Source organism: Capra hircus, chromosome 14 (genome assembly GCF_001704415.2).
Source record: "Capra hircus breed San Clemente chromosome 14, ASM170441v1, whole genome shotgun sequence".
Taxonomy (NCBI): Eukaryota; Metazoa; Chordata; class Mammalia; order Artiodactyla; family Bovidae; genus Capra; species Capra hircus.
Window position 1 is genome coordinate 80,133,320 of NC_030821.1, and position 247,757 is coordinate 80,381,076.

Consider the following 247,757-nt stretch of genomic DNA (forward strand, 5'->3'; position numbering starts at 1 on the left):
GTCGCACAGAGTTGGACACGACTGAAGTGACTTAGCAGCAGCAGCAGCAGCAGCAGGCTTCCCTGTTCATCACCAACTCCTGGAGCTTGCTCAAACTCATGTCCATTGAGTTGGTATACCATCCAACCATCTCGTCCTCTGTCGTCCCCTTCTCCTCCTGCCTTCAATCTTTCCTGGCATCAGGGTCTTTACAAATGAGTCAGTTCTTTACATCAGGTGGCTCAAATATTGGAGTTTCAGCTTCAGCATCAGTCCTTCTAATGAATATTCAGGACTGACTTCCTTTAGGATGGACTGGTTGGATCTCCTTGCAGTCCAAGGGACTCTCAAGAGTCTTCTCCAACACCACAGTTCAAAAGCATCAATTCTGCGGCACTCAGCTTTCTTTATAGTCCAACTCTCACATCCATACATGACTACTGGAAAAACCGTAGCTTTGACTAGATGGACTTTTGGTGGCAAAGAATTGTCTCTGCGTTTTAATAAGCTGTCTAGGTTGGCCATAGCTTTCTTCCAAGGAGTAAGCATCTTTTAATTTCATGGCTGCAGTTACCTTCTGCAGTGATTTTGGAGGCCCCCCCTGCCCCAAATTTTTTAGAGTTTAACAAAATGCTCTTGCTTCTCTCTGACTGGCCAGGGAGAGGCTCGTGATCAGGAACCAGGCCTGCTTTCTCCTGTTGCCTCATGCAGGTGGTGTGATGCATGCTCAGTACGCACCCACTGAAGAAGACAATGGATGCATGGCTAGGGAGCTGTCATTGCAAGGGTGCCAACTATATTTCTGGTTCCTATTTGCATTACAGCGTAGACTGTCTCCTTTGAACCTGAGAAATCTTTGGTCCCAGGCGGCAGATTGCAGCATTGCTATGCAGAGGAACAGCCATGGTTCCCTCATTTCAACCAGGCTTTATTGAGTGCTTGCCACAGTCATTCCCACCACTTGGTGTGTTCGTGTGGCATGGACCACAGTGGCACAATCACTTACTCACTCAACAGTCACCCAGTGGCTCCTAATGCCGAGTGCCAGCAGGTCTGTGGTCTGCCACCACACAAGTACTGGGGCAGGTCTGTGTATGGCTTTGGGTCTGAGTTCAAATATCTGGGAACAAGCGCCAAAAAATGTTCCCAGGGAGAAGCAAGAAGGGGAGAGGAGAGAGGGCAGGACTCACCCCAGGACACGGGTTTGAGCAAACGGAGGACACAGGCCATGGAGACTGGGAGGTGGGAGGACCACAGAGAGCTGTCCAAGGAGCCAGGGTGGGGTGCTGCCTACCCCCTGGAAGCACCTGTGGCTCATGGAGCCCTGCTTCTTCCTCGGGTCTCGGAGGCAGATTTGATACCACCACAGGCTATAACACGAAGAGTTGGCATCTGTGGGGACACTCTGTCTGTGCTCCCCCCGAAGTGCCTGGTGGCAGCCAGGCTGACCAGCTACCCTCTGGCCACCAGGCGCTGTACCAGAAGTCCATGCAAGCACTTGACCTGCTCCTCCAGGCCTTCATCTCTGAGAACGAGAGTATGGATGAGATTTGCTTCCTCCTGCAGGTGAGGGCTCCCAGTACCCACCCCACCCCGGGCCCCACCCAGGGAGCATCCCGCAGGTGGAGGGCCAGGAGGGCAGGTCAGCCAGTGTGCCCCGCACACGTACCCAAGTGCTGGGGGTGTTCTCCTCTTCCCTCAGAACAGTGCGGACCTTGCAAGGAGCAGGGAGGCCCATGCCCTTACCTCCAGGAGCCCCGGGGCAGGAAGGATCAGCCCCTGTGGGTTCTCCTGCAGCCTGGAGAGGCCGTCCCTCAAACACCAGCCCCTCTCTGCTACCCCTGCACAGGCCAGGGCCCAGGGGGACACCACTCGCCCCCAGAGCCCCGGGAGCACCGAGGGGCAGTCATGTGGCCTCAGTGCTTCACCCTAGGGTGCCAGGCTACTGGACAGGTAGGAAAGGGCAATATGCCCCGTGGGCTGTGAGCCACCCCTACCACCCCCACCATCCCAGCTGTGCTCCAGGCGGGTGGGAGCTGGGCAGGAGGGCAGGCCTGCGGGCTGAGGTCTCTGGCTTTGGCCTCCGCCCCAGCACGCAGAGCCCTGGCTGAAGTCGAGCAAAAGCTACGAGCGCAAGCGGGTGGTGCAGTCCATCTTCCTGCTTCTCAAGTACGTGGTGGACTACGTGAAGCTCACTGTGAGTGCCCCGCCGGGCCCCCACCCCGCCTCCTCTCAACTCCCGCAGTCCTTGTCTGCTGAGCACAGGGATGCTTGGCGAGCGCTGGGGCCCAGACACCCTCCCACCAGGAGCCCAGACCTGGGGTGGAGGTCGTGGTTCAAATAGAACAGGGACGACCTGGATGGAAAGGCTCCCCGTGAGCAAGACTGGAAGGAAAGAGGGGGAAGCTGGGGGCGACCCAGAGCCCTCAGACAAGGACCGACGGAGAGGGCAGTGTTTGAGGACCGGGCAGCCGATACAAGGACCAGCTGGAGGAGCGCTTAGCTGAGAACTCTCAGCTCCAGGACCAGGAGCCAGGGGGAGCCAAGACACAAAGACCTGGAGGGAAGGGGACGGGCCCTGGTATGATCACTCCACCCTCAGCCAAGGCCCCAAGCTGCTGAAATACAACAGTAAACAGAGAAATATCCCAAAGCAGCCAGAAGGAAAGAGTGCACACACAGAGGCGTGCACACATGCACACAGGGAAGGAAGGACAGGAAGTCCACTAACTTCCGGTCAGAAGCAACGAGGAAACATGGGTGCCAAAGGTGAACAAGGGCCCCCCTGCAGACGTGGCGCCAGCACCCAACCCACGAGACGATGACCACAGGAACCAGCTGAGAGCTGCAGGGCTGGGAGGGACTGTGGAGGCGAGAAGCTGGGTGGCTGCTCACTGCGCACCTCCCCCAGGAGGAGGCCATGCCCTCAGGGCTGGGCCGCCAGCTGGGCCTGCTGCTGCTGCTGTGGTGGGACAGGGACCAGCTCACCCAGAGCCACTCCCACCAGTGCGTCTACCTCTTCCTGCAGCTTCTGATCCAGCAGAAGGGTGAGCCATGGGGCCAGGGGAGGCCTCCCTGGTGGTGTGGGGGGAGGGTGTCGTCTCCCAGGCTGCAGGCCTCCTGACCCAGCATCCCACCGCAGGGAGCGCGTCGGAGTTCATGCATCTGAATAAAATGAAGAACTTTGAAGCAAAGGCTAACAAAGATTCAGAGCTGAAGTTCTACAGTTTGGTGAAGGTGAGGGCTGGGAAGGCTGGAGGGTGCTCCTGCAGAGCCCCGGACTGCCCAAGAGCACTGAGTCGGCCTGCCCATTTCACAGATGGGGCCAGAGGAGGGCCTCTGCAATCTGGGCAGGGGTCAGGTTAGTAAGTGCCCAGTCCCCAGAGCTCTTTCAAGGAAATACCTCCTTTTTCTTCCCCTTAGAACTCCACCCCCACCCCACTCACCCAACCATGATGCGGTCCCTTAGGAGACACAGAGTCTGTGGTCTCACAGACATTTACAGAACCTCCCTTCCCAGCATCCTCTCCTTCTGGATCCCCTGTGGCCCCCCATTAGGGTGACAGCTGGCCTTAGCACCCCCATCCCTGGTTAGGGCAAGCAGGATGGCTGGTCTCCCTTCTCTCGCCCCCTCTGCCCCCCCACCCCAACCCAGATCACGTCCTCGGGCTCAGCTCTCCTTTTGAGTTGGACTGGGATTCTAGGGCTTGGGTTTGAGTCCAAAGTATGCGCCTCACTGATTGAGTGCCCTGGTAGGTCGTTGAACTTTCTGTGCCCGTTTCCCCACATTCTGAGGGAGGCTCACCGAGCCTGGTATCCAGCCGCTCTTAGCACAGGCTAGAACGGGAGCACGGGTGTCCCTGAGGACCCTCCCCAGGGGCTCACAGCCAAAAAGCCCATGCCTCTAGTGGGTTCCCTAGAGGCGGGGCCGGGGAAGAGTCCCAGCGCCCTCGACTGAGGAGGGTGAGGGCTGAGCAGGGCGTGGTCTCAGCCCCGCCCAGGGGAGGCACCAGAATCAGCCCCCCTCTATCCCAGGCTAGGGGTGGAGCACGGCTGCTCGCTCTCTGCCTCCGCAGAGCAGTTTTCCAGAGAAGGGGCAGCTGTGAGCCTGCAGCGGCCACACTTCTGGCTATCGAGTGGCAGTCCACGGCCTGCGGAGGCCAGCCGGGCCGGCACCAACAGCCGTTGGGGTTAGGGGTTCAAGTGGAGCCCTCCTGGGGTCTCTGCACTCTGTGCAGCTGGTGCTCACTCTGTCCCTGGGTAAGAGCACAGCCCAGCTTCGTCTTCAAGCACACATGGGGACGGCCTGGACGGCGGCTGCCCGGGGAAGGAACCCTCGGCCCTTCAGCCCGGCCCCTCTGCTGCAGACCTTGGACGAGCACCTCACGGTGGCTCAGCACACACAGCTCGTGCTCACGCTCCTGCAAGGGCTGTGTAGCCACGACTCCCTCAACAGCCACCTGGCCTCGGAGCTGCTCATGACCATCATGGAGGACCGTAGCATCAAGCCAGAGCAGGTGGGCCGCCAGGCAGGGGCCGTGCACATACCAGGCCTCTTCACCGAGGCCCCCTGAGCCCTGGAAGCAGGAAGTCCTGAAGCTGCTCTTGGCCATTTGCTCTGGTCGGCAAGGCTGAGCTTCAGCCAGGCCCAGGGGTCCCCATCTGGCTGGACTCCTCAAGGTCCCAGGCCCCTGCCGCAGGCAATCAGAGGAGCACCCTGCCTCTGTCGCAGTCTTGTCCAGCAAGAAAGAGAGAAAGAGGCCTCACCCCCGCCAAGAGTTTGACTGCCCTGGTCTGGCTCGGCCAACCTAGTCCACAGCCCACTCGAAAAGTCACCTTCCACAGAGACGGCCAGGCCCACTGGGCCCTTGAGCTGATGTCCATTTTCACATGAGCCTGCAGCAATGGTGGGCTCAGCCCAGCTGGGGGCAGCCCCCTTGGGGCCTGCACACATCCAGACACCCCACTGGCTGCAGGCGGGGACGTCCTCCTGGAGGAGGCCGGGCATAGGGGCTGCTCCGAGGCTCTTGTGGCCCACCCTCCCCGCACAGGTGGCCGAGATCCTGCAGGAGCTGTTTCAGGAGCTGCCCTGCATCGTCTTCACGAGCATCCTGCAGACCACGATGAAGGCCGTGACGGCGCTGGGCACGCAGCACACGCAGCAGACTGTCGAAGTGATGCTGTCCCTGTGTCCTCCCTCAGAGAGGTAGGTCACTTGCGCCCATGGCCCAGAGGTGAACATCCGCCCATCTCCGTGGTCCACCCTCCAGTCCACAGACACTTCCCAAGGCAGAACTGCCCACGCACTTCAGCCTGACCCCACCCACTGCCTAGACTCCAGACCAGGGCAGCCAGGGGTCTCTGAAGCTACGCCATGCTGAGGGGCTGAGGCAGAGTGTCCCAAGAAGGGCCCCATGGCAGGGATGCATCCCTTCAGGCTCAGAGAGCTCCCAGGAACCAACCTGCAGAGGGCGGGGAGGTCAGCTGGGAAACATGACAGCACTAAAGAGCCCCCAGCAGCTCCCGCTGCTGCCTGGCCCTGAGCACACCATGTCCCAGCTGCCCCCTGGGCTAATGTGGGGTTTCCAGGAGCCACACCGTGAGGGCCATAGTATCATGTTAGAAACAGCCTCAGGCCAGCCCCAGGGTAGCTGAGTCAGCAGTGGGAGTCTAACGTGACTTGAATGGTGTGTGAACTCTGAGATCTGGGGATGCCAGAGGTTACAGTGCCTCCTGAAGTATCTCGAGGAGCAGAAGCTGCGGGGTCAGCTGTCCCCTCCAACACTCACCCCAGGGCTCACCTGTCCCCCAGGCTGCTGAGAGGTGCACCTTGCTGGGTATGAGCCCCACTTTACGAGTGAGGGGACAGGCAAGAGAAAGACAAGGTTTGCTCACGTCCCGGGCGATGGGATACAAGGCAGGGTTGAGTGTGAATATTGGGGAGAGCTAGCCCAGATAGAACTTCAAGCAGGGAACCCCCCACCATAGGTCACCAGAAGATAGCTGCTGGACCCCCCAGACTAGGGGCTTCCCTGATCCTGCAGAGCCTGGCTACCTCCACTGCCCTGCTGCCCTGGGGTCATGTCCCAGAGTGGCCAGCCAGCTGCCTCCCCAGGCAGGTCATGCCCCTGTGGAAGGCCCTGGCCACCAACAGCCGGCTGGCCCGCAAGGTCGTCACACTGCTCTACACGAAGCTGAAGCTGCGGCCGCCCCGGGAGCTCATCAAGGTCCCGGTGCAGGCCGAGCTTGTTTCCTTGCTGGTGAGCCCTTCCCCTGCACCCTACCCCCTGCAAAAGAGTCTGACATTCGGGGGCCCTGGGGAGGCCAGGGTGGTCTGGCAGAGGGTCTCCCCGGATGCTGAGTCCCAGGGTGGGGCCAGCTTGAGGCTGGCACCAGACCCTCCTCAGGGACTAAGGGCAGTGCCTGTCCTCCTGCAGGCCCTGGGCACCATTTATGAACTCCTCTACATACGTGAGTACAAGACCACGGTGCGCTGGGCCTTCGCAGGGATCCTCCTGGGCCTTCTCACCCAGCTCCACTACTTGTTTGAGCTGGATGTGGTGGAGGGCATGTCAGACTACCAGGAGGAGGCCTTGGAGGCCAAGGCCCTCAGCCCCTGCAGGTGAGATGTGAGACTCAGCCTCTGGGCCCAGCCCCCTCTCAGGACCCCAACCCACACCTTCTTTCTGGTTCCTTCCACTCACCCCTAGAAGCCCTGGTGGGCGAAAGGACCGGGGCTAAGGGCTGGGGACCCACCCAAAAAGGATGAGCTCTGGTCCCACCTGGGGGTCCAGGGTGGGGAGCAGTGGACTGAACAGCAGACAGTGACCCTCCTGCAGGAGGGGCGCGTGGAAGGAGGCTGCTTGCCCCACCCAATTGGGAGAGCGCAGGTTATGCTGGAGAAGTGGTTATGCTCTTTCACCCCATCTCAAGACCCTTCTTGCCCCTAGGACATGCCTGGAAGCCCTAAAGGGTCTTTTCTGGACCACCAATTACTGGGAGGTGTTCGCCCACGTCAAGCTGCTAAGGGGCTGGGAGCTCTTTGAGCATTTGGAAACCTACACCGAAGGGGTGACCCTCCTGGCCAGGTAAGCTCCAAGCCTGGGAGGGGCCTGCCCCAGACTGCACCCCTGATAGACACTGTGCCCCTCGCCCTCTGAAACTCCTTATTGGGACCCTGCACTCCAGGCTGAGTCACCTGGGTCATCTCCCTGAGTAAGGAAGGTCTGTTGGGATAGAGGGGTCCCCTTGGCCAAGGAGGGAGACTTCATGTCCCCCTGTCGGCCTCCTCCATCTAACAGGGCCATGGCCCACTACGACTGTGAGGTCAAAGCGGTCTTGGGGCAGGCGGTCATCTTCCTGAAGAGCCCTGAAGAACGGGACAACATCGTAGCCATCCTCATCATCACAGAGGTCAGCCCCTTCCGGCCATGCCTCACCTCTACCCCTCACCAGTGCCCTCTGGCCCTCAGGACAGAGGATGGACTTCCATCCCTACCCCTGAAATACAGGCCCCATAGCTTATGCCTTCCGAGTCAGATCTCCTCGCTGCCTGCAAGCGCTGCCGTGCCTCTAGCCCCGCTGTCTCATGCCCGGCTGCGGGCCCATCTCCCCTGGCAGCCGTAAGAAACTGGTGAGCTGACTGTGCCGCCCCTGCCTAGTTTCTCAGTGGCCAAGAGCTCACCCAGTACCTGTCTCGGAGAACCATAGACAGCTTCCTGAACCTGGGCCTCAACAACCCCAACCCGCTGGTGAGGGCCATGAGCCTAAAGGGCCTCTGCAGCAGCCTCATGCAACCTCAGAAGGTGAGGAGGGAGCAGGGAGGAGGCTTCAGGGAGGAGGAGGGCGCGATGGAAAAGAGCCTCCGCCACAGGTCACCTCGGAAGGGGTGGATGAGGAAGGCACAGCAAGCTGGGGTGCGGCAGACGGGGAGGGCTGGGGACACCTTGCTGCACTGCACAGCGCCGCGGGTCCTAGACTTTCTGGACCGAAAGGGGCTCAGCGACTTTGAGGTCTGCGACCCCGGCCTCCTTTCCAGGTAGACATCCCTAACCAGAGGCGTCCGTCCCTGCCAGGTCGTCCGTCCATACTCCACCCAGACACCGAGAGCTCACACTTGCCTCTATGGGGACGCCCTTCCCCCTCCTGCCTTGTGGGCCTCCGGGCACACGTCCTCCTCCAAGACCCCGGTTGGGGGCCGGGGCCGGGTCTCCACTGGGCGCGAAGGGGGTCCAGGAGTGCGGAGGAGAGGCGGCCTCAGCCGCGGACTCGGCCTGGGTGTATGGCGCTGGTGGAGAGGTGGGTAAGGGCACCGCGGAGGCCACTGAGTGGGCCAGCGGGCGGCCCCGTCTCCTGGCAGGTGGTCCTGCTCCGGAACCAGCTGACCGGGCTGCTGGACAGCTTCCTGAAACCCCAGCCCCAGGACCTGCTGGGCCTGATGGAGATCCTGGGTGACGTCCTGCACCAGCTGGGCGCCCAGGGCATTGGCGCTGTCAGCGTCAAGATGGCTCAGCACCTGCTGCCGCTATTTGAAGCCGTGAGGAACCCAGTGCCCAAGCCTGCCAATCAGAACTGCCAGAGCCACCACACCCCACGCCCACCCCCACCCCTGCCAATCAGAGCAGCCAGAGCAGCGAACACCCTCCAATCAGAGAAGCCGGGGCGGTTAACTCCTGCCAAGCCAGAGCCGCCACACACCCTCACCCACCCAACCCCTGCCAATCAGAGCAGCCAGGGCGGTAAACTCCTGCCAATCAGAGCAGCCAGAGAGGTTAACCCCCTCCAATCAGAGCAGCCGAAGCTGCTGCTCTTGGCGTCGTGGATAACGTCCACAGGTGGAGCCCAGCGGGAACCTGGCCCAGGGAAGGACGGTTCTGTGAGGACTTGAAGCTGCCTCAGAGATAGTCATCTGCATTCCTCACCCAGAAGTGGTGGTGGGGTGGGAGCAGAGGGCAGGGCCCGCCTAGGTTCACAGGTAGAGAATGAGTGGGGGCAGGGTAAATGATTTCAGGGGTTCTGAATAAATGAGAAGCTTAAGAGTGGTGAGGCTTGAACTGAGGCAGGGCCGCTGGGCCACCAGAAGGACCTCAGGGATTGCGGGCACAGTCCTTGGGGACTGTGGAGGGGTGGGGGTAGGCAGACTGTGCCACCGTTCACGCTGTGTCTAGGAGACCTCTGGGGCTGCTGTCCCACGGAGGTCTGATGAAGCTGGAGGAACTGGGGGGCAGAGTAGGATAGTGAGGTTCAGCACTCAGTGTGGCCCAAGGACAAAGGTGCTATTGTCAGCCCCTTGCCATAAAAGGGGAAACTGAGTCATGCACTGAAGAAGCCGTGCTCAGGGTCACAGAGCTAGCGGGTGACAGAGCCAGCTCTGGGGTCTGTGCTCTAACCCTCGTCCTAGTCTCCCTGGGAGTTGGAGGTGTGGTTGCTGGCAGCCTGAGGCCTCCAGAGAAATAGCACAGGAGAAACACCGGGGTAAGAGGCCAACCCAGCAGAAGGTGGCCGCTGTGGGAGGGGGCGGCAGGAGCAGGCAGCCAGCCCTTGTGACCCACGCCGGGGCAGCCTGGGCAGCAGGGCCAGGGGGGTGGAGGGAGGGGTTCGGCTCGCCCTGTGCTGAAGAGAGCGAGCGTGATGGCACCCACCTGCCACTGCCGTCGCTGGGCTGGAACGGAAGGTGAGAGGTGGGTGGCAGCAGGCAGGGCGAGTGGCCTGGTGGGGCTGGGGCTGCAGTGGGGCCTCAGGCGCCAGCAGATTGCCTGGCTGAGGGGAAGACCTGCCCGTCTCTGGCAGGAGCAGGAGGGTGTGCGTGGCGGAGCCATCTTGCTATATGGAGATGTCATCTACAGTGGTGGCAAGAAGTTCCGGCAGGCGCTCAAGAGCCATGCCTTCCAGGCCCTGGTGCCCCTGCTCTTCCACCTGGCCGACTCCTGCCCTGAGGTGGTCACGGTGAGTGGTCTGGCGTGCCTGTCTTCATCAGCTTGGGTTGAGGTTGTAAGCCGCCACTGGCGTTGTCACTGAGATCCAGAGCCTGGAAGGGCCAGCCCTTACGCCGCTCTCCATGGTATGTGGATGGCCGTCCTCTCCCTGTGGCCTCATGCGGTGGTCCCTCCTTGGTGCCTGTGTCCTGATCGCCCCTCCTTATCAGGACACCAGTCATACTGGATCAAGGCGGCTCTCAGACCTCACCTTCCGTCAGTCACCTCCCTAAGGACCTTTTCTCCAAATACATTCATACCCTAAAGCTCTGGGGTTTAGAACTGCAACACATGGATCTTGGTGACACAATTCTGCCCATCACGGGGACACAGGGACTCTCTAAAGGAGTCGTGAGACCAGGGTCCATGGCTGGTGGGGGCGGGTGAGCAAAAGGCCAACACTCTTTCCCTGGGTGCCTAGCCCCTGAACTGGGAGATGCACTCAGGGTTGGGAAGGAGGCCTGGGTGGCCAAGGCACCACTGGAACCCTCCTGTGAATGACAACAGGACACCCGCGGTCTCGGGGAGTGAAGACTGCCGTGGGGGCCCCACTTCCTGCCACGGTGCAGCTCCCCTGAGGTACAGCTGGGAGGGGGTGCTTGCTGGGCCAGGGAGGGTGCAATGCAGGGGTGATGACCTGTCTCTGGGCACCCACAGAAGACAAAGTTAACCTTCCTGCGCTGCGCCATCCTGCTGAAGTGGGAGTTCCGGAAGGAGCTCTTCAGCAAGTTGGCCTGGGGTCATGGCCCAGGCGCTGAGAACGACATCTTTATCTACATGGTGAGATGCTGGCCCCGCCCCGGGGCAGGGTCAAGGAGGTAAGGGAGGTGGAGACGGGCTGGGTGCAGACAAGGTCCCCTGAGGGGTTCCCAGAGTGGGCGGGGCAGCCAGCTCTCCTTCAAGTGCCCCCGCCTTGGTCCTATGGGTGTTTATTAAATGCCGGCTCTGTGTTGGGTTGGAGACTTCAGCCTCTGGGAGGACGTTGTTGCCTCTCTGCCGTGGCACTCAGGGCCTCCAGGGTGGGCCACACAGGAAACCGCACCCCTACCATGGGTCTGGACGAGGGGGCCCTGCCGGCAGCAGCCCCACACCACTGTGGAGGGGCCCCGGGGGACATGGCGGCCCCTGACGTCCCAGTGTGCACGTCGGGCAGGCCCTGTAGGTCCCAGCACTGGCAGTGGACCAGACCCCCACCCCGCGCAGAGATGTGTGTGGAGATGGACGTGGACTGGCTGGGGAGAGCAAGAGATGCCGCAGCTCCACAGCTCTGTATTCCGGGCCTGACGTGATCCCTGCCCCGGCCGTGGCAGTTGCAGGCTCCCGGCACAGACAGGACCCTGCTCCCCGGCCCAGAGGAACAGCAGGACACCGGATCGCCACACATACACCTCTGAACAGAGGAGACCCGCAGGCCGCCCGCACCCTGTGGACTCTGATGGCCCAGAGTGCTCCCAGGAGGGGCAGAGGCCACTTCCTGGGAGACATCTGGACCGCATGAGGCGGGGGCGACCGGGAGGCAAGGTCCCACCGGAGATGTGCGTGAGAAGGGCAGTCCGGCAGAGCTGCAGCCCTGCCAGGGGTCCAGATTCCCTGCCCTGGACCAGCCCTGGAGCCAGCCCGGTGTCACGGCCCTCCCCCTTCCAGGCTTGGAAGGCAGGGCCAGGGAGCGCGAGGGCCACCGCCCATTGCCCACCCGTCTCCTTCCTCACCACCCCAGGTAGAGAGCAACTTCAGCAGCTACCACCAGTTTCTGATGCAGGCGCTGGTGTACCTGGACAGCCCCAACAGGTGCCTGAAGCTCACGGCCATGAAGTTTATCGGTAGGTGTGGCCATTGCCTGATCCACGTGAAGCCACACTCCTGGGCCCTGGGGTCCACTCAGTCTGCCAGCCAGGCACCTGCCTCTTGTCCTTGCCTGCCCCCCTCAGCGGCCCTCCCCCTCCCCCTTGCAGGGGGAATCCTGCAGGACTACTTCACGGATCTCTGCTTCTACCTGAAGAAGGGCGACGTGAAGACCCTCAAGAAGTGTAAGCGCGGGGCCACCCTGAGCCGCATGGGAACTCCCCTGATGCTGGAACAGCCTCAGCCCCTCCCCAGGGTGGGCTGTCATCTTCCCCTTGAGAACTGATTCCAGGACAGGCCATGACCTACCCCTCCCCACACCCCATGTGGGCCCTGGGGACTGGCTGTGACCCCTCATACCACTGTGATGGAGTCCCCGGAAGGGCAGTGTCTTCAAAGACCGGATTCCCAGGGCAGGTCCTGTCCCCTCCCTCTGCACCTGCCCTCTGCACCTGCCCTCCGCACCACGGCCTGCTGCGCCGCGGCTGGAGGACCCTTGGGTCTCTGCTGCAGACTTCGAGATGCTCAAGCAGGACCCTGACTCCGTGAGCCGTAAATTCTACAAGCACTTCTCCGAAGACGTCACTGAACTGTCCCAGTATGTGATGATCTTCTGAGTCAATCTGGGGCTGCCATTGTTTGCAGTTGGTTTCGTTGTGTTGTGTTTTTTGGTTCTGTATTAAATATGAGGAGTTTCTTCTGGCCTCCCTGGGGTCTTCCTACCCTGAGTGCTCCTGATGCCCCCTCCTCAGCCAGGGCCCGGCAGCCTCCCCTCCAGACCCAAATGCTGACTGGCCCTGGACCCAAAGGGCCGGCAACACAGGGTCCTCAGCATCTTGGCTGGGCGTCTCCTTTGGCTGCGTGAGCCGGGCACTCCCCCGAGGGCACTGGGCCTGGAGCCTCAGGGGTCACCTTGGCACCCCCTCCCTCACCCTTCCCCGGCCTTTTCAGATCCCACGATGCTTCCTCCCAACTGCTAGAATCTTCCACGTGCCTCACTCTGGTCCAGGCCCTGAGCTCCCCGCCTTCCTGTGCTGACCTCCTGCTAAATGAGCATCCCACCCCTGCCCATCCTGCCCTCAGGATCCTGTTTTAATTCTGAAGTGTGGCCCCGGGACCCTCGGCAATATGGTCCCCACCTTCCACCGCCTTTTGGCCGAGGTCTTTCCCCTGCCTCTGCAGAGTCTAGGGGCCCTGCCCAGCCCTGTCCAGGGTGGCCATCCTTCCCAGCCCAGACTTTACCCCTTCCCCTTCGAAGTCTTCCCTCCTGCCAGCGGCCTCTGGCTGAGCCCAGCGAAGACCCTGAGCATCAGCAGCTGGGGGGAGGTGGTGTGGAGCCACAGGAGCCAAGGGCAGAGCGTGTCTTCTGAAAGAAGAGGGTGGGCAGTGTGGAGTGCTCCCAAGGTTGGGGGTAAGGAAGGCAGAAGGATGCAGGTCTTCCCAAGGTCACTTTAGGGGCGGCAGATGGGACAGAAGATAAAGGGAGAGAGTCTAGTCTCCATGGTATGCAGACTAGATGCTCTGAAGATACCTCCCGCCAAAATACAACTGGATCTTGGGTAAGTTACAATAACTGTACTTCTTAATGTATGGCTGCCTCTCAAAAGCACTGGTGTCAACAAGTGGAGAGCAGTCTGACTCTTGGACGACTAGAATACACATATCTGATAACCCAGCAATTCCACTCCCGCATTTGCAAAACAAAGCGATCCTTGTCCAAGTCCAAAAGTGCAGAGCAGTGCTTGTGATGGTGGGACATTTGAGACGTGGGCACACGGGCCACATCCATCTCCCTTGGATGTGACAGTGAGTTTTTAGATAGAACACAAAAGTAGAATCCATGGAGGGAAAAAATGATGCTCAATTTTTTTAATTTAAAAATTTAATTAAGAAAAAATTTTTTTTTATTAAAAAATCCTGCTCTGTAAAAGATACTGTTGAAAGATTGAAGAGACCAGTCAGAGACTGGAAGAAAATACTGGCAAAACGCATATCTGATAAAGGATGTCTAAAACATACGGGGAGCTGAAACTCAGCAATGAGAAAATCAACACTTCTGTGTCCCTCTTGTGTGACGGTTGTGAGGGTCTCAGTCCAGACCTCACCCCAGTCTTACTTGGCTGTGAGAGTCGTATGTTGTTGAAACTCATCAAATGCTTAAAATGGGTGATGCTTATTATATATACATTGTATCTCAATAAAGTTAAATAAAAATATAAAACTCAAGAACGCACATCACAGTTTTTACGCACAGAGAGTGTTGTTATGTATAGCTTCATATAATCTGTGATACACATTCAGCAGCATTTTTTATTAAAAGAAACCAAGTCAAGAAAAAAAAAAAAGAGAAATAGCAGATCAGATGCACACATAGCAACCCAGATGGATCTTTGAGAAAAAAAATGCTTAGTGGAAAAAAGTGGAAAACAAAATTGAGATATATAGCAATATAATTTAAATAAATTTAAAATATGTACCCTTTTATTACCGTGGTTATAGAAGATGTTCACATTACAGGAAGCTTGCAAAGGGTATAAGGAACCTCTATACTATCTCGGCAACTCTTCTGTAAGCTTATTTCAGAACAAAAAGCTTATAGAAAACACTTTTTTTTTTTCTCCCTAAGAGCACTTACAAACAAAAAAGGCACATTAACTAAACTAGAGTAGCTGCTTATGGGTTGGTGGGAGGATTATGGGGGTAAAGAAGAATAAATAAACACGTTAATAAGCCAGAGTGGGACTTGCGTGGGCAGTGGTGATAACGTGCCAGACCTTAATCCTCTGTGGAAAGAAGAGTTTACCATCAACAGATTGAGGGGCTTAGGAAAACATACTCCAGGAGGAAGGAATGGAACCTAAAATACCCTGGTGCGATAGGGTGATTTATAATAAGAAACACACACTTGGTCTTCTTCTCTCTTTTGGCACAGAGTGCCCCGAACCCTTGCAAGGTCATAAGTGATGAGGTTGAAAGAGTCTTTCTGCATGTCAAAGAGGTGGTTTCTGGACCCACCAGAGGAGAGGGCTGGCTGCCAGGAGAGTCGACCTTGGGACCAGGGGGAACTGTGAACCTACCCCCAGCTCTGGGGAGGGGAGAGGGCTGGAGTTGGCATCTATGGCCAGAGGCCAGGGCTTTGATCAATCCTGTCTCTGTGATGGAGCCTCCATACAAGCCCAAAGGCAGGGATTCGGAGAACGTCCACGCTGGTGAACACGTGATGATGGAGAAGAGAGAGGGCGGAAGCTCCAGCCCTTTCCCCATGCTTTCCCTGTGCATTCTCCATCGGGCTATTCCCGAGCCTTGTCCTGTTACCTTAACCAGTGATGCAGCCAGTAAAATGGAGCTCTGAGTTCTGTGAGCAGCTCGGGCATACCCACCAAACCCAGGCGGGGGCCTGGGAGCCCTGGATTGCAGCTGTTGCTCAGAGGCACAGGTGACTACCTGGACTTGAGGCTGGCGTCTGAAGTGTGTGTGGAGGGAGTAGCCATGTGGGCCTGAGGTCTTAACCTGTGGCACATGATGCTGCCGCAGAGAGAGGGTCAGAGCTGAGCTGAACTGGAGGACAGCCAGCTGATGCGTAGAGCATGGCCTGTTGGTGGTGTGGGAGAAACCCCCCGTGCACACCCATGAGTCGGAATTGGTGCAGAATCCAGTTAGGTGGTGAGCCAAGAGACTGTTATACACATAAGTAAATATAACCAAATGCTGTCTGTTTTTAAAAAGATAATTCCGTGCCTGCATGCTTAGTCGTGTCTGACTCTTGGCGACCCTTTGGACTGTAGCCCGCCAGGCTCCTCTGTCCATGGGGCTTTCCAGGCAAGAATACTGGAGCGGGTTGCCATTTCCTTCTCCAGGGGATCTCCCCGACCCAGGGATCAAACCCACATCTCCTGTGTCTCCTGCTTTGCAGGCGGATTCTTTACCTGCTGGGCCATCAGGGAAGCCACAAAAAGATAATAATATCTAATTAAAGGCAGTAGAAAAATACAGAATGAAAATAATAGAAAATATTACCATGTAAGCCCCAAGAAAGTAAGTGTTCCAAGGTCCTTGTGTTGTATGAAAGGGGGGGTTAATATACTGATAAATTTTGGTCCTTAAGTCAAATAACTGGTTATATTTCAACATCTGAAAGGTAAGCTGAAAGGAAATAGAATCTGTATAGTTTACCAACCAATAAAAGATAAAAGTGGACTAAAAATAAATGTGCTAAATGTAACCACTCTAAAAATCAAGAAAGAGGGTATTTTTTTTTTTTAAGTAGAGTGAAAACAGGACAAATATAGGATACTAAAGAAGATGGGGAAACAAGTCCAAAGATGTTGGTAATTACAAAAAATATGATTAAAACACAAAGCCCAGAGTCTGTTCTTTATAACTGAAAAACAAAAGAAAAGCGAGAAGGCACAGTTCAAACAACTGGGCACTACCAAGGGGACCCAGCTAGACTCTTCAGAAGTCCGAAAAGGAGAGAACAAGATGAGCAATTCAGTTCTAATACATTTGAAAACGTAGTTGGAATAGGTGGGTTTCTAAAAATATATAGCGTGCTAAAAGTGACTAAGGAAGAACTAGAAAGCCTGACTAGTTCTATAATTAAATGCTGATGAGCAGGACTAGTTAAGGGGAGACGGGGAAGAGTCGCGTGAGCCAGGGAGGCAGATTCCTGGAGACGGAGGTGGAGGGGGAGTCAGGGTGGGGGTGGGTCCCGGCTGGAGGAGGAGCGAGGAGAAGCGAGGTTGCCCTCCTGCCTGAGACCCCTGTCAGGGCCAGGCCGGGGCCCAGGCGAGATGGACCTGCCTTGGTGCCCGGGGCCAGTGCTGTGCTGAGAGCACGGCAGCTGCAGCTGAGACCCAGGCTCGGGGCACCACTGACTCGTTCCTGCGACTCCGGGCAAGCTGCCCAGCCTCCCTGCAGGCCAGTCTCCTCTCCCGCAAAGGGGGATGTGAGTAACAGCACCGGATGCCTGCCGTCCCGCCTGCCCTCTGTCCTGACAGGGAGTCTTGTGAAGGCTCAGGTCCTCACTGATGGCTACCTTCTCCGGGAGCCCTGCACCCACCGCAACAGTCCCTGAAGGCCTGGGGTGCACGGCGGGGGCAGCGTCGATGGGCCAATTTGCCTGGACTGAGCCTGCCTCAGCCTCGACTGTCCGGAGCGGCCCCTGCCCTGGGCGTGGGCTTCCAGTCCGCAGCCTGGACCCCGCCTCGGCCTGTTCTGCCCACTCGGCTCACTGTGCTGTCCCTCTTCCCAGCGCGCACCCAGAGGCAGGTAGAGGTGGCCTGTGCAGCCTCCCTGTGTGCTCTGGTGGGCCTGCTCCCCCAGGTTCTGTCACTACCCCAGCTGTTGGGCGAGCAGGCCTGCTCTAAGGGGGACCGGACCCCCAGGCCAAAGCCTGATCACTCTGGGGACACTCAGGACCAGGGAGGGGCAAGGATGGGGAACTCCAGCCAGACTGGGGCTAGAAAAGCCTCTCTCTCCTCCCAAGGGCTGATACCCCATCAGCAGCCTCTGAGCTTATGTTCAGAAGGCCTACCTGGGTGCCCAGCTGCCCACCCCGCCCACCTGCAGGCTCAGCCTGTCCCCTCCCCAGGTTGCCTGCGCTGGCTCTCAGGGTCCCACCCTCTCCTCCTAAGAATCAGCACCCAGCCCCGCCTCATCCCTCCCCTTCCCTGCCCTGCACCACTGCCCACCCTCCTCCAGCCCGAGGCTGGCCTTTAGCGGGGACCAGGGTGGAGGCTGTCAATCGCTTCCCCACTAGGGGCTGGGGGCCTCTGAGCCTGGAAAGGATCTCAGGGGGTCTGGAAGGACATAGGAGCGAGGCAGGGCACGGGGCCACAGACACAGAGAGCTAGTGAGTGGACAGGCCCCCGAGGCCATGGGCAGCGCAGCTGTCCTGGCACCCCGACCTCCAGGCCCCTCCACCTACCATCTGCCCCCCAAGGAACTCCGAGTGACAGGGGGAGGGAGCCCAAGGGGGCTCCGCCTTCTGCCTCTTCCCAACTCCCCTTCCAGGGTGGGGTCCATATGGTGTTCCCAGGGAGCCATCTGAGCCCAGCAACACCTCCTCCGCCTTCCTGGGGCGACTACCATCCCCCACCCCACCCCACCCCCTCCCCGGGCGCTGGCTCTCCCCATCCCGTCAGGGTGCCCGCTGGCTGGGAGGCCAGGCTTGGGCGTGGGGTGCGGGCCGTGGGGAGGCAGAGGCCCTGCCCTCCCGTCCCCCGGGCCTGGGGAGGGGCCTGGGCTGGACTGTGCTGACTCCCCACGCGTGAGCCCGGGTTTACAGACAGAGGAGTCTCAGGTTCCGTATTTCCAAACTCTGGGACCAGAGCACTTTCACCAGGCAGCCGCGCCCAGCCTGGCAGGCTCCAGGCGTCTAGCCTGAGTGGACTGCCAGGCCCCCGGCCTGCGCCCGGCCCCAGGCCCGACCACCCTCTGGGGCAGCCCTGGGGCTGGCAGTCCTGGGGGCGAGGCTGGCGAGCGGCGCAGCTGGGCGATGACGTGAGCAGAGCCGGCGGGCGCTGCTTCCGCCTCTGCCAAGGCCTTATTTGGAGACGCTTCCGCTCCAAGTAGGGCCGTGACTGGCACACTCAGAGCTATTCAGAGGCGCCCCTCCTCGCCTGGCTATTTTTAGGGCCTGAGAAAATAAGCCGGGGAGCCCACTGCTCCCTGGGCCTGGAGAAGTGCAGAACGCTGGCCCCGGAAGGGGGTCTCGGCTGAGCCGCAGGGGAGACCGAGGACCAGCGGGGAGGGGCCTGCCCGAGGTCGAGGCTGCCTGCTCTGGCAGACCCACGGCCAGGAGCAGGGGCCACCATCGGCTCGCCCTGCCTGGGGGAGTCTCACTGCCTTGGGCCCCTCTGCAGGCCTCTCTGAGCAGACCCGGGCAGGGGCATGGATGCTGCAGTGGGTAGGGGGGTAGCAGGAGGGGGGACATGCCAGAGGAGGTCCTGCTGGGGCCAGAGTCAGCCCACTGTCTCCCTGGGGGCTGCAGAGACAGGATTGTGGAATCCCAGGGGCTCCGAGCCCTCCCGGGCTACAGGCAGCGGGTGGCAGACATGGAGCATGGCTGGGGCCTTGTACCACACCCCAAGAGCACTGTACGCTGAGTTTCGAGGTGGCTCCAGGCAGAGCCGTGGTCCCCTCCGCAGGGCCTAGGGGTGGGGTTTTCTCAGAATAAGGCCTTCAGTCAAGATACCTGCTGGGGCCTGGGGAATTCAGCGGGAGGCCCGGTCCCCCAGATTTTACCTCTGTCAGAAAGCGTGGATGGCCTGGTCACCTCCCAGGGAGGCAGGATGGCTGAGGCAGGGGTGGGTGGCACATTCTGGGCTTCTTAAGTGGCACTCCAGCTGCCCTGTCACCTCGGGGATCCACGTGGAGAAGGTTCAGGGAGGCAGCGGTTCTCCGGGCCCTCTCTTCCCCAAGACAGGCCCTGGTTTCAAGAGGTCACCATGAGCAGGTGGAGCAGGACTGGGAAGGACAGTGGAAGCCAGTGGAAGGTTCTGGAACTAGCCCTGGAGTAGGAAGCACACTGGATTTGTGTGGGAAGCCTCGGGGTGGAGGGGTCGATCATTCCTCTTGAATGAGACACAGAGGGGACAGCGGAGGCTAGGGGTGCCCCCCTGGTGGTCATGAGCAGCCCAGACGGCGATGGGGGAGACGAGAGCTAAGCGGGTCAGCCGCTGGGGGCAGGAAGCGTTCCCACTGCAGCATGAGGTTAGACCGCAGGGAGGACTTCCTGACAGCAAGTGTGTCTGTGCTGGACGGGGGCCAGGAAGTGCGGAGGGGGAGAGGCAGGTGGGGAGACTTAGCCAGAAAAAGCCTCTACCTGCCTGGAAGCGGGCCCACCCCAGGGAAGGGAAGGGGCCTTGTTGGATGTCCCTCCGAGCCTACACTGTTGGTGCTGGTGACGGAAAGGGAGTGAGCAGACGGGAGCCAGGTGAGGAGGAGCCGCCTCCCGGCTCAGGAGTGTGGGTGCTGGTGAAATGTCGGCTCCTGACGCCTCCACCCCCAGGTGACTCAGAGGCTCTAGTCACTGTCCTTATGCATCCCTCCTTCTACCTGTCAACCCATTTGCCCTCCAGATGCTCCCAGTCTGTAGGCGTGGGGGACAAGGTGACCTGGTGAGATTCTGCTTTTCAATCCCAGAAGCCCCACCATCAGCAACATAGATCATGGTGACGGCCATCTTAGGCATCACCAGCACCAAGATCACTCCCACCACCATCACTACCTCCATCTCCAACTCACCACCACCACCATCACTACCTCCATCTCCATCTCCAACTTCACCACCATCACCATCTGCATCCTCCCCACCATCACTACCCCCATCTCTAACTCCTCCATCACCGTCACTACCTCCATCTCCAGCTCCACCACCACCACCATCACCATCTGCATCCTCCCCACCATCACTACCCCCATCTCTAACTCCTCCATCACCATCACTACCTCCATCTCCAGCTCCACCATCACCACCATCACCATCTGCATCCTCCTCACCATCACTACCCCCATCTCTAACTCCTCCATCACCGTCACTACCTCCATCTCCAGCTCCACCATCACCACCATCACCATCTGCATCCTCCTCACCATCACTACCCCCATCTCTAACTCCTCCATCACCGTCACTACCTCCATCTCCAGCTCCACCACCACCACCATCACCATCTGCATCCTCCCCACCATCACTACCATCTATAACTCCTCCATCACCATCACTACCTCCCTCTCCAGCTCCACCATCATCACCATCACTACCTCCATTTCCAACTCCACCACCATCACCATCACTACCTCCATCTCCATCTCCAACTTCACCACCATCACCATCTGCATCCTCCCCACCATCACTACCCCCATCTCTAACTCCACCATCACCGTCACTACCTCCATCTCCAGCTCCACCACCATCACCGTCACTACCTCCATCTCCAACTCCACCATCATCACCGTCACTACCTCCATCTCCAACTCCACCATCACCATCAGTACCTCCATCTCTCACTACCTCCATCTCTAATTCCACCACTATCACCATCACCATTCGCATCCTCCCACCATCACTACCTCCGTCTCCAACTCCACCACCATCACCATGATTACCTCCATCAATACTCCACCATCACAGTCACGGCCTCCATATCAAGCTCCACTGCCATCACCATCACTACCTCCATCTCCAACTCCACCACCATCACCATCAGTATCCCCACCACGATAACTACCTCCGTCTCCAACTCCACCATCATCACCATCACTAGCTCCATCTCCACCTACACCATCACTGTCACTACCTCCATCTCCAGCTCCACCATCATCACCGTCACTACCTCCATCTCCAGCTCCACCATCATCACCGTCACTACCTCCATCTCCAGCTCCACCATCATCACCGTCACTACCTCCATCTCCAGCTCCACCATCATCACCGTCACTACCTCCATCTCCAGCTCCACCACCATCACCATAACTACCTCCATCTCCAGCTCCACCATCATCACCGTCACTACCTCCATCTCCAGCTCCACCATCATCACCGTCACTACCTCCATCTCCAGCTCCACCACCATCACCATAACTACCTCCATCTCCAGCTCCACCATCATCACCGTCACTACCTCCATCTCCAACTCCACCATCATCACCGTCACTACCTCCATCTCCAGCTCCACCATCATCACCGTCACTACCTCCATCTCCAACTCCACCACCATCACCATAACTACCTCCATCTCCAGCTCCACCATCATCACCGTCACTACCTCCATCTCCAGCTCCACCATCATCACCGTCACTACCTCCATCTCCAACTCCACCATCATCACCATAACTACCTCCATCTCCAACTCCACCACCATCACCATCACTACCTCCATCTCCAACTCCACCATCATCACCGTCACTACCTCCATCTCCAGCTCCACCATCATCACCATAACTACCTCCATCTCCAACTCCACCACCATCACCGTCACTACCTCCATCTCCAACTCCACCATCATCACCGTCACTACCTCCATCTCCAGCTCCACCATCACCACCATAACTACCTCCATCTCTAGCTCCACCATCATCACCGTCACTACCTCCATCTCCAGCTCCACCATCACCACCATAACTACCTCCATCTCCAGCTCCACCATCATCACTGTCACTACCTCCATCTCCAACTCCACCACCATCACCATAACTACCTCCATCTCCAACTCCACCGTCACCATCAATAACTCCATCTCTCACTACCTCCATCTCCAACTCCACCATCAACATCACTACCTCCATTTCCATCTCCAACTTCACCACCATCACCATCTGCATCCTCCCCACCATCACTACCTCCATCTCCAACTCCCCCACCATCTCCATCACCACCTCCATCTCCAACTCCATCATCCAACTCCACCATCAACATCACCATCACTATCGCCATTTTTAACTCCACCATCACCATCACTGCCTCCATCTCCACCACCACCACCATCACCATCAGCATCTGCACCACCATCATTACCTCCATATCCACCATCACCACCATCAGTATACCCACCACCATCAGTACCTCCATCTCCAAGTCCACCATCATCACCATCACTACCTCCATCTCCGACTCCACCATCAACATCACTACCTCCATTTCCATCTCCAACTTCACCACCATCACCATCTGCATCCTCCGCACTGTCACTACCCCCATCTCTAACTCCACCATCACTGTCACTACCTCCATCTCCAACTCCACCACCATCACCATCAGTTTCCCCACCACCATAACTACCTCCGTCTCTGACCCCACCACCACCGTCACTACCTCCATCTCCAGCTCCATCCACGAAACTGTCACCACCACCCTGGGCTGCACACGTTCCCGCCCATTGTAGTAACCACCACCGTGCCCGGCCCCACCCCTCTCCCTTGGGCACGGTGGTGCTGCTTAAGGCAGGCGAAGGGCAGCAGAGCTGATGTTCTTGGCTTCACGAGTGACAGGTTACATGGCTGCCCATGGGTAACCCACCTGTAAGGGCAAGTATTCGGGAATTAGAGCCCGGAGAGTGGGGCTTGGATGCACCCTCACACTCACCACCCAGAGGGACTGGCAAGATCTCTTTCCCCCGAGTCTCGGCGTCCTCTTGTGCAGAAGTTCCCGAGTCTCGGCGTCCTCTTGTGCAGAAGTTCCCATCAGGGGCTCAGCATTCCGAACAGCTGGAGGAATAGAGGGGCAAGCTGAAGGCTGCAGTGGTCCCTGCCCCAGCTCTGAGCACCTCATGCCCTTGGACCTGAAATGCTGCCCAGCACGGGGCTCACCCCAAGGTGATGGATGGCAGACTCAGGCCGGGCCCTCGGGTTTTGGTGAGTCTTGTGGAACCCTTCCTGGCGGGCTTCTTGCAGTGAAAGCCAGGGAGCAGAGAGCAATTTCTGTGCTGGTCACCATTCCAGGCTGTCAAGAGCACGGAAGAGCTGTGAGCATGGGGCCCAGGCAGGATAATGTGTGGCCTCTCTTGGAAGACATGGCCTTCTTACAAAGAGGGGCGAGGATTGAGGGGAAACTGGGGGAGTCTGGTCACAGGTTGATCCAGATTCTGGTTGCTTTGAGCCCTGGCCCTGGTCATATGCTAACACTGACTTTCATTACACGCTGAGCCCTGACCTTGCTCATACGCTGAGCCCTGAGCCTGACCTCACACTGAATCTTGACCCTGGTCGCGCTCCAAGCCCTGACACCAGTGGCTCACGGCATCTGAGTCTCTCCTTCTGTGTGCATGGAGTGGGTGGCGTGGGTTCCATTCTGTCTTTAGTGCTTTTCCCTCAGTTTTCCCTTTGCGTATGGTTCTGGGCACAAACAGGGCAGGGAAGATCAGGGAACTGGCCGAAACTTGTGCTGGTCACTCCACGGTGATGTTGGTGAGCCCTCTGCAGAACCCGACTTGCACACCCTGGCCCCATGCTCTGCGCCTCCTTCCCCGGGGGTGTTGCTGGGGCCCACTTCCTCCACCTGGACACCCTGCTCCTAGGGTGTCCTTGGGTGTCCGGCTTCCTTCCATAACAGCTGAAGATGAGGGAGGGAGCACAGGCCATGGTCCTCATCTGAATCCTCCTGGCCAGATGGGCTTAGAATTCAGGACTCTGGATTCAGAGCCAGTACAGTGCATGGGTGAGGTTCCACCCAACACCCCAGGGGGAACATGCTAACATGTCCAAGCGTGCATTTAGAGGTTCAAATGAGCTGTAATGAGCTTCATTTTGGGTCACATCTTGCTGGCCAATCTCACCCCACATTTTGGCTTTCTGGAGTGTTCATAATTGGACTTGGGCTGTGTGCCCTGGGGAAGCAGTGGTTCCCAAGTGCCTGCTGTGTGAGGCTGGAGGGCTTGGCACTTCTGGGCTGCCGCACGCCTCCCCCCCTCCCTCCCTGTTGTCCACTCACACAGGGTCACAGTGGTCACTCAGTCTCTCCCAGCCAGGCAAGGTCCCTAGTCTCTCTCCATCCTTGGTCACTGCAGTCACTCACAGTGGGCAGCCCTCACCAAGCTCCTCCCCATCCCTCTGCTGGTGAAGACTATGGGTGAGGGGGCAGGGTCACAGGTGACCCATGAGATGCCTACAAGCTGGGGAGAAGACAGGCAAGGCTGCTACAGGAACCTTGCGCCAGGCAGCACCCATGCTTTTTAACTGGTTCTGACATCGCTTTCCTGTTGGATGACATCGTTAGTGGCCCATAATCTCAGGGTGCTGGGGGCCCCAAATACACGTCTCCTCTGTGGGCAGGCCTCTGCCTGCTGCCTCTCAGGGCCCAGGGGGTCCGCCTGGCTGGTAGAGGCCCTGAGGCTCGCTGGGGTGGGGTGCACAGCCCAGGGTGAGTAGATCGGCCACTCCACAACCGCAGCCCCTCATGTGTCCTGCCAGCTCCCTGTGGAGGCTCAGGCTGCCCCCTGCTGGAAGCACAGGAGAAAGGTAGGACCCGCAGTGTCCACTCGCTCAGCCAGCCTTTCAGAGCTCAGGCTGAGAAGCAGGTGGGTGCGAGCCCCCAGGACTCCCCAGCCTTCCCCGCCCAGGTGGAGGGCCACCGAGGTCGGCGAAGACCACTGCCAGCCCACCAGGGTCCCGGTGTGTGTGCTGCACAGAGGAGAGACACGCAGAGAGAACTTGGGTTTTTAATTCTTTTTATTGAAGAAAAGAAAAGGAGAGAAAAAATAGATTCCCCACCCCTGTTTCTTCCCGGAGTGGGCTTCTGCTCCTGGCCCTGGGTGGCGTAGGGGAGAGGGCTGTGCTCTCCGCCTGGGCCTGGGGAGGGGCACCCAGGCCCTGGAAGGGGTTGTGGGAGGGGGGCTGGCTGCTTCCGAGGGGTGGGGGTGTCTAAAAAACGGTGCCAGGCCGGCCGGGCCAAGCAGGCTGGTCCTCTGCTGCAGCAGCTCAGGCGGGCATCCCTGGGGACGCTGGCCACGCCCGGCCTGGCCGTTGTCCGCGGCTGTCTGCCCGCCCACCAGGGCTGGGCCCGAGGAGGGCAGAGTCTGAGGCACCTTCGGCCTCTGGAGCCCTGTGCCCACGGGGGCCGCTGTCTCCTGTCCCGTCTGGCTCTGGTCCCAGCACTGCGGGCCTCTGCCTGGCCGCCGTCCGAGCGCCCTGAGGCCGGGGCGCGGGCCTCGCCCGCTGCCCACGAGCGTGTCTGTGCCCGTCCTGCGGCAGGAGCGGGCAGAGCAGCGTCCCTCGTCCGTGGCCCGGTGCGTGGCCGCCGCCCGCCCGCTCAGACCTCGGTCTGGAGGTCGATGATGTCCTGGCCCACCAGCGGGATGGTGGCGCCCGACTTCTCCCACTCCACGCTCCGCAGCTCCAGCGGGGACGGCGGGAGCGGCTCCAGCTCCTTCTTCACCCAGGCGGGCGGCCCGTGCGCTTTCCGGAGGCTCTCCCAGGGCCGCTTGTTGGGCGTCTGCTGCTTTTCTGGCTGCTGGCCGGTGGGCAGTGGACGGGTGGGGGCCCAGTCGGAGGGACGCAGAGCAGACAGGGAGTGGAGAAGAGGAGGCAAGCCATGAGGAAGGGGCCAGGCAGGAGAGTGCGGGAGGCAGGGAGACCCAAGCACGGAGCGGGGAGCCCCGGAGCAGAGCCTTTCCCAACCACACAAGGGCGGCAACCCCCACCACTGAGTAAAGGGTGTGGGAGTGGCTTGCCAGGAAGGACAGTCGGAGGCCCCTGCCCACTCACGACCCCTCCCTTGGCTGCTGCCTGGCACTGGGGGGCAGCCTTGTTCAGGCTCGCCCAGGATAGGGTCAGCCCGGCATGCTGTCTACCCTTCCAGCCGGCCCCCGAAAAGACCCATCCACCCGCCCTCTCCCTCCAGGGTCTAGCAAGAGCTGGGCCATGCCAATCCTGGGGAAAGGCTGAATGAATGAATGAATGAAGTAGGACCAGACGAAGGAGATAAGCGCTTACCTAAGGGCTCATAGCCCCATCCACGCCCGGCCCACGCCCCTGCCCCACTCTCGGCTCCGTCCCCCAAAGCCCCCCCCAGCCCCCGTCCTCCAGACCTTGCTGTCTGGGCCCAGCACATCCTTGTCCTTCTCTGCGTGCTGTAACTTCCGGTTCAGGTCCTGGAACATGTCCTGGTGCCGCTTCCGTGTGTGCATGATTTTCTGCAGGGGGCGGGGAGGCAGCGAGCCCTGAGCCAGGAAAGGGGCTGCCCTGGCCCCGCCTGAGCAGGCTCCTGGGGACTGGGCGCCCGATGTGGGGGAGGGGAGTCCTTCTCCCCAGCCCCTCCCCACCTGCTGTAAGGCCTGGGCCGGGTGAGTGGGACAGCGTACACCAGGACCCACCTCAAAGTCCAGTTCCGCATACCGTGATTTCCGCCGCTGTGGGGAGAAGGGGTTGGTGTACACTGGCGAGCATACCCTCAGATCCCCTAAACACGAGTTCCTGCCAGAGGGTGAGGGAGGCCAGGGACACCCTGCCCCGGCCCACCCTTGTTCCCAGCCGAGCCCCGGCGGACACACCTCCGACTGCACTGAAGCTATGGCTCTCAGTATCCCGGGCCCTTAGAGGCTACTCTGCCTGGAGACACCTGGCAACCAGGGCTGGGCAAGGATGTCCAGTTCAGGCAGCCCAGGACACGCTCCCAGGGACAAGGAGACTGCGACACAGGGTCGTAGCACTTCTGGCCGGCCACACAACTGGAACCCCGGGGGCTGAATCATCCAAGGCACGCACCAGGAGGTGGGAGCCCGGACTGCAGAGGGCGGGGCTCCCCGAGGGTGCTGGGCCTGGCTGGCTCCCCCGCAACCCTGAGCCTTTGTCCTACAGGCTGAGCAGGGCTTGGGGGTCACCTCCAGGTCTCAGGCTGGCCTAAGGGAGGGCGTGCTGCTCAACCACGAAGGGGCTGGACTGTGTCCAGGGTGAGGGCTCCTGAGCCCTATGCAATCAGCAAGACCACCATCGAGGGCAACCACCTGACTAGTTGTGTCTTTGGCACAGACAGGACCATGTGGGCCCGGCAGGTCCCTGGAGCAGGGCTGGAGGGAGGCAGATGCTGCCCTCCCCAGGCAGGGCCCTGACACACGCCAGGCGGGCCAGGGGGAGGCAAGCTTGCCCCAGCCCAGGCCTCAGGTTCCCATCCTGCCAATGGGGCCCATTCCCAACAGAGGAGACGCTGGCCTCCTGGCTTTCCAGGCCTGGGCTCCCTGAGGCTGGCTGCCACCCCACCTGGACGCCCCACATCCCCAGCTGAGCCGTCGCCTAAACCCACAGGGCCGACACACCTGTGCCTTTCCCGCTACGATCCCCTTGTCCTGGGAGCAGATCCCAGGACCCCCTTACCTCCAGGGAGCTCACGGACAGCGTGGAGACATTCTCCGTCTTCGTCCCGGGCCCCGTGCTGGGCCCCTGGTGGGCAGCGGGCTCCCCGGGCTCCCCCACGCTGGGGGGTGCCGGCTCCAGGGGGGGCGGCGGGGGCAGGGGCTGCTGGGGCGGTGGGGCGGCGGGGGCGGGGGTGGTGGGGGCTGGGTTGGGGGTGGATCTGGGGGCCCACTGCTGGGGGGCTGGCGGGAGGGCGGGCTGCGGGCCGGAAGCCCCGCGTCAGGCGCCATGCTGAGGTGGATGAGGCGGGTCTGGGGCATCTGGTCAATGTGGATGCTGTACTTGGGCTCCTCCGGGGGCTTGGGCCGCAGCGTGGCCGTGGCCGTGGGCAGGATCACGTAGCTTGTGTCCAGGGCTTTCTCTTGGGCCCGGCTCAGCTCCGAGTCCAGCTTCTTGAAGATGTCCCCGTCGCCGACGAATGACGACTTGGGCACCCTGTCCTTCTTGAGGGTCAGTGAGTGGTTGGGGAAGTCGGGCAGGGGCCCGCCGGGGCAGCGGGGCGAGCCGTGCAGGTGCAGCTTGGACACATTGGCCGGCAGGCTGTTGAAGTTGGAGGGCGCCTTGGCGTGGGCCAGCTTCAGCTTCTCCTCCTCTGGCAGCGACGGCCGTTTGAGCGTGCCCGTGATGGTGGCCGTGCGGCAAGCTGCGATGTCCTTGTTTAGCACTGTGGGGACAGACAAGGGGGTCAGGGTGGCCGAGGAGCGTGGCACCAGGCCCCCCGGGTCTCAGCTGCTGACTGATCTGGGCACTTGCCGGCCTTGTGTTTGGCGCTGCAGCAGCTCGCGCGCCCGTGTGCCTTCGGTGGAGGCTGGGACGCAGGGACACCTCCCCGCAGAGCACAGAAGACCACCACCCACAGCAGCTGGCGGGCGCGTGGGGGCAGCCTGTGCTGCCTGGCGGTGTGGCACACAGCCCCCCTGCGGGTGGGACCGCACACCGGCCTCTCTGCTGTGCAGCTGCAGGACCAGGCTGCCTTGACCTCCACCCGATCTGGGCCGCAGCGTCCCCACCGCCTGCCTCGTCCCTGCCGGTCAGCTCGGCCTCCACCAGCCCACGGAAAATGCAAAGCGACGGCAGCGCTGCCCACAGCCCACTGAGGCCCAGTCCTAGGGAAACCTGCTCTGGAGGTAGCGCCCCACCCCCTGCCCCCCCGACACCGGCACTGGTGGTGGACAGACGCCTATGTCACACCCTGGCTTGTTAGCTGCTTCCTGCTTCCTCCTCCTCTAAGCCGCCCAGACCAGTGGGCACTGGCCCACCTTGGTCCTCCTCTTTGTCCTCCCCAGCAGCCAGGGTCCCAGGCCCCTTCTGTTCTCCACCCCCTAAGCGCCAACACCAACACCCAGTCTGCAGTTCTGCTCTGCCCCTGGTCCTCGCGGCCCAACCAACCTACCAACTTCCCTGCCAAACCTGCTCCCTGCCACTTGTCTCAGGTTCATGGTCGGGAAAGGCCCCCTGCTTCTCCCGTGCGTGTCCCTACCCTCTGACTGTCCCCCTGGAGCCTGGGTCTAGCCCCGTGGGCCTCCCCCGCGCAGATTCCCTGCAGGCCTCCTGGGCACTCGCTGGGGCCCCCATCTGCCCTGTGCCGGCCTGGGCGGGCCCCTGTCCCCTGGCCACTGGCTCTTCTCGAGGAAACAGGCCAGGCTGGGCCAGATTACCAATGACAAACAAACTGGACGCTCACAGACCCAAGACCCCAAATGCTCTCAACTCTTGGGGTCACCTTTCAGGGAGGTTGGCACATGAGACGAAAATGGAGCAGGAACCAAGCCAGAGGTCACCTCCTCCAGGAAGCCGTCCTGGTGTCCTTCTGGCAGCACCTGGCCCCGCCCACCCAGGCCTGGCCCCGCCCCTCCCCAAGGCCATTTCTAGAAAAGATGCTCCCAGACGTCTGATGGGTCAGAGAGGACAGAACCAGCTGGTCCTGTGAGGCCCTGACACCTGGCTCACAATACCACAACACCTGGACAGCTTCCTTTCACTGGGCAAACGATTCTGTTTTTGCGCTTGCTTCCTGGAAGCTCATCACCTGCCTAAGGCTCACTGCTCCCAGTGACGTCCCACTAACCTGGAAGCTCAGCCAGCCTCGCCTCTGTGGATAGGCTAACAGTGAAGGAATGAAAGCAACACAGAAGGGAGGCCTGCGAGGGGGCAGGAGGGTGCGCCACTCTGGGCCTCACAGAGCTGGTCGGCCACATTGCCCCACAGGAGGGACAGAGGGCTGAGGATGGGGGCACGCTGAGGGCGAGGAGCGGGCCAGGCTGGGGTCGGGGGAGCCCCAGAAGGTGCTCTCCAGTGCTGAGGGCTCCCTGAGCGCGGATGCCCCTCCCCTGCCGGGCCTGAGCCTCAGGACGGCTCTCTGAGCCTGCCGCTTCTGACCCCGGGACCCTGCGGGCAGCCTCGGGGGAGTGGCCAGGGGATGGGGGCCTGGAGATGGTTGGTGGTTGTGAGATGAGGACAGACAGCAGACACACGCACGGAGAAAAGAAGAAACAGTGGGCCCAGGCCAGGCCCACCTGTCGCTCTCACCTGTCAGGCGCTCACCTGATCTACAGGCCAGATCCACGTCCTTCTCAAAGTCGGTCTACAAGACAGAGATGGGCAGAGTGAGGGCCTGAGGGTGGGCACGGCAGGGCAGGGCAGGGCTGGGCTGGGCTGCTGCCCCGGTACCACGCTGCCCGCAGGCCGGGAAGGAGGGCCGCCCCGGAGCTGCAGCCACACCTCAGAGTGGCGTGTGTGATGCTGTGCGTGTGCACGTGTGTGCAAGCTCCAGAGGGCCAAGGGTGTCCACAGGCTCCAGGGTGCCCGTGGCTGACGCGCTGACACAGAGCGAGCCTGTGTGCCCCTGCGGGCCCACGTGTGTGCAGCTGTGTGCCCGCGCGCCTGTGTGCGAACCCCCCGCACATATGATCACTCTCCCTTTGTGGGCATCTGTGATTAGGAACAGCTCGATCACGCCCTGGGCCTCCGGTCTGTCCAGAGGGATGGGACACACGGAGGGTCCCACAGCAGAACCCCTGCTGCCCACCCACTCGTGTGTCAGGAAGGGGCCTACCCCCATCACCCCTATGGCCTCCACCACAGCCGTCAGGATGAGGAAGTGGAGGCCAGCCGGCCCGGAACAGGCACGGTGGGGTCAGGGCACAGGCGTTCACGCCAGGGTGGGACTTGCTGCTCCTGCAGCAGCACTTGCCCCGCACGCCGCACCCCCCCACCCCAGGCTAGGAGGTGGGAGAGGCAGAGGTGGGTGGTCCCCGCCCCGCCTCCAGGGAGCTCCCCACTTGGGGAACCCGGCTCGGGCCACCCAGGCAGGGCAGTGGCATTCTCCCAGGCCTTGGGGCCCCGGGGGATAGCAGGGCCCTTAGTTAAGACTGGAAGCTCCTTCCTGGCAAATGCGGAGGCCAAGCTGTCAGAAAGATCACAGGGTCTTTGCCCAGAGGTCAGAGGCCAGGAGAAGTGTCAGGGGATCCGGGACCTGGCTTCAGCCCACCTTGGGCTCCTGCCTCACCCTTGAAAACGCCTCCCTGAGCCCGGCCGCTAGCTTCTGCCAAGGCCCTGCCTGTGAGGTGGCCGGCACCCCGAAGACTGAACGAGCACTTCCCACCTGCTGGGGGCACCCAGCGGGCAGCAGGCACCAAATGACAACGTGGAGAATCCACCCAGGACGTTACCAGGGTCTGAACAGGCGGCTTGGTGGGGCTCAGGGAAGGCTCCCTGGAAGAGGTGACGGCTGCAAAGTGGGCAGCAGGGGTAGGCAGGGGTGTGCGGTGCCCGAGACCGCACGGTGCGTGTGACACGAGAGAGCAAGGAGTCAGGCCCTCAGGGGACGTGTGAGCACAAGCTCACGGCGGGGCAGGCGGCAGGGGCGCGGAAGGCGTGCGGACAGAGGGCGTGGCTGGCGCCAGAGGATGAGCCCGGGGCAGACACCAGCCCCGCCCAGCTCCCTCATCCCTTGACCCTGGCCATGCCCCTGGACTGCGGGTTTCACCTCGGCGAGACCCCAGCCTCAAACTGGGCTCGGAGGTCCTCCTATCGGGCTGCTGGGGCCGAGCAGGGGCTGTCTGTGTTCCCGCCCCGAACCCTACCATGAGCTGGGCGTGGCCGTTCTGGAAGGAGCCCCCCGAGTCCCCGTTGCCCTCCTCCTGGCGGTCCACCACGCGGCACTTCACAGCGTCCTGGACCTGCGGATGGAGAGCAGAGGCAGTCAACGGCCAGCTACGCCCCCAGCGCCGGGAAGGCGGGTTCGAGTCCAGCAGGCAGGATCTTGGTGAGGGGTGGGCCTACCGCGGGCCACATGGACCCACATGCCACAGCGGGAGTTGGTGGGGGGCGCTCACACGGGCACCCGCTTATCTGTGTGCCAGAGTGGGGCACGGAGTGCGGAGCAGCTTCAACAGCAGCCGGCCAGGGCCTGGCCTCTGCTCTGACCTCTGAGATCTCCTCTATGCCCGTCTTGGGGTGAAAACTCAAAAAACACGGCGCTCTGGGCCCCTGAGAACATGCCGCAAGCTCTCCTGGCTGGAATCTGTGGGTAAGAGCCCACCACCGCCGGCCTGAGTCGGCTGGTGTCCAGATGTGTCCTGAGTCACTGTGGCCAGCACATCACTGAATGTCTGGGGCTAGCTGGGGTCAGGCCCTCGTTCCCTCATCACCAAGAACAGAGCGCTCCGTGGAATGGGTGAGCCATTACGGCCTCGGGCTCTTCAAAGAGGAGAGACAGGGTGGCTACGAGCGAGGGGCCGGGGAGCAGGTGGCAGGGAGCTGGGGAGCAGGAAGCAGCCAGAGGAGGAGGAGACCCAGTTAGCCATGGACGCTGCTGGTCTGTGCGAGTGGGAGCCACGGCTGCCACCTCCGCCCGCTGCAGACAGCACCAGGCGCGGGGACAGCAGTGAGCAGAGCGCCCGTCCTCAGGGCGCTGACACTTCAGAGGCCACAAGGGGGGGAGCACAGGGAATAAATGAAGGTGCAGAAAGCTAAAGCACGGAGAGTGGGGTGGGCTACGGACGGAAGGCTGCCTGGAGGAGGTGTCCTAAGTTATGGTGGGGAGAGCTGGGAGGAGGACTTCCAGACACCGACCCAGCACACACCCAAGAACCTGTGCCCAGTGACCCCGGCCACCAAGCCTGTGCTGCTGTGAGGACTGGGAGAACCCAATGCACGTGGCCACCTGGCCGGTCAGGGGCTTGCTGGCCCCAGGGCCGTAGACACTCGGAGCACACTCCCATTCTCACGCTCGCTGACCGGCCAACAAACACCCGCTCGGCCCTGCTGCATGCCCAGCAGGGCAGGCCTGGCCCCGGAGGCGGCGGACTCGAGGGTGCGAAGGACACGCTGTCCCCTGGCACGGACGGCCGGGGGCTCCCCATGTCTCGTGTCCTCGCGCCGCGACCGACTCCACGGGCGCTGGCAGGGACCCTGCTTGTGCCCGTCAGGACATCCTGTGCCCACGGGGCCGGCGTCTGAGTGCCCCTCCTTGCCCGTCCTCCCCAGCACAGCTGAGCAGGCTCAGGTGGCCGGGCCCCTCCCATGGGTCCCTGGAGCTCACTGAGGGCGGGGGAGGCCGGCCCACGGGTCCTCCGGCCCAGCCCTGCAGGCGCACGTAGGGGTTTCCGAGCCCACGGTCTAATGTCCCTAGGGGCGGCCCAGAGCTCCAGACAGCCGAGTCCATGCCAGCCCCCATGAGCCCGCCCTCGGCGCAGCCTGCCCTCCACAAGACGCCCGTCACCTGAATCCACCTCTGACTTCCGCCCCCACCCCTCGGGACACAGCCTCGGCTCCTCCATCTTCCGAGCGCTCCCATCTCTACTCAACATCTCTGCCACCCACAGGCTCTCTTCCTGACTTAGGACGCCACTCTGTCGTTGCTGCCCATCTTGTTTTGTAGACAGCGAGGCAGCTGAGGGCCACGAGCCCGGGCCACTGCAGCTTCAGTCCGTCCAAGGTGAGTGGGCACGAGCTACTCTGGGGGCCATCCCGAGGCTCCTTAACGCGCATGTGCAGGGGGAGCGAGGTTCTCTCTGCAGGGCGTCACTGTAGGTCCGCAGGGTCACCTCTGCCTGGGCCGTCTCTGGCTCCAGCATGGGCGGGCCCCGCCTGTCTCGGGGGAGGCTCTCCCTGGGCCCTCAGGACTAGAGAGCGGACACATGGGACCGACTGGACGTCTGCAGGTGGTGGGGGCACCACTTCCTTGGCAGAAATGTCAGGGCTTCACCCTGCTGTCTTTCCTGGAGCAGGAGCCCCTGGAGAGGGGCATTCCCGTCTTCCCCAGGTGTGAGCAGGGCAGGGGGTGGGCTTGGCTGTCCCCACCAGGGCGGCCCCATCTTCAGCTGTGCAGAGCCCTGGCATCCACGCCCAGAGGGGAAGCTCCTAGGCAGGGAGGCTGGGTGGGCCGCGCCAGCTTGGCAGGCAGAAGACAGATCACCCCTCAGGGTCTCAGGACATCCCAGCACCGAGGGACACTCCGGCCTGGCCTCCTGGGCTGCCCAGTGCGCTCACTGCCCTCCGCGAGACCCTGGGGTGGGCTCTAGTGCAGCCACGTCTGATGCTGGTGTGTCACACTCCCGCCCCTCAGGATAGGGACACATCCCCTCCGTCGTTGCTACCAGCCAGGAGACGGCTGGGCCAGGGTTCGGTCAAAGCCTTCTCCTATACCTTCCGGAGAAGCCCAGAAAATGCCACGCCGGGAGTCCCAGCTGCCCCGGGAGCCATTCCCGCCTCTGGGCCCCCACCAGCCCCGGAGTACGAGCCCCGCCTAGGCCGGAGCCTGCACAGGGCACCGGAGCGCCCTCTACGAGAAGCTGTGTGTCGACTGAGCCCTGGCTGCATGCTGGGCCCAAGTCCAGCCTCTCAGAAGGGTCAGGGCCCAGGAAGCTGCCCCTCCCCCACTTCCTGCCTCCTTCCAGAACCTTCCGGCCGCGGGGAGGTGGTTTCCCAGTGCCCAGTGCCAGGCTGACTGCTCATCCCCAGGCTGGAGGGCAGTGCGGGCCCCTGGCCCGCTGCGAGGCCCGGGGAGGAAGGGCACCCCCTGCCCGCCCGCCTGCCGGCCCACCTCCCTCCGCAGGATACAGTGCACCATCACGATGACGAAGCCCTCCAGCGAGTCGAAGACAGCGAAGAGGATCTGGAAGAGGGCGGACCTGCGGTCGGTGACGGCGAGCACAGCGGACATCCAGGTCAGCGCCAGCAGCGGCAGCACCACGCAGGAGCTCCACAGCGAGGCCCTGCGGACGCGGTGGGCGTCATGGCCGCCCTGGAGCCCCGGGGGCAGGCCGGGCCACCTCCCTTCCAGGGCTCAGGCCCACCTCCCTTCCCAGGCAGGTCCCGCCGTGCCCTCTCCCCGAACTGGAGAAACCTGCCCCCACCCAGCCCAGCTGCCTCCTCTCCCGGGGAGCCGACTTTGCCAGCAACACCCCCAGCTGGGGGCTCGCGGGGCAGCTGGGGACTCAGGACGGGGGTCCCAGGCGGCTGGGCGGCAGTGAGGGCTGGAGGGACGGGTCTCTGGAAGATGCAGGTGCTTGAGCGTCCCGGAGGCCCCAGGCGGGAGACACGCACGCTGCAGGGAGGGGTGAGCTGGGGGAGGAGGGGTCTGGTCCAGCCCCAGCCAGAGGCCCAGGGCCAGGACTCCCGGAGGGCTGCAGGGGAGGGCGTCTGGCCAGGCCTCTGAGCACTGAACAGAGAGACAGGGTTGGGGTCAGCGGGGTCGGGGGTAGGGGACCAGAGGACCCCTCAGGGAGGGGAAGGAGCGGACCTGCGAGGAAAGGAGACAGACAACAGACAGACAAGGCCGTATGGGGAAGGGACGGGACAGACAGAGGGACAGAAACGACAGGCGCGCCCCCTCTTGGTGGGCCCTGCTCTGCCCTCCCCAGGGGAGCAGCTGCCCTGCTCCGAAGCCTTCGCCCGTTCCTCCAGGAAGCCCTCCAGGAGCACCTCAGAGGCAGGCATCACCCTCTGCACCACCATGAGCTACACGGGAGGTTACTCTGGGCTGTCTCCTTGTCCCCACAGTGGGGACACTGTGAGTCAACAGGCTGTGTGGGGACAGAAAGCGCGCCAGCACGGTCCCGGGGGGCAGTGTGAGGAAACCTGCCTGAGGCCCTGTCCCCACTGCTACGGCCACTCTCAGGCCGTCCGGGCCCGAGGACTGCAGCCAGGGTGGGCTCTGCCCCTGGGCCCGTGGCTGCCCGCAGGGGCTCTGGCGGGACTCTTTCCCCAGGAGCAGGTGGGGCAGGACCGCGGGCAGCCACCGGGGGGAGCTGGTGGGAGAAAGGCTGGGGTCCCCTTAGGTCCCCGAGCCCCAAGCCGGCGGGGCCTCCAGTCGGCATGGTGAGATCCGCCCCCAAGGCCGCGCCACCCCTGCAACGGACCACCGTGAGGGGCCCAGCCCCACGGGAAAACTGCCCTCATTGACCTGGACAGGGCAAGCCAGCCACACCTGCCTCCCCGGGCCTCCGCGTCCTCCCCCCACCCTGCCTGGCCGTCTCCAGGGCCTGGGTCCCCACTTCAGGGTCAGTCCTGTGTCTCCTCCCAGGGGAGCCCCTAAGGCCACCCCAGGGACGGCCCCCACACTGGGGCGCATTCCCTGGGCACGGCGGGCCTCCAGAGCTAGACCTGGCCTCTCTCGTCGCCTCACAGGCCTCTCAGACCACTGGCGCTGAGAACAAGGGGGCCAGGCGGAATCCCCCGGGCCGGGGACCTGCACCGCAGGCTGTGTACACTCTACGCACCTGCCTGCGTGCCCACACCTGGCCTGGCGCCTCAGAGCCCACGACGGGGCCCTGTCCCGGCCTGGGCCTGTCTCTCCCCAGGGTCGGCAGAGCCCCGCAGTCTGCCTCCTCTCTTCCACAGCAGGCCCTCTTGAGCTGGACCCCGGGCCCAGCCACCCCCTCATGGTCTGAGCAAGAGGGCTTGGGCCTACCCCACCGAAACGCTTCGTCCTGCTGTGAGTCACTGTCCCCCGGGCCCGAGGCCTGGCGCTGACAGCCAGGTGCTGCAGCCGGCTGGCAGATGGCCGGGGCCTGGGGACCCGTAAATCACTCAGATGCCTGCGGTTCATCCTCTACAGCTTCTGAAGCGTTTCTGCCCTGCAGCTGGGGGTGGGGGCGGGGGCGTGCAGGTCCAGGCGTGACCGCTGGGCAGGAGGAGGGGCATAGCCACCCCCGTGGCAAAGTCAGATGCCCCGGGGTGGGTCTGGGCATGAATGGGGCTGGGCAGGCCCACTGCCACTGACCTCCCATGCGACCTGCCCAGTACGTCCCCCAGGGGTCTGGGGACAGCCTCTCAGCACACCCCGAGTCACAGCTGAGGCTGTCCCCCACCCCATGGGCCTGCCTGCCTGTGGAACAACGGAGGGGCTTAGCTGAGCCCCAGGTGTCCGGGCTGTGGACCCCAGCATGGAGGAGCAGCCCGTCCCCTCCAGAGGACATGGAGTCTCCACCCCAAGTGTCCGGAGGCCAAGCGGGCTCTCCCCCAGGAGGGTCCCGGGGACCTCTGTCTCTGGGGACCAGACGACCAGATGCTCCTGGGTCATCTGATCCACCAGGCTACACTTTCCTTGCTCTGCTCGCAGCCCCTGGAGGCAGCCGGGGTCAGCGAACAGGCCAGCTGCCCCAACACACCCAGTTTCCACAGGTGTGGTGGCCTCTCAAACTTATACTGCGACTCTCGACCAACACAGCCACATTCCGCCACACTCACACGGAGCACAGTGACCCCTCGCAGCCAGAGCCCAGCCCGACTCCCTGCCCTTGGGCCCGGCTGGTTCCCTGAGGCCACGGAGGATGGAAGGGAGAAGACGGGCTGGGCAGGGACCGCGGGACCACAGCGTGAGGAGACCGGGGGGAATGCCGAGGCCCAGAGGGGACAGCAGAGACGACATGAAGGACAGAGAAAGCGTTAACAAGAACGAGATGTGACCGCGGGGCGCAGAGCCCGCAGGCGGGCGAGGGGCGGCACTAACATGGTGTGACTGGCAGCTTCGTAGGCGGCGTTGGCCTCAGAGAGGGCTGCACACTTGGCACATTTTGGGGGGTGCCCGAGGGGGGCTCGGGGCAGCTGACTGCAGGTGAAATTAACAGACTGAAACGAGAGCAAAACTGTTCTCGCGGAAACAGGCAGGGGGAACGGGAGGGGTGTAGCCCCAAAACTAACCAGAGGGCGTCCAGCCCGAGCCTCCCCAGGTAGGAGGACGGGGTCCGGGGGGGGGGGCGAGGCTCCAGGGCAGGGGTGAGGATGGGGGCCAGGGGTCCCCGGGTCTCTTTCCACCTGGGGTCCTGGACCTGCTAGGCGGCAGGGAGAGCTGAGCGCGGGCTCTGAGGCTGGGTGCGGCTGACCGCAGGGCAGGGCCGCCTGGGCCCGTGTACACCCACGTTCAGCACAGCGTGATGCGAGCCGCTCACATTCACAGCAAGAAATGGGTCACCTGGACAAGGCCACAGTCTCCCCCACATCTGGCAGGACCAGGCGCTGCCCCAGCCAGAGAGGGAGGGATTCATTCGCTCGATGGTCCCGGGGGGCACCTATGAGCTACCTGGGCAGCACCCCCCCCCAGGCCAGCACTAAGCATGCGGTGTGCTGGGGTCAGGCCCACAGGCGAGTCCAGCTGGGCTTTCGAGCCCTGGCACTGCTGCACCTGAGGAAGGCCGAACGAGGCAGGCGGCCTGACCTGACTCCAGCCCTGCTCCCCCCGCCCCCTGCCCCCTGCCCCCACCCCAACCTCAGCTTCAGTCTGCACTGCTGTGAGATGGGAGCAGGACTGCAGACCGTGCCTCACGAGTCACTGCAGGAGACCAAGAGGACAGCGCCACGGGGCAGACAGGCCCAGCCTCGCTGCCGCCCTGAGCCTGTGCTATGCCCCGAGCAGTGCGACCCGCCGTTCCTGGAGCACGTGTGGCTGACGCTGTGCTCTGGGACAAGCCTGCCAGCCCCCGCTTCGCAGACTCAGAGCAGAGGCCGAGGCAGTGCAGGGCCCAGGCCCACAGCCAGGCCGGCCAGCTCCCAGACCCCATGGGCCATCCAGGGTCACACGCCTTCCCCAGGGCAGGCTTCTAACAGGAACAGAGCCCCCCAGGGGCCCATGGGAGGGGCTCCTGAAGCTCTGTTCACGGGGAACCCAAGAGCAGGACGAGGCGAGGGAGAGAGACAGAGAGATGGAGACCAGGCAGGACTGGCACAGAGGGGGGTGGGAAGGGGCGTGGACCCCCGCACAGACACCAGCCAGGGCAGAGGTGAGGCGAAGAGGGCTTGGCGTTGGGGTGGGACAGACCCCGTCCGTGATCCCAGGGGGCTCCCAGCCCCCACAGCTGGAGGAGCATCGCCCCACCCTCATGTGCCTCTGTTCAGATTGGGCACTGCAGCCCCTGGGCACCGTCCACCCAAGCGCCGTGGACCTGTCCAGGTGCCGCCCTCTTGGGGCTGGCTCCCCAGGCAGAAAGAGCACCCTGCCTGGCCCCGCACCCTCCCCGTGCTGAAGGCACTGCAAACATGGGGCGCTGCGCCAGTTCAGGGCCAGCTGACCACAGAGGGGCGAGGATAGGCTGGGCGCACGGCCCTCCACCCTGTGGGCCTGGGGTCTTGATAAGCAGTCGGTTTCACGGCCTCTGAAAACCTGTGAAGCCCCTGCTCTGTCAGGGACTCCGTGCCTCCATTTCCCGACCTGCTTGGTGGGGGTGGGGGCTCTGGGTCATCCCGACTCAAGAGGGTCGCGGTGTGGCTGCCCGGTCCTACCCTGCCCGCTCCTTCAGCTTCTTGTCCGTGATGCCGTCCTTGGACACAAGCTTGTTGAACACCAGGATCCCAATGACCATGTTCACCTGCAGGGCGGGAGGAAGTGGATTTGGGGGTGTGCCCGCAGGGGCACTGGGGCCGGCCCCCCAAGCCTGGGCAGCACGGGGCTTCGCACAGCCTCCCGCGGGTGAGGAGAGGAGCTCTAGGGAGGAAGCAGAGCCTCCAGGGAGGATGCAAAGGGGAGGGGGGCGCTGCCAGCTCCACCCAAACTCTGGTCCCTTTGCCCTGTCATCCTGAGGGGAGGGCATTTCAGGGAGAGCAGAGACCAGGGCCCGGTGGCCGATGGGGATGCTGGGGACAGCCTGGAGCCCCAGTCCCTAGCGGGGGTTCTCCACACCACGTGGTCCCGCCAGACCCCCAAACCTGTGATGGGTCCCCAGGCCCACTGCCACCCGTCCTGGGATCAACAACAGTTTGTGAAGCCAGGATTCCATCTGGGATGGAGTCCAGAGGTCAGGCTGGGGTTGGAGCAAATCGGCCCCTGCCCGGAGTGGTCAAGCACGTGAGCAGGCTGGCTGTAAGGCCCCGCGGGGCACCTGTCCTGCGCAGACCGCAGAAGGGCCTGCAGGTGACCACCAGCCCAGCTGCTGCCACGCCCAGGCTCACCCTCTGCCCCCATCCTTAGCGTCCTGGCAACTCGTGTGTGTCCCACGAACGAGCTCACCCAGCTTGAGCCCAACCTGATGCCGTCTCTGGATACCCCATCCTGGCTCTGCCTGGGGCCACATTGCTCTCCACACCGGGCAGTCCTTCAGAGACCTTAACTCAGGACCACCACCCCACAGGTCTTCCCTGAACCTGCTACCACGGGCCCCTGCTCCGGGAAATGCTTCTGGAGCCGAGGCGAGTCTCGGGCTACTGCTCACACTGCCGCCCGCAACAGAGACAGGCTGTCCCCAGCGTCCCCATCGGCCACCGGGCCCTGGTCTCCACTCTCCCTGAAATGCCCTCCCCTCAGACTTCCACTCTGCAGAGGCTGCGTGACCCCTCGCCAGGCTCCTGTGTCTCAGAGACCCTGGGACTCTGGGGGTCCCTGGACCCATGACCCTAGGCCCAGAGGTCTGGGAAGGCTGACTCCCTGGGACCCCCCCAGCTCCAAGCGCTCATGGCCGCACACACAGCGGCAGGCCTGTCCCTGCCTCCCATCCTCTGGCTGAGAGCGGCTTTCCTGGGTGACCTCGTTTTCTGCTGTGGCTTGGGGCGGGGTAGGGGGCAGGACACCAGTGGCCGCCACCCTGCCTGCAGCGGCTCTGTGTCCTCCTTTATCTGCCTGTGCCCGTGTTACATGTGAAAAAGACCCTCAGGCTGGGAAAGACTGAAGGCAGGAGAAAAAGGGGACAACCAAAGATGAAATGGTTGGGTGGCATCACCAATCAATGGACATAAGTTTGAGCACACTCCGGGAGATGGTGAAGGACAGGGAAGGCTGGCATGCTGCAGTCCATACGGGGTCGCAAAGAGCCGGACACGTGTGAGCAACCAAACCACCAGCCCGTGTTACAGGAGGGGCCCCAGGCAGCAGTCCACAGCAGGGCACACCAGGACCACGCCTGCCCTCCTTGCACTATGGGAAGGGACACGGGGGACTCCTGCCTCTGACACCCCCTCTCCCCGGGCCCTCAGGAGGCCCAGCCCACTGACTAGTGGCATTGAAATGCAGAGCACGCAGCCTCCCTCCCTACCGGTCTTCCAGACTAAAGGAGCAGGCTGGCTGGGGCTGGGGGCAGGGGCGTGGGGGCCGCCCACGGATCCTGCCTACCAACTCCGTCTGCCCGCTGGCTCCCCCATCTCCCGTCCCTTGCAGGCTCAGCCTCCCCTGGGTGCCCTGGGCCTCACTTTCCTCTCCAAGTCCAGTCTGCGCCCCCAGCCTGGCTCAGGTCTGATAACGAGGCAGTGAGGCCCAGCCCGGCGAGCAGGACCCTGCAGAGCGATGCCCTTTCCTGGGGGCAGGCGGGAGAGGAGGGCGAGACGGACTCAGATCTCCAGCCTCTCCCTGCTGACCGGTGGCCTAGGAACAGTACCCCTGTGTGCCTGGGGCACTGCCATCCTCACCAAATGGAAGGGGAACTGCAGAAAGTGCTGGGGGGCGCGGGGGCAAGGGAAGGGGCTTCCTTGCTCTAGAGAATGACCGGTCAAGGAAAAAAAACCCTGGTGTGGTCGCATCTCTGCTGGCCTGGCCATCTGTCTGCTCACCGTCCCCTCATGGTCACTCACTCAAACCCGCACAGGCCTCCCGACAGGTACACGGCCACTGCACAGCCACAGGCAAGCTGCGCCCAGAGACACAGGAGGCCGCTGGCCCAGCCTCTGCACCCCTGCTGCTCTGTGGGTCCCGCCGGCCCCTGCTGACTGGGGCGACCCTGACGGGAAGCAGACGCAACCGGAGGCCGGCCCGAGGGGGGGCGAGGGGCTCAGCCCGGGCCAGAGGGGCGCGGGTCCCTACCAGCACGACGGCCGCGGCCGGTCCCACGAAGGCGTAGAGCAGTCCCCCCTCCAGGGAGAGCCAGCAGCTGGGGAGGGAGGCAGGCTGGTTAGTGGCCAGACATGACCCCACCCAGGCACAGGCTGGGCACCACCAGCTTCCAGGTGGGCAGGTGCAAAGCCCAGAAGAGGCAGGAGCAAGCGATGATGCTGCGCGTGATTAACTCTTTGGCTTCGCAACTCGAGGGAGCCCCCAGGCGGCGGACAGGTGAAGTTCACGGGTGGAATCGGTCCAGAGCAGAGGGTGCCGCCCCCCGCCCCCCCGACTCTCCCCCAGGCCTGGGCTCCCCACCTCGCCCTGCAGACCCTCCCCAACCTCACGTGCCAGCTCTTTCTCTTGGCATCATGCTAAAATGTTAGGCTGGGCCCCTGGCCTGGAGTTCCGCTTGCCCACTCAACCCAGGCAGGCCCTGAGGCCTCAGCATCAGGCCTCCTGCTCACGGGAGGACCTGAGCCCTCCTCGCCACCATACCTACTTCCCCAAGTCTCCTGGACACCAGCCAGGGGGGCCCCCAGGAGCCCTGAGCCCAGGGAGGGCTGCTCTTCCTTCCCCGTGTTCTGTTTCATCTGCCCTGAGCTTCCATGCTACCTGCCAAACACTCATCTTCATCCTTCAGAACCCCACTGCAACATCCCACCTGTGATCTGTCCCCAAGCCGGGCAGACTGGTGTTCCTTCCTCTCAGCTCTGGGGTCAGTGTCCATGCGTCCTTCCCGGTACTCACAGCCCCCACCCTGGCTCAGTCAAGTGCAGGGGATGCCTGTCCCAGGGCCTGGTCACGTCCCCAGCCCCCTGGGCTCCCTAGGGAGCCGGGCCCGTGCAGCCCCTCCTCCTGCCTCTCGCTGCCCTCTTCTTCCCCACATCCATAGCCACGGCCTCCCAGGCCTCAGTTCTTCGCCCCACACCCTAGGCAGCCACACGGCATCCTGGTTTGGCATTCAAGGCCTCTGGACCTGGGCCGGCTGAGCCTTCAAGGCCTCAGTGACTTCATCCATGAGACAGCCCCGCCACGTTCCACCCTGCGCCTCCCCCCCGACCCCCGCCCCCAGGGGCCGTGTGCTGTGCTGAGTCGCTCAGTCGTGTCCGACTCATTGCGAACCATGGACTGTAGCCAACCAGGCTCCCCTGTCCATGGGATTCTCCAAGAATACTGGAATGGGTTGCCATGCCCTTCTCCAGGAGATCTTCCCAACCCAGGGATTGAACCCAGGTCTCCTGCATTGCAGGCAGATTCTTTATCATCTGAGCGACCAGGGAAGCCGCAGGGGTCATACAGACTCCTGAAGACCTGGGCCCTTTGTCATGCAGACGGGAACAGAAGCTCTGAGAGGCTAAGCAGCTGAGGACACAGGGGCTCCTATCGCCCGGGGCCTGTTTCTCTCGAGCCTCCTGCCCACCGCCAGGAGGAGCCAGCGGACAGGGGGCAGAGGGCTACCCCCGGGCCTCCAGCTCCCCGGGCCCCTGCTCTCGCCAGGCCTCAGCATTCTCAGCTCTGAGACGGGTGCCCAGCCAGCCCTCACCTTCCAGGGTGGTGGGAGGGTCTGGGGAGCCATGCGGCCTCCACCATGTCCCACCCCGCCCCAACTCACTAGTTCATGGTGCTGTACCCTCTGGCCTTGGTAAATCCCACGGAAATAGCCACGACCAGCGCAGGGAGCCCTAGGGGAAGAGCAGAAAGGAAAGGTGTCGGGCCGACCCCTACCGTCTAAGGCCCAGCTCTGCAGGTGGGGGAGGGGAGGGGACAAGGCGCCTCTGAAGCCCGTGAACAGAGTGACACTGAGCACGAGAGAGGGGACACGAGGTGGACAAGGACGAGAACGCACAGAAACGGGCGAGGGCTGCCAGGCCAGCAAGTAAAACAGGGTGCCCAGCCACCTCTGGACTTCACGTAAGGAAGGAAACACTTCCCGTCCTAAGTTTATCCTGGATGTCGGCTGGGATATACTCATACCACCAGGTTATTCCTCACCTGGCATTCAGACAGAGCCAGGTGACCCCCTGGAGGTGGAGGCTGGAGGGGCCACTGGAGGAGGATGAGGGTGCAGAGAGGGGGGACGAGGAGGGGGCCGGGTGGGGGCACCCTGCCGCCCTGCAGCGCTCACCCCAGCCCAGGCACAGGAAGCGCTTGCGGACGAGGCGGTTCCGCAGGCGGCCCGTCACGGCCATGTAGGACTGCCAGGCCTCGGTCAACACCCAGCAGAAAGAGGACAGGAAGAAGAAGTGCAGGAAGGCGGCCACCAGCGTGCACACGGCCTGCGAGGGCGGGCGGGCGGGCAGGCGCTGGCTCACCGGCCCCGCGCCCACACAGCAACCTGGTCGAGGCCCCAAGCAGGACGCCACCCAGGGTCCACCCGCTCCACCGCCAGAGACGGGCTGTGCGCACTGAGGCCCTGGGTTGTGCTTGCCTGACCCCACTCCCAAGCTGCCAGGGACTGACACCCCTCTCCCTGACTTCCCCACTCACTTGCAGACGCCTCAGAGGTCGCGGGAGCCCACCCAAGAGCCCCAGCCTGAGCCCACTCGCTCATCAGCTGGCCACTCTGAGACCACACCACAAGGCACAGACAGGCTTGGGGGGCCTGGGACCGACGCTGCGCCAGCATGCTGGAGCTTGAGCTGGTCATCTCAGAGCATCAGTCCCACTGGAGACTCTAGACACCCAGTCCCCACTCCTGGCCAGGTGACAGCCCCTCCAGGCTGAGCCGTAGGGCTGCCGAAGCCAGAATAGTGAGGGGTCTGCAGGGCTCTGCCCCTGCCTCAAGCGCCCCAGCACCCGAGGCCCTGCCGCAGAGCCTCCCCATCACCGCTGAGAGCCACCTCCCCGCCCGGGGCGCAGAGGAGGCCACTCACCTTGTTGCGGGTCTGGGTCTGCCCGATGAGGATGAGCGCATTGGAGGAGATGATGGACAGGCAGAAGTTGATGAGGATGACGGAGCGCTCTGAGCGGATGTACCTGTGGGCAAGGGCGGGTGGCGTGCTCCATGCCCAGCAGGGCCTCAGCTCCTCAGGAGCTGGGCGCCGCGGCCACGAAGCCGGGCCGCTTCCTCCCTGCAGGGCCCTGGCCTCCATCGCACCCGCACTGCTCCTCACGTCACAGACTCGGCAGGGGCCGGGGGGTCCTGACCACCCCACACACGGAAAGAGATGCTTTGCAAACCACAGTGGTCGCAGGGGAGGGTCTGGGCCAGGGGGCCAAGCAGGCCCACAGGGGGTCAGGGCAGACGTCCGAGGAGGGGCTGCTGGGAGGGGCGCCGGGTATTTCAGGGTCACTGGTGTCTCCGCCCTCGGGCAGGATGGGGTGGGGGCAGAGCAGGAAGGCACTCCCCTCCCCCTCCACCCTGTGACTGCATCGACCCCTCATTGCGGGCCTCCGCTGCGGTCATGCTGCCCTTGAAGCCGACACACTGGGGATCGGGCTGGACCCAGCGGGTGAGGCAACCTTGGCTTGAGCCTCAGTGACCCACAATCCCAACCCCTGGCTCTCGGGGCCCACTGGGAAGGGAGTCTGTGCACACACGCCCCCATCCCAGGGCTGCTGATGGCTGGACGGGGTCGCCCCCACATTGTCCCCCCCCCTGGGGACCAAGGGACCAACACCAGTCAGACAGCACCCGGGCACGGGGGTCCATGGTGGAGAGGGCTTGAGGCCTGGGGCAGGAGACCGGCAGAGGCTCCCACCGGACACGTGAACCCAGGCTCGGGAAGTGGCCTGGCACATCCAGGTGATGACAACCACATTCACAGAAGTCAGGGTCTTGGGGCCCAGCAGTCACAGGACAGGGTGCTCAGCTGGGTGGGTCCCACTCAGAGGGTGAGAGGGAGCAGGGAGCCTTCTGTGAGAGGCCTGTGGGCACGGGCCTGGGCAGGAGCAGGGAGGCCCGGCCCCCTGGGCTGCCCCTACACCCCCCTGCTGCCCACCAGCATCAGGGGACTGCAGTCGGGACGGCTGGGGGGTGACGATAGAGGTGATGGATGGTCCCAACTTGGAAGGTGAGAGGGAAGGACGGCTCTGGGCTCCCAGCCCACGGCTGCCCCAATGGGAGAAGGGGTAAGGCAGCCCCAGCCACCCCTTCCTGGGGACCGCCCCTGCACGAGGCGCAGTCCCCCTTCCTGGGGACAGTCTGCACCGCTCCACCCCTACCTGCAGGGGGTGCCACCTCCCCGATGGGAGGACGAGTAAGGCAACTGCAGTCACCCCTCCCTGGGGACCGCCTACCCCCCATCCCCCCATGGGGTGCAGTCACCCCTCCCGGGGACCACCCCCCATGGGGTGCAGTTATCCCTCCCGGGGACCCCCCCAGTCGCCCCTCCCGGGGACCCCCCCATGGAGTGCAGTCGCCCCTCCGGGGGCCGCCCCCGCAATCGCCCCTCCCGGGGACCCCCCATGGAGTGCAGTCGCCCCTCCCAGGGACCCCCCATGGAGTGCAGTCGCCCCTCCCGGGGACCCCCCATGGGGTGCAGTCGCCCCTCTCAGGGCCGCCCCCGCAGTCACCCCTCCCTGGGACCCCCCATGGTGTGCAGCTGCCCCTCCCGGGGACCCCCTCAGTCGCCCCTCCTGGGGACCCCCCATGGTGTGCAGTTGCCCCTCCCGGGGACCCCCTATGGTGTGCAGTTGCCCCTCCCGGGGACCCCCTCAGTCGCCCCTCCTGGGGACCCCCCACAGTCACCCCTCCCGGGGACCCCCCATGGTGTGCAGTTGCCCCACCCGGGGACCCCCTCAGTCGCCCCTCCCGGGGACCCCCCACAGTCACCCCTCCCGGGGACCCCCCATGGAGTGCAGTTGCCCCTCCCGGGGACCCCCCGCAGTCACCTCCACACGGAGACGTAGATGATGATCAGCATGAGCAGGGTCAGGGATGACACGCCGCAGCCCACGATGAGCGTCACTGACGGCGCTGCGGCCTTCTCCATGCTCTGTGGGTCAGGGAGGGGGACAGAGAACAGAGTGAGGGGCGGGCAGACCTGCGGGGGACGCCGGGGGAGCCTGCCCCCCGCGCCCCCGGGAGCCCCCGCGTCCAGCAGCCCTCGGCCACTCTCCTGCAGCGCCTGATGCGGTCCCCGGGGCGGGGTCTCATCTCCAGCCAAGGACGGGTCTCTGTGCCCGCCACTGGTATCATCGCGTGGCAAGCCCGGCCACAGCGCCCGCCCCATTTCAGGAAGGGTCCCCCCGCGTCACAGGTGAGCTCACCAAGGCAGCAGGCCCAGCACCCACCATGGGCACCTGTCCCTGACCCTGTGGCTCTGCAGCGCCAGCCAAGGGCAGGGACCTGGCTCTGGCGGGGAGCTGCGGCCCCTCAACACCCGCCACAGACCCCAGCCCTCCACCCTGGCCCACCCTGGGGCTCTGCAAACAGCAGCTGCCCCCAAAGGCCCCTGCCACCTCCATGTGAAACCACTTCCACGCCGGGCACCCAGAGTCCGCCCCTAGACTCCAAGCCTGGCCCAGCCGCTCCGTCCGCCCAGATACACCTCAGGCCCCTCTGGTCTCCATTTGTCCCCTCCTAAGGGGGCCCGGGGCAGCCCTGACCTCCGGCCGGGCCATTCCCACGCCTCCATGTGCAGCCCTTGTGAGCGTGACCCCCAAGCGGGAGGCTCACGGATGGCTTGCTGAGGAAAGATCTCGGTCCCTCTACATCTGGAATCCAGAGACAAACCGGGGGGTCCTGCAGCCCCTCCCACCCACCCCCTCTAGAGGAAGGAGGGGGTGAGTCCTGGAGCTGGGGGTAGGGGCCGGGGGGAGGGGCCAGGGGACAAGGGGAGTCTGGTGGCACCCCCCACAAAGCTGACCCCTCCGTGGCCTGGCCCAAGTCTAACCTGGCTGGCACTCTGCTGACCCCGCACGTGCAGACTGAGCCTCCAGGTCGCCTCCTGAAGCCACAGCGGCCCTTCCTGCCCCCAGATGGGACCGTTCACCCTCCTCGGGAGTCTGTGGTCTGGGGACTGCTGCACAGGCACCCCAGGGCCCACCCACTGGGTGCAGCTGGGCCCACCCACTGGGCCCCCCTCCTCCATCCATGGCCAGACAGCCCTTCCCCCCACCAGGGCTGCCATCCCCGCCCTGAGCCACTGCTGGGGGCACCTGTCTGTCCCCCAAGCCTGCTGTCCTCACGTCCGGGAGCCCCCCTCCACCAGGCCCAGCACAGACAGGCGGTCAATGTGACTGGCTGCACGAATGGAGCCTGGGCAGGCAGGCTCCTGGAAAATTGAGAAAGTCGTTCAAGGTCAACCAGGCCATCCGCTGTCCCCAGGGGCTGGCCCGGGCCAGCTCCTGCGTTTCCACACGGGGCGCTGGAGGGCCCTGGGGAAGGGGGACTCTGGGCTCCAGCCAGCACCCCTGAACTTGCTGGGCTACCTTGGGGCCCCGGTCAGCCACAGAAGTCACAGGTGGCCAAGCAAGCGGCTCAGGCCTACTCCTAGGCCGCTTAGGCCCCGACCTCAGCGGCCGTCTGCCTCCATCTGTCCCCCTCAGGCCTGGCAGCCACACGCCCGCCGGCTGCCCACCTGCCCGCACGCGCCCTCCTCTCTGCCTGGCTCGCCCGTTGCTTCTGACAGCCCTGACCCTGCAGGCTCTCAACAGTGTGGGGAAGGGACAGGTGACAGAGCGGTGGGCAGGGGTGTCAGGGACCTCAAGGTCCTGCTGGGAGGGCTGGACCAGAGACCTCAAATGTGAGACGGGCCCCAGTCCACACGGAGAGCAGGCAGAAGCAGGCCAGCCTCCTGCCGGGACGGCTCCCTAGCCAAGCTGCGTGCCGCCCCAGGGCCTTTGCACATGCTGGTCCTACCCTAGAGCTCTTTCCTTGCCCTCCACACGGTCAGCTCTTCTCTCAGCTTAGCTATCATCTCCCACGTGGCTCAGATGGCAAAGAATCTGCCTGCAGTGCAGGAGACCTGAGTTTCATCCCTGGGTCGGGAAGATCCCCTGGAGAAGGGAATGGCAACCCACTCCAGCAATCCTGCCTGGGGAATCCCATGGACAGAGGAACCTGGCAGGCTACAGTCCATGGGGTTGCAAAGATTAGGACACGACTGAACAACTAACACTTTTCGCGTTCCTCACAGTGAGGACTGGACAATCACCCTGAACTGGTCCCTCATCTGTCCGCCCATCCTCTTGCCTTGAGTCTCTTCAGGGTGCCAGCCCCTCCCACCCCACCCACCCAGGGCTTTACTCCTTTCTGGTTCACATGGTTACTGTCAGTTTCTACCACGGGAACTCCCTGCTTCCAGTCTTCTCCGAAACCATCACACACCTTACGCGCCCTGAACCTCTTTCCTAAGGCACTGTCCTTACCCCAGCTCTACTCCAGCACTGCACGTGGCTCACAGCAACCCACACAGACGAGCCCTGAGTCCAACACTGACTGATTCCTGGTCCTGGTCACATGCTGAGCCGTGACCCTGGTCAGGCTGGCCGCACAGTTCCGGGCACATCCCAGAAGCGATGCCACCAGCCACTGTGCCCTGCAGACTGTTTAGCACACACCAGGCTGTGTGGACCCCGGCAGTACCTCGCCAGGTTTGGTCCCCACCCAGCCTCGTCCCCTCAGATGTGACTCAGAGCAGGTCCTCAACCTTCCCGCGGTCACAGCCTGGCACAGGCCATGGAGCCGGGACCTGACACTCCGGCTGCAGGCAGGGCTGGGGTTGGCGGGATATCAGGGTCTCGCCTCCCTTCGCTTCCTTCCCTCCAGGATCTAAGCCCTCCCTGGCTCCTGGGGTGTGACCACAGCACCCCTTCTCTTCCGTCCTCTCTGGGCCCCTTGCTCTGGACTCCAGCCCCAAGACCGCTCTGCACCCTAGGAGCGTAGCCTCCGCAGGCTCAGACGGACCCCACGCCCAGCGCACAGCTCCCACTCCAAGGGTGCAGGCAGGCAGCACCCACCCCCATGGCCCAGCTGCCCGCTGCCACCACCCCCTGCCGGCTGGGTCGCTCCACCTTCACACCGGTGGGACCTCTCTAGGACCCCAACCCTCTCACCTCCCTTTCTCACCGCCCAGCTCCACTGACCTCAGCGTGACGCTCCTTGCTAGAGCTCCCACCTCCATCGGGCAGGCCCTCCAGATCCAGCCCCCTCCCCGGCCTCCTGCTCATCTCTGCCTTTCTTGGCCTCCCAGGGGCCGCCGTCGCTCTCCCTACAAGCTGCTGTGAACTCCCGCTCACCCCTCAGGGCCCTGCTCTGCGCCTCCTCTCGTGCCCGTGTCCTGACCCAGGGAAGGAAGGAGGCTGGTGCAGAGCCCCCCAGAGTGGCCCTCTCTCCGCCTGGGCTGTCTCTCCAGTAGACGTCATGCCCCTTGAAGGCCCAGCCCTGGGCACGCAGAGGGGTGGGCTGCCTGGAACAGCCTCCCTCTCGCTCTCAGCCCTTCCCCATCGGCACCTCTGGGGCCGCCCTCACTGGGGCCGGAGCCGGCTGGGAAAAGACAGGAGAGTGGTGAAGGCTCTGATGGCAGCTGAGCACAAGGGGACGGCCCTCTGAGCCATGCCCAGGCCTAGTGGGCATGCCCCAGCCCACTACTCTGCCATCTAACAGAGGAGGGCCCTGAGGCTCACGGAGGCCCGGCAGCCTGTCCTTGGTCCATGGCCGAAGGGTGGCTCTGTGGCTGCCGAGAGCTCCCATACAGCGGGATTCAGCTGCCTCTTCTGGGACATGGGGACGGGGTGTCCCTGCCTATATGCAGACCAGGCCAGCGCAAGCCCCTCTGACTGCGGCTGCTTCCCCCCTACCCCCTGCCCGCCCCCGGACCCAGGCACAGCCGAGACCCCTTCACAGACCAGAGCTATGCGCTCGCCTGTGCACGCTGGCGCAGGGCCCTGTCCATTCACCCTCGGGAGTGCCAGAGCCAAGCCAGATCTTCCTAGAAAGGCCCCCTGGGCCTCATGCTCACCCCTGAGCTCCACCAGCGTCAGCCACCCACCTGCCCCTCACCTAACACACTCTCCCTGCTGGCGGCCCCGGGCTCGGCAGGAGACCACCCTTCCAGGATGCGGGGGCCTGCCCTGTTGCAGGCCTGGCCCAGGAAGGTCCCTGTCAACAGGCACAGCCCTCGTAGTCACCCTGAGCAGCAGAGGCCACTTCCGTTTTCCACGAGAGGAAACCAAGGCTCAGAGGGACCAAGGGCCAGTCTGTGGTTGCCACATGTGAGGGACAGCCCCGTGTTTCAAGACTAGAGCAGCACTGATCTCCTGCGGGCCCGACCTCAGACTTGGAGAGGGCGTCTGGGCACTGCGCCCTGCTCCAGAGCCCCCCAGCACCTCCCGCCCCCCAAGGAAGAGCAGCTCCCAAGGCAGCCCTGCTCCACCTGCTCAACCTGCAAAGGGGACCCAGGGAACCCCAGCAGAGTGGGCTGCTTCCCTGTGCAGAAAGTCACCTCTTCCAGGAAGCCCCCAGCAAGGCCCTGGCTGCTGTCCTCAGGGCCAAGCCCCCAGAACCAGCAACACCTACAGTTCTGTCACGGGGACAGCTTGAGGGGGACAGCATTCCGGGATCTGGGCTGAGAGCACAGACCCGGGTCCAGCAGCGTCGCCTCAAAATCCTGAGCAAGCCCTGCCCCCACCATGACTTCCCTATTGGTGGATGGAGGAGTTAGAGGCAATGACCTCCAAGGTCCCACCCAGCTCCTACCCTCTAGGTGCTCCTGGCTGACATCCCCTGCCCTCCCCACGTCCCCGAGGAAAAAGAAGGGGGGCAAACTGCTCTCAGAGAGGCCTGAAGCCATCCTCCACATGGAAACTAGGGTTCTGTGACAGGGAGCAGTGCCATCCCCATCTGATGAGGGCCAGCTACCCCAAACACCCCAAAATCGTGTCCTCCACATCTGCTGCCCTCCCACGCCAGGCCTGGGGGCTCAACAAGCAAAGACCCTGTCCCCTATCCAGGGGCTTAGTGGGCCCTACCCCCTATCTGCGTACGCTGCTTTCCTGGGCCCAGTGAGAGAAACTTGGCCCTGGGCAAGAGCGCCCCCCAGCCCTGGTTGGCTGGGCCCAGCACCCAGGGCCCCAGCCAGCGAGCTGGCCCCAGATGCCGTCGCCATAGAAACTGGCAGCCCCCACAAGGATCATGGGAACAAAAAGGAGGCCCCTGAGACCATGGGGCCTTCCCAGGGAGGGCTGCGGGCCTGGGCCAAGCCCAGCGCCCTCTCCAGCCGGGACCCCTACCTGGGGATGAAGGCGCCTCCGAAGACCAGGGTCCATTTTGGGTGGGTGGGGAACGCCTCCAGGGAGGGTGGCAGCTCCTCCCCCTCCCTCTCCAGGGCAGGCCAGGACCCTGCCATCCGCTGGGGGACGGACCCTCATCAACTGACAGCATCGACCAGGCTGGCTCTGCCAGGCCATGCCTTCCTGCATCCCCAGCGCCCGGTGGGGGCTGCCCATCTCCCCTGAGCACCGGCTCCCTCCAGGGTCCTAAGCCCCCAAGGAGAGTGCGGAAGACTCACCCGTCAGTCCCTCCCAGGGGCCCCAGCCTCGCTCCTTCAGGGCCAGTCCCCAACTCCACACTGCCACCCACTCGGCTCCCACCCGCCCTCTCCAGAGGCCCGAGCCTCTCTGGCCGGGCCACGGGGGGCATCGGGGAGCAGCCGCCCCTCCCCGCGCCGGCCCCGGCGGCGACCGTCCTCCCCGGAAGCCCCCTCCCCGCGCGCCCCCGCGCGCCCCCGCGCGCCCGCCAAGCTCCCGGCCGGGGTCTCACCGCGTCGGCGCTGAGCTGGGCTAAGATGGCGAAGGTGGAGAGCCGGTCACAGAGGCAGCGCGTCCGGAGGGCGTCGAGGGGCACCGTGCGGCAGCCGCGCCACGACCAGGGCCCGAGCTGCGGGGGGGCGGGGGAGGAGGGTCTGGGGGCGGGACACACGGGGGGAGGGGAGACAGGGGCGGCGTGAGCGGCGGCCGGCCGCGCCCCGGCCCCGCGTCCCCGGCCCGCGCCCGCACCTGCGCCCGCCGCCGCGCGCGCCCCGCCGGCCCCCGGAGCCCCGCGCCCCATGGCCGCCGCCGCCGCCGCCGAGCCACGGGAGAGCGACTCGCGGGAGCGCGGGCCGGCGGGGCCGGCGGGGCGCCGAGCCCTGGCCCTGCGCCCGGAGAGCGCCCCGCCCCAGCGCCCGGCAGGGAGGGGCGCGTGGGCGCACGTGGAGCGGGGCGCCAGCCGGGGGCCGCGGCGGCCTGCGGTGCGCGCGCGGGCCGGGCGGGGTGAGGGGCGCCCTGCGCCGCCCGCCCCCGGGCCTCGTGTCGCGCTGGTGACCTTGGGGCCGCCCCGCCCCCACAGCCACCTCCGGGGGCCGGGCCGCGTTGGCCAGAACGTGCCCCCTGGCGTCTGACCCAAGGCCCTCCTGCTGTCTGCCGCTGGGGTGGCGCGGGTTCCCTTGAAACCAGCACTTGCTAGGGCTTCAGTGCACCGGACTGAGCTACTCTGCAAACCAGTCGCTCTTGATCCAAGTTCCCCATCCCCAGGCCGGCCCACTTGTCCGGCAGCATCCAGCCAGGCACGCCGGCAGAAGGTGCCCATGAAGTGTCCGCCCCAGAGCTCTGGACCTGCAGGCTAGGGGGCTCCAGGCTGCCTGAAGAGCCGAGACCGAAACGGTGGTTCAGGAGCCACAGCTGGGAGGGGACTCCTGCCCCTAGGGCTGAAAAAGCCCCTCTCCCCCTACTCACAACTCAGATCCCGAGTCTGCCCCAGGGGAAAATTCCAGGTCTCTCTGGCCAGGGTCTACCCACAGCCAGCCCTAGATCCCTCCGCCCCAGCCCCAGCAGTTGGGAATTGCAAGGAGCCTTCCAAAGGCCTCAGTCTGCCTCCCCCATCCCAACCCTTCTGTGTGGGGTGGGTGACTGCACCCTGCGCCCCTCCAGGGGAGCCACGACCTCCACCCCCCACCCCCGACACGGAGAGGGTCTCTGCTCGACACCTAGATGCAAGCCACCACCCTGGGCTACCTCATGGCTGCGTCACCTGGGAAGTCAGGTACCAGCCTGAGCTGCGGTTTGTGGGGAGGGGGCAGTCCAGAGGATGACGCGGGGCTCCCAGACAGCTGCCCTCCTCCCCAACACCCACATGGACGCTCAGGAAAGCAGAGGGGCTTGGCCGCAGGCATCCCAGAACCCAGAGCAGCTTGTGCTGAATTTGAGATGTTACACAATCTCTTTTCTGAGCGTCAGGCCCCAGGGGAGGAGGGACACGCTCTGGGCCTGCTGGAGGCCCTGGAATCTGCTCTTCTCTCTTGACTTCCCCCACGGGGAGGGACCTGCCCCCATTTTACAGAGGAGGAGAACTGAGGCAGCCCAAGGTGACAGCTAGGCAGAGGCCAGGCCTTGGCTCCGAGGGGTGCATGAGGGCTCTGTGGCCCCAGAAGATGCCTCCCCACCCACACTGTCTGTTCATCTCTGAAATGCAGGGAGGGGAAGGGACGTCTCTCTCTTGGGCACTGGGGCCCAAGCCCTGGGGGCCAGAGTTTGGGGGATCCAAAGCTCTTCCATCTTAGGGGCCCTCCATAAGGAAAGCCATGGGAGGGTCCTGCAAGCTTCTGCCTCTTTGGCTCCCGACCAGGCCTCTGCCTGAGCCTGCCTGCTTCGGCCTACCTGAACCCCGCTAGCATCTGCTGAGCCGAGTGGAAATCAAAACCTATCAAGGCCTCGCTAGAGACCCTTCTCTCTTTCCTTCTCTGGAAAAGAAGATCTCGATAGCCACAGGACCAGAAAGAAGACCTGGGTGATGGAAGATGGGGAAAGGGGGCATGGGGTCCTGGAGAGTGGGCCTCCTGAGAGCCCAGTCTGGTCCTCCCGCCCCCTCGGTGAGGGGGCATCAAGGCCTCAGCTGCCCCGGGCCCATCACACCCTGTCTCCCTCATCCCCCAACATCACACAGGACAGGGCGGCAGAGTACTGAGCACAGCTGCCCCTGGTCCCTCCCACCCCTGGAGCACCCTGTCCTCACACTTGGGATGGCACATACAAGCCCCGGACCAGACACCAAAGGGCCAAAACAGTAGAGGCCAGAAGTCCCGAGACCCTGGGTGCTCGGGGGAGGTGGCCTCCCGGGGCCGTTCCAGCCGGGAGATACCACCTCCATCTCTCACACTTGTCCACAACGTCGGCTACGTGCCTGCTCCTAAGAGCCGGAGTCTGGCCAGCCGGGCCGTCCCGGGTTCAATCTCAGCTCTAATCTCCACCGCCCAGGCATGGACACTGTCTTGGCCCTTGTCTGAGTAGAGGGGGGACCCCGACCCCAGCTCTTCCGCCCGCTGAAGGCTGTTGGGAGGGTCGGGAGAGGACAGCACCCCAGGCCTGGGGCGAGGGGAACTGGGCTGGCTGGGGCCACCAGCCTGGCGGGTTCCCAGGCAGTGCTGGCGGGTCTGCTGGGCGCCAGGCTGACAGCTGCCGGCCACCTCCTGGGAGAAGGCCAGCCCCGGCTGGTGGCTGGCCCCACAGGGCTCCTGCCATGGGCACTAATTAGCTTATCAGCCTCCCACAGGAGGGGAGGGCGAGGGGCACTGCCTGCTGCCGATGGGCTCAGCCTCAGACCAGGGAGGACACGAGGAGGCATCCGCCCTGGTCCAGGGCGCCGGCCGCTGGGGCGGGCAGCCCGGGAGGCGGGCAGCTGCTCAGCTTGCCCAGACTCCACAGGACTGCTGGCGGGCTCCCTGGCACCTCCCCACACCGGCGGCCCCCGAGCTCCAGCGGGCCAGGGGGAACGTGCCTGGGCTCCTGACACACGACACAGAGACAGGGATCTGTTCCTTGCCCCTGCCCCACCTCAATCTTAGTAGCTTCGTGTGCATTTTATCATGTAATCTTTACAGTGATCCTCAGCTCAGCTGTGTAGATACAGAGATTGCAGCTCAGAGAAGTGGGGTGATTGCCTGAAGCCACATAGCACAACGACAGAAGGGCCCAGATTACAGTTTTTTATCTGTCTGATCAGCCCATATCCCTGACAAGGCCTACAGCATCTGAACCGCTGGGCTCTGAGAGGTCAATCTGAAAGGGGCCCTCAAGGATGGCGTATGGCCCCTCCCCAGGCCCTTAGCTGAACTCTCTGGGCTGGGCCGGGCACTGCAGAGGACCCGCTGGAGCAGGACGGGTGGGCAGAGGTCCCTGATGGGAGGATCCTCGCAAGCATCCCAGGCACACCCACCCTGACCAGGGAAAGTGCAGGCACACTCAGACCTTCAAAAAACCTCTCGGACACATCCTTGGACACCGACGACCTCTGACAGAAATCCCTCCTGTGGCCGTGATGCCGTTACCATTTCTGCAACACAGGAGGCTTGTTCCCTGCGCACCCTCTCCCAGACCACTCCGCGCACCGGAGACCACTGGCCGCCTCTTCACTGAGCTTCAGAAACTTGGGAATATCTGGGTCACAGAGCCAGGCCCCGCTTCCTGGGCCCAGGCCCGGGGAATCTGGGTCAAGGACACCTGTTCCACCCCAGCCCCCAGGTCCAGAGCCAGAGAAGGAGCTGGAGCCGCGGCCCCTCCCAGCCCGAGTGGAGGCAAGGGTGCAGGGGGCGCTGGGCCCCTCAGAGCAGAGCTCCCAGAGAGAGGCCGTCTCTGCCCCTTGAGACCAGGGCCTCCAGGACACAACCACACCTACCCCATCAGATCACAGCCCCTAGGACAGAGCTGTGCCCTCCGCATCTGCTGGAAAGGTCCAGCACTGCCCACCCCCCTGTAGGCCACCAGTTCCTCACCATGGGCTCCTCCCACCCTGCTCCTGCCAGACCCGTGTCACCAAACCCAAGGGACAATTCCCTTTACTTCAGACCGAGCCAGCAACCTCTACACACAGCCTCCGCCATGCGTCCTGACCCTGCGCTGGGACCTGAGTTTCCCCTAGCTACCCCCAGCCTCCGGCGCCTTGGGGTCAGTCCTGAATACACCCTGCCTCTTCCCCCCACCCCTATGCCAGCCTCACCCGCCAACCTCGCTCCCTGGGCAGCTGGCCTCCCGTTCCCGCCTCCCCACCACCCAACCCCGCCCGCCCCAAGTGGTCCTTGAGAACGTGTCCCCTGGTGGCTATCTGCGGCCTGCACGTCCGTCAGCTGGGCCTGGCCTGGCCAGCTTGTCCCCCACACCCGCAGCCACGCGCCCACGCCCCGGCTCTCACAGCAAGGCCGTTCTGACCCGCGACCTCTCCCTGCGGCTGGAGGGTCCTCTTGCCCTGCCCGGTTTTCCCACCACATGTGATGGTCTGATGCTCCCGCTTGAGTCCTGCTCTGAGAGGGCGCGAGGGGGGCCCAGCTGGCGCTCCCCACTGCCCACACCCTGGTGGGAATGGAGCACCCGGCCGGGACTTGCTGTGGGTGGGCAAGCGAGGCCCTGCTGCCTGGCGGTGACCCCAGGCCCCCCGCCCCTGTGGCTTACACCTGCAGACCCGGGGGCGTCTGGCCTGCCTTGCAGGTGCGCAAGAGTCACTGCTGTTCCCCACCCTGCGGACGCCGCCCAGCAGGAGCCCCCTCACCACCAGCTTCCGCCCTGCCCTCCGCCACCTGTCTGTCCCCCGCCATCATTTGAAATGTGCCAGGACACGCTGGCCTCTGCTCAAGACCTCCCCCAGCTCCCTCCTCACTCAGGGGCCCACAGCCCCGGGGACTGCCCCCCTCCCCGAGCACTCCCCTCCAGCCACACTCAGACAGTGAACCGCAGCGCCCCGCAACCCTGCCCAGTGTAGCCACCTCACTCAGCACCCGGGCAGGAGCCGCACCTTATCCTGGTGCCCAGGTGGGGTGGCTCAGAGAAAGCAGCCTGGGGAGTTAGCTGGGCCCCACCCAGCTCAGGAAGCCCTGCCAGGGACCTCCCCTGGGGCCCAGGGTGGATGGGAAGAGGCTCAGCCTGTGGGAACCCCTGGCTGGCTCCCTGCGGGGAGCGGGGGAGCACCGGGGGGCCAAGGTCTGCTCCCCTCCTGGGCAAATTCCCTCCAGGCCACTCAGAGCTGCAGCCCCCTCTGTGAAGTGGGCACCAGCACCCCTGTGATGTCCAGGGACCACAGGCACACCATGCCCAGCCCGGGGCCCCGCGTGCTCATGGAACATCGGGGACGGCCATGGAGAGCCCGGCCTGCCCACCCACGGAGCCAGGGCCTTCACTGCGCTCAGGATGCCTCCCGCTGGCCCACGGAGCAGGCGCTATTATGGGACTGTGCCTCGGGGTCCCCTGGGGTTTGATGGGCTAATTCACACTGGAGTGTGAGTGACTCATAGGTGTCCTCCCACGCAGCAGAAGGAACCCAGAGTGGGCACAGATGACCCTGGTGAGGGAACAGGGAGTGGGCACGCTGTCTCTGCAGGCAGGGGCTCCCTCAGCCTGGCCTTTGTGCTCCCCAGACCATCCTTTCCAGGCGAAACCCCTGCGGGATCGTACGGGACACATCCAGAGTGCCTACCTCCCACCTCCCCCTATTGACTGTTGGCCCCCTATTGACCACCGATTCACAGATCAAGGCTCCTGCTGAGCCGCCTCGTCCAGGGAGCCTGCTGGGATAAGCAGTGAGCTCCTAAGCATTGCCCCCGGCTCCTTCACCAGGTCCTACCCTGCTGCTGCACTCATGCTTCTTTTCTGGGTCAGAAGCACCAGTGCTTCTTTTCTGCTTCTTTTCTCAGCCAGCGGCTGGAGCTCCTAGTGACCGCCAGGCCCTCCCCACCCCCAGCCCTGGCAGCCCCACTTGCATGTGCCAGCCCAGAGGAGCCACCGGCGACTCAACACAGGAGCCTCTCCTGCCTCCAGGTCTGGGTCTCGGCCAGTCCCTCTGACCACACACTCGTCTGTCCCCTGGCTGACTCAGCCCCGTCCTTCGGGGCTCCCCCGAGGCACTGCCGTCTCCAGGAGGCCTCCTCAAGCTCGAGTTCCGTGCCCAGCCCCTGTCTCCCCGACTGGCTGCTGAGAACCCCCAGGGCAGGCCCAGGTCAGTTCCATCTCCTCTTGGTTCAGGGTCTGGGGACCCCGGGGGATGGATACGTGTCAGGGCAGAGTGTACCCGTCCAGCCTGCACCCCTGCTCACAGGCTGTTCTCGCAGCACTGACAGCGTCTCGGGCTCCCTCAGCACCCATCGGGCAGTGACTGGGGCCTCCGGGGCATCTCACATTCCCCACAAAGCTGCGATGGCCATCTCCTGGCTCTCAGCTGGCGCCACTCCCTCTGAGTCGGGGCCCCTGGCCGCAGGCCTGCCCCAGGCTGGGAAACCGGTCATCCTCAGGACCTGGTGGTTCTTCACTGACTGACCCACCGGCCTGGACAAGGCCACCAGGGCCCCGGGTGAGTCTGGGGCCCGGAACTCCCCAGCCCTGCCAGGAAGTCCTCTGGCATCGTTGTTCAGTCGCTCAGTCGCGTCCGACTCTTTGAGACCCCATGGACTGCAGCACTCCAGGCTTCTCTGACCTTCACTATCTCCCGGAGCCTGCTCAAACCCATGTCCGTTGAGTCAGTGATGCCATCCAACCATCTCATCCTCTGCCATTCCCTTCTCCTCCCGCCTTCAATCTTTCTCAGCATCAGGGTCTTTTCCAGTGAGTCAGCTCTTCAAATTAGGTGGCCAAAGTATTGGAGCTTCAGCATCAGTCCTTCCAATGAATATTCAGGACTGATTTCCTTTAGGAATGACTGGATGGATCTCCTTGCAGTCCAAGGGACTCTCAAGAGTCTTCTCCAACACCACAGTTTGAAAGCATCAATTCTTTGGCACTCAGCCTTCTTTATGGTCCAGCTCTCACATCCATACGTGACTACAGGAAAAACCATAGCTTTGGCTATAGACCTTTGTCGGCAAAGTGATGTCTCTGCTTTATACGCTGTCTACGTTGGTCATAGCTTTCCTTCCAAGGAACAAGCGTCTTTTAATTTCGTGGCTGCAATCACTGTCTGCACTGATTTTGGAGCCCAAGAAAACAAAATCTGACACTGTTTCCCCATCTGTTGCCATGAAGTGACAGGACCAGATGCCATGATCTTAGTTTTTTGAATGTTGGGATTTAAACCACCTTTTTCACTGTTCTCTTTCATCTTCATCAAGAGGCTCTTTAGTTCCTCTTCATTTTCTACCATTAAAGTGGTGTCATCTGCTTATCTGAGGTTGTTGCTGTATCTCCCAGAAATCTTGATTCCAGCTTGGGATTCATCCAGCCTGGCATTTCTCATGATGTATCCTGCATGTAAGTTAAATAATCAGAGTGACAGTATACAGTCTTGACATACGCCTTTCCCAATTTTGAACCAGTCCATGCTGCATGTCCAGTTCTAACTGTCGCTTCTTGACCTGCATACAGGTTTCTCAGGAGGCAGGTAAGGTGGTCTGTATTCCCATCTCTTTAAGAACTTTCCATAGTTCGTTGTGATCTACACAGTCAAAGGCTTTAGTGTAGTTAATGAAGCAGATTTTTTTGGAATTCCCTTGCTTTTTCTATGATTCAGTATATGTTGGCAATTTGATCTCTGGTTCCTCTGCCTTTTCTAAATCCAGCTTATATATCCGGAAGTTCTCAGTCCATGTACTATTGAAACCTAACTTGAAGGATTTTGAGCATGATCTTGCTGACATGTGAAATGAGTGCAGTTGTATAGGGTAATTTGAACATTCTTTGGTATTGCCTTTCTTAGGGATTGGAATGAAAACTGACCTTTTCTAGTCATGTGGCCACTGCTGAGTTTTCTGAATTTGCTGGCATATTGAGTGCAGCACTTTCACAGCATCATCTTTTAAGATTTGAAATAGCTCAGCAGGAATTCCATCACCTCCACTAGCTTTGTTCATACTGACTCTTCCTACAGCCCACTTGACGTCACACTCCAGATGTCTGGCTCTAGGTGAGCGACCACACCATCGTGGTTAACTGGGTCGTTAAAAGCGTCACAGTTCCCACCACCACTACCATCCTCAACACCACTAGCATTTCCACTCCGTCACCACCACCAGCAGCACCATCGACACCAAGACCACCGTTCTGTTATCAGCAGCATCCTCGTTACCACCACCATCACTATCACCCCCACTGCCAGCACCGTCACCGTTACCACCACTAGCAGCTGCAATAGTAACACGACCTCACTACCAGCATGGACATCACCACTGCCCATCACGCCATCAGCAGCAACACCGCCGTTGCACCAACATCACCACCACCAGCACTGCCATCAACGACGCATTGTTGCCAAAGCTGTTGCTCTCACCACAGTCACCTGATCACCGAGCTCACCAGCACCACCTCCGCTGTCAGCAGTCACCGCGACTGCCATCACCTCTGGGCCAGCACTGTGTCTGTGGACTGACACAGGCTGGGAACCCCCGTCACCAACACAACGCACCACATCCAGGGCCCTGTGTAGGCAGAAACCGTCTTGCAGGAGGCCTCACCACCCGCCATGCCCGTCAATCATGATGAGCTGAACCCAGGCAACCTCACCCTCAGCACCATCTGATCCTCCACACCACTGACTACACCCCACCCTCCAAAGTGAACCTCAAGGTCATTCCACCAAGGTCATTTCCGGGCCAGGAAAGGGTAATGGTCACCGTGGGCACTCCCCGCTCCCTGCTAGCGTGGAAGCTTTCCTGTCTCCTGCACCTCTTGCCATCTGCATCCTGAGTTGGTTCTCTGCAGAGAAGAGGACGTCAGTCCCTGCCAATACCACCAGGAAGCTACCGGGCAGCCTGGGGAGCTGGGGTTTCGATTAAGACTTTCCTGCCTCAGGAAACTAGCAACTGCACAGCTCAAGTGCGGGGAAGCAAGTGGCGCGAGGGAGGAGGGTCACCTCGCACCCTCCAGGCCCATCCCAGTACACGGACCCCCAGTCCCCCGGCCCCTGGCAGCTGTCTCCGTCACCCCAGGCAGCCCCTCTTGGAGCCCCCAGATCTCAGTGGAGGAGGGAGGTGAGCACCCTCTCCACTTGCGGGCACTGCCCTATGCGCTCAGGGCCCAGCACTGACCTCCCTGATGCCCCCTCCTCCTTGAGGGCAACTCCAGGCTCTTCCTTGTCCCCGCATGCCCAGATCAGTGCGGGTGCGGGAGGCAGGGTGGGGGGAAGGTTCGAGAGGCCCCTCCCAGCTCCCCTGACCACAGGCCACTTGACCAGGGACAGAACATGTGGTTGGTCCACCTGCCCCTCCCCACCTCCGGCGGCTTCGCGAGCACCAACATCCTCCCAAACCGAGCCATCCAGCGCTGTCCCCACCCGCATCCAGCAGGTCCCGGGAGCTCAGGGCAGCCACACCGTGCCTCCCCTGATGTGCCAGCCCCGACCCCTCCTCCACGACCACCACCGACTTGGGCACCCACACTCACGGGGCCGCAGAAGTGGGGAGGCACAGGAAGGGAACAGCTAGACTTGACATAGTAGACCCGCAGGCCCTGACTCCGCCCAGGAAAGCGCCCCACCCCCCTTGAGCACTCGAACACATGTCCACGTGTCTGTGACGCTCCCTCTCCTGGCAGGGCCCCACCCCCGCCCCAGTGTTCCTTCCAGCAGGAAGTGAAAGCAAGCAGGTGGGGGACACCGGGTGGGGAGACCCAGGCCCTGCATGAGGAGAGGGCTCACACTCTGCTGGGGGGATCACACTCTGCTAAGGGAAGTCACATCCTGCTGGGGGGATCACACTCTGATGGGGTTCGTTCTCTGATGGAGGGTTCACACTCTGCTGGGGACTCACACTCTGATGGAGGTTCACACTCTGATGGGGGGCTCACAGGCTGCTAGGGAAGCTTACACTCTGCTGGGGGGCTCACATTCTGCTGGGGGTTTCACACTCTGCTGGGGGCTCACACTCTGGTAGGGGAGCTCACATCCTGCTGGGTGGCTCACACTCTGCTGGAGGGGCTCACACTCTGCTGGGGGCTCACACTCTGATGGCAGGACTCACACTCTGATGGGGGGGCTCACATTCTGCTGAGGGGCTCACATTCTGATTGGGGTTCACACTCTGCTGGGGCATTGCACACTCTGCTAGGGAATTTCACACTCTGCTGGGGGGCTCACACTCTGCTGGAGGGGCTCACACTCTGCTGGAGGGGCTCACACTCTGCTAGGGGCTCACTCTGATTGGGGGGCTCACACTCTGCTGGAGGGCTCACACTGTGCTAGGGGCTCAGTCTGACTGGGGAGCTCACACTCTGGTGGGGGCTTACACTCTGATTAGGGGGCTCACATTCTTCTGAAGGACTCACAATCTGCTGGATGGGCTCACACTCTGACTGGGGGCTCAGGCTCTGATGGGGGGGCTCACACTCTGATGGGGAGGCTCACACTCTGATGGGGGGCTCACACTCTGATTAGGGGGCTCACACTCTGACTAGGGGGCTCACACTCTGACCAGGAGGCTCACACTCTCATGGGGGGGCACATGCAGATACACAGAATTTTGGCAAATGGGAGTCAGAGCTGAGAAGCAGGGGACCTGGGAGGACTGTAGGAAAACAGGAAGAGAGGCCTCCAGAAGCAGGTGGCTTTGAGGCTGGAGAAGAGGCACAGGGACCAGGGACAAAGGCACCAGGCGTTCCAGCTGGCGCCAAGGAGGGGAGTCGCGAGGGGCCCGTGGGGCGGAGGACTGTGGCTGGGGAGCCAGGCTGCCTGCCAGGGCGGGGCACTCACTGCCCCAGGTTCTGAGCACAGCTGCTGTCTCTGGGCCATGACCTCATGCTGTCTGTCCCCTCCAAGTCCCAAACCCAGCCAAGACGGGCAGGCCCGGACTCAGATGCCCCTCGAAGAGGGCAGGCTCAGAGCAAGCCTCTGCCAGGACCCCCACTCTGCAAGCACACAGTCCAGGGGAGGCTCAGAGAAGGGAGGGGCGCTGGGGAAGGGGCTGGGGCTGAGTCCAGAGCAGGGGCTGGGGGTGGGTGGTCTTGCCGCTGAGAGCTGCCCTGCACCCCTCCCCCGGCCCTAGCTCCCCACCCAGGTAGGGGCGCAGAGCACGACCCCACCTCCCACCCACGCTCATGAAGGGCCACCAAAAGGCCTCTGTGTCCAGCTGTCTCCCCCTTCCCCACCTGCCCCCCTCGCCCGCCTTCTCTGCCCCCATCAGGAACCAGACGGCGTGGGAGAAATCGGGCTGGGAACCGGCCGCTGACAGCGACCTGGGGACCCTGCCAAGTCTCCCTTCCGCTTGCCCCCCTCGGCCTGCCCCCTCACCGCCCTCTCCAAGGAAACCAAGGACTTGTGGGGGGAGGGGCAAGGCTCTTAAAGGGACCAGGACACGCACTTGGGCAAGGACCCCAGGGAGGGGCCTGGGCCTGGGTCCTGAGCGTCCCCCAGGATAGCTGCATCTGCAGGGGGTGGGGAGAAAGCCCAGACTGGCACACCCACAGGGCACCCGAGGCTTGTCGAACAGAACTCTGCGCCCAGTCCTCAGCCCGACTGAGAAAGCTGTGTGAGTGAATGCTGGAAGGTGCCTGGTGGGCGGTCAGGCTTTGGAGAAAACCCTACAGACTGGGGGAGCTGGGGGATCACCCTGCCCTCCACTAGCCTGTCCCAGCGTCTGCTCTCCCAGCTCAAGTTCCATAGTGTAGGGGTGCCAAGCGCCCACTACTTAGGGAAACCCCTAACCTGACTCAATAGCAGCCTGCTGTAGGACTTCTCAGAGCCTTTACAGCTGACTTGAATGTGGACCTGGGAGCACAAGACATGGTGGGCATGAAACCCTATCGGGCACAGCACCTTCCAAAATGAGGGTGCAGCACCCAGGCCTGTCCTGTCCTGACGTCCCCACGCTGGGGCTCAGCCACACCATCTTCAAGTGCAGCCAGAGCAGGTGACTTCTGAGGGCCTGCCTGTTCTGACTTCTCTGCTCTGTGTAACTCTCAGCTGTTTATTTTTAAAAAGGAAACTGCAAAACATTTGCAGCTTCTTAGAAAGACACAGGGAGCTGTCCTTTCAGAACCACAGACATGATCTCCGGGTGGCGCTTTTGGCCTTCGTCAACCCCGCCCCCACCGGTCCATCCTTCCGGACTCCCCTCCCCCGCCACCTAAACATCTGAGAGTTCTGAAAAGACTCCCTTTCCCTCCCTAGCAGCCCTACCCGCTAGGCCCTCACTGCCACTGGCCAGGCTGGCATAAGGGCGTGGGGGCGTGGGGGGGCGGCCTTGAGCCTCGCTGTGAGCAGTCGTCCCAAGTGTAGACGCTGAGCCTGTGTGTGCAAGAGTGCGTGTGCGACTGGGGGCGAGGCAGGTGGAGGGTCTGCACTGTGGGTGGAAAGCCTGAGTCAGACTTTCCGAGAAGAGCGTGTCACATGCTTGATGGGTGCATGTGTCTGCAAGAGGAGGCGGCCCTCCACACACATGGCACGTGCACAGTTGCACGTTGCATGTGAGCACGCGCAAGTGACGCCGGGTGAGACGCTGCGTCAGGCTCAGTGTGTGCCCAGGGCCAGGAGTCAGAGTGTGCCAGGGCCGGGCTCAGTGTGTGCCCAGGGCCAGGGGTCAGAGTATGCCAGGGCCGGGCTTAGTCTGGTTTGGGATCTAGGCTCCTGAGGTGACCAGGGCCAAGACTCAGTCGTGGGTCAGAAGCTCACTGCTTCTCAGCTAAAGGTCGCTGCTGCTGCTGCTGCTGCTAAGTCGCTTCAGTCGTGTCCGACTCTGTGCGACCCCATAGACAGCAGCCCACCAGGCTCCACCGTCCCTGGGATTCTCCAGGCAAGAACACTGGAGTGGGTTGCCATTTCCTTCTCCAATGCATGAAAGTGAAAAGTGAAAGTGAAGTCGCTCAGTCATGTCAGACACTTCACAACCCCGTGGACTGCAGCCTACCAGGCTCCCCCATCCATGGGATTTTCCAGGCAAGAGTAGTGGCTCTCAATTCCCACCGACCCCTCCCCCCAACCCACATACATACAATTCTGCAGACATGAGACCCTTTCTCATCCAAACATATACAAACACAGGCCCACGCCAGCACAGACCTGATCCCTGGGCACACCAGTGGAAGCAACCTGGGGCCCTGGCCCTGGTCCCTGCTTCGGGTCACCTGTGAAACCGTTGGCTCTTCGAAGCCCTTTTATGTGAGAGATGGCCTCACCTGGCCACGAAGGGAGGTGCTTCCAGCACAAAGCATGGGCGGGGAGAGCCAGCTGCCTCCCTCCTGCCCCGTGCCTCCACCCCGTCACTTCTGGGCCCCAGGCTGTCCAGCTCTGGGGCAAAAGCTTCGGTCCCTACCCTGAGCTGAAGCACCAACCTTCCAGAGCCTCAGCTTCTCCAGAAGTAACAGGCAGGGCTCCCAGGGCCACCCCGGGACTGAGCGGGGCACTGGTGGGTGCGTGTGTTCTGGGGCACCTCCAACGCGGGCCAGCTGTTGGCACCTTCCCCCTGTCCACAAGGCCCTGGGCCCAGGCACAGAGGCCTTAACAGTCCCACCTGTCCGGGGGTACTGGGAGAGGGCAAGAGAAGCCTGGGGTGTGGGCAGGCCCCCACACCTGAGAGAGGAGGGGCTAGTGGAGGCCACAGCCAGACGTGAGCGTCCCACGGGCCTGGCCGCTGTCCGCCGCCCATCCCCACTCTGTTACCACATGCAAGCAGGCAGACTCCGGCCCCAGGGACACTTCCAGGGGGCGGGATCTGCCCCGACCATGCCCAGGGGACAGTGAACCCGACACTCACTGGGCTGGCCAGGCCTCTCACAACCTGCTGCCCCCAGAGGACCAAGGGGAAGGATGCGTCCACCTTTCTGGAAAGCAATTTACTACCGAGGCCTTGAAGTTGTCCAGGGATTTGATGCCAACGAAACAACATAAATGTGAGCAGAGCTATCCAAGGGCAGGGCTGCTGGGTGAACCAGGCACCCCAGGGGCTCCGGGCCACCTTTGAACAGCCCAGCAGGAGGGTTTCTGGACTGTGGGGAGGGGCTTGTGCTGACATCAGGGGCCAGATGGAGTGGACGGCAGCCACATGATGGCCACAGGGACCAGCCTTGGGAGGACGCGAGCCCTCGTTCTTGCCTTTTCTTTTTTCACCCTTTTCTGTCAGTCCATTTGTTGCAAAGTTTATGCCGCTCGCGAAACTCAGAGAAAAACAGTCTCTGGCACAAAGCCAGAGGGCTGGCTTCCTGGGGTCACGGGGTCCACCCCAGTGCTTCCCGGATGCTGTCCTCACACCCCAGAGCAGGCAAGGGCAGTGAAGTCCACGCACGGGCCTGCACTCTCTCACCACGGGGGCTTTGCACTGTTTGTTCCTTCTGCCAAAATGCTTGTCCCCATACACCCACGTGCAGTGCTGAGCAGGCGTCTCAAACACCACCCCAGAGAGGCTTCTGTGAACCTGCTCTCGGGCTCCTCACCCCCCCGCCACCAGATCCACTGCTTCCACTTCTTGGCACGCGGCAAGACTGGACAGTTTCACAGGGATCTGGATGCTCCTACTTTCCTGTCCTGCCTCACAGGGGACAGGAGGCTGAGCACCAGCACCTCGTAGAGTATGCTCTCAATGGTTAGGAATCACCGAAGAGGGACGGGCGGGAGGGTGGGAGGATTGACGGATGGGGTGGATTGGAAAAGTGGATGGGAGGATGGATGGATGGGTGGAAGATAGATGGATGGGTGGGTGGATGGACAGATGGGAGGATGGATGGATGGGAGGATGGATGGATGGATGGATGGGAGGATGGATGGATGGATGGATGAGAGGATGGATAGACAGACAGATGGATGGATAGGATGGGTGGGTGGAAGATTTTGATGGACGCATGGTAATCACACCCCTACCCAACAACTTCCACGGGTCCACAACTCCTACAAACTGCCCCTTGCAGCCTCCCTCCCAGCCCACACCCCTGCCCCTATGGCTGCCCACTCTTACTGGCCATGCCTCACATTCCTCCTGTACCTTCCAACCTCCACACTTTTGCTCAAACTATTTCTGCCCGAGACCCTCCTCCATCCTCTGCCGGGAGAATGTGTCCTCCTCACGTGTCGGCCACTCTGGGAGCCTCCCCTGCCCTCACAGGACACACCTCCATCATCGCACTGCCCATGGCATGAGGGACGCACCTCATGGCCCTGGGGCTGCCTGGGGGCTGGCAGTGCCGGGGCTGAGGGAGGCAGGTGGTGACAGTGACGTGCCGCTCTCTGACCACCCCTCCCCAGTGGATGCCGAACCCCCGGGGGAAGGCCGAGCCCCCACCAGGCCCACCTGGTCCATCAGGTTCCAGCCGCCAAGCTCTCTCCTGCCCAGTTGCCCGAAACTCTGACCCTCCTTGCCTCTGAGGGCTGTCCCCACTTTGGGGCCTTTGCACAGACTCTTTCCTGGGACTACATGAGCCCCCACCTACCTTTCGCTTTGTCTCCCTGTGTCTGGGAGGAACCCTGCTCTGGGCGCCCATGCAGGTGCCGTGACCCTGAATCACAGCCTGGCCAGTCCAGCCCAGTGCCCCACCCCCACTCATAACAGCAGGGCGACAGGGCCTGAAACAGGCGGGTGTCACGTGCCGGGTAGGGAGCTGGGCCTGAGACCCCAGGAGTCCCCGTCTCTGCGTCCCATCAGTCACCCTGGGTCTCACGCAGCTGCCCTGCTCTGTGGCCACGCCCCTTTCCCTCACCTGGCCTGGGGGACCACTGCAGCCCTCTGGACCTGAAACCATGGACCTCCCTAGGAGGGGTGGGAAACTGGCTGGGTGGGCCCCCTGTGCCATCAGTGCTGGACTAGGCAGGGAGACACTGTGCCCGACAGGGGAGGGCAGGGGATGGTCAGCAGGCAGCCCTGAACCTGGAGCCCAGGCCCCTCCCTCCTGGCCGCCGAGCCCGCCCAGGAGGTCGCATGGCTGAGACACTTACGGGTCCGTCTCGTCCCACAGGATGCAGGTCTGGTTGGTGGTGCCCTGGAAGAGATGGCGGGGTCAGGCCACCTGCCCCCCCTCGTGCCCCGCCTGAGGCGGTGTCCACGCAGGTCCCGCAGCCCTGCCTGGTGCCCTGCCTCCGCTGCTCCCCAGAGACAGGGTTTGAGGAGGAGAAACTGAGGCCCAGAGCAGAGAAGGGGCCGGCTCAGCCCCCAGCCCTCTGCATGGCCTCGGGCAGCTTCTGTCCCCTCTCTGGGAGGGGCTGGGCAGCAGCGGCCACTTCTGTTTAATACGAAATAGCCACTGGGAGGGTCAGGGGCACAGACAGGGCTCGGCAAGCACCCCTGCCCCACAGGCTGCAGGGTGATTACAGACGGGCTCCAGCCTGATGAGGGAGGTGCCAGGCACAGAGAGGCTGGGCACAGCCCCGCGCCAGGCAACACTGCCCGTCCTGGCTGGGGAGCGGGGTGGGTGTGGGCAGGCTCTTGGTGGTCGAGGGCATCTCAGGCCCAACGGAGAGCCCGGGGAGGAGGGCGTGGTGGGCCTGCGGGCGGGACATGGCAGAGGATGGCTCCATCCTCTCCAAGGAGCGGCTGGGCCGGAAGGGCCTGGGAGCAGCGGCCTCAGACCCGGGTTAGGCTGCATTCGGCTCCTTCAGTCCCTGCCTGTGACCCTGGGCAAGTCCCCGAAGCTCTGCCAGCCACTGTCCCCCACCGCTGCTCGGGGGTAAAGGAGCTCAAGGCCGGCCAGAGGCCGGGACGTGGGCGCACACGGGCACAGGTGGAGGGGTCCATGCATGCGGACGTGCACATGAAGGGCACTCACGTTGTACATGTGGGCGAACTCGATCTCCAAGGGTGTGAGCAGGGAGCGAGGCGGGGGCTTCACTGTCACCGAGATGACCTTGGAGTTCAGGACAGTTGTGTTCCTGGGGGACAGCCGGCAGCCCATGCTGGGGTCAGGAGCCCCTCGCCCCACCTCCCCTAGGCCTGGCCTCCCTGGTTCTCCACCCCTAGACCCGGCCTCCCCAGGCCCCCACCCCCCAGACCCGGCCTCCCCAGGCTCCCACCCAACAGGCCCAGCCTCCCCAGGCCTCCACCCTTAGACCCGGCCTCCCCAGGCCCCCACCCCCAGACCCGGCCTCCCCGGCCCCCACCCACCAGACCCAGCCTCTCCAGGCCCCCACCCCTAGACCCAGCCTCCCCAGACTCCCACCTCCCCAAGGCCTGGCCTCCCCAGCCTTCCACCCCCTAGACCCAGCCTCCCCAGGCCCCAACCCGCCGAGGCCCAGCCTCCCCAGCCCCCACCTCCACCAGACCCAGCCTCCCCAGCCCCAACCTGTGCCCGTGATGCCCACCTCTGCAGGGCCAGGAAGCTGCCCAGGTTTCGGTAAAGCACAGTGCCCACCACGAACACAGATGAGTCATCAGCCTCTGGAAGACAGCACAGTGGTCGCCCTCCTCCCACCACCCCCAGGCCAAGGCCCTGCTGGGCAAGAGGAGTGCGTGTCCCCCCCGCCACCCCACCATGGACACAGCAACTGCCCTGGAGCTGGGGTACCTCCTCGGTCCCCCTGAGTGGCCCCTGAAAGCCAGGGGCAGGCAGGGCACAGTTTCTCTTCCTGGGAACTGGAATCGCCTGCTGTGACAACAGGCAAGACCCTCTCCCTCCCTGTGACGAGGGGGTCCATTCAGCCAAGATTGCCTGGGGCCTCCCAACATAGGGAGAGCAAAGAGGGCTTCCTGGAAGAGGGGGCAATCTCAGGAACACTGAGACTGTGTAGAAGAAACGGACACCACCCTAGCCCTTGACGCAGCACGTCAGAACTTCTGGAGTGCTTCTGGAGTGGGGCTGGGAAGTTCTTTGCGGGGACTGAGAAGTTCTAGACTCTGGGGAGCTCTTCCAGCCCCCTGAAGCCCTCACCTGCCAGCCCCGTGGAGAAGACACTCTTGGACACAGTGACCCTGTCCTCCGGCACCTTGGCCCAGTCGCCTGTGGCCCGCCAGCCCTTCATGGGGAAGCTGATGTCAGTGGCTCCGCTGGCTGGGAGCTTGTGGATGCTGAGGACTGTGGCAGGATCGGGGGTGGGGGGAGGTGAGAGACAACAGCGACAGACAAAGGGAGAAAAAGACAGAGCAGTTTCAGGGTCCGGAGCCTCGGCCCTGGGACGGGAAGTTGGGTGGGACCATCATGGGGCTGCTCCTGGCTCAGGACAGTTGAGGTGCACGTGGGGCCACCCAGCCACACCACGCGAGGGGTGTGCAGGGGCTACACGGAGTGCACAGGGCGCAGGGCCTTGGGTGCATAGGGTACAGGGCTATAGGACTGGGGTGAATGGGGGTGTGGGGTGTGCAGTGGGTGCACGGAGTGTATACATGTAGGGTACACAGGTGCGAGTGCATGAGTGGGGTCTAGGGGAGAATGGGGCTGTGCGGATACATGGGGTGGGAGGGCTAATGAGGGGTGATGGGAGGAGTCCAGGGCCTCCTTTGGTGACAAAGGGTGGGCCCTGAATGTCCACTGGCTCCGGACAGGCTCCTGGAGGTGGAAGGCCAGGGACTTGGCCCGGGCCTAGCCCCCCTCCAGGGGCTGTGGGTGGTGCTGGGTGGCCAGGGGTCCAGCCTCTACAGCGAGGTCCGGGGCCGGGGGCTGAGAGCTGAGGTGGCCTCCGGGCCATGCCTGTCACACGTGGCCACAGAAAAGCCCGCTTTCCGGCCACTCCCATCTCACCCAGAACAAGGGCCCTGTCAGCCCAGTGAGAAAGGGACCCAGGAGCCTGGAGCCACTGCTGACCCCGCCTCCAGGGGACCTCCAGGCCGGGGTCTCCCCACCTACAGGAGGAAGCTGCTCCCACTCCTCTGGCCTCAGGGGTCTCCCCAGCTCTGGGGTCCTGAGCTCGAAGGCGAAAGGCGGGACCAGGGCTCTAGGAACTTCTAGCTTAGCAGGCGTTCATCCCTGCCCGGGCAGGTCCCCGGGTGCATGAGGCCCAGAGGACACATCCCCAGAGGTCCAGGAGTCTCTACAGAGGCGGTGACCGTCGCCCTCCTCAGCACTGTGTGGACCACCGCCGGGCACTGGCCCGGGCCCCACCCTGATTCCCCACTATGAGAAGAGTATCTGGGGAGGTGCCCTCGAGAAGCGTGGCCAGGAGGGCTGTTTAAGGGGACGTGGTGGTGAGCACTGAGTGCAGCTGCTGCAGGCCCGTGTGCCAACAGCCATCGCCAGCCTCCCAAGTCCAGGCCCGTCTGCAGCACTCTCCAGCCCCTCGAGGCCTGCACTGCCGCCTCCCCACTTGAGATTCTGCCCGTGCTACTGAGCTGGGTGTCGCCAAGCCCCTCTGACAAGCGCTTCTGGGAGCAGAGTGCAACCTTGCCTTCAAATCTCTAAGGTCCCAGCACAGCGGGTACTGGGGACAAGGCACCGTGGGCCCCCAGCTCCAGGGAGGTGGAAGCTATGGCTGGGGCTTCCTGCTGCATCCCAAGACTCTAAGTGTCCAGGGCCTGGTCCAAGAGCACCCATGCCAACCCTCTCCCAGGATCACATCCGACCATCATCAGGAGACTCAGGTCTGTGCACCTGAGAACTCATAGGTAATGCTAGAACCCGGCCCGGGGGTCCTGAAGTTCCGGCACACCTGGCCAGAATCTGAGGCTGGAGGGCCCCGTCCAGGTGTGCCAGGTGAGGCCTGAGGGTCGGGAGAGCGAGGGATGGGCTTACCCAGGTTGTCTGTCACTTGGTACGCATCCCGCAAGTCTTTCATGCGGAAGCCGATGACATCCACGAAGTCCTCCACTAGCCGGAAGAGCTCCTTGGCATTGGGGCCCATCTGGGGATGGGATGGGGGCGGGGTCAGGGAGCCTCAAGACAGTGGGGGGCAGTCCAGCCAAGAAGGCTCCAGAACTGAGTGTCACCCAAGTCTCCTGCCCCCTCAGAGGAGACTTAGCTGCCTCCTTTCCTCATCTGTTCCCTCCTTGACGGGGTCCTGCTGGTCACTCCCTGCCCTGCAGGGCTCTGGACCTGACTTGGGAAGCGGAGCGGGACCTGAGTGTCCACTGCCGATTTGTGGATGAGAACACTGAGCGCAGAGGGGCTGTGGCGCTCTGGCCTATGGCCGGGTGTCCAGATGGGAGGAGAGCAGGGGTCTCTGGGCGCCACAGCCCCTGTACAGGAGGAATGGCAGATTCCTGGTCAGTGTAGGGGGGAGGCGGACCGTTCTCTCCAGATGAGAAGGGACTGCCATGTCCCGGCCTGCACCCTACGGCCAACACACTTTCTCAGACCCCTCCCTGAGCCCTGTGCGGTGAGCCTGTCATCTGACGGACGGGGACGCCGAAGGTCAGAAGGCTGAGTGACTTCCTGGAAGAGGCCGAGCTAGGATTTGAACCCAAGAGCCTGCCCTGAGCCGGCCTGGGGAGTGGGGAGGTGCGGAGACGCCCGCAGCACCGTGGGTGGGCAGGCGTACCAGCTGCGCCTCCTCCCACTTGTCCCGGTTCTCCTCAGCCAGCAAGTTGCTGATGATCTGCACGAAGTTCTGGAAGGAGAAGGAAGAAGGGCCAGTGAAAGGGCATGTGTGCTCGGCCTGTGCGACCCCAGGGCCTGCAGCCCGCCAGGCTCTCTGTCCATGGGATTTCCCAGGCAAAGAATACTGCAGTGAGCTGCCATTTCCTTCTCCAGAACAGCAAATAAGGCACCAGAGTCATGGCTCAGTGTGGCCGGGGTCAGCGTGTGGCTGGGCTCGGGTCTCAGCGCGGAGCCCGGCTCAGGGCTCAGTCTGAGGTCGGGACTCGGTCTAAGGCTGGGGTGGAGAATGCCCTCCTGGGTACCCACCTGCACGTCCCCAGGGGTCGGGCTGTAGTATGCCCGGCGGAAGATCTCTGTCATGTTCCTCAGGACGTCGATGGTGGACAGCAGGTCCCCGCTATAGCTGGTCCCATCCTGGGAGATTTCCACCAGGGTCTGGATGACCTCGGAGACGCCCTCCCCGGGCAGCCCACGCTGCGCCTTCGCTAGGTGCTCCCGGGTCTAGGGGGACGGAAGGTGCGGGTGCTGCGGCTCTGCAGGCGCCAAGGACCTCCATGCCCAGAGGGCGTTCTGCAGCCCCCAGCCACGCTGACCCATGTCCACAGAGCGTGCCACTGGGGACGCAGGGTTATGTCTGAGAATGGGGGTAGAGGCAAGCCCTGGAGTGATGGGCGGGGCCCGGGGTGGTGACCCCGGCGCCCAGCCTCACCATCATCTGGATGTTCCGGTAGTCAATGGACACACAGCGGATGTAGGTGGGGGGCTCCCAGTAGGCGATGCCTTCTTCATCCAGCTCACAGCGTCGCAGGATGAGGCCTGTGGAGATGGGGGGTTGGCTCCATCGCCCACTTCTCAGAAGGATGCCTACATCTGCCGCAAGAGTCCCACCCACCCAGCCACAGCTCCCAGGTGCCTTCAGCTCTCTTCATGGCCCCCAGCCCTGGAAGCAGACACTCGCCTGTGGCCGTATTCCAGGAGCAGAGCTGGCACAGGGGCCAGGCCCCCAGTGACATTTTCATTCAAAACATTTCTGAGCGGACACTGGAGCCTGGAGCCTGGTAGGAGCCAAACCTGCAGGCATCCTACCTGTGAGGAGGTTGAACCCTGGGCCGAGTGACGTGCTTCAGAGTTCAGCCCAGGGCTTCTCCTGGAGCCACTTCCTAACCAGAGCCCTGGTGAGAACCAACAGCCCACTGCTGCCCGGCTCCACCTCCGGGGTCAGGGGGCCCCTCATGACCCTGGTGTGCTGTGGACACTGGGCAGCCTTGGGGCTGACTGGGGTCAGGTGTGGACGACCTTGAACACGGGCACAGTCTATGTTCCAGACCTTACTTCCAGGGAGCCAGGCACAGCCGTGATGACCCTAGAGAACTGCCAGGACACTATCACCCAACAGGAGCCATGGGGCAGGACGGGACACCTGGTCTACGGCATGGTGCAGAATGAAAATGAGGGATCACAAGCAGACAAAGGCTAGAGAAGTGACACCATCCTGCAACTTGTGTTTTCACTTTACTTCCCTGGATTTGCAAGACGCTGCCCAGAACGTATTATCCTGCTGACAAAACAGGGCACGGGGGCTGAAGCTACGGCTGGGAATACACAGCCTCCACCACGGTCACCAGCCTCATCGGGGGGTAGGGGGTGGGGAGCCCACAGCAAGTTTGTTTTACAGAAAGAAATGGAAGTTCAGAGACGGTAGGTACTTCCTGAATGTCACACAGCACACAGGGGTACAAAAGAACACATGCTCCTCAGACGAGAGGGGAAAGGAACCCAAACTGTCACTGCAGAGCCCCTTCTGGGAGCCCACCCTGCTTTTCCCACACCTTGTATCACTCCATAGGTTTGCATGGGGATCAAGACCACTGTGTCCAAACCCGACTTCCCAGTTACTGGCCAGGCAAGCCCAGGGCAAGGGTGTGGGCTCTGTGCCTCTGGTTTCCCACGTGTAAAGCGGTGACGTCGTGGAACATCGCACTAAGGGGCCTCATGCTGGCACTCGCTCCGGTGACTTAGGACATGGCAGCCCTGGGTCCCTGCCCACACCCCTCCGGCCTTGGTGTGCGTGGGGCTGCCCGGGCGGGGTCTGGGCCACGTGCCCTGTGCTGACAGCTCTCGGGCGGGCCTCCAGGGGCATCTTGGTGCCTCCAGCACATCCCGCAAGGGAGGGACAGGTGCCCTGCCAGCCCCTGCCCCTTGGCCCTCACCTGTGGCGTTGCGCGGACACCGGACTGCAGCCACCTCTCCAGCTGGGGTCTCCTTCCATACCACAGCTCCAAAGTTGTCCTCATCACAGATCTCGTGGGGCTCTGCCAAGGGCCAGAGACGTGAGTTGGTGGCGGAGGGGGTAATGCAGGGAGGAGCAGAGAGCTGGCAACAGGGTCAGGAGCGCCTAGACGCCACGGGACATCCACCCTCGCAAAGTGGTCGTCCCCCAGCTGCACCCTGAATGCCTCCCCCACCACTCGGGATGTGCCTCCTCACGGTCCAGCTGTGGGGTGGGGTGGAGACACTCACCGGGACACCGCTGGGCGCCACACTGCCGGTATTCATCCTGGGGGCCTTGGCAGGCTGCTCCCCCGAAGAAGGGCCCCAAGCAGGCGCGCTCCCGCCGCTGTGTGCCACCCCCGCATGTGACGCTGCAGCTGCCCCAGGATGCCCAGGCCTGCCACTTCCCATCCACTGCAGGACACGGCCATGCACGGAGGCACGAGAATGGGGATGAGGGGTAAGCAGGAGCCACGGGGACGCAGGGGTGGGGAGCCGGGAGCAGAAGGAAGTTGACACCAGGGAGGGAAAGGCAGAGCTCAGCTTGATACACGGATAAGACAAGTGCCCCATGTGCACTGGCCCCTGGGACCTCCCACAGCCCCCACATCCCTGGGGCCTTGTTTCAGGGCCCCCCAGCAGCCCCCAGCCCGCCAAGTGACTCAGGACCGCAGATCCCCACCCGCAGGCCCAGGGGCACGGCCTGACCTGGACACTGCTGCAGGAAGCAATCTCGCGTCTCTACCCAGTGGCCCTGGCACTCGGCACCCCCGTACGAAGGCCCATTGCACTCGCGCGTGCGCTGCTGCCGGCCCTGGGAGCAGCTGGCGGAGCACGTGCTCCAGCTGGACCACTCGTTCCAGTTTCCATCCACTGCCCGGCCCAGGGGAAGAAGGGGACAGGAAGCCAGCGTGAACAGCCAGGGCCCACACCCCACCTGGGGTACAGGTGTGAGCACCCCACAAAGTCTGAGGCATGGGTGTGACACTCAAGGAAGTCCCAGCACCCCAACACCCCTGGTGCACCAGTGAGAACATTCCAGGTTCTCTGGCCTACAGCCTGGGGTTCCAATCTCATCTCTGGGGCCCCAGCAGGTGGGTCTGAGTGGGCAAAGCTGGGCTCCGGGGGCTGGTCGGTGGCCCACTGGGTCCTTTCCTATCTCACCCCACCCAGCGCCCTCCCTCTCACCTACCAGGGCACAGAGCGATGTTGCAGAACTTGGTTTGCTTTTCTGGGCCCTCACAGGGGTTGCCTCCAAACTGGGGCGGCCTGCAGGTGCGTGTGCGGTCCCGGAAGCCACGACCGCAGGTGCTGGAGCACAGGCTCCAGGGCGACCACTCGTCCCAGGCGCCATGCACTACGGAGGGAACACAGCGCTCTGCGACCCCTGTCCGGCCCAGCTGGCAGCCAAGTCACCTGCCCCGGACTCCCCGCCCCCGGCCCTGACTCCCCGCCCCGACACCACGCCCCTACCGGACGCCCCGCCCCCGGGGCGGCGCCCCACCCCTACCTGGACGCCCCGCCTTCATCCCTGACGTCCCGCCCCGATACCACGCCCCTACCGGACTCCCCGCCCCTACCCGGACGCCCCACCCCCATCCCTGACGTCCCGCCCCGACACCACACCCCTACCCGACGCCCCGCCCCGGGGCCGGCGCCCCGCCCACCTGGACACACGGCCGAGTTGTTGCAGAGCCGCTGCTCCCGCAGGGGCCCGCTGCACTGCGTGCTGTAGGAGGACGACACGCAGAAGCGCGTGCGCGTCTGCCAGCCCTCTCCGCAGGTGCTGGAGCACACGCTCCACGGGGACCACTCCTCGGCCGCGGGGTCACCTGTGGGCCCAGACCTACAGCATCACAGGCCTGCTGCTTCCCCTGTCCCTGCGCTGCGGTCAGACCTCCCAGGTGGCCGCAGCAAGGCCCGTGAGCTCCCCCCTCCTTTTTTCTTTTTTTCTCGACAGGCCCCTTCGCCTCACACCATTTCTCCTAAATCCAGTGTGCCTGGAGACCAGCGCCTGGCACCTGAGAGGTTAGTCTAATTATGGGAAATTATTACAGTCATTAATTGGAATCAGCAGCAATTAATAACCTACAGTATTTGCCCAAAGACCTAATACCCCGGAACCAACTTTCCCCACTTCCCAGTTTTAGTGCGTTTGCTGTCAGCCCCACCCAGACGCTGCCACTTACCGGTCTGCGGGGCCGGGAACCCAAACTGCTGCAGGTCGTCCCCCAGCTCCTCACGCCGCCGGGCATCCGTGGACCGCAGGGACTGGCTCCTGGAGTTAGTGCGCCCAGCGGCTGCAGGGCGGGTCCAGGTGAGCGCCCAGGCCCTGGCCTGCGGCTCCCGCCCTGCAGCTCTAAAGGGGCGCTCTTGGCCCTTTGTCCCTCAGTCCTCAGTCACAGTAGGGCTCAGGGTCGCCAGTACCAGGGTCACTTGGTCCCACTGGGCAGCTTAGAAACCTGGGACCAGGGCACCCTTGTCTGGTGCCAAGCCCTGTCTGGTCCAGACTCCCCTGTCCTGCGCCCCTCCCTCTCTTCCCCCGGGGCCCGCAGCATCACCCGCAGGGCACCAGGTGTGAATGGCTGCTGCTGTCCCCTCCTTAGCATCCCGCCTGCGGTCCTGCGCCCCGCGGTCCAGCCCAGACATCACAGGGCCCTCCCCAGGCTTCTGAGATGAGCTCCTCTCCCCAGGAAAATTCATCCGGGAAGAAACAACCCGAAGAATGACAGTCTCATTATAACTTGATTTAACTTTATGGAAGCAGCAGCTAAAATATGCATGAGGTCATTAGAGAGCCTTATTAGAGAAATACATCCTGGAGGCAAGATGCAACTGGGACAGGCAGCTCTGGTCAGGGCTGGGGATCGGGGTGGAGGGAGAAGCCTCACTGACAGCCTTCCGCGTGCACCCAGAATCCCCAGTCCTCAGGTGCTAAGACAGCCGCATCCAGTCTAGCACCTGGTCCCGTCCCTTCTCCTAGGCTGTTACTTCCGATGCCACCCGGCCAGGACGAGGAGTTGGCCCCGCCCTTGGCTAGGCCCCACCCCTGGTCCCACCCCTCACAGCCCGAGCCCGGCCTAGCCTGGCCCCGCCCTTGGCTAGGCTCCACCCCTCTGGCGCCGCCCACCCCCAGATCCCGCCCCTCACAGCCCGAGCCGGCCTAGCCTGGCCCCAGTACCTTCCCTGGTCCGGCCAGACCCAGCCCCCCGCTCTTTTCCCCACCTGGCCCGGCCCGGGCCCCTCCTTCTGCCCCCCACACCCCGCGACTCTGCCCGTCCCACCAGTCCGCGCACTCACGGCCGCAGGCCTTGCGGTTGCACAGGCGGCCCTCCTCCAGCACCCCTTCGCAGCCGCCGCCCTCGATACCCGGTGCGGGCAGGCAGGTGCGCGTCCGCGTCTGCAGGCCTCCCCCGCAGTCCCGCGTACACTCGCCCCATAGGGACCACAACTTCCAGCCGCCTGGTGGGAACCAGAGGGCAGAGTCAGGGCCGGGGTCAAAGGGCTGCGATGCCTTTCAGGCAGTGTCTCAGGGATCTCGCAGGGGTCTGGGGGCAGAGCGGCCCCTGCGAAGAAGCCTCGGCATCTTAACCAGCGCAGCGCCCTGGAGGGTCAGCCAGGAGGCGAAAGTGGGCCTGGATGAGGTTAGCGATGGGGTGCAAAGCATAGGCGGCCGGCGGGGCAGGAAGAGGCAGAGGTGCGACCCCAGTTCCCTCTGGGGTCTGAGTGCTTTCTGGCTCTGTTTACAGGCTCCCAGGCCAGGGTCTGCACGGACTCTGAATTTAGGTCCCCAGTGCAGCGGCTGGATCCAGAGCTGGAGCCCTAGGCAGGTCTGAAGAACGAATGAATGAAAGGCACCCCGCCCACCCCAACAGCTGCCTTATTCTCAGGGCCCAGTGAGGGGATGGGGGCAGAGGGGGCTCTTCTACTTGACACCGAGCCTCAGCCCCTGCGGATCCCCTCCCCATGGCCCTCAGTCTAGTTTCCTCTAGACTTGTTCACCCTCCCCCCATGATCTGTGTGTTCATTACCCCATCACTCAGGGACACCAGAGGCCCCACACCTGGTGGCCTAGTGAGGTCTCACACCCTGGGCCCCGCCAGGCCTCCCCTCCCCTACACACAGCAGAGACTGGCCTCCAGGCCCCTCTGGCCACCCTCCTTCAGCCCTCTCACGGATCTTCATCCCAGTCCTGTCCCCTCAAGCATCACGACCTCATGTCCCTGAAGGTCTGAGCCCCTTGGTGGCCCCAGTGCCACCAAGGACACTGAAGTGAAGTCGCTCAGTCGTGTCCGACTCTTTGCAACTCCGTGGACTATAGCCTACCAGCCTCCTCTGTCCACGGGATTTTCCAGGCAATAGCACTGGAGTGGATTGCCATTTCCTTCTCCAGGGGATCATCCCGACCCAGGGATCGAACCCGGGTCTCCTGCATTGTAGACAGACGCTTTACCGTCTGAGCCACCAGGGACGTCACCGAGGACACTAAGAGCCTCCAAGTACTGGGGAGGCACTGGGGTGAGGAGCAGAAAGCCAACATCTTGGGTGAGAGCTGGGCTGCACTGATGGGTTCAGGGAGGGGCTGCTTCATCCGGGCATTCAGTCCATAGGCCAGATGGCTCCCGCCCTGAGGGACTCTGGTGCTGCCACCCCATTTGTCCTCAGGAACTCCAGGGCCCCTTGCTCCCAGAACAGCAGGGTCAAGTCAGACCCAGCAAGGGCATGCGCAGGTCACCAAGCGCCTACCGTGGGCTGGGTGCCCAGCACACAGCCCCTGACACAGACCCCAGGAACGGGCCAAGGAGATGGCACTGCCCAGGCCTGGCACTGGGAATCAGCCTGGAGCTGGGCCACTGCCCCAGCTGGGGCGGGAGCAGGGGAGCCAGGCTGGCCGAGGGCAAGTCGCACCTGGCCCCACGGGAGGGCCCTTGTGGCCTCTCGGAGCCTGGCTTCTCTGGGGAGACGTGGGGGAGAGGGAGACTGTGCAGATCCCTAGGGTGGGTGCTGGAGCCGAAAGACGGGGTTCATGTGGGGGCCCCCCCACCCACTGCCCTGGGATGGTCAGGTCCACCCCACCCTGCCCTCATGCCCTCCACCTGAAGATGAGGGCACGTCTAACCAAGTCTGCCGCCTGTGATGGCAAGCAGCAAGAAACGATGGGGAGACCACAGGTGTGGGGTCTCAGTCAATGCTAGAAAATCCCATTTTGTGTGTGTGTGTTTTGGCACTCTGCCCAGCGTGTGGGCTCTTAGTTCCCAGACCAGGGACCTGACCCGAGCCAAGGCAGTGAAAGTGTCGAGTCCTAACCACCGGCCCGCCAGGGAATTCCTCCAGAGAACCTGCTTTGACGCGCAGCAAGTTGGGCGTCCAGGTGCTGGGTTCTGTCCTGTGCCTGTGGTAGGACCTGACCAGCAGGGGGCGCCAGAAGCAAATGAATGGCAGGCAGGGGAGGGGGCCCAAGATCCGCCCCCCTCCCCATTCAGAAGGCAAGGTTCATTCACCCTCCAGGCCCCCAAGCCGTCGAGGATCCTTCTCTGCCCTCACAGAGGGCCCCTTCCCAAGTGTCCCGCCTCCCCTGGAGCCCAGAGAGGCAGAGCCTCAAGGGCACACAGAAGTCAGGCCTCCTGTTCTCAGACCTGCCCTGCAGTTGGGACACGCAGGTGGGTGGGGCAGGTGGACAGGCCAAAGCACCCCGACAGGGGACCAGCAGGAGGGGCTGGCTCTGACCTTAATTGCGTGGTCTGTGGGTGGGCATGGGCCCTGCTGTGCCCATCCCGCACACGCAGTGCAGAGGGGCCCGGGGAGGACCTTGCCAGGGCTGCAGAGTAGAGGCCGGGCTGAGCTTTGCAGGGACCCTGGTTCCTGGGGGCCAAGGGCCCTGGTTCTGAGCCCCTCCTGGGCCTGGGCTTGATGCCCTGTGCTCCCACCAGGGCCTCTCTGCCCACATTGTCCACGTGAGAAGTCTGAGCCTGCCCTAGTGACAGAATGCTTGGGCTCCCCTAGTCAGGATGGGCTGAGTAGGTTGTTGGACCTGAGCCCCCACCCTTCAAGGCCCGGTGCTCCTGGGCAGCGGAGTCCTGTCTTCTCCACTTCCTGTCCCCCCTCCCCACTTGGCACCAGATGCCTCAGGAACCTGGAGTCCCAGTCCACCCAGGAACCAGGTGTGGACCCACTTAAAGCAGAGGAAACTGAGGCTCAGAGAGGGGTGGTCCAGACAGTCGGGAGCTGGTGAGGCTCCCCCCACCCCATCCCACAGGACAATCTGCCCTGGAGCTGAGGAGGCAAGCAGGCCTGAGCCTCACCAGGCAGGGGACTCCAGGGTCCCCAGGGCTGGGAAGGAGCCAGAGCATGGAGGCTGCCACACAGATATGACTTGGTTTTGAACTGCAAATGCCTGTGTCCCAGGGGTTCGGGGTGTGCAGCCAGCAGACCAGGGCACGTGGAGTGGGGGGGGGGGGGTGCCCAGGACAGCCCCTGGTGCACACTGCCCGTGAGTGGCTCTGAGGGTGTGACAGGCTGAGGCTGCCCAGACACGGGGCCTCACTGCCGCCACTTCAGGCGCCTTCCCTCGGGGCCCGGTGGTCGGCAGGAGACCCACAGCCACGCCCATTTGATAGCGAGGGGAGCCGGGACCAGGTCCCCAATCAGATTCCAAGCACTGCCCCTGCAGCCATCAGACAAGGCAGGCTGCCAGCAGCACTCGAAGCCCCTGGCCTGGGGCCGGGGTCTCACCGGCTGAGCCCCTGTCCTGTCACACTGACACGGAGGAACGGGGAGGCTGGAGTCGGAGGCCGGCCTGGCCGCAGGGACACGGCGGGCCCGTCCTGCCTGTCCCCCCTTGCTGCCCCAGCCCAGCCCCCGTGTGGAAGCCTGAGTGACGTGGAAGCTGGCAGTGGGTGGGAGAGAGAGGGTGTCCAAGCCAGGCTAATCGGAGGATGCCACTTGGTTCCCATGGCAACTGCTGCAGAGCTCAGTCTTTCAGGATACACTCAGGTTAGGCCTCAGCTGCCAAAACACCCACTATTTCAGGGCTGGTTACCTTGGTGACCCAGGTGGTGGGGACGTGGTAGGGGGAGGGGACGGAGAGGAAGGGTCACATCAGGAGAGGCCAGGCAGGGGGTCCACTGGCTCAGAGGACAGACTGCCCCCTGGGCCTGGCCCTGACTCTGCTCACATGTTGATTCCCGATCCTGATCACACACGGCCTTGATCCTCATCACAGACTGACTTCTGATCCTCAACACAGCATCCCTGTCGCATCCCGAGCCCTGACCGCTGATGCACGCTCGGTTAATGGCAGCTGCTATCTCTCTTATCGTTTTTACTGTGTCTTGTCACACATGGGTGACACCTGACAAATGTTTCCCAGGCAAGCGCGTCCACGACCAGGGAGTCCCCCAGGCAGGTCTCCGGGGGCCTGCAGAGCTGGGCTCAGAGGAGCTCAGGCTACCCTTTGCTGGGTGACCGTGGGGCTCTTGGGGTGGGTGGGCTTTGAAGGGGCAGCAGAAGAGTGGGCAAGGCTGGGGGGTGGGCTGCCCCTCCAGGCCCGGAAAGAAGCCGCCATTCTTCCCAGGCTCAATGCCCCCTCTGTCTGGAAGCCTCATTTCCATCTCATTAAGGGATGAATAGAGCCAATTAATGGCCGCCAGGCAGCCTTGGCCACCCAGGAGAGCGGACACACGGCGAGGGGTCTCCAGGCCTCCTTCCCACCCTGGCACCCCTGTCTGGAGGCTGTGGTCGCCCCGGTCCCCGGGTCCCTGTGCCCCAGTGGGCTGGGGCGGGGCACTCAGGAAGGCCCTCTTCCCGCTGGGCCTCCCCGCCTCCTGGGTCCCCTTTGGAGGAGGCAGTCTGCACTTCCTGTCTCGTCCAGCAGAGGTCTCCCCAGTCCAGCAGTCACGCAGCACTGCCTGTTTCCACCCCGCCCCTGACCATCAGGCTGGGGTCCCTTCGCAACCACAGTGCAGTCCAGCCCCTGGGAGGATTGCGGCCCCCAGAGTCAAGGCCTGCCCTGCAGCATGCAGGTTCTTCCTCTGAGCCCCTTGCATGGATGTGCAAATGAAGGCCACAGGAGATAGGCAGCTCCGCCCCCACCCAAACCACAGTCCCGCCCTGGCTCCATAAGTCCAAACTTGGTCCATCCTTCACCAAGGTCTGAGGCTTCCACTGTCAGGGCCCGAGCGACCAGCAAGCTGCCCAGCTGCAGGAGGCACTGTGGGATCTCAGGATGGAGCTGAGAACCGCAGCCACTGCCCACAGGCCACTTGCCAGAGGAGGAGGACGAGGAGAGTTCCTCCATGCACGACAGAGGTGCCGGACCCTACAAGCAGGTACTATCCCGTCCCCATTTCACAGAAGGAACCTGAGTCTCGGCAAGTCAGTGATAGGACCCCGTCTGCAGGGTTAGTCTGGCAGGCGCCCCCTGTCCTAAGAAGGATGCCTGTTACAAGCCCAGACAAAGGCCTGGGTCCTGCCTGGCTTTGCAGTTCGATGCTGGATGACCTGGGCAGGTCTCTTCCCCTCCCGGAGCTTTGGCTACACAACTCACAGCCCTTCCCGCTTTGGGGGAAGCGAGACCCCAGCAGGGCCACAGCTCCCAGCCTCCCAGCTGCAGGGTGGTGTGGGAACCCCCCTCTGGGCAGCCCCCCATGTGCTCTTATGGGCTCCACGAGGTCACGTCCTCCTCTGTCCACGTACAATACCCGGAGGTTGTCTGCCTGGAGCTGGAAACCTTGTTTTCCAGGTTTTCTAAGTTGGCCCTTGCGCAAAAGAATAGCTCCCCGGGCTGGGATGAAAACCATCCTGGCAGGGAAGCCCTGACCCTTCCTGCTCCTGTCCCCCGACCCGGGTCCTTAACACATTCTTGGTCACCCCTAAACTCCAGAGACACATCCTTCCCCCTGAAGTACCTCCTCCCATCAGAGCCCTGCCTCTCTCCACACACTGCAGCCCCTAGAGAGGGTAGCTGTGCGGCATTGAGGGTGGGAATTACTCCAAAGCCCATGGGGTGTCAGGGCAGGGGCGCCCAGCTGAGAGCGGACAGGCCTGGAGGCACCGGGGCACTCAGCCTGGGGTAGGTCACGGCCCCTAGGCCCAGCATCCCCGCCTTACACGCGCTAGGGATGTCACACACTCAGGCTCCAGCCCAGCCCCACCCCACCCATGCAGGCACTTGGGGGAGGCACGCATGTGCACACGCAGGGTCATGAACACACAGGGACACACACATATGCACAGGGACACGCATGCGCACACACAAGAACACACGCACACACACAGGAACACATACACACAGGGACCCACACATACACACAGGGACACACACACACACTGGCCCCCAGCCCCCAGGATGCCGCTTTTTCATTATCTTACATGTCGCTTCTGCAATAAAATTCTTTAATTAAAACATGAATATTTAAAGCAACCCTTGAGAGAAATGGCCCCATCTCACCAGAGGCAGAAAAATGTAGAGAGACTCTGGAGGGGCGGGAGCGGGCGGGCTGTGCAGAGGGGTGGCCAGCTGGGGGCAGGGAGCGGTGCTCTGGCCTGAGGAAGGCTTGCCAGTCGGACGCATGGCGTGGCCATGTGGCGTTTGGACAGGCCGGGCGGGGGCAGGGCTGAAAGTGGGCCACGGGCTGGCCTGGGCCGCCTGCTCACTCTGGGCATCGCACGGCCCCCTCGAGCCGGGATGGAGGACACACCTTACCCAGACTCCCCTGCTCGGTGTGGGGGGCACGGCTCCGGGGCACAGGCTCCGCAGCACGCTATGGGGTCCAGCTCAGCTGTGTGTCTTCTGAATGACTGCTAGACCTCTCTGGCCCGTGGGCCACCTTGCCCCTACACACACACACCCAGACCCTCTCACCTGAGCTCTTGCAGGAGAAGCCCTGGGTGGCCAAGAGCTGCTCTGCTCCGGGTCTCCCCTTTCAAGCTGTGTGAGCCTGCCCGCAGCCTGGACCCTCTGTGCCTCCCCCTACTCAACACGCATTTATCAAGGGCCTGCTGCCTCCAGGGGCTGGGCCACCGCAGGGCGTCGCCAGTGAGCCGGGCCAGCTCCCCTGCCCCACGACAGGGACATCCTGGCAGGGACAGAGTCAGGACACGGGAAATTCTCTGGTGTTCATAGGCGATTCCATGTGGGAAGAGAGGGAGAGAGAGCGAGGAGACAGTGGGCCTGGGGCTGCCGCCACGTGCCATCTGGGCAGCCCCTGAGAGAGGGGCCATGTGGGGAGAGAGTTCCGGGCCCGGAAGCACCTGGGCAGAGCTCCTGGGACGGGAGGTGGGTCCTCGCTGGCGGCCACCTGGGCGGCTGGGAAGAGTGAACTGGTTAAGGGGCCGTGGTGTAACCTGTTGACGCCACGTGTACTCCCAAGGCCTCAGAAGCATCAGGGCCTTCTGAGTCCAGGCACAGGCATGGGGTCTGCGCCGCCCCTGGGTGGGGGTGACCACCTCCTGTTCCTGCCGCCCTGCCCCTCAGAGTCGAGCTCCTCACTTCCCAGTGGCAGCCCCAGCCCGCGTGCCCTCCAAACTGTCTTCCACGAGGCAGCTGGCCCTGCCACGGAGCCTTGACTTGAGCTTTGTCAAGACTTGCACAGAGCCAGCCTGCACACACACACACACACGCACATGTGCAGTGAATTTGAGTACATACCAGTGCACACGTGTACATGCTCACACACACGCATGCACAAACAATGCACACAGATACCTGATGCACTGTTCACCAGCGTGCACACGTGTACACGCCAGCCACACAAACATGCAAATACTCACACGTGCATGTGTAAGTGTGTGCACACAGACATACTGGCAGTGCCTGTGTGAATGCACACATACATGTCCCCCCTGCACACACTTGTACACATGGATGCATGAATACACGCATGTTCGCATAACACACTGAACATGCAGGCTTACATAACACTGTGGACATATGCTCACGTAACATACTACACACATGTGCACATAGACGTATGAGTGCAAGCATGTGCACACGTGTGTGCACACATGCACACCTGCCCACCTCCCTCCAGCACCACAAGCAAACATTTCCGTCCTCAGAATCTCTGCTCAAGTCCAGAGTCCCCACATAGCCCTCCTCCTCCTCTAATCTGTCTCTGCCTGCCAAGCCCTCCAGATCCCCTACCTAATAATAAACATAGATATTGACATTTCATCACTGATGTTGTTTTTGCTTAGAAACACTTTCACCCCAGTTCTCATTCTTCATGACAACCAAGGAAAGAAGATGTTTTACTCCATTTTAAAGACAAGGAGCCTGAGGGGATTGACCCAGGGACACAGCAAGTGCAGGGCAGGCTGGGATTAACTTGAACTTGACCCCGTGGTCCCTCTCAAATGACAGTCCCGCTGGATGGCCTATGGGCCTCTCATAGTCGGGTCCCACTCTGACCTCCGGATCTTCCTCCCCACCACTTCCCCACCTCAGCTGATGTCCTCACGCCCAGCCAGAAACCTGGGCATGGGCCAGCGACCAATCTCCTTCCTCCACGCCCACATCCCTGGCATCAGCAAGTCCATCAGCTGCACACCCCATCCCCCAGGCACTTCCCCTTCCTCCCGGCCAGGCCAGCATCAGCTCCCTCCCGGATTTCTGCTTTGAGCCAGACACCACATCGACAGCCCCAGCCCTGTGCCCCCTCTGCTTAAAGCCCCCACGGCCCTTCAGCTCTCAAGAGAAGAGGCAAACCCCGTCTGGGAGGCCTGGCCACCTTTGCACTCAACTGCATGCCTGGGCCTGCTCTCTCCAGCACCCACATCGAGCCCCGCAAGCTCCCAGCTCATCACAGCGGCCCCACCTCCTTGACCTTGTCCCGAAAGCTCTGTGTGGCTCCAGCTAGACCGGGTTATCTCCCTGGCACGGTCACTGCCCCGGGATCTGGCAGAGGCCAGCTCTTGTGCCGTGGCCTCCAGTGTAGGCCAAGCTCCAGGGCCATCAGGCCTGAGGCGACTGGACAGTCCCTCAAAGCAGTCAACACCTTGCCGGTGAGGACGCTGAGGTTCAGGGGGCAGGTGACCACTAAGGAGAGGTCGAGCGACGCGTGCGGCCAGGCCACCACCCCGCCCGGCCCTCTTGCACCCACCGGCCTCCCAAAGCTGCTGCCCTCGCTCTGCTCTGTCCTCCTCCTCCACCCGGAGGCCCACTCCCACCACCATGCTGTGGGGCTGCCCGTGCCTAGGTCACAGCACCCTCCACCTGGTCCAGCCTGAAGATCAGCCCTCGCCCCCCATCACCAGGGACCCCAAACCAACTGACGGAAGGTGGGGGTTTCCCAACGGCTTCCTGGACGCCGCGCCTCCACCCCTGGGGGCGCTGCCCACCCCCTCCCTCTTCTCTCCAGCTGTGTTCACCGCTTCATGGAAGTTTCTAATCTGGGCTCCCTGGCCCAGGGGCCATGAATAGAACCATGTTCCAGGAGAGCTGGTTCCCTTTGAAACCCCCTCACGGAGCGGCTCTTATGCCTTGAAAGACGTTTTTCTGAGGAGTTCATCAGTCTCACTGGCTTGGCAAAGGCCAAGAGCCCTGGGCACGTCACCTGGCCCCATGGGGACCCACCCGCATGGACGCCCAGCCCAGCCTGGCTCCCGAGTGCCCGGCACACTGTCTGGTCTCCACCTGCACAGATGGTGAAGAGCTGTCTCCCATCACCCTCACCCTGGGGTCCCACGGGGGCCTCCCCTCCGTGCATGTGCAGGGTCTCCCTCCTGCCCCGCCCCTGGGAGCTCCGCTCCCCGCCCCACCTCCCTGATGGTACCAGCCCCGCCCTGTGCTGGTGCCCATCTCACCAAGGACCCCAAGCTTGCTAAGAAGGTGGGACCGGCCGAGCACACGCCCACTCTCACCTCTGCACTGCCCTGCCTCTGACCCCCACAGGGCTCACCCTCACCTCTCCCAGAATTCCAAACAGTATTCCCTGGGTCAAGCAACCCCTGACCTCCAGGTGACCGGCAGTGCCCCCCCGGCCCCGTCCCCTGCGCTGTGTCATGGACGCCTTGCTGCTCACTTACCTGGAGCGCCGTCCTCGCCCCGGTCCTGGGTCAGGCTGGTGAGGCAGTTCTCGGGGCCCCCAGCCACGCCATCCCTCAGGCAGACATCCCCGCGGGGGGCCAGGGAGCCGGAGGCAGGGTCGCTGGTGTCCCCGCCCAGGCAGGCGCAGGGGGTCTGCATGATGCCGCAGGGGTGTGAGCTGCGGCTGCCGGCCAGACAGGCGTCCAGCCAGCGGCACAGCATCTGGCAGGCGGCCCGGCTGGGGTTGCGGTTGCCCACCACTAGGTACTCCACGGAGAAGTCGTCGCTGGGCCCGGGGGGCCCGTCCCGGGCCCCCAGGGTGTTGTCCTGGGGTGGCCGCAGGCGCTGCATCTGCAGAAACTGTTTGCTGGCCTGCAGGAAGGCCAGGGGCGCTGAGGGGTCGCAGAGCCGCAGCACCTCATCGAAGCTCTCCACGCCCAGGTAGGTGCGCGTGGACTCCAGGAAGGAGTCGAACTGGTAGGTGCGGACGCGGGCGGGGCCACTGCAGGCGGGCGCCTTGGCCACCTTCATGTAGAGCGTGTAGCGGCGCGGGTCCGGGTTGCGCAGGGTCCAGGAGCAGCGCGAGGCATTGGCCGGGAACACCGCCGCTGCCGAGAAGTAGCCGAAGAACTTGCCCTGCACCAGCGTGGCGCAGGGCTCAGCCCCGGGCCCGGCGGCCGTGCCCGCGGCCGTGCCCGCCTGGCGCCCCAGCAGTAGCAGCAGCAGCGGCCCAAGGATCCAGAGGGCACCCGGGGCGGCGGCCTGGCCCCTCATCCTAGCTCGCGGGGCCGCCGGGGTTCCGCGGGCTGGGCAGGCAGGCGCGGGCCAGGCCTGGACATGCCAGGGTCCGGCGGCGAGCGGGATTGGGGCTGGCTGGGGGGCCGGGGCTCTGGGCGGGGGGGCAGAGGTGGCTTCCGGGCACTGTGGGGGCAGTGGCGGCTCCTATGGTCCAGCAGCCTGGCACCAACTCATGGTCTCAAGCAGCAGCTGGAAGAGAAAGAGCAGAGGGCAGGGTTGAGCCCCTGGGGAGGGCACACTGAGGGTAGTGCCCACCCGGGCTCTGAGCCTCCAATGCGGGCCCTGGCCCCGCGCTCAGTCACCTGTTCTGCCCACGTGCCTGTGTGTCCACCTGCAGGGGCATAGAGCCAGGGGCAGGTCACTTCCTCCCCAAGCTAGCCTGGGCAGGAAGTGGTGGGCAGCCCTGGCCAGGGCCGCCGGCCCAGGGGCCTTGGCTATGCCCATCTGGCTGGGAAGCCTGGCAAGGCTCCGGGGGCTCCGGGCCTGCCCACTGGCCCCATCACAACCACGGGGGTCATCCTGCCGCTGGGCCTCTGGGCCTCTCAGACCACACCTCTCCCCTACATCTTTCAGGGAAGGATCCGCAAACCCAGCCAGAGGAGAAAGCAGGGTGGAGTGGAGGGCAGAGGACAGAGGTCTTCCCCGGCCTCCTGCAGTCCCGCCTCTCTGAGCCTTGCCTGGGTGGGTGCAGAGTCCTCAAGTCTGCAGGAGTGACTGGCTCTGTGGGGGATGAGGGTGGGATCAGACCCCGGTCTGGTTTGCTGACATCCATCCACCCTGTGCCTGGCACATACCACTCAGCCTCCCACCTGCGTTCCTGCCAGGGAGCCGCTCTCTCCCCTTCCCTGGAGTCACCTGCAGCCCCCAGGGACCAGGCCTCGGCCTGCGCTGACCCCTGCCTGTCCCCCCAGCCAGGCGGGCTCTGTCCCCCTTCCTGTCACATGAGGAAACCGAGGCTCAGATGGGGTCACAGTGAGGGGGCAGGGGTACCCACACTTGAACCTCCAGGCTGCCCCCAAACTCCTGGCCCTGGGGTCCCCTGACTTGTGGAGGAGTGGGCCTGGCCTTGTACCACCCACTCACTGTGGGTGTTGGGGGCGGGATGCCGCAAGTCAGTGGAGACTCAGCGGAGCCTGGGCTCAGAGGCCAGCACCGCACCTCCTGACCCGCCTGCACATGGACCCTGGAGAGCTCCTTTTGCCTGCAAACCTCACCTCCCCGAAGCCCCTGCTGGGGTTGTGCCCCACGGCAGCTGGGCGGGTGGGTACAGCAAGAGCCGCAGCAGCCCCCCGAGCTCCCTGGCCGGGGGCGGCCCCTCCGCTCTGCTGACCGCGCACGCGCTAGCCGCCTAGTGCTGCCAGGCCCAGCTGGCCGGCGGCACAAGGTCGGCCACCGCTCTGCAGTCCCCTCCTGCCGTCCTTCCCCACAGGCTGTGGAGGCAGGGCAGGGAGCGGGGCACGGGCAGCCTTGGGCTCTGCGCCAGCCAAGCCAGGGTGGCTGGGCGTCGGCAGCCTCCCCCGGCTGTGTGGATGCAGCCACACCCCTTACCCCCCAGCCTCAGTTTCCCCATCTGTATTGTGGGGGTGCAGCCTCAGGCTCCCAGCATAACGGAAGCACTGGACCCGCAGATTTACCCAGAGATGGGGCAGGAGGGGCCCCCAGAGGGGAGAGGAGCAGGGAGGGGGCTCCACAGCACCAGGGATGACCCTTGGGGGCTCTTTAGTGGCAAACGCTGGGGAGGGAACTTGCAATCTCTTTGTGCTGGCCCTCTGGGCAGAACTGGGCAGATTGCCCTCGGTCCCTGCCTCCAGGAAGCCCCAATCCTGCCACACCTCCAGGCCATCCTGGGCCAGCCTTGGGACCAGCACCGCAGAGCCCCGTAGCCCACGTTCGGGGACTGAGGCTGGGGCCAGGGTACTAGGGCCAATCCCAGAGCTGGGAGCCTGCCTGCAGGGTGGCCGCGGGATTCGAGACCTCACCTGAGCCCCTGCCCCAGTGGCAGCGCCCCCTCTCCTGGCCCTAGGCTGGGAACTAACACGGCTGTCAGCCCCCCAGCTGGGGTCCCAGCCCTGAGACAGACCTGTTCTGATGCTCAGGAGAGTCCCTGGTGGATGTCGGCAGAGCCCATCGGAGACCCTCATCACAGTCTGGCGCCTCCTCCAACAGCCCCCCAACCCCACCACTCAACAGCCAACTCAGCCTGTCCCATCCCTCTGGACCCAGGGTCAAGGCCGCCCCAAAGCCGCACGCCTGCCCCTAGAGGGGCCTGCCTGGGCCCTGCCCACCTTCCCCCTGCTCCATCCCTGCTTCTGGGAGCCCACTCCCAGCCCTCTCGTCTGGAAAGTGGATACAGCCTGGAGCAGACACTCTGCCTGCACGCTGGGGTTGAGGGGCTGGCGAGGCACGGCCGCATCCCCCACCTTGTGGCCTCACAGGCGTGTATGGGGCATTAGCCTGGCCCCATGTGGCGGGATGCATGGGAGGACCTCCTCTGCCAGACACAACTTTCCGCAACCTGGAGGATCTCTGTGCAGAGGGGCGTGTGGGGGCCACGGAAGAGCCACCTGGGAGTCTGTGGGTGCTGGATGCCCGAGCCAGGGTCTGGGCCTGTGTCTGCGGGACAAAGCCCCTGCTCCCTGAGAGGCAGTGCACTGCCCCAGGTCAGGCAGACCGCCCTACCCTGCCCGTCCGGGGGCCCATGGGAGCCCACCAGCCCTCATCTAGACTGGCTCATTAGGCTCTGGTCAGCCTGTGCGGGGAGCGAGGCCACCCCTGGGCCCTGTACAGCAGGCAAGAGGAGCAGTGAGGGTAACAAGCAGGGCAGGCCCCTGTTCAGAACTGCCCCCCAGAAGCGTGGCGACATGAGAAGCCGGCCCGAGGGCAGGAAGGAAGCGGGGCAGGTGCTGGGGCCACAGGAGGGAGTGGCCCTGGGCCCAGCAGGCGGGGGAGGAGGGCACCTTCTGGCCTGCACCCTGGGGAAGTAGGCGATGCCAATGGGGGCAGGTAAGGGGCAAGTCAGGGCACCCCCAAGACTGAGGCTCTGGTGTGAGCCTTCAAGAGGCTCCTGGGGTTAGAAGATGACCTGGCAGAGCCCCCCGTGGGGTTTTCACACAGGCTCCCACAGTGGGGGGTCGCTGGGGCCACCAGAGGGCCAGGTGTTCTCCAAAACTCGAGGGCTCCATGCCCTGGGCCTTGAGGACAGCTCTGCTGGCCAGAAGGCAGTCCCAGCTCTGAGCCCAAGCCCCTGAGTGGCCTGGTCCGGCCTCTTTTGGCTGGACTCAGGGCAGAGCTGGGCAGGAGGCCCAGGCCGCCAGCATGGAAGGCCCTTGAGCCTGCCAGTGGCCACTCACCTGCACCTGCCCAGACCCCACCCTCTACCCTGCCCCCGACAGGCCCACAGGTGCTTTCCAACAGCGGGGCACCCCCGCCTCTATTCACTGCCTGCCTGAGAGCTCCAACAAGGCCTTGGATAAACGGCTGAGGCCGCTCATGCCGGGGCACACTAGTGTCAGGCCCCAGGTCACATAGCGGGGTGGAGGCCAACCAGTCGAATCCATCCCAGGCTGGGAGATCACAGCTGAGAGGGGCTGGGGCCCGCGAGGGAGCCCCTGACCCTGCCTGGCACCCTGGGGTAGTGTCCCCAAGGGGCGATGCCGGCAGGGTCCTGGGATCAGCGGGGGCAGCCCCTGATCTTCACCGAGGGGCTCCTCTGACGGGGTGGGGGGTGCAGGCCCAGAGAGATGGGAGGAGATGGGCGGGGGGTGGTCAGAGGACAGACAGGGCCTCAGAGATGACCAGACCCCCACCTTAAGCAGGCAGGCGATGGGTGGTGGGGACTTTCCCTGAACTTGGGGAGCAGATGCGTGTGCGTGTCTGTGCATGCATGCGTGTGTTCTGTGTGCACACATGTGTCTGCAAGGCGTCTGCACACGTGGGCACCTGCAGCACGCTTGCATGAGGCTGGCGGCAGGAGGAGGGCTCAGTGTGTGCTATGGGATGTGCGGGTCAGTGACCGGGGAGGGGCCAGCCTGGAGCGGGAGCCCAGGGGAGCCCAGGAGAGGGCCTCGGAGGAGGGCCGGGCCGGGGAGGGCGGCTCCACACCCCTCCCTGCAGGTGACCATGCAGTGGCTTGTCTGAGCCGCCCGTGCTCCCCGCCCTCAGCCACAGCCAGAGCCCAGGCCTCCCCTGGTGGTCAGACTCCACAAGCCCACTGACCAAAGGTGAGGGTGGGAGGGGCGCCTGGCCTCAGTGCCAGGCTCTAGCATGGTCGCCGGTCCCTCCTCTCAGAAGTCCTCATGGGTGGCTGTATCCCCGAGGTTGCTGGCCTCTGTCTGGTCCATGGGTTCACATACCCCGACTGGGGTCACTGCGGCGTCAAGCGTGCACTGCCCGTCCTGGGTCCCAGTGATCAACAGGCACCCGAGCCCCCTCAGGTCCCTGACTCCCCAACCTGCCTGCGGACAGAAGCCTGCTGAGGGCCCGGCCCCAGCACTTTGGCCAGCCTCTGCCCCGCAGCCTACTGCATGGCCTCTCGGAGCCTGCGGGGCAGCCTCTGGGTGAGGGATGGGGGACCCCAGAGAGTCAGGTGAGGGAGGAGGAGCTGGAGTCATGGAGATGAGAGAGGGCTGACCGCACACCGGGCCGGGTCTCGGGTCTCAGGGGACCCCCGCGAGGCAGGAACAGTGTCAGCCCCACGTCACAGCTGGAGGGGTCACCAACCCGCTGAGGGGTGCCCCACCCACCTCCGTGCCCAGGTGGACTGTTCAGCCCCCACCTGCCATCAGAAGCCGGGGTGCCCCAGGTTCCCTGCCCACAGGGGTGTGGGCTTGATGCCGCCCTGCCAGGCTCCGGGATTCTCCAGCCGCACCTCCATCCTTGGGCCCCCCGCTCCCCTCCCGGCCCTGCCGTCCCCTCCCCACCCACCCCAGGCCACCAATGGCATCCCCAGACACCAGCCACAAAAGGCGCTCTGTTGTCCCGGCCGGCCCCCTGAACAGTGCCCGCCTGTGTCCTGGAGAAGGCTGCCCTGGGGGAGGGGCGGGTGGGCAGCCACGGCACGGATGGCAGCCCGCGGGCTGGCGGGTGGGCAGGGCTGAGAGAGGCCACCTAAGGGCGCCTGACCACCCTGCCCTCCCGCCACGGGGTGACCAGGGCCCCCACAGGTCCCTCCCGGGGGAAGGAGTTCCCCGGAGGCACAGCCAGCCCCCCTGGGCGACCCCAGTCACAGACCCCAGACAGCCTGCAAGCGGTCAGGGGCATGGGGCCACAGGGAGGGGCTGGCAGCCGGGACAGGCCTCCGTTTACTAGCAGAACCGCGAGTGGTCTGCTAGGAGACCCTGGCCCCCCGCCCCACGGCCACCACCTGCCCCCACTCCCAGCCCATGCGGGGCCAGCCAGCTTCCTGAGCACCCCGGCCGACTTGTGGAGCATCCCAGGCCTGCCCCAAGGGGCCCGGCCATGTCATCCTCCCTGCAGAGAGGGAAAGCAGACCAGGAAGGGTCTCCAGGTCCAGGGGCGGGGGTGCCGGGGTGGGGCTGGGCTGCCAGTGGGGAGGCTCCCTCCCCTGCCCGCCAGCCTGGGCACCAGGGCCTCCAGGGGAACCTGGCCGGAAGCCAGGCAGAGCCACCCCGGAGGAAAGAGAAAGGCGGCCCGGCCGGAAGGTCCAGTGCTGGGGGCGGAGAGAGGAGCCTTGTCCTGGGCTGGCTCTGCTCCAGGCTGCCCCATCCAGACCTGCACCCTCATCACGCCTCTCTTTCCCAAGAGCCTGTCACCCCAAGCCACTTGCAGGCCTTGAAGACATCCAGCGTTCCGTGCTCCAGGCCTGTGCTAACACCTGCACGCTCTAAGCAGCTCTGCCCCACCCCCACCCCCCGCTGGGTAGACACGCGTGGTCCTTCAGGTCACGGGCCTTTGGGTCACAGGCAAGGTGGCTGCCCTGGAAAGCGTTACCTGAGCCTGCGGGGCCTCCCGAGAACAGACGCGCCCTTGCGAGCTCCCACCACGTCCTGCAGCCCGGGCACACACACATACGCGCACACAGTGCTCTTGTGTTGCACAGACACACTCTGCGGAGTCCCGGGCGGGGACAGTGAGAGCATCAGCCCCTTCAGCTGGGCGTCCCTCGGGGGCAGGGACCTCTCCTGAGGAGGGGAGGCTCCTGATATTCTGGCTGCAACCTATGTCCCTGCCTCTCCTCTCCGTGTTCCCCTGCTTGGTACCGAGAGGAAGCCCATGCTCCTCGCAGGAGACGCAGAGTCCTCGCCCACTCAGCTGCTGGCCACGGGTGACGCCCCACCCACGCCCCACGCCAGGGTTTGTTCCCGGAATTCTCAGCAAGAGGGGCTCATCCAAGGTCAGCGGTCCAAGGTCACATGGGAGGGGGTGGGGATGGCGGCAAGATTGGAAGAGGCGGTCAGGAAGGGCCCTTGTGGCTGGGCCGACGATGCGGAGGTCCCAGGGGTGTCCCAGGGGTGTCAGGGTGTCCCTGACAGCATGGGGTGGTGGGAGGGGCAAGAACAGAGGAAGGGGTGCTTAGCCAGGACACACTTCAGGGAGCCCAGGTCTCGGGGCTCTCGACACCCCCTGACCCGCCCCATGACACCGGCGGCTGCATCAGGACAGGCCGTCCGAGAGGAGCCTGAGCACTTGGTGCTTAGAGGTACCAAGGCTCCTGGCACCCACGGGCACCTTCTCCCCCATCTCCAGGAGGGCTGAGGGGAGGGAGGGTGGCAGAGTGTGGGCCAGGCCCAGCGCCACCACCAGCTGCACCCCAAGAGCTAGGGCTGGGCGGGCAGAGAGGGGAACAAGCTGACCTGTGGCCCAGGGTGAGCTCCGGGGAGGAGGCTGCCCCGAAACCAGGGCTGGGCCAGGCTTGAGGGATGTGTGCACAGGGACTGGTGGAACCCGTAGGGTCAGGGCTTGGGCTGGGGGCAGGGACAGCGCTTCTACGTTCTGACCTCACTTGCATCTGCCTGGACAAGCGGGCTGGCAGCCCTGACTGCCCAGGGTGTCGCCTACACTGCCTGTCCAAACTCCGCAGGCCAGGCGGCAGGGAGGCTCCGCCGGCCCTGGGCACCAGTTCCAGGGGGCAGCCCCCCACCATCACCCCCTGCCCCCCAGTGACTTGGCCAGGCCACCTGGGCCACGCACGGAGCTCTGAGGCCCCTGCTTGCCAGCTCCTCGAGTCCTCTGCCTCTCCTCCCACCTTGGGGACCCCTCAGCCGTGTCTCAGCTGAGAGTCAGCACCCCAAAACCAGCCACCCCGTGGGGGACAGGGGCAACCTGGCCCTCATCTCGCCATCCATCGCAGCCTCTGAGGTCCTGGAAACCTCCTGCCCTGGAGACCTCTCTGGTCCCGCAGTCACCCGGTCACTCAGCAGGGACCAGTCCGTACCCCCGCCCCTAAGTGAGTCCTGGAGGATGCCCATAGACCCCACGGGCAGGGACCCGCTGGAGAGTCAAAGGCGAGGGTGGGGGTGCTATGGGGGATGGGGGGGTGAGGGGGAGGAGGTGTGCGGGCAACAGTGAGAGTGAAGGCTGGGGATGAGACGGCCAAGGGGTGAGCCAGGGTCTCCAGCCACACGCAGACGGATTCCATTGTCTAAAGCATTTTATGCTTGTGAAGGCACAGAACATTCTGGAAGGATAACAGGGACACATTAACAGGAGGACCTGGGGTCTAGGGCGAGGAGATTCCCTCTTCGCTCTAGCCCTTTGGGGCTGCTCCCATTGCTTGTCACCTTCCAGGTGCATGTGTCAGGAAGGTCTAACTCTTTGCGATCCCATGGATGGTAGCCCTCCAGGCTCCTCTGTCCAGGGGATGCTCCAGGTAAGAATATTGGGAGTGGGTTGCCATGCTCTCCTCCAGGGGATCTCCCCGACCCAGAGATCAAACCCACATCTCTTATGCCTCCTGCACTGCCAGGCAGGCACTTTACCACTAGCATCCCCTGGGAAGCCCAAGTAGAAATGAATTAAAAAGAAAGCGGAGGGAATGGTGGTTACAGGCAGGAAGGAGCCTCAGTTCCCGCCACCCTGTGAGCCAGGGGGACACTGGGTACAGGGAAGGCTCCGGATGCTCTGGCAGAAAGGAATCCGAACCGAGGGATCCGAACTCCTCTGTGGCCGCGGCCATGGCCAAGGGTCCCGGGTCTGCTGCTGCGTCTCGCCCTGCAGAAGAGGCCTCGTGCCTCTGTGGCCCAGGCTGGGAATCAGCGGGAAGCTCTTCCCCTCTTGGGCCTTGCTTTCCCAACAACATAGGGCGTGAAGAAGGGTTCCCCCAGCACCCTCTGCCCGGTATCCTCAGAGCAATGCCACAGCCCCAGACATGAATGTCCACCACGGCGCCCAGCTTCCAGGGCAGTGCACTCATATTTTACGCTGTGTTGTGGGTCTGTTTGTGGTACACACTGAAGAGGGTCTTGGGTGGTGTCGGGATGACAAGAGGAGCCTGGAGTCCAGCGTGCTTGTGGGCAGGGGCTGCCCCCCAGGAGCACCTACCATCTCCTCGGCCACTGGGGCAGGTCACCACCTCAGTCTAGGACCACACCCCTCCCCCGCCATAGTCCCCACCACTCCCAAGAGGTAGCCCAAGGCCTGCAGCGCTCTGGGTTCCCGCCCCCTTCCCCCTGGAGCCCCAGTCCTGCTGTTTTTCTCTCCAGCTTCTGCACGCGAGCTGCCTACACCTTACATCTGCCACAGGGCCTTTGCATGGCTGCTCCGGTGTGAGACCATCCTCACCACTCCCACCCCTCTTCTCCTGGTTTAGCTGCCATTCCCCATAGACGGCTCTGGGAGACCCCTGCCTCTGGCCTCCTGCAGGCTGCTGTCTTCCATCCCAGAGCCCATTCACTGAACTGAGCAGGGTCTCTTTTCTGCCTTATTCCCACTAGCCTTCACATGGCAGGGCACGCCCTCTGCCTTGCCCAAGCTGCACTCCCAGTGCACACGTGTCCACGTGGGCACCTGTATTTTCACTACGTGTGTGCAGGCTATACACACTGTATCCAGGTCATATGTCTACTCAGAAATTGCTGCTCTGACCGGTAGCACGGCCGCAGCCACGCAGGCTGGGGGCCAGAGAGTTCCAGAGGACAGTGGGACAGAGTGGGTCAGCCGGGATGCACTAAGCTAACCAACTCTCTGGGTTTAGGTTTGAGGGGGGCCACCGCTTGCACACCACCACAGGACCTGCCGCAGGTAAAACGTGGTTAGATTCAATCCTGCCATCCCGGGCGCGCATTGACACAGATCTGCTCTGCGCACGCACACACGTGTGGCAGTCTGCGTGCCTGCCCACACAAGCCACCAGTTTGCCGGCCGGACACGCACGTGCACGCGTGGCACACAGGTACCCAAACGCGCTCCTCACGCCCGTGCACCAGGCACGCGGGCACGGCGAGTGCGGGGAGGCGGCTGACTGCACTCGGGCCCTGACAAGGGAGCCTAGGGCCCGCCGAGAGGCGGGGGCGGCCGTGCTGCGGGGATGGGGCGGGCGCCCGGGCCGCGGACGAGACGGAAGGGGCGGGCAGGCGGCCGGTGGTGCGGGCGCCCTCTCTCGGCCGCTCGGGGCAGCGCGCCGCCCTCCGCCGCCGCCGCCACCGCATCCCGGCGCCCGCCGCCCGGGCCGGAGCTGGAGGCGTCCCCGGGGGGCGGACTCACCCCCAGGACCCGCTCCGGAGGTGGAGGCCCGGGCCAGGGGGGCCGGCCAGCGGGCGAGGATGCCGAGGGAGGTTGCCTGCACCCTGCCGCTCGCCCGGCCCCGCCGAGGCCGCCTCCTGCCCGGCCCTGAGGCCGCGCGTCCGCAGGCACCCAGCTGCCTCCGGACCCGGCTGGCCGGGACGCTGCGGGCCCGGGACGCTGCGGGCCTAGCCCGTTGCGGGCCCAGCGCATCGGATGTCCGGGAGAGCGCCGAGGGCCTGGGCCGGAAGAGCCCCCAGAGCCTCCCCCTCGCCCCCATTTCACGGACGCGGCCACCGAGGCCGGAGAGGGGCCGGAGCCTGTGGGCGAGGCAGGGCCCCCCAACTTGGCTGCGTCCCCTCCCGTCCCTGGGTCCCGAGCAGAGCGGCGTGATGCCCAGGGCGGCGAATCCCCTTTTCCGCCCCCGCGCAGGAGCGCGGCGGGGACAAGCTCCCTTCCCCGGGATCGGAGGCGGCAAACTCTGCGCTCGAGCCTCCGCGCCGCGCCCGCCGGCGGAGCCGCGCGCCGCCCTGGCGCATTCCCGCCGGCCTCGCTCTCGGCCTCCCGCCGCCCGGGTTCCGGGACTCCCAGGCCGGCCCCCCGCCCCCCAGATCCAGGCGCAACAAGTCTGAAAGCAGCGCCGAGCAAGAGCGAGCGAGCCAGGAGGAAGGGCGCGCGGGGCTGGGCGCTCCGGGATCCCGGCACGCGCAACATTCGCCTCGGGGGACGCGGCGCGGGCGGCGGGCTGTCCGGACTGATCGGCGGGCGGCCCCCACCCCTTGAGCGGCCCTGACACTGCGCGGGCGGGGGCGCGCCCGGGAGCCCCCACCCCCTCCTTCGTCTGCTTGACCTTGCTGGGGTCCTCAAAGCCGGACCTGGCGGCACCCGGGCGTCCGGACGCAGAGTTTCGCGGCCACCTGCGGGGGCGAGGGAGGCTCTCTCCCTCGACCTCCCTCCCTGCCTCGGCGGCGGCGGGGGTCGCCGAGGAATAGAAGGCTGCAGACTCTAGGAGACGCTATGGCCGCCGCCTCAGACCCCAAATACACGGTATTCCACCTCCGGATATGAAAAGAGACCCCCGGCCTCCCGTTCGCCCCCATCCCGCCCGCGCGGCCGCTGCTCGGAGGGGGCGTGTGTTTGTGTCTGTGGGGGAAGGAGCTGGGGGTCCCCTTAGGTCCCGAGGGTGGGTTGGGAGCGCCGATTTCCCAGCCCCCTTCCCAAGACGTTTGCCAATTGGCTGCCTGGGGCGGGGGGGTGCGCGCCCCCTGCCCACCCACACACCTGCACATATTTCAACTCCTCGGGAGTTGCTGCTAAGGAATTCTCGGCCCTGACCCCGGGGAATGAAAGGGACGTGACGGGAGCGCGCGGAGGGAAAGGGCGCTGAAGAAGGGGTGGGTTAGGACTCGTCCGGGTCCATCCTGGCTCCCTGCACTCCAAGAAACTTGAAAGCCGAAAATAAAAGTGGGGAGGGTAAGGTGCCCGGCGGGCCGGGGCCGGGGTGCCGGAACGGGCGCTCCCTCTGAGCTGCCTGGGAAGTGACCCAGCGGGAGCCGCCGCACCCGGCAGCGGTCCACGGGCTCGGAGCCGCATCCTCTAACAAGCCTTCCCGGCCACCAAGCTTCGCGGCGATTTTCAGCTCTGCCGTGCCCTCCCGAAGCAGGCCCGAGGCGCGCTGTGCCCTGCCCAGGGGGCCGCGGGGACTAGCGGGAGAGGGCGGCCGGCCGGGCCCAGAGCACCAACCTGCCCGGGAGGGGGCGGGGGCCAGGCTAGTTCCTCGAGGCAGCTGCGCGGCGGCCGACGAGGACCGGCGGCCTCGGCCCGCTGGGAATGGGGACCGAGGAGTGCCCAGCGCCCGGCCTCGCTGCTTCGCGCGGAGAGGGCGCAGGGATGACCCAAAGTTCGGATCCGCTTATCCGCGCGGCCTGTCCGAGCGAGTGGAAAAGATCAGAATGGAACGAGTCAGGGCGTTCGTGTGTGTGTGTGTGTGTGTGTGTGTGTGTGTGTGTGTGTGTAGGGGGCCGGACGGTGCTAGGGTAGCCCTCTGACCATCTGGGAGGAAGAGCACCTCCAGGGAGTATCCGCCGCCGGTGCCGCGTCTACTGGAGGCTGCGAGGGAGAGCCTGTGCGTGCGGGGAGGACATCTCGGGCCCCTACAGGGGTTTAGGGGCTCTGGATGTGATGAGGGGAAGGGGACACACCGGGGTGTCTCTCCTGAACCTACCTGGGTCAGTGTGTGGCTGCGGGGCACCTCTGGGGCTCCCAAGACCCCTGCCAGCGCCCGTGTGGGTCAGGGACACAAGGGGAACGCCTTCCCCAGCCGGCCCTGGCTCTGTGCATGTGACGGGGAGGGCAGTCTTCCTCAGCCTGGCCTGCCACCCCGGCCAGGCTGCGGGTGTGTGGACTCGGGGGAGCCGAGCAGCGCCGAGGAACCTCTCCCACGTCCAGGTCGCCCCCTCCTCAACCCGCCCGGTGCGGGCGCGCGGAGACCTGCCAGATTCCGTCGCCGCCGCCGGAGGAGGCAGGGGGCGGGGGCGGGGGGGGGGTCCGAGCTCGGAGCGCCAACCTCGGAGCTACGAAGCCCCAAACGGCGAAGTTAGGAAGTCCGGGCGTCCGCCCCTCCCCCGACCCCCTCCCACCCTCGCTGCGCCCCCTCTCGCCGCGCCCCCAGTCCCCAGCCCCCCGCCAGAGCCTTCCTTACCTTCCCCGGCAGCAGCGGCCCCGCTGGCGAAGACTTGATCGGGCGAGTTGCAAATCCCCAGGAGCGCCCCGCGTCGCCGGCGGCCGAGCCGGGCGCCCGACCGGAGCGGGGGCTCCTCCTGCCGCCGCCACCCCCGGCCCGTTCCAGGCCTAGCCGAGTCGCCCCCGGGAGCACACTCGCCGGCGCGCGCAGGCCCCCTCCCCTCCCCCCGCCTGCCGGCGCCCCCCGGACGCCCGGGAGGTCCGGATGCCCGGGCTGCGGGCGATGCGGGGCGCGCGGGCCCGGGCCCGGCCAGGACGCGGTGCGGCCGCCTGTGCTCCCGGCTCGCCGGCTCCACGCTCGTTCCGCCGGGGCCGCCGCCAACGCCGCGACCGCCGCTCCCTCTCCGGCCGCCGCCGCCGCCGCCGCTCGGCTCCTCTCTCCTGGCCCGCTCCTCTCGCCTTTTTTCCCCTTCCTGAGGGGGGGGCGAGCCGAGCCGAGCCGGGGGCGGGGCGGCGCGGGGAGGGGGAGGAGGAGGCCGAGGACGGCGAGAAGGAGGAGGAGAGAGGCGGGCTCCTTCCCCCACCGGGCTGCCGGCGCTCCCCAATCTCTCGCTCTGAAACTGGATCCCGAATCGGGAGCCAGAGACTGCATTACGGATTACATCAGGCTTTCTAGAGCTTCCAGATCACACATGAGAGGGGAGCGCGAGCGGGGGGCGGGGTGTGGGGGAGGGGAGAGGTGGCGGGGCGGGGGGGTAAGGAAAAACGCACACGCGCGCGCATCGGGGGAAGCCCGGCGCCCGCCCCATGCAGCAGCAACACCAGGAGTTGGGTCTCAGCTCTCTGCCTCTCCCGGGAGCCGAGGAGTGGCTGCCGCGGGCGGACTGGGCGAGTGGACGGACGGGTGGGTGGATGGGCAGGCAGGGCAGATGGATGGAGGGAAGGAAGTTGTACGGGCTTGTGCCCCGACAGGGCGCAGAGGTGCCAGAGAGGACGGGCTGGGTGGAAGGGCGGATGAGGTAAGTGGGCTTCGGTCGAGGAGGTGCGGGAGGGGATGGGTGGAAGGACAGATGCCTAGAGAGATGGGCGATGTGGTGGATGGAAGGGTGGAGGGTGGGTGGATGGATGGAGGAACCAGGTGGAAGAAGATGGGCAGGAGAGGTGGGGACATAACTGGGTGGATGGCACCTGAGTGGAGGGCTGAAGAGATGGCTGGGCCATGCAGTTGAAAGGATGGTGCGTGGATAGGTGCAGGAGGGGAGATTGGATGAGGGAAGGGCAGAAGACAGAGGCCGAAGAACAGACCCAGGACCGTGAGGCTCAGAGGTTGGCGGACATGGGGAGGCCCAGCTTGAACGGCTCAGGTTGGGTTTGTCCAGCCTTTCCTCAGGGGGCTCTGTTCTGAGAGGTGCTGAGGGAGGGGCTTGAGAGAAGAGCCCCGAGGGTCAGAAGCAGCGCTTACCCTGAGGGGCGTCCTCAGTCACTTTGTCCACATTCGTATCTTCCACGCATCCTCCTTTGACTTGGTGACAGTGGGGACATCCCAGTCCCATATGCAGGCTTTGTTTTTCCATAAACTGGGGGAGACGCCCCTTCAGCTGCTTCATCTCTCATCTTAAAGTGACCATAGTCCCCCTTCTTCTGAGGCCTTTGGCCAGATACCCACAGGGGGCCTCCCTAAAATGAAACACAGCATCTTGGAGAAAGGACCTCAGGGAGATTACTTCAGGGTCCTTCTCTACTAGGACGGTTATGCCTCCGAGCCCCTCACTTCTTTTTCATAACTTGTGGTCCACTCTGAATGCAAAATCCTCACTGAGTCTTCCTGAATATGCAATAGTATACACATCTCTCGTCTTAGCCAGCCACCGATGCCTTTGCGGCCCAAGCCCAACATCTGGTCCAACTGTCGGCTTTTTTTAGCTTCTTCCCAGAAGGCTCCATTAGGGTGTCATCACTGTCCCCATCAACCATTAATTCACAGTCGCTTCCACCATTCTCAGCCTGAACGTTAGCATGCAGCCCCGCACGGTTCTCCCCATGACCATCACTGTAACCCCCAAGCAGGACCTCTACAGCGCCATCACCGGCCAGGGCACGTGGCTCACCTCATCAGGGGCAGCTCCGTGCAGACCAGTCCCTCTGGGAAGGACAGCCTGTGGACTGAGGTTCATAGGGTCATCCTGAAGGGCTGGTCAGAAGAGCTAGGGAGACACGGTCCCCAAGGCAATCGGAGGGCAGAGGAGGCCCCAGGGCAGCTGTATCCCTCCCCCTTCATCCTGGGGAGAGGACCTTCTCCCCAGAGTCTTTGAACTGAGGGAGGAGGCAGAGGCGGTGCCCCTGGGGGGCTGCTGCTCCCACCCTTCCTGGCCCAGACTCAGGGCCTCAGCCTTTGCTTCTCTCTCCTTTCTGCACTTGCAGCCTGTGGCCACCAGGGGGCCTTTGCTGTTGGGCCATGGACCGCGCCAAGGGTGCCCGCAGCTCTGAGTCAGGATTTCAGCTGCCGCTTTGCCACCAGCCCTCCTCGTGCCCACGGAGGACGGTAGTAGCCACCCCGCCCTCCTCTGCCCTGGGACCCCCGCTGGGGGTTCCCAGGGCAAGGCTGGGGTCCCCTCCACTCAGGCCATCTGGTGCGAAGCGGTGTTACCTGAGACAGGACTTCTCAGCGGGGCCCTGCCTGCCCCTCCTCGCCTCCGTCCACTCTTTGTCCTTTCTAGAAAAGGGTCTCCTCACCCCAGTTCCTGATCCAGACCCCAGACGGTTCCCCTCCCAGAGGCAGAGAGGCCGTCTGACCCCTGCTCCTCAAGGAGGGAGCAGAGTCAGCAGGGCCCTGGGATTGCTGCGCAGGGAATTCTACCCACTCCCCAGGCCCGTACCCAGCTGAAGTCCTGAAACAGAGTTGCACGGGCCCCACTGGGGCTTCAGCAGCCCTGTGGCTGCATGTGGACCATGACAGAAGGGGGTGAAGGTTTCTTGCAGCCCAGACATCCCAGGATTCTACACTTCTGAGCCTGAAATTTGCTCCCAGTTTACCTCCAGCATTCTCCACCAAAGCTTGTACAATCCCGATGGCTCACACTGACATGAAGGGCGGGGCCACAGCTTGTAGTAGTCCAAGGTGGCCTCAGCACAGGAGGTTGAAACTGATGGACCCATGCCAGGCCAACCCTATCCAGCCGGGCACGAAGTCCTGGAACCTCTTCACTCAGCCCCAGGGGGAGCATGATATTAAACTTCATGGCCATAAACCAATCCCTGACCACAGCCATCTACTCACTGACCACTGACCGTATTCACACACTGAGCCCTGTGACTGGTCCCACTGTGACCCCTGACGCTGGTCCCACTGTGAGCCCTGAGCCCGGTCCCACTGTGAGCCCTGAGCCCGGTCCCACTCTGAGCCCTGACCCTGGTCCCACTGTGAGTCCTGAGCCTGGTCCCACTCTGAGCCCTGAGCCTGGTCCCACTCTGAGCCCTGAGCCTGGTCCCACTCTGAGCCCTGACCCTGCTCACACTCTGAGCCCTGACCCTGGTCCCACGCTGAGCCCTGACCGTGGTCCCACTCAGCCCTGACCCTGGTCACATGTTGAAGCCCCAGCCTGGTCCCACTGAGCCTTGTCCTCCTGGCACTTTTACCCGTTCAGCTTCTTATTCCCGAGCCTTAGTGTACACGCTAAGACATCCCTGAGGAATGAGAAACAGAAGCTTTGTGCGTGCGGGGGCTAGGAGGACCCCCAGTGGAGCAGCAGGAAGCCTACCTCAGGGTCTTATCTGTTTAAAACCATTCTCACACAGGACCGGCCCCTCTCTGGGGAAGACGTGAGGGTTTACCCCTCAGCAGTCAAGGAGAGAGCTGGGATGGTCTAGAGCTGAGCCCCCTAAGTCCTGGTCTCCCCACCCGGCCTCCTGGCACCAAGGCAGAGCGAGGGCCTGCAGCACCTGGCACCCCTTCTCTGGCCTTCAGAGGCTGCCTGGGGGCTGGCTGGAGGGCACAGCACAGGGGTCCCAGCCTGGGGACATCGTGGCCCTCTCCAGCCACTTGGTGGACTTTGTAAGCCAGAGGGTGGCGGTGGGGTGCGGAGCAGAGTGAGTAATGGGCTGATTCACATGCATGTAATTAGTTGTGGATGCAACATGCCAGCGTCAGCCTCCCAGCCAGGACACGCAGGGCCCGCGCTGCCACTCAGCAGAATGAGGCCCCGCCCTGTGGCTGCTCTGCCTTCCCGCTCCCCTGCTGCCCACCCGCTCAGCCCTGGACTCCCCAGGCTACGCGACTGTGAGGAGACGGAAAAGAGGAGGGATGCCTAGGGAGGAAGGAAGCGAGGCCAGGGCTCCCAGCTCCTCCGGCTAGCCACAGGCTCCATGGGCCCCTCCTCCAGGAAGCCCCCCACCCTCTGCATGCATGGCCCCCGAAACACCCAGACGTCTCCGCCCACCTGCAAGCACACAGGCCAAGGCCCTCTCTGGGCCCAGTGACGGTGGCCAGCCCCTCCTGCACCCCCGGCCAGCCCAGAGCTGAGTGACTGGGCGGCGGGGCCAGCATAGGTGGGCCCGGGCAGGTGGGCAGTCAGCTTCCATTCTGAGACGCCCACAGTCCCCTGCGCACCATCGTCCCGCCCCAGCCCCGGCCAGGTGTGCACACACAGCAGCGACCCAGCTGGGGTCTGTGTCCTGGAGACCAAGTCCAGGGCCAGAATCAGCTCAAGTAACCAGATTCCAGCAGTGAGAGGGCCCAGGGGACCGACCTCCACACCTACCCTGCTCAGGCTGCTCGCTCCTGGGCCAGAGGCACTGGGGTGGGGGCAGGGGCAAAGGGCCGAGAAGGCTGGTCTCCAGATGGCCCTACAGAGCTGGCCAACAGGATGGGTGGTGGGCATGTTCTGTGCAGGGCTGACCAGCACATCCACCACTGGCCACACGTGGCTACTGAGTGTCAGAAATGTGGCTCATGTGCCCGAGGAACTGAAGTTCTAATTTCTTTCTCTTCACTAGTTTCACCTTAAATAACCACGTGTGGCTAGTGACTGTCCTACTGCGCGGCGGCCTGTCTTCCCCGCAGGGGACTGGCCTCTAGGAGTCCTGAGGCTCCCCCTGGGGAGGGCTCCGGGCCAGAGGTGGCCTGAGATTTGTCAACTGGGCTCCAGTGAGCACGCGACCTGTGGCTCCGGGCTCCACAGCAGAGCTGGTGAGCTGCCTGGCACCTCCCCTTGCCCACATCGGGCTCCAGGTGAGAGTGGGGAGTCCTCAGGGCAGGTCGGCGCAGTGGCTGCAGCCAGACCAGGGTGGTCTGGTTTGTATCCTGACGGCCCCACCTTCTCGCTGTGTGACCTCAGGCAACTGCCTCCTCTGTGCCCGCTTCATCTGTGTGCCGGGGACAGTAATGGCACCCCCTGTGTGGTCTTTGTCAGGATCGAGTGAGTAAATCAAGGCGGGCCTGGCACAGATGGCCAATTCCGATGGAGGTGTGGGCTCCACGTCAGAGCCCCAGTTTTCCCGCTCTCTGGTGCCAAACCTCCTGGCCCGGGCCCAGCTCCTGCCCCCTCCCTCCTGCTTCTCCGCACTGACTCAGCGCAGCCGCAGGGTGGGACCCCTGCCATCAGCCCCTCGGGGTCAGCAGGCGTGACGGCTTCAGATGGCGGTCGGCTGCCCATGGCTTCGCCCCCTCTGGCCCCAGGGCCTCCAGCTCCTGCCACCTGCCTTGGCGCCACGGAACCAGGGTCCTGTGGACCACTGTGCAAGCCCTCAGTGTGCCCCCGCCCCGTGGGCCCCCAGCTACCACCCATGCCTGGGCTGAGTGATGGGCCTCCGGCTGGCAGGGCAGGAGGTGAGGGGAAAGCTACGCGCGACTCCAGCATTTATAACCCTTGCCCTTTGGGAATTCCTCCCGCACCTGACCTTAAGCCCTCTTGCTGCAGCCTCGACCCTGGCCCTCCATCTGACCCCAGCTCCCCACCTCTGCCTAACACCAGGCATGTCTGATGCGGAAATCTCAGATGGAGGGGTCCACTTGGCAGCTGGGGCGGGGGACATCAGGCTGAAAAGCTGGAGGCCCCCTGGCAGGGCGCTTTCAGCCAGGCAAGGCGCTTTCTTCCCCTGCTGGTGTCAAAGCCCAGGTGGTGCTGGGGTGTGGGTACCTAGGAGGGGCCTACACCTCCCGAGTGGGGAGCAGAAGTGGGGGAGCGGCCAGTCCCATCTTGGACTCTGCTGAGCCCAGCTCGGGGCTGGGATCGCCCTTCTGCAGGGAAGCCGCAGAGAGGTGAAGGCACCAGCTGAGCCCATTAGGCAGGACCCAGGCGGACTTCTGGGGGGAATGGGTCTTCTGTCTGGGGGACTTGGGACCAAGTGCTTGATAAGTTTCTTCCACCTGGCCCTCAGGCTGCAGTCCTCAGTCTGCGTGACCAGCTGCTGCCCGCAGGCCCGAGGGGCCCAAACCCCAGGCCCTGGATGCCTGGTTTCCTGGCCATGGTGCTGAGTCCTCGGCCTTCTCCTGAGGAGCCTGGGACACTGAGCTTATGTAACAGGAGTGCCCTGCCTGGCACCCCTCGCCCGCCCTGCCCTCCCTGGGGAGGAGGAGGCCGGGGTAGTTTCGGGCTATTTTCAAGCACTCGTTCTCACAACTCTTGGGTGAGAACCGGGCGCGATTGGCGGATTTTCCTAACACCCCCCGTGGGCGGCAGGGCCGAGGAAATGCAGGTCAGGGAGAGGCGAGGAGGCTCCAGCCCATAACTGGCGTTGCTGCTGCTGCTGCTGCTGCGAGGGTCCCGGGCTGGGGCCAACTGGGGAGCCCGTAGGGTCTCTGAGACCTGGCAAGCGGGCAGCCGCTGGCCATGCTTCCCACATGTCCGCAGCAGCCATGCTGCCAAGGCCGCTCCTTTCTGTCTCCTGCAACCTCCAGGGGCTACAGGGCGTGGTGCCTCTTGGAAGTGGGAAATCTCGAGGCTCAGAGAAGGGGTGTGACTGGCCCGAGCTCACACAGCCAGGATTGACACCAAAGTCTTTCCTCTGACCAGGTGGGACCTAGAGTCATGGGCTTGTTCTTCAGAGAGAGGGAGGGTCTTTAAGACTGACAGTGCAGACAGAGAAGGTGGGGACCTTACCTGTAGCTCCTGGCTCTAACCCTGGACACTGCCAAAGCGCCATTTCCAGTCCTCACCATCCTGACTGAGCCCCGGCCCTCCCTGGTCACCCCTGAGGATGACCATCCACTGCAGCCACTTGACGGGTTTTCTTGGACCCCTCTTACGGGCTGGCACCTGTGCGCCCCAGCCCTGTGGTGCTGGTTCTGCCAGCCCCTCCCCTGGGCTGAGCGAGCCCTTGGGAGGGGGCACACGGCGCTGCTCTGGGGGCTTTCAGTGGACAGAGATTAAGCGTTGAATAAACAGTGCAGTGAAAATCAATACCGACAATAGCAGAGATCACAGAGCTGACGGAGCCAGGGCTCAAGGTGGCCTGGTCGGCTCTGCACGCTCATCCACCACACGTGGTGCCCAGCGGGCTCCCAGCGGCATGGGTGATGAATCAGCCTCCTTGCCCCTCTGGGTCACAGGCTGAGTTCTCCCCCACAACCCAGCACCCTGCCCAGGTCCCCAAGTCAGGCGCACTCCCCAGCTCTCACCGCCTCTGAGGGCCAAGGAGGCCCTGGTTTCCACAGAGAACCTGGATGCCACCTAGGTCTCCACATGGGTCCTGCCTCCGGGGCCCCGAAGTCCCATCACCATGGCTTCATCAGGAGGCCTCACGAGCTCCAGCTGCCACTGGGCAGGAGGCCTGGTCTCGGCACTGCAGGACATGCCTGTCTCGGTGCTGCATGGCCAGACAGACAGGTGTGTGGAGGATGGCGGATACACAATTCCATACCACGGTCTCTCAGGGAGTGGCCTCTGACCCCCGGTCCATCGGGTGACTCCCTGGGACTGTGAGATGGGACTGGGGGTGTGGGCTCTTGTTGGTCTCTCTCTCGGAGCCCAGGTGCTGGCGGTCCAGAGAGAGTCCAGGGCCCCTGTGGAAAGTGCTGGGAGGGCAGAGGGAAGAGCGAGAGGGGGTCGGGAAGTGGGGTGCCACATCTGAGATGAAGGAGGGAGGCTTGCACCTCCGGAAGACACGTGGATACCGTGTGGAGCAGAGATGTGGCGAACACACTGACCTGTCGGGTTCTCTGCCACAGGCAGAGGTTTCCAAGCCTCTCCTTCTGCCCAGACTCCCCCATCCCTGTGCTCCCTGGACCCCCGCAGCCCTGTCCCCCTACCACCTGTCCTGAGCCAGACCAGGTCAGGGCAGCCCAGCCAGGGCTGGGTGCGACTCTCCCCGAGGGTCCCGGGGGATTTGCATGCTCACTTGCATGTTGTTTGCACTCCAGTCAAAGGTGGCATCCATCTTCCAGCTCCTGGAGTTGGTTCCTGGAACTGCAGCACTCCCAAGACCCGACAAGTATGTGGCTGCTGGGAGGGGGGCCAAGAGAGGGAAATGGACTTTATATGCTGAGAAGAAAGAATAACAGTTGCTCAGCACTTTAAAATTAACATAACACCTTCAGATAGTTCAATTTATTTCACTCTCAAAAGAATATTGAAAAATAGACAGGTTAGGGAGCATAATCCTACTCTTAAAGGTGGCGAAACTGAGGCTCAGAGATGGCAAGCCAGCTGTGTGAGGTCACGTGGCGCACAAGGACCACGGCAGGACCTCAGGCCTGCGCCTCCTCCCGCTCTTCCCAACCGCCTGCCCTGACCGGCAGGGCCCTCTACCCAGAGCCTAATACCAGAGGGGAGTGGCGGTGATGGTGCTGGTGGTGGAGATGGTGCTGGTGGTGGAGATGGTGCTGGTGGTGGAGATGGTGCTGGTGGTGGAGATGGTGCTGCTGGTGGAGATGGTGCTGGTGGTGGAGATGGTGCTGGTGGTGGAGATGGTGCTGCTGGTGGAGATGGTGCTGGTGGTGGAGATGGTGCTGCTGGTGGAGATGGTGCTGGTGGTAGAGATGGTGCTGCTGGTGGAGATGGTGTTGCTGGTGGAGATGGTGCTGGTGGTGGAGATGGTGGTGCTGGTGGAGATGGTGGTGGTGGGGAGATGGTGGTGTTGGGGGAGATGGTGGTGGGGGGAAGATGGTGGTGCTGGTGTTGGAGATGGTGGTGCTGGTGGAGATGGTGGTGGTGGGGAGATGGTGGTGGTGGGGGAGATGGTGGTGGTGGGGGAGATGGTGGTGGGGGGAAGATGGTGGTGCTGGTGTTGGAGATGGTGGTGGTGGGGAAGATGGTGGTGGTGGGGAAGATGGTGGTGCTGGTGTTGGAGATGGTGGTGGTGGGGAAGATGGTGGTGGTGGGGAAGATGGTGGTGCTGGTGTTGGAGATGGTGGTGGTGGGGAAGATGGTGGTGGTGGGGAAGATGGTGGTGGTGGGGGAGATGGTGGTGCTGGTGGAGATGGTGGTGCTGGTGGAGATGGTGGTGGTGGCAGGGAGATGGTGGTGGTGCTGGGGGAGATGGTGGTGGTGGTGGGGGAGATGGTGGCAGGGGGAGATGGTGGTCGGGGGGGAGATGGTGGTGGTGGGGAGATGGTGGTGTGGGGGGAGGTGGTGCTGCTGGTGATGGTGGTGGTCGTGGTCAAGATGGTGGTGGTGATGGTTCTGCTAGTGGTGGTGATGATGGTGGTGGTGATGCAGACGGTGGTGGAGTTGGTGGTGGTGGTGATGTGTGGTAAGGACAGTGGTGATTCTGATGGTGTAGAGAATGGGTCTGCCTGGTGTGGATGTCTTCAGTGCACCCCGGCTCGCACAGGGTACTGCCCCTCCTGATGGGTGTCACCAGCTGGGCTCATACTTTCCCAGGGAGGGAGCTGAGGCTGCAAAGGAGCCTTTGAGAATCAACCAACATGAGAGTCCCTGGGAGCTGGTAGGCTCAATGCTTCAGGGAGAGAGAAAGGGGGGCCCACGGCCCCTGGGCAGGTTGGGGAGGCTCCCTGAACGCTAAAGAGGGGCTCAGATGTAGAATGGCGGCCTTGGGAACCAGCCAGCCAAGTCGTTTGCAGGGGGTCCAGGAGGAGCCCAACTCCGAGGTGGCCACCCTTTATGGTCAAGGCGCCCTATGGGTTCCTTGCACCCCTGATCCCTTTGGGGGACACTGCACCCACCCGAGCCTCCAGGGCTGCTGAGTCGTCAGCATTCCACATTTTCATGCTGCAGAGGAAACGGATGCCGTTTCTCTTTTAAAACATATATATCTTACGTAATGTTATGTAAGTATGCTGATAAGTATGGGGGCAACATGGATGGGGGACCCCGGCCCAGGACCCAGCTTCAGCAGAGCTCAGTGTTTTTCCTGAGATCTTTCTGGCTTTAGGGGGAGAAAGCCTCACCAACGTGGGCAAGTTCTCTGTGGCTCTCCCAGCACGCAGGCCCCTCTTCTGCCCGTGTTAGACTCGATCATGACTCTGCGTCTTCCCTTACGTCTCCAGGCCCCATGTGCCGATCCAAACCGTGCCGGTCATGTGCGTGGTGACACGGCTGGGCGCTGTCCCAGGCTAGCACCTCTCAGCGATCAGCTCGACTCTGCCTGCAGGGTGAACACAGGTGACAGTTCCTCGTCCTCCCCGCTGTGAGGTGCTCCACCCTGGACCAGGCCTCGGGCTTTTCACCTGTCCTCTGTCCCGACCGCATTCCCAGAATGCGGAATTCTCTTTGCCCAGATGTGGCCACGTGGACGGGCTTCCAGCAGTGCCTAGCCGCTTTCTCTGCATCAAGCTGTGAGGTCTGTCCTGCTGGTGACCCCTGGGGGTCATGGGGTGGGCTTTCTCCAGCGTGTGTATCCAGGAAGACAAGGTCTGGGTCAAAGGGCACATGAAGCTTAACCTGTCCAGCTCTGGAAGCTTGACCTGTCCAGTACCCGAGGGGCGCTGGCTGTCACCTCTCCTAGGCGCAGGTCCTGCCTAGGGGCATCTCCTGTGGTTTACGTTCATCTTTCCCGGTCCTTCAGGTGAGCCGGTTGGCCTTGGAAGCTGAGTGGAAAGGGACAAGAGAAAGGTCAGCTGGAGCGGGTCAGTGGAGTAGACCCAGAGAGACTCAGACCTGCTGCCCATCGGCCCCTGGGAGCGGCAGGAAGGCGGGGGCTGGCAGGAAGGCGGGGGGCCGGGCCCGGGTCTGGGTGTAACCTGGATTCAGCTCCTGCTCTGAGCACCGGTGGGAGCGGCAGCTGTGGGGCGTGAGAAAGACCTGGGGCGGGGCCTTGTCTCACGCCCCCTGCCTCAGCCCTGAGCTCCCAACCTTCCTGGTTTAGAACCCCGTCTTCCAACACAGCTCATTCCTGACTCCCTGGGTCCCTCCTTCCTTGCCAGCCAGACGCTCTGTGGACGAATGACCCAGTAAATGAGTGAGTGGACAAACAAACCAACTAGCCAGGAAGACTTCACTTAGGAGCCAAGATGCCCACTGACTTAAGGACATTAAATCACCTTCAGCCAACAGCTTAGAGGCAGCATGTGCCAACAGGCCTTTAGGAGAGTGGGGGTCTGGGTGCCCCTGGATGAGCCCTCCAGCCCTGTCAGAGCCAGGCCTGGCCACAGGGTACAGGGCTGGGGCTCTGGCTTCCTGTCCTCCCGGGCACCCTTGCTGCAGGCAGGCCAGGTGCCACCCCTCCCCTGTCAAGCCTGACACATGGAGCTTGGTGGGTGGGGAGAGAAGAGCAGCAGACCAGGCTGGGGCAGGGTTGGGGGTCTCCAGGGGGGTGGCAGTGACCTCCGCATGGTCTGAGAGCAGCCACCCCGGGTGAGGTCCACCTGATGATCAAGCCCAGTGAAAGGGAAGAGAAGCCGAAGACACCCACGGAGGGGAAGGGGCAGCCGCTTCTGGCCGGGGCTCCTCTCCCCACTGGTCGACAGGCCCTCCTGGTGCACCTGGCCAGGCCCTGGGAGGAGGCAGGGGAGTGACTCTGGATGCCCCAGGCTGGCTTTCCGGGGCCTGTGCTCATGGCCAGGAGCCGCCTTGGGATTCCTCGTGGTGTCCTGTGGCCTTCCCGGGAAGGGCCACCCCTGGGCCAGCACGCTGCCGGCCCATCTCGGGCTTGCCTCCCGGGCACGTGGCCCCGAGCCCTCTCTCCATGCAGTCCCCTGGCAGGGTGGGTGGGGGGCCGGTGTGCCTGGTGGGCTGGAGTGTGACTCAGGCGGAGATGCGTACCAGCAAGTGGTGGAACGTTGCTGCCAGATTAAATGAGGCGCCTCAGAATTAAAAATACATATTTATTTTAACCGGTCGGGGTGTTTGGAGGGAGATGAAAGGGAGGGGAGATGAAATATTACAAATTAGATAATTAAGGCCGCAGAGAGGCGCGTGTGCCGGGCTGGGAACCGGGAGGGTGAATTCCCCACTCCACGCCAGTTCAGAGGGAGAAAAAGGAGTAAGACGCAGAGAGAGAAGAAATAAACAAACAGGCAGCCCAAACCCAATTCAGCCAGCCAAGAGGGTTGGGCAAGGCTCTGTCCCAGGAGGGGACGGGCGGCCAGCTGAGCGGGCCTGGGTGGGGGTCAGCAGGGCCTGGATGAGGCCGGGCACCAGGCGGGATGAGCGGGAGCCCAGAGGTCCCGGCGAGGCGCACCTGACGCCGGAGCAGGGACCAACGGCTTCAATCAGAGGCCGTGTGCTGGAGGACCTGAAACCCAGGGGAGAGCTCTGGTCCTGGGAGGCGTCTGACCCCACAGACAGCCGGGTGCTGGGCTGGCAGAGTGGGCCGCTGGTTACCAGCGGGAGGGCATGGCACCAAGGAGATGGATGGCGAAGGTGGCTGGTGGCGAGGACCGGCGGACTCAGGGGCCAGGGATGCCAGCGGCCAGGGATGGGAGCCCTGCGTGCACGTCTGTGGGCAGGCAGCCCCAAATGCCAGCTCCAACCCCTTGAGCTCCCGAGGCCTGGGGCCAGTCATTCCACTTTGCTGCCATCCGTGTTCCTTGACCTCCCGTTTCTGCAGTCAGATTCTTCCCCAAAGCTGGGGGTGGGATGGAACGTGGCAGGCGGGGCAGGGTGCTGGTGCCCCTGGTGGTCAGAGGGTGGTGTGGGCGATGAAGAGAAGACTCCGTACTAGGGTCGCCCGGGGCCTGGCATGAGGGGCTATGGGGTCTGGCCCCTGCCCAGGACGGGCCGGAGCCCAGCTTCTTGGATCAGGTGAGGGAAGGGAGGGGGTCTGGGGGGGCCTGCCCAGGGGTGTCTACAAGGACAGCGGGTCAGGGTGTGTGTGTGCGTGCATGAGTGTGTGTGTGTGTGTGTGTGTGTGTGTGTATGTGTGTGCTGTGTAGGGAGTCCAGTCTCAGCATACCCCACCCAACCCCACCCCCGGAACCTCACTGCAGCGTTCACTCTGGTGGTGCCCCGAGTGCCCTGGCAGGCGATGTGGGTCACAAACGGGGCCAGGGCTGTGGAACTTGTCCCTCCTGGGCTGACCTCCTTTGTGCCCACGGCGCCCGCGACCTGCCGGCCCCAGATTTAGATGCGTGAAGATCTTCAGCTCCCCAGGCCCTGAGAAGGTGGGGAAGGCTATTTCCCAACCAATACAAGGAGAAAAGACCCAGGATTTCTCCCTGCCCTGGCCCCTCCCTGCCCTTGGAGCCCGAGCGCTGATCTGAGGGTGGGGGATGGTTCCTCACCTTCACCCCCCGGGCCCCCCTAAAGTGTGGCACCCCCGCCTCTTGGCACCGCCAGCAGGGCCTGGACCTACCTGGCCCAGAGTGAGGGGAAGTGCTGAGCTCCTGGGACCCCTCCAGTGCTGAGATGCGTGTGTGTATGCTGGTGTGTGTGTGTGTGTGTGTGCACAGAGCCCGCGCATGCACACACGCACCACACCTGTGTCAGTATGTGTGCCCGCAAGTATGCACACGGGGGCATGACCATGGGTATGGCGCACCAGTGTGCACACAGGTCACACACGAGGGCACTCGTGTGTGTGAACGTGAACGCAGGCACAGGACGCCTGTGCAGACCCCACGGGCGTGAGAGCATAGGCGTGTGGGTTTGTCATGTGTGTGTGTGCTCGGCTGGCATGTGCGTGTGGCTGGAGGAGGGGGGAGTGGCAAGCCTGTCTGCCCTGGAGAATCTGGGGGGCCCAAGGAATAAAGCTGCTCGGATTGTATAAAGGTCATGCTGTGCTTTTCACAGCTCCAGGGAAGGTGTGAGGTGCTATCTGCGAAATTTAAATTGGGCCAAATGGTGACTGGCAGCGTCCTGGGCTTGGCAACCAGGAGACACCAGTTCCACCCCCCTCTGAAGGGCTGCCCACCCCATGCCCAGCCCCCACGCCCTGGCCCCACTGCAGAGTGCCCTTATCCCCTCCCCGGAAGTGCTCCTCCTCCTCCAGGAAGCCTGCCCTGAGTGCCCCAGGGAAAGTGCTCCTTTCTCTCCTCAGGACCCTGCCCACGCAGGACAACTGAGCCACACGTCTCTCTCACAGCACTTGTCTCCCCCACAGTATCTATTGGGAAGGTTTCAGTGGACGGTAACAGAAATCCATCTCAGCTGGCTTAAACCACAAAGGGAATGGACTGACCCCTGTAAATGAAGACATTATGGGTTTCAGGCAAACTGTGATCAAGGTTCCAGCTCTGCTTCTCTGCTAATCTCTTTGTTTTGCCTTGTCCTCATGCCTTGACTTTGTCTTCATAATGGCCCTCTTCACAGAGCAGGATGAATCAGCAGCCATATTCTTACCTGCAGCCCACATAGTCTTCCTCATTACACATCTTGTACCTCATGGTGCAAGGTAACTGCTTGAGCTCCAGTTGTTGCGTCTGTCTTCTGGCTAGCAGGAAGGCAAAGCGGAGAAAAGAGGTCTGCTCTGCTCTTTACAAGCGCTTCCCAGAAGTTGCTCACATCACTTCCTATGAATCCTGTTGGTCAGAAAGTAGACTCGGGCGGCCCCACAGTGAAGTCTTTATTCTGGCAGCTACTCACCCTGCTGCAGACCCAGGGCTCTGTTCCGAGGAGGGAGGGGCACTGGTTGATGAGGGCCTGGGCCCGGTGGCTACAGAAGTGCTGAGGTGATCCCAGCACAGGGCCTGCCCTCAGGTCTGGGCCGAGCCCTCAGCCAGAACCCGACACCCATTGGCAAGCGGAGCCATGCCCGCCGTGGGAGCCATGGCCCAGGGGTGGCCTCCCTTGGTCATCCACAGATCACTGGGGGCGTAAGCCTCAGATCCAGGTCAGGGGTGACGGGGGGCATTAGAGTTGGTCAGACACATGCCCACTCTGGGCAGGGAGGAGGCAGCGTGGGCCAAGACGGGGAAGACTTCCATGGCCAGGCATGGGGGAGACTACCCACAGGGAACAGCCACTCAGAGGTGGACCATCCAGATGAGGAGATGGGCTGGCCTGCCTCAGAGGAGGGGGCGGGCATGGTGTCCAGGATGGCGCTGCCCACCCCGTGCCTGTGCTCGCCCAGGGTCCGAGGGCTGCGTGTGGCTATGAGGCCTGCAGAAGGGCCCGGCCTCTGCCCAGCGAGCCCCCAGCGGCCGGACCCGCCACCTGAGCTGCCCGCCTCCTGCCCTCCTGCCTCGCCCCAGAGCCCCGAACCACGGGGGCCGTTCTCACTCACTGGCCATGCAGGGAGCCAAAGTGTCATTTAATTAATTAACAAGTCCTCTCCTGCCGTGGGAGGCAGTTTTTAGCACAACCCAGTTTGACGGCGCGAGTAGAGTCGTTGGCAGCTGGGTGCCTGGGCCGGACTCCCACTCAGAGGTCTGTGGGTGCCCCAGCCCCAGTCACCCTGAGCTCACAGGAGTCCCTGCGTGGTTTCCAGGCCCGCCCAGCATCGCTGCTGCCCCCTTGCCCCTCCCCTTTGGTGGTGGACAGTTGGCGCAGAGTGACCAGGGGGCAAAGCAGAAGCAGAGGCAAGACCAGCTGTGCCATGGGAGGGGGGCCCTTGGCTTTAGGCGGCCCTGGGTTCAAATCCCAGCCCTTCCTGTGCCCACTGCTGCCTCCAACTGGGCCTCAGATGCCTCATCTGTGAAGCGGGGCGAAAGTGTCCCCCTCACAGGTGTGCCGTGTCAGCGACCAGCAGGGACCTGCACACAGTAGGTGCCCAATAAGTGCCATTCTCCATCTCTTATTTCCACTGTAATGGGGCGGGGCGCCGCTGCATTCAGAGTGCCAAGGCAGGGAAGACAGGACACCGAGAGGGTGGAGGCAGAAAGGGGGAGCCAGGGAGCCACAGATGAGTGTGGAGGGCGGGGCCACGCAGGCGGGGGGCGGTCTGTCTCAGCGTCATGGCAGGGGCGGCCTGTGAGCTGCTGTCCCACCCAGAGTGCCCCAAGGCCCGGCCGTCCCAGCTTTGAGGCCCTCGCCCCAGACATGTGTTGTCACTGGTTGTGTCTGACTCTTTGCAACCCCGTGGACTTTAGCTCACCAGGCTCCTCTGTCCATGGGATTCTCCAGGCGAGAATACTGGAGTGGGTTGCCATGCCCTCCCCCAGGGAATCTTCCCAATCCAAGGATCAAACCCACATCCCCTGCATTGCAGGCGGGTTTTTTACTACTGAGCCACCAGGGAAGCCCGACAGACTCACAGGAAGCTGCAAAATTGGCACAGAGAGAGAAGCCCTTCATCTGGGAATGGCATCATTTCACCTTCATGCCTGAAAGGTCTTTTCCTGGACACAGAAGTCTGAACCGCCCTTGGAAAACAAGCGTGCCCCTTCTGTCTGCCTCCACGGTTGCTGATGAGACGGCCAAAGTCATTTCGATAATTTCCCCCTTACAGATAACTCGTTATTTTCCTTTGCGCTTTTCATGAGTTAACTGTCTTTCGTTTTTAGCAGTTTGATCTTGACGTATCTGACAATGAATTTCTTTGGTTCACTGATCTTGAACCTGTAGGATTATGTATTTTCACTAATCTTCAGCTATTTTTTCTTCAAATAGTTTTTCTGCATCACAATTTCTTGTCTCCCTCTGAGATCCCGAGTCTGTGAATATTGGACCGTCTGATAGTATCCCTCTGGTCCCAGGGGCTCTGTTTCTCTTCTCTTAATCTCAGCTCTCCTCTTGCTCATAGCAGAGACTTTGATTTGACCTGTGTTCATGTTCTCCTCTCGGCCGTCATCCCTGGCCTCGGATGCGGGGTAGCTCCTCTCGGCCACGCTCAGTGCACCGGCCGCCGCCGCCGCCTGCGCTCAGTGTGCCGGCCGCGATTTCTTCTGTGTTCGCCCTTCTTCTCTGGGACTCCACCCCTGGGTACTTTTCACCTTGTTTATGTATTTTTCAGTTGTTATGTTTCCGTTTCTTTCTTCTTCATGTCTATATTTTCTGAGGTTTCTATATTTTTTAATTTCAAGAGTGTTTGCCCATACTGATTGGAACATTTTTATAATGGCTGCTTTTAAATTTGTGTTTGGTAATCCTAACATCTGTGTTATCTCAAGTTGGCTCCTGTTTATTGTTTTGTGCCATGCAAAACACAAGTTGTGATTTTCCTGTTCTTTTGTATGCCAAATTGTTTTGGATTGCATCCTAGAAATCTTGAATACTACTTTATAGGCTCTGGATGTTGTCCGAGTCCCATGGAGATGTAGATACTTAGGCTGCAGCAGACAATCTAACCAGTCGCATTCAGGCTGCAGGCTCTGACCAGTCTTCAGGGGCTGGGATTCCTACGTCAGGTCAGAGTTTAGAGCCTTTTGTTGCTCTTCAGATCCATCCTATGTGAGCATCTGCCGGTCATTCTGCGCTTGGGTAGTATCTGCCCTGTAGCTCGTTTCTTAGACTTTTGGCACACCGTTCACCATCCACATCCACTTAGCTTGACCTTTGGCAATCACACACAAGTGAGGGTCGCTTTCCCACACCCTTTCTCTCTGTTCTCTGATCCTTCATTTCCTGGGATGCCTTCCTTTTGGTCTTTGGCCAAAGGGAGGGGTTTTCATTAAAATGCTCTGCTGTGTACTTCTAGGGCTGTGTCCATACCCAGGACCAAGTGGAGTGAGGAAAGGGTGACGGAAAAAAATGTGAGAAAAAACTGGCATTCTTGAGCGCGCAGCTTCTAGTTGGAGAGGGTATCTCCCCTCCACTGGTACGCTGAACGCCTGCAGGCCCGCTGTTGTCGCCAGCTGAAGCCAAGCTGGCCACTATGAGGACTGCCTGGGGGCTGGGTGTTGGATGACAGAGCAAACAAAAATAAGCTGGGCATCTCCCCACCTCTCCCTTGAGCCATAACTGGAGGGATTTTCTCTGAACTCTTCTGGTGGCTCTGATGCCTATTCCAGACTTCAGCCTGCCTTGAGTCTAAGCTGCAGGACACGAGGGACGAAGGGGAGAAGTTGCCAGTGAGTTGAGGGTGCTTCAAAGTCCAGTTTTCTTCTCAGGCGCCTGCTGGCCTTCACTTGCCAGAGTCCTCACGCAGCTGCTCTGTGTGACCTGTCCAGGTTTCATAGCCACGTTCAGTGAGGGGGTGTGTGTGCCTGCACCGTCCTACGTAGAACCGAACCCCAGAGACTTTGACGCCAATCTCCCCTCCCTATGGCCTCAGCCACCAGGGTGTCTGTGCACGTGTGGTCAGTCGCTTCAATTGTGTCTGACTGTTTGTGACCCTATGGACTGTGGCCCGTCAGGCTCCTCTGTTCATGGAATTCTCCAGGCAAGTATACTGGAGTCAGTTGCCAGGCCCTTCTCCAGCGGATCTTCCTGACCCAGGGATCAAACCCACGTCTCTTATGTCTCCTGCACTGGCAAGTGGGTTCTTTACCACTAGCGCCACCTGGGAAGCCTTCAAATGGGAGAACGTAAGAGGGGATGGGTCCCCCTGTTTAATTATCTGTGTTTCCAACATGGGGGAGTCACAGACCCTCCATCTGGAACGCGAGGGAGGGTCTAGGCTTGACCTGCCAAGCCAAGCATCACCCCACGTGCAGAAGGCCGGGGTGAAGCTAACCGGGCCACGTGATGCGGCCGGCAAGGTCCAAAGCCATCACTGACCACTCGGCCGAGCACGGCTCCCCATCTCTTGAGTCACCCAGAATTCAGGAAGGGTGGGTGGGCAGGAGCGTCGTCCTATGACCTTCTGAAGATGTGTGGACCCTCCCCGCACTGCCTAACAGTAACCTTCCCTCTTCGACTCTCGAGAAAAGCCTTTATCTTCCTATGAGATGCTGGCCCTCTGAGCCTTCAGACTTCTTTCTAGAGGCTTATTTATTTTTGGCCGTGCTAGTGTTTGTTGCTGCACGTGGGCTTTCTCTGGTTGCAGCGAGCGGGGTGTGTGCTCCTCACTGAAGTTCACAGGCTTCTCACAGCGGTGGTTTCTCTTGCTGTGGGGCGCGGGCTCTCGGCGTGCATGCTCTGTAGTTGCAGCGCTCAGCATGGGCTCAGTAGCTGTGGCGCGTTGGCGTCGTCGCCCCATGGCCCGTGGGATCTTCCTGGACCAGGGATCGAACCTGTGTCCCCTGCGTTGGCAGGCAGATTCTTAATCACTGGACCACCAGGAAAGCTGCCCAGAGATATTTGTTCCAAAGTTCTCATCCTCTTCTATCACTAAATGGATGGAAGAACCAGCCTCCGTTAAGCGAACAGCATTCTCAGGACCGAAAGCTGGTGGGTCTCCCCAGGGTTGGGGAGCGGTGAGGGTGGATGGGGCCACCGTGGGACTGAGTGTTGACTTCTGCCCTGCGGAGGGGACATGGCCACCACGCACAGCCGTGACAGCGGGGATGGGAGGTGTCCATGCTCCCACGGTGACAGCAAGACAGAGTGGTGGGGGAGCGCATGCCATGGCCACTGCTGACAGCGGTGTGGATATTGGGGCCTGGGTCCAGCCGCGGGGATCCCCTCTGTCACTGTCATGTCCGCTGCCCCCCAATGTGTGAGCCCAGCTTTACCTCAGCCGGTGGGGGCTGGACGCTGGCCACGTCTGGCCCGTGGGGTCCTGGACAGGAGTTTGGCTGAAGCCGCTGGGCTGTTGGTTGAGGATACAGTATTCTGCCCGGGGCCTCCCTCCTCGGCTGCCCCCACCCCTGTGCGACTCAGGAGTGGGGTGAGCTGTCACCAGTGAGACCCCGACCCAGTCCGGGGTGGGGGGAAGAGAGGTGGTGGCCTACAGCCAGAGTCCTGTCCCTGGGTCCTGAGAGACTGGTTCACTGTGGAGAGTGGACCGGAACAGCTTCTGGGGTGGGTGGGGGAGAGGCTGCGCTGGGCGCCTTCATCCCGGGGGTGCCCGCCGGCCCCGCGGGAGCACAGACGGCTCTGCAGAGCTGCCCCAGCCTGGGGTGAGGGCTCGGCCCCTGCAGCGCCCACCCACCAGGCCTGGGCTATGGGCTGCTCTGCAGTGAACGTGAGGAGGCTCCTTCCAGCCAGGCTGTTGGCACAGAGTGAGCTGGTGGAGGCTGGCAGCAGTGCTGGGGAGCTTGTGCCTGGCCTGAAGGAGAAAGGGGTGCCTGCTACCCCCACCTCGAAGCCACCTTGAGCCCCAGGACCTGGGGGAGGGGCCAGGCCTGCTCACCGCTGACCCTGCTCCTCCCCGGCTCCTCCCAATGTGGTGACTTGGTGGAGCTAGATTTCAGCAGCAGAGCTCGAAGCAGAAGTAGATGATGGTGAGGGAGGTGGGAGGGGGGTTCAGGATCGGGGACGCATATACACCCATGTCTGATTCATGTCAATGTGTGGCAAAAAACACTACAATATTGTCAAGTCATTAGCTTCCAGTTAAAATACATCAATTAAAAACAATAGATGGTGGGATGGAGCTGGAGGGGAAGCTTCATGGCTGGGGGCCCGGGGTGGGGGGCCTTAGATGGCGGGGGACCGCAGGTGCCTCCTCCACACAGAACCACCCTGCTGCCTGTGGGGGCTCATGGGGGAGTGACTCGGTCGGGATCCAGACCCAGATGCCGGACGAGGACATGTTCCCAGTCCCCCAGGTTCCCAGACAGGACCTGAGCACCACTTCCACGCAGGGCTCCAGCCCCAGGGGGGACCTCCTGCCTCCAGGCCAGGCGGAAACCCGGCCTCAGGCACAGGTGCAGCCCTGAGCCTGGTCTGAACCCTGCCTTGCTGGACAGTCTAGGGATCCCGTCCTTGGCTGTGGGGAGGCCTGGGTAGGAGAAGCAGGGGGCGGCGGTTGTGGGGATCCCGCTCTGAGCTGGGCACCGGCTGCATGATGTCCGCCAGCAAGTCCACGCTCCGTCCGGGGCCCACATGCTGCTGCCCCTCCCCTCTGCGCCCAGCCCGACTGGACTCCTGGTGGGAGAGGCAGGGCCTGCAGTGCCGTGGCGACTCCAGCGGCGCCCCCTCCCCTTTTTTTTAAGCCCCGTCGAGCCCTATAAATACTGCAGTGACCGCCAAGTACAGTCAACATGCCCAAGGCCTCCTGCCGCCAGTGCTGCCCACCCACTCGGTGGGCACCAGGGCTGAGAGGCAGAGAGCCGAGGCTCTGAGGAGGTGGGGCAGGCCTGGGGCAGACCCCAGCTCCCCTCTGCTCGGGGCATGTTGGCACCGCCTCCCTTGCTTCCTGGTTATGGTGCCAGGCAAACAGGATGTTTTCTTTCTCTGGAGTCTCTGGGTCTCTGTTTTCCCATCAGAGAAATAGGGGTGACAACCCGGGTGGAGGTTGGACGTGGTCGTCTCTCCTCTCCTGATGCCCACTCCTGGAGGGGACAGGGGTTTCTCTGGCTTCAGTCTCTGCTGCCCCTGTGCTTGGGTCAAGACCCTTTGTGGATATTTGTTTGGTGTGTGGATGGATGGATGGATGATGGATGGAAGGATTAGATGGGTGGGTGGGTGGGCCGACGGATGGAAAGTTGAGAGGGTGGATGGATGAATGACAAGAACTAATGGCTGGAAAGTGCTGAACACGAGGGGCTCGGGCAGTGCGTGAGCCACACCACTGTGCTTTATCAGGGCTTGCCCCCTTCACCTCCAGGCAGCCGCTGCTCTCGGATGGCAAGTCCTCCCTGGATCTGTCAAGGCACAGAGGGAGGAGGGGCTTAGGAACTCACCGGGAGGACTGGTGGGGGAGTCCCAGGTAGGGGCAGGGGGAGGGGGCTCACGAAACCATAAAGCCAAAGTGGGTGTGCTCCCCAGCCGGGAGCTCTGCTCTGCCCTCCAAGGTGGTGGTGCCCACAAGTGAGAATGTGTGGAAATGCCAACGCAACTTAGGACACAGGGACATAGGGGGTTGTGGTTGGACTGGGCCTTGGTTCTCCTTCATCTCACCACAGGGACCACCATTCCTGGGCCCAGCCGGCCCTGCCGAGGCGTGGGAATGTGTCCCCATGCTGGACCCTCACTCAGCTGGTAAGCCTGCCTTGCTCACCAGCCACCTTGATGGAAATGAGGGAGATGCCTGGTGGTCTGCTCCACCGGCAACACCAGGGTAACGCCACCCAGTAACCCTGTACTGCCTGCGGGGCTTCAAGACCTGCATCCCACCACCTCGTAGCCCTGGGCACTCCCTGCGGTCAGGCTGAGGAAGCAGCCCACTGTGGTCCAGCCTGGTTCCCTTTCTCTCGGCCTCCTTCACCTCTGAGGGGCCAGAGATGCCGTCCGTTCTCGTGCTGGACACTCCCAAGGGTAACGGCGCACAGGGCCTGCTGGCCACAGGGAGAAGTCCCCAGCCATACCCTTCAAGCCCCCTTGTCCACCTGTTTTCAGAGCCCACAGCTCAGCCAGGGGACAGGTATCCGAGAGGGAGAAGGGACAGTCAGGGATCTGGGCTGAGAGAGAGACTTTTAGAGCTTGAGGAGTCGTGGGGACCCCAGGGAAAGGGACAGACAGCAGAGCCTCCAGCCCTGGGGACCTGGGCAGTCATCTGAGAGAGAGACGAGCACTGGACTGGTAGCCAGGAGCTCAGGCTCCAGTGCTGTGAAAGAGCAAGCCCCGGGCCGGGCAGCTTGGAGGGGCAACTCCGTGGCAGGGCCAGCCTTGAAGGCTGGGGGCCGACTGGGCATGGGTGAGAGGGCGCACCTGGAGAGTTGGTGCTGTGGGCTTGGGTCGGTGTCCTGAAGGCACTTGATGTGATGCTGGGTGATGGTGGCCCAGGAAGGGCCTTGAATGGGAGTTTCACGACCCCAAATGAGACCATGTGTGAGCTGGCAGAACAGGAGCACTGTGGAGCCAGTCCTGGGGAGGGTGCTCCCACTCAGACCCCTCACAGGCCCCCTGCGTCATCCCAGAAGGTGGGGCTGGCGGGCTTTCCGCCCACATACAGCACTATCATGAGGTTCAGTAGCTCTCTGGGTTGCAGGGAGGGAACCCTGGAAGCACACAGTTGTGATTTTGTAAAATGTTCTCGTTGAGGTCCACCTTTGTTCATTAGCATCTTGTGACCGCGGTTCCCTGCAAGTGCTGGTGGGGGTGGGGGACAGTGCATTGAAACCAGTTCTTGACTCTGAGTGTGAGAGTGTGTGTGACTGTATATGAGTGTGTGTGACTGTGTTTGTGCCAGTGTGTGCAGGGAGGAGGGGAGGGGAGATGGGGGAGCCCAGACAAATTCCCACGGGTTAGAGGAGCTTGGACAGAATTCCACCCAGGAGGTGGACAAGGTAACACTCTCCAGCAGCCACGGTAGATTCAAACCAGTCCTGCCTGGCAAACTCCTATTCATCCTTCAGCACCCAGTCCAAACGCTCCTTTTCTGGGAAATCTTTCCAACACCCTGGGAAAAATGTACTGTTTCCGAATGTGACCTTCTAACTCAGAAGGTAAAGAATCTGCCTGCAATGCAGGAGACCCAGGTTTGATCCCTGGGTTGGGAAGATCCTCTGGAGAAGGAATGGCTACCTGCTCCAGTGTTCTTGCCTGGAGAATCCCAGAGACAGAGGAACCTGGTGAGCTACAGTCTGTGGGATTGCAAAGAGTTGAACATGACTGAATGACTGACGATAATAAATAATAATAGACTTAGCACTCAGTAGGTGATTCTGTGGGCCTGTCTGTCTCCTTCTGCTCCTCTGAGACACCTCGAGGGCAGCACCCACATGGTGCCTGGCACTAGGGCTTGATGCCCCCCAAGATTCGATGATAAATCAGATAGGCCACATGCTCACACGTGCCCTGGGGCTCCAGTAGACCAGGCCTGGCTTAAGGGCTGGAAAGGCTTGGCAGGTGCTGGCCCACACGAGCCTCGCATCAGCCCGCAGAGCAGGGCACATTGTGGTCCGTGTCGCAGGCCTGAGGAAGCCAAGGCTCGGAGTCGCTGCTACCCTGCTGGCTTGTGGTAGAGCCGGGAGGGCGTGGTGCAGGGCTAGTGGGAGGCTGGGCAGTCGGCGGACGTGGCCACTGGTCTGGTGGCCCAACTGGAGAGAGAAGAGGAAGAGGGAGGGAAGAAGGAGCCTGTTTGTCCCTAAAAAGAGACCCGATATGGAAAGAACAAGGTGCTGTGTGCACAGAGCATCTGTGAAGAAATCAAGGGGCTTGCAGGCAGGAGCTACACTGGTCCTGGTGTGGGGGCTCCTTGGCAGAGAGAATTTACCACGCTACCCCCACAGGAACTCAAACCAAAGGCCCAGCTCCTGGCGCTCTGCCTGGGGGTGAGCCAGACCCTCGCTGGGTGCCGGGATAACCCCGACCTCTCCCTGCCCCTTGCTGCTTACTTGTCTTCCTCACAGACTTGCCAACTCCTCACCCCAACTCCCTGGGCTCCTGGGAAACGGCGCTGGGCTGACCGTCTGGGCTCAGGGTCCTGCAGAGGCGGTACCTTCTCCTCTGTCCATTTCCTGTCCTTGCCCTCTCCTCTCACACTCGGTCACCTGCAGATTAGCCGGCCCCTCTCCCAGGCCCATTCCTTCTTGGGGCTTGTCCGGTGATAACCAGGGGCCCTCAAACCGGTGGAGCCCTCCACGTCCTGGTGACAAGGGGGATGCATGCAGGACCGTGGGGCCGGCTTATGGCAGCTGGAAAGGCGTGTCCTCCACTGCTGCTCCCGGTCCTGTGTCTGGGGCCAGCCATGGGGCCACCAAACTGCTCGGGAGGCCACGGACCGTGGCTGTCTCCAAGACAGAGAAGCAAGCACCCAGGATCACTGGCTGCCTTGGCCGGTCCCCAAGGTGTCCCCTCCGGTGTCTGTCTTCCCACTCCTCCGGGTCTCATCTCCCACAGGAGCACTGTGGGCTGCCCTGTGGCCCGGCGTGGCCGGCACGCTCACCGCCCTCACAGGGTCCCAGCTTCACCTGGGCCCAAGTACCGCCGCACAGCACGTACACCGAGAATCGTAATCTTGGGCTGAACTGCGTGCTGTGGAGCGGAAGGTAAGAGGTGCTCTTCAACCCCGCAGCCTGTGATCTTACGGCCACTACAGGCTGAGAGCCCCAAGGGGCGCCAGGTTGTGACGCGGAGGTGAGGCCCTGGCTGGGTGTCAGGGACAGGCCTGGGCCCCCAGAGCTGCCGAGGCCCCTTGGGACCTGTGGGTGCCCCGCCCTCACCCCCCGTGGCTGAGGGAGAGAAGAGGTGGTCAGAGCAGCTGGCATGGTCAGGACGGACGGCTACCCCTCAAGACTTCCCCATGCTAGGCGTCCTCGTTGAGGGGGCCGTCCCTGACCCTCAGCCCCCTTTGGTCCCCACACCCCCATTCTTCTGTACAGCCTCCACCCATGTTCCCATGCACATCTGTGTGACTTGCAGCCCACCTGCTAAACAAACCACAAGCACTGCGACAAGGGCTGTGTCTTCACAGGGACTGCTAGGTGGGCCCCATCGTCACCGTCTTACTTGGTGCAAGAGCCCAGATGGCTGCTGGGAACACAGTCCTTGGGAGGAAGACATTTCCTAGCCTCCTTTGCAACTAAAAGTACCCAAAGGACCCAGTTCTGGCCAAGCGGAAGGTGATAGTGTAAGCAGGTGTACAATATCTAGGAACTGTCTTTAAAAGGATGGGATTGGGGATGAGTGACTTTCCACTGTCCAGTTCTCCTTCTTGCTATTGAAAAGCAGATGTGATGGCTGGCACTTACACAGCTACCTTGTGCCATGAAGCAGAGGGCCCATTTGAAGATCAGAGAAGCAACAAGATTAAACGAGTCTGGGATACTGATGATTGTGAGGAGCACGCTCCCAGCCTTACAGCCTATTTGGGCTAGAATGTGTAATACTGATCTTATTTCAGTCACTGTTATTGGAATCTTCTGTCATTAGCAACCAAATCTAATTGTATGGCATCCCCAGGGCTTAGTATGTTGCCTGACACTGGAAATAAGATTGTTGAATGAATAAGTGATGACAAACAGGATGAGATTTGGCAAGAGGAGTCTGGACGCTGTGCCAGGTAGCAAGCCTGGGTGGTGGGTGTAGAACAGACAGATGGCTCCTTGGGGCGTGGAGATGCCTCCTCCCACAAAGATGGAGAAGAAGCAGGCTCTGCTACTTCCTAGGAGGGGCGGCAAACTCTTCCTTCACAGAGGATGTGATTAGCAAAGATGACACTCAAATGCTCCTGTTGGGATTTTCTTTTACTTTTTTTTTTTTTTTTTTTTTGCCACTCCTGCTTGGTGATAAATACCTTGGGAGGCTGTTACGAGTTTCATGCTCAGTTTTTAAGAGCCTGGGGCTGTGATGAGACTGGTCTTGAATGGTTGAGGGCAAGATTCTTCTCTCGGTCAGACCCCTGTGGGGTGCTGGGCCTGTGCCAGAATTTTCCCAGCACACATCCCCCTGTGACACTGCCCCCCCCACAGGTAACAGGGGCGACGTGGCATGCCACCCCCCCCCCCGCCCCTCCCACACCTGCGCTCTGGCACTCTGCGGCCTCAGAGGCTCCCACATCAAAGCTTTGGAAAATGTGCCCAGAGGAGGTGTCACTGCTCAACATCACCCAGCAACACAGGTGTAGGTGTGGTGATAGAACAGCCTAGGCTCTGTGGGGACACTGAGTGAACACTGCGGCCCTGTGCGCGTCTGAGGTCAGCTTTAGTGGGCGCTGCACAGAGGGTCCTCCAGAAGCGGGGCACAGGGGGAGGATGCGACTCACAGACAGATATCTTGTGGGGGCTGCGGCAGCTTCCTCCCTCCGCTTTTCCTCTGGGGGTCTCTTAGACGTCCCCTTTACCACCTCCCTCCTGGTTCTCCCAGGGGGAGGTCCTCTTGGAGGGGCCCGCGCTACTGCTTCTGAGGGGTGGGGTGGGACGCTAGAGGGCTTGCCCCAGATAAAGAGGAAGCAGCAGGTACTCAGCACTGGCTCTGGGCTGGCCCTGCTGGCACCAGACCAGGGTCCCCCACACTCGGATCTAACACCTGATGATCTGAGGTGGAGTTCATGTAATAATCACGGAAATAAAGTACACAATGAATGCAACGCCCCAAACCATTCCCCTTTCGCCCCCAAAATTGTCTTCCACGGGTCCCTGGTGCCAAAACAGCTTGGGACGCCGCTAGACTACTCTGTTGGGGGTTGGGGAACTGGGTCGGCAGGAAGCACACTCTGCAGGCGGTCGTCCTGGAGGAGGTGTGGTCCTGTTTCCCCTCCTTCCCTCCACCAGCCCCAGCACGGGGCGTGGCCCCGCATCCTAAGCTCCACAGCCAGGCGCTCTGGAGACCCGTCCCCATAAGGCCCTCCGCGGAAAGGCTTTGGTCTGCGCCCCCGCAGGTGCGGATCAAGGCGTGGCGTACAGGGGCGCGGCTCCTCTCGGCAGTACCCGTGGGCCGTCCTAGACCTGGGCGCCGACCCTTCTGTCCTCGGCTCTCCAGTCCAGGCCCTGCGTGGTCACTGCGTCGCAGCGGCTCTGCCTCTCAGACCCTTGAGATCTGGTTGGGCCTCCGAAGCGAGTCCTCCCACTTCGTGTCTAAGTGACCCTGCTCCGCAGATGGGAAGACATAGCCTCGGAGAAGCGAGTAAGCCGGCCCCGAGGCCGGTACTTGATGCACGGTACTTCGTGTCTCTCGAGGACCACACATCCCGGCGACCGCAAGCGCGCCCGCCGGGCGCAGGCTTTCTGGCCCAGTCGGCCGCCGTCCCAGGCCGTTTCCGCCGCCCGCGCGGGGCCCTCTGGGACTTGTAGTTCCGAGTCGGACACCGCCCTCGGCGTGTCCGTGGCTCTGCGGCCATTGGCTGACGCGACGGGCGGGGGCGCCTCGCGGCCCTCGCCGCGCGGGAGGGTCGTCACGTGATGTTTGGGTCCTGGCTCCGCCCCCCGCCCCGCCCCGCCCGCCTAGAGCGCACAGAGCGCGCCCGCGAGCTACCCAGGCCCAGGTGAGGCGGCTGCGCGCGGCGGAGCCGGGCCAGCGGCGGCGGACCGGCGGGGCGAGGCTGGGTCGGCTCGGGGCCGCGCTCCCCAAGGCGGGGGCGGTGCCGAAAGGGGCGCACGGGCCCCGCGGGGCCCGCGGGGTCCGCGGGGCCGGGGGCGGGGCGGGGCGGGGCGCGCGTGGGGCGGGCGGGGCCTCCGGGAGGGGCGGGGCTGCCGTGGGCTGAGGCCTGCAAGGGGCGGGGCCAGGGGCGGGGCGGGTCTCGGGGGCGGAGCGCTTGTGCAGGGGACCCGGTGCCCACTTGGGCACCGGGATGGTTCTCATCGTCCGCGAGTGAGAGGCAGCCGTCGAGGGAGAGCCCGGCTCCGCGTGCCTCCTCTCCGGCCCTTCCTGTCCTCCCTCCACGTTTGGCTTGAAACGTGCCTCCTGGGCACCGAGGATGAGGGCTCTCCCGCCTGTCCACCTTCTGTTGACCCCGATCTCTGCTGCCTCAGTGGACGCTCTTCAGGGACCTCCTGTCGGGAGACTCAAGTCTCACTCATGCCCTCTGGGCTCCACGCGCGGCGTCCACTGTGGCGGCCACTAGCTAGCGAGGCGCAGGCCTGGAATACTGCGGTCACGGCAGAAAGTTCTGAGGGTGAAGCAGCGGGACTAGAGGGGCCTCTGCCATGGCAGCTACGCCTGGCTCTCTCCTCCCCTGCCCTCTTCCTGCCCACGTCTTGGTTCCTGGCTGGATGGCTCCTCACCGTCCTTCCAGTGGGTCTCAGCCCACTTTCCTGACCACTCTTTACTATCACTACCCTGGTTCAGATCCCTTCCCTTTTCCTTCCCAGCACTTCATGTTTTGTGTTTGTCACTTGTTTGCTTTTTTTCTGCTTTATCCTGGGTCCCCGTGAGGCAGGGGTTGCGATTGTTTCTCACTATAGCCCCAGTGTGGACACAGTGTCAGGGTGAGGGGGCATCAGGGCAAGCATGTCAGTATTGGAGTGCTTCGGTCTGTTACAGTGGTACTTCCTAGTGGCTCAGCCTCATACACTGCAGGTCCTCAGTAGAAACCTCGTTCAGCAAATGCTTGCCCAGGAGTGGCTGTGGGAGAGTGGCGGTCCAGGAAGACTTCCTGGAGGAGGTGGAGCTTCCTGGCCCCCTGCACATTTCTCTCCTCCTCTGTTGGCCTGTTTGCCCTGGCTGTATCCCCGCTGCCTTCCCTGGGTGGTCCTCTGCAGGCCCTGAGGTGGGCGCCTAGGCACAGGCACTGCTGTCTGGGGGTTTTGGGTCTTGTGGGCAGACAGGAATCCTTAAGTCCCCTCCTGTAAGGTGATGGTCGGTCGGGACCTGGTTCCTGCCTTCTGCTCCAGCCGCGTCTTCCACCACTTGCTTTGTGTGGCTCGCCAGGGCACAAGCTCTTACTTCCTGCACACCCCATGTCTTTTGTCACTGATATGAGACTGTCTGTGTCTTCCTCTTAGAATGCCTTGTACTCCGACTGTCCCCTACCTCCCCTGGGTTGGTTCAGCCATGTCTGTGCCCATGGCTCACAGCACCCTGCTTGTTACTGAGAATTTGCTTGCTCTCTGACTAGTGTTGGGACTAGTGTTTGGGAGAAGTGAACTGTTGTTTCGACCTTTTTTTTTTTTTTTTATTTTAATGCGCACAGGCATGTCTGTGGTTGCTGGGTTTGTTTTGATTGTATTATTTGCTACAAGAGGAATTTAATCTGGGTGGCTCAGTCCAGCCATAATTCTTTCCTTTATTTGAATGGTGATTTGTGACATCAGTAGTAATGATGGGCTGGCTAGGCTGTGAAGGTAGCGGCCTCTGAGATTTGGCTGTCTTCTGCCAGAACACCCAGCACTGCCTGGCTTGTAAGCGTTTGCTGGATCCGTAAATGGAGCAGTGGGTGATGAAAGACGAAAGTGGAGGGAGAATGAGCAGATCAGAGTGAAGGGGCCTGTTCTGCCTCCTCCAGCGGTGTTGCCCGGGGGTGTTTGATGCTGGTTCTTGGGCATGTCCTTGCTCTCTGCTCTGAACGTCCTTGTCCTGTGCGGGTGCCTTAGGGCAGAGGAGGCAAATACCACTCACAGATTTTCTTGAAGCCAGACAGGAGAATCAGAGACGAAATGTGGATAAAGTAACTGCTTAGGGCAGTCACTCGTACCACAAATATTAGTGCACACTATCATCTGGGAGACAGTAGTGAACCTGACGTATAGCATTCTTGTTGCTGTAATAAATAGGACCGTTTTAAACAGTGATAATTGTGCCGGGGTCCAGCCCCGGTGGATCCAGGGTAATTCGAAGCAGGGACGGAGTCAGTGTCCTAGGAGTTAATTGCTTAATTAAAGATATGCAGGGAGATAAGAAAGAAATAGTGTAGTTAGGAAAATACTAGTGGAGAAAAAGAGGCTGAATAACTTGGTTTACGTGGAATACCAATAAAATCTCAAGAGATTTGCACGTAGGCCACCGGCACCCACTTGAATAGCAGAAGGTGCCCCACCTTGGGCTCCCTCTCACGTGGATCTTAGAAGCCAGGGCAAAATTAGCAGGCTTGGCAAGTACCCATGCTCCAGATGGGAATTCAGCCAGAAAAACGGAGAACAAGAAAGAAAGACACGGGGGAATCAGTCTTTGCAGAAACTGATCCGTTTTCTTTATTTTCAGGTTTGCTTAAATACCTTTTGTTACGCATAGAGACAAACGGAAATTTTAAAGTCACACGGGGGTCGGCAGTCCTGACCTTTATCAAAATCAGGTGCTTCATATTAATGTATACAAAAAGGTCTTAGGGGTTTTACGTCATCTCTTGGCCAGGGGGCCTACTAACATTTTATGATCCTTTCTTTCTGATAATGGTCAGTCAACTAAAAAACTTATTTTCCAGGGGTGATTTTTCTTAAACCAGGCACCACCTTCCGAAGGTACCAGATAAAGTTGCATCCCTATAGGGTGAGGGTGTAGTGGGTTACAATTAAGAAAGGAATTTACTTAGCCTAAGGTTTAACATGATTAATCTTAAAGGTTAATACTTATTTCTCCTATATGCTAGTTATATATTCATTAACATGTATAAGGGCAGGGGATTTAGCAGCAAACATTGGCCCAATAAATGAAAAACCCTTCACCAGCATGATTTTTATCTTTAGAAAAACCCAATGCTAACTAACACTTTCAAAATCCTCCAAACTCTCTGTGCTGTTTATGGTTGAGAGGGTGTGAACAATCATGTACATAGTAGCAAGAGTGTGGATAATCCTGTCATACAAGCTAGTCTGTCAGCAGAGAGGTTTGACCTGAGACACCCTTGTCACGCCCAGAAATTTTTATTAACTGGAGTTGTAGGTTAACTTCTTCTCTGAGAGAGGTGGGGGAAAGCCCCTCGTAAAGTCAGAGGTATAGGTGAGAGCATAAATCAGTAAAGTAGGCAGACTCTGGTTTTGGGGGTAGATGCTGGGGAACAGGGGGTTTCCTGAGGCTCGATCCCGCCTTTGCCTATGCCGAAGCCTCATTCCTCATGACCTTTGCCACGGGCAGAGTTCCTCACGCTGGCTCCCGGCATAATTGTTGTGAAGAAGATTAGGTGGCGTGATAGAGAACGGAGCACTAGCGATAGAAGGTGAGTTGGAAGTGCTGTTGCCGAGGTGCGGGCGCCGAGGCCCTGGGAGGGGCTGTGGGAGTCAGGGAGTGTCCGGGAGGCTGGTGTGGCTGCCCCGCTTCTGAGCAGCCCTCTGGCTCTGGAGAGCTGGCTCCGGCCTGCTTGTGCGGCACACTCGTGGGAACACACGAGAACTGGCCATTGTCACTCTCTTCGTATCGTAGCTGTGATGGTCACCACCGCTTACGGACCCCTGGGGTCTGCCCGCAGCTGCTGGGTTCCTTACATTCCTAAGATCAGGACACTTCCTAGGGCCGGGTAGCTTATCCAGAGTCACAGGCCCATAAGTGAGCGGCCGGGATTTGAACTCAGCCCGCTGGCTCCTGAGCCTGCTGACCACTCTGCCGCCCTGCCCACCCAGCACTCCTGCTCTGCTGCCTCCCGGAGGATGGATGGGAGGCTGCTTACACCCCAGAGGATGCCCTGTCCCTTGGAGGACGTCTGTGGTGATGGTGGTGGTTACCCTGGTAAAGACTTAATCCTGAACTCCCCTCAGTGTTGAACCAATGTTCTCAAGCAGAGCCAGGCAAGGGTCGAGGGCATCAGGAAGCCCAGGTCTGGAAGTGTGTTTTTGGCTGGGGTTGGGAGGAGACTGGCCTGGAACTTGGAGTTCTGGTTCCCAGTGCCGCGGATGAAAGGAGGTTAGAGTGAGCCCACCGTTGGCCGCGGCTGCTCTCCAGGTCCTGTGGAAAGGTGTCCATGTCTAGTCAAGCATTATTAGGGCTTTCGTATCAGGCGCTATGCTCGGGCACCTGTCTGTCCGTGTCTGTCTTCTGATGCCCAAGCCAGACCCTGAATGTGGCCTCTGTGAGGGAGTGCAGACTGCACCCATACTGACTTGGAAGCTGGATATTGAGGGTGCGGGGTGGCGGTGGCGGTCGCGGGTGGGATGCTGCCTCGGGAGGATGGAGGGCAGGCCCCTCAGGAGATGAGGGGGCAGCTCATCCTGAGCTCTGCTCAGGAGTCAGCGCCAGCCAGGGGCATCCCCCCGCCTCTTGCCCAGCCACCTCTGGCTGCCCTCCACTGGGATCCATAATACATTCCTGCCAAGTGTTTGGAAAGGGACTCATTTCACACCAGCAGCCCGGAACCAGTCCCTCCCACGGTAGCCCAGCAGCCTCCGCCCAGGCCTGGCTGCCCTCAGCACCGGCTCTCGGTGGCCGTGCTAACGAGGAGCTGGATCCCTGCCCTGGCCTGCCCTCCTCCTGCCAGGGTGCTAATGAGCTCGCGAGGGTGGGAGATGGGCCTGGACTCCAGAGCCAGGGCCCAGAAAGGCTTCACTTGCAGGGCTGATGTCCCAGCTGGTCCCTGCACCCCCCAGTCCTCTCTCAGTGTCCTGGCTCTTCTTGCCCAGGGGCCAGTCTGCAGCATCAGGCTGCCTGTTGCACTTGGCTTTCGCAGCTCTGGCAGTGTGACCTGGACGTCTTTTCAGCCTCTGGTCGACCCGCTGGGCTGACTTCTCGGCTGCCCACACCTATCCTCTGGGATCAGCTCTGCTGCCCCGCTGGCTTGAACAGCTGGGCGCCAACCCCACCTGGTCTTAGAGCTGCCGGTCAGAGCAGGGAGGAGGGGAGAGGGGATGTCTGTTTTTCTGAGGCTGCAAAGTGCAGGGCAGGCTGGGAGCAGGACCATGAATCCAGCCCTAGAACCTGGGCTTTATCCAGAGTGTCATCAGTGTGGGGTTGTGGAGAGCTGCCGGACCAGTGGTGGGAGGGGGCCCCTGGAACTGGGGCTTCTAGTCAACCCAGCTGCCTGCTCCTTCTCCCTTCACCCAGAGCAGCTCTGGTCTCCCCCATTCTGTGTGAGCTCTCTGGGGATGATTGTGTTTGAAGAAAGGATCCTGCAGCTGGAAAGCTCTAAAGCTGGCTCTGCCCTCGTTTTACACTGGGGAGGGGGTGGTGGAGGCCTGAGCCGCCTTCTGCTGTGGGGTGCAGCCTTGTCTGGTCTCCTGTCCGGCAGTGTGCGCTGCTGCCCACCTGTGCGAGGGCTTGGAGGCCCGTGGAGGAGGGGCCCCACAGGCAACATGCAGGCAGGGCTCTGTCTTAAGAGCCAGGATGGCCATCTGGGCAAGAGTGAAGTCAGGCAGGTGTGGGTGAGGTTGGATGAGCGGAAGTCCTGGCAGTGTCGGGTAGGTCTTGCTGCAGTAACGAGCACCCCCCAGGTGCCAGCAGCGTCAAGGCACAAGGCGGCTTGTGCCTTGGGAAGGGTGCCCTTCCTCCCCTTGCTTGCCCTTTCCTCTTGGGACTGCCCTGTGCCCAGAGAGAGGGTGAGCCGTGCGGGGGTCCCCTCCTATGGTCCCCACGTTCCAGGGGGCCGGCGCTCAGGAACCAGGCCAGACTGAATGCGTCCTCCATTCTGTCCACCTGGCAGCCTTGGACATGGATGCCAGCAGCCCAGTGTCTTTTAAGCTTTATATTTCGCCACGTTGTGTGTTCACGTTGCAGGAACGGATTCCCAGCCTCCTGTGTGCCTTTACCCGGTTTCTCAGGAAGCTGTAGCACAGAGTCACACCCAAGATACCAGCAAGGATGCGGTGGAAATACAGGCTGTTCTGTCACGTGGTATTGCTCTTGTAGCCATACCCACCTCTCTGCTACCCTCGCCCTCCTGAATTCCTAGGAAGCCCCAGCCTGTCCTCCTTTTTTCTTCTGTCATTTCAAGAGTGTTATACAAATGGAATCAGACAGTATGTAGCCCTTGTGGACTGACTCTTTTCATGTGGTGTAATCCCCTGGAGGTTTTTCTTGCTTGTCACACGTATCTGTACTTTGCTGCTTTTTGTCACTGGGTCTGCCGTTCTGCGGTGTGAATGGACCGCAGTCTAACTGTCCCAGTGCCTTGTGCTTTTTGAAAAGTTTACATAGTTCAAAAGTAAAAACGTATAAGGTAGGGACTTTTCTGGTTGTCCAGTGGCTAAGACTGCACACTCTCAACGCAGGGTCCGGGAACTTGATCCCACACGCCGCACCTAGGAGTTTGTATGTCACGAATAAAGATTCCCCTGTGCTGCAGCCGGGCTTCCCAGGTGGCACAGAGGTAAAGATTCCGCCTGTCAGTGCAGGAGATGCAGGAGACGTGGGTTCAATCCCTGGGTCTGGAAGATCCCCGGGAGGAGGAAATGGCAGCTCACTCCCGTATTCTTGCCTGGAGAATCCCATGGACAGAGGAGCCTGGTGGGCGACAGTCCACGGGGTTGCGCAGAGTAACTGAAAGATGGTGCGTGGTGCAGCGAAGAGGGACGATCCCGAGAGTTGCAGCTGAAATCTGGCACTGCCGGGTGAGTAACTGCATGAATCTAGAAACACGCATTAAAGAGACACGCAAGGACGCTGGCAGCAGAGAGGTAAGGGTCTCCCCATCCCAGCGGGCCAGCTCCATGTCTCCACACGTGACTCTGCTGCTGGTCCCTTACCTGTCTTTCCACATATATAAGAATATGATTATCAACCAAATAAGAAACTTATACCCCCACCCCCCGCCACAAACCAAAGAGTCCTGGAGGTCTTCCCCCGGCAGTACAGAGAGCTTCTCTTTTCCTTGTCGACAACTGCAGAATGGTTCAAATATGGATATTTCAGAATCAATTTAACATAGTCTCCTGTTGATAGAAATCTAGGTTTTTTTCAGTCTTTGAGTATGACAGAACGAATGACTGGTTCGTATGTCATCTGGTGCGTGTTTGTAGGATGTATGCTCCGGGTTGGAAGACTCAGACCTTCCTCATTAGGACACACTGCCAGCGCCCCCCACCAAAGGGGTGCCCCGATCCACACACCCTCGGGAGTTGTGGGTGCGTGTCCTCCAGCCGCTCCCACGCTGAGTGTGGTCAGGCTTCAGAGGGGGACAGTCTGCCTTGCCTGTGTGATGAATGAACTTGGTATCTTTTAATGTATCAAAGAGCTGTTTGTGTTTTCCTTGGGAGCTTTCTGTTCCTTGACTTTGTTCGTGTCTTGAAAGCCGCGTTGTTGGTTCTGTTTTCCCTGTTGATTGTGGACGTGGGCTCTCTGAGTGTCAGCTGGATTCCGGGCGTTTGCTGCCGCCTTTTGTCGTCCTCACTGTCTTGCCACTTTCGTGCCATCAGATCCGTCAGCTTTCATATGTGGCGCTTGGATTTTGAGTTGTAGTTGATGAAGCCTTCTTTGCTTCGAGGTCAAAAAGAAATCCTGTGTTTTCTTCTCATTCTCGTTGATTTGCTTTTAAAGTTTTTATTCATTTGTATTTTATTCTGGCATATGGTGTGAGATACGGATCTGACCTTAATTTTTTCCAGATGATTTATCGATAGTCCTGTCTGGGTTATTAAAGAGTCCATTTCTTCCCCCATTGGTTTTAGGGGCTAGCTTAGCCATGCTCCAAACTGCCATTTGTGTTTAGAATTTAAAATTATGTGTTTATTGGGATAAGAGCACTTTATCTAAGACCTGTGTGGCTGCATGGCATAGGAGCAGTGGAGAGGAGATACTCCATGTCCAAGGTCAGGAGGGGTGGCCTTGAGGAGATAACCTCACGTCCAAGGTAAGAGAAACCCAAGTAAGACGGTAGGCACTGAGAGAGGGCATCGGAGGGCAGACAGACTGAAACCACAATCATAGAAAACTAGCCAATCTAATCACACGGACCACAGCCTTGCCTAAATCAATGAAACTAAGCCATGCCATGTGGGGCCACCCATGATGGACAGTTCTGGTGGAGAGGTCTCACAGAATGTGGTCCACTGGAGAAGGGAATGGCAAACCGCTTCAGTATTCTTGCCTTGAGAACCCCATGAACAGTATGAAAAGGCAAAAAGATAGGATACTGAAAGGGGAACTCCCCATGTTGGTAGGTGCCCAATATGCTACTGGAGATCAGTGGAGAAATAACTCCAGAAAGAATGAAGGGATGGAGCCAAAGTGAAAACAACACCCGGTTTTGGATGTGACTGGTGATAGAAGCAAGGTCAGATGCTGTAAAGAACAATATTGCATAGGAACCTTAAATGTTAGGTCTATGAATCAAGGCAAATTGGAAGTGGTCAAATAGGAAATGGCAAGAGTGAACGTCGACATTCTAGGAATCAGCGAACTAAAATGGACTAGAGTGGGTGCGTTTAACTCAGATGACCATTATGTCTACTACTGTGGGCAGGAATCCCTTAGAAGAAATGGAGTAGCCATCATAGTCAACAAAGAGTCCAAAATGCAGTACTTGGATGCAACCTCAAAAACGACAGGATGATCTCTGTTTGTTTCCAAGGCAAGCCGTTCAGTATCACGGTAATCCAAGTCTATGCCCTGACCAGTAATGCAAAAGAAGCTGAAGTTGAACGGTTCTATGAAGGCTTTCAAGACATTTTAGTCTGACACCCAAAAAAGATGTTCTTTTAACTATACGGGACTTGAATGCGAAAGTAGGAAGTCAAGAAACACCTGGAGTAACAGGCAAATTTGTCCTTGGAGTACAGAATGAAGCAGGGCAAAGGCTATTAGAGTTTTCCCAAGAGAATGCACTGGTCATAGCAAACACCCTTTTCCAGCAACACAAGAGAAGACTCTACACATGGACATCACCAGATGACCAACACTGAAATCAGATTGATTATAGTCTTTGTAGCCAAAGATGGAGAAGCTCTATACAGTCAGCAAAAACAAGACCAGGAGCTGACTGTCATGAACTCCTTATTGCCAAATTCAGACTTAAATTGAAGGAAGTGGGGAAAACCACTAGACCATTCAGGTATGACCTAAATCAAATCCCTTATGATTATACAGTGAAAGTGAGATAGATTTAAGGGACTAGATCTGATAGAGTGCCTGATGAACTATGGACGGAGGTTCACGACATTGTATAGGAGACAGGGATCAAGACCATCCCCAAGAAAAAGAAATGAAAAAAAGCAAAATGGCTGTCTGGGAAGGCCTTACAAATAGCTGTGTAAAGAAAAGAAGTGAAAAGCAAAGGAGGAAAGGAAAGATCTACCCATTTGAATGCAGAGTTCCAAAGAATAGCAAGGACAGATAAGAAAGCCTTCTTCAGCGATCAATGCAAAGAGATAGAGGAAAACAATAGAATGGGAAAGACCAGAGATCTCTTCAAGAAAATTAGAGATACCAAGGGAACATTTCATGCAAAGATGGGCTCAATAAAGGACAGAAATGAAAAAAAAAAACACGAAAATGGTACGGACCTAACAGAAGCAGAAGATATTAAGAAGAGGTGGCAAGAATACACAGAAGAACTGTACAAAAAAGATCTTCATGACCCAGATAATCACGATAGTGTGATCACTCACCTAGAGCTAGACATCCTGGAATGTGAAGTCAAGGGGGCCTTAGGAAGCATCACTACGAACAAAGCTAGTGGAGGTGATGGAATTCCAGTTGAGCTATCTCAAATCCTAAAAGATGATGCTGAGAAAGTGCTGCATTCAATATGCCAGCAAATTTGGAATACTCAGCAGTGGCCACAGGACCGGAAAAGGTCAGTTTTCATTCCAGTCCCAAAGAAAGGCAATGCCAAAGAATGCTCAAACTACTGCACAATTGCACTCATCTTACACGCTAGTAAAGTGATGCTCAAAATTCTCCAAGCCAGGCTTCAGCAATACACGAACGGTGAACTTCCAAATGTTCAAGCTGGTTTTAGAAAAGGCAGAGGAACCAGAGATCAAATTGCCAACATATCCGCTGCATCATTGAAAAAGCAAGAGAGTTCCAGAAAAACATCTATTTCTGCTTTGTTGACTATGCCAAAGCCTTTGACTGTGTGGATCAGAGTAAACTGGAAAATTCTGAAAGAGATGGTAATACCAGACCACCTGACCTGCCTCTTGAGAAAGCTGTATGCAGGTCAAGCAATAGTGAGAATTGGACATGGAACAACAGACTGGTTCCAAATAGGAAAAGGAGTACGTCAAAGGTGTATATTGTCACCGTGCTTATTTAACTTATATGCAGAGTACATCATGAGAAATGCTGGGCTGGAAGAAGCACAAGCTGGAATCAAGATTGCTGGGACAAATATCAATAAGCTCAGATATGCAGATGACACCACACTTATGGCAGAAAGTGAGGAATAACTAAAGAGCTTCTTGATGAAAGTGAAAGAGGAGAGTGAAAAAGTTGGCTTAAAGCTCAACATTCAGAAAACTAAGATCGTGGCATCCAGTCCTATCACTTCATGGCGAATAGATGGAGAAACAGTGGAAACAGTGTCTGACTATTTTTTTGGGCTCCAAAATCACGGCAGATGGTGATTGTAGCCGTGAAATTAAAAGACGGTTACCCCTTGGAAGGAAAGTTATGAGGAACCTAGACAGCATATTAAAAAGCAGAGACATTACTTTGTCAACAAAGGTCTATCTAGTCAAGGCTATGGTTTTTCCAGTAGTCATGTATGGATGGGAAAGTTGGACTATAAAGAAAGCTGAGTGCTGAAGAATTGATGCTTTTGAGCTGTGGTGTTGGAGAAGACTCTTGAGAGTCCCTTGGGCTGCGAGGGGATCCAACCAGTCCATCCTAAAGGAAATCAGTCCTGGGTGTTCATTGGAAGGAGTGATGTTGAAGTTGAAACTCTAATACTTTGGCCACCTGATGCAAAGAACTGACTCATTTGAAAAGACCCTGATGCTGGGAAAGGTTGAGGGTGGGAGGAGAAGGGGATGACAGAGGATGAGATGGCTGGATGGCATCACCGACTCAATGGAGATGAGTTTGGGTAAACTCCGGGAGTTGATGATGGACAGGGAGGCCTGGCGTGCCGCAGTTCATGGGGTCGCAGAGAGGCAGAGACGACTGAACTGAACTGAACTCCCTTCACAGACTGAAGTGCACAGTGCTGCGCGGCACGAGTGCCGCATCCTGCTGTCCAGGTGCAGCATTGCCAGCCGTGCTCTGGAACCGCATCGTCTTGCTTCCCTGCAGCTTTCTTCCTGGTGATTAGCCGCTCCCCTCTTCCCTGGCCCAGCCCCTGGCAACCACTGTTCTACTCAGTGGTTCTCTGAATGAGACTATTTTATTTATTTATTTTTAAAAAATTTATTCATTTATTTTCTTTGGCTGTGTTGGGCCTTAGATGTGGCACCTGGGATCTTCCTTGGATCATTATGGGTCTTTTCTGTGTGGCTTCTGGGCTTAGTTGCCCTGTGGCCTGTGGGACCTTAGTTCCCTGACCAGGGATTGAACCTGGGTCTCCTGTGTTACAAGGCAGATTCTTAACCACTGGACTGCCAGGCAAGTCCCTGGACTGTTTTAGGTGTCTTACACAGGTGGAGTCACCCCATTTGTCCTTCTGTAACTGGTTTATGTCACTTTGCATAATGTCCTCAAGGTCCATATGTTGTCGCACATGGCAGAATTTGTTTTTTTTTTTTTTTTAAGTCTGAAGCATGTCCGCCACGTGGACCTCGTCTTCATCTGCAGATGGGACTGAGGTTGTCTCCATGTCTGGGCTGCTGTGAATGACCCTGCGGTGACCGTGGGGTGCATCTGTCCGAGATCCTGATTTTAATTCTTTCAAATAAATGCTCAGAAGTGGGATCACTGAATCGTATGTGTTGTGTTAGTTGCTCAGTTGTGTCCGACTCTTTGTGACCCCGTGGACTGTAGCCCACCAGGCTCCTCTGTCCGTGGGCTTCTCCAGGCAAGAATACTGGAGCGAGTTGGCATTCCCTTCTCCAGGGGATGCTCCTGGCCCAGGGGATGAACCTGGGGCTCCTGCCCTGCAGGCAGATTCCCCACCAGCTGAGTCACCAGGGAAGCCCTTTGGTTTGGTTGCCAAGTTGTGTCTGACTCTCTGTGACCCCGTGGAGCATGGGTAGCCCACCATGCTCCCCTCTGTCCATGGGATTTCCCAGGCAGGAATACTGGAGTGAGTTGCCATTTTCTTCTCCAAATGCTCAGAAGTGGGATTGCTGAATCGTATGGCAGTTCTGTTTTTAATTTTTGAGGAAGCTTCCTGCTGTTTGCCGTATCAGCTGTGCCATATTGCATCTCTGCTGTCAGTGTTCCAGGTTCCAGGTTCTCCACATCCTCGCCAGCACGGACTCTCTCACGCTCCCTTGTTTTTGATCGTGGCTCTTCTGCCAGGGGTGAGGTGACGTCTCACTGTGGTTTTGATCTGCGTCTGCCTGATGGTTAGTGACGCTGAGCATCTTTTCATGCTCCTCTTGGCTGCTTGTATGTCGTCTTTAGAAAAATGTCTGTTCAAGTCCTCATCCCATTTTATAATTGGGTGATGTGTTAGTTTTCTTTTTTTAAGCTATTGAATCGTAGGAGTTCCTTATGTGTTTTGGAGATTAACCCCGTATTCGATACACAGCATGCTTTACTTATGATGGTCTTAACAACCTTACAGTGTTTGACTTTTCAGTGTGAAAGTGATACGCGTCCATGTTTCAAGTTCTGAATTTGATCTTTTCCTGGACCAGTGAGGCAGGGTGGATGGTGCTCTCTCCTGATGCTGGGCAGCGGGCAGCACCCCGTCAGCCCTGAGAGCACAGGTGTGCACAGCTGGGCCCTGGCCGAGTTCCGTATTCGTTTTCAGCAGCGTTCAGTCTGAAACAGTCCATCCGTGCTGTATCTGTGCTTAGTCGCTTGGTCCCGTCCGACTCTCTGCGACACCATGGACTGTTGCCCGCCAGGTTCCTCTGTCCATGGGATTCTCCAGGCAAGAATACTGGAGTGGGTTTCCATGCCCTCCTCCAGGGGATCTTCCCGACCCAGGTATTGAATCGGCGTCTTCTGCATTGCAGGCGATCTTTACCACCTGAGCCATCAGGAAGAGACAGTCCGTACTTTCGTATAAAATAGGCTTGGTGCTAGGTGGTTTTGCCCACTTGTAGGCTGATGTGATTGTTCCGAGCACGTTTCAGGAAGGCCAAGCTAAGCTGTGACCTTTGCTGAGTTTGATGTATTAAATGCATTTTCAATTCATCTTCAATTTACAATGAGTTTATCAGGGTGTAACCCCATTGTGCGTCAAGGAAGAGCTCCCTGTAAATATCTCCTCCAGTTCCGTGGATGCCTTTTCACGCCGATGGTTACTTCCTTTGCTTTGCAGCAGCTTTTTATTTGTTGTAGTCCCACTCAGCTGTTTTTTTTTGGTTTGTTTGTTTCTGTTACTTGGAGGTTTTGGTGTCATATCCATGAAATCTTCGTCAAAACCAACGTTTTGAACCTTTGTCCCTGTGCTTTCTTCTCGCAGTTTTACAGTTTGGGGTCTTCTGTGTAAGTCTTTAATTGACTGAGTTATCATGCATTTGTGGTGTACGATAGGATCCAAGTTCACTGTCTTCCGGGTTCAGCTTCAGTTTCCTGGCGTCGTTTGTTGCGGAGACTGCCCTTTCCCCGTGTGTGTTCTTGGCGCCCGTGGCAGATGCGTCTGCTGTCGGTGTGTGCGTGTGTTTCTGGGCCCTCCATCCTGCCCCGTCGCTCTGCGTGTTTGTCTTCCGCCGTGGCGCACTGTTTCAGCGGCTGTTGCCCTGTACTGTGTGCGGCATGTGTGACGCGTCCACCGTCACCGCCCTCTCAGGACTGATGGCGTCTGCTTGTCAGCTGCTGCCTTGTCCCTGTGTGCAGCTGTAGTCTCTGTTTATTATTAAGGCCTTATGCTGTGTTTCCCTGGTGGCTCAGAGGTTAAAGCATCTGCCTGCAATGCAGGAGACCTGGGTTCGATCCCTGGGGTCGGGAAGATCCCCTGGAGAGGGAAATGGCAACCCACTCCAGTATTCTTGCCTGGAGAATCCCATGGACGGAGGGGCCTGGTGGGCTACAGTCCACAGGGTTGTAAAAAGTCGGACACGACTGAGCGACTTCACTTTCACTTTCACTTACTGCTGTGTTTCAGTATCTCAAAGAACTCATTGCTTTTTTGTCATATTTTTGTTTTTTTGCCTGTTCTAGGTTATCTTTCTATATGAACTCTGAATTAGCTTGCCTGTTCTTTACTCAGTCCCTTCACCAGACACATACACATATTTGCATCCCTAAAACCTGATTGGCTTTGGATTGGATTGTGTTAAATGTACCAATCAGGGACAGTGATGTCTTTATGACATTGAGTCTCGCTCCTGAAGGTGGTGTATTTTCTCGGTTGCTTCTTAGGTCTCCTCTTCTGTAATGCTTTCACATTTTCTTTATTTGCAGGAATTTTATCTATTATTATTGTTATTATTATTTTTTGCTGTACCGCATTGCTTGAGGGATGTTAGTTCCCTGACCGGGGATTAAACCCATGTCCCCTGGAGTGGAAACACGGAGGGAGTCTTAATCGCTGGACTACCAGGCGAGTCCCATGTCTTTTTAAATGTTGTGGTTAGGAGTCTCTTCTGCATATCCTCTGTCTGTGTATGCACATGTGACTACTCTTGATTTTGTCCCGTGTTGCCTTGCTGAATTCTGCTATTTTTTAGGTAATTTTCTTGGGTTCTCCAGGTACCCAGTCTTAGCAGCTGCAAGTAGTGACATTTAAACTTCCCTTCCAGTTTCTGCATTCTGGGCTCCTTCTTGTCCCTGCTCGTGTGAACAGATCCTCTAGCATTCTGGAGAGCAGTCATGCTGGTGTTGGGCATCTCTTGGCGGGCACGCCTGGGGTTTCCCCGTGGGGCAGACATGGGTTTGGAATGAGACACGTGCCTTCCATATGTCAGGGAAGAGCCTGTGCTGCCCATTTTATTGAGCATCTTATTTGTAATAAAACTGAAGAATTATTGTTGAATTTGTTTAGTTTTTTTTTTTTTTAATCACCTATGGGATGATCATGTGACTTTTCTCCTTAGACATAGTCATATGATGAACTGTACTCAGGGGAGTTGCTAACGCTGAGACATTCTTGAGTTCCTGGAATGCCCTTCACGTGGTCTGACGTGGAATTCCTCGAAGGCGCTGCTGGATGCTCTGCGCTGGTTGATTGATCATCTGTACTGCTTTGCATAAGGAAGCTGGGCCCATCATTTTCTTTTCTGGTGTGTGCTCTCTTTTCGGTTTTGGCACCAGGGTTGCACCTGCTTCGTAGGTGTCATTGAGATGGTTTCTTTCTGATGTGTTTGCAGAGTTGTTGAATAGCATTGGACTAGGTGGGGGCTGCAAAGAGTGGAGCGCAGCTGAGCGCCTGGCACACGGGCTCACGCACGTTTGGTCTGCACGGTATTGGTAGAGTTTGTGAAACTATTGGGACCTGGTGCTCTTCTGTTCTGTTTCTATTTGGAGGAAGAAAATCCTTTAATATTTTTCTTTCTTTTTTTTGGGGGGGGTCAGTTATAGATATTTTATTTTCCTAGAAAATTATCAGTTTCATCCAGGTTGTTAGATGTATTCATGTAGACTCAAGTGCAGCTATTGCTTACTATTCTCTTAATTTCCTTGGTTCCTGTGATTATTTCCTTTGCATTTGCTCTTTTTTTTTTTTCTTGGTTGGATTGGCTATTTGTTTGCACTGTAGGGTTTTTTCTTCTTCAAAGATTCACCTTTTGGATATTTTTATTAAATTAATTCCCTTGTTTTCTGCTTCTGAATGCATCACTTTTGCTTATAGTTAATTTCTTTTGCTCTCTCCCAGTTTATCTTATCGTTCTTTTCTCTAGGTGTTTAGATGATTGATTCATTTGTTTCTGTTCTTTTCAGAAAAGTGTTTGCTATTTAAAGGCCCTTCCTTAAGCTCTGATAGTGTGTTTTCCTTATCAGTGCTGTCTGTTTTGGTCTGCAGTCTCTTTTCTGGTCCAGAAGCTGTTGAGGAGTAAGTCTTAAAAGCGTCTTTTGATTTCGTGGTTCTGTTGTTGCTCTGGTTTTAGTTGCATTTTGATCAGGGAGTTTCAGTTGTTCTCTTTTGAGCTTTTTGGGTTTCACGAGGTTCTTCTTGTGTTTCTAACACGGAGTCAGTTGTCGGTTTTCCGCAGGTGCTTGGAAAGGAGATCTGCTCTGTCTTCTGGGTGTCAGCGGCCAGTGTGTGTCCCGGTCAGTGTCACCACCTGACTGTGTGTGGGTCACGTGTGTCTGAACTTTTGTCCACCTGCTCTGTCGTTGACAGAGAAGTGAATTGCATTCCTGCGTGAGTGTTTCTGTCCTTTCCTCCTGTGTCTCCTGCGACTACTGGCACCTGTGGACGAATATCATTTTTACCCTTAACCCCGCCCTTTGCCTTGTCTCTGTGCTCCCCAACTGTGGGTCACAAAGGGCTGCCCACCCCTCCATGTGCCTAGCGTGCCTTCACGATCCGTCTGCCTGTCGCCTCCTGCTTCCTTCATGAGTGTTTCTTACATGCACGTGAGATTGGATTTGCTTTACCCTCTAACCTGAGAATCGTTTTTTCTTTGACTGGAGAAGTTGGACTCATTCACGTTGTGGTTCATTTGTTAAGGCGTGTCCGACTCTTTGCAGCCCATGGACTGCAGCATGTCAGGCTTCCCCGTCCTTCAGTATCTCTCGGAGTTTGCTCAAATTCATGTCCATTGAGTCAGTGATGCTGTCAAACCATCTCATTGTCTGTCTGCCTCTTCTTTTGCCTTCATTCTTTCCCAGCATCAGGGCCTTTTCCAACGAGTTGGCTCTTCACATCAGGTGGCCAAAGCATTGGAGCTTCGGCTTCAGCATCAGTCCTTCCAGTGAACATTCAGGGTTGATTTACTGTAACATCGACTGATTTTATCTCCTTGCAGTCCAAGGGACTCTCAAGAGTCTTCTCCAACACCACAGTTTGAAAGCATCAATTCTTTGGCATTCAGTCTTCTTTCTGGTCCAGCTCCCACATCCTTATGTGACCACTGGAAAAACCATAGCTTTGACTATCTGGAGCTTTGTCGGCAAAGTGATATCTCCTCTTTTTAATATGCTGTGTAGGTTTGTCATAACTTTCCTTCCACGGAGCAAGCGTCTTTTAATTTTGTGGCTGTAGTCACCGACTGTAGTGATTTTGGAGCCCAAGGAAGTGAAATCTGTCACTGGTTCTACGTTTTCCCGTTTGTATTTGCTGTGAAGTGATGGGATGGGATGCCATGACCTCATTAGTTCTTCGAATGTTGAGTTTTAAGCCAGTTTTTTCCACTCTCCTCTTTCACCCCCATCAAAAGGCTCTGTAGTTCTTTGCTTTCTGCCATAAGGGTGGTGTCATCTGCATATCTGAGGTTGTTGATATTTCTTCCGGCAGTCTTGATTCCAGCTTGTGATTCATCCAGCCTAGCATTTTGCATAATGTACTCTGTATAGAAGTTAAATAAACAGGGTGACGATACACAGCCTTGATGTACTCCTTTCCCAATTTTAAACCAGTCAGTTGTTCCATGTAAGGTTTTAACTGTTGCTTCTTCTCTTGCATTCAGATTTCTCAGGGAACAGGTAAGGGGGTTTGGTATTCCTGTCTCTTAAGAATTTCCAGTTTGTTGTGATATGGACAGTCAGTGGCTTTTACATAGTCAATGAAGCAGAAGTAAGTTTTTGGAATTCCCTTGCTTTCTCTGTGATCCAGCGAATGTTGGCAATTTGATCTCTGGTTCCTGTGCCTTTTCTAAACCCAGCGTGAATACCTGAAAGTTCTTTGTTCACTACCACACTGCTGAAGCCTAGCTTGAAGGATTTTGAGCATTACCTACTAGCATGCAAAATGAGCGCAATTGTGCTGTAGTTTGAACATTCTTTGGCATTGCTTTTCTTTGAGATTGGAATGAAAACTGACCTTTTCTCATCTTGTGGCCACTGCAGTGGCCAAATTTGCTGACATATTGAGTGCAGCACTTTAGTAGCATCATATTTTAGGATTTTAAATAGCTCAGTTGGAATTCCATCACCTCCACTAGCTTTGTTCTCAGTAATGCTTCCTAAGGCTCACTTGACTTTACACTTCAGGATATCTGGCTCTAGGTTAGTGACCACACCATCATGGTTATCCTGGTCATTAAGACTTTTTTTGGGTATAGTTCTTCTGTGTATTCTTGCCACCTCTTCTTAATCTCTTCTCCTTCTGTTGGATCCTTACTGTTTCTGTCATTCAACGTGCCCATCCTTGCATGAAATATTCCCTTGAGATCTCCACTTTTCTTGAAGAGATTGCTAGTCTTTCCCCTTCTATTATTTGACATTATCATTGACATTAATTGACTTTAGTTGCGGAGAAGGCGATGGCGCCTCACTCCAGTACTCTTGCCTGGAAAATCCCATGGATGGAGGAGCCTGGTGTGCTGCAGTCCATGGGGTTGCTAAGAGTCAGACACAACTGAGCGACTTCATTTTCACTTTTCACTTTTATGCACTGAAGAAGGAAATGGCAACCCACTCCAGTGTTCTTGCCTGGAGAATTCCAGGGACGGTGGAGCTTCATGGGCTGCTGTCTGTGGGGTCTCACAGAGTCGGACATGACTGAAGTGACTTAGCAGCAGCAACAGCATTAGTTGAGGGCCAGCAGGACTGTCTCTGGGCCCGTTGTGCTCAGCACCACGGACAGGTCCGCAGGCGCCTCTGTCCTGCCAGCCCATCCTACCCATGAACGCCTCCTCCCTGCAGGCCTTGGGGCAGGGCGGGAGCCACCGGCCTGCCCTGCGTCGTGGGTGGGCAGTCGGGAGGGGTTGCAGGGAGTTGCTGTGGGTTAGGGGTTGAGGGCAAGCTCTCCTTTCCCCAGGGGCTCCTCCAGCTGGGTCTGCACTTTCAGCTCCTGGGCACAGAGTGTGGGTTTGGGGCCCACCCACACCTCCTGCCTGTCACTCTGGGCAGTGACACTTGTGATTTACCTTTGCCGTCTGCAAAAAGGGGGATCCCCATCTTCCTGTTGCCACCCACCCCTCCTGTGGGAGGGGTCTTGTCCTCCTCAGCCAGTTAAGTTGCTGACGTTTCTCCCATGAAAGCAGCAGACTGCAAGCCGTCTCCCAGCCTCTGTCTCCTCAGCATGGCTTCGTCCTGTTGTCTGTGAGGAGGCGGTGGCTGTGACCGGGGGGTCGCCATGGGGCTGGTGGCTCATGGAGGACACCCTGCTTCCATGAATGTGGGCTGAGGGGTGGGGGAGGGCAGGAGTTTCCTGTCCAGTCATGCTGCTGTTGGTGCTGCTCCTGAGGGTGGGTGAGGCTGGGAGGGAGCCACCCCCCGGGACACTTAAGCAGTGATGGTGGTGACGGTGCTTCCAGAAGCACGCCCAGCTCCCAGCACACTGAGCCCATGCCTCCCCGCTCCCTCTGTGCGGTGGGGGCTTCCCCAGGGCCCTAGCCTTCCCACACCGGGGGCCTTCCATGAACTTAGCGAGTGTGTGCCTGTCTTCGCCCGGGACAGTGAGAGTCTCCTCCCTCCCCACAGGGAGAAGAAGCATAAAGCCTTTGCCATTGGGATCGAGGTGGCAGGTATGTGCCTGTCCCGTTTTCCTGCAGCCAGCGGTGCCCTCAGTGCACCTGTCCTCAGGACGCCGCCGTGGTCGGTGGCTCCCCACGAAGGGCTAGGGAGAGTCCCCGGGCTTTGGCTGTCTCGTCAGATGACCTTGGCTGTCCTTGCGTCGCTGGCCTCTGCTGGGGGAGCTGGGCTGAGACACCCAGGCGTGTCCTGAGCTCCGGTCTGATGTGTCCACTGCCAAGTAGGGGGGCAGTGCAGCACAGGCTTTGTCTGGAGACAGACCTGGGTCTGGATCCCACCTTGCCTCAGGTCATCTGGGCTTCCTGGGCAGGTTCCTTCCTGGGCAGGTTCCTAACCTGCCTGAGCCTCAGTCTCCTATCTGTGGCGTGTAACAGCAGAGGCTCCTTCCCCAAGGTTAAATGACATGGTGGCCATGGGCTGCAAGTCCTGGGCCTGATGGGGGCTTGTCCCCAGAAAACGGGCTGGCTCCCCTCCCGAGCGGGCTGCGCTCCAGAGAACGGGGCCCCCAGCTCCCGCTTCCACCATGACCCTCCTCCACCCCCATGCCTCTCCCTGGAAGTCTGGGGTCTGTGGGGGGCATGACTCCTGGCTGCTGCAGCTGTGCCGTGGGCTGCCGCCCCTGCCCTCATGACTCAGGCCCAGTCTCCATGCTCCCTGCCCGCTGCCATCCTGCGGGCTCGGCTGATGGGCAGGCAGCAGGGTGATGGGCAGAGCCAGGCCCTGAAGCCGGGCCTCCCGTGGCCTTTCCGGGGAGGGCGGTAGGAGGGCTGGGGTGGGGGCGGAGTGGCAGGTGGGGTGGGGGAAGGGCTTGTGTGCCCAGCGTCCCAACCACCCTTTGGTGCTGTCAGCAATTCCTGCTTCCCCGTGGCTGTTCTGGGCACTGTTCTCGGGGTGCCTGGGGTGCCTGGTTGGCGCTGTGTTTGACATGGAATCCAAGTTGCTATAGCAACACTCCACTGCGTATCACTGCAGCCCCCGGCCCCTCCTCTGCCTCTGCGCACACAGGCACACGTGCGTGGGGCCCTGGGGTCTGGCCCAGGTGTGCGTGCGTGGTGAGAGGTGGCCCAGCCGGCTCTGTGTCTCAGGGTCTCCCATCAGTGGTGGGTGCCGCAGGGCTGGGACGTGGACGGAGCAGTGAGCACGGCTGTGCAGCTGACGCGCTTCCAGGAGTTAACGCAGCCCCGTGGAGAAGTAGGTCTGTGGCCTTGTCTCCTTGTCACAGGTGCCAGGAGGTGCAAGTTCTCTCAGCTAGGAGGTGATGAGCTGGGGACTCCTAGGGTGCAGGCTGCTCCGTGGCCAGGGGCAGGGGCCACTGGGTGCCCTGGCCTGATCCTGCTGCGGCTGGGTCGAGGGTCAGCCTGGGTTCCTCCTGGGCCAGGCTGGGGTTGGCTGGGGATGAAGACCCATTTGTGGACAGCTGAGCCTTCAGCCTCCACCAGGCTGCAGAAATTAACAAAGTGACCTGAAAGCAAGTGGCTGTGCCCATTTGCTGAGGCTTCCCAGGCAGGCTCCTGGCTGTGTGCTCTGCAGACATGGGTATCACCAGGCAGCTCCCATGGCCTCAGGTGGCCGGGCGTGGCGTTGGCGTGCCACGGGCCCATATGCCAGCAGGCAGCCTGAGGATCTGCTGTGTGCTCTTCCATCCTGGGCACAGTGGTGACCGCGGCCACATGCCGCCCGGCCTGGTGGAATGCCACCTGCTGCCCACGCGTCCGGACCAGCAGTGCTAGTGTGTGTGTTTGCTGGGCTCAAGGACCGCGTTTATCTTTCCTTCTCCTGATCATAAAAGTGACATGTGGGCCTGGCAGAGAGCTTGGGAGGCCCTGGCCCGCACCAAGGCAGTTCGTCCGCCCGCAGCCTCCTGTGGCCCACCACCCACTCTGGGCAGCTCTGTGGTGGGACTCACGTGCCGTCTTATGCATTAACAGAGTGCGCTTTAGCAATGTCCGTTCTTCATGGTGTGTGGCCATCACCACCTGATTCCAGAACTTTTTCACACTGGCACAGAATCCCTGTACCCCTGGTGACCACTTGCCGTTCCCACCTCTAATCTCCTGTGGCCCGGCCTTGTCTGGCGACTGTGGGTTTGTCTCCCGTGGACAGGATCCCCCCCACCCCTACCGTGGTGTTTCGAGGCCCTGTTGTGCGTGTCCGTCGGCTCAGGGTATGTAAGTGTGTGCAGCTGGGTTGGCCGTGACCCCCGAGGTACCACATGTCCCTTCTGCTGTTGCACAAATGCCGTCGCCCGCCGGGCTCTGTCCTGCTTCTTGTGTTCCACGTGTGGGTCCTGTGTTCTGTGTGCCACGCACGTGAGCAGCCCGAGCAGACGGAGGGCTCCAGTGCGCCCCCCGCCTTCTTGGGGTGTGTCTGGGCTGCCTCCAGGAGTGAGTGACCATGGCCCAGGAGTGGGGTGGCCTAGTGGCGGTTCCTCTGCCCCCGTGGCCAGGACACTCAGCCCTCAGGGTAACTGTGTGTCCTGTGCTTTTCTCGCGTCATTTTTCACCTTGGTGTCGTGTGTGAGCATGTCCCCCACAACTGAATCTATACTTTTAACACTATTTAAATTCTCTGCGTCATACTCTATTTAGATTCCTAACGCGATGTATTTAATTCTTTATTGCTGGCTATTTTGGTTGTTTCTGGCTTTGTGTTTTTATTTTGTAGTGTTTCTGGCTTCCCGAGTGCTTCCTGTCTGATTTGTCAGCGTAGAGCTCTCGGGTGGGTGCAGGGTGTGGTTGCCGGGGCTGCTGCAGCCCTGCCTCTCTGATCTCCTGCGGTGCCAGGGGACCCTGGGGGCACAGGGCTGCTCTCGGGGTGGCGGAAGGCACTCCCAACTGTGCTGTGATTTTTTTTTTTTTGGCCGTACCACCCATATGCAGATTCCCTCACCAGGGATGGAACCCATGCCTCCTGCAGCGGAAGCCCCGAGTCCTAACGTCCGGGCCACCAGGGAAGTCCCCGTGCTGTGACTGTGGGTGGCGTCTTCCCACTCAGCCTGTCACGTCCCTGGGGGCCGGCGACCGGGAGCTCTGGGTGTTTGGGCACCTGAATCTTCTGTCCTGCATGGGTCTGTCTTTCCGAGCAGTCTGTTGGGGAGTGGTGAGCCTTGGGGCCCTCACAGCCCGCCTGAGCTCCGTCTCCACCCCCCTGCCCCCCGCTGCCCGGCCCCTCCCTGCCCCGCCTCCGCCTCAGTCCCTCCCTCCCGTTTCAGGTGTTTTCATCTGCGAGAACCCTCCAGGGGCCTGTAATCCTGGATTTCCCACTCATAAGTGACGTGTTCAGAGCTGAGTCCCCCGTGACTGAGCTCCAGCGTTCAGGGTCCCTGGAGTCTGTGACAAGAGTCTTCTGCAGGCTGCGCCTTCGCAGGAGCAGGGGTGGCCAGGCGGCGTGTCCCGGCTGCTTTTCCGTCCAATGGGATTGTGTTCCTCCCTCCTCTCCCTTCTGTCTCCGGCCTCCCTCATCTCCATCTGGGCGAGTCGTGGTCCCTGCTGGGCTCCTACAGCTGTGGGCTCAGCCCAGGTTCTCAGACTCTGGAGCCTGGCGGGCCGGGGGGGGGGGGGGCTGTCCTCCCACCCCCAACCCCGTCCTGGGCTCTGCCCAGCTTCCCCTTGCCCAGCCTGTGGTCAGGAGCGCAGGCCTGGGGCCCCTCCCCTGTGTGGCAGGGGGAGGGCTTCTCCTCCGAGCGGGGTCAGTGCCCCTCTGCTGCCTGGTGGTCTCGGGGTCCCCACCCTCAGGGTTCCCCACCTCTCCCCCACCCAGGCTGCAGTGGCCTGGGGGCAGGTCCTGGGGGGTGGCTGAGGGCCAGTGCAGGCGGCGCCCCGGGGCCGGCCTGGGGGATACAGTGCTGAGTTGTCTTCGCCCTTAGCCTGTATCCTGGTGTCTCCAGCAAGTTGTGGGGGAGGTGTTGGGGTGGAGTCAGGCTGTCCGCTGCCTCTCCCGTGGGTGGGGTGTGTGTCCGCCCTCCCGGTGTGAGCTCGGGCCACAGGCCCTCTGTTAACAGGCCTTTGAGACTGCCCAGCTGTCCTTTGAAGGTGCCTGTGCCTGGCCTGAGCCAGCTCCCAGGGCCTGGGGCTGCGCCCTGCGGCTCCTTCAAAGACCAGATGGTTTCCTTCCCCAGGGCGTCCTGCTCAGTCCCCAGCCTGCTCTGCGTGCTCCTGCCCAGTCCTGGGGGCCTGCTGGCCTTTTCTCTGCGTCCCAGAGAAGGGGAGGTCTTAGTAGACTGGTGAGGGAGGGGGCTCTGGGGAAATGCTGGGGTCCGGATGTGGGGTAGGGGAGAGCTGCCTGGAGGCACAGAGAAGGACCCAGACTGCAAGTGGCCTTGGTGCCAATGTGCCCCTTTGACCCGGGCCAGGCGGGAGTGCTCCCCTCCTCCCCCATCCATGGGGGCCAGTGTCACGGGGGCCTAGTTCCTGGAGGGGGAGACCAGGTGGGGGGGCTTGGGCGAGGCAGCGGGCGCATGTGCGCCTCTCATTTCACAGCGTTTGGCTCTGAGTTCTCCCCAGGAAACTGTCTCTCATGCAGCTTCAGGGGAGCTTGTCTTTCCTCAGACTGTTCTCTCTCTCACTTGGGTGGCTGTTCTTCTTTGGTGCAGGCTCTTCTCACTATGTTAGGCACGAACCACTTTTTTCCCACACGGCTAACCAGATATCCCAGCACCGTTCATTAAAAATTGTATCCTAAATGTCCATATGTATGTGGTTCTCATTTTAGACTTACTTTTTCATTCCTTTGCTCTGTGTTTTCCTGCCCGGTTTTAATCATAGAGACTTTCTAGCATGTGTTAACGATCACATTGTCAAGATAGAGCTCACGTCCCCTACAGATCCCACCCCGACGTGTGTGCTCGAGGGGTTTTCAGGGTCCTCACAGGGTGACCGTCCATCACCGCCTGCAAAGCCCGGACCTCTGGTCACGCTGGACCAAGCCCCATACCCGCGAGCAGTCGCCTGTCCGTGTCCCGCTTCTGCAGACCTGCCTGTCGTGGGCGTTTTACAGAAATGGGGTCGTTGGTGTGTGGCCTCTGCATCGGGCTCCCTTCAGTCAGCGTGACGTTTCCAGATTCACCGTGTCGCAGCAGCGTCGGCCCCTCCTGCTCTGGGTTTCTGAGCCTGAAGGACGCAGTGCTTCTCATCTGCTTGTTTCCGTGGTGTCTTCCCGTGTGGGCGCCCTGGGCTGGCTGGTGTTTACTGGGAGGGGAGAACGACGTCTTTGTGAGCAGTGCCGTCCTGTCCGAGGACGGGGTGCTGTCCACGCGATCCGCTCCGCCTTGGTCGTCGGGGAGACCGCCGTCTCGTGTGCCCTGCGTTCCTGGACCTGTCCTCGCTCGGGTTGCTCTGGGGACTGGGGTTCTCCTCTAGCCGGCACTGGTGAGTTTAGGTGCTGCTGCTTTGCCCCGCCCGCTACTTCTGGGAGCTTTAACTTGTGTCGGCATTTCCGTCGCCGTGGTGCGTGGGTAGCGAGCCTTAGTCCCCACTTCCGTTTCCCACAGAGCAAACGCTCCTCTTAGGATTAGCGGGTGTTTACCGTTTTAAGAAATGTTTTTGATTGTCTTCATCAATGGGTTAATGGGTTCCTAAGGCTGCACGTGCCCCGCATCCCTGGAAAGGTGAGCAGGTCAGGACTGAGTTTGTCTCCTGCTGTGGCATTCAGTGCCTGGCAGCATATGCGTGGCCACTGCTGGTGTGTAACTTCCCCGTGTTTTGCACTGCGTTCACCAGGTTTCTCTATCAGCGTTAGCATTGTAGGTGCCTCATACAAGGGTCCGGAGGTTGCCCTGCTCCGTCAGCACCCTGGAATAATTTATGGAGCTCTGGAAATGCTCGGCTTTGGAAACGTGGCAGGATCCCCCGCAAAACCCTCTGGTCCTGGTGTTTTGTGGGGTGGTTTTCATGACAACTTTCTATTTCTTTAATCCATATTTGTCTCTTGAAGCTTTCTGTCTCCAGGGGGTCACCTCTGGTGAGCTCCGTTTTCTTCAGAGATTGCCCATCCCGTCCACGTTTTACAGCTTCTGTGTATAGAGGTTTGAAAGCAGGGCCTTAATGAGTCCCTAACGCGTTTGTCTCGGTGACCCGCCGCCTTTTCATTGCTGATGCTGTGTCTTCGTGGTTTCTTCCCTCTTTTCTTGGCTACTTAGCTCTTGGTCGTCTCTTTTGTTAGTACTTTATGGAAAACAGGATTTTAATTTGTAAATTAGTTCTATTGTTTTTCTGTTTCCCACCTCATTAATAGTATTAACTTTTGTTTATATTCTTCTTTCCTTGTGGTTGCTTTTGACTTTTTTGCTCTTTTCCAACCTTTTGAGTTATGAAGTCCATTTGATTCTTTTTTTTTTAATGCATGAAATATTGAGCATTTTGACTTTTCGTCTGGTAACTGCTTTAAACATGCTCTGTTGATTTTCATAGGTGATATTTTCACTTTTTTTAAAAGAATTTCTTCAGTTTAATTTTTTTTTTCTTTCTTCAAGAGTTGTCTAATAGATTGTTTTTGAGATGGGAGGAACTTCTTAGCTTCAGAAAATATTTTACGCATTTGTGTGTGTTATTTCACTGCCAAGGCCGGCGTGTTAGAGCTGGTTCCCATAGCCGTGGGGTCCCGGTGGCCCCCCACGAGCTTGCTGTGGCCCCTCATTCATTTACAATTTCTTTACTTCCTTTTAGTAGTGTTCGTTTTTAGTTATCAGTACACAGATCTTAGACCTTTCTTGAATATGTTCCTAGGATTAAAAAAATATTCTAGTAGAGTTATCCGTTTGTTTTGAGCTTAAAACTCCTGGAAAAAGTAATTCTAGTTTTGAGAACAGTCACCATATTAACAGGAAGCCTTCTATCCCACCAGGTTCCACACGTATAGCCGTTTTCCCGTGCTCACTTCCTCCCCTCCCTCTTTGTGTTCCTGTGCACGCCACGTGTTCCTCTGGACCGCCCGGCGAGCTGCAGACACGATGCTCCTGACCCCCAAACGCAGACTCTGTTATGTAACCCCGGGGCTGGTGTCAATAGCAGCGTTAACACTGGCTAGTACTCTGGCCTAAGAGTCTTCCTGGTGTTCCTGGGAGAGACCTTGTCAGTGAGCCCAGTGACACGTTTCTCCGCTGAATGAAATCCAGGATCCCGTTTGGTTTTGGGGGTGCCGTCTCCTTGGCCTCCTTGAACCTGGACGGTCAAGTCCTCTGTCTCTACTAGTCTGCGACGCTGACGTAGGAGAAGGTGCAGGTCGGCTGTGCTGTGGGCTGTTGCCCAGCCAGGCGTGTCTCCTGTCCTCGTGGTCCTTGTTTTTGGCAGGAGGGCCTGGAGAGGCTGCCGTCTCCTTCTTGCTGTCTGGCGGCAGGGGTGCACGAGGTCTGATCTGTGCCCCACCGCGCGGCCCAGGCCCTGGGGTTAAGCCGACGTCCGTGAAGTTTCTCCTCTGCAGAGTTGTCCTTCCTCCACTTTTACCTAGTTTCTTGGGGAAGGTTCTTTGAGACTGCGTGGATCTCCTGCCGTTTATGGGACTCGCACCCGCAGTTCTCAGGCCTGCTGGACATTCTGCCTGAATGAGTTACTATCATTCCTTGACCTGTCCTTTCCTGTGTTGCCCTGGTGGCTGGGCTTTTCTGTATGAGTCAGTCCTCGTAAGGATGTTGCTAATTTCATCCTTCCTTTCCCAGTTGTCCACGTCTGCTCTGACGAAGAGCTTTTTCTTTTTCCCTTGTGTGTGTTTACAACCACGTGGACTTGTGGACTTTCACTTTACTTCTTTATTGCAAGGCTATAACAGGGACTTGCCTGGGGGCCCAGTGGCCAAGACTGAGCTCCCTATGTAGGTGGTCTGGGTTCCACCCCGGTCAGGAAACTACCGCAGCAAAGATGGAAGACCCCCTGTGCTGCCACCAAGACCTGGCGCGGCCAGATAAATCAATACGTGATAGATGTTTTTTAGAGGCTACGATAAATAAAAGGTATAATCTTTTATCACCATCGTCTTTTTTCATGCTCAAATCGTTGCCGAGTTGGCCAGCGGAAGGAAGCCTGTCGGGCTGGCCTCTGGGCCCTTTGGCGATGGCCCTGCCTTGCTTTGATCACTTCCTTGCTCTTTCATGTAACAGAATGATCTAGGCTTATCTTACTCTCTCTGCCCTAGTCCTGGGATCAACCATTTCTCCAAGTAGTCTTAATTCCTATCTGTAAAGAATGGTGTGTTGTAACTGAGAAACCTGTGTTCCTGTTGCTCTGGAGCATCACACTGTCTTAGGGGACGAGGCCGGGAGGGTGATCGTAACGCTTACAGCTGTGTGAGCGAGTGGCCCACACATGTCTGTGCGTGGTGCAGACTGCGGCCACACGCAGCCTGCCAGCTCCAGTGGGCGGGCAGGTGCTCGCGGGGGGCCCGGTGGTGCGGGAGTTGTGGCCGTGGGCTGTGGGAGGACCGGCACAGAGCGCTGGGGCAGGCGTGGGGAGCGCTGCAGCCACGGAGGGAGGCGCCTTGCCCTTGACCCATCTGTCTGTGAGACCGCGGGTGAGTCGCTTCCCCTCCCTGAGTTCAGTTTTCTCATTTTAAAAATCAGGGTCTCAGGGACTTTCTTGGTGGTCCAGTGGCTAAGACTGCGCTCCCAGTATAGGGGCCTTGGATTCAGTCCCACGTGTCCCAGTGAAGGTTGAGGATCCCATGTGCTGCAACTGAGGCCCCGTGGCCCCGATGTCTTCTCCCCAGGACATGGCAGGCATGGGGCCAGGTGTGCTGGGCAGCCTGGTCTCCAGCGACGTCCTGCTCTTCATCGTAGGGTCTCCTAGCTGCTCTGGCTCCAGAATACTCCCATCTGAAGCCACTCTGGTGGGCCCGTGGGTAGCGGTCAGTGGAGGGAGGCGTGGGTCTAGCCCAGGGAGGGCTCTGCTGTGGGGTGGTTCACGGTGTCCTCTGGGCCCTCAGTGGGCAGCAGCCTGGGCCGCTGGGCCTGTCCCGCAGAGGTGTGGGCAGGACTGGGCATCGTGTTGCTGCTGCTCCGCCCCCCCCCCGAGGGCAGCGCCTCGGTCTCTGAGCAGCACAGCCCGGGGCCTCCTGCCTCCCTGGAGCCGCACCACCGGCCTGGGTCGAGCAGAGCACAGAAGGCAAGCAGGGCAGGGCTCCCCAGCAGCCTCCCCACCAGCGCGCCTGGGACCAGGTGAGTGGAGGGCGTCTGGGTAGGGGCCAGGCCGTGGCCGTTCTCCCTCTGACCGGCCCAGCCCGCAGAACCTCTTCCTCCCCAGGGCTGCCTTCTCCAGGGAGCCTTCCCACATGCCTCACATGGAGCGGGCCCTGTGAGGCCTGCGGCCGCTCTCAGCCCAGGTCAGGTGTTTAGTCCCGTTGCCCCGACCCCCTCTGCCTGTGTTGGTTCAGTGAATCGCAGAGACTTCACCGCACAGGAGAGTCGCATCCCTTAGCAGTTGGGCTGACTGGCCTGCCACCTCATCCCCTCAGCCTGGCCCCGTGTCTGTGTTTCCAGGCCTGGCGTGTGGCCGGAGGAAGGATGCCCGTGTCTGGGGGGCGCTGGGCCGTGATAGCGAGTGGGCTGCAGCCCGTGCCAACCCCTGGGTCCCGCGGTGCCTGGAAGCTGGCTCCACCAGGGCTGTGTGTGCTGGGGAGGGGAGGAAGGGGAGGCGGGGCATAACTGAGCCCTGTGGTTGCTCGGGGCTGGGTGAGGAGGGGAGACAGAGGAGGAAGGGGGGAGACCCCAAGGCCCTGGGGTGGGGATTGGAGGCTGTGGCTGAGCTCGGCCATGAGGGTGAGGTCTTGAGGGCCGTCAGCAGGGACACAGCCAGAGTCGGGTGGGAGCCCAGGTACTGGAGGAGGGGACTCCCCAAGTGGGTGCGTCAGGCCCCCGCCTCTGGCCTGCTGCCAAGGGCCCTCCTGGGGGTGCAGACCAGGGCAGTGGGAGGTTTGGGCTCGGTCAGGAGGAAGGCTGGATGCACCTCCCTCTGCGGACCTGGGGGCTCTGCTCCTTACCCGGCCGCCGGGGTTTCACTGGATTGGGTGGTCTCTGGCCTCCCTCCCATGTGTCTGGGGCCACCGGCCCTGACATGGCTGACATGGGGGCGGACAAGGCCTGAGGGAGTCTGGGAGCCCTCACTGTCGGCCCTCAGGGGCTTGTGAGTGTTCGGGTGGGAGTAGGCGTGCAGGGGGCCCTCAGTATGAGGACACGTGCCTTGAGGGTGGCCTCCTCCGCACGCCTTCTCTTGTGTGACTCACTACTCTCCCTGGGGCTCCCTTCCTGGTACCTCCTATTGGGGGGGACTGGGTCCTGGCTGAGGACGGATGCACCCGGCCAGGTGGGGCAGGCCGGGGATGCGGCCGTGTGCTCTGCCGAGGCTGGAGGCGTCCGGAGCGGGGAGGACGCCTACTGTGGTCAGGTCTATCACCACGCTGGGAGAACCTCCCCGAGGCCGTAGCAGGAGCAAGACACTGGGCATGGTGAAGCCCTCTCGGGAGGTCAGCTCTCCCCTGCAGAGGGGTTCCGGGGTCCCAGTGCCCTTCTCCTGCTCTGGGTCAGCTCAGGCCTCCGGGAGGCCGAGAGCAGGAGGGAGAGCCCATCCTTTCCTGCCTCTCTGCCCCCGGGGCGCCCCCTCTGGCCTCCAAGCCTCGGCCTGCCTCAGGGCTGCTGCTGTCTAGTGTCGCCACGGGGCCCCGGCTCACAGACGAACTCCTGGAGGCCTCTGACACGGCACCCTGACCCACCAAGGGCGGGTGTGCTGCCCCGGTTACAGAGGAGAAAGCGGGACCAGAGATGAGAGAGTGGCTCTTGCTGGGCCCCACCGGGACCCGCTCTCCATCCTTGGGGGTCCCTCCGGCGTAGTGCGGGGGCAGGGCCCATGCTGGGACGTCCCCTTGTAGACAGTACCACTCCTTGTCTGCTGCTGGGAGGGTCAGCCCTGGCCTTGGGGGGCCCCTAGCCTCTGCGAGCCCCAGGCCGGCAAGAGAGAGCTGCAGGCAGAGGTCACGGGCAGGGCCCGCCCTACTGTGGCCTCGGCACTGGCCTTGGAGCCAGGTCATTGGCCTCCAGCCTGGGCTGTGTCCGGGTGCCCCTTCCAGCCTGGCATCCTGTGGTATCCTGCTGGCCGGCCGATCCCTCCTCCAGGGCCTGGGGACTTTGTCCTGCGGGCAGGGCTGCGTTGCTGGGGCGTTCCCTGGCACCCCTGCTTCCCCTGGTGCCCAGGGGGCAGGATCTGGGCAGTCCAGGGACAGACAGCTCCCTTCAGGCTGTTGCGGGGGGCTGATGTCCAGGGTACAGCCTGGCGCCACCGTGAGCCGGGGGCTTGAGGCGGAGGAGGCTGGCCACCCGGGTGGGTGGTCACGGAAGCTGCTCCGGAGGAGGCCTCCTGGGGAGTGGGCATCGCTCCCTGGAGTCTGGCTGGCAGTTTTGAGGCGGCCTGGGGCTCCTCCAGGGCACCCCAGCCCAGCAGTGTCCGCCGGCCCTCCGGCCTGGCCCTGCTGCAGCTTCCGCCCGCCCGCTGGGCTGCCAGCAGCTCTGCTTCTCCCGCGGTGGCTGCCCGCTGCCTGCCCTCGCGGTGCGGACACCCTGGTGGAGAAGTCGGCCATGAGCTGGCTGTGCGGGGTGGGCGGGAACACTGCACGGGAGCCGAGGGTGCAGCCTGGCTCAGGGCAGGTGGGGGGCACGGGGGGAGCCCCGGGGGTCTGTGCGCCCAGGCCCCTGAGGCCCAAAGCCCTGCTGGGGGCCCGGGCAGCAGGCAGAGGACACGCTCTGGGCGTCCTCCGGCTGGGCTGGCTCTGTGGTCCCTGCGGCAGGTAGCCTCCATTTCCCAGTCTCCGAGCAAAAGCACAGGCCATGGGAGACCGCAGGCTAGATGGGGCAGGCTGGGGGTCTTCCCTCCACCTCAGACCAGGACTGCCCATGACCCCTCAGCTGCCTGGACGTCGGTGGCAGCCCCTTGGCCTGTTTCTGCCCCTGAGGCGACCTGTGCTGTTGGCTGGTCGCCGCAGTCCTGTCCAGCTGCCCGCCTGCGACCAGGCGCTGGGTGCACCCTCGGCCCGGTGGGTCCCTAGCCCGAGGCCGAGGGACCGCCTCACACCGGTGCCCCTCCTGTCTTCCCAGGGCTGGCCTGCCCCTTCCTCCAAGCTGTGGCTTGGAGGCTTGGCCCCTTCTCTGCCCCCGTTTGAGCTCTGCGGACCCCCAGGGTCTCTGAGAGCTCCTGCGGGAGCCCTTGCCGCCCACGCGGCCAGGTCCCTGGGGCCAGCCCTCCTGCCACTGGACGTGCGCCTGGCGCGTGGTGGGTGCGTGGCTGTCCTGGTCCCCGCCCGCCCCAAGTCTCTTGGCCGCGCAGGACGATGCTGGGGTCCCTGGGTCTTGTTAGCTCAAGGCAGACACCCGTGCAGCTGTGTTTCCAGGCCGAGCCTTCTGGAGGAGGATTTCTGTGGGATTTTGCAAATTAAGCGTAGTGTTTTAAAAGTTTCCACGCATGAAGTTTAGAGAGAGAAGGCGTGCTGCGTGGTTTACTCAGGGAGAAGTGCCCCCACCCCTGCCAGTCGCCTTCCTCCCATCCCGTGGCTGCTTTGGGTGCTTCGGGGAGGCTGTTGACCCTGAATAACACGCTCGTGTCCCTCTTCGCTGCTCGATCTTGTTTCCACGTTCAGACATTAGTTGTTGACTTGCAAGGTGAGGTCGCAGCGGTCAGGCTCCCGGGAGGGTGGGCGGCGCGGGAGTGGAACCGGAGCTCCAGCTCTGACCGCCCCCTTCTCCCCCCACCCGGTGTTTTGTTTCCTCTGCAGGAAGGTGCAGCCCTGCGTCCTGTGAGAAGATGTCTTATGGATCCATCGCAGGCAGCGGCGGCCTGGGGAGCCGGGGCCCTTTCGGGGGGCCCTCCCAACAAGGCTATCAGCCTCTAGGTAAGGGCAGCGTGGGCGTGGGGGGGGGCAGCCGGGGGCCCGTCTCCACTGTGTTACCTTGGTAACCATGGTAACCACAGAAGGAGTCTGTCCTTCTGACTGGCCCTGCCTTTGACCCCGGATCGGGGGTGACCCTGGCCCCAGACGGGCCGGGGTTGTTGGCGTTGGGTCAGCACCTGGGGAGAGCAGAGTGGGAGACGCCGCCCTGCCTGGGGGCGGGTCCAGGCGTCCACAGTGTCCCGTGGAGTCTGCAGGTGCTGGGGTACTTGGCGGACGGCCTTGTAGGTGCCTGTGTGGACCTGGTGCTGCGTGTGGGGCACAGCCGGGGAATGGAGGCCCATGGGTGACAGGTGGCGTCCTGGGCTCCACAGGGCAGATCTGCTTCTGGTTTCCGGGTGCCGGGCTGGGCCCCTTGCCATGGGCTGGCTCTGTGATCTGCTCACCCCCCAGCTCCCATCCCCCTGCAGAGGGGTTTTCTGCCAGACCTGTGTCTGGGAAACTGACTCCAGGTCCTTAGGGATCTGCAGCGAGTGTGAGTTTGTGAGCATGTGTGCTCACAGACTTGAAATGTGACGCAGACTCCACCCACCCCCTTCCCCACCCTTGGCGGTTTGTCCTCGAGGTTTTGCTGCCATGTCATGTCCTTGAGCAGACCCTGTGGGCGTGTGTGTGTCTCTTGACTTTGCACTGGTTGAATCAGCCTGCGACTTGCTGGTTTTGCCCCCGAGGCACAGCCTTCTGCCTGGTGGCCCTTCCCTCTGCCTGCTCTGGGCGCTCAGTCACGTGTGAGGTCGTGGCAGGCATAGCTGCTCCACGGGGGACGGGCCGTCGGAGCGCCTGTCTTGGGCCCTGGGTTTGGTGCTGAGGAGCTTGGATGCTGGCGCTATTGAGACAGCCCCCACAATGGTCAGCACGACCACCAGGCGGTGGGGTGGGCAGCTCAGCGCCTGGTGGCCCTGCTGGCCCGGCTCTGTCTGGTGGGCCCAGAAGGGCGGTGGCCTTGGCTGTCTGCCCGCCCGTGGGCCTGGAGCGGCGTCTTCTGGCTTCAGCTCGCGTTTCTCCGGCATCTGGTGGGATCAGTTTCTCCCGCGGTCACTGGGCATTTGGGTCTCAGGTTAACTGTGTTTTTCCCTCCAGTTTGTCTTGTTCTTATCAATGGGCAGGGTTTCCGTGTGTCTTCTGGAGGTGCTGTGCCCACCGTGCTGGCTTTTCCTTGTGGTGCTGCTGCTGAAAGCCAGTTTTTAACTACAGCACCTCTGTGTTTATCAATCTTTCTTGTCAAAATGTGCATTTTTCTGTTTAGTAAATTCTAGCACAAGGATAATGGTTTTGCCTTTACTTCCTCTGAAGCTTATACAATTTGTTTTTCATATTTAAGTCTTGCAATCACCTGGAATTGATTTTTCTGTATGAGGAGGGTGGAGTGTAATACACTACTTTTCTCTGTTGATATAACAAATTGTCCCCGGGCCCTTGACCGAAAATTCCCTCTCTACAGACCTGCGGTGCCAGCTGTGTGATAAGCGCGGTATCTATGCAGATTCCCCAGGTCAGTTTTCTATTTCTGTGCGGAGTCGCACCCTGATTTTCACAGTTATTCTAACTGTTGATACTTTCAGGGCAGACTGCTCCATCGCTGCTCCTTAGGTGCGCCCTGGGCCCTCTGGCCTCTGTTGCTGCATGGATTTCAGAGCCCCTGCCCGTCACTCGGGCTGAGACTGGCCCCCATCCCCTGTTACCATGAGACTCAGCCGTGCCATCCTCACCAGTCTTCTGCCCACGAGACCGTAGGCCTCTCTGTTGACGGGTCTTTAATGTCAACGAAGTTTGTAATTTTCTCCATAAATATTTTACATATCTTTCATTAAACTGGTTTTAACAAAAATGAAAACTTTCTTTTGCTGCTTTTGTAAATAGAACCATTATTAACGGGACAGGGGCTCCCAGCTGGTGCTAGTGGCGAAAAGAAACCTGCCTGCTGGTGCAGGAGACGTCAGAGACGTGGGTTCCATCCTTAGGTGGGGAAGAGCCACGAGAAGAGGAAATGGCAGCCCTCTCCAGCATTCTTGCTGCCTGGAGAGTCCCCATGGACAGAGGAACCTGTCCACAGGGTCACAGAGAGTCGGTCATGGCTGAGGCGACTTAGCATGCGCGCGCGTTAATGGAACACAGTACCGATTCCAAGTCTTTGTTGCTGGTGCACGCACGCACGCACGCACAACTGGTTGTTCTAGGAAGGACGGTGCAGGTTTTACATAATATTTACATCTTATTTTTAAGCTTCCTGAATGTGGGAGATTCCATACGGAAGAGTAGGCGCAGCGGCGTCATGCGCCCAGCCCTGGCCCGCTGGGCGTGGGGGTCATGCCCCGGGCCGGCCCAGCGTCGCCTGCCCGCTCGCGACCCCCTCCCCCCAGACATCAGGACGCCTCCTGTGTGACCCTCAGGGCGGGGCTCCTTTCCGTGCCCAGATGTCCAGATGCAGCGGGGCTTCCTCCCACCCGCGAGTTCCGGGAGCCCCGCAGAGACGCGGCGTGTCTGGGCTCCCGACGAGAGGCACACGGCACTGCTGATGGTGCCTTTCCGGTCTTGCCAGGCCTCTGGATGCTCCCCTTGTAGTTTTCCTTTTTTCTCTTTGTCCCTGGATTTGATCTCTTGAAGAAGCCAGCTTTTCCCTGTGGAACGTAGTTGAGTTCTGTCTATTGACAAAGTCACTGACGAAAGGTCCTGCCGTGTTGCTGAAGTCTTTTTATTAATTGTAATAATTTGTTGAGTCTTGAGCTTTCTGTATAGACAGTGTCACTTACGAATAATGACAGTGTTCACCTCTTCTGTGTCGACGCTTTTATCTTTCGTGTTTTTCCTTCTGTCCTGAGCCCACTGGAAGCTCTAGTTCAACTCTGAGTAGAAATGGTGATTGTGGCCTCTCTTCTATTATTGTTATTTTATTTTCTATTATTTTTTCCAGGCTGCGCTGTGCGGCTTGTGAGATCTTAGTCCTCTGAACAGAGATAGAACCCGTGCTCCCTGCACTGGGGGCACGGAGTCCTAACCACTGACCCGCCAGGGAAGTCCCGGAGAGTGTGTTCCCTTTTCTATTATTATTATATTTTTTAGGCTGTGTCGTGTGGCATGTGGGGGCTTAGTCATGCTGGCTGTGTTCTTTGTAAGGTTTTGGAAGAACAAGATTGCTCCTGTCCGGTGTCTGGGATTTCGCTGTAAAACCGCCTTCCCCGGGAGGGCCTGGAGCTCCTCTGTGGCCTGCCCGTTGCTCATGCCATCTGTGACAGCTGTCCAGGCTCTCCGCTTCTTCTTCGGTCAGCTCGCTGTGTTTCTGTGGGTGCGTGTCTGCTCTTGAATGTTCACGTTGCCTGGAGTAGCACGGCACGCAGTCGCATGTTATCCAGTGGGACCTGGGCAGCGTCACTCTGTGGTCAGGGGCGCGGCCACGAGGGCAGCAGCCCTGGTCCCGACCGCCTGCTCTGCCGCGATCCAGCTGGGCCCCGACCAGGGAGATGGACAGGGTTAGGCTCCCCTCTGGCGCGGGGGAGACGGAGTGAATTAACAGGCTGAGCTCTGCTCCTGTCGTTCCGCCAGGGTCCCCAGCCCCTGGATCACACCCTCTTTTATTCCTAATGTTGTTTAATTGTTGCTCCTAATTTTCTTGTTTTGTCATCAACGTCGACAGACTCGTGGCAGCGTTATAAACCCCTCCAAAGGGCTGACTTGATTTTCTGAACCTCTATTAAAAGCTAGTTTTAAAATCTGATGGATTTCTTTCTGCCCACATTTTTACTGTTTTCCTCCTTCTTTCTTTGAGTTGATGCTGTTTCATTTTCCTAAGATCATTCATATCCAGTTTTTATTCATTTCTGATAAAAGCATTTCTGTTATAAATGTCCAGATAATCATGGTTTTAGTTGAATCTCACAATTCAAAAATATATAGCATTTTAAAATTAATGTTTAGTTGTAAATATTTAATTTCCCCTGTGAATTCTTCTTTAACCCAGGATTTATTTAGAATTGTAGTTCATTTCCGAACATGTGTATTTCTTCCTAGTTCTCCTTTGAAACTGATTTCTATATTGATTGCATTTCTGTCAGAAGAGTATTTGCATTTGCTGACAGCTGTTGAGACTGGGGCTGCTTCTGGGGTGCTGGGTGTGATTCTGGGGGTGACCAGCAGGGCTGCCAGGGAGGCAGGCTGGGGCTCCAGGCCAGGACGGAGGGGCCCCACTGAGACCCCAGGTGTGGGAGCAGCTGTGATCACCACTGCCTGCTGCGTGCCAAGCCCTGAGTGTTACGGGTTACTCGGGGACCGTAAAGTTAATTATGCAGAGATTATGGTGGGCTCTTGCCATAAAGTCCCATCACAAATGCAGCAAAAAGCCAAGTGGGAAGTTACTATCATGTAAAGAACTCACATAAATGGGAGGAAAGCCTCCAGATCTGTATACAGACAGGCCAAGTCTGTGAAGAGAGGGTGTGGCTCACAGACCGTGAGAAGGTACCTGGAGAGAAGGATGTGAACTTGGCCCTTCTCCTGTGGCTCGGCGGCAGGGGGTTGGGGGTGGGCTCACTTGCAGGGGAGGGCACCCTGCTCCCTGCCTCCTCCGGACCCCCTCCTTCCCTCTGTCTCGGCCCAGCCACGCCTCTTTGTTAGGGAACCGTCAAGGGGTACTGGCAGAGATGTTTGCCGCAGGGGATGTGAGGCAGAAATGCCGTTGCTCCCCAGCTCAGGGAGACAGTGTGATGGGCCGTGGTCTGGGATGGGGCGTGAGGCCATCCTGTGGGTCCTTGGAGAGTGCCAGGCGCCCGCCCATGTCCAGTGGGATGACGGTCGGACATGACAGTGGAGGCGACCCCCTGCCTGGGCTTCTCATTGCCTGAGGCCTCACCCCTGAGTGCTGATGGTTTCCCTCACGATGCGCCTGCTGGTGGATGCTCTTTATTGTTTCCTGTGATAATTGCCTGCATTTGCATTTATATTGTGCCCCCAGAGTTCAGAGTTCACATGATTCTAGAGAGCAGACCAGACTGGCTCCTCCACGGCTGTCTGGGGACCTTGCAGGGCATCGGGGGGAGGTGGGCCGGGCCTGGACTTGTGCTGACCGGACGCCCGTGTGGCGAGGGCATCGAGCGCCTCTGCCCCCCTGCATCCCACGAAGCCGGTGGTGGCCCCGTGGCGGGGCCTGGGCCGCTGCACCCCCTCCTTACACAGTGCTCTCCGGGCAGCAGTCCCCAGGGCTGGGTTGTCTGCCTGCAGGGGAGCCTGGGCAGACGCCTGGGGGAGAGGCTCTGCCCGCAGGCTCTTCCGGAAGCCCTGGGGAAGAGGACATGTCAGGCCCTGCCCTCTCAAGAGCTGGGCCATCCTGGACCTACAGACGTGCTCCACGCGGGGGCCTTTTCTGCAAAGAGGCTGCTGCTGCAGGAGCTCAGTGCTGAAGCTCTGGACCTCGCTTGCCCCTTGACATGATTAGACATCTCCTCCAAGGCAGACTTCTGGACAGTGCACCCCCCCGCCAAGAGCCCTGGCTGTGGTGCGTGGTCTCAGCCTGGCACCACTGCCTCTTTTGATTCCGAAGAGCTGTGCACAGGAAGCAGCTTGGTTCCTGAGGTGTCCGTCTGTCTTAACAACACATGTCTTCGGGCTCAGGAATTCTGGCAAACCTGTCCAGGAAGTGTTTCTGAATAAATGAAAATTATCAGAGAGGAAACTGCGTCCTCCCTGGGGGCCCACCATCGCTCCTCGGCTTGGCAGCAGTGTCAAGGGAACCGATTTTATTTTTGTTTTCACTTGTGATATACTGTGAACGATGGTTTTATAAAATACAGTGGCATGGTCCCGTGCTGGTGGTGCGGAGATGCCACATTGCCATGAGCGTGCCCAAGGCCTTATTCTCCATTTTTGCATGTTGCTGTGCACTGGTCAAAGTCCTGGCCTGGTTGGGGGCCACACCTGAGGCTCTGCTGTAAGGAGTTTCATACTGGCTTGGTATCACCTTTCAGAAGAACCTGGGTGCAGAGAGAGAGTCAGAATATCTGAAGTTCTGGACATGGTGCTGGCTTTCAGCAAAAGAGGGTGTTTGAGGGGTGTGGCAGTCAGGGAGGGCTTCCTGGAAGAGGTGGGTCTGAGCAAGTGGAGCTGTTGGTGTGGATGCTTGGAGGGCCCGGCACACCTGCTGTCCTGTGTGAGAGCCTTGCTCCACCAGAGGTGCCCCAAGCCAGGCAGGGGGGCTTAACCGAGACTGTCCGTTGCTGTCTATAGAGTGCACAAAGTGTTGGACCAAGTATGGAATCCGCCATTTCCCCTGCCCATCGCCAGAGAGCAGCCTGCAGGACCCCTGTGTGGGTGAGGATGGGGACGGTGACCCGGGGCCAGCTGGCACCCCCAGAGGCCCGAGGGCCAGGAAGCGAGGTACTTCTGCTGGGATGCTGGGTCTCGGGGGTCCCAGGGAAGGCCACGCAGAAATGCCGTGCCCTAAGGTGGGAGGGTCAGTGGGTGGGGAATGGACTCCCAGGGGCTTCGGCTGGGGAAGCTGGGGAGCGGGAGCAGGGCTTCACCCGCACTAGCCCTTTCCTTCCCCAAGGACAGCTGATGGTGTGGCGGGTCTGGACCAGGGATGTTGCCAGGCTGTCAGGGCCCTGTGGGCTCCAGGGAGGAGGCCAGCGCTGTGGGACGGAGAGGCAAGGGCTGGCCCAACTCCTGTGGCCCCTGGGCCCAGAGCCTCCATCTGCCTTGCAGGGGCAGCTGGGGGGCTGGCAGGAGAGTGTAGGAGCCTCGGTGTGCCCTTCAGGGGGACCCTGTGTGGGAGGAGCAGCCATGGCCAGGACTCAGCCAGCTGGGCAGAAAGGCAGAGGTCAGCGGCACCCGAAGTCTTCTTGGTCAGGACGTCTGGCATGTCCGCGGTTATTGATGTCCCTGGGCAAGCCCTGGCCCTGGCCCCAGAGGGCCTGCTCCTCGTGATGGGACGGCTACCCCGCCTTCTCACCCCTTGCTCCTGACATTGGCTGCTGGAGGGAGTAGGGCCGGGGTGGGCCTTTCTGGAGACAGATGGGCACCATGGCCCAGAAGCAAGGTCCCTCTCAGCTCCGCACCCAGCCAGGCAGTGGCAGGCCCAGGACTCAGACCCACGCCTCTGGACACCCAGTAGGGAAGGGGCCGTGGGCAGAAACAAGTACTGTTCTGAACTGGAAGCCAAAGAGGAGGCTCCCTGGGAGCTGCCACCGCCCTGGCCGGGGCCTTAAACACCCACCTTTCGGTGCCTTTCCAGGGCCAGGGGTCACGCCCGATGGCAGTGGGACACCAGAGCCCATCTCGCTGCCTGCTGGCCCACAGAAGGAGCCGGCTACAAGGGCCCGTGGCCACATGGCCAGCACCACCCGGGCCAAGAAGAGGAAGCCCAACTTCTGCCCACAGGAGACGGAGGTGCTGGTAGCCAGGGTCAGCAAGCACCATCAGCTTCTGTTTGGCACCGGCCTGCCGCGGGCCGAGCCTGCCCGCAGGTACCGCGTGTGGAGCCGCATCTTGCAGGCAGTGAACGCGCTGGGCTACTGCCGCCGCGACCTTGTGGACCTCAAGCACAAGTGGCGGGACCTGCGGGCCGTAGTGAGGCGCAAGCTGGGCGAGCTGCCGGGGGCGCCTCAGGCCCTGCCCCTAACGCCCCTGGAGCAGGCCGTGGCCAAGACCTTCTCCTTCCAGGCCCCGCCCTCCGAGGGCCTCGGCCCCGAGCCGCGCAGAGGTGAGTTCTTCGCCCAGCTCAGCTGGCAGGAAGCTTGCGGCCACTGATGGCTGCTGCCCCCCACCTTCCCTGTGATCTCTGGATCCTTCTGTACTTTGTCCTTGGCTCCTTCACTCCTGCCGCCCGATGGGCCCCATTTAAGCCCCAGGCACCCAGGGGCTCGTCCCTCCCTCAGGGTCACAGGGGAGCTGGGCACAGACAGGACGCAGCTCTCTTTGCAGGGCACTGAGTTCCTGACTTCAGGTCATGACCTGGAGCAAGAAAGACATGTCCTCCGGGCAGTGTCCTGGCAGCGCTGACCCCGGTTCCTTCCTGGTTCTTTCCCTCTTGCTGGTTCAGCGTCCAGGAGAGGCCTCGCCCGGGCTGGGCTGGCCCCGAGACATCAGGGTGGGCAGGTGGGGACCTGAGGCCCTGGTTATCTCCATCCTCCTGGGCAGAGCCTGCCCTGGCCTTTCTGGGGCATTGCTCTCACTGGGCCCAGCGCTCGGGGGGCGGTGGCCAGGGTCAGGGCAGGCCTGCCGCCTGGTGCCCAGAAAGCACTGGGGCCTTGCTGTGTGAGGACTGGTGCCATCCTAACTGCCTGTGGCCCCCGCAGGATGGCCTTGTGAAGCCGCTGGGCCTGCAGCCATGGGGCCAGGAGGGGCAGGGCGCCCGGTCCCCACGCCGGTCCCGTCTCCTGCTGCCCTGGGCATGGGCTGGCTGGAGTGGGGGTGGCGGCGGGTGGGGGCCCCCTCCAGACCAGCCAGCTTGCTCTTGCCCCCAGCCCGTGTGAGGTCTGTGGGCTGCTGTCCTTCAGCGCCGGTTCCCTCCCTGTACTGACCAGAGGCATGGGTATTGGCAGCTCGTCCCGTCCACGCTCAGGAGGTTATACTTGGCAGTCTGTGCCCTGTCCATGCTGGGGGCGGGCTCCTCACCGGCTGAGGAAGAGCATGGGCATGTCTGTGTGTGGACATGCAGCCTTGCTTTCTTGAGGGTTTGGATAAATTCCCAAGTTGGATTGCTGGTCCCAGGTAAGAGTGAGTTCAGCTGTCAGAAGCTGCTGCTCCGTCGTCCACAGCGGTTGTATGAGCTCAGGCCCCTGTGTCCTTGCTGGTGGTCACCCTGATTCCCGCCTCCCTGGGCTGATGGGGGAGGGCCCTGACTGCAGTGTCAGTCTGCTCCAGGCAGGGGCTCGTCCTGCGCTGTCCGTCTGTCTGTCTGACCTTCTTCCCAGCAGTGTCTGCTGACCCCTGCGTCCCTCTCCTGGCCTGTCGTGTGCAGCCGCTCAGTCTTGATTCTGGAGGCAAGGGATCCACCAGACCCCTGTATTGTGCCCCTGTGGTCCTTGCTGCATTCATGCTTGAGCCTGGTGGGTTTGGGGCCGAGGTTCTGTAGGTATTCAGCCTGGCACTGTTGGAGGAACCCGGAATGACCCAGCACCCCGTTCTCGTGTTTCCCTCCATCCATGTCACTGCTTTTTCAGCCCTTGCAGTCTGATTACGGAAACCATAAGTCAGTCTTGAAGTGAGTGGGTCATCATTTCCTCCTCCTGTTTTCTGAAAGGGTTTCTGTAGAATTGGTATGATTCTCCCCTTAACTGTGTGGCCACCATCCAAGACAGCGTTCTTTCTCTGTGGGGAGAGTGTCACCACGGTCCCTTTAACAGCCTGTGCAGCTGGCTCTCCTGCAGCGAGCTTCACTGTTGGGTGTCTTTCCGGGGGCTTGCCCGTTGATCTGAGCTGACAGAGGAGCTGGCTCCGCTTGTTCCTGAAGGTCCGGTCATCCGAATGCCTGTAGGACCTGTAGTGAGAGCTCCTCTTTCCTTCCTGTTGTTGCTAATTTGTGTCTTTTCTATTTGTTCTCAGCTAATCTGGCTGCAAGTCTATTAGTTTTATTGATTGCTTCAAAGAGCCAGGTTTTGACATCATCAATTCTCTCTACTTATCCATGCCGATTTAATTGATTTCTGCTGACCTTTAATGCTTCCTTCCTACGTCGGGGTTAATCTGTTTCTGTCGTATCACTGGCTGGGGACCTCTTTCCTAATGGAAGCACTTATTGCTGTGAATTACGCTTGCTGCATCACTTTGTTTACGTGCATTTGAACGTTATTATCTTTTCATTCCGCTTACAATGTTTTCTAATTTCTTTGGTGAGTCTTTTCTTTTACTAATGGTTGTTTGGAAGTGTGTTGTTTTTCAAATAACTGTCTATTTCCAGGTCTCTTTCTGCTGTTGATTCCTAGTTTTGTTGTGCTCAGAGAACATGTTGTACATGATTCCAGCTGTTTTCAGCTCACTGGGATTCGCTTTGTAGACCGAGGTGTCGGCAGCCTCCGTGGGCTCCTTGTGCGTCTGATGAGAACGTGTGCTCAGCTTGGGGGGAACGTCCTAAAACATCACTCGGTCGTGTTCCTGGAGAGTGCTGACGGACAGCTGCTCCGTCTGCTCGTCCTGCTCCCCGGGAGCGCCCGGCAGCCTCTGTCCCACGATCTCTGCTCTGTGTGTTTTCAAGCTGTGACGTGAGGTGCACCCTGGGGGTCTTTTGTCGTCTTCATTGGTTGCCCCTGGTGTTGTCGTGACGATGTCCGCCTGGTCCCTGGCTGGACCCGTTGTCCTGAGTCCCCCTCTGTCTGCCATCAGTGTGGCCGCTCCAGCCGGCTCGTGACTGCTGTCACACGATGCGATGTCCCCTCCTCTGACGTATAACCCGCATCTTCCCGTATCTCACATGTAAGGGGTGACTTCCTGGAAGGCGAAGCCAAGTGGGCCTTAGGAAGCATCACTACGAACCAGGCTAGCACAGGTGATGGGATTCCAGTGGAGCTATTTCAAATCCTGAAAGATGATGCTGTGAAAGTGCTGCATTAAATATGCCAGCAAATTTGGAAAACTCAGCAATGGCCACAGGACTGGAAAAGGTCAGTTTTCATTCCAATCCCAAAGAAAGGCAATGCCAAAGAATGCTCAAACTACCGTGCAATTGCACTCATCTCACATGCTAGCAAAGTAGTGCTCAAAATTCTCCGAGCCAGGCTTCAGCAATATGTGAACTGTGAACTTCCAGATGTTCAAGCTGGTTTTAGAAAAGACAGAGGAATCAGAGATCAAATTGCCAACATGTGCTGGATCATCAAAAAAAGCTAGAGAGTTCCAGAAAAACATCTATTTCTGCTTTGTTGACTATGCCAAAGCCTTTGACTGTGTGGATCACAATAAACTATGGAAGATTCTGAGAGAGATAGGAATGCCAGACCACGTGACCTGCCTCTTGAGAAATCTGTATGCAGGTCAGGAAGTAACACTTAGAACTGGACATGGACCAACAGACTGGTTCCAAATAGGAAAAGGAGTACGTCAAGGCTGTATATTGTCACCCTGCTTATTTAACTTATATGCAGAGTACATCATGAGACACTCTGGGCTGGAAGAAGCACAAGCTGGAATCAAGATTGCTGGGAGAAATGTCAATAAACTCAGATATGCAGATGACACCACCCTTATGGCAGAAAGTGAAGAGGAGCTAAAGAGCCTCTCGATGAAAGTGAAAGAGGAGAGTGAAAAAGTTGGCTTGAGGCTCAACATTCAGAAAACGAAGATCATGGCATCCAGTCCCATCACTTCGTGGCAAATAGATGGGGAAACAGTGGAAACAATGAGATACTTTATTTTGGGGGGCTCCAAAATCACTGCAGATGGTGACTGCCACCATGAAATTAAAAGACTCTTGCTCCTTGAAAGAAAAGTTATGCCCAACCCAGACAGCATATTAAAAAGCAGAGACATTACTTTGCCAACAAACGTCCATCTAGTTAAAGCTGTGATTTTTTTCCAATGGTCATGCATGGATGTGAGAGTTGGTCTGTGAAGAAAGCTGAGCGCTGAAGAATTGATGCTTTTGAATTGTGGTGTTGAAGAAGACTCTTGAGGGTCTCTTGGATTGCAAGGAGATCCAACCAGTCCATGCTAAAGGAAATTAGTCGTGAATATTCATTGGAAGGACTGATGCTGAAGCTGAAACTCTAGTACTTTGGCTGCCTGTTGAGAAGAACTGACTCCTTGGAAAAGACCCTGATGCTGGGAAAGATTGAAGGTGGGAGGAGAAGGGGATGACAGAGGATGAGATGGCTGGATGGCATCACCAACTCAATGGACATGAGTTTGAGTGAACTCCGGGAGTTGGCTATGCACAGGGAGGCCTGGGGTGCTGCGGTCCGTGGGGTCGCAGAGTCAGCACGCCTGAGTGACTGCGCTGCGCTGAGCTGAGCTGGGCCTGTTGTGTCTGGCGTGCTGCCGAGTTTGCCTCTGTCCCTCTGGCGTCTCCCCTGTGGACTGAGCGGGGGCAGCAGAGCTGTTGCTGACCTTAAGGGGGCGATGGAGTGGCTCTGATCCCGAGCTCCAGTGTGGTGCCTGCTGGCCACATGGGGCCATGGTGCATGGCCGGCTGTAGATGGCTTCTCTCTCGTGTTGAAACCCACGTGTTTAGGGATGAGTCTGCCACTTCGATAGTTGCTTTGTTTCCCCTGTGTTCTTGTTTCTTTTCTCTCTTCTCCTTCCTTTCTTCAGAATGACCGAGTGGAGTGTGGTGTTGTATGTGACCTCTGCTGTGGGCTCACGGGTGTTTCTGATGGCGGTGGCTTGGAGTGAGTGACCGGTGCTTTCCTCTCACGGAGCAGCCTTGCCTCCCCCGGGTGTGTGAGCGCCCTCCAGGGCTCCCATCTGTGCCCCCTGCACACGTGCTGGCTGACACGGTGTTCCCGGAGGTCCCTGCCCGCTGACTAGACCAGGAACGAGACAGGATGTCTCTGCCTGCCTTGGGCTTACCCACCGCACCCTTCAGCTCCTCCTGCAGATCCAGGGCCCCTTTGACCTGACGAACTCCCTTTAACATTTCCTGTTCTGCATCTCTTTCCAGTGGGAAGAGCTTCTCTCAGCATTTTTTGCCTGACAATTTTATTTTTCCTCTGTTTTTGAAATGTATCTCCACTGGGTATAGAATTCTGGTTGACTGATTTTTTTTCCTTTCTTTCAGCACTTAGAGGTGTCCTTCGGCTCTCATGGTTTCTGAGGCTGCTGTTTTTCTGGGGGGCGGGCTTGGCCTCTTTGTCTTTCCCTCCGTCACCCGCTGAGCATCGCAGCCCTCTTCCACCTCTGCGGCTCTGCCAGACCACCGGGGGCAGAGCTGGGAGGAGGTAACTCTGTGTGAGCACAGTGGCCCTGGGCTTCTGTAGGCTGCCCAGTAAAGGTGTGGCCCCCTCCCCTGTCTCCTTGCAGCCACCCAGATGGACCCAAGTGACCTCCAGGAGCTGTTCCAAGAGACGTCAGCCAACATCTTCCGAATCAACTCCAACGGTGAGTCTGTGTCTGGGCCTTGCCCTGCCCTTGTCTGGGCTGCTAAGTGTATTGCAGGGGGTCAGGGTGACATGGGGTGGTGGGCGAGCCTGTTAGGGTGCCCTCTCCCAGCCCGGGTGACTCAAGACTGCAGGCGGGGTGCAGTGTGAGCCCAGTGCTGTGGTTTCAGGCCGGGCTGTGACCTTGGCAGGAGCCCCCTCAGCCCCCATCTTCCCTCCAGCATCACACGCCTGTGACCTGCCCAAGCCCTGGGGCAGCGTGTCGGAGCCTCCCTCAGACCAGCAGGGCCCACTCACAGGTCACCAGGGCTTGGGGTGGGGATGAGAGCCATACCCCACGAGGCCTGGGCTTGTCCTCAACCCCTAAGGGACACAGGGACGTGGACACGAGGCAGGCAGGGCTCCCCATGCCCTCGTGGAAGGGGTTGGTGTTTGCCCTGAGCCCTGAGCTCTACCAGGTCAGAGAGTGCTGACCCGGGGAGGACGGTAGCCCCCTCCCCAGACCCAGGCAGGCCTCCTGGAGGCAGTTCTGCAGAGCCCCTGAGCCCCACGCAGGCCTGGGCCCTGGTCCTAGACTATCTGGGGAGAAGGCTGGCCTGGGCCCTGCCGGAGTGTGACTGATGCTGTGGGGGTGGTGGGCTTGAAGCCTTGGTATCCTGGCTCCGGGAGGTGCAGGGTCACTCCTAGCCTCAGCACCCACGTCCTCGGGCAGAGGCGGGTGGGCAGCACGCCCGAGTAGGGAACGTCTGGTGGAGCCCTGGCTGCCCCTGACTCCAGCCCCTTCTCCCGCAGTGACCTCCTTGGAGCAGAGCCTCCGGTCCCTGGGGACGCCGGGTGACACGCAGGAGCTGCGGGACAGCCTGTGAGTGTGTGCAGTGCCCGTGGGTATAGCGCACCACCCTCCCCGCACACCGCCCCACAGCTGGGCGGGCTCACGGGTGCCACTGCAGCAGGGGTTCAGCCCTGCCCTGTGATGCCCGGGGAGACACCCCTGTGCACAGGTGTGCTTCCAGGTGGCGGGGCACCCCCCTCGCTCACCGTTTGCCTCACTGATTGTCCCCACACTTGCATGCAACACACCAGAGTGCACAGAGGGCCGCACACGGTGAACACCCCCGCGGGGCACTGCACGACAGGCCGCCGCCGGCACAGCCAGTGTGCAGGTGGTGGGCACGCAGGCTGGGCAGGAGGGGGCTGAGTGCCTGGGGCGGCCTCTGGGGGACCCCTGGCTCTTCAGGCTGGGTTGGGCTGTTCTGGGGTGAGGTTCTGCTCCCTCAGGGCCGGGGCCCTGGAAGAGAAAGCAGGTCTCTGCAGGGGTGCAGCCTGGCCAGTATGGCCAAGGCTGCCAGGCCCTTCTCAGGGCACCCTGGGGGCCACCCTGGAGCCCTGTGGCTGTGATCCCAGTGTGCCTTGGGGTGGGGGCTCTCTAAGGAGGAGGCCTACGTCTGAGCCCTTGTTCTCTTTGCCTGAGCCATCCTGCGTGGGAAGGGGCGCTGGGGGTGGTGGACCGCAAGAGCCAGGAGGGGCGCAGGCTGCTGCCAGGACCTTGTGTCTTTTCCTGGCATTGGCGTCCACGGGAGAGGCCAGGGCCTCTCTCTCGGGAGGCCTCCATCCTAAACCTGTCCAGCCCAGAGGAGGCTCTGGGGCCTCTAGGTCGTGGGGAGGCTGGGTGCTTGGGCAGAGCTGAGCCTGGTACCCCAGGAGAGGGACACAAGGACCTATCCCCCGAGCACTGTGCCTGGACCCAAGGACCTTCCCGGTCCTGTTCTGTGGCCATGCAGCTTTGCTAGCTGCACCCCCGCCATCCCCCCCCCACCCCGCCTCCTGCTCTGTAGGGCTCCTAGGATGGAGGCTGCCCGGTAGTCCGTGGGCCATGTGGGCCTTCCCCAACACCCCTGCCATTGCTCTCGGCCAGCTGAGCAGTCCGGGGCCCCCAGAGGAGAACCTGTCTTGTGACGTGTTTGACGGCCGGTCCCCAGGAGCAGGAACCCCAGGGACCAGTGCCTGCAGTTGCCTCCTTGTCGGGTCTCAGCAAGTGCCCGCCTTCAGCAGCTGCCCCAACCTGCCCCATGCCCCTGAGATCCCTGGCCGGCCCCTCACAGGGCGTCTTACTGTCGGGGGACCCTAGACGGGCGCCTGGCTGCACTCGAGGTCTGGGCTGGTCCCCCGTGGGCTCAGTGTTTCCTGCCCTGGTGACTCCGGATGCTCCGGAGTTAGCAGTTATGACAGCAGAACAGGACTTCCTCAGGGCGGGACTTGGCCCTGCCCTCGGCTCCTTGCATCCTGCCAGCACCCTGGGGAGGAGGAGGGCGGGCAGTGTTCTTCCCATTTTACGGAGGAGCACTCTGCGACTGAGACCAGACACAGGGCCAGGCCGCATCTCTCGGTGGGTGGTCAGGCCAAACCCGCCCACTGTCTGCCCACACACCCGCCCGTCCTCCCTGCCATCTGTCCACGCAGGCCCCGCCCACTGTCTGCCCGCCCGCCAGCCCTTCCGTCCTCCCTTCCATCCGTCCGCCCGTCCTCCCTGCCATCCATCCACGCACGCCCCGCCCACTGTCTGCCCGCCTGCCCGCCCTTTCATCCTCCCTTCCATCAGTCTGCCCGTCCTCCCTGCTGTCCGTCCACACTCGCAGGCCTGGACCACCCCGCCCAGTCTCGGGGTCCAGAGCGAGGCACCCGAGGGCCCTTGGCAGATTTTGTGTGCCGTTGTGTTGTAAATTGCTCTTTGAGCTTCCTTTTTGAAGTAGCCTGCATTGTTTTCCGATTGTGGAAGTAGCATATGCTCCCTGTGGGAACTTGGACGCCCGGGACATCGGAGGAAGCGCTGTGAGAGCGTTCTGGTGTTTCCTGCCAGCCTCTCAAGTCCATAGGCGTTTTGTAGAGTCGCATTTAAGTGAATAGTGTTCTAGATCCCACTTTTGATGCTGGGGATTGGGGATGCGCGTGCCCCCGGCACACACTGGGACCACGCCCCTCAGGGGCTCAGCCTCCGCGGCCGGCGTGCGTGGTGCTGAGCTGTGACGCTCGGGCTCCTCCGTCTTCAGCGTCAGGATCCGCCATGAGAGCGTGTGGGCCGCCTGTGCTGCCGCCTGCTCCTGGGTCAGGGCCCTGGGGTGGTGTCCCTGGGCTCAGGCGGGTGCTTTTCCCCACCTTGGCCCATTGGCCGGAGGGTGTCGTCACCGGTGGTCTGGAGAGGGGCACAGGCCCTTCCCTGGACACCCACTGCTCTCCCCGCAGCCTCAGCTTCCAGGTCCCCAACTTGCTTCGTGCCTTCCTGCCCCCTTGTGCCCCCAGATCCCCTAGCCCTCTTACCCTTTCTCCCCGCAGGGCGGCCCCTGACCAGACTGCCTACCCCGCTGGTCCTGGCCTTCCAGAGCCTTCCATGACCCCTGCCCTGGGGGAACCTGTGTATCTCGTGGACCATTAGCATTTTCAGATGACTTGAGGCCAGTGCAGGGTTTTCAAGTCTGTATTTGTTCCACGTTGACAGTTGCTAGCTCTTTTATTTGGCCAAGAAAGGACATTAAAAAAAAAATAAATACACTATCATCCATTGTGCCATCACATTGAAAAAAAGGCATTTCAGTAGTTGGGATCTGATCACAGGAGGGAAGACAGTCTTTCAGATTGAGTAAGTATAGCTAGTTTCACAAGAGGCTTACAGGGTTGAACCTGTTTTCCTCATCTTACGTGAGACAGGGGTGGGCTCGGTCATCCCTGTCACCTGCCATGAGTGGCCCGGTGCCGCCCCCAGCACGGGCTCCCAGACTGGCCAGGTGGCCCGGTCCGTGACGGTGGGGCTTGTCGGCGTCAGCCCAGGGCAGTGCTGGGCCCCTTGGGAAGGGCTGCTGAGTGGATGGTCCTTCCAGGAGCCCCAGGCAGGACGTCTGCCGTATGATGAATTCCTGCCTTCTGTTCCTCAGTGCGGCCTGGCTGGGCCCCTTCCTGGTCGGGGTTAGCTCCTGCACCCGAGCCTCCAGCCCTCCCTCCACAGCCGCCGCTGCCCATCACCCCCTTTGTGTGCGATGCTGCTGCTGGCATGGCCTGCCTACCCCACCCTGGCTCCACCTGTAGCCAGCCCGTCCCTCCTCTTGCAGACGTGCCAGGCTGGGGCGCTGGGCCCTGGGCTGCCTGTGTGTCTGGCCTCAGAGCCTCTGCCTGGACACAGGGTGTGAGGTGGGAGTCAAGGCTGATACTCTTTGAATACGATTATGCCACTTCTCAAAGGAACCGACCTTTGAATACCTTGGCACCTTTCTCAGTGCTTACTCAAGCTCTCCACGTGGGTGCATTTGGGGTGATTCCATTTCACTTGTCGCTGTCCCGAGACAGCGCTGTGTTGTCTCAGTCACTGAAGCTTGTGGGAGTCCAGCGTCAGTGTGGACATCCTCCAGCACTGCCTATCTTTTCTGAAGTTGCTTTGGATACTTCCGATTGGCAGGTTCTCTGGTGTCTGCCCCTGGGGCCAGGCCAGGGCCCTGCCCTTGCTTGGGCCTGTGAGCCTGCAGGACACCTGTGGATGGGGTCTGCCCAGAGTCACTCTGTCCACAGGGCCTGAGGTCAGCCTGGCCTTTTCAGCCTTCTGAGGTCACACTCAGAATCTTAAACCGAGGATCTGGCAGAGACCCTGGGCCCTGGGTTCCATGCTCCTGGGTCTGGAGCTGGGCCTCTCAGTGCGGCCCCCAGAGGGACAAGCTGTCCTCAGCGCTGGGCCCAGGGCCGTCTCTGCGGCCACCCTGCTTCCTGGCCCCAACCAGTGCTGACCCCAGGGGCCCCTCCATAGGGAGGGCTCTCGGCTGGGCCCCAGATGTGCAGGAGCTGCGGCTGTGCACCGGGGCCCTGGGGCCTGGGGATGCTGGCCTGAGCTTACAGCGTCACGTCTTCCACGCCTCACCTGCCCCCTCGGGTTGCTCCCTCTCGTCCGCCCCTCCCTGGGCCTGTCCGCTCCGTCTCCTCTGCCTGGCTTTTCCTGTCCTGTGCGCTGCCCCCTCCCCCCACGAGCCCCTGCCCACCCTGCTGCCTGCTGTGTCACCGCCCTTTCCTGCTGCCCCTCCCCCATCCTCTCCCCCTGCACCCTCGTGCCTCCCCCCCAGGCACACAGTGCAGCAGGAGACCAACCGCACGGTCGCGGCCAGCGCCAGCGCCCTGAAGCAGACGGCCGAGCTCCTGCGGGGCTGCCCCCGGGTACGTTCCCGGGGACTGGAGGGCGGCAGGGGCCCGGGCAGAGGGTGGGGCGGAGGATGCCGCGTGGCCGCTCGGGCAGAGAGCGCGGGTTCCACCGTTTGCTGGGCACCAGCGCAGGCTGGACAGCGGTGCAGGTGCCTGGCGGCCCCAGGCCGCGCGCCCCCAGCGGGCAGGCCTTGCAGAGCTGGTCCCACCGAGTGTGGCCGGCCGCTGCCCCTGCAGCTCCTTCCTGCCTCTGGGCTTGCGTGGGGTGCGTGGTGGCAGCGGAGGCTGGGCTTGGGACTGGAGGTGCAGGGCCTGGGGAGTGTCGCAGCCCTCCCAGGAGCTAATGGGAGGTGCTGGGGCAGGACGGGCCCGGGAGCCTGTGTCTGAGTCCTGGTCCCAGGGCCTGGGACCGACACAGCTCCGGTGGTGCCGACGCTGCCTGCTGAGAAGAGGGTGGGGACTCCTGGTGGCCCGGCAGTGCCAAGATCTAGGGCCTGCCTGTCTGTTCCCTCGTTCATCTGTATGTCCTGAGCGCTGGCTCTGTGCCAGGTGTCATTCTGAAACTGAGGTGCAGAGGTGAACAGGAGACGAGGTCTTGTTCCATCGGGAGGGCAGAGGCTGCGTGTGAGTGCTGAGGTGCGGGGGGGGCGGATGGCCAATTTGCTGCCTGCGGTTCTGATGTGGGTGTGAGATGCAGCCTTACCTGCGGTTAGGTGCTTCAGGGCTCTGCTCCACCCCCCACATGACCTTCAGCTCGGGCCTGAGGCCTCCTGAGCTGTCAGGTCAGGTCAGCTGTCAGGTCGTAACACCTCTCCCTGGAGTGGTTTGTTCTGGGGACTGGACAGGCATAGCACGTGAGAGCTGCAGGCCTCATGGTCATTGCGGACAGCGTGCGTGTGTGCGTGCGTGCGTGCGTGTGTGTGTGTGTGTGTGTGTGTATTGGGTGGAGATGGTGTGGATCGGGCGGAGATGGTGTGGATCGGGTGGAGATGGTGTGGATCGGGGGTGTGTGTGTGTGTGTGTGTGTATGTGTATTGGGTGGAGATGGTGTGGATCGGGCGGAGATGGTGTGGATTGGGGGGGTGTGTGTGTGTGTGTGGATTGGGTGGAGATGGTGTGTATCAGGTGGAGATGGTGTGGATCGGGTGTGTGTGTGTGTGTGTGTATTGGGTGGAGATGGTGTGGATCAGGTGGAGATGGTGTGGATCAGGTGTGTGTGTGTGTGTGTGTGGATTGGGCAGAGATGGTATGGATCAGGGGTGTGTGTGTGTGTGTGTATTGGGTGGAGATGGTGTGTATCAGGTGGAGATGGTGTGGATCGGGTGTGTGTGTGTGTGTGTATTGGGTGGAGATGGTGTGGATCAGGTGGAGATGGTGTGGATCAGGTGTGTGTGTGTGTGTGTGTGTGGATTGGGCAGAGATGGTGTGGATCGGGGGTGTGTGTGTGTGTGTGTGTATGGGTGGAGATGGTGTGGATCGGATGGAGATGGTGTGGATCGTGTGTGTGTGTGTGTGTGTGTGTGTGTGTATGGGTGGAGATGGTGTGGATCGGATGGAGATGGTGTGGATCGTGTGTGTGTGTGTGTGTGTGTGTGTATTGGGTGGAGATGGTGGGGATTGGGGGTGTGTGTGTGTGTGTGTGTGTGTGTGTGTGTGTGTATTGGGCGGAGATGGTATGGATCGGGTGGAGATGGTGTGTATCCGGTGGAGATGGTGTGGATTGGGTGTGTGTGTGTGTGTGTGTGTGTGTGTGTATTGGGTGGAGATGGTGTGGATCGGGTGGAGATGGTGTGGATCGGGTGGAGATGGTGTCCATGGTGATGCTGGCTGTGCCCCCAGAGCCTTTGCTGGCCTTAGAGAGGATGGAAGTGGTGGCAAAGTAGGCGGGGTGAGCCTAGCTCTAATGACAGAGGGAGTGGAGATGCCCGTGAGGCTGGGGGCGGATGTGGTGCAGGTGCCAGGCGGGCCGGGAGGGGCCTGGGAGTGTGCCCAGGGATGGAGGCGCAGCGGGGATGGGATGCGGCCTCGGCCGACTGTTGAAGCTCCATTGTCTCTTTGCAGCAGGAGCATCTTCAGCTAGATCGCCTGAAAACTCAGCTGTCAGACGCCGTCCAGCGCTATGGAGTGGTGCAGAAGGTGAGGCCCCGCACAGATGCCCTGAGCACCCGCCCTGGGCCAGCCCCATCCCCTAAAGCAGCGGGGGGCCGCCTTGCAGACCTTTGATGGTTGCCAGGACCCGGCTGGTGTGACCTCAGTATGTGTGCCGTGAGGGACATTTTCCTCTCAAGTGCTGCCCCAGAGGGTCCTCGCAAGAGCCCCTTGGCGGTGGGAGGACAGGTGTCTCTGTCCCTCCGCCCCACGTGTGTGGGAAGAGGCCGTTCAGCAGACTGTCCCCCTGGGGACACCCAGCCAGGCTCCCGGTTTCCCAGAGTCCACGGGCAGCTCCGTTCTCTCGGATCTGGAGGTGTGCTTCACTGTTGGTCATTGCCCAGTATTTTGTGTTTATCTGACCATTTCTTCTCTCTTCCCTACCTTTTCTGTTCTCCCCACCTCCCTCCTCTTTTACTTTATCCCACAGAAAATTGCAGAGAAGTCCAGAGCACTGCTCCCCACGGCACAGAGGGGCGGCAAGCAGCAGGTAGGTGCTGAGGGTTTACTGTGGTCAGTGGGCGTTAGCGGACAGCATAGGATCCATGCCCTTGGGACTCCAGGGAAGGGCAGGGAGGACACAAGGTCTTACTCTATAGCACAGAGAGTTATATTCTATTCATAGATTCAAATATGTATATGAGAAAGGAAGTGTGAAAATCAGTGATCCAATTCTCAATCTCAAGTAGCTAGAATAACAACAGAAAATTAAATCCAAAGAAAATACGTAGGAAAAAGCAGAAACCAATGAAATACAAAATAGATGCACGATAGACAAATTCAGCAAAGCGAAAGATCAGTTCTTTACAATGAGTAATAAAATTAAGTCCTCCAAGATTAATCAAAATACAGAGAGAAAATACAAATTACTAGTATCAAGAATGAAAATACATATATAATTAAAGCTTCTAAAAATGAAAAAAGTAATAATATGAGCAACGTATGCCTATCAATTTAACAACTTAATGAAATACAAATTTTTAAAGAAAAATGTAACTTACCAAGATGTGTAAAAAATCTGGAAAGTGCAGTCTTTATTAAAGAAATGGAATCCATAATTTAAAAACATCCCAGCAATGAAACTTCAGACCAGATGGCTTTAGTGATGAGTTCTCGCAAATATTTGAGGAATAAGTAATACCAGTTTACACAAACACTTACATAGAATATAAAGAGAGAATACCTCTCACCTTGTTTTATGAGGCTAGTAAATTTTAATTCCAAATTCTTATGAGGACTTTGCAAGAAAGAAAACAAGATGTCTTATTAGCCTAGAAGCAAAGACTCCTAACCAAAATATTACAAAAAAAAATCTTTATTTGGCTGCACTGGTCTTAGCTGTGCCATGTGGGATCCAGCCCCTTGACCGGAGATTGATCCCAGGCCCCCTGCATTGGCAGCATGGTGTCTTAGCCACTGGGTCGTCAGGGAAGTCCCCTAACCAACGTATTGATCAACTAAGTCTAGCAATGTACAGAAAGGTAAAACACCATTCTAAAATGGGATTTATCCTAGGAGTGCAAAGTTGGTTTACATTCAGAAAGAATCAGAATAATTTATCATGTTAATACAGTAAGTAAGAGTATCTTCTTGATTGTCTCAATAGACATGGAAGAGCATTTGGTAAAATTCAACATCCACTTAGGGAGATGCAAAATTTCCCGCAAATGAGTACTAAATAGGAATGCCTTTAATCTGATAAAGCGTATCTTCAAAAGTCCAGCAGTCAGCAGTGCCCTTACTGGTGAGATGTTAAAACCTTTGCTCCTGAGAGTGCGGGTGAGACATGGTGTCCAGTGGTATTGCTTCTGTGCTTCAGTGTGCCTCAGGGAATATCTGCTGCAGGGAGACAGGAGAAAGGGAGAAAAGGTGTAGAGACTGGGAAGGAAGAAACCCCCTCACAGACAACGTGATTGTGTAACTAGAAAAGCTGAATGAATCTGGCGAAACTTAGAATTAATAAGTGAATATAACAGGATTTCTGTTACCACGTTAATGTGCAAGAAAATACTGTGGGTGCCACCAAAGACAATTTGGAAATGATGTTAAAAAGAGATAGCACTTACTGTAGCATCAAAACTAGGAGGAAATGATGACCAGTTGTTTAAGCCTCTGTATAGAAAACTACAAAACAGTACTAAAGAGAGATTAGAGAAGATTAAATAATGGAGGGGCGCACTGTACTTGTAGATTGGAAAATTTGATACACAGAGAAGTCAGTTCTCACTGAATGGCTCTATACGTTCAATACAATCCAGACAAAAATCCTAGCAGGTTTTGAATGTGTGTGTAAATTATCAAGCTGATGACAAAATGTATATGGAAATATAAAGGGCCCCAAATAATGAAGACAGTTTTGAAGAACAGAGCTGGAGGATTGACACTCCCAGGTATCAGAACACAACGTAGAGCTGTAGATATTAAAACAGTGTGGTATTTGCTGGCGGCTAAGCTGACAGACCAGTGGGAGCGGAGTTGCGTGTAGACGCAGATGTACACGCACATGGGTGCCTGGGTGGTGCGGGGTGCACGGCCGCAGAGTGGGAAGTGCAGGGTCTGCACCGGGCTTGATGCTGATCGGCTGATGGCTGAGCTGGGAAGGGTCCTGTTGGGCACACGGCAAGCACAGGTCTAAACACGCCGCCCTCTGGTCTCCGTGTCGGAGCTGGCGGGGAGCTGCGTGCAGGACAAGACTTGCACGCAGGCGGCAGCCGGTTCAGGCTGTGCAGACCTTCCAGGCCAGGGCCATTGCTGTGTGGCCGGAGAGGGACTGGAGGACTCTGGGCACCAGGCTGCCACCCCCAGCAGACCCTTCCCCTCAGCTTGCCCGGCTCAGAACGCCTTCCGGGATCACAGATCTGGGCAGGAACAGTAAGGCAGTGAAGTGTCTGGAAGCTGCCCTTGGAGGCTGTCGTCCTCTCGCACAGATGAAAATGCACTTACTGTGAAGAAAAGGTGGTAAAGTTGACTTTGTTAAAGTCTGGACACCCCTGAGAGTGAAGAGGCGGCCCCCAGAACGAGCAAAGGCACTTGCACAACGCACATCTGAAAGGATTTACATCCGCAGTGTGTAAAGATCTGCAGTCGTAGGTGCAGATGGCTGCATGTCTACCATAAAAGGGCAAGCACCTTGGGGGTCACGTTGGAAAGGGGGCATTGGAATGGCTGGTGAGCACATGGATATGCTCAGCGTGTGTCGCTGGAAGCACGCAGAGTGAACCCACGGTGCTCCGTCTCTGCACACCTTGCACCCACCAACACAACTAGAAAGAACAGGTGAAAACTCGGGAAGCTGTGGAGCAGCTGGAGGTCTCACGCGCTAAACGGGAGTGTGTGTGGTGCCCCTACTCCGGTTGCTGAACATGTCTGTGGAGCGAAAGGTCTTCCTGCCCGGGCCTTGCAGCTCCTCCCAGGTGTGTACCCAGTGGAAAGTCACGTCAAAGAACGCTGAGCACAGCACGCCATGCAGTAGCTGACACCTGGGGGAGAGCCAGCCTACAGCATTTGTGCTGAGTCTGTGCGTGAAAGGCTGGCAGCAGAGGGGTGGTCTGTGGCCAGCAAGTGCTGGTGCTTTCAGACACACGCTGAGCACAGAGGACAGGTCCAAACCCGGCCGGAGCAACAGGCAGAGTCGGAAGCCAGACGGTCCTCGCTTGTGGGCAGCGTCCTGAGTAGGGGCCTGGAATGTCTATATCTTGACCTGGAAGTCTTTCCTTGATTAAAGTTCACAGACCTGTCCACGTGTGATTTGTGCATTCAACTGCTCATGCCCTATTTCAGTAGAATGTTTCCTAAAGGGGAAGAGAATGGCCAACAGTGGTTCCAAGAAGTTATGAAAGGTGATTTCCAGAAATTTTCGCAAGCTGTAGTGGGTGAGCTGACACTACAGATTCAGCCTGGGGATGCTGTTGCGTTGATGGTCCAGAGTTTGGGGCCGCCATCTGCAGGCTGGTGGTCCCGGCAGGAGCAGAGGTGCCTGTCTGTTCTCCAAGCTGAGCGCTGGCGTGGCTGGGAGCAGGTCGACCTCCTTGGCTGTGTCGGCCGCCGCCTCAACTGGGTCCTGGCTCAGCCTCCAACTAGGGTCAGGCCCAACTGGTGGGCAGCCCCTGGGGGCTCCTGGGCTGGGTGCTGCCCCCAGGCAGGGTGGAGCCCGTCCCGTGCCAGGAACGCTCTCCAGCGTTCATTGCCAGCGCCAGTGCAGTGTGTGGTCCCAGGAGCCCTATTTCCCTGGGCTACAGCAGCAGAGACCACCTCATCTGCACATCTGCGGGGGGCTCTTTAGTCGTGTGTCCCCCTCAGAGCCGCACCCCGGCAGCAGTTCCGTTACTTAACACGGGGCTGGGGGAGGATTGAGCGTCTCACCAGTCCTTTGTTCCGGGCTTTGCAGAGCTCCCAGAGATGTCCATCAGCTGACCACAGCCTTTGCTGTATGGAGGAATGGATGACCAGTCTTGGGGCTGCTGCACAGAAGCTGTGTTTCCCAAGAAACACAGCTCTCATCCTGACCCCTGCCCTCCTGCCCGGGTCACAGATACTCCCACGTGGAGCCCGGGGTCAGAGTTTGCGAGACAGTGGCCTGTTTCCCAGAGCCCCTGAGAGCCCTAAGTCCTGCCTGGCCGCCTCCCTGAACCCTCGCTGGGCTCCATCTCTTCTCACGGGAAACTGCTTGGCCCCCTCTCACCCAGCAGTCATTGAATTGTTGGATCATGGGCGTGAAACGGACATGTCAGAGCAGGACCCAAGCACTTGGCCTTGGAGCGAAGAGAAAGCCGCCTTTGTTGGCTGCTCGGTGAGCTGGAAAACCATCCCCCGGCCGCGTTCTGCGCTGTGGCCCCAGTGCCCTGCCAGCAAACCCTAATCCTGGCTTCAGAGCTCAGGACCCAGACCGAGGCTTTGTGAGAAGACAGCGTGCTTTCTGATCATTCAGGAGGGGTCTGAGCGGGGCTAGCCGCCTCTCCTTCCCTGGTCCCTTGTCCTGAGGTGCTCGGGGAGGGCAGGCCTTACCTGTGGGGGCCAGGGCGCGCACCCGCGACTGCAGGGAGGCTGGCCCCCTTTCCTTGCACTTTCCGGGGGCTTCCAGGGAACCAGCCTCCAGATGGCCAAATGTGGCACCCTGTGCACTTGCTCACGTCGTGCGTCTGAGTCACTGTCGCTGGCCCACCCGTGTTCCTGGTTGTGCTCCCAGCCCACGCTGGCCAGGTTGTGCTCATGGCAGGGCTGCAGAGGGCGTGTCCGCCCCTCAGTCGCTGGGTGCACGGCCTGGGCTCTTCTCACGGGAGGTGCCCCAGGCCAGTGGAATCACTGGAGCTCAGGGCCAGGTGCCCCATTCTGGAGCAGCCTCTGCTGCAGGGAGGGGTGTACCGTCGGGGTCCCCTGCAGGCACAGGGCCCCCTGTGCCCCGTGACTCACTCGCATGGGGACTTCCGGCACCCCATGGCCCCTGACCGGGGCTTTCACACGTGCTCCCTGGTTGGGGTCTTGCCCTCATCCCTGTCCATCCTGTCCATGGCTCTGGACACAGCCCCATCACATGGACATGAAGGCTGAAGCGGGAGAAGTTAAGAACGAGCCAGGTCACACCCAGTCCCCTCGCCTCGGGGGCCTGGGGCGTACCGTCTGTGGGGGGCCCCAGGTGCCGTTCCTCCTGCTGGGAGTGCAGGTGTGCTCGGCAGAGTTGGGGTGGACACAGGCCGCGTACCACAGGTGTGGGCCGCTGTTCCCGTCTGGTGGAGGAGAAGGCTGAGGCTGAGTGCACGTGACAGGCCCGGGCCTCCAGTGGGCCGGTTCCGGGTCTGACCTGACGCGCCCCACAGCCCAGGCAGGGCTGGGGCCGCAGAGAGGAGGAGGTGCGGGCACGTGGCCTGGCCCCGGCCAGCCCCCACTGGCTGCTGCCCACCTGGCACTGCTTGCTTCCTCTGCCCACAGTGGGAAGGGAGGTGATAATTGTCACCTTGGACGAGGAGCACTTGTCAACAGAGTTTTTAGATCTTTTATTTTATATTCATCTATCCACGTGTTTATGTAAAGATCTCCCTGGCTCGATGAGGTGAACACGTGGTCTGGAGGGAGTGCGCTGGCTCTGGGAGGAGGACGGCTGCCTGTGGACGTGCCCCCTGTGATCGTGGGGCACGTGCCCACCCTGTTGGGGCCCGCTGCAGCCAGGCCTGGGACGGCCCGAGCTGAGTGCTCAGGCTGCGGGCAGGGGCCCGGTGTCTGCCCACCATCACGGTGGCTCCAGCACCCGCAGCCCTGTGGAGCAGCCCCGACTGACAGGCTGGGGCCAGGCCCCCGCAGAGCCAGGCTGGGGGCTCCCGGGTGCCCGGTGCGGGCTGGCCCGGCGGCAGTAGGCTGTGTGGTAATGGTGGTCTGTGTCTCGGCAGAGCCCCCAGGCCGCCTTTGCTGAGCTGGCTGATGATGAGAAGATCTTCAACGGGGGTGATGGTGTGTGGTCGGGTCACGAGCAGGCGCTGCTTCCCGAGATCACCGAGGAGGACCTGGAGGCCATCCGGCTGCGCGAGGAGGCCATCCTGCAGATTGAGGTGCGACTGCGTGCACGGGCGAGCATGCACGTGCGTGTGCACACGGGAACCCCGATTCCTGGCTGTGGCTGCTCTCGGCATGCCACCAGTGGGGGTTAGACTGGCCCGTGCCCAGCACACCGAGGCCTGCTCCCGTCTGAACCCAGGGCGCGGGACCTCGGCTTACTGAGCCTCGCCCGAGCTCGGGCACGCGGGCCACCGTGGAGGGCACAGAGTCCGGGGAGCCCGTGTCTTGTCCCTGCCCGCCTGCGTTTACCAGTGGGGTCGGCTGTCTGACCTGGGCTGCCTCCATCACTGCACACGGAGATTTCCAGAGGGCGTTCTGCTCTGATGAGGCCCTTCAACGCCCAGAACAGTTCCCTGAGGATAGTGTTTGAATGGTTAAGCGAACTGCTGGAACTGAACCAGTGATTTGGTGGGGCTGCGAGCAGGTGGCGGTGCTGTTGGGGGTCTGACCTTGGGGCAGGGGTGGGGCCGCTGGTTTTTTCCCCCAGTTGGTATGTGTGTAATGCATGCTGCCAGACGTTTCTCTAGCCGGGTATGGTCTCTGACAGCTGCCAGAGGTGTGCAGGCCCGAGTGGGGGTGCGAGGGTATGAGTGGACATGCAGGTGAGTGTGTGAGCTAGTGAGCGTGAGTGTGCACCGGGGCCTGTCTCCTGTTGTGGGACGTGCGTTTATTAGGACGTGGCTCTCGGGATGCTTGGTTCTCTTGGTGGTGGCCCCGAGCCCCTGAGTGTGTGTTCCCTCCTCCCTCTGGGCCTCGGTTTTACCTGCAGGAGGAGGTGCTGGGGGCCCGCCTGCCCCCCAGACCTCAGGAGCTGCGTTTTTGGAACAAAGTTTCCCTGAAGCAGCTTCTTTTAGAAAAATGGGAACTTGGGCTGAAAAACTGAGTCACTGGCTGAGGACCCATCACCGTGTCTGCAGTGGGCAGGTCTGCACTCCTGAGGGCGGTGGACGCCCCCTTTACTGCTGCCCCCTGCCCCACTCTGCCCAGCAGAGCACCCCACCTCACACTGCACTTCACTGCTAGAGAGGAAGGCGGTTCACGGCCTGTCTCGGAGGGCAGGCCTCTCCTCCTTGCCAAGCTGCTCCAGGAAGGACTGGACACACATGTCTTCCCCTGCTGTTGACACATGAGACCTGCTTTCCCCGAGAGCTCAGAACAGTCGGGGGCCCCTGCCCCACAGCTCGGGGGGCTGGCAGGCCTGTGGCGAGAGGGACCCGTTGCTGCTTCAGCCAGAGAACTGAAGTCCTCTTAGGAGGACCCTCGGGTTGGGCCACCTTGGTGGGACGAGGGGCTCCAGGGTTGACGTGGCCTCGGCCTGGCGTGCAGGGTGCAGAGTTGCAGGCTCCAATGCAGGGCCTGGCTTGGGAACATAGGTGGGGTGGGGTGACCCCCCGGAAATGCAGGGAGCTCCTGAGCAGGGGTGGGCTACACTCTGAGATCCAAGGCCCAGCAGGTCATGGGGTTGGTTTGCTCAGGGGGTTGTCTGTGCCTTGATGGCCTCTCATGGCTGACACGCTGCAGGAGGGGACCCTGGGGTGGGGTTAGGGAGGCCCAGGCACTGCCAGCCCGTCCTCATCTGAGCAGTGAGTATGGTGAGTTCACGGGGGCCATGGACAGGACCTGTGGCCAGCCTCGCGGTTCTGCTGTGTCCTCACCTGTGTGTGGGTGACGTCGTATGCAGCAGGCGTCTGCTGGAGGGTGATGACCTGGGGTTGGGGTCAGCATCCCTGGTTTCCTTCCCCGCCTCATCCTTCTTCCCCCACCCGCCATCTTTGGAAATGGGAGAAACAGACAGATCGTCATTGGCCATCACACAGCCCTCCCCCAGGTTTGCAGCTGTCCTGATGCCAGCACGTGGGTCTGGGAGGAGACTAGGCAGCCCGGTGCCTGCCTGTGGCAGCAGAAGCCTGTCCCGGAGTGGGTGGCGGGCCCCAGCCCCTCCAGGGGCGCCTGAGCCCCGCTGCCCACGTTTCTTGAAGCTGTCCGTCTGGGTCTGCAGGGCTGGGCTGCCGTGAGCGGGCAGAGCTCTGGGGAGGGGCTGTGGGAGCAGCGTCGGGCTGACACGTGGGGCGTTTCTCTCCCTGGCCACTGCAGACTGTTTCCACGTGGCCACTGCTTCCCGCACCCCAACTCTGCCCCCACGTTCCCCGGGGGTGTTGGACGTGTGTAGTTTATGCGCGCACAGTGTCACCAGACGGAGGGAGACCTGTGGTCCTGGAGACCCTTTGAGGCCCTGGGCTGCCCTCAGGGACCTCCCTATTGGCTGGGTGGTGGGGGTGTGGACAGATGGGGAAACCAAGGCCCGAAAAGTGGGATTGCAGTCGCCTCCAGAGGCTTGCCACCTCGCATCCCTTCATGTTCCTCTCTCTTTTCTGCCTCCTGGCCTGTGATGGGTGTTTTCATGGCGGCTGCCGAGCCGGAACAGCCTGGCGCTGATGGGGGCAGACTGATGGGTCCACTCCCTGCCCCTCCGCCCCCAGGTCACCCTCTGGGCACAGTGAGGCTTCGGGTGCCTTGTCCTGACTTTAGGTCCACGTCTCCGCTAGCCAGCTGGGTGACCTGGGTTTGCTGCTTGCCTCGGTCGTTGCTTCTGTGAAACGGGTGGGTCAGGGCACCTGGGCTTGCCAGCCAGGGGTCAGGTGGTGAGTGGGCAGGAGGCTGAGGGCTGCCGGGGCCGCTGTTGATTCTGGGCCCTTGCCTGGCTCACTGGCCCCTGGGCCTGCCCAGTTAGGTTTCAGATGAGGGTGTCTTGCTGTTTGGGGGGGTGGGCTCCTTGAGGACCTCTACCCAACCTCCCAGGGCAGCCCATCCCCTGGCAGCACCAACTGTCCTCTGAGGCCTCCTGGGGGCTCTCCGTCTGTGGGTGGATGAGATGCCCCTGCCGCCCTCTCCCCTCTTGGCCTGCAGGCCCCCCAACCCCCGCACTGGGCTCCTGTGCCAGGCTGAGGGGAGCTCGGAGCCCGCAGGAGTCAGGCCTGCGGGTGGGCTGCTGCGACGGGCGGACGCACACAGGGCCCTCTGGGGCGCTTTTGGGGCTCCTCCTCCCGCCCTGACTCAGCTGCTCTCTGGCCTGCCAACCGAGGACCCCTCCCTGATGCTGGTCCCAGGTGGGTCAGCACGTGGACCCCAAAACTCCCAGGACCCCGAGGGTCGGGGTATAGGTGCCACTGGGGAACACTCAGGTCACGGGCTGGGGGTGCTTGGCAGACAAAGTAGGGCATCCCCGGTCCACCGTGGCGACCCCTGCAGCTCAGGCTGAGCTGGGGGCGGGGAGACAGGGTGGGCTGCTCCCGAGGGGCAGGGGTATGCCTGCCAGTCCCCTTTCCCAGGAGACCACCCTCCCAGAGGGCAAGGACAGGCCTTCTCCCGGGGGCAAGGACATCTCTGGCCAGCAGCTTGCCCAGTGTCCCCACCGCGGCAGCCGGCTCACTTCGTGGGCCTTCGGTGCACTTGCTGTTGGCCAGATGCTAACGGGTGACCCATGCTCTGTCCCCGCAAGGCTGTCCCCCGACTCTGCGGGCCCCACACGGCCCCGTGCTCCTGCTGCCCTCCAGCTGGCTTTCAGGCACATCCTCCTGGGTCCTCTGGGGGGCGGCCCTCTCCAGCCCTGGAGCGGTGTGGCCCCGCCTCGCAGACCTGGGCTCCTTGCTGCCCCCTAAGTGGGCTCCCTTGTCCGCCCCCCTCAGTGGCGCCGAGGTCACTGGGCCAGGACCTGGCCAGGTCCCTCTTCCCCCGCCCCCGCCCTGAGCCTGGACCTTGCTGACACTTTAGCACCTTGTTTCCTTATATTTTCAGGTTTTGGTTCAGATGTTCCATATCTAAGGTTTCATTTCCCTGCATTGTCTAGCATGCTGTTTAATTAATCGTCTTGTTAACCATTCCTTTTCCTGCAGGAGACTGTAAGCCCCATGGAGGCAGGGGTGTTATCTGTCTTAGTCTGGCTGTGTTCCTGCACCTGTAGGATGCCTAGCACTGTCTGGGCACTCAGGGCCTTTCTCCGGGACAGGCAGATGGAGGGGCTGGGGGGTGGATGGATGGATGGGGGTGGGGGTGTGGATGGACGGTGGGGGTGTGGGTGGATGGATGGTGGGGGTGTGGATGGATGAGGGGTGGATGGATGGATGGGGGATGGATGGTGGGGTGTGAATGGATGGGGGATGGATGATGGGGGTGTGGATGGATGGGGTGGATGGATGGATGGTGGGGGTGTGGATGATGGATGGGGGATGGATGGATGGATGGATGGATGGATGGGTGGGGGATGGATGGTGGGGGTGTGGATGGATGGGGGATGGATGGTGGGGGTGTGGATGGATGGGGTGGATGGATGGATGGTGGGGGTGTGGATGATGGATGGGGGATGGATGGATGGATGGGGGATGGATGGTGGTGTGGATGGATGGGGTGGATGGATGGATGGTGGGGGTGTGGGTGATGGATGGGGGATGGATGGACGGATGGATGGTGGGGTGTGGATGGATGGGGGGGTGGATGGATGGATGGTGGGGGTGTGGATGGATGGGGTGGATGGATGGATGGTGGGGGGCTGGATGGATAGATGGTGGGGGTGCGGATGGATGGTGGGGCGGATGGATGGTGGGGGTGGATGATGGATGGGAGATGGATGGATGGTGGGGGTGGATGGATGGATGGCGGGAGAGGATGGGGGAGGGGTGGGTGGATGGATGAGGGTGGGTGGGTGGCAACTGAATGGATGAGAAGCTTTGCGTGTTGGGACTCCGCAGAAGATTTGTGTTTTAATAAGAGGGCTCTGCTCCCTGTATGTATGTGCGTCTGCAGCCCACACAGAAGCCTGGGAGCGCAAGCATTTACCGAAGCCTACGTGGAGGCTGGGAGCAGGCACGTCACTTGGTCGGGCCTGGCGGCTTGTGTGGGGCAGAGCTGGGACTGTGGCCAGTGCCCAGCTCAAGAGCGGGGCCGTCCTGACGGCGGTGCTCCGCTGTCTTCCTGGCGGAGGGTGCGGCAGGACCCCGAGGCCGCCTGTGCGGAGCCCAGAGCCCAGGAGCCCGCCCGTGAGGCCCAGCTCTGCCTCCCACGTGATCACTCAGCTCTGGCTGAGTGGGGTTCTTGCTCTTTGGAGGACAAGGCAGGGCCGGGTCTCCCCAAGGGTAGGAGGAGGTTGAATGAGATGGGCGTGTGCCCCCAGCCACTGCCAGGGTGTAGCAGACTTGCCAAGGCACTGGTCTGGCCACCTGGGGTGGACCAGAGTCGCCTGTGGGCTCCCAGTGAGGTCTGCCGCGGCCTGCCTTGCCCCGGCCCTCTCTGCCCAGCCCGTCGCACCTGCGCTCACCTGCGCGGCCCTGCACTTCTGCCCCTTCCTGGGCTGCTGAGTCACCTGACCCAGGTGTGCAGCTCCTCACCAGCTGCTCTGTTGCCATGGCTACCTGGCAGGGAGCAGGCTGGGGTGAGGAGGGGGCCTAGCCGCTCTCCCCGTAGCTGGCGTGGTAAAGCCGAAGCCCAGGGGGAGGTTGATCTGGCCAGAATCTAGCTATAAATATGGGAATCAATCAATAAACAAAGTTTGGCTGTTCCATTAGCTGAACAGTCGTCTCTGTAGGTGGATGGTTGCCAAGATCCTAATTATGAGGAGAGATTGCGTGGTAGAGAAAAATGCAGCGGTATTTTCTTTCCTTTCGTGGTTAAAAGTGGAGGGAACACACACGCACACACACACGCGCACCGAGGTTTTACTATGTCCCGCGCAAGGCTGTTATTCCTCAGTGCCAGTAAAAGAAGAGAGAAGATTCCGTGAGAGCCTTTAATGAGTTCTAGTTTTAGAAGCAATCAGGATAATAATTGCATGATTTAAACATTTACTAAGTTAAGGTGTTTTTTTCGTCTCTCCCGCTCCCCGGTGCCCACGCCTGGGCACGCGGCTCCTGGTCCCTGCCGCCCTTGTGTGCCACAGCTGGGGCTGCCCCCGGGGGCTCCATCCCAGTGGCTCTGGGGCTTCTGGGCTCCTGGCATGGCCCCCCGTAGCCCGCCTGGCCTTGAGCTCAGACCCTGGGCCTGAGGCCTGGCCTTCCGCCTGGCTGCCCCCGGGGGCTCCATCCCGGTGGCTCTGGGGGCTTCTGGGCTCCTGGCATGGCCCACCATGGCACACCTGGCCTTCCACCTGGCTCCGGGTCTGAGGCCTGGCCTTCCGCCTGGCTCCTGGTGGGTGTGGGCTCTGGCATGTCCCACCTTTCCCTCAGCACCCTCCATCAGGACCCGAGCCTGCTCAGGTGTCCAGCACGGTGACCATCTTTCCCGGCTGGTTGCCTGTGTCCTGATGCTGCCGCTCAGCGTACAGGCCACTCCCCCGCGTGCCCACCGTCAACTCCCGTGACAAGCGTGCCCCGGCGTCCGAGAGTGGTCTGGAGGGGGAGCTGCGGGCCAAGGAGGGCCTCCACGGGCAGAGGGCATGGGGCTTGGGTGGGACTGCAGCCTCGGACTACCGAGGCCGGCTTTCTACTCTTGGGCCGTTGCGGTGGGGCTCTCTGCCCCAGACCTCCCAGAGGGCAGGGGCTGTGTGCCCACAGGCTGATCTGCCTGGGAGCTGGGACCGTAAACTCCCATTCCTGAGCAGCGCTCTGGAGCCAGCCTGGTCGTCTCTGAGATCACCTAGGAGGCTGCTGCCTGGGGATCCCAGAGGAGGCTGACCCCAGGCTCCCCTGCCACCCTCTCCCCACAGTCTAGCCTGCTCTGCCTGGAGGATGCCCCCTGCTGACCCCTCACAGCGGCTCATGGGTGGGGGTCAGGCCTCAGGTGTGCCTGCGGGTCAGCCTGCTGCTGGGGCGATGTCTCCCGAGTCTGCCCTTGCTCCCTCGGCCACTAAGCTGGCGGAGACGGGCTGCAGCCCAGGGCCCTGGAACACCGCCACTCCCCTTATTCCCTCCAAGGTGGCTTCCTTACTTCTTGAAGAAGGGCTGGGGTTGCTCTTTATTCAAAAGGATAATTCCAGTGGTTGGGGGGGGGGCTCTTGAGCCAGGAGAACTCCGTGACAGACGTGCGAACCCTGGCGCGCTGGAACTCCCGCTCTCTTCTGCAGGGGCGGGGGGCAGGGAAGTGGAGCTGGAAGGGCTCTGGCCTGGGGCGTGTCCTGGCGGCCTGGGTTGTGAGGAGCCAGCTCAGACTTGGCCAGCATGCCTCCTGTCCTGATGGGTCAGGGGGCTGGTCAGTGGTTCGGCTCGTCACCGGAACACACAGAGCAGATGTTAGGGGTGTGGGCCCCCTTCGGCCGGGGAGTCAGTGGCGGCGTTGAGTGGGAAGGGGTCTCTATAGTAGGCGGTTCCTGGGGCACAGAGCGGGGGCTGGGGGCCCAGCCTGCGCGTCTGTTCCAGAGGGTGGTTAGTTCATCCCTGGACAACTCAGAGGGTCACGGGCCTGAGGGCGAAGCGGGGCCCCAGGACGGCCTGCCAGGGACATGGGGCCACCGTGCTCCTCAGCGTTAGCTGAGAGATGGGCATGAGTCAGCGTCAGAGTCTCAGCATCGTCAAAAGAGGGAAAGAAAAGAAATGATAAAGATAGCGCTGTCATGTCCGACTCCTGCGATCCTATGAACTGTAGCCCGCCAGGCTCCTCTGTCCATGGGATTCTCCAGGCAAGAATATTGGAGTGGGTTGCCATCCCTTCTCCAAAGAGGGGAGCTGGGAACCCAGAAGGGTGCCAGTGTCAAAGGTCACGTCCACGTCCAAGAGGCTGGTGAATGGAGACCTCCCTGGCGGCGGTCTCTTGATGACGACCTTCTGGAGACCGGATGCGGTGTCCTTGGCACGCTGTCTGGTGGGGGGGTGGTCACGCACACGAGGCCCCCCGGTGCTGCTGCCCTGTGCATCTGGGGCGCTGGGGATATCTCGGCTCATGCCAGCGGGCCAGGTCAGTGCTGCTCTGCCAGGCCAGCCAGGAGCAGCCGGCACCCTGGCAGCGGCCACCTGGCTTCAGACCAACCCCGTGCATGTGCCACCGGGCATGGCAGGTGTGGAGGGCGGGCAGCAGGGGCCTGGGAGCGACCCCGGGCCCCAGATGGCTGGGCCAGCACCGGGTCCTGGCCACCATCTGCAGTCGCAGCCCTGACTGTGTTTGGGGGGCTGCTTTCTACAGAAACGTGGTGTGGGGAGGCATCCTGGAGGGGGCGGCCCCCATGTGTCTGCAGCAGTTAGAGAGTAGCCTTGGCCACCGCATCTCGCGAAGTGGGAGGCCTCTCGTGAAGCCCTGAAGGGAGCTGGACTGGGGACCCACTGTCCCAACAGGCGGTTCTGGGTTCTTGGGGTCAGTGCTGCTTGGACAAGGAGCACCCACCCCAGTAGCCATGTGTCCCTGTGGGAGCCAGGCTGCGGCTGAGTGCTGCTGCTCCAGCTTCCACCCCTGCCTACCCCACCTCCCCACCCTGGGCAGGCAGCCTGCGGTCCTGCGTCCCCGGAGGTCCCGGGCTCGTGGCTCCTGCTCAGCCACCCCTCCCGCCCTCTCCTTCGCTGAGACTGTCCCTGTGCCCGAGGGAAGGGGTCCACTGCACGCGTGCTGAGTTCGCCAGTGGCTGGGGCACGAGGCCTCCCGGGAGCGAGCCTGCCATCCCTGGTGCTGATCAGGGGTCCGGACTGCCGGGGCTGCCCCGCTCCTGGCGAGCAGGGGTGTCCCAGGATAGTACCGTAACCTCTGGTTCCGGCTTCCCTGCCTGCCCGGCGGTGACCTCATGCAGTGTGTAGAGACTAAGCACCCTAAAAGGCCCCTTGGAGCCCCTGAGTCCAAGACTCGGGACCCCCAGGCTTCTGCCTACGGTGCAAGCTCAGTGGCTGAGATCGAGGCTGGCCGTCTGGAGGCCTTGGGGCAGAGACCTGGAAGAGTGGGGAGGTGGGCTTATCTCCCTGAGGTCTGGCTGAGGCTGCAGCCGTCACAGGTGACTTCAGGGTCTGGACCTTCGGGTTGCACCTGAGTTCGGCCTTCCCACCAGCAGCCTTGTCCAGGGAGGGCCATGGGGATGCAGATCCCAGAAGTGGGTCCAGGCCAGAGGCCATCCGAGGCCCTGCACTCATCACCACCTTCCCGGCCGTGGGCCCGGTTCCCGCAGAGCCGCCGCCTCTGCCGTGTGTAAGCCCAGTAATTGAATTGCGATTGATAGTACTTGTCGGTTTAAGATCATGCTAATTGCTTCATTTCCCAGAACACTCCTAAAAAGAAAATGAATCTCCCTGCGATGTTTAGCAGTGGGGTGAAATGACCCTGGTGGAAATGAATCCAGGGTCCTGATGGGCTGCAGGGTGGTGGATGGGGGGCAGGGGCATGGCACCTGCATCTCAGAGGTGTGGAGGGGCCTCCCCTCCTGGCTCTACCCTGGCCACGCGCCTGGCACCAAGGGAGGAGGCTTGGATTTGCTGGGTTGGAGGTGTGGGAACTTGACTCCTAGGTGAGCGGCTTTGCCCAGGGTCACCTGGCTGGCCAGTGGTGGAGCCATCTGCTGCAGGGAAGGCTCAAATTCCTTCCCTCCCCCTTTCTGAGAGGCCCTTGTTGAACCTCTGTGACGTCAGCGTGCCCAGCATAGCCTCAGGTGTGTGCTCTGTGAGTGGCATGCCCACATCCTTCATCAATACCACTTCTGCTTTGTTGGGCGAGTGGAGTTAAGATAGAGGAGGGTGGCAGGGAGAATGCAAGCGGCCAGCATGATGAGCGGGGTGGGACGTACCCCAGAGTCTCCGGGTCCAAGTTCTGCTTTTTACCCCACTCACTAGCTTCAAGAAGCTCCTCAGTCTTCAGACAGCAGTGGGGCTTCCATCTATCCACCGTCCACTATTCTGTCCATCCAGCCATCTACCCATCTGTTTCGCTTCTATCCGCCATCCGTCTATCCATTCACTATTCATCTCTCTGTTCATCCCCCCATCCAGTTTAGCATCCATCCATCCACTGTCCGTCCACCCACCGCCCAGCATCCACCTGCCCACCATCCACCTTTCATCCATCTACCATCTACCACCCACGTGTGCCGGCCATGCTGGGTGCCGGGTGTACAGAGAGGGGCAGGTCGGCCCCTCAGTCGAGGAGTCGCAGGAGGGGACGAGGAGTGAGGTGTCTACAGGACTGAGGGGCCTGTGGGAGGTGCACTGAGCCCTCCGCTCCGGATACCCTCTTCTTTCCTCTAGCCAGGCCTGTAGGTCAGTGTTGGGGATGCCATCCTGCAGAAGACTGCACCCTTCCAGGGGCCAGCGCTGAGTCCTCTGCACCCAGTGAGGGCGCTCATGGCCCCAAGATGCTCAGCGTGGGCTTTGACCTTCGGGTTGGGGGACAGTGCTTCAGATCCCAGCAGTGTCTCTGAGTTGGGGCGTGACCCTAGGCTCATTTCTGGTTCTTGGCCGTGCCCTTGACCTCTGAACTGCAGCCCCAGGGACCTAACAGCTGTCCTCTTCTTTCCACAGAGTGACCTGTTAGATGTGAACCAGATCATCAAGGACTTGGCCTCCATGGTTTCAGAGCAAGGAGAGGCCATCGGTGGGTACCCACAGCATCCGCCAAGCCACCTGCCCCACCCGCCCGAGGCCATCCTCCGGGGGCCCTGCGTCTGGCTTCGACCCGAGTCCTTTGAGCAGCTGCCCCAGGGAGGGTTGGGCACGGTCTGGCAGGGCTGCCCAGCAGACAGTGGGACCTGGGCAGGTTCTGGCTGTCCGAGCCTCTGCCGGCCGCCCTCCATGCCCTCCCCCCCTGTCGGCCCAACCCCTCAGGAAGGCCAGCCCGGGGATGCCCCCTGAGGGGCGGGCCCCTCCTCCTGCTTGTGGGAGCTTCCGGGCTGCCTGCCCCTCACCCTGCACCTTCCTCCCAGGAGCATGTGCAGTGGGGACTGGCCTCTCAGGGAGAGCTGAGCCGTCCTGCCCCTGCGGTGGCCCCGTTCCCTCCACGCGAGGGCCCCTGCCCCACCAGCCCGGCCATTCAGCCGTGTGGCCGCAAGGCTTTCCTGCTCCTCCCCCCGTGCCCAGGTGCCCGGGGCGATGCTGGCCTACAGCCCGCGGCTCTCAGGAACGAGGCGGCTCCCAGTGCCCAGAGATGCTTGGTTAACAGGCAGCTTGCGGCCAGGGCCCAGGCCTGCCCACACCCCTCTCCACCCTGATCTCGGGCTGAGTTGTCGCCTCAATGGGGCCTGGAGGCTGAGGCGTGCGGAGGCCCAGGCATGTCCTGCTCCCCAAGAGGCAGCCCAGCCCCCTTGCCCGGTGTGTGCTGCACCTCCAGGAGCAGAGCGAATGAGGGGGTTGGCCCTGCTGCCTGCCAGCCCCTCACTGGTCCGCAAGCCTGGGTGCCCACGGGGCCCCCTCTTCTGCTGTGGGCAGCTCTGGGCATCACCTGTCCTGGCTCATGGCACCTCTCCTGGGACCCTCCCTGTCTCCACGTGCTTGATCGCTTCTGTGGGTGACCGTCTCAGGGTGGGTGTGCAGAATGCTTTGTACACTCCAGATGGACACCCAGGTGTTTCCCAGATGGTCACCAGATGGTCACTCAGTCCCAGCGATGGGCCAATGAGGAGGGCCTCTCTGCTGGGCGGGGGGCCGGCGAGGACTGACCTCCTCCAGTGCCGTGCCTGCTGGAGGGGTGGGCCCCAGTGCCCAGGGCAGCCACGGCCCGGGACCCCATTGTGTGCCAGAGTGGATGTCCCTGGTATGGTGGGTGTCAGTGAGGCCCGCGTCCTCCCCAACAGGAGTGGTGGGGCCAGCCCGCTGCCCTCAGCCTCCGGTGCCTTTCCAGGGTCCAGCAGCAGCAAGGCCTCGTGCGGGCGCAGCTCCAGCCCTGAGCCGGCCGTGGCAGCCCTGTTGCCCGGGCCGGGCCCGCACTTGCGCACCAAGACGCGGAAGCCCAACTTCAGCCCCCAGGAGACGGAGGTGCTGGTGCAGAGGGTGGCACGCCACTACTCCCTGCTGTTCGGGGCGCTGCGGGGCCCGCCCGCCCGCAAGCACCGGGTGTGGAGCAAGATCCTGCAGGCGGTGAATGCGCTGGGCTACTGCCGCCGGGACCTGGGCGACGTCAAGCACAAGTGGCGGGACCTGCGTGGGGTGGTGCGCAGGAAGCTGGCCGAGTGCCCCCGCACCCCCGCCGTCCTCACGCCTGTCGAGCGCATGGTGGCCGAGACCTTCACGGCCCCAGGCACCCCTGGGGAGGGCCGTGCCGTCAAGCCCCTGCCAAGTAAGTGGCTCCCCACAGCCTGCCCGGAGCCTCCAGCAAGGCCCGCTCTGCGTCCAGATGGGGAGGCCGAGGCTCCAGGCCAGAGAGGGGTGCCCCTCGCCCATATCACTCAGCCGCAGGCCAGGCCAGGCAGCGTCAAGGGCCCTCAGCCTCCCAGGGCATGCTGACCCCAGAGCCCCAGGCCCACCGCCGGCACCTTTGCGGCTGCTCCTGACCCTGACGAGGAAGACGGTTGCCTGGCTGGGTCCTGGCCGCCGCCTCCAGCTCCTCCTCCTTCTGCTCCTCGTCCTCCTCTCAAGACACCTCTGCAAGCCTATCACAGCGCCCTTCACCGCAGTAACATTGGCTCCACCCACAGCTCGAAGCGGGCCCCCGCAGACCCTCGCCTCCCCTCTCCTGGGGAGCTGCTGGAAGGACTTTAGGGAGAAGCTGAAAGCAGGACCGACTGTGTCCTGAGGGCTGCCGAGCGGACAGCAGGAGGGCCTGCAGGAACGGCAGGGGCCGTCGACGCCCCAGCAGAGACCCCAGCAGACCTTTTCAGGGGGTCTCCACCAAACAGGCAGGGGCAGGTCAGAGATGCACACGGACCCAGGACACAGCCATGCCCTGGGCTGGACTAAGTCACAGGCCTGGACGACGGGGCAGGGCCTGCCTGTTAGTCATTGTGGGGGCCGCCTGTTCTACCGGCAGAGCCAGACCTGGCTTTGGGGTGCTGCAGGTGGGCACAGTCTAAGGCCCAGAGGAGCTGGCGGGGGGCCTTGGGTGCTCAGACCCGTCCTGCCAGCCCCCCACCTGGGAGTGGGGCAGGAGCTTGGTGCCCCAGTGTGTGATGCTTGGTTCTGCAAGTTCCGCCATGAGACCCAGCTCAGCCCAGATGTCCCACCCACCCTGGTGAGCGGGCACCCCATCCCTCATCCCCCGTGACCCTCAGGCTCTCGCCCATTGGGGCAGCCAGCTGCTGACCGGTCCCTCAGTGCCCAGGCTGCACCTGTGTTTATGGGCGCCGGCTCTGCCTCAGGCCCTGGGCGGTTGAGGGAGATGTGTTCACTTCCGTTCAGTCGCTCAGTTGTGTCCAACTCTTTGCGATCCTATGGACTGCAGCACGCCAGGCCTCCCTGTCCAGCACCAACTCCCCGAGTTTACTCAAACTCGTGTCCATTGAGTCGGTGATGCCATCCAACCATCTCATCCTCTGTCGTCCCTTTCTCCTCCCACCTTCAATCTTTCCCAGCATCAGAGGAGATGCGTGCATGTAGCCATTTCCAGCTCTGAGTTTTCGCCAGAATGCGTGAACTCAGAGGCGCGTCCTCTCTTCCTAAGAGTTGGCTTGATGCGTGTTTGCGTCTGACGGTCAGCCCACAGAGCACCAGCTGGTCTCTGCTGAGGGCTGTGCGCACAGCTGTGGCCACTGCCCGCTTGTCTGGGCAGCACCGGGTCCTTCTCGGGGGGAGAGGAGACAGCATAGAGAATTGCCCTGGTGCTCCCGGGGGTTCCAGCCCTGTTCCTACCGGGTCGAGGGCCCTCCCTGGTCCTGACTCACCCCTGCCCTGTGCCCGCCAGCCTGGCCGCGTGTCGTCGCAGGGTAGGGTGGACTTGCGGGTGTTTTACATGATACCGCCTTTTCACCCCCGGTGCCGCGGAGGGGTGTCTTCTGGTGTCCCAGGGTGGCTCAGCTGTGCTGCTGGAGTGACGTCTTGGGGGCTCTGCCGACACCCAGCAGGCCCCTGCTTGAAGTCCCTGGTCCCCCCTCGGAGCTGCACGGTCGTCAGAACCAGCTGCGTGGCGCGGGGATGCCGGCGGCCGGCATGTGCTGATGTCCTGGGGGCCAGTGGTGTTCCCACACCCTGATGGCCGTCTTCATGGTGCCTCTCTGTGTGCAGAGCTGTTCCTGGGCTGGGCTCACCCGTTCTGAGGGGCTGCCAGGCCCCAAGGACAGACAGTGCCAAGGTCTCTGTCCTGACACTCAGGCGGGCCAAGGCCCATGCCGGGTGGGTGGGCGGTGCCCATCCCCACAGCCTCTGACCTCTGGAAGCCGGACTCCCTGTTTGTGCCTCCCCCACCCCTGCTCCGGGTGACCGGAGGGTCTCCTCTCTGTAATTGCTTGTGTTGTCTTGATTTGCAGATAGTATTGAAGCTGGCCTTGAGGCTGCGTCCTCGCACACAGAGGCGGCCAGTGAGCTCCTCGCTGGAGCCAGCCGGCACCAAGTAAGTCAGTGTGAGGGCACGGCCCTCGGCCCCTGCCCGCGCCGGAGGGGCAGGCCCGCAGGGTCTTCTCTGCGCCCAGGCCTACTGCTGTGGGGGAGGGGAGAGGTAGGGGTGCGGGCTGCGTGCCCAGGATGATCAGCCTTGCCTGCCCCAGTCTGCACCCCCACCGAGGCCGTGTCCCAGGCCTGTGCCCCCGGCTTAGCGAGCGAGAGGGCAGGGGTGAGGGGTGAGCAGCTCCCAGGGGCGGGTCTTGCTGCCATGGGTGCCGGTGGGGCTGTGGCTCCCCAGCCCGGTCGGCGGCACCCGGCTGCCCCGACAGGAGGCCCTGTGGCTTCGGCTGTCCTGGAGGGCACGGCTGTGGAGAGGGCTCTCTGTCTGCCCCGGACCAGGCGCGGGCCTCGCCGCTTGGGATATGTCAGCTGGCTCCGGGGCAGCAAGGACCAGTGTCTGACCCTCATTTGCTTGAGGCAGGGCATCAGGCAGCTCTGGGGACCCTGCTGCAACACAGCCATGAGTCCCTGGCCAGGCCGGGGTCCAGCAGGAGGTGGGCACCGCGAGCGTCCTCTGCCTGCCGCCTGCCCCCAGGCCCCCTGCTCTGTGCTGGGCCCTCGCTCAGAGACAGAGCCCCCAGAGCCTGTGTCCCCCAGAGCTCACGTCCTAGGGGTGGGGTGGGCGGACGGTGCAGTCCAGTGACTGGGGGCCCTGGGCCCGCTGAGGCAGGGAGGGCTTCCCAGGGCATGCCAGGCAGGAGCGGGGGCAGAGGCCGAGGAAGGGGCTGCCCAGGCGGGCTCAGGCTGCCGCAGCCAGGGAGTAGACCTGTGCGAGCCGTGCTGCCCGGGGCAGGGAGGGGTTGGGAAGGTGGTGGACGCTGTCCGTGCTCCCCGGAGGCTTTGAGATGTCGGCACTTGGCTGGGAGAGGGACTCTGGTTGCCTCTGGGGAGGAGGGGCGCAGGGTGGGGCCAGCCACAGGGGAGAGCGGCCCCTCCCAGCAGAGCCACCCTCCCCAGGCCTCCCCAGTGGGGAGCCTGGAGGCCACTGGACTCCGCAAGGGCGCGTCGTGGGGGCGCCCACTGGGCCCACTGCTGGCAGCCTCTTTTTTGCGTTGGGGCCCCCTGACTCCTCAGTGAGGGCGATGGTTGGGCGCGCATGACAGCTGGTGTAGCCGCCCGGGGTGGGCTGCGTCTACAGGGTGGGGCGGGGCGGGGCAGGGCTGTTGGCAGCTCAGGGCCCTCTGCCTGCACAGCCTGCCTCCCAGAGAGAAGGCACCGTCGGAACTGACAAGCACGGCGGGCTCCCTGGGCCTGGTCCCCCGCCCCGGGCTCTCAGAGAGAGGGCGCCACCGGAACTGACAAGCACTGCCGGCTCCCCGGGCCGGTCCCCTCGGGCTCCCAGAGAGAGGGCGCCGCTGGAACTGACAGGCACGGCGGGCTTGTCGGAAGCCTGGCCCGGCCTCTGCCGCGGGAAAGCGGAGCTGGACATTACACGCCGAGGGCCTCAGTCCCGAAGCCTCATCTCAGGAGAGAAGCAAAAAGCCGGTGGGGCGGCTGGCTCCCCCTCGTGCCCCCAGGGGCCACCAGGTCAGAAGGATCAGCACAAGCCTGGACTGCAGAAGGAGGAGGAGGACGAGGAGACAGCGGCGGGCGGCCACCCGTGCCCGGGCACAGCAGGCTTGGAACCTGGCCTGCCTGGTGCCAGGGGGCGCGTGGGCCCGGTGCTCTGGGGTGATGCTGCCCTCCCAAGGTGGGATCCTGCCCCATAGGTGAGACTAGGGGGGCTGCGCCCAGGAGGTGCAGCCCACGGTGGCCACCAGGCAGGAAGCCCTCCGGCTCCTGCCCACTGCCTGAGCGTGCTGGGAAGTGTCGGCAGGACAGGCATCACGGCCTCTGGCCTTCCATGTGCAGACAGGGCTTTGAGACCCAGAGGAGAGAAGGGCATCCCCCAGTCACACGACTCGCAAGAGGTGGAGCTGGTTTTGGGGCCCAGTGTGTAGGATTCCAGGTCTCAGCTTTTCCTGGTGAAGTGCTGCTATTATGTCCACTCTGCGTATCTTCCTGGATGTGGCGGATGGCTGGCTGGACAGACAGATGAATGGGGGGCTGGGGAGATGGATGGATGGACTGAAGGGCTGAAAGGGCATCAGCACAACCGTGCGGATGGACAGACAGAGACGTGGGTGAATGATGGCTGGGTGCGTGGGCTGGCTTACAGATGGACAGCTGAGAGATGGACAGTGGATGGATGGGAAGGTGCACACGGATGGATGGGTGGATGGAAGGAAGGAGGTGGGCTGATGGAGGGACGGATGGATGCTCGACCAGCAAACAGATGGGCAGACAGACGAAGGGGTGGATGTGTGGGTGGATACGTGTAGGAAGACAGACGGACAGACAGGACAGTGAGTAGACGATGACCAGCTTGGGTGAGCAGACAGACAGACAGATGGCAACCTGGCGGTGGCACCTTGCCCTTGGAGCCGCCAGATTGGAGTTTTATCTCAGCATCCCTGGAGGATGCCCTTCGCCTTCTGAGACTTGGTGTCCTGTGAGGGGGCTGCTGCCGACCACGACGGGGCCCCAGGAGAGGCCGAGATCACTGTGTGTGCAGAGGGCCTCGTGCACCGAGAGCCCTCCCCGCACTGCCTGGGTCCCAGCCGGCGAAGGCTCACGTTTCCTGTCTCCCCCTGCTAGCTGACAAGGAGGACGAGGTCCCTGGCTGCCTGTGGCTCCCCCTGCGGACACTGGATGGGCCGAGCCCGCCCGAAGCCGACCCCCTGGACCCTCGAGGAGCCTTCCCCGTGGCCGCCTCCTCACCCTCCCCGCCCGCCTCCCCGGGCTCAGTGCCCCCGGTGGCCGCGCTTCCTGGGCCAACTCGGCCCTCGCCGCCCACCTCAGCAGGATCCCAGCCCTCCGGGAAGGCTGCGGGGGCTGAGGCCTCGGAGCTGGAGCGGCGGCTGCTGGACGTGCAGCGGCGGCAGGGTGCCTTGCTCAGCGCCTGGTCCCAGCAGCAGAGCACGCTGATGGCCCAGCAGAACCTGCTGCTGGAGCGGCTGGCTGAGCAGAGCCAGCGGCTGGCCGACGGCGTCGAAGCGCTCACCCAGACCCTGGGGAGGCTGGTGGAGGCCCTCCCGGCCCGGGGTGCCTCACCCGCCAGCCCGGGCGGCTCCCCGGGGGGCGGGACCGTTTGCAGGCCTGCCAGAGCCTCCCAGGGCAGCCGCACTGGCCCGGAAACCTTCTCAGGGATGATCCTGAAGGTGGAGGAGGAAACCTAGGATCCGAGCCCTGCGGGCCCTCGACGGAGCTGGGGAGGACTCGGGACGTTGCCAGCATGCCCCTTCCGTCCTGCCATCGCCTGTGGGCCCAGCGGCCCCAGGGAGCGCAGGGACAAGGTCTGCTCAGGGACGACGTTGGGGGCAGCAGAGCCCACCCTCCCATCCGGCGCGTGCACGCGGGCACAGCGCCCCCAGACCACTGCCTGGTGCGTAGACCCTGGACGTGTGCCTCAGCCGGGCACCCAGAAGATGCCCAGCGTGTGCCCCGGAGTGACTCCTGGGAACCCCACTGCTCTGCAGGTGTACAGACTGGGGTGGGGGCTGGGCACCTGCGTCTGTTTGGTTTTGCCCCAAGGGACCCACGCCCGAGGGCCTGTGGTCATTGTTTACGTCTATGATGTGAGATATATGTGTGCACAAATGTTCCTTGGTACTGGTCTGGGTAGGGTGCCATTTTATACCTACTGACTTTTTTTGGAAAAAATATTTTTCTTATATAAATATAAAATAACAATATTAAAAAAAAAAAGGCAGAGACAGTGCTGAGGGTGATGCTGACAGAAAATGAGAGGCAGCCGGTCTGTCCTGATGGTGGTCGGTGCCCTGTGCTTGCCCGCAGGCAGCCCTCAGCCCTCCCTGGGCTTGCGATCCGCCTCGCCTGTGACCCCAGGGCGGGACGGCCCCTCGGGGCAGCCCCAGGAGGCAGGCTCATGGCCGGCCCCGCGGCTCCGATGGCCGTCTGGGCCCTTGTGGCCCTGAGGCCGGGCTCCCCTCCAGCTTCCCCTCGTGACAACAGCGTTTTCCGGAAGTAGGAAGCTGAGGTCCTGGCAGGAACCGGACAGCGAGCTGACCCCCGGGCTCCTGGGGCAGCCCGGCTTGGAAGGAGCTGAGCGCAGGGTGGGACCTACACAGAGGGAGGGATGGTTCCTGGTTTCACTGTTCCCCGCGGAGCCAGTGGCGAGTCAGTAACTCTCGTCCACAAAAGCGCCCGGGTTGCTTAGGGCCCATCCAGCCCTCCACAGCATGGCCAGCGTCCTTCCAACCTCCTTATCCCTGTGGTCAGACGACACCAGCTGTTCTCCTTGGTGGCCTTTCCTGCTGCCCTGCAAAGGTTGGGTGTATCTCAGGTCTGCTCTTGGTGGATAAACTGCAGGTTAGGGGTGGTTCAGACTGTAAAGAGTCTGCCAGCCATGCAGGAGACTTGGGTTCAATCCCTGGGTCGGGAAGATCCCCTGGAGAAGGAAATGGCAACCCACCCCAGCGCTCTAGCCTGGAAAATCCCATGGACGGAGGAGACTGGTAGGCTGTAGTCCATGGGGTCACAAAGAGTCGGACACTACCGAGAGACTTTACTTTTACTAGGAGCCCACGCGGGAAACAGATTAATGTGGAAAAAGCTGTGGTTGTAAAGGCTTTGCTGGTTTGCAGGGAGAAGTGAAATAGCCAGGCTTGTCCCTTCCCTGCAACCCCCTCACCTCCCCAGTCACCCCAGCACTGAGCCTGAGGCATCTCAGAGGCCGGCCCTGAGATCCGGGGTCCCGGCAGATGGGTCTCTCTGAGGGAGGGCCCCGCAGGCCTTTGGGGGCCCCTCAGAGGGAGGAAGAAGCATCACATGAGCCCACGGGCAGCTGTCACGTAGTCTGCAGGGGGCAGGAGGGCCAGCATTGCAGAGTAACAGGTTCAGGCCCACCAGGTGCAGAGTTCAGGTGCGGAGGTCTGCACCCCAGGACCTGAGCAGGTGACTGTTAGAAGTTGAGGCTTTTAGAGGGGATCGAGGTGAAGTGGGATCCCTGGGGTGACTTCCATCTCAGCGTGAAGAAGAAATGAGGACAGAGACGCATGTGGGGGGATGGCCGCGTGAGGACCCGGGAGGAGGCGGCCAGCCACACACCGGGGGAGAGGCCTGCCCACCCTCGTCTCTGACCTCCCGCCTCCAGGACGGGAGTGGATGGGGGTTGCATTTCTGTTACAGCTGCCGAGTCTGTTTTTTGATTCGGCAGGCAGCTGCAACTGGCCCGTGCAGATCCTCGAGGGATCAAGCAGATAGCTAACGTAAGATAGTTTCTAAGGAATATTTTTAAAGTGAGGTGAAGTCACAAAGATGAGTAGTAGTAACATGATCAGAAATGACCCAGCGTGTCTGGAAAGGGCCAGTGACAACTTTTAAGAACAAAGAACTCGGTGGGGAGCCTGGTGGCATCCTTGGTCACAGATGACGTTTGAGGCTTAGTTGGAAAAATAGCAACACGACAGGGGACCTCAGAAAGTGGCAAGGGTGATAGAGAGATGAAAGGGTGCAGAGGACCAGAAATCCAGCCTGGGTCTGAGCAGGGTCCCAGGAGAAGAAAATCGAATGAGGAAAGGTGGTGCGTGACCCCCTGACCTGCCATCCTGCAGACGGGGGTGGGGGCCACGCACAGCACCGGGCGGCTCTATGTGGTGGGATACCTCGGCCCCTGAGCGGGAGGCTGGCTCAGGAAGGGGGACAGAGCGACAGCGCCCCCCCCCCCCAAGCTAGCCACAGGCTCAGCAGTGGAGGCTATGGGGAGACCAGGCCCAGAGAGGACCGGTCACCTGGAATCAGGCCCCAGGCAAAGGCACCTCTCAGGACAAAGAGGACTGAAAGCGTGAGGGTTTGTTGCCAAGAGACTTTGACAAGACGAGCCTCTGAAGGGTGGACTCCGGCATGGCCCCAGGAGGAAGGTCTCTGACATGGGTGGTGAGCCGGAAGCTGGTCGATAAAGGGCTGATAGTGAAACCGTTTCCTATTAAGCAGTGGACTTTGACTGTGCTGTCTCGCTTGCATGGGTCAGTGTTTCAAAAAGACAGAACAGCGGTGGGACAATGACTGTATTGTTTGCAAAGAGTGATTACATTATTAATCATGGTGCCTGTTAGTAGCTATACGTGGTTAAAAACTCAAGGATTCCTTCACCGAAATTAAAAACTTACACTCTGCAAATGACCCTGTTAATAGGATAAAAAGGCAAGCTATTTACTGGGAGAAAATGTTTGTATATCACACATCTGACTTTGGACTTGTATCCTGAATATATTAAGAGCTCTCTAAATCTAGCAACAAGAAAACAAACACTTGAATTAGAAAATTTGGGCAAAAGATTTGAGCAGATCCTTCACCAAAGAAGATACATAGTTAGGAAAAAAGGAATAAAAATGCAACTAAGCAGACAAAACTCATTACTGAATAAAAAAGTAGGGGAAAGAGAAATTAATGTAGAAGAAGACAATAGGATAAATAGAAAACCCACGGCAAACCTTCGGTATCACGTCCAGTGAACGGGTTAGTGTGGATGGGCCAAAAGAGCCCATTAAACGTCGAGACTCAACAGATTGTAGGGAAAAACGTCTCTCTTTGCCATTTAAAACTAATCCAGTAAAACGTAAGGACAAGAGGGTGAGAGTGTAAAGAAAGACACGGCGGTCAGAGTTGGGAAGAGCGTGAGGGGCTAGCCCTATCCATATCACTCATATAAGTAAATGTCAATATATTAAATACGATAGCATGGCCGGTTCAGCTCTTCAGGAAGATGAAAAATCCTTCATCTCTGTACACTTCAAACGAGCTCCAAATAGATGGGTAAAGCCGGAACTGCCTGCCTGCAGAGGGAGTCCATCCTGAGAGTGGAAGGTGTCAGCATGGGCACAAAGACCAGGAATTAGTGAAGATGGTGCAGGCTTCACTGATAACCAGCAGTTGACTCACCAGACCCTCAAACAACACTCAGCAGATAACACCCAGTCTTCTCCAGGACGCCTGGATTTTGATCCTGACTTAGGTTGAAGACCAAGTGTCAACAAACTTCAAAGAATCAGTAAATGGGTGAAACGCTGCAATTATTCAAAAATGCAATTAGGAAAATCCTCTCATTAGATAGCATCAGCACAAAAATAAAAAATTTTTTATATGTTGGGACATATTTTAAACAGTTCTAAATAATTGGGAGGTCGAAGAATAAATCATTAATGGATAGGTAAAAATACATAATTGAATAATAATGAAAATTCTGCACATCAAAATCTGTGGGGGTACTTCAGAGGAAATTAATAGCCTTAAATGCTTATCCAACAAAAGGAGAAAGGCTGGAAATTAATGAATTAAGATATTAAAAAGACATTAAATAAGAGTAAAATGACTGCAGAATAGACCCCGAGAAATTAGAAAGAAGAAGATTATAGAGACAAAGCAGAATTTATTACTGACGCTCCAATACTTTGGCCACCTGATGTGAAGAGCTGACTCAGTGGAAAAGACCCTGATGCTGGGAAAAATTGAGAGCAAGAGAAGGGGGTGGCAGAGGATGAGACAGTTGGATGGCATCACTGACTCAATGGGCATGAATTTGAGCAAACTCCAGGAGATAGTGAAGGACAGGGAAGCCTGGTGTGCTGCAGTCCACGTAGTCCCAAAGAGTTGGGCGTGACAGAGCAACTGAATGGAAACGAGAGCTGGCTCTTTGAAAGACCATGAAGGTGGACAAACCACTGGCGAGGTTGGTCGCACATTCCAAAGTCATGAGAGAATTCTGTGAGCAGGCCTAGGCCAGCAAGTTTGGAAACGGGCAATCTGTCGACACCAACTAAAGGATAAAAAGATTGGTGGTCCTTGTAACCATTAAAGAAACGGAATGGGTCAGGAAGACCCCTCTCCCCTGCGGAGATTGGCCTTTAATGGATGTTCTACCCAGCTTTCAGAGCAGAGATCCAGTCTTGTACAAACGTTCCTGGACCACAGGAAAAAGGGAAATTCCTAAATATGTAACAACAGGTCGAATCAGAGATGACATACATTCAGGAGAGGGACATCATGGGCCCGTCTGTCTCGTGGACACAGACCATCGGGGCACAGCATGGGCTGACTGTGCTGAGCCCTTTGGCCTGCCTTTTGGTGGTTTAGCAGGAAACCTGGAAAACCACTGGCTTTGGGGAAAATAATGCCTCCCACCCCCACCCAGGGTGCTGCTTCCAGCAGGTGGATGATGGACGGTGCTGAGCTGAGAACAGCCCCCTTGTCCCCCGCCCACGGGCGGCAGCAGACAGCGGGGATGCCCGTCCTGGCTCCTGGGTGCTCAGCTGAGGTTGGCCTTCTCCCTTCCTCCTGTTCTGTATGCTTCCTAGGTCCTCACTGCCCCTTGCCTGTAGGTCTTCACTCAGACACATGCTCCTCAGAGGGGCATCTGCGATCCCTCTCACCCTCCCAGCCACACGCCTGCCCACATGCCCTTGGAGTCCTTGTCCTCCTGGGCAGGTGACCTCCACGAGGCTTGGCTCTGGGTGCCCCGGCCCCCAGGACAGTGCTCAGCACGAGCCCGTGCTTGGTCAGCACACACCGTGTGGCTCCTCCACCTCCTGACTGCCTAGGTGTGGACGAGGCTGGGGCATCAGAGGTACCTGGAGGCAAAATGTGGGGGTGGGGGGCAGGGGCGGGGAGTGGTTCTGATCAGGGGGGATTAGAGATGCAGAAAGAGGAAGGTCTCCAGTGGGCCGAGCCCGGTGTCTGGTGCAGGCTTGAGGAGTGAGGGCCCCTGAACTCATCCAAGTCCAGCAAAGGGCAGGACTTGTGAAGGGCCCTCCGGGCAGCCTGGCCCAGGCCCGGAGCCTCTAGGGAGGACGAAGAGGGACTCCCCAGCAGGAGCCCTCCGTCCTGTCTCCAGTGACCCGAGAGCCACGAGGCCTCTCCCGGGCGGTGGGTGTGGGCCCTGCTGCCCTGGCTGGGCTGGGCTGGGAGCCCACCCTGGGGGAGGGGAAGCCGCCTTTTAATTTGGAGGCAAGCTGGGTAAATAAGCAGTGATTGGATTTGCTGAGGCCTGAGCCCCTGGGTACCAAGAACAGCGGAGAATCTCATTCTCGTGATTGCATTGTTATAGGTTCTCCCTGCCATCTGCTGAGAAATGGAAATATGGTTGGGTTCCAGGCGTGGGGAGGGACAGCTGGCAGAGCCACGGGGCGGGGGGGCGGGAGGGTAGCCCTCCCTGGGCCTCGGGCTGGGCCCCAGGCCGGGCCCTTTCCCACCCTGCTCTGTTTGCTCCTCCAGTCCCTCTCAAAGTGACTGCCAGCAGAAACAGAACCCCAGCAAACACTTAAATCAGTCTGCTCATTACTGGGCTCGCTGCGCCTGGGTGGATGGGCAGAGGTCTCGGGCACAGCACAGAGAAACTGGGGAGCCCTGCACCCTGCTCTGCCACACCTGCCCCCGTGTCCTTGGCGACTCGGAGCAGCTTCAGGTTGGGTGGGTCTGTGTTCAAGCCTGCGGACTCCGTGGGCTGTCTCTGCCCCCCACCAAGCCCCGCCCCCCAGCTCTCCGGCAGGTGTGGGGACCAGACCTGTGTGTGGGGGGGTACTTGGAGCCCACAGGCAGCATGGAGGGGCTCATTTCCTGGGGCCCAAGGTGGGCGACTGCAGCTGTGAGCTCCTGTGGGTCCCTCCTAGCGAGGCCCCCTCACCGTTTCTTGACCGGGAAGAAGTCTACTCAGGTCAGCCCTGATTTGGGGTCCCCTCCCGAGTTCTTCCTGCTGCACTAATCTCACGAGTAGAGCTCCCTTTGAGTGTGGGAGTCCAGCCGGGCGCTGGCGGCCATCCTGGCACACGCCCCCGGTTTGTAGACCAGGGTCAGGGATGTCCTTAAGGCCCAAGAGGAAGTGCTGCAGAGATGACTGAAATGCCAGCCCCATGGGCCAGACCTGGATGGAGGATGAATCCCCACGGCCTCCCAGGGGGGAAGGAAGTGTCGGGGCGATGCGTGCGTGCTTGGTCACTCAGTCGGGTCTGACTCTTTGCACTGTAGCCCGTCAGGCTCCTCTGTCCATGGGACTCTCCAGGGGGTCTTCCTGATGCAGGTTTTGAGCCTGTGTCTCTTTTGTCTCCTGCGTTGGCAGGGGGATTCTTTGCCACTGAGCCACCTGGGAAGCCCCTGAGGGGTGGTGGGACTGTCTGAAGCTAGAAGTGCCTGCCCCCTGCTTCCCTCTAACCCTGAGGGGTACCTCTGAGCCCCCAAGATGAGGAGAGTCTCAACCCCTGCTCAGATGGACCCCATGAGGCTAGACGGTGAAGGCTCGTCCAAAACTCCGAGACACACAGCCAGCACCGCTCACAGCCCGGGAGGGGCACAGGGGTGGGCAGACCCTCGGGTGGTGCCCATTGCGTGCGAGTGCTCAGGCGTGTTGTGCTGTGCATGAAGTTTATGTGTGTGTACGTGTACATTGTGTGTGTCTGTGCACTGGTGTGCAGAGGTGTGTGCCCCTTGCTTGTCTCCCGGGCAGAGTTGGGAGCCTGGAGATGGGCGTGTCCACTTCCTGGATGGGGCGCCAGGTGTGCAGAAGGGCTTCTCCGGGAGGCAGCTGGTCTGCAGGAGGCAGAAGAAAGCCGGACTCCGGGCAGAGGAAGGGCTGCACGCCCGGGGCCAGGCCTCTAGCCGCTGCACTGCCCACCCCGCCCCGGGGGAGGCGGGGTGCCGGCCTGCACCTCACAGTTCCCGGCCCCTGGTCGGGACAGGCCCTCTCCAGGGCAGGTCTGCAGAGAGCCCGGGCCCTGTCCACAGTGCCCCTGACCCCCAGCCTCCAGGCGGCACTTCTGACAGAGTTTCCTGGGCTGACAGTCCTAAGCTAAGCATCAGAGGGCAGGATGGGCAGATGAGGGGGCCAGGGGTCCCGCACAAAGACGATGGTCTGGAGGAGGTAGGAGGCCCCTGGAGGCAGCGCCTGGCGTCCGGCCCAGTCCTAGTGTTGACTGACCCTGGCTCTCTGGGGTGCCGGACTCACAGAGGACTCCAGCTCATGCCAGTGGCCCCAGCGTCTCCGCTGCAGGGCTTCCCTGCCCTGCCCCTGCCAGCTCTGCCGCGGGGAGGGCCGTGGGGACCCGTGGCCCCTGGAGAGGAAGGAGGAAGAAGACTAAGGCTGTGGTCACCCCTGGGCGGTGGCTGGGGTGGGAGTGGGGAACTGATTCCTCCAGAGAGGTGATGAGGGGACACCGCCCCTCAGCGGCGTGACGGGGATGGCTGTGTGCGTGGGAAGGTCCCTTTCAAGGCAGAAACAATGCAGTTTTGAAGTGGTAGGGAATTTGGGCTCATTTTCAGCAGCTGTATGCAAATTGAATGCAAATGAGCCTGCCTCCCTTCCAATACCCGGGAGAGGCCCAGGGAAACGGGGGTCTGGAGAACCAGATCAGCCCAGCATCCTGTCCGCATCCATTGCAAGAACCCCCTTCTTCAGAAGCCGGGCCGGGTAGGGGACACTGCTGCTTCTGTAACGCGTGAGGACGGTCCCTGGAGTCCAACAGACTGGGTTCTAGTGCCAGCTCTGCAGTGACTGCCCATGTACGACTTTGAGCACATCGCTGAGTCTCTCTGCTCTTCGTTTTCCTTTGCTGTAAAACACAAAAACTGGTCATGCTGGTTGCCTGGGGAGCACTTAACACAGTGGCTTGTTCTGATGGTGGTGGTGGTGGTGGTGATGATGGTGGTCGTGATGGTGGTGTTGTCTATAGTATTTTGTTACAGGCACCTGAGCTGACTGACACAATGGGAATGGTGAGGGTGATGATGGTGATGATGGTGGTGATGGTGGTGGTGGTGAAGATGATAACGGTAAAGATGAAGACGATGACGGTGATTGTGGGGTGCTAGTGATGGTGAAAATGGTGATGGTGGTGATGGTGATGATGGTGATGGTGGGGTGCTAGTGATGGTGAAAATGGTGATGGTGGTGGTGTTGGTGTTGATGATGGCGGTGATGAAGTTGATGGTGGTAGTGATGTGGTGGTGGTGGTGATGAAGGTGATGGTGGTGATGGTGGCGGTGGTAAAGGTGATGCTGGTGATGATGGTGGTGAAGTTGATGGTGGTGGTGATGTGGTGGTTCTGTCGTGGTGGTGGTGTGGTGGTGATGATGGAGGTGGGGATCAGGCTGTGGTGGCGATTTGGGGATAAGAGCAAGTCCTCTACAGCAGGTCTGGGACTGAACCTGGGAGAAGGGAGAAGAAAGTGATCTCTGTCTGTGAGATGCTTGGATCGTCTGTGGAGGCCTCCCCAAGGTGGGGCTGACATCCTACCTTGTGTCCTTTCCCTCCAGCCCCCAGAGGCCTCTGTCCCTAGGAGCTCTGCTCTCCGCAACGCCTCCACTGTTGTTGCCCTTCGGGGCTGCCAGTGTGCCTGGCTTAGGGCGGCTGTGACATTGGCCTGGGGACCTTCCTTTCCAGAGGCCCTGCTGTGCCAGGAGGGTGGCGCAGGTGGGGGTGGGGAGCACAGGGGGGATGGCGCACGCTCCTGGCCCTCTCCCCCCGCGCCCACCACAGGACATAGGCCGTGCTTGGTGCAGACGGCAGCCCCAGGCCCCGCTCCTTCTTCCGCACTGCGGCGCCCCCCACCCCGCTGTCCTCATCCTGCCTCCGGGACCTGCCTCCCCAGGCCTCCAGCTCCCCGGGCGGGCACGTGTGCGTCTCTACCCTCCTGGGCGACAGCACAGGCCAAGTGCAGCGTGAGTGTCCGGGACCTGCCGGAGGAGCTGCTGCGCTCCCCTCGTGCAGTGAGGGTGGTCAGGGGATGGAGCTACAGCATGCAGAGCCCCAGAGCGTGGCCGGTCCCCGTCCTGCTCTCGTGACAAATAGCCACTGTTGCCCGCTTTCTGATATGGGGCTGAAACTCAGGAAAAGCCAGCACTTGCCCCAAATCGTGCAGCTGGCAACAGGGCGGGGCCAGAATTCGAATCCAGGTCCCTGATGCCCGGGCTTGCCCGTGCATCTCGGGATTTCTGACTGAACCAGGCGAGTGTCGTGCTGGAAGGACCTGGCAGCGGGAGGAACTGGGTGGGGAATGGCCACAGAGAAACGGGTGCAAGGGTCTGGGGGGCAGCCCCCACACCACCCGCCATGCGCAGACAGAGCTTCAGAGTGCCCTGGCGGCCCAGGTAATAATTGTCCTGTCCATCACCTCGAGCTGCTGGAGGTGGTCTGGAGAGGGTGGTGGGCTTGGTTGGGGGGGGGGGGTGCAGCTCCTCAGTGGAGGGAGGGGCAAGGCTGGGGCAAGAGGAAGCCCTCCCAGCCAGGCCTCAGAACACATGGGCTGCCTGGAGGCCAGCCACAGCCCCAAAGCTTGGATCCCAGAGGAATCCAGCTGGCTGGGCCCTGCCTTCCGCAAACAGATATAGATTGTTTCATTGAAAACCTCAGTGCTACCAGGCCTATGGGACCGGCCCTCAGCTCTCCTGTGCTTTCTGCTGGGAAAGAAGGGGAGAGGGAGGCAGAACTATAGCCCCCGCAGTGAGAAGCCAGGAGTATCTGCGTGGAACTGATTGCTATCCCTGGAACAGGCTCAGCTCTTACTGCAGCCCCATCCCAGGCCAGCCTCAGGTCTGAAGGGGTGTGGGGGCCACGGGGATGAGGGACGGGCGGGCAGCCATGGTGGGGTGGCCTGGACTTCCTACCTGCCTTGTCCCTGGCCTGTCCCCAGCCCTGTAGTTCGTGTCCCTGCTGCCATTCCTGTAGCATCACACGCGTGAAGTCACAGCCGGTAGTGGCCAGGCACCCCGTCATCCACCTCTGAAGCCCATCCTGCCATGGAGTCTGTCCTTCCTGAGTCAGCATTACCTGCCTGTCCAGTCTCCCCAGAATGCCACCTGCCCTGGGAGGGACTGGCCTGGCCTGGGTTCCTTGTCTGTGTGAGGGCTCAGACGCTGTCCTCCAGGGCGGGAGGCGCAGGGCAGGGTGGAGTGGGCTTGTGTCTCAGCTCTGTGCATCACCCCCTCACTCAGCCGATCCTCACGTCTGCCATCTGAGGGGCAGGCAGGAGGCAATGTGCCCACTGTACAGAAGAGACAGCCGGGGTGTGGGGAATGGTTGGGGGACACCCAGTGCAAGGAAGATCCCCAAATGGGGATGCGATGCTGAGGCCGCCCCGGGCCTGATGTGGGTGTGATGGCGGCAGAGATGACAGTAAGTGACAGGGGTGCCTGCAGGGCTGTCTGGTTCTGACCAGCTCCTCCTGGGGAAAGAACGGAGCTTAGAACTGGCCCAGCCTGAGTTCTGGCTGCGTTAATTACTTGCTGTGTGACTTTGATGGGGCCTCGTACAATCTCTGAGCCGTTCTTGTCTGGAGGAATCCCCTTGCCCAGGAAAACTGCCAGTAATGCCCATCGGGAACCCAGCACAGGCAGGCCTTCTTGCAGCAAGCACTGTCTCTGCCAGCACCATCGTGGGGGTGGAGGGCAGGACCTCAGCCTCAGACTATCCGTGAGGAGAGAAGAGGCCCAGAGAGGCTCAGAGCCTTAGCCGGGGTCACTCAGCCAGTCGCGGGCTCAGCCCGGATGGAAACCCTGGTGCCGAGTCCTGGCCGTACTCCTCTACCTGCTGCCAATGCATTATTAATCTGGCCCTCCTTGGAAGACAAGCAGCGTGTCTGTTTACCTCTTGACAGCAGAGATGGGGAACAACAAAATTAAACCAAACAAACTGCCCAGATATCAAACAAGCTCTCCCTCCCAGTGCGTACTCTTCAGATGGAAGGATGGGCGTGGAGTGTGGCTGCTGGGACTGAGGACGTGGTCCTTCGAGCGAATCACGGACTCCAGGGTGGGAGCGCTCCAGCCTAACCAATGCTTTCAGCGGGCAGGGGCGCCAGGCAGCCTGCCCAGGGTGGGTAGGTGTCCTGATTGGCAGAAGCTGCTGGCCGGCTGTCCTGGATGCATGGGTTGGGGAGGGGTGTGAGCAGGACCCGCGGTCTCCACACTCTGCCCCCAGCCTCCTGTTCTTCCCAAACAGTGAGGCCCAGCTCTCCTTCTCGACTGTGGCTTTTGGGGGGTTGGCTTCTCCTTCTCAGTCCCAGCTGATGGGAACCATGAGCCCCGAGAAGCCCCAGGTGGGCACTGTCGGATGAGTCCTGGAGGTCTGGGGTCAGAATCTGCAGAACAGGGGTCTGACTGAGGTGATGGTGGGTGAGAAGTCTGACGGGTCTGACCCCATCCCTGGCCCTCTGTGTGTGCCCGGGTCTTGGCGTCCTCAGCCTGTGAATGGGCCGTAGCAGTGCCAGGCGAGAGCGTCAGCACCATGGACAGAGGCAGGGTGGCCGGATGCTGGGTCACCCTTTAGGACTGTTCTCTACAGGCTCAGACCTCAGGCCAGGGGGCAGTGTCTCACATTCGTCAGGCTGCAGGGCCCTGGGTGGGAAAGGACGGTCACTAGCACTGTCCCTCCCCTTAAGAGGCTCCGCCTGTTTTCCCGGTGTGCCTCCCTGAGGGTCCAGGGTTGGAGCTTTGTGCACATCGAAGCAGCTGGGGAGGCAGTTAGGCTAACCCCTGCCTGCACCACAGGTGCCCGTGGCCCCCCCAACCTCACACATCAGGGAGGTCCTGGGCGCACCGACTCCGTGTTCCCCCCCCACCCCCATTCTCCCCCGCGGCTTCAGGGACATCTGATGACAGCTCATTAGTAATGCTGTCAACAGAGTTGACGGAAAGCCTCAGAAGAGGAAACCCAAGCGAGGGGAAGGCTCTGATCCTGGATTGTTAAGCTGTCACCGTGAGCAAGGCTTCTGCCACACGGACGGCCAGCGGCGTTGACAGCTGCTTCCCTTTCCACTGGTCCAGCCTGCACTGCCGTCTGCTGGGAAAGGGGTCTGGGGCTCCACCTTGGTGCCCCCACACCAGAAGCATTGGCACCTGGGGGATTTCAGCTTGCTCTTGCCCTGGGGAGGGAGCCTCGCTCTGGCACGGTGTCAGCTGTGCAGAGCTCTCCTGTTCCCCGGGTTTGCATCTTCCTCAACGCTCTTGCCGCTGGCAGAAGAGGTGAAAACCAGAGAGGAGTGCGCGGCTGTGAGCCTGGGGGTCCCGGGTGGGGTTGGTCAACTCAGGGCCTGCCTGAGTTACAGACCAGCACACACCTCACCGAGCTGCCAGCCTCAGCACCAGCTGGGCTGTGCTGTCCACTTTGGAGAAGGGGGTGAGAGGCTGGAGAGGCCTCAAGGGCCACCAAGGGTCACATGGCTGGCTAGCAGCAGGATTTCCAATCCCTCTATTAAACAGGGCTCATCCTGTTCCTCCCTGTATCAGTCAGCGCAGGCTTTTTGGCTGCAGTAACAAATGAGCCCAAGGCTGGGTTTGGTCCTTGCTTGTGCTGTAAACCCATAGCAGGATGGAGATGCCTTTGCTCCTGTGTTTGACTCTGGAACCCAGACCAGTGGGCGGCCTCCCCTTTCCCGGCTCATGGCAGACGAGAACAGTGGAAGAGCTGAACAGAAGCTTTGAGGGTCTGCTTGGGAGCAGCAAGTGGCCCTTTGGCATGCTGCACCCACTGGGCCCTTCACAGGCCAGAGCGGGGCTGGTGGGGCTGCAGCGGGTGGTCCTTCAGGGAGGGAGAGAGAGGCCCAAGAAAACGGCTGTGCGTTTTTGAGCAATGGTCCAAACCTCCCCCTGCTCAGAATTGCACCCCTACCCCCAGCAAGCCTCCTCCACCCCAACTTCCATCGTCCCCTCCTCTCGTGGCCTTGGGCCAGGCCTGCCCTCCCTGGGAGTCTGGGGACTGACCACCCTGCTCCTCTGTTCCCTGGACTTGGGGACTTGTCACCACACACACACTAACCTCAGTGACCTGCCCCCGCCGGGTTTGAACCTTCTCCCTTCCCACCCCTGGACCTGCTCCCTTCTCACCCCTGGACCTGCTCCCTTCTCACCGCTGGACCTTCTCCCTTCTCACCCCCTGGACCTGCTCTCCCTTCTCACCCCTGGGCCTGCTCTCCCTTCTCAGCCCTGGACCTTCTCCCTTCTCACCCCCTGGACCTGCTCCCTTCTCACTCCTGGACCTGCTCCCTTCTCACCCCTAGACCTGCTGTCCCTTCTCACCCCTGGGCCTGCTCCCTTCTCACCCCTGGACCTGCTCTCCCTTCTCACCCCTGGACCTGCTCTCCCTTGCAGCTGGGTCCACCCCCAAGGGAGGATGTTGTCTGGTCTGGGCCCTGGTCCCCAGGGTTTGGGGCACATCCAGGGGGCCCCCCAGGCCCTCCTTGTACTTCTCTGCCTGGGAGCATCCAGCCCTCCTGCATCCCTATATCTTCGCCCCCCAAAGCCCTCCCCTGGCCCCAGCAGGTCTCAGCCCTCCTCGGGGAGGGCCTGAGTGCTGTGATGGCTACAGCTACCTGGCTGCACAGCCCTGGCCAGTCCCCATACTGTCATCTTTCTGGCCTTTTTCTAATACAGTGTTTGATAATTTAATTGATACAGTGTTTCTAATTCAGTGTTTGATGCTCACACAAGGTGGTACACTTCACATACTTAATGATATAAAGTGTGAGGATACAGTGGGTTTCCACCAGCCCCCTCAGCCACCCAGGGGCAGCTCAGGCCCTCCCCTGCTCACCTGCTGCCCCCTAACTGCTCCGTGTGATTGTCCAGTTGTGCTTGCTTTTTATCTCCATAAAAATCAAGCCAGACTCTCCTTCCTTCCCCAGGACTGGCTGCCTTTTTGATCCAGCCTCATTTCCAGGACCCACCGTGTGCTTGTGCACGGCTCTGGTCCACACATCTCACTGGTCCCACGTGACACAGTGTGAATGTTGTCACAGTCTGCGTGACCACTCCCCTCGAGTGTGCGCTTGGTGGGGAAGGCTTTTTCTGGGTGACGGTGGAGGAGCAGGCCCGCTGGGTCACAAGCACGTGGACGGCTCATCTTGGCCAGATGGGTGTTGGCCACCGCACTCCCCCAGCGACGTGTGGGCTCTGCCCGCAGTGTTGGGTAGCGTCAGCTTCTCTAATCTCGGCCAGCCTGGTGGGAGTGAGATAGTGTGTAATTGTGGTCCTCGTTTGCATTTTCTTGATTACTGACGCAGTTGGAATCTTTGCATGTTTATATTTGTGTTTGCTTTGCTGTGAAGTCTGTTCATGCCTTTTGCCCATTTAAACACTTGGAGTGTTTGTTTTTGCTCCTCGGTGATTTGCAGAGTGTACACACACGTGTGTGCGTTCTAACCTGGGCGACACTGCTCTGTGTGCCTGGCCCCGCCGCCAACATCACCACTCTCCCCGCCTGGCGGAGTCTCCTGAGGACTCCGGGGGTCCGTGCCCGCTCCTGGGTCCCCCACACCCCGCATCTGGGAGGTGTTCTTCTTTGTTTTTTTTTTTCTTTTTTTTCTGCAGACCTCCAACTGCCTCTTACGTTCCAGCTCCGGGGTTCAGTCGCCTTCACCACGTCTGAACACCCCCCCTTCGTGTCTCGGCCCTGCTCCCAGTTGGCGCAGGCTCCGCCCCTGCTCCCAGTCCCGTGCAGGCTCCGCGTGGTCCCTTCTAGTCCTGCTGAGCCTCTTCTCGCATCATGGCCTCCCTGTACTCATATATCCGCTTCTGTGCTGAGCAACACTCTCTGGCCGGGGGCCCTACCCTTATTATTTCTAGCCCTGTCCTCGGTCTCCCTGGCCCTTTGCACTCCTGTGTATGTTTTGGAATCTCCTCGTCAGTTTCCATAAACAAAGTCAGCAATTTTTATTGGAATTGCATTGCACCTGTGGCTCCAGTTGTTAAGAACTGATCTCCTCATGGTATGGGGACTTCCTATCTGTGAATACAACGTATCTAAAAAAGGTGAAGTCGCTCAGTCGTGTCCGACTCTTTGCTACCCCATGTACTGTAGCCCACCAGGCTCCTCCATCCATGGGATTCTCCAGGCAGGAATACTGGAGTGGGTTACCATCACCTTCTCCAGGGGATCTTCCTGACCCAGGGATCGAGCCCAGGTCTCCCACATTGCAGGCAGACGCTTTAACCTCTGAGCCACCAGGAAGCCCATAGTGTATCTCTTTATGTCTTTTAAAGTGTTTTAAAATACATTTAAACAATGACTGTCTCCATATATATATATATATATATATATATATATCTCATATCTTTTAAAAGGTATATACCTAAACGTATTTGTTTGTTTGCTTCTATAAATGGTACATGTACCAGCAAGTTGCTGGTATATAGAAATGTGTGTGATTTTTGTGAATTGAGTCTGTTCAGCCAGATGTTAATGTCTAATTATTTCTCATACTTTGCCTAAGGATTCTGTTAGGTTTCCTTTGAAGATAATCCTGTTATTATCGATAATAACAGCTTTATTTCTTCCATCCCAATGCCTTTTAATTTCTCTTTCCTGATCGCTGTGTAGGCAGGGAGCCCTGGTGAGTCCTGACTTAGAAGGAGGGAAAATGGGCTTCCTTGTTTGGTTCCTAATTTTAAAAAGGAATGCTTCCAACCTTAGCCTGTGAAGAATGTTAATTTTAGACTTATTGTACTCTTTGTCAGATGAAGGATATTTGCTAAGGGCTCGACAAGAGCTTTTTTAGGAAAAGTAAGGGCTGGGTGTCCAATTACATCGTGTATATATTTATCTGTTAAGATGATTATTTGTTTTTCTTTTAATCTGTTGACTTGGTGCGTGTCGCTCTTCTTGCGTCCTCACCAGAGTGAGTGATAACAGCAGCTGATGGTGGTGTGGGCTCTCTCGCTGCTGGTCTGCTGGGGACTGTCGCTCCTGTGTGGGCCTCTGCACGCCCCTGCTCGGGATGGTCGTGTCCCATGTTAGTGGCATGCGTGTGTCTGATTCATGTGAAGCTTAGGGTTGTGTTCTCGCCCTCTCTTCTCTGTTCTCTGAGTTCTCGGAGTGCTCTCAGACCGCTCAGGTTCTTTCTTATTCTCGACTGTTTTGGTAAGCCACCTGTTGTAAGAGTCTCCGCTTCTCTTGATTTTTCGGCATGGAGGCTCCAGGTGCTAATAACCTTGTTGACTGCTGCACAGTGCCCGGTCCATCCGCGATCTGTGCCTCTCACTCCTACCTCATCGGTCCGTTCCTTTGTGTGCTGATCACTCTTTCCGGGCGCCGGTCCTTTTCGCTGGTGCCCTGGACGCTGCTGCTGCGTCTCGCGCGGCCTCCTCTCCTGGTCCTCTTTCTCCGCATTGTGTGGCTGTCCTTCCTCCTCGTGTCTACAGCCTGGCGCTCGGCCCGTGCGGTTGCAGCCCTTCCTTTGTTTTCTGACATCAGCATTTTGAGTCTACAAACCCCCCTTAAAGGGCCATGTTTACTGTGGCTCCACGTAGTGATATATCATATATCCATTAATGTTCAATTTAAAATACTTTATCTATTATGATTTTTTTCTCTGACCCATGGGTTATTTAGAAATGAATGGTAGGATTTCTAAATGCGTGGGGATTTTAAATTTGCTCTTTTCTGTTATCTTCTAATAGTCGCATTTTGTTTAAAGCATTTCTTTTATGTGAAATTTGTTAAGACTTTCTTTATGGCTTAGAGCTTTCCAATTCTGCAAATATTCCATGTGTATGAGAGAAGAATGTGTATTCTTTAAATACACAGACATGGAAAGTTCTATTAGTGTCCAATAAACCAAGCTAGGTAATCCAGATATTTTGTATCTTTCCCTTTTGTGGTCTGCCTGACATCATAAATCGAGAGAAATCTGTTGAAATCTTATACCACATTGCTAGATTTGGAAATTTCTCCCTGTAGCTCTATAAATGTTTGCTTTATATATTCTATGGCTCTTTTTTTCTAGGTTGCATACGAGTTTAGGGTGGGTGTATCATCTTGATAAATCAAAACTCAGCGTTACGAAGTGACCTTTCCCATCCCACATGATGCCTTTTATCTTAAAACCCATTTTGTCTGCTCTCAATGGATCTATTTCTGCTTTCTTTTGATTAATGCTTTCACAATATATTTTCCTATTCTTTTATGCCTTTGATATGTCACTCGTAAATTGCATTGAGCTGGATTTGAAAATCCATAGTGACGGTCTGGCTCTTGTCCTGACTGAGCTTCAGCCCTGGCTGATGTGTTAGCTCTCGTCTCTCTCATCTTACTTTTTGGTTTCCACTTATCTTTATTTTTGAAACCTGCTTTTTCAGTTCTAAGTTGTAAACTTTTTATTTTGATAAAGATTTCAAATGTGCGTGAATGTTGCAGAGCTGGGGCTCAGAGTCCCTGCATCTCTCTAAGCCATGCTCCCCAGTCTTTGGCACTTCTTTGTCCTGAGAATCACTTACACCACAGTGTTGCTCCATAATACCTCAACGTGGAATTATTGAAGGCCGGGACGTGCTTCTGCATAGCCATCAAACCAGTAAATCAACGCTCATCAGATGTTCCCTATCGAATCACTGACTCCACTCAGGTGTCAGCGGTGATCCCAATAATGTTCTTAACATCCAGGATTCTAACCCAGGTTCGTTTGTTGGGTTTAGTCGCATCTCTTTAATCCATGGAGTGTTTAGAAATTAGTTCCTTTTTATCTTGCAGTTTATTTCCGTCTTTCATTTGTTTCCCTTGAGATCTGCCTGCAAAGTCTAAAGGCAGACATGACTGCTGCCCCTTCCTGATGGACACACAGAGCCTCTGGATGTGTGAGCTCAGGCCCCTGCCTTGGACCCCTGCCATCCTCAGTTCTTTTTCTTACAGGCTCCCCGGTGGGATGCTGTGATTTTTGCAGCTGGTGTGAATGAGGATCCATTGTGTCATGTACTGGGGCACCAGTGGTTCTTTATATCTCAGATCTTCTGGGCTCTTTCTTCTTCCTGAAGTCACTGTTTGGGACCAATCTTGGTGATCACGTAGACAGTTGTTTTTTTTTTTTAAGCTACAAGGCATATGGGATCTTAGTTCTCAGACCAGGGATCAAAGCGGTGTCCCCTGCATTGGAAGTGCAGAGTCTTAACCACTGGACCCCGGGGAAGTTCCACGTGGACAGTTTCTGTTTGTTTTATTGCCGCGTTGCCCGCGTCTTCACATGGGGTGTTGCTCTGTTAAGAGTCCTGTCTGGTGCTGACTGGCTCCATTCGGCTACCGAGGCGTTTCCTGACTGTCTTCGTGTCTTCTTCTTATTATTTTTGGGGATCTGTTTTTTCCCCCCTCTGGCCAGTTGAAGAGCTTGTCTTTGTATTTAGGGTTCTATGGTTTTCCCAAGGTATGTCCAGATATGGACTTTTTCCCCTTCTGCTTTATGGCTGTGGGGTCAGTGGACGCCTGTGTGGACCCGTCCTGGAAGACCGCGGCTGTCACCCCTTGCGTAGGCCTGTCCTCATGCTCCCCGCAGGCCTTTCGTCAGCAGGGCCTATGTTAGAGGCCTCCTGCCGTCTCTGTAGCTTTGACCATCTCCTTCCTGCCTTCCAGTCCGCTTGCCTCCGGGGGGGACGGCTGGTTCACTCAGATGCGTCTCTCTGGTTTAGGCTGGGTCATGTCTTCTGCTGAACTTGTCAGCTAAGTCTTTCACTTCAAAAACTGTGTTTCTTTCTGAAAGTTCATTTCTTTTCCAGATCTTCTGTTCGTTCTCAATAGTCCCTGGTTGCCTCTCAATGACCATATCCTTCATTCTTTAGACGTTTACCCGTGCGTTGCCCTCGGTTTTTACAGTCTTCGGTTGTCTAATCTGTTTCCTGACGCTGCTGCCTTCCTTGGTTGATGCTGTTTGATGCTGAGTCCGTGGCTTGGCTGAGTTGGAGTTGGGGGTTTCTCATCCGGAGAGCGCTGAGTTCTACTTGCCTGCTGCCACGGCCCTACTGCATTATTCGTGACCACGTCGGTGGGGTCTGGCCTCCCTTCCTGCAGGAGGTGGGGACCTAGCGGACTGCTGGACGTCTCAGCCCCGCTTACTTGATTCTCCTGCCCAGTTCTGCAGGGTCGCTCTCTGAAGCAGAGAGTTCCTGGGAGACCAGCCCCGCCTTGGATGGGGCTCAATGACTGCTCCTTCCCCGGTGCTGCTTGGGGAGGGAGCCCAGCTCACCAGTTCTGATGGGGGTGTGTGTGCAGGCATGGCGTGGGGCTCCATCCCTGGAGGTACTGGACCCAGCCTTCCGGTCAGGACGTGAGTCAGCCAGAGAGTGGACACAGACAGTTCAGGCCCTAGCGGACAGGCCCATGTCCCGTGCAGGACCTTGCCAGGCGTGGGGACCTCAGCCTCTGCCAGAGCAACGGACAAGCCAGGAGCTCTCAGCTGCCCTCGGGTTCCATCCGTCCTGAGACACAGAGTCCCCAAGTCAAAAGTCACAGTTCTGGAATTTCCCCCCAGCCGAATGTTTCAATAATTACAACGTCTGTAATCCACTTAGAAAACACGGTGTTTTTGATGCTCACACTTAAGAAACAATCCGTTCCACACCCATCCATCCAAATGGCTCCGATTTTGAATAATTCGTTTGAAATGGAGTCTAAATATATACAAATAGATGTTTCTGAAATGTCATGTATTCTGAATACATTTGCATGAGAAGCGGCTTCTGAGGCAGAGAGTGGGAGCCTGATGGCTTCTGAGGGCCTGATGGCTTCTGAGGAGGGGACACGGGGCCATGGGTCAGATGGGAGGGGCGGGGGGCGAGGGCTAGAGACCAAGAACACAGAGATTACAGGCCCACCGTTTGTTTAAGGCCGGTAATTTAGCTTTCACCATTCCTCTCGCTGGTGCGCCATCACCCTTCGTGATGGGGGCTTCGTGCTCCCCAGGACCTCAAGGAGAGCCCCCACGTTCCCTGCAGCCAGTGTCGGGGGTAGGGGCAGAGTGCGTGTTGGTCCCACTGAGTCCCAAGCCGGCATCTGATGCCCAAGTGCCCTGGCCCCTCCTCACCTGCCCCTCTCTCCTTCTTCCCTGCTCCCTCCTCCCCTGCAGAGCCCCTGGCTGCTAGAGATGGGGGAGCCCTTCTGGCCCACTCATCAGGGGACGGTGAGCCCAGAAGGACCCAGAGGGCCAGGCTGCAGTCTCAGCACACGTGGGCCCTGGAAGAGGCTCGGGCTTCAGTGAGCCCCTGCTGTGCGTGGGCCCCGCTGGCCTGGGACACCTGGGACAGGGGCTGCCCTTGAACTGGGGGCTGAGAGGACAGTAAAATGCTGGTCCAGAAGGGGCGCACACACGCTGGCTGGAAGGGGCTTCGACAGGTGTGAGCCGCCGTGAGCTTTACAGGGGTCGTGGCCTCCCTGGGAAGCTGGGGCTCCACCCTGAGCCCTCCTCTGATCCTCTGCTGCTGCGCCCTTCACTGGGCCTGGAGCCCCAGAGCCCAGGCGCTCAGAGGACTCCAGACAGCAGCCTGGTCCCTGGGGGTGGGGAGGGGCCTGGGGGCCTCGGGGCTCCAAGTCAGTGCCCTCTCCTCCTCGGGGCCCCTGCTTGTCCGGGGCTGTAGCAGCTGGGGCCTTGCTTCTCACCGTGGCCACACCCCTCCGCAGCCCCAGGGGTCCTCCCCTCGCCCTGCTCAGGCTGGCCCACCCCCAGTAACTAACCCCAGCCTCGCCGCCTCACCCTCGCTGTCTGTCCCGAACTGCACACTCTGGATCTTGGTTCTCATGGGTAAGGGCAGGCAGAGGGCGGCAGCTCTGTGAGCCCGTTGGACCGACCAGCCAGTGTCCACTTTCCCTCACCGTGGACATGAGCCTGAGGCGGCCTGAGGGCGTGTCCGCAGAGCCGGTCCCTGGACCCTGAGGCTGGGGTGACTGGTTTGCTCCTCTTGCTCATCCTGCTTCCGCTGAGTCCTACCAGCCTGTGGGCAGCAACCGTCCTAGGGTCGTGGTCACCTTCAACAGCCGGGAGGAGGCAAGTTTTGAGCAGAGGGAAGCAGGGCTGGGAACCTGAGAGACAGCTCCTGGTGCAGCCAGGGAGCACCCGGGCGGGCATCCTGGAGGTGGTGATGCTGGAGGTGGGTTTTAAAGAGTGAGTTGTTCTCTGAGTGAAGCACTGCAGAGGGAGGGATACATAGGAAGGCCCTGGGCGGGGGGGGGCTGTCTGAGCAAGCCCCCTTCCCAGACCATCATGTGGCCACCCCCTCCCACAGGGGGAGTGGGCCGGACCAGGCGGGGATGGCGAGGGGTTGTGGGGGGTGGAAGGTGCAGGAAGGCTTGCTGCGGGAAGCCAGCCGGTATCCCAGGCTGGGGCGGGGAGGTGCAGCCCTCCCCAGCCAGGGAATTAATTCAACAGTTACTACACCAGGACTGCTTCTGACCCCACGCGGCCAACGCTAATTGGGCCCCAATCAAGAGCGTAATTCAGGTTAATTGGCTCCCCGCTGCCAGCCCCCATCAGACTCCTTCAGTATGGGGCTGCCGTTTAAGAGTGATTAATCAGCTGACGCTGACAGCCGGGCAGGGGTCCCTCTACCGGCCCCACTTATCCCGTCCCGACAGCATGCTCTGCTGCTCCTTCCCTCCTGTGTAGTCCCTGGGCGGCTCTGTCCCCCACCACTACTGAGGGGCGTGGGCGAGCTGCGCTTCCCAAGCCTCAGTGTTGGCACCTCTGAAATGGGTGTGCTTGGGCCCCTTGCAGGGCTGTCCTGAGGGTCGTTGTCAGTGTGTAGCACTCAGCACCTCTCTGAGGGGACTGAGGCAGCGGCCACCAGGAAGGGGCTGCTCTGTCTTGGGAGCCTCTGTCTGGAGCCTGTTCCCCCGGGGCCTCGCGACTGCCTCGTGGGAACAGGCCCCAGATGAAGGGTGGGGGCTCTGGGCAGCCCACCGCCCTTGCTCCAGACGGTGACCTCTGGTCCTGGCTGCCCAGACGTACCCAGTGCAGAGCTCTCCACCTCTGGAGGTGTCTGTAGCCCTGTGAGCATCCTTGTTGGGGCCACCTCCTCCTCTGTAGGACGTGATGGCCTTAAGGGAAGGCACCTGCGGCCCCACTGGCCTTTGACCCCTACGTCCTGGGCCCAGCTCCTGGTGGGCAGGAACAGGGCCCGAGGGCGCCCAGGGCAGCAAGGGCATCGGTGAGCAGGGTGGAGGTGCTCTTGTGGGGTGCCCCAGGCAGGCCTGGATGAGGCCCAAGATGCCGCTTGACCCACGAGCTCTTTGTCTGAAGGCCTCTGGCAACGGGGTGCAGCTACTCCCCAGGGTCGGCAGAGGAGACGGGTCAGGGCCTGGCCTATGGTCAGTGGGGGCTGCCATAACCGACCCTACAGATGGGTGGTGGAAACAGTGGATATTTAGTCTCAAGACTCTGGAGACTGGAAGTATGAGATCAGGATGTTGGCATGGCCGACTGCTTCTGCTACCGGAGGGGGACTCCATGTTCACACGGCCTTCTCCCCATGGAGCTGGTCAGATGACCCTGCTCTAACCCAGTGGCCTCTGTGAAAGCCCATCTCCTGTTCAGGACCTGCTCTGAGGTCCTGGGTAAGGTTCAGCGTCTCTCTCGGGAACTCAGCTCAGCCTGTAACCCTGGGCCTCCCAGGTCTGTGTCCTGGTGTCCCCGCAGCAGGGGGCTAGGGCGGTGCCTGCAGTGTGGGGTTATGAGAGCTTGGTGTGGACAAGGGTGCAGCTTGGAGAGTAGGGGCTTGGGGGCCCTAAGGCCCTATGATCCTTCCCACAGCCTCTGCCTGGGTCCCTGGGCTCCTCCTGCCTTTAAAAATGGCCCTAGCTCCATGCAAAAAAGGTGTACCAGTTCTTAGCACCTCGAGAGGCCCTTCCAGGCCGGTCTCCCTTGTCGGACGCAGTGGTGTTAACAGGAAATCTCATCATGCCTCCTTAAGGACGTCTCCTCCGTGCTTTACTGGAAGGTCACGGATACAGTCAGGACACCTTCGCTGGGAGCCGGAAAGGTCAGCCCATCAGTCGACGTTGTGTCCAGGGCGGCTTCCTGCTCCCCGGAGCTCCGGGAGGGGCTCTCGTCTCACCGGCTGCTCCTGGGGGAGCCCAGTGTGGCTTCTGTCCCTGGCCCAGCCCAGCCCCGCAGAAGCCGCCTCCATCCCTGTGGGCGAGGGTGCAGGTGCCTGGGGCTGAGCAGAGGCTGGGGGGTGGCTGGGCTCTGCCTTGTGCCATGGGAGGGGGCCCCAGGGGCCGGGACTACAGAGCATTTCGTCAAAGCCTGCCTCTGCTCCTCCATCTGTCTTTACCTGAGCATCTGGCGGCCTCCGGCCCACCTGTCATTGCCTGCCCGCCTCTTCCCCTTGAAGTTGGACGAGAGGCCCAGCGTGGTTCACTGCGGGGAGAGGAGGGACAAGAAGGGGCGGGCCTGGTGGAGGCTGGCAGGGCTGGCAGGGCCTGGGGATGCTGTCTGCCAACCCCATTCCCCCCGGTGACCTGTCTTGCTGCTGTGGGCCACTCTCCCTCCAGCCAGGCCCCTGGGCTGCTGGCATGGCTCCCAGCTCCGCTGCCTCCCTTCCCCTCCTCTGTTCAATGTGGCGGTGAGGTGTGGAGGGTGGACAAAGGGGACCAGGGAGGCGTGGGCCTGGCATAGATCTTACCCACGCAGGCGCTCAGCTGCTGTCCAGCTCGAGGTCAGCCTGAGGGTCCCGGGAAGGCTGACCTGGGCTGGGCCGGGCACAGACACTCCTCCTGCCGGTGGCGAGCATGAGGCCAGGCTGGACCCAGCTGGGCTGTGCCTGAGCCACATGGATGGGAGAGCTGGGACAGTGGCTTGCTGTGACCACCTGAAGCCTGGGAGGCGGGCAGTGTGCCCCAGCCACACACAGTCAGGTCGTGGAAGCCAGCCCTGCCGAACCCTGGCAGCTGTGTTTCTCACAGGCATCCAGATTCCCGCAGACAGTCCCCATCGGTGCTCGTGTGGGGGCCCGGGTGTGCGAGGGGCACTGAGAGCTCACAGGGCCCATCGGCCCTTCTGTGGGGGACGTGAAACGTACACAGAGGCCTGCCACGGGCGCCGGGTTGGAATCCTGACTGCAGCTCGTGAGCTGGCGGCTCTTTGTCTGCAGACGTGTTGACAGGACCCACCAGTCAGTGTTGGGGAGGGGCTGAGTCCAGGCAGCCCGTGGGGGGACGCTGGGCGCTCACAAGTTTTCGAAAGGGGGGCTGCGCATGGACAGAGGGCGCTGTCCAGGGTCCTGCAGGGGCTCTGTCCAGGGTCCTGCAGGGGCCCTGGCTTGGAGACCCTTTCCCTCGGAGCCCTCCCTGCCAAGAGGGCTGTGGGTTTCTGACCTCCCCCACCCCCAGCTGTGAGCTCCCTGAAGGCTGTGTCTGATTCACTCTGGCCTCTCCCCACAGCTGGCATGCCAGGGCAGCAGTGTGACCTGTGAAAGCTGGGAAGCGGGGCAGAGAAGCCTGAACCTCAGATGAGCACCACATCGTCTCTGAGGCTGGGGCAGGTCCCTTAACCTCTCTGAGCCGAGTCCTGGCTCAGAACATGGCGTGACAGTACTTGTCCGCAGCCCTGGGAGGCAGGGCTGTTCTGATGATGGCTGGCTTTCCGCTGGAGTAACACTGAGGCAGTGAAGATGGGGGGTTGGTCATCCATCCGTCACCCAGCAGATCTAAGACACCGCCCTGAACCAGAGTTCAGTGCCACCTACTCCAGGGACCTTGCCTACCCTGTCCCTGCCAGGCTCTTCCCTTCCCCATGGCTGAGTCAGCGTTCCACCGTAATGCCCACTCTAGAGACCAGAGCCACCTTGAGAGAGTGGAAGGGCAGAAAGGTGGATAGATGGGTGGGTTGTTGGGTGTGTGTGTGTGTGTGTGTGTGTGTGTGTGTGTGTGTGTGGTCACATTGCTGGAGGGGTGGATGGGGCGGACGGATGAGTGGATGAGCAGATGGAGGGATGGGTGTGTGGACTGGCAGGCAGGTGGGTCAGGGGAATGAACGGATGAGTGATGGGTGGAAGAGCGGGAGTGCAGTAATGAGCAGATGAATCCAGGCCCAGCCCCAGCCTCCACCTGATGGCTCAGGTGAGCTGCTGGGGGATTCGTCCTTGACCTCCTTCCCTTCTCTTGAATATCCCATCACAGCCAGGTTCTCAGGTTTCCCCTCCTGGTCTTGCCCCCATCCTCTCAGATTGCCCTTCTGCTTGAGGCCTTTGTCCTTCCAGGGATGGTCTTCCTTCTCCTCCCCATCCTCCTAGTTACTTCCTAAGTCACTAACTCTTGTGAAGTTAGAGGTCTTGTCATTAACCCTCTTGAACTGCTTGGTGACCTCCCAGGCTATTCTAAGCTCTCTCTTTGCCCCAGGTTCCACCTTGGTCCCTTATCTCCCACTGGCTGGCGTGCCTGGGGAGTCACACCCCCGGCACTCAGGACCTGGAGAGTTAGAACCCTCCCTGACGAGTTCTGCAGCACCAATCTGTGTGTCTTCCCGCCCTGAGGCCTTTGATGGTGGGCCTGCAAGTTGTAAATTTAGTGACCACAGCAACATACAGGAATAAGAAAAGTGTCTGGGGAGGACTTCATGGCTGGCATGTGTGAGACTCCATGGGGTGTACTTTCCATGAGTCATCTTATTAAGTCTTCCAAGTGGCTCCTGGAGTCCATGGCCTCATCATATACTTGCAGAAGAATCCAAGGTCCCAGGAAGGGGCGTGGCTAAGGAGGAGGGCAAACCAGGAGCCACTCCCAGGCCTGGCTGCCTCTGGAGCTGCAAGCGCCTCACTGGCTCTCCTGCCTCCTTTCCAGGGCCAGCCCAGAGCGGCTCTTGGATGAGTATGTGCCATCTGAGGGCCGGGCCCCCTGCAAGGGACAAGGTCTGTGTGGGCCTTGGCCTCGGGTGGGCCCAGCCCCCTGCAGTCACAGGCCCAGTGTCCCCCAGGATGGGAGGCCAGACACCCAACACACGACAGCAGCCTTTGTCTCTCTGTCCAGCTCCGAAGACGCAAAGTCAAGTGCTTCCTCCTGGCGGCTGGCGTTACTGTCCTGCTGGTCATCGTCCTCATTGTCGCCACCTCTGTTCGAAAGTGATGCCGCCCCGGGTAGGTGCCGTCCCTGCCCCCATGCCACCTTCTGATCTCCTTTGACCCACCCCCATCCATTCATTTATCCATCCACCAACCCCACTTATCCATCCGCTCATCTCCCCACCTCTGATCCACCCACCCGTCCACTTATCCACCTGTCACCTTCCGACGTGTCACCCATGGCTGGGCCCTGCTGACCAGTGGTGAACAAGGCCGAAGGCAGCCCACGAGCTTGGAGCTCACAGCCCAGGGTAGGCTCTCCTGAAGACCTCTGTGTAAGCACTGACTTCCAGAAGGTCATGGCTGACTAGTCCCCTGGGACAGTGGTGAGCAGAGTCAGGCAGCGGACCCTCCCCGGAGCTTCAGAGGGTCTAACGCCCTGCTGGCCCTTGATTTTGGGTCCTAGTCTCCACCCCATCTGTGGTCATCTGTGACGCAGCCCAGGGCATAGATAGAGCTCCGGGTGTCACCCTTGGGGGCAACACGCCTGCTACTTGGGTCATTCTGCTCACAATGGTGGGACGGTCATCGTCAGGACCATCTAGCAGGGGAGACTGAGGCCCACGGTCACACGCAGGGTGCTGCCATGTCCCAGCCTGGGTTCCATGACCAGAGGTGATGGCCCACGATGACGGGGCCTCCTGCGCTCCTGGGCCCTGGGCGGGGATAGTACCAGTGCTGAGGGACCAGCGGGGAGGGGCTCCAGCCGCCTCTCCGCTCCTTCAGATTTCTTTACTCTCCTCCTTTGCTCCGAGGGCCACCCAGACCTCCCACCCTCCCCTGCACACCCAGCTGTGACCCCGCCCCAGGGCTGGGCAACGCTGCACCCTGAACCTATCCCACTGCGAGAGGGAACCCAAGGATGCGTCCTCGGGCCAGGCACGCAGACCCCATGGGAATAGCTGATCCGCCTCCAGTGAGCTCCCTGGCTGGAGCGGACTGACCACAGCCATGCCCGTCCCCTGGGAAGACGGAAGGCGAGGCTGAGACCCAGGTCACATGGCTGGCCAATAGCCCCTTAGTGGCCCGTGGGCTCAGGGGGCAGGAGGGGTCTCCAGCTCCTACAAGCTCACAGATGAACAGTGGGGAGGGCCTGGGGCTGGGGCAGCTCAGACCCTGGTAGGACAAGCTGGGAGTCAGGCCCCAGGCCACTTGGTGGGGGGGTCTGGGGGTGTGGGTGTCCCTGGGCACCGTAGAACCAGAGGAGCCCGGAGCCCATCCCTGTAGGGACATGTCATCTCTGGCACATCATCAAGCCAGGAGAGACCCCAGCCCGCTGCGCTCAGGTGCCCTCTGACCCGCGGGCCGTGCAGCAGAGGCTCCGGGACTTGGAGGCTCACCTGCTCTGGGTGCGGCTTCTGCAGAGCTGTGGGGCTGCTGTCTGCCTCTCTCTTGCTGCCGAGTTGCTCTGAGGACAAAGGCAGATAATGGCTAAATATAAACAGTGCTTTGAGGAAGGAAAAGGCTCTATTCAAATGCAGGGGGTTATTACTTCTGCAGAAAAAATAGGCCTTGAGGGAGGGGCTCCCTGACACCTGCAGCCTCATGTGTCCGTTTCTCTGTTTGTGTGTCGGGTGAGGCCCTGCCCTCCAGGGGTCTCCCAAGGAGGGGGTGCGGCCCTACATCACCCCCGTCCCACTGTCCAGGCTACCCCCCAAGGACCCCTGCCGACTCCCGGGGCTGCGACTCCCCTAGGCTCAGTTCTTCCCAGCTGCCGAGGTTTGCAGGCCTGGTCCTTACGGGCTGGGGCTTGGGGGTGTGTGGACGGGGCAGGTCAGGACCTGGAACTCTCCAAAGTGGAAGGACCTCCTACCTAGCTCAGCCAGCCTCGCTCACCTGTGAGCTCCTGCACTCAATTTATAGCAGTATGAGGGCTTGTCCAGGACCAGGGTCAGGGCTCAGAGTGTGAGCAGGGTCAGGGCTCAGAGTGTGAGTGGGGTCAGGGCTCAGAGTGTGAGCAGGGTCAGGGCTCAGAGTGTGACTGGGCTCACAGCTCAGAGTGGGACTTGGGTCAGGGCTCACTGTGTGACCGGGGTCACGGCTCAGAGTGGAACTTGGGTCAGGGCTCAGAGTGGGAGCAGGGTCAGGGCTCAGAGTGTGAGCAGGGTCAGGGCTCAGAGTGTGACTGGGCTCACAGCTCAGAGTGGGACCGGGGTCAGGGCTCACTGTGTGACCGGGGTCAGGGCTCAGAGTGGGACTTGGGTCAGGGCTCAGAGTGGGACCAGGGTCAGGGCTCAGAGTCGGACCAGGGTTAGGGCTCAGAGTGGGACCAGGGTTAGGGCTCAGAGTGGGACCAGGGTCAGGGCTCAGAGTGTGAGCAGCGTCAGGGCTCAGTGTGTAACTGGGATCAGCCTTATAGTGTGACCAGGGTCAGGGCTTAGAGTGTGACTGGGTCGGCCTCATAGCGTGAGCAGGGTGTAGACCAAGTCTGTGGTCCGGGTTGAGTCTCCTCAGCCCCAGTAGGAACCTCGGATGACACAGGAGCAGAAGCAAGGGTGCCTGTCCTGGTCAAGCCCAGCTCCTGGCCCCAGCTCCTCATCTCATATCTGACCCCCTTGCCTTTCTGGAAAGTGCTGTTTCCAGAAGTACCTCCAAGCCCAGTTGCTTTGAGCAGATCTGAGAGATGCAGGTTTGGGGTCAACCTTGGTTTTCAGGGACGCAATCCCAGGCAGAGGAAGCTATGGTGAATCTGGGTCCCCAGCAGGGCCCAGGGCCCGGGCATGTAACCCTGTGATTTCTCGGGATGCGAGGCAGGGTGTCAGGCTGCAGAGGGGCTTGTTTCCTAGTGCCCAGCGCAACTGGCCAGCAGCAGGATTGCCCAGGTCTCGGTTGGTGGCTCTTAAGGGAAAGGAGCTGGTGGAACCGGTAGGAGTTGAGTCCTTGGATCTGGAGGGCTTCCCCATCCCTCTGTCCTCCTGGGCACCCACAGCTTCGGTGCTTACACCCTCAGGATCTCTTTTCATGTTTAACTGTTCGCTGCGGATCTGTCTGTGTGTCCCTGTGGGCTCTGTGGGTCCCAAGGCCTGGTGCAGGATGGGGGAGTGGCTGGAGGAGGGAGCAGGGGGTCAGGGCAAGCAGGGGCTTGTCCTCGCCTGCACCTGCTGGGGTCACAAAGCTGGGCCTCAGCAAATAGGAAATTCTAGTATCTGGGCAACAATCCATGAAGCATTTTTCATGAGCACAAAAATTTAAGGGGCTCAATGGAGGCTCATAGCAAATCATGTTTTTAATGGTTTCTGAAAGCTGTGAAATATCCACCTTGAAGCCATTGATTTCCATTTGGGAAGTGAGTGGTGGGGTCTTCATCTCCAGGCTCCTCTGTGCACGTGTGTGTCTACAGCTCTGTGTGTGTGCGTGCTTCTGTTTGCATGTGTGTTGTGTGTGTTTCTGTGTGCATCTGCATGTGTGTCTGTGTGCGCACATGTGTGTCTCTCTGTGTACATGTGTCTGTGTATGTGTGTGCGCGCACGTATCTCTGTGTGTGCATGTGTCTCTGTGTGTACATGTGTCTCTGTACATGTGTGTCTGTGTACATGTGTCTGTGTACGTGTGTCTGTGGGTACACATGTATCTCTGTGTGTGCATGTGTGCATCTCTGTGTGTACATCTGTGTGTACATGCATGTGTGTGTGCATGTCTGTGTACATGCATGTCTCTCCGTGCATGTATGTCTGCATGTTTATCTGTCTGCATGCACGTGTGTCTGCATGTGTGTCTGCCTGTGTATGTGTCTCTCTGTGTACATGTGTGTCTTGTACATGTGTGTGCACATGTGTGTCTGTGTGCACGTGTCTCTGTGTACGTGTCTCTGTGTGTGCATGTATGTCTGTGTGTACACATGTGTCTGCGTGTGTGTGTGTCTGCATGTGTGTGCACATGCGTGAGGTCAGGAGGGAGGGACAGACTTCCCCTTGAGCTGCCCGATCCCCCTCCCCAGAGGCTGCGGTGGTGGACAGCGTGGCGTCCGGGTGGGCAGGAGATGACTGTGCTCCATCGGTAGGAACTTTACATGGGAGAACCTCACTTAATCCTCACACAGCCCCATGATGGAGGTGCTGGTGTGTCCCCATTTTTCAGATGAGAAAACTGACACATGGAGAGATGAAGGGACTTACCCGGAACGGGACAGCACAGAGGGGTGAGCCTTCTGGGGCTGGGAGTGCCAGGGAAGCACTGCGCCGAAGGCCAAGTGGCTGTCCAAGATCACAGAGTGGGAGTGTGGGGCCAGGCTCCAGCTCCGGTCTGCGTGACCCTGAGGTCTGGTGGTGCGGGGACTGCGGGTCGTCCATGTGGCCTGGATGGTCAGTGGCGCTGTCCTCGGGGCGTGCTCATGAAGGTGGCTCAGTTGACTGCTCTAGGCTGAGCCTGTGAAAGGCCTGGTGGCCTGGTCACCTGCAGTCTGGTGACACTGGGCAGCCCTGCCTGCCCTGCCGCAGTGGGAAGCGTGCCTGCCGGGGGCGCTGGGAGGGCTCCCTGAAGGTCACGTGGCTCCCTGGGCATTTATGCATGGAAATCTCCCCCAGAGACCCAGTGCCCACCTCTCAGAGCCCCTGGTCAGCAGGCAGGTGGGCAGAGACCCCTGGGCGAGGCTGGGGGCAGCAGGAGGAGGGGGAGGGGCTGTGGCCCCCATCATGGCCCCAATCTATGAAGGGGCGTCCATGCTGCCTCTGCAGTGACTGTGGGCATCAGTGGCGAAGCCCACCAGGTGTCCAGCCCAGAGGAGTCCCGCCCTCCGTGACAGGCTGTCTCCTCCCCGCGCCGTCACTGTCGCAGTGGTGTTGCTGTTGTCACGAGCCTACTCTTGTTCATGGAGATGGGACACTCAGCTGGCCTCTCTCTCTGATGTTCCCGAGTGGCCCTCCAGCCAGCAGGGCCGGGCCTTGTCCTCCTGGTCACCTCGGGCAGGACACACGGGAACAAGTCCGAGCAACCCAGAGGTCGGCGATGCCTCTGTCTGATTCAGTGAACACCCCCGCCCCTGCCGGTGGGAAGCGGACCCAGCACTGCTCCCGCAGCACACAGCCAGGAGAGAAGCAGGCCCCTGAGGCACTGACCTGTCAGGAGCAGAGTGGAAGCCGGAAGGGGCGCAGCTCTGCAGGGAGGGCTTCCTGGAGGAGGTGGTTCTTGAGAGCTGAGGATTGAGAGGTGGGTATGGGCTCCTCCATCAAACAAGGAGGTGGGCACTTGGGGCTGAGAGCAGGGACAGGCAATGGCCTGGGGTCACTGTGGGTAGAGCACGGCAGCAAAAGCCAGGCCAGGCCATGTTCAGGAGGCCCCTGGGCTTCCTGGGGCCACATGTCAGGAGCAGTGTTTGCTCCCAGCAGGCCCCCTTCCCTTTGCATGTGATGGCCCCACCCCTCGGCACCCCAGGCTGGGCAGATGGCCACCTGAGGAGGGCCTGGCCTAGCCAGCCGGTGGGGATGCCCTCCACCAGGACAAAGGTGGAAAAGAACAGAAACACTCCAGTGCCAGTGGCCGCGCAGAAGTGAGAAGATGGGAGGGCTGATGGACGGTGTGGCGGCGTTTGCCAGCTAGCTGCTGGGCAGGGGTGAGGTGGAATGGCCTGGAGCCTTTCGAGTCCCAGCCACCCTGGTTGCCCACAGGGTCGCTCAGGCTTCCTCTCCTGCGATCCAGCCACTGACCTGCCCGACCACACACCTCCCCAGAAGCAGGAGTCTGGGATCCCCGATGACTCCTGTAACCCAGGCTGGGAACCTCGCTCAGACCCCAGCCCCAGGCCTTTGTTCCCATCATGGGGGGTAGGGGCGCTTGAGGCCTGTGTGCCCAGCTCCTGGGCCTGGGCCAAAGTCTACGAAGCAAGCATTCTGAGGGTCAGCTGCGCTTTGCAAGACGCCCCACCCTGCCCCCCGACTGTCCCCTTCTCCCCGACCCCCGCCCTTGCCAAGCTGGCTCTTGGCCTCAGATTTGGTTCTGTGACTCCAGGCTCTGGGGCCGCACCTGTCCAGGGGTCACACTGTCCCTGGAGTGACCACTGGACACACAGAATCCCAGCCATGCCAGGGCCCTGGGCCCTCAGCAACATCAGGACGGGAGTAGGGGTACCTGATTGATGATGCCAGCCGGGGCCCCTCTGAGCAGGGAGAAGGTGAAGCTCGGCACCACCCGCATCCCCCATGCCCACCTTGACCTCAGGGTCAGCCCACTGAGCCATCCAGTCCTGTGTCCACGGTGACGACCCCACTCACCGGGCGGCAGGAGGACACATTGCCTGAAGCCAAGGGTTGGGCGAGAGCGTGTCTGGGCGGTGGCATGGCCCTGGGTTTGGGTCCCACCTGCCGTCTCCACCTGGGGCAGAGGGCAGGTCCCCAGCTCCACGCAGCCTTGGCATCAGACCCGTGAAGGGGGGCAGTCCCCGCCCCGACACAGGGCTGCGTGGTCATGGGGTTCCTGCAGGAGCCCCATCAATCAGCCCAGGGGGCGGGTGAGGGCCTGGCCACTTTCCTCCCGTTGCTTCTCCATAGCCACGCAGGAGGCAGCTGGTGGGGTCCTGCCCTCGGGGACCCCCTGAGAGGAGGGCTCCAGGCCCCACTTGCAGGGCAGGCACTTGGAAGGGAGCCACCAGGCCTGACAGAGGAGAGGGGGCTTCGATGCAGAGCGAGGACTTCAGAGGGGTAGGGGGAGCCCCTGGGCCAAAGTCTATGAAGCAAGCATTCTGAGGGTCAGCTGCGCTTCACAAGATGCCCCACCCTGCCCCCCGACTGTTTCCCTGCTCAAAGCTAGCAGTTTTGCTTCTGGGTACTTCTCAGTAATTGCAATAATAAATTGAATAATTAAGCTAAATCCACAGAAGAGAATTAAATATTAATTTCTAATAAGCTATTCAGAGAGTGTCACCAGGGAGGACCAGCAGACTGCATCTGTGCTGGGTGCTCTCCTGCTCAGCCCCCGAACTCTCCCTCCCAGGGCAGGGCTAACCCACATGCAGCCGCGGTCCAGGGGTCAGTGGTCGGTGTGCCGTCAGTTGGCCTGTCAGTCGGCCAGTGGGCACACGAGACTGGCATCAGGCCAGCAGTGGAGAAGGGTGCCCAGGGGCTGGGCCTGGGTCCCCACGCCCGCCACCAAAGGGTTGGCGCACCACTGGCAGAGTGGTGAGTGGATGAGGAATGACTCGTCTGAGGGACACTGACGGTGACCTGAGGGATGGGAGCCAAGCCCAGCCTCTGTGGTACCTGCACCTCGAGAAGGCCCCTCACCATCACCCCACAGCCCAGGGAGCTCACGGGTGATCTGAGCCCCAGGCAGTCAAAGGAAGGTGCTCCAGATGGACCGTAGGGCAGCCTGCTCCTGCTCTGAGGGCTGAGCCTGGTCCCACTCTGAGCCCCGCCCCTGCTCACGCCCTGAGCCCTGAGCCTGGTTCCACTCTGAGCCCCGCCCCTGCTCACGCCCTGAGCCCTGCCCCTGGTCCTGCTCTGGTCACGTGATGGACCTGACTGACCCTGATCCTGGCTGTAGACCTGGCCCTGACTCTGCTCTTAAGAGATGAGAAAGCACGGGGCAGGCACAGTGTGTCTGCTGCATGAAGTTGATGGTGAGGTGGGGAAGGTGGTCAGTGCAGGTCTAAATCAACCCAGGGTCCCTGAGACCCCAGGGGTGTTTGGAGCCGGGCACCATCTTGATGGGGTGGGGGTGTGTGAAGCCCCTGTGGCCCCCACGGTGACGCCACCCTGAGGAGATGGGGACTGAGGAGGTCGGCCGGGGCAAGAAGAGGGCGCAGCAGGAATGGGGGCAAGGCAGGGCTGCGGGTTGTGCGAAGCCCGGAAAGATGGCCCCCTCCAGCCTCTGCACCCTGAGAGCCAGTCTCCGCACCGTGGACCTGTGGGTGCCCTTCCTGGAGGCCCCGCGGACCCCAGCCCAGGGGAGATCCCAGCACCAGGGGCTCAGCCCTGCAGGCCATGGCCTCCCGCCCCTAGCGCCTTTCAGATCCCGTCAGTGTCCCATCTGTTCAAATCCAAAGGTCTGCTCTGCGGCCTCAGAACCATGTGGCTGAGGCTCCACCTGCAGAGCACGGGGCGGCAGGCGGGGCACTTGGGGTGGGGGCCGCGTGCTGGGTACGGAGGTCCCCCACTTGAGTCCCTCATGCAAGTGGAGACGCACCTGCAGAGGGCTGGGTGGGGTCTGCACAGGCCTGGGGGTGGGGGTCGGTGGGGGGACAGCTGAGTCTTCACCATCCTACCAGCCAGAGCCCGTGCCCAGGCTTCTAGGAAGGGCTAAGCCAGCTTGGGGGTGCCAACTGACTGTAGCTCCAAGGAGATGGAGCCTAGAGGCCCAGGCCTGCAGCTGGCTCTCCGAATGGGGTCTCCCATGAGGCTGGCATTAGAGGGCCTCCTGGGAGGGACCCTGGGGAGGAGGTGACAGGCGCAGAGGTGGGGTGCGGGGACAGGAAGGTGGGTGAGGCCGCAGAGGAGGCATGCAGGTGCTAGGGGCTCTCTGGCGGGGGCTGAGGCAGGCGCAGCTCTGAAGGGCGTCCATGTGGGCCGAGCCTCGGTCACCCTTTTGGGCCTGTGTCTGGAGGGGCATTGGGGAGCGACCTCTGCTCCCCTCCCTGCCCTCCCCTTCCTGGTACTCAGCATACCCTCCGAAGGGAGAGTGGGCAAGCTTGCCCAGCAGGGAGGGAAGCACAGACCAGCGGCGGTTCCTTGTGGTCCTCAGGTTTGCTGCTGGGCCCTGGCTGGGGCAGAGGGGCTGTGGGGAGGCGAAGGAGGAGGCACGTGCCTGGAGACCGCCACGTGCAAGGGGCGTGCGGGCGGGACAGGGGGTCCTGTTCCTCAGGGCCTTTGCAGGGGCCTGGCCATGGCGGGCCGTGATTTTCAACAGTGTGCTCTGGGGCTTCCTTAAGAGGCGCCGTTTGAGGAGCTGCCCTTCACCCGCTGGCTCGTGGCTCCAGCGTGGTCTGGGGGGCCCCCAGCCTGTGCAGACGCACACGGCCACAGTCCCTGTGGTTCCAAGGAGGATGTGTGGGCGGCGCTGCAGGAGAGGAGGGGGAGGGGCGGTCAGCAGAGCCCTCGGGGCTGCAAGGGCCGGCCGGCTGTGACGTCCTGGGAAGGGAGAGGCCAGGGGCCAGGAGGGACCGAGGACAGCTCCAGGCATGTGGCTTTGGAGGCAGGAGAGAGCAGGGCAGCCAGGCCGAACTCGGGGGTGAGGACAGGCTAGACGGGTGGAGGGAAGACAGCGAGGTCTGGGGAAGCCTGACCTGTGCCGGGGGGTCCACGCCGGCACCGTGGCCATGGCGGCTCCCCTCCCGGGACCTCTGCCTTCTCACCTGTGAGATGGAGGCTGGTCGCCAGGGCCCACCCTCCTTGCCACCTTGTGACTCACCGCCCAGGCTACTGCCCCCAGGAGACCCCCAGCTCCACAGCCCTGCCCAAGGGAAGGCCCTCGGCTCCCCCAGGAGGCTGGCGTGCTGGGGAGACCCAGGCCCGGGAGCCGGCAGGACCCCTCGCCCGCCGTCGGCTCCCGGGCCTCCGCCCTGCCTGCTCTTGCCACAGCTGAGCTGGGCTCTCTCGCCAGGAGCTGACGGAGCCTCTTGTGTTGCAGGCTGATGCTGTCGCCTGGCCTGCATGGACCTGCAGAGCTTTGCACCTGCCTGCCGCCTGCCGCGTGCTGAGCCCCTGCTTCTGTGCCAGCCCCTGGCTGAGCCGCCCAATAAACTGCCATCATAGCCAGCTACAGGGCCACTGGTCTCCATCTGTCATCCGTCAGCGGGAGGCAGCTTCCGGCTCCGGGACCCCAGAGGTGGAGCCTGGGCTGCGTTGGGTGGGAGGGGTGGCGGGGGTGTGTGTGAGTGTGTGAGTGCGTGGGTGCGCGGGTACTATGGCCGCGTGGGCAGGAAATGCAAGATGGGGCAGGGCGTCCACCAACCGTGGGAGCCCATCCTGGCCGTGGCCTGGCCCGTCCTCCCTGAGGGCCAGCGGGCAGCCTACCACCCTGTTCCCCCACGCAGCTCTGTGGCCCCTCCAGCTCCCGAAGTGATGTCACAGCTTTTCTGCCTCTGGGCACCCAGCTGGGGGCTGGGCACGGAGAAGGGGGTCCTGGGTGGGAAGAGCCCAGCCCAGGCTGCCCATGGGTCCCCCTCTTCTGCAGGAGTGAGGCATGGGGGAGGCATTCCTACACAGGAGGGTCTGTAGCCAGAGAAGCCGCTGGGAGTGCCTGGTCTCTGTGGGTAGGAGAGGGTGGGAGACGGCCCCACCCGCCGTGGGGAGGGGGTGCAAGCAGACCCCGGCCCCTCACTGCAGGACTCAGCATTGCCTTTCCCAGGCCCCCATAGAGCTCAGGACCCTGTGGGCTGGGGGCTGCACATGCCAGGCCCCCAGGACAGGCAGAGTCCATGGCCTCAGAATTCCAGAATGGTCTGCAGGAGGCTGCTTCCTGCTCAGCAGCCCCTCGTTCTTCAGACCCCACCCCCCTAGTCCGTCTTCCGCTGCAGAGGGTCTGAAGCATTCCGGACCCCTTCTGCTTTGCCCCAAAGACAGCTTGAGGTTGAACGATCCTGCGAAGCTCTGCGTTTCTCAACACTTCCTTCCCTAGGGCCTGGGAAATGCAACCCTGCGGCAGTGTGGGCACGGCGGCAAGACAGGCTGGGGGGGCGAAGTGGTGGGCAGACCCCTGCGTTGGGGTGGCAGCCGCGTCCTCAGCTTTGCAGCCGCGGGGCAGCTGGCTGCTCGGGCCCAGGGTGTCTAGAGGAGGTGTCAGCTGCAAATTGGATATTACACCTCCGGCCGCAGGTGCGAGGCCTTGGGCCTTCAGGAGCCGGGAGGGCGGCACGTGTGAGTGCATAGCCCAGCTCTGCTGGCCAGGCCAGGGGTGGGCTGCAGAGGGGAGGCGCTCGGGGCAGGGCAGCCAGGGTGGAGCAAGGCTGGGCGTGGGGGCGGAGGGGCAGGAGACGGCTGGCCGGTGCCCCGTGCCCCGCCTGGCCGCCTGAGCACAGGGGCCCCGGCTTGCCTGCACAGGCTCTGCCTCCACTCACTCTCGGCTGCCCCACCTTGGAGCGTCTGTGGGTGGGGAGGGCATGGGAGGGGCTGCCGGGACCCCAGCACCCCCTGACCCTGGGGGATCAGGTGTTCCGGGGTGAGGCGTTGGCGTGGACAGGCCGAGGGCAGCGCAGGGCCAGGAGGAGGGCGCCCAGGGCAGGGCTGGTGGTGGCAGCAGCCACTGCCTGGCCAGACTCCGAGCCTCCCCGCTGGAGAGTGACGCGTCAGGGTGACCTCGGGCTCCTGCTGTCTGGAGCGGCAGGGAGGTCGAGAGCCAGGCCAGCTGTCTGGGTGCAGACAGCGAGCGGCTGGCCAGCAGGTGCCCATCTGGTGCCCGCACAGAATGGGCTGGGGCCGCTATGACCAGCGGTACCCACTGTGCCCTCCCGGAGCCGGTGGGATCGGGGGAGCACCCCCACTCTGTCCCTTCCTCTCCTGGGAAGGCCCAGAGACAGACCAGGCTCCCTGAAGTCCCACAGCATGTGGCAACAGAGCCAGACTTGGAGCCAGTCTCACGTGTCCAGGCCAGACACGAGTCACGGGAAGCCAGAGGCTGGCTGCATTGGACTTTCCTTTTGGGGAGCGTGTGGGTGCTGGGAAGAACCTGGCTTCAGCACCGAGTTGGTGGAAGAGAGGTATTTGTTCAATGTGGGTTGCAGCCCAGGGGCACTCACGGCTCCCTCCCCCAAGCCTCGGTTTCCCGTCTGTAGAATGGGACTGTTAGAGTCTCCAGCGGGAGGGTGACAGGAGCCGGGCCTGCACAAGGCTGGGGCTTAGGATCCACCCTGCGCTGGCCGTGCCCTGCCTGCTCCCTGCTTGCTGCAGAAGCCCGACAGGACCCTGTTGTGGGGACCCCCTGCCCAGGATCCGGACCCGGCACTTCAGGGCCCCTTTGGACCCTGAGCCACAAACCTGCAAGAGCCCCCAGAGAGGAGTCAATCCTGGGAGAGGGGATGCCTCAGAACCCAGGAAATATTCTGGAAGCAGGGTCAGATTTCCTTGGGCTGAGCAACGAGTCCTGGTCAGACTGCCGGAAGGCATTTGTCCCCTGAACCTCTGCCTGCCTGTCTGTGACGGGCTCAGAACGGCCGTGTGGGCAAAAGCTCGCATGCCGGAACGCGCCTGGTCCACCCAGCTCCCTGAAGGCGGCCCCATGGGCTCTCTCTGTCGAGAGGAAGAGATGGTCTCCAGCCTCGGTCTATTTATGTATCACAGGTTTAGGGGAGGAGGCAGAGTGCACCAAAAACGATTCTCCCGGGGTCCCACCAGTAGCCTGGTGCCCACTGAGATTGGGCCGTGGGCTTGTGCCAACAGAGTGGCCAGCTGGCAGCGTTGGGTGCCTCAGGGAGGAGGTGGCTGAGGACCACGGCCCCCAGGGGGCCAGGGCCCCGGCACTGAGCCTGGCAATGCCACAGAGTTGCAGAGGTCATGGAAGCAGCAGAAGAGGGGTGGGCAGCCCCGATGCTGTCTGGGTCGGTGGCCTCGCAAGAGCTGGCACAGGTGCTGGTCACCACAGGGCTCTCATTGAAGGGGAACTCTGGAGGAGGGCAGGTGTCAGAGCACAGTCACCCCATCACGGCCTTGGCGTCCAGTCTGTGCCTTCACCTTGCGCTTCCTGCTCCTCCCAGGACACCCTAACTGACCGATGGCCGGGAAGTCACCCAGGTGCCTGCTGGGGTCCGCAGTGTGGCCCTGAAGTGGGACTGGGAGCCCCAGCCCCCGCCTCACCTGCCTCCATCGTCATCAGCGTGGTCTTGCAGGCTATTTCGTCGGCTTGCAGTAGGTAATGTTCTTGCACAGAGAAGGGCTGTGGGCTGCTCACAGGTGATGCAACTTAAGGCCTCACCTAGGGGAGCGGGAGGCAGACCCTCATCCCCCAGCCCTGAGACCCACCGGGGGGTCCACAGGAAGGGCAGGAAAGAGGCCAGGGGTGGTTCGGCCTGCTCCACCTGGAGCGTGTGTCGGGTCCTCCCTGGGGGACGGCTTGCCCCGCTGACCCCTTCAGGCCCACCCTCCGCGGCTTAGACGTGATCCCTGCACTGCGCTCCCCCACCCGAGCCACGGTCTCCCTGCTTGGAGAGCAGGCCATGACCCCTGCCCAGGTGGACCGGGCTCAGGACCAGAGGGTCAGGGCGACCAGCCCAGTCAGTGACCCCCTCCCACCGCGGAGCTAGGCTGGGCAAAGACCAGCGCCAGGCCCCCTGCCGCCAGCCACACTGCCCCTCTCACCCAGGCTCACAGCCGAGGCTGCGCGAGCAGCAGGGCCAGCAGGGCCCTGGGGAGGCCATCCTCGAGTTAAGCCGAGCGGGCTGCGGTCTCCGCCGGCCGCCTGTGGGGATTTATACCCAGCCCTTGGGTCCCCACTCTGGGTGGGGCAGGAGCCGCCAGTGAGTCAGCAGGGTGGAAGCTGGGCAAGCAGCTGGCGGAGGACGCGTAAGTGCCGGCCCTCGGGGCGGGAGCCCTGGGTGCTGGAGCTGGCCAGGCCGACCCCTCCCCTGGCCACCACACGGGAGCCGCGGGCCCTTTCCACTGCTGAGTGTGGGCCCTGGCCCACATCCCCGATGGTGCCCTCATCACGCCAACCTCTTCCTCACAAATGGCTTTAGACAAGCCTGAGCTTCCTGTTCCCGGCCCCAGACAGCAGGGCTCCTGGACCTGCCGCGCGGCCCACCTCCCACTGCACACTGCCCCATGTCCTCCCCTGTGCTCTGCCGCCGTGACCCTGCCGCCCGTCTCCCCTGTGCCAGAGGCCTGGGTCCCGTCTGCTGTCCAGCCTCTGACTTCTCTGTCCTCTGAGGGCGCAGTGGGTGGGTGGGTGGATGTGTGGATGGACGGCGGATGGATGATGGATGGTTGAAAAGACAGATGGCAGGTGTGCTTGAGCGAGTGGCTAGGTGGAGGGAGGAATGGAGGATGACGCGATGCATGGGTGGTGGGTGCACTGGCTGGAAAGGGAGGGGCACGTTCCGACACTTGAGCCTCATGCCCACTTATTCTTCCACCGCTTATGAGAGAGGTGGTGGATGAAGGGGTATGTGCTC

The 247,757-nt window shown here is 60.8% G+C and overlaps 2 protein-coding genes across 11 annotated transcripts; one reads left to right on the top strand and one right to left on the bottom strand.

The window, feature by feature from the left end:
- Positions 24,945-101,783, bottom strand: ADGRB1 (adhesion G protein-coupled receptor B1). Its single transcript, XM_018058646.1, is given in 32 exon segments — positions 24,945-25,740; positions 26,321-26,425; positions 26,606-26,641; positions 27,603-27,760; positions 27,763-28,305; positions 30,186-30,225; positions 31,727-31,822; positions 34,690-34,861; positions 39,366-39,451; positions 41,869-41,935; positions 43,496-43,565; positions 44,009-44,159; positions 44,757-44,859; positions 46,717-46,820; positions 52,589-52,730; positions 68,624-68,667; positions 69,451-69,553; positions 69,983-70,058; positions 70,549-70,692; positions 72,343-72,451; positions 73,088-73,156; positions 73,453-73,647; positions 73,856-73,962; positions 75,357-75,458; positions 75,667-75,831; positions 76,126-76,290; positions 76,610-76,774; positions 77,085-77,249; positions 77,607-77,717; positions 78,718-78,879; positions 88,444-89,431; positions 101,622-101,783. Coding segments are annotated over 31 exon segments (4,728 nt in total). The 5' UTR covers positions 89,219-89,431; positions 101,622-101,783; the 3' UTR covers positions 24,945-25,542.
- On the top strand, positions 129,669-243,419 carry TSNARE1 (t-SNARE domain containing 1). 10 transcript variants are annotated; one of them, XM_018058649.1, is made up of 15 exons: positions 158,121-158,812; positions 162,412-162,528; positions 168,799-168,948; positions 169,805-170,272; positions 175,525-175,602; positions 176,394-176,463; positions 180,698-180,788; positions 182,835-182,909; positions 183,352-183,411; positions 189,302-189,460; positions 199,877-199,949; positions 201,192-201,626; positions 203,749-203,831; positions 233,637-233,743; positions 243,284-243,411. In XM_018058649.1, exons 1-14 carry the CDS (start codon positions 158,350-158,352, stop codon positions 233,730-233,732), a joined length of 2,418 nt encoding a protein of 805 aa, XP_017914138.1. In that variant the 5' UTR covers positions 158,121-158,349; the 3' UTR covers positions 233,733-233,743; positions 243,284-243,411. The 10 variants fall into 10 exon arrangements, with proteins under 10 accessions (XP_017914144.1, XP_017914139.1, XP_017914138.1 ...); XM_018058655.1 differs by lacking the exons at positions 158,121-158,812; positions 201,192-201,626 and adding an exon at positions 129,669-129,727 and having other exon boundaries at positions 243,284-243,419; XM_018058653.1 differs by lacking the exon at positions 201,192-201,626.

Excerpts from the sequence above, each read along its gene's own strand:
- TSNARE1 (XM_018058647.1), top strand. The coding sequence starts at position 158,350 with ATGTCTTCTCCCCAGGACATGGCAGGCATGGGGCCAGGTGTGCTGGGC. Across the intron at positions 162,529-168,798 it reads ACAAGGCTATCAGCCTCTAG|AGTGCACAAAGTGTTGGACC; the intron begins GTAAGGGCAGCG and ends TGCTGTCTATAG. Across the intron at positions 176,464-180,697 it reads CAGGAGCTGCGGGACAGCCT|GCACACAGTGCAGCAGGAGA; the intron begins GTGAGTGTGTGC and ends CCTCCCCCCCAG.